The following is a 288,358-nucleotide window of genomic DNA, read 5'->3' on the forward strand; positions in this document are numbered from 1 at the left end:
GGGAACATGTGGTTGAATTCAAAGAGCCTCGAGAAGGCACTGGAGACTTTAAATCTCACATTTGATTTCTTTTCCCCCCTTCTTTCAGGCTAACAGGCTGAAAGGAAAAAGCGCCAGACTTATCACAGGTTATTCCCTGATGACAAGAAGACAAGTAATTTTTTTTTCCCCTCGATGCATTTCTATAATTTTCATTTCCCATGTTTTCCCCAATGAGTATGCGTAAATTTTTTTTCAGTCACATCACCTGCATGATGTGAGTCAAATGACCCGAGAAGGGTCCCAGGCCCTCATGAGGCCCCAGGACTTGGAAATCTCCCTCAGGAGATAAAATCCTTCAGGATAAAACATTGTTGTTTCCAGGGGGTCCCCACAGACGTGTCCCTATTTGGATGGAATCCACACTGAGTTTCTTCAGCTCCTGGGGTCTTAGTGTCGATGAAATTATCCTTTCTTTCTTTCTTTTTTTTTTTTTAACTTGTATTTATTTTGAGAGAGAGAGCATGTGAGCAAGGGAGGGGCAGACAGAGAGGAGAGAGAGCATCCCGAGAGAGCTCTGAGCTGTCATTGCAGAGCCTGACTCGGGGCTCAGTCTCACGAACCGTGAGATCAGTACCTGAGCCAAAACCAAGAGTCGGATACTTAGCCGACGGAGTCACCCAGGCGCCCCCCCATTCTCTTTCTTAAACAAGATTCCATCCCCAGGATTTCGGTTGGGAGCTGAAGATGTGGTTCCAAATCCGGGTCCTTTCTGTGAGCCGGGAATGTTCTCTGGCTTGGGCCTTTCCGAGGGCGAGCAGAGGGCATCCTTTTCCCTTGCCGTCCGCTGGCCATGACACAAGACCAGTGTCCACACTGTGTGGAGACCCACATGCCAGAAAGTGTGATTCAGTAATCGGAGGGGAAGGACTTTAGGAAGAAGGGATGGGGGGCAAGGAGGCTTTCTTTTCAAGTCTGAAGGGAAGTCACAAACGTGAAATGGTGCAGAGTGCACTTGTCCAAGTTTACCTGGGTTCACGCTCTTGCATTTTTCCTCATTTGCTTTATTGCAGTTGAGAGTAAGGGACGTGCATCCGGGCTCTGACGACTGCAAGTACGCGTGTCCCGGGAGGAGAGATGTTCATCCTCGAGCCACAGACAGCACCCACCTCACTGTGCATAAATCAACACAACACTTAGCTACGGCCCGCGCCCCCCATCTGGCGCCTAGCCTGGTGACGTCTTTCTCGGCAGGCCCCTGCCAGGAGAGTGCCGGGTCCAGGAATGCATTTTCTGGTCATGGTTCTTTCTCCTCCAGTCTCTCCTTGTCTTTTATGACTGTGATGCTTTCAAAGAACCGGGTTCCCGGCCTCACCCCTCTTCTATTTTAATAGGACCGCCCTCGTTTTAGCTTCGCCTGAACCTTCCTTGTGATTCGATGCAGATTACGCATCTGTGCGCACTTGCTTCTGGCCTTCAGCATCGAGCAAGAACCCTCCCGCCTCCCCCATCGGGTGATCAATCAGTACACTTATTATTGGCATGGCCTCCTTTGAATTCCATTTCCCCCAGTGGTTTATAATTTATTGCTGCCTTTGATTGTCCTGGGGCTCCCCAGTGACCGAGGTCCCTTCACACTGGTTCCCCTTGTCCTGGGGACATGGCCTCTTCCTCCCTTTCTGGGCTCTCTCTCCCTACTTGGCTCCAACCTGGAATCCGCCATTTCTCCCAGCAGTTCCCTCAGAGACCAGGATTGAGCCCTTGTGATTGGACAACGTGATCAATACCACAACACTGCCTTTCCTTCTTGATTTCTTCATGTGGTCAGGGCCAGGCCCCCTCATTCCAGTGCATCCCTCCAAGGGTCTCTTTCTCTTTTCCCCAGGTCATGTCTGTGCGTCTTTCCTTCCATAGTGGGACCCTAGGTCCTATCAACCCAGCACTTTCGTTCCTTTGCTTAATCCTATGATGCATCGAATGTTGTTTCCGGATAGATTTGCCCACACCACAGCAGTGGCTGATAAGTCTTCAGGACTTTTTTTGCAACGCTTCATTTCCCTCCCTGCCTCCCCAACCCCCATACAAACAGGGAGACATTTAACAACAAATTAAATATTTCTAGCTTGATCCCAATTCGTAAAAAACATTAAGCAACCGAAATGGACAACGGTGTGTATGTGTCGGCGGGAGGCGGGAATGGAAGTATCTGGTTATAACCAGCCAGCTGTCCTCCCAGTGACGGAGAGCTAAGTTCACTGTGAAGACGGCAATAATGTTTTTTTCCTGCCAGAAGGACACCTGGGTTTTGCTGTGTAATTAAAAAAAAAAAAAAAAAAAACAACCTTGGTGCTCAAATATATACAGGCATATATACAATAAAATTCCCAGCGGGGACGAGGCTGCTGAGTCTAAAGTCCTATGCTGTGCACACAGATCTGGTTCTTTTTTTCTCCCCACCTGTGCATGGTCCTCAAGGCTGGGATTACTTGTTGGCTGTCCGATATCACCTGCCTCTCGCCGAGCCTCTCAAACGTACTGACAAGTTGCGAGACTCAGTCGTAACTGTAGCATCGAGCAGCTTCTGGAACCATCCGACACATCAGATACGCAGCCATTTTGTGCAGAGAGCAAAGCTTACTTTGCTCCTATTCGTGAGCCTGATACGTGTCAAACAGGCCTGTTTTGAGGCCGCGTATTTGAGTTGAAGGGGTGCTCTCTTGTCTTCAGCGTCAACTCCTACATCACACCCATCGAAGGGTTTCAAGCAGGAAATGGCTTGAGCGGATTTTTCTAGCAGAAAGACGTGCGGTAACCCAATACCTTTGCCCTGCTCCCCTATCCATCTTTCCACCTATGTATGCATTCATTATTGTCCATTATTATTTACAGTCTGCGGAGGACCAGGCCATGTGCAGGGGGCTGAGTGGACAGGGGGCGGGCGCGGTGACAGCTCCCCCCCAGGCAGGGGAGGCTGGGAAGATGGGCAGCTCTTGTGAGGAAGTGATGTATAAGCCAAGTTCCCAAGCTTGAATGGAAGATACCCGGGCAACAAGAAGGAAGGGTGTTGCAGAGGGAATGGTGTGTGCCAGGGTCCTGAGGAGGATGGAGTTGAGGGCCAGTAGTGAAAGCATGAGGTGAGGCCGAGGTAACCCGGGGGAAGAGAAGCGTGAGGTGAAGCTAAGGGCCAGGCTAGGTGCTTAACAACCACAACAGAGCCCCTCTCCTTTATCTCGGTCCTAGGAAAAAGCACAGAATGATTTTAAGCAGGAGACTGAGGAGGTCTCTCAGTTGCTGTGTGGACAAAGATTGACATAGGGTGGAGGGCTGCAGAGAATGGAAAGAAGGAGACGGGGGTCCAAGGAGATGGGGACCAAGGCAGGTGTCTGGGCTTTGATGACTGTTTGGACCACGGTGGTGGCCGGGAAGGTGGGTGAAGGCACTGGAACCTTGGCTTCCCTCTCTCAACCCCTCACTGGGGCTTCTCAGTGACCTCATCTTCTGGGTGGTGGTCTCAAGCTAGTTGAACTTCTAACACGGTGACTTTCTCCACCATGAGGGTCCTACAGAAATCAGGTGGAAGCTTCAGTCTTTTATGGCCTCGCCTTGGAAATCACAGAGCCTCACTCCCACGTGACTCGTCTGTGGGAACAGCCACGAGCCCACCCAGGTTCAAGGGGAGGGACACAGGTCCTGCCTGCCCACAAGGAAGTGTTGAAAGCATTAGAGGCCGGTTATGGTCTGGAGTCTGCCTCCTGGTCTTCTGTGCCTCTGTCCCAATTTATTTATATTCCCTGTACAAGAAAATCCACCTTCCTTTCCCCAGAGCATCCTCAAAGTCAATCCGTTACAGCATCCGGCTTCGGCTCAAGGGCGGGCATCTCATCTCCTAGGTGACGCAGGTGTGGGTGAGGTTCATCCCGTGCAGCTCCTTGGATACAGCTCCTCGAGGCACTCTTCCCGAGCATTCATGAAGTTAAAGTGATCTATGCCTCAGAGGCGCCTGGAGGGCTCAGTCTGTTAAGCATCCGACTCTTGGTTTCGGCTCAGGTCATGATCTCACGGTCTGTGGGTTCAAGCCCCACGTCAGGCTCTGCGCTGACAATGCGGAGCCTGCTTGGGATTCTCTCTCCCCCCCTCCAAAATGAACTTAAAAAAAAAAAGATTCCCTCTAAAAAAAAAAAGTGATCTATGCCTCATTTAACCCACATGTCATCGTGGGACCAGAATAGGATACCGGCTTGCAGTGGGTTGAATGATGGACCCCCACTACTGCCACCAAAGATGTGACCAACTCCTAAGCCCTGGAACCTGAAATTGTGATCTTATTTGAGAAACATCTTTGCAGGTGTAAATAAGTTAAGGATCTGAAGATGAGATCAAAGAAGTTCCTAAATCCAATGACAGGTGTCCTCATCTGAGGAAGGCAGAGGGACATTTGGGATGCAGAGACCCCGAGAAGACCATGTGAAGGCAGAAGGTGACATTGGAGTCCTGCCCTAACCCTAGGAGCACCCAGGGCCCCCAGAAGTCAGACAAGACCAGGTAGGACCCACCTACCATTACCTTGATTTTGGACTTCCGGCCTCCAGAACTGTAGGAAAATAGATCGCTGTTGATTTAAGCTACTCTGTTTGTTGTGATCTGTCATGGCAGCCCCAGGACATTAATACCCCGCTGCTGACACTCCGCTCAAAGGAGGGCTGGAAGGTACCGGCTGCCACTGGCAGTTCTGGAATCCAGCTGGGCACAGAATGGCTCCTTCGCTGGAGCCCAAGCCTGCTTCCCAGAGGTGACTCTCCACGGCTCTCGACTCTGCCTTCCAGGATCTCGGCTCCGGCCAAGGTCGTCCGTCCCTCTCCAGCCTTGTTTGCAGTAGAGGCATCTTTCGGACAGTTCCTCGCTGTCCTCGCCAGGGATTCCACGCCTCCGCTTTCTACCCTCCTGGCCCTTTCGGCCTAAGACGCTACAATTCCTTTCTCTGGTTTTTCCGGTCATGCCAACTGCAAAGTGTGAGTATAAAAGTCCTGAGAGTGGGCTCCTCGCTAGGGCGGCAGACGGTAAAATGGAGGCGAGCACGGGTATCCCTATTAGCTGTTTCATTTAATTTTTTCTTTAATGTTTATTTATTTGGGGGAGAGAAAGAGAGACAGAGCATGAGCAGGGGAGGGGCAGAGAGAGAGAGAGAGGGAGACACGGAATCTGAAGCAGGCTCCAGGCCCCGAGCTGTCAGCACAGAGCCCAACGGGGGGCTCGAACTCACGGACCGTGAGACCATGACATGAGCTGAAGCCAGACGCTTAACCGACTGAGCCACCCATACACACCCTTATGTCATCCTTTTTTTGTTGTTTTTGGTTTTAGCTGTGCTAAAATGCATATGACATGAAATCTGCCATTTTGACTGTGCAGCTCCGGGGCGTAAGTCCATTCACCATGTTCCGCAGCCATCCCTGCCCAGGAAGTCCAGAACTCTTCCCTCTTCTCGAAGTGAAGCTCTGTCCCCAGGAACTAATCACTCCCCATCACCCCCTCCCCCTAGCACCTGCCAATCACCGTTCTATTCGCTCTGTCGTAGAAGTGGAACGACACGGTGTTTGTCTTTCGGTGACTGGCTCATTTCACCGAACACAATGCCTTCCCGGCTCATCCGTGTCGTAACGTGTGTCCGAATTTCTTTCCTTTTTAAGGCTGAATCCCGTTCCACTGTATGTATCTGCCACATTCTATTTATCCATTCATTCACCAACGGACACCGGGGTAGCCTACACCTTGTGACTCTTCTGAATAAAGCTGCTATGAACACGGATGTACAAATAGCTCCTCAAGAACCTGATTGCAGTGATCATGGACGCATATCCAGAAGTGGGGTTCCTGAATCCTATGGCAGTTTCATCCTTAGTTTTTCTGAGGAGCCGCCACACTGTTTTCCATAGTGGCCACGCCATGTGACCTTCCCCCACGTGCCCTCCGATGTTCAGTAATGACTGAATGAAAATTTCAAACGATGCTTTTCGACCATGCTAATCAGTTGCCACAAAGCTGACGGTACAGACATGTCATGGTGTGATGCATACATGCACCAGATGGTCTGGCTCCCTCACCAGAAGCGATTCTCAGGAACACACGAGAGACGTCATACGCGGCCCAACAGGGTACCTGGCTTGAGGAGGCGTCAAATGTTACTCCTTCCCTCTCAGAGCCTGGAAGGGAGTTAATTCGTTGATAATTCACACCATTTACTACCTTATCACTGATTTTCAAAAATGTTGGCAGCCGAAGAATGTCATTTTCACACAAAGCTGTAAATGGGTCCTCAGTACATAAACAGAGGAAACATAAACAGAAGAAGCCTCTGATTTCCCAAGAGGTGCAGCAAGGTGGGCAGGAAAAACCACCTTTCACTCTTTCTCCTACCTAAGGAATTTCTTCAGGACATGGTTTGAAAACAAATACCCTAAAACCAGGATGAGCGGACTATGGCCCATGAGCTTAAGCCAGCTCACCTCCTGTTTTTATAAATAAAGTTTTATTGGAACACAGCCGTGTCTATTGGCTTATGAAGTGTCTTATGACTTTCTTGATACAATGACAGCATTGAGCCATCACAACAGAACCCATAAAGCCAAAAATATCATCTGGCCCTTTACAGAAAATGTTTGCCAACCTCCTTTCCAAACTTGAGCTCAATTGACAGAGACAAGAATAACCATGATCACCAGGGCTCAAGCCGTAGCTGGTGCAGGAGCAGGGTTCTCTAACGGCCCAGCGGGGGCAAATATAGCCTTCTGTGGTGAGGGGACAGTATGGGGTAGTCACCGCCTGGCCAGGAGCACTTCAGGTAGCAGACTGGTGGTTTCTTGAAAGGGAAGGGTGTTATTAGCAGAAAGAGGACAAAACATAGGCCAAGGAAAACAAAATAAGGACACTGCAATGTATGTTTTTAAAACAATGAAAAACTAAATAAAGAATGATCAAGCAAATTTTTAAAAATAGAACACAAGTGTTTTCTTAACAAAAATGTGTATTGTCAGTTCAACTCTGTCTTTAAAAAAATTTTTTTAAAGGGTCTATTCATTTTTGAGAGATGGAGAAAGACAGAGAATGAATGGGGAGGGGCAGAGAGAGAGGGAGACACAGAATCAGAATCAGGTTCCAGGCTCCAGGCTCCGAGCTGTCAGCACAAGCCCGACGCGGGGCTTGAACCCACAACCGTGAGATCATGACCTGGGCCGAAGTCAGACGCTTAAGTGACTGAGCCACCCGGGCACCCCCCAACTCTGTCTTTAACATGGAAGTAAGCAGGATGGTCCCAGGCCCGGACATTGGCAAACGCACGGAACACGTTCCAACGTCATCGTTGTATCTATGAGAAACACCACGGTCCCACAGCATTCCTCAATCGCCCCGAGAGCAGGTGGAAAACCAGGGGACTCTCCTACTCGTCCTCAGCAACTCGACGAGCCACAGCAGAGGATGCCAGAATTCAAAGACATAATTAGAAATCTGAAATTCATTTCCACCTGGTCTTGAAGTTAGCGACGCTGACAAGGCCTTGATTAATGTGAGTTGGCTGAGACCTCTGCATCCTTTGAGCTGAAGAAATATCAAGGGTGTCTCCCCTCCACCGTTCCCTGTTTTGCTGACAAGGCTTTCTGAAGCCTTCGGGCTCCAAACCCTGCTGAGATCAAAGCGTTTTCTATAGGAATCCAGACACACTAGTGACACTTACATACCCACCCTTGCTCTTTGCACATTATAATAATTGAGGCACCCTATACTTTATTCCGGTGTCCCACACAGTAATAAACACGTTCTTGGGAGACAAAGAGAAGTTTGCAGAGTAATCGCTTGTGGTATCACTCCTCGATTCTGTTCATATTTTCTTCAGTACTATGTAATTAGCAGCTGCAATTACGCGAGCCAAGCAGGGATTAGGAGGAGGGACTGGTACCCGGCTGACAGAATGAATTACTCGTTCCTCCCCGGGCACATACTTTCAAATATTTATGGGATTTTACCTACAGTACTGTTATGGCGTCCGATGCTGTGATAAAATATGGCCCTCCGTTTACTGACACTGTAGCCACTTTTTTGTTTAAGTTTATTTTGAGAGAGAGACAGACAGACAGACAGAGAGAATCCCAAGCAGGCTCCCCCCTTTCTCAGCCAAGAGCCTGACGAAGGGCTCGAACGCACGAACCGTGAGTGAGATCATGACTTGAGCCGAAATCAAGAGTTGGACGCTTAACTGACTAAGCCACCCAGGTGCCCCTGTAGCCATGTTTGTAAAGAAAATTCAGGCAAGTTGAATTTGTCCAGAGAAGACCATTTCACTGGGTTGGTTGGTGATTAGAATCTATCTCACAGCCAGGTTTGACATGACTGGAACTTTTCATTCTTGGGGGGGGGGGGGGTCCTGCTGGGCTGGGAGTTCTGTTGAAGGTGCTGGCTGCATAGACTTAGTATCAGCAATGCCCATGTTCAACCCACCCGTGGTCAGAGATGAATGTGGGGCAAATCAAAGATGAGGAAAGACAGGATGTGGAGGGTCTGGGTCTAGAGTCAGATCCTGAATCATCTCCCGGAACCTGGCCACCAGGACTGTCATCCCTTTGTTCTTCTACAGGACCTTCTACAGGACTGTTGTCAGCAGACAGGACCTAAAGCCACAGCAGGTGCGACGGTCACGCTTAGCTATGGTTAAGAGCTTGGAACAAATTCACTGAGGACGAGATTTTGCTCGGATGGATCAGATTATAAAACGATATATAATGATTGCTGATTTTCGTGTTCACTTCATATTTTTAATGTCTCTTCATCTAAACAAACATATTTCGGGGGCGCCTGGGTGGCTCAGTTGGTTAAGCGTCCAACTTCGGCTCAGGTCACGATCTCACGGCTCGTGAGCTCGAGCCCCGCGTCAGGCTCTGTGCTGACAGTGCGGAGCCTGCTTGGGATTCTCTCTTCCTCTCTCTCTGCCCCTCCCCTGTGGTCTCTCTCTCTCTCTCTCTCAAAATAAACAAACTTTAAAAAATAAATAAATAAATAGGCATACTTCCACACCACTAACAAAGGCTATAAATTTTGCTTCTGCTGAGCCGAGTCATAGAACATTTACTCGCACACACCTTTATCTCTTTGCGGATACTGACTTCTGAGAATAAGAAATACTAAATGATAAGTGGGCTCATTTTGAAGGTTGAAACATATTTTTTGAGTTGCCCTGTAGGAGCGCTGCAAGCATTTCTGTTTTCACCAGCAGCTACCTGAGAGCTGGTCAGGGCCCAACACCTTGTTGTTTGTTTTCTTTTTAATGAAAATAAGATCATAATATAAATACTGCCCTGCAACTTGTGTATTTCACTTAATACTTTTATCTAGGACCTATTGATCCACTCGTGTGGATCTATTTCATTTTTTTTTAACAGCTCTGAAATATTTTATAGTTTGGGTATACTTTGATTTTGGCAAATGGACATTCAGGGTATTTTTCCATTTTTTTTCAATTTACGAAAAATGTTGCAATGAACACCTTCTTCCATATATTTTTGGGTACTTGTGTAAGAATCTCTGTAGGATTAATTCTTTTCTTTTTTTTTGGTGTATAATTTTTAATTTTTACTATGATTTAAAAAAATTTTCTTTACGTGTAATTTATTGTCAAATTGGCTCATATACAGTGTGTACGGGGTGCTCTTGGTTTTGGGGGTAGAGTCCCGTGGTTCATCTCTTACATACAACACCCAGCCCGACACCTTCTTCATAATAATAATAATTACTGATAATTATTATTAATTACTAATAACCATTAATAATTATTAATTACAACAATTATTACCAATTATTTATTATTAGTTATTAATAACAATTAATGCTAATTATTAATTATTATAAAATAGTAATTTTTTGCCTTAGGTAATTTTATTATTTTTTTAAATGTTTTATTTATTTTTGAGACAGAGAGAGAGACAGAGCATGAACAGGGGAGGGGCAGACAGAGAGGGAGACACAGAATCTGAAATAGGCTCCAGGCTCTGAGCTGTCAGCACAGAGCCCGACGCAGGGCTCGTACTCACAGACCATGAGATCATGACCCGAGCCGAAGTCGGACGCTTAACCGACTGAGCCACCCAGGCGCCCCGCTGCCTTAGGTAATTTTAAAGATGCCTGTGTTACCTCACTGGTGCTTCACTTTGCGTTTTCCTTAAGGCCCAGAGAACTGGTTGCTGGCGATGACAGACCACACTCGGGCTAGCAGGCTGCCCCAGCTCCCTCGGGGGGCCCGCTCCCCTTTCCTGCAGGGGATCTGCAGTGCCCACGCCCCTGTGGGCCTTCCGGCCAGGACCAGGGTCGCCGGTGAGCCTCTGCAGAAGGCGGCTAATAATGGACTCTGTTTCAAATTCTGTGAGCATCCGATGTGGCGACTGCCGGAAAACATCCGGGACGCGTGTAATCTTACCAGCGATGGCAGCAATGAATCTCGGCGGTCACCTGCTGTCCTCCTGGTCTCCTGCTCTCACTGCGAACCGTTCTGCGAGCAGCCCAGGGATCTCTTCCCTTCCCAAGGAACAGGCGGTGTGGACTGAGGTCTGAGCGTCTGGTTCCTGCCCTGCCCCCAAAAGCTGCTGTTTGGATTGGATCTCCTCCAGTGCATGTGGCCTCAGGAGTTACCAGGGCAACACGAGTCTGCTCTGTAGAGCCCGAGGGGGTGGCAAGGGCGTCCTGTCCCCTCCAACTCCCTCTCCCCCAGTTTAACAAGCCCATTCTGCAAGCAGTTTGGAGATCCTGGATCCACTTAGCAAAGATCCCCATTTAGCAACCGTGATGGCTAATTTTAGGTCCACCTGCCTGGGCTATGCGGTGCCCAGATGTTTTGTTAAGCATCGTCCTGGGTGGGTCTGTGTTTCTGGATGAGATGAACATTGGAATAGGTAAACTGAGTAAACAGAGTGCCCCCCCCTCCCACCTCCGCACTTGTGGCAGGGATTGTCTAGAAGAAAAGGCTGGAGAAGAGATCATTCTTCCTGCCTCACTGTCCTCAAGCTGGGACACAGGTGTTCTGTCTTTGGACTCAGGCTCAGAATGAGACTTTTCACCAGCGGCTCTCCTGCTTCTCACGCCCTTGTACTCGGACTGGAAATACAACACTGGGCCTCCTGAATCCAAACTTCTCAGTGTCCGTAACCATAAGAGCTGATTTCTTAAAATAAACACACACACACACACACACACACACACACACACACACACCGACTGGTTCTGTTTCCCAGGACCCCCTGACTGCTACAGCGACGTCATCATGAATTACATTCCTCTGTAAGACTCACCTTCCTCTTCTGCGCGACGGGGGTGATAACATTGACCTCATAAATGAAGATGTTGAGACTCTGAAGGAAGCACTTAGCACTTGTTTTTGGGTTCCTAGTAAGGCTCCACAGACCATGGCCTTGGTAGGGGCTTACAAAGCACATTAGAAAGCACACTGATAGGGGTGCCTGGGTGGCTCAGTCGGTTGAACATCTGACTTCGGCTCAGGTCATGATCTCAGAGTTTGGGAGTTGGAGCCCCACGTCGGGCTCTGTGCTGACAGCTCAGAACCTGCTTTAGACTCTGTCTCTCTCCTGCTCTCCCCTCCTCTCCCTCGCTCACGCTCTGTCTCTCAAAAATAAATAAACATTAAAAAAAAAAAGAAGACCAGCGTTTCTCAATGTACCATCATAGATCTATGCCCTAGAATTACCTGTAGATTTACATGTGGAACAAATAGGCAATTCTTGAATCTCACCCAGACCCACAGTCAGGACACCTTGTTGGCAAGGAGCCAGGGAATCTGCATTTTTAACAAGCTCCCTGGGTGATTCTCTCTGCCTTAGGCCCTGCTGAGGCCCCTTACTCCATACAGATGTAATTAAGCCTCTTAATTACACACTGCGCCAAGAATTAACAGTCTTAATTATCTGAGAACACTGATTGACAATAAAAAGGCATGAGGTAGCTTGGATTTTATTCAAAATGAAGGTGGGATCTGATCTCCCAACTAACTCGGGCTTCACTGTGAACATACGGTGCCAATCAGGGCAATTCCCTTCATTCCGCGGTGGGGTCCAGTTAGTGAAATGGGGCTCATGCTGACAATTCTTTAAAAAAAATTTTTTTTATTACATTTATCTCTTTTGAGAGACAGAGTGAGACACAGTGAGCGGGGAGGGGCAGAGAGAGAAGGAGACACAGAATCCGAAGCAGGGTCCAGGCTCTGAGCCATCAGCACAGAGCCCAGCGCGGGGCTTGAACCCACGAACCGTGAGATCATGATCTGAGCCGAAGTCGGACGCTCAACCGACTGAGCCACCCAGGCACCCCTTCTAAATTTTTTTTTTTTTACATTTATTTATTTATTTATTTTGAGAGAGAGAGACAGATAATGCTGACAATTCTGCGGCCTTCAAGGCTCTAGTAGATGCATCACAGTAGATGCCTATGAAACTTCTGGAAGAAAGGGCACACATCCATCAAACGATCTCTCTTCAGATATCTACAGATGCAACCTAAGAATACTTGGTTATCCCGCAACATCCCTATGCAGAGGTCAGTCTGGCCACCAAGTATATAAAAACTACCCCCCCCCCCCCCCATGAGTGGGTGGCTCAGGTGGTTAAACATCCAACTTTGGTTCAGGTCATGATCTTGCATTTCATGGGTTCAAGCCCCGTGTCGGGCTTTGCACTTATGGTGTGGAGCCTGTTTGGGATTCTCTCTCTCTGCCCCTCCCCCACTTGCTCACTCTCAAAATAAATAACTAAACTTAAAAAATAAATAAAATAAAAACTACCCCCACAAGTAAGGCAAATGCTACCTGCCATCCACCTTTACACACCTTGTTTTACTGGAACAAAAAATGGAGGCTCAGAGAGTCTGAATTGACTTTGTAACAGGTTCATGAGTCAAGTGCAGATTATCAAAGTTTATACAAGAGAAAATACTTAATCTAAATAGTCTTATATCTACTAAAGAAACCAAATTTACAGATAAAAACCTTCCCCAGAAGAAAACCATTGGCTCAGATGGCTTCACTGGTGAATTCTATTAATCATTTAAGGATGAAATAATACCAATACCGCATTAACTCTTCAATAAAATTTAAAAAGAAGAAATACTTTCCAACTCATCCATGACTATTGCCTTGCTACTAAAACCAAAGACATTATAAGAAGACTGTAGGGGCGCCTGGGTGGCTCATTTGATTGAGCGTCCGACTTCGGCTCAGGTCATGATCTCACGGTTCGTGGGTTCGAGCCCCACGCCGGGCTCTGTGCTGATGGCTCAGAGCCTGGAGCCTGCTTTGGATTCTGTGTCCCTGTCTCTCTCTGCCCCTCCCCTGCTCATGCTCTGTCTCTGTCTCTCAAAAATAAATAAACATTAAAAAAAAAGATAAAACTCTAGACCAATATAGTCATGAACACAGACATAACAATCCTAAAGCTAGTTTTAACAAATCAGATCCTGCAATATATGAAAAGGATAATACATTATAACTAAGGGGGTTTTATCCCAGGAATGCAAGATTGCTTTAGCATTTGCAAAGTAATCAATGATTCATCATATTAACAAATTAAGAAAAACCATATGGTCGTCTCAATAGATATAGATATACATTCCTGATAAATTCTCTGAGCGGTGTGAGAATAGAGAGAAACAGCCTCAGTTTGATCAAGGACATCTATGAAAACTTACACCTAACATCAGACTTATTATTGAGAGACTGAATGTGATTTTCTAGGGTAAGGAATAGGCATAACCATTCATACTATTTCTATTAAAGTTTGAACCGAAGGAATAGCCAGTAAAATAAGGCAAGATAGAGAAATTAAAAACATTGATTGGAATGAGAAAAATAAAACGTCTTTATTCATAGACGACATGATCATATACGGGGGAAAATAGGAGAGGGGTGCTTGGGCGGCTCAGTTGGTTAAGCATCCAACTTTGGCTCCGGTCATGATCTCACAGTTCATGAGTTTAAGCCCTGAGTCAGGCTCTGCACTGACAGCTCAGAGCCTGGAGCCAGCTTCAGATTCTGTGTCTCCCACTCTCTCTGCCCCTGCCCTGCTCACACTCTGTCTCTCTGTCTCTCAAAAATAAATAAACATTAAAAAAATTTTTCAAAAAAAAAGAAAACAGGAGAATCTCCAACAAAAATCCACCAGAACTGAACGAGTTTAGCAATGTTCTAGAAACAAGAGCAGCAAGATAGAATAATCAGTTATGTTTCTGTACACGAGCAATGAAGAATCAGCATTAAAAAAATATCATTTATAATAGTACCTAAAAATATGAAATATTTAGGGACAAACCCAACAAGACATATAACAGCCATACATTGAAACCCGCAAAAAATTGCCGAAATGCACAAAAATTGAAAAACACCTATATAAACAGAGAAATATACTGTGTTCATAATGTTCGGCACGCATGTTGCTAAGGTTGACCAACAGTTTCAAAACAACACCAGTCATAACGCTAGCAGACATTTGTGTAGAACTCAACAAGTTTATTCTAAAATTCACATAGCTGGGGCGCCTGGGTGGCCTGGTCGGTTAAGTGCCCAACTTCGGCTCAGGTCATGATCTCCCCGTTCATGAGTTCGAGCTCCGTGTTGGGCTCTGTGCTGATAGCTCAGAGCCTGGAACTCGCTTTGGATTCTGTGTCTCCCTTGCTCTCTGCCCCTCCCCCACTCGTGCTCGCTCTCTCTCTCTCTCTCTCTGTCTCAAAAATAAGCATTAGAAATTTTTTTTTTAAAAAAGACAAGGCACAGACTGGGAGAAACAGTTGTGAATCATCTATATGATGAAGGACATTTCCAGAATTTCTAAATAATTCTCAAACTCCTTAATAAGAAAATCCAGCAAAAAAACATGAACAAAGATTTCACCAAGGGTGATGGACAGGTGAAAGCGAGCACTTAAAAAATACTCAATATTAGTAGTTATTATGAAAATTCAAATTAAAATCACAATGAGACACCACTACATATCTATTACAATGGCTAAAATATAAACAAACTAACTGAGATGATTAATTTCACGTGTCAACTTTGCTGGGCCATCATGCCCAGATACACAGTCCAACATTATTCTGGATATTTCTGGGAGGGTGTTTTTGGGTGAGATTACCACATACATCAGTGTACTTTGAGTAAAGCAGATTGCCTTCCATAATGTAGATGGGCCTCGCCCAATCAGTTGAAGGTCTGGAAGGAACAAAAGACCCACCTTCCCCCAAAGGAGAGGGAATTCTGCCACAGAAAGCTTCGGGACTTCAACTGTAACATATGCTCTTTCTGGTCCTCCGGCTTGAGGGTTCACCCTGCAGATTTTGGACTCGCCATCGTCTGTAAACACATTTGAACCAATTCTTTCCAATATATCTCTTTTTACCTACGTATGCGCGTCCTACTGGTTCTGTTTCTCTGGAGAACCCTGACTAACACACTTAACCATACGGTGTGTTGGCAAGGATGGGGAGCAGCTGAGATTCATGCACTGTTTATGGAAATGTAGAAGGGTGCCAGCCATGTGGAAAACAGTTTGTTGGTTTCCTCAAAAGCGAAATCAACATCTGCCATATGACGCAGTCTTTCTATTCCTAGCGAGTTTTCCAAGAGTAAAGCAAGCACACATTCATGCAAGGGATCGTAGGCAAAATTCACAGCCACATCATCTGTAATTGCCCAATACTGGAAACAATCCAATGTCCATCAACAGGTGAATGAATAAAGCAACTGTAGTATATCCATACAGTGGATTATTACATGGCAATAAAAGAAATGAGCTGTTGGGAAACGTGTGTGGTTCAGTTGGTTAAGCGTCTGAGTCTTGATTTTGGCTCAGGTCCTGATCTCACAGTTTGTGGGACTGAACCCTGCGTTGGGCTCTGCGCTGATGGTGTGGAGCCTGCTTGGGATACTCTCTTTCTCTCTCTCTTACTCTCTCTGTCCCTCCCCCACTTGTGCTCTTTCTCTCTCAAAATAAATAAACATTAAAAAAAAGGAATGAGCTATTGATCTCTGATTTGGTGTGGATGAACTTCAATAATGGTGAGGGAAAGAAGACGGACAAAAAATACTGTATGATCAATTTGAAGCAATACTCTATACATTTCAAAGGAATTATGCTTGTGATGGAAAGGCAGGGGGAGAGGCAGAGGGGCAGGGCAGAGAGGAGGGAGTGATTAGAAAGGGACAGGAAGAGATGCTAGGACAGAGTTAAGGAACTGAGGTGAGGCTATCTGACAAGGGTGCATGTCCCCCTCTCCCCCCGAAGGCCACCCCTCCCCACCCACTCCTGCTGCCCTTGGCTGCCCCAGCTTCCACCTCTGCAGGAGACCAAATTCAGGAGGACATTCTTGGTGAGGCTCTCTCAGTCCTGCTGGTCAGCGGGGATCACCCCTTCCTCTGTCGTCCTCAAACCTCTTTTCATGTTAATATTTAAAACAAACTTACCCTGCTCTGTGTTAGTCCCTTCCCTGATTCCCTTTTGAACCAGATTACAAATACCCCAGCAGAAGGGATCTGACCCCATGCAGCCGAAGGCTTGGTGGAGAGGAGGCTTTCAGGGCTTGTGGATAGAATCAATGAGTAGAAGAACATGTGATTTGTTGTGGGGTTTCTGTCTCTACAAATTCACTCTCTCCAGTAGCAGAGAATTATTTGGGGCACAGGTATAAATACCCAAAGCAACACACCTTCCTCACGGTCTGCCTGGAGACCCCCTTGTGGACGCCCTCCTAAGATCACCTGAACCTTTGCCAGCTGACCCTGGGCGGGCCCCCTTCCTTCCGCAGCCCCCTCCCTCCCTTCAGGGGGATGTGTAAAGTTCCCCTGTTCTTTCTCAGAGTTCAGCTTCTCTTTTTATCAGTACAGACCCTTTTTCTCCCAGCACCACTGACAGCACCTGGGTTAAGATGGCTTATATGGGTGTAGACGGTATTCAATGGAGGATGGAGACTTTGGTCTTGGGCAGCTTGCTCTCAGCTGGGGAGAATCAGAACAAAGATCCTTTGCGTCCCCTGCACTCCAGGGGGCAAAAGCATCTGCGCTCAGCCTGGGTTTGTTGAGTGACTAGATGACAGAAAAAGAGGCAGAGCGTGGAGAACAGCCACTGTTTGGTTTCGACAGTTCTTAAGGATTTCTCAGTGTTTCGTAGATTCATGATATTTACAAAGATTATGAATATTATGTGACATATTGTGTATCATTATCATCACTATCAGGTTATCAGTGAGGGTGAACGAGAGTTGATCATGTCATGTTCCCTGGGTCGATTAGTACAAAGCCTCTCTCTGGTAAGATTTTTATAAGGTTTCATTAAAAAAGGTTGGGGGGGGGCGTCTGGGTGGCTCAGTCGGTTAAGCGTCCGACTTCAGCTCAGGTCAAGATCTCATGGTTTGGGGGTTCAAGGCCTGCGTTGGGCTCTGTGCTGACAGCTGAGACCCTGGAGCCTGCTTCAGATTCTGTGTCTCCCTCTCTGTCGGCCCCTCCCCCACTCTCTCTCTCTCTCTCTCTCTCTCTCTCACACACACACACACACACATACACACTCAAAAATAAACATTAAAATAAAATTAAAATGCTGGACGACAGGAGGAAGAAAATTTGCCAAAAGATGAATAAATAAATAAAAGAAAAAAATCTAATCATTTCCCTCTAAGGGCAACGGGGAAAACGCCAGGACAGTATTTGAAGCAGATCTTACTTAATAAATGATTATATTTCCATTTGAATCACCCTCTCAGTGCTCTTTCCGGTTGGCAATATATGCCACCGGTGAGCGCGTCTCAGTGGCAGTCAGCTGAAGTGACATTTGCAATACAGCAACATTTAGGTAATAAATGTGCCCTGCTGCGTGTGCCCAGAATAACAATATAAAAACAGTCCATTTTGTTAATTTCCGTCGCGTGTCAATTCCTTAATTTTCAACATTCAGGAAAAAAAAAAATGTCTGCCAGTGTTAGTCTTTTAGTGCAATTATTTTCTAGCTGAGGCACAGGCGTCCACAGCTTTATTAAAGAATGAGGAATGTTTCTTATATATCCTTTCATTTGGAATTCACAGATGCAATCAGGGGTTTCAAATGAAATATTTTAGACACCGGTAAAACCGTCGACAGGAAACCCAGAGGAACAGGTTCTGGGTAAAATTAGCATTTTCTGATGCTTGTAAGTAAAGAGAAGCCTCATTTTGGCAGCATATACGGTTTGGGGACCCTGTGCCGTGGGAATTCGAATACAAGCTCTCATTTTTTTCCTTCTCCCTCTAGTCCAGTTATGGACTTTGCATAGGTCTTTGTCCACTGTCCCTGGCGCACAGCTCCTAACATCCCTGGGATATCTGCTACAGGAGCGTGCATTTTACTGGAATATGTAGTATTATTCTGCTAAAAACCAAAATGCACTGAGCCCACGGGAAAGCTCTAATTGGCGTCCTTAAGCGATTCTCCTATCAGGCAGCACTAGGGCACCCGGGCGCCTTAGACGCAAGGTCGTTCCAGGAAGGAGGGTGGGGCTGCAAGTTACCAGCAGGAGGACAGAAAGGACTGTTTCGGGCCAGATCAGTTTCCCTCGGGGGGCAGGGAAGTGGGTCTTGTGCAGATTACCTCATCTTCCTGGGGTGGGGATGGGGTGGGGGTGGAGAAGGCCACGTGACAGATTAGCTCCCTGAGGCGGATCAGAAAATGCCTGACGGGCCGGTTAAGGCTGCAGGTGCGGGGGGCGGTGGCAACTGTAGTTCCGGCAGGTAGGAGGCCCCGGTTTGGTGACTGGGCTCGGCCCAGGCGACTCGACGTGGGGCCTGCGGTTCTCTCTTTGGCTACAACCAGTTCCCGAAATAGTTGCAGAGCGCACGGGAACGGGCCCCTCTCGGCCGCACCTGAGCCTGCGTCGACCAGGAGACTTCCGGAAAGCTCCTCGGGCCGGGGGCCGGTTGCCCGGGGCACCAATCACGTGATCGGAAGGGTGGAAGGTTCCAGCGCACCCCTACCTCCGGGAGGGTGGGGGGAGGGAGGGGGCTGGGGATGGAGCTCAATCAGCGGTGGCCCGTGATCTCATCCGCCCTACCTGTGCCGTGAAGCCTCAGAAAAATCCAAAAAGGATGGCTATCAGAGCGCTGGGTCAGTGGACGTGCAGGGGTGTTGGGAGAGCGGGGCTTGGGGGTGGGGCACAGAAGCCCCGAGTCCCTTCCCCAGACCTCGCCCGGGGCAGCCCCTCCCACTGACTGTTAGATCCTTTCAGAAGAAAGCAGCGGATCTAGCAAGCCAGGTGCTTTCCTGAGTCTTGTGAGCCGCTCTAACAAGTTAGTTGAACCCCAGGAAGGGTCGTGGGACCCTCTGGCCTACGTAGCTGGTCGGTCAGGAGCACAGGGGAGGGCCTGCACCCCTGGCCGGCGTCTGGCGTGGGGGAGGGGCAGCCCCGTGGGGTCGGACTCCGTTTCCAGGTGGCCGCTGTCAGAATTGCGTTACGTTGTGGGACGCTGGGCCGGGGGTCCCAATCCTCAGGAGTAACCTTGAGAACGGGATTCAGAGGTCCAAGGAATCCTAGAGCGGCTGTAACCGAACCAAGGTGAGCTCACTCCTTGCGGAGTCAGAAGCTGCACCAGGTTCAACTGTCCCACGAGGAAAACTTTATTTACTGCAAATAAGGAGGTTGAGGGGGCTGGCCGCCAAAGCCAGGGCTCCCCAAGAGAGGCTGCGTGGGCTCCTTTTGTTTAGGGTTAGGGTGAATATGTAAATAGGGCACCCTCGTCTTTGGGAGGGGTAAGTTCACGCATGCGCCTTAAGGCAACATGCCCCAAGGTACATTGTTATGTGAATGAGGCTTGTGTTCCTCGCTGGGCGGAGATTTTAGAATTACAATGGGGTAAAGGTGGTTGTCAGTCATTTTGGGGTCACTCCCTGGCCCATCTGTCAGTTCAGGTTGTGAGCCTCCCCTCGCCCCGGGTGACACTCCAACTGATCTAGGTGGTTGGTCTGGGCGGGCTGGAGGACTGGTCGGGGCAGTGGCTATGGCTGGAGGGCGGGGGGGGGGGGGGGGGGGGGTTCATTCTTCACCTGCCCGAGGTAAGACCTAAGCTGGAAAAAGGCAAAGGAAGAATGTGGGACAGAGTTCAGTGAGGGCAGTCAAGGTCAGCTGTTGGGGCCTAGCTGGTGACAGCATTCACCTACGTTCTGGTGGCGAGTATTTAACTGTAGCCCAAGATTAAGTCATAGTGAAAACGGAGACAGAATAGTGTTTGAACACCACCCGTTCTGATTCCGCGAATGTATTATAGCTCACAAAGAAGGGGTCAGAAAGGGGAGAATTGGTGGAGCGTAAGGCAGGCTTGCCAGTAAGTTCCTGGTGGTGAACTGGGACTAAAAGTGTATCGCCTTCAATTAGATGGTGAGAGGAGAAACAAAACAACTTATATGTGTTACATCCCCGATGCATATTGTTTTTGGAAAGGGCAACAGACCCCAAGTAGAGGCACTTTTGCTAAACCCAACCCAGAGACCTGATGCCTAACAGTGTCGGCGTCTCCTGGGAGTGGAATCCTAAGGCAGTCGCTCCCGAATTACCTGGTCAGCACTGGAGAGGCAGTCTGCCTCCAACAGTCCCCGAGTCCCCAGAGGAAGGTGTCCTTGCCACAAACCATCTAGTCTTTGCTAGTAGCCTCCTTACCCCACCCCCTTCTGCCTATAAGAGTCGTTCACTTGGTACAGCTCTTCAGACCTCCTTTCAGTCTGCTGGGTGGGGTGTTGCCCAAGTCATGAAGAGTGGAATAAAGCCCATAAGATCTTGAAAATGTACTGAGTTCAGGGGTGCCTGGGTGGCTCCGTCGTTAAGCGTCTGACTTCGGCTCAGGTCATGATCTCACGGTTTGTGGGTTCAAGCCTCACGTTGGGCTCTGTGCTGACAGCTCAGAGCCTGGAATCTGCTTTGGATTCTGTGTCTCCCCCTCTCGCTGCCCCTCCCCTGCTCATACTCTGTCTCTGTCTCTCAATAATAAATAAATGTTAAAAAAAAAAAAAAGAATTATAAAAAAAAAAATGTACTGAGTTGAATTTTGTTTTTTAACAGATTTTTGGTGGTGGCAGTGACAGGATCCAAAGGAGACTTCTGCTAACTTTGATGACTATGAGACACGCAGGTGTGATACCCCCGAGCCACTGTCTCGCATCTAGCTCCTGATCTAACTGACTTGACTTTTTTTTTAATTAAAACACATTTTTTTTAAGTGTTTATTTATTTTTGAGAGAGAGAGAGACAGAGACAGAGTGTGAGCAGGGGAGGGGCAGCGAGAGGGGGAGACACCGAATCCGAAGCAGGCTCCAGGCTCTGAGCTGTCAGCACAGAGACCGACTTGGGGCTTGAACCCATGAACCGTGAGATCACTACTTGAGTCAAAGTTGGATGCGTCACCGACTGAGCCACCCAGGCGGCCCCTAACTGACTTTTCAGTCCAGCGTCAGCTTGGGCTGGTAGGCGGCTCCACCTGGAACCTGAGTCCCCAGCCCTTGGTTAGCCCACAGCCCCAATCCTTTGGGGTCTGCTGGTTCAGTCTGTAGTACCATATGGGGAGTTCCTAGCCATGCACACCAAAGGACTCTCTTTTTTTGGCCACTCTGTAGTATCATCTGTTTGGTTACTGCCCGTGTCCACAGCCCTCTTTCTTCAATTACTTTTGGCTTCTGTTACGGTGCCCATTAACAGGTGCATTGACATTAACCTGTCAACAGGCACATGGGTAAAACCTGTCGCTAAATAGGAATCTCGGAAGCCCAGAAGCCGAAGAATTTGTGAGCACGGGTTGGCCACTCGAAAGCTGTTAGAACACTCATCATCTAATCCTCTCTCCTGTGTTTGCAGAAGTTGGTCATGGAAATGACAGAGTGACAGTAGGTCACCTGCCAACCTCAAGAAAATTCCCGTGCAACAAACTAGACTGTAAGACACCCCCCAGTCCTCAGCCCCGTGGCACACCCCTCGTAGGTATTAGTTTAGCTCTGAGAGACCCACGATTTAACTAAAGAAAGAAAATCCTTAAATCCCAAAGAGTTGAATGCATTATCTTCTGCTGCACCAGCTTATTTTATGTCTAAGAACGATAGTCCCGGAAAGTATGGACGTCTGTACAAATGGCAAAATACTACTACCAACAGTCTGGAATCACAAGGTCCATCATGAGGAATGTTCCAAATTAGGGTGGTTCACGTACGAAGTGCGTTTGAAAAGCAAGGTTTCCAAAACCGGACAAACGGAATGGGATACTTGTATTGATTGGGTTGCGGAAGCTTCCAAAGGCTTAGGGATTCCAAAATAGCTTCATTGAAATATTCTTTGCAAAAGGCTAATGAAAAATTACAGACGTAAGAGGCACCTACAACAAAAGACAGCAAGACGGACGTGACTTCCGCGGTTCTCTGTCCTCCTTTGAGCACTCAGGGTTTACTGATTCTCATCTGAGCTGCCTTTCCACTCTGCAGACGCTATTAGGAAGTTACCTTTTAAAATAAAGCGCCCCCCCCCCCCCACCTTCCCTGGGGCACCTGGGTGACCCAGTAGGTTAAGCATCCAACTTCAGCTCAGGTCGTGATCTCTTGGGTTCATGAGTTCGAGGCCCGCGTCGGGCTCTGTGTCGACAGCTCGGAGCCTGGAGCCTGCTTCGGATTCTGTGTCTCCCTCTCTCTCTGCCCCTCCCCCGCTCATGCTCTGTCTCTCAATAATAATAATTTTTTTTTTAATAAAGCCCTCCCAAGGCTGTAGGGGGCACTCCTCAGGCATCTTTCACTGCTTGGGCAAATGCCAAAGTGGGAGCAGTAAAGAACTGCCTACACCCGCGGGGATCTGCAGAAATATTCTGAGGAATTTGGAGTTCTTCTCAAGGCTTCTGACCCTGGGCTGCCAGATCTTTCTCAAGCGTGTGCACCTGTGAGAGAGAAGGACCTGGTGAAGCCTCCAAACGGACGTGGGAGCAGACCGGTGTCACTCCAAGGGCAACATTCAAGATTTTTGATCTTTAAGAGGGTCCAGAAAAAAACCCACAAAATAGCATTGAGTCTTTTTTTTTTTTTTAATGCTTTTTAAGTTTATTTATATTTGAGAGACAGAGCATGCACGTGCTACACAAACCAGGGAGGGGAAGAGAGAAAGAGAGAGAATCCCGAGCAGGCTCTGCTCCATCAGCAAAGAGCCCAGCACAGGGCTTGAACCCACAAACCACGAGATCGCGACCTGAGCTGAGATCAAGAGCTGGACGCCTGACTGACTGTGCCACCCAGGTGCACAGTAAGGATCTTTTAAAAGCCATTCGTAGAGCCTTCCCTGCCCACACTGATTGGTCTGTTATTCAAACATGCAAGCAAAAGGCAGATGAATCTGTGACCGACCTTTTTTTTTTTTAATTTTTAACGTTTATTATTTTTGAGAGACAGGAAGAGACAGAGCACGAGCAGGGGAGCGGCAAAGAGAGAGAGGAAGACACAGCAGCCGGCTCCAGGCTCCGAGCTGTCAGCACAGAGCCTGACGCGGGGCTCAAACCCACGAACTGGGAGATCATGACCTGAGCCGAAGTCAGACGCTCAACTGACTGAGCCACCAAAGTGCCCCCGTCACCAACTCTAAAGTCCCTCTGTTTGTACTCCTTCTACAGCATTCTGGGTTCCGTATAATGCATGATGTAACCCAACCCCCTCTAGTTGCCCTGTACGTGGATAATCTCCTGAGATCAGTGGGTTGATAAAAAGGCAGAAAACAGGATATGAGGCTACTGGTTTGACTGGACATGTGACCATAGCCGAGCACTTTGAAAGGGCCTTGGAACAAGATGATGAAAACAAAAGTCTGGGGGCACTTGGGTGGCTCAGTCGGTTAAGCATTTGACTCTTGATTTTGGCTTCGGTTATTTTCTCATGGTTCGTGGGATCGAACCCCACATTGGGCTCTGCGCTGACAGTGGGGAGCCTGCTTGGGATTCTCTCTCTCTTTCTCTCTCCCTGCCTCTCCTCACTTCTTCACTTGTGTGCATGTGCTCTCTCTCTCTCTCTCTCTCTCACTAAATAAATTAAAAACCAAAAAAACCCCACCCAAACCCCAAACGTCTGCCAAGTTTTTAGCCTTGGCATTGGACGCCATTAGCTTCCAAGGCCAGGAACCTAAAATGATACAAGTATCTCCCCCACTGCACCCTCGTAGGGGACTGTCATCAAAACATAGTCATGCGTCGGGGGTTGCCTGACACCCATTCTTTTTTCTCCCAAGTGCTCTACCAAGAGTGAAGCACCTCTAATTCCCCAGGAAATCGACCCTCTCCAGTATCTCTGGCTGTGCTCTGTGACTCTAGAGTCATCCATAAAATACTCTGTTATTTGCTGCAACAATTAGCTGAAGAAGAACATGAAGGAAAATTTCTCTAAGGAAAAATTACAATGATCTCCAGACAGTGTTTATTAGCTGGGTGACAGTTTAAGCCCCGAAGAAATCCAGCCATCTCCAAAAAGAATTAGGCTAATCCAAGAATTCCTTGGGCCCACAACCAAGCAACAGCCTCATAGATTGCTAGGACTGGCCAGAGATGGTGGGCTATGGGTTCCTAATTATCCTCCGTGAATTTACTAAAAGTTTAGTTCCCAAATCCTTTCCTTAGAAAGACAAACATGAATAAACAAGAACAAAACAAGTGCTACAAGAGCCACCTGCTGCAGAGCCATCTAATTACTCAAAACCTTTCACCTTGCTTGTGCATGAAAGACCTAACCAGGCCCTGGGAGTGCTGGCTCACTCAGGGACCCGGCCATAGACATTGGCTTATTGCCTGCTCCTGCATATGGCCTGACTCTGTGGCTCACGCCTACCCCAACTGCCTTAAGGTTACAACCTCAGCTGCAGAGTTAGTGAAAGCCTCAGCAGATTGGACCCTAGGACATGACGTTTATTCCCAAACTTTATACTCTGTCTGAAGCCTTAACTCTGAATCCACTCAACATTTCTCCGCAAGCCAACTAGCCTCCTATGAGATCCTTCTGTGTTCCCCACGTAATCTTCATCTTAAATGTTGCAACGTTCTCGATCTTGCTACATCACCCTACCTGACGAAGGTGAGCCCCATGAGGTGAGCCCCGTGAGGTAATGCCCCATTTCATAACACCGTGTCCTGATTTACAAGCTGCCCTTTTGACTAACCCTGATCTAATTCTGTTGGTTGACGGGTCAACCTGTAAAAATGCAAAGGGGAATTTCCAAGCTGGCAATGCTGTTATTATACCCAATCTGAACTACCTCAGAAAAGAAATCTCCCGTAAGCTAAATCAGCCCAACAAGAGGAGCTTCGGGCCCTAGCAGGACAGGCCAGTTATCAGGACAAACCGTTAACATTTATCTGACTGCCAGTACGCCTTTGGGATCGTCCGTGATTTGGTGACGTTATGGAAACATAACATAAGGGGTTTTTTTTGCATCCTCTCTGACCCCAATATAAGCCCTGTGCAATAAAAAATGCACTACAAGTAAGCAATGCTCTTAGTGACATTCTGTTACCTTCTGATGTTGCTGTCATCAAAACTGAGGCTCACACTAGAAAGACAACCTGAGCATCAGGGAACTGGCCTGGCTGACCTTGACGCAAAGGCAGCAGTGACGGAATCTATAAAGATTGTAGCAGCTGCGGATGAAGTCCATTCGCTTCTGACCCCTCATTGCCAGACTTTTGGCATCCTGATGTCCTTGCAACATGGCGACAGTCTGCTCCTGAATCGGAGAAATTAAGGACGGAAAACAATGGCTGGAAATTAAATGAATAATCAGGGCTCTGGGAACCCCAAGATGGCCACTCACTCGGTTCTTCCTGGCTCCCTGGCAAACCCAACTTTTTGTTTTTTTCATCCCTTCACCCACCATGGTGCAATTAAGATGACTCAATTTATGGATAGACATTGGTGGGGAGACTTCTACAAAATTGTAAAAACAGTCTACTAGCAATTTCTGATTTATCAGACCCATAATTCTGGAAAATTATTTTTGTCCCCAGAGCCCTCAGACCTCTTTCCGGACATTTTGAGCACCTCAGCTTGATTTCACTCAACTGCCACCTAGCATGGGTTAACATGTTCTTGCTATTGTAGATGTGTTTTCAGATGGGTTGAAGCCGTCCCCTGTCACAAGGTGGAGGCCCTCATGGTGACAAAGAAATTGTTGGAGAATGTGTTTCTCACTTGGGGTACCTTCCGCAATCTCCAGTGATCGAGGCACCCACTTCACTGGGCAAACCATACAAGCCTTAATGAAAGCCTTGCAAACTTCCTGGACTTCTCACTGTCCCTGTCACCCTCAATCATTTAGCAAGACTGAGAGAACTAATGGGATTCTCAAACTTATAATTTTTTTAAACATTTATTTGTCATTGAGAGACAGAGAGAGACAGAGCATGAGCAGGGGAGAGGCCGAGAGATGGGGAGACACAGTATCCGAAGCAGGCTCCAGGCTCTGAGCTGTCAGCACAGAGCTCCACGTGGGGCTCGAACTCACAAACCATGAGATCATGACCTGAGGCAAAGCCGGACATTTAACTGACGGAGCCACCCAGGCGCCCCAGGATTCTCAAACTTCTAATTTCTAAACTTGCTGAAACCACTGGACTCTCTTGGCCTCAGATGTTGACCTTGGTCTTGCCGACTGTTCACAGTGCCCACTTTGGGAAACATAAAGTCACTCCACACGAGACAGTCACCACCAGACCAACGTCATTTGGTATACAACCTTCCGTTGATCCCTTGTCTCAGGCTAGTGTGACCAGCTTCTGTAAGTCCTTGATGTCTTATGCTCAAGCTTATCATCAACAGGTTAGAGATGCTTCCCCAGATCCCAATTCAAAGGATCCTGTCGTTCATAGTCTGGATCCTGGTGACTGGGTGTCTTGGAAATGTTATCCGAGGAAGACAGTCCTTGAACTCCATCGAAAGGGACCTTGCCAAGTGCTATTGACACAGACACGGAGGCAAAACTGAAAGGTATTGAGCCTTGGACACACACGACACAGTTAAAGAAGGTCCCACCTGACACCTGGTCCTGTGCAGGCTTGGGAGACATCAAAGAAACTGACAACAGGGAGAAGCAGCTGACATCGAGATCGACAGTTCCCACCCAAGACATGGCTCAAGACTTCATGGTCTAATTGAACATGAAACCCCTTCTTTTTCTTTCCTTTGTTCTGACTTTGGCCTGAAAAGATAACACTATTATCTGTACCCTCCCAGGCCACTGCTAAGAGGAATAAACCATTCAGACTGCCTAATTTGTCATCAAAAACCCCAGTGTGTCCGTGATGCTGCAGAACCCTCCCATGACCAGAATTTCTTCTATACCTGATGTCATTATACCTATAATCAACCCCCCTGAGAAGTCACTTATAGAGTTGGACTTTGGTGGACAGAACCTCCAGTGCCTTGAACATCTCTGATCATAACTACTCGCTCAATCAGACACAAGTACCTATATTCGCACCCCCACGCGGCTGTGGTCATCTAGGTCAGACATGCTCCCGGCCGTGGGAAGACCTCACTGGCAGCGCCCATCTTTGCAAGAAACGTAGAACAACTTTCTATTTCAAGCTAAGAGATTTACTTCCCAACGCACTGAATAGCTAACCGATCCCTGACTTGGATGGGCAAGTGCAGCCATCCTTGTGAATGAATCCCTTAACAGTGTGCCACCTTGGCAGGAGTGACGTGTGCCCCAGCAGGATCTCTATCCTTGTCTGTGGTGGCTATCATTCTCTGTGGGCCTATGAATGCCTAGATGGCTGGCGTTGGGTGGGTGGGTAACTGGGCAATGCCTCTGAGGTTATTAACTGTGCCCCTAACTCCTTACAAACTAGGATAGCTCACTGGTCACCTCCCCTGAATTTACGTCATCGAACTAGAGAGGACCTACCAGGGGTCCTTCAGGATTCGGGATTCACCGCCTTTGGTGGATCTCTATTTCCCCATCTGGGCATGAATACAAATGAGACTATGGCCGGAAACTCTTGAAAGTGTTGGGGAATCCACCACCAAGCATTCGCTGCCCAATAGAAATCCCTAGACTCTCTGGCCAAGGTTGTAACAGGAGAGCCCTTGATTATCTTTTAGCTGGGCAAGGAGGTGTCTATGCTGTGGCCACCACCACTTGCTGCACCCAGATCCACACTTCGAGGGAGGTTGAAACTGAGCTGCATAAGACCACTTAGCTTGAGCAAGTGACTCCTTCAGTGGAGTCTGTGGGTTCGAGCCCTGCGTCAGGCTGCCTCGGCCTGGATAGCCCTGTGGTCCCTGAGACCTGCTGGTAATTCCATTCTCTCCCCCCAGCCGCCCCTTCCCTGCAGCTAGGCGACAATCCCGGAACCCCGAGCTGCCTCCTGGGGAGCCTCCCCTCTTCCCCACAACTCGACATTTGCTCAGTAGCCATTGACTAAGCAAGTCCTTCTGGAACTTTCTACCTGGGATGCTCTGCTTTACTGCCTCAAGGCTGAGCGGGGCAGAGGGAGGGCCACAGGCAGGCAGACCAGATCCAGAAACGCAGGCTCCATGTGGACCTCCTGGGCTCACTGCCTACCCTGGGGTCCCGGCTGGAGGCAAATCCCCTCCAGTTCAAACGACGCCCACCCGCGGCACTACTGTCCGTCCCCAGGCCTGCAGAGCCTAAGGGAGCATGACACAGCTCCCGTCTGTCACAGAAGCCAGTGGATTCGCGTGCGGACGCCACAGCGTAGGAGGCACTGCTTCGAGATCTGGGCCGTCTTTGCCTCTCTCTGCAGGCCAGCAGGGTGGTTGGGGGCGGTTTCCTGTGGGAGGCGGCAGGGTTTTGAGGGATGAATAGGAGTTCTCGTGCCCAGCATGGAAGAGTGAGCCCATGTGGTGTGTGGGGGAAAGGACAAGCAGGCCCGGGTCTGGAGGGTGAGGAGAGCCGGTGGCCAGGGAGAGTGGTTGGCCCAGCCGTACCTCAGCGGGTTTGGAGAAGGCACTGGCCAGAGCTGCGGTTTTACCTTGGCCAAGCCCTTTGCCTCTCCGGGTGGGTCTTTCCATCGGGGCTGGTCCTCCACCCAGTATTCGGGGAGCTCAGGCTGAGGAGGAAGGTGAGGGCGTAATGTGTGGATGCCAATATTCCTGCATTGCCTGAGTCCGCACCCACCCGAGGGCCCGGGATCTGAGACCCCAGCAACTTTTTTTAAGCTGTCTTCACACTCAGCATGGAACCCAACGTGGGGCCCAAACCCACGACCCCGAGACCAAGACGCAAGCTGAGATCAGGAGTCGGACGCCCAACCGACTGAGCCATGTGGCGCCCCGGGAGTCCAGCAACGTCTACTGCGTTTTCTTCCATTTGCAGAGGGAGCGGCCTCCGTTGGCTGGGCCACCTGCCCGCCCTCACCTACCCCATGCCCGATCGGGGAACTTGGCCAAACCATTCGTGAGCAGGTGCCGACTTAACCGCGTCCTGATCCTTCAGCTCTGAACACATTCACATCTCCGGCTGAACACGCAGGGGTGGTGGCAGTGGCCTTGACCCTGGGAATGTCTCGGTGATAGAAATGGCCCAGTGAGGAGCCCCCCGGGGCTCCTCCTGAGCGTGTGTCTGAGCCGCCCTGCTGAGGGCTCGCGGCTTCTCCATGCTTCCAGTGTTGCTCCCTTCAGATGCCCTCACCCCTCCTTCTCCCTGCCCTCCACGCCTCCACCCGAGGAGTAATGGTGGCTAATTGGGTCAGTTTCCTGAACTCCCCTGGGCCACGTTTTGTCCCAGTGGGTGTCCCTGTGCGCTGACAGATTGACTCCTGGTCGTGGCCCCTGCTGGGGAGAGAGCTGATCGGGACCCGCCCCAGGAGACTTGGGTCATGCCCTACCCTCTGACCATCCTGTCCCCACTGTGGGGGAGGTAACAAGCGGTCAGCAGAGCCACAGACCGTTCAACACAGAGGGAGGAGGGCTTGGGAGTTTTTTCACTGCTTTTTCCTCTTCTTTCTTGTTTTGTTCTGTTTTTGTTTGTTTTTATTTGAGCGAGAGAGAGCAGAGGAGAGGGGCAGAGGAGAGAGAGAATCCCAAGCAGGCTCCACGCTGAGCCGGGTGGCAGGTGGTGGGCAGGTTTCTGGCAGGGGAAATACAGGAGGCATGGGGGAGGGCCATGTGCTGTCTGGGTATGTCCCACAACCTGGCACCTGTTCCACAGCGATGCAGGACACAGGTGGGAGGGGATACAGGCCCCGGGGAGTCTTCTAGACTGAGTTCAGATTAAATTCCGGAGGAACAGGGGAGCCCGGCGTGAGAAGAAGAACGTGATCGAGTTGTTCTGTTAGCTGCTCAACTTTCTCGGACCTCAGTTGCCTCCTCTGGAAACCGGTGCCTTGCCACCACTCAGGTTTACTGAGCACAACCAGGGACAACTGTGAAAACCTGGGGGAGAGATGAACGCACGACCCACATGGCTGTATCGGTCCCCATTCCACAGTCCAAAGCCCAAGGCTTCGAGATGCAGGACGTAACACAATCGCAGCAAAGGATAAATTTAGCATAAAGCTGAACCCTTCCCTCGGGAGAGAAAGGAAACAGGGGTAGGGTGCGCTTAACTGGACAGCCTTTCTCATCTTTGAGGTCCCCTTCTGGACACCTCCCCGCCGTGTCTGCCCCCCTCTTGGTCTGGCTGGAGAGCGAGGCTGCTGTGGGAAAAGGGGAGGGAAAGTTGTGTGCGAAGACCAGGGCTCAGAGGCTGGGAAACAGCGTATTTTTGCATGACCATCATGCCTCACACTATCCTCGTCCCTCCAACACGCTGAGCAAATCCTGCCACAGGGCCTTTGTACCTGCTCTTTCCCCCGCCAGTTACACATCCACCCATGGTCTGCTCTCTCATTTCCTTCAGGGTTCTACTCAAACATCACTGTATCCCTAAGGACTCTCTTCATCGTCCTATTTTACTCTTCATCCCTTCTCCTGATGTTCTATGCACTATCAGCTTCCAAATATACTTAATATTTTGCTTATGTTGCGTATGGTCTGTCCCCTCCCTTATAAAGTAAACTCCATGAGGACAGGGATTCTCATCTGTTTTGCCTTCTGCTGCCCAGAGGAGTATAGAGGCAGTCATATGTGTTGACTGAAAAAAATGAACCTCTCCTTTCTGCTTTGGGGCTATGGGCATCCCAACAAACCGTAGCATAAAGTCACAACTTCCACACAGTGAAATTCATTTTCTTTTATTTGTGGCACTAAAAGACACATAGTGGAGACAGTGTGGTTTGAGAGGGACCAGCTGACGCTCTTGCCCCACCGGGAAGTGAGCAACGGCCATTGGACAACGCAGAGCAAAGTTTCCATTCTACGTGATGCCTAGATCTGCCGTGAGACATTAAAACGATCCCACCGTGTATCTGTTGCTTGATGAAGACAGAGATTTTATTTCACGAGCTCCTCTTGATTTCTATTCGTGTCTTAAAGAGCTCTTCCCAATGCAACAAAGTGCTTTAGAGACAGAAGTGAGAGACTAGTGCTGTGTCTAAACTTCATTATAAATACCAGTGGCAGAATTCCGTGTCCTTCGAAAAGCCTTCCATGTGATACAGGGGTGACCCTGATCTGTTGGGCGAAAGCACCCAGACTGAACACAAATCATGAAATACCAGCACAATTTTGATCCGATCCTGGCGACACGCAGACACCCAACGTCCCCGCTCCGGGCTCCGTGCAGGACTTCGGAAGGTTCCTAGGGAAGTCACCGGGCTCCATACACAGCCCTCCTGGGGGAGGCTCATTCTACTTCACAGCCCACTGGGGACACCTGCAAGGTGGGGCACCGACCGTCCACGCCAATGCCATTCCGACCTCTGTCACCGCCACCCCTGGAGAATCAGAAATGCCTGTCTATACATCAAGTACGATTTTATTCTGGGCGGGAACAGGTGATTTTTAAAAGCGTAGTTGGTCAGATCATGGTCTGCGATCCTCCGGAAGGTCATAACTCCCAATGTTTGAGGGATAAAACTCCGACGGTTTCATGACTCGACAGTCAACTTTGAAAAAAGCCTTCTGGCTCTTTTGTTACGAGCAAAACATCACAGAGCTTCTGACATTCGGATTGTTTCAGTCGGTTTCTCCGTATCTCCCTAGAATTCAAAAGATTTCAAACAGCGAAATGGTCGCAACCATCTATCTATGTGGTAAATTCTCAAAGGTCCAGCATCGGCCGAAGGTCACCACGAAGTGTAGTGTTGGGCTCCCGCATTTAGATCCCCATTAACCTGCCAACAAGAAAGGTTTATTGGCAACGTGAAATACTCAGAGGCAAACACGTTTCCTTGGCACCTAAGCTGTGCAGCAGGGCGGAATTGTGCCCTCTCTTGGAACCATGTCGCAGGACTGAAAACCAGCTGTGTGCGTTTGGCCTGTAGACAAGAAAGTCCGCCACGTCCCGACGCCCCCTGCCACGCGGCGTCCTCGAGCGGGGACTGTGGACGGCTCACAGGGGTGGGTTTCTGCCGCGATCTGATCTCATCGAGGATTTACACCAGCAAGGGCACCTGCAGAGGAGAGAGAGCCGCGGTTACTCGGGGGAGCCGGATGGCCCAGCGGGGTCGGCCAAGGGTGCGGAGGTCCGGGGGCTGAGGCGCTAAGTGCAAGAACATCCTTGCCGTGACTCTCCCTACATCGATACCCATTCTGCTCACGTGCCCCAAGGAGAACGTGTTCCGAAACACAAACACCCTTAACGCCTTCAGTGCCAGTCTTTTCAGCAGAGGAAGCAGGGACCCGCGCAAGGTCCACACCTCTGGAGGTCCCCGTCACTGTGCTAGAGCCGTCAGCTGCCCCCAGGCCCCAGCCCTCCCCGAACACCCCCCCCCCCACCCCTCGCTTCTCTGAATCTGCTGGGGTCTTTCTCCTCTGGCCAGGCTTTGCATGTGGGGTGCCTCCGTTGGGGATGTCCCTTTCCACCTGGAAAGCTGCGTCTCCTTCAACGACAGGTGTATATACCACCTTCGCGGAAAGGTTCTCCTGACCCCTAGTCGGGGCCCATCCAGTCGCCCCTGGTGCCGTCGGTGACCCCGCTCTGCTGCGGTGTCCCAGACTCCCCGCTCCTTCACCGCTGGAGAGGGGCCCCTTGAGGAGAAACCGTGGGGCTCCCCCTCCCCGCTCTGGGCACAGAACTTACTGAGCACTGTGTATTCGCGGCACGAGTGAGCGAATGCACACGGAAGTCCCTATTCTACCAAACGCATGGCTCAAACTTCCACTTGCAGCTCTGCCCCGCACCCTCCCGTTACGGTCCACCTGCAGAAACCCTGATCTGGAGCGCGTCAAAGGAGGTATTTCAACGGCCTGTGATCACACAGCGAAGCCAGAACCGACCCGTCCGTGCCTCTGAACGGGTCCACTGTAACCAAAACGTGCGCTGGGTTCACCCCATGAGCAGCCCAAACCGAGCATGTGACAGGATGCACTCAGGTTTGTCATCACGGTCTGATGTACACGGCCGGGAGTGGGGATACCCTGGGCCTGCGGGGAAGACGCCTTCGGGGCTGGGGAAAGAGGGTTGCTGCTGCTGTTGGTTTCTGTCCCTGCTTGGGGGGCTGCTGGGTGTTTACAGGGACAGCGTCACCCATCTGATCGTGACTCACGGGGTCTGCCGTCAAGGCCAAGCGTCACGACACGCGTGTGGGAGGAGACGTGGCCGTGCGGCCCCAGTAGAGGCGGCAGTGGAGGCATGGCTCCCCCAGGACCCCCAGGGCCATCGGGCTGCCCCCACCTGGCCCAGAAGGAGTCTGGCACACGAGGAAGCCTCTCTGGGGCTTTCATCGCGTCCCTAACCTCGTGAGAAGGTCCTGCGGTCAACAACAAACTGTACCTCTCTTTCTGGCTGAGGACCCACGAGGGCATAGACACTGTCCTGAGCAGGTACCACGGGCCCCGGACCCTGGGGGTTTCTCAGCAAGTGCTTGTGGTGTGGATGCTTGCACATGTGAAGGTTTGGAGTGTTTTAAACGTTTATTTTTGAGAGACACACACACACACACACACACACACACACACACACAGAATCTGAAGCAGGCTCCAGGCTCCGAGCTGTCAGCACAGAGCCCGATGTGGGGCTCGAACTCACGAACAGCGAGATCGTGACCTGAGCCGAAGTCAGAGGCTTAACTGACTGAGCCACCCAGGCGCCCCTGGATGTTTTAAATATAAACACAGATTAAGAAGGTGCTCGGGGCACATTCCAGGCCCCCTGAAATAACGCATTTAGAAACACACCGCTCAAGTTAGCCGCACACAGTTTCCCTGTTACTGTTAGCGCAGGGCTGAGTTGGGGAGGTGGGTACTGCGTGGGTCCATCTGAGCCCTGCACTCAGAAAGAGCAGCTGGTCCACCGAGGAAGGGCCCGCGGACAGAGCAGAACAGCAAATGCTCTCACCCGGAGCTGGAAATCTCTCTGATCGCCACAAATACAGAGGCAGGGAAATTAATTCGTTCACACCACGAAGGCCACTGTACTCTTGACTGCGTTGAAGGATGGCGTTCCTTTTTAAGGTGGTTGTTCCTTAGGTGCCAAACTGATCCTTTTGCATTTTACTGCATCGCTGCCAGTGTGAAACCCGTGCGATAAAGGTAGGGGGACCAGCCATCCCGGGTGTAGCCCCGACGGTCCTGCCTGCCTGAGAGCCCTCCCAGAACGGCCAGGCACCCCAGTCTGCAGGAGGAGGCTGGGCTGACAGAGGAGCGGAGTATTTGCAGCCCCGGGAAGACCAGGGACCGCCTCAGGTGTACACAGCCCTCCCGGCCACCCTGGCCTGGAGCCCTCACTGAGCCCAGGAGCTGGTGAAGGGTGATGTGCACACGCGAGCGCCCAGGGAGAGCTCTGCCCACGTGGTGTGGACCCCGGCGCCCACAATTTATGGCACTTGCCCCAAGTTTACAGGGCCCTAACAGCCCAAAGGGTAAAAGGGAGCCGAAGAAAAAATACGAGGCAAAGTCCCAATGACCTGAGCTTCCCGTGCTGTGACACAGCCCCAAGCGCGTTGGCTGCAAAGCCAAGAGGTCACCGGGGTCCACGCCGAGCAGAGAAGCAGCATCTTGTGAGCAAATACAGAGATGGGCCCCGTTGCCTGAGTTGCACATTTCTCCCCACGCCACAGATCTGCCGTTCCGCATAAATAAGGCAGGCAGGCCACTGGGAAAAAGGCACAGGTGCGTCCTCCTACAGGACAAAGCACTGGCTCCAGGCGAGAACCTCATGGAGGCTGGAGGGGGGGCTGTTGGTCACTCGGACCACCCAGCCCCTGCCCTCCAAGGTCCCGTCACCATCAGCGGGTCTCGCGTGACTTTGGTATGCACAGTGCAAGGGGGAGAAGGGGTCCTGGGTCACCGGGGAGAGCAGGGACCCAGTCCTGTGCGTCTGTGCACACGGCGGTATGGCTGGGAAGCGCAGTGATAGAGAGCGAAGGGACGTGGTCCCCCGTGTCACACGCATCCCGGCCACCTCTGCCCAAGGGCGTCTCGTAAACCGTTCAGGCCATCAAAACCTCACATGTGCCATTTGAATGTGGACAGAACAGACCATCCCAGGATGGATGAGGCAGGTCACAACACTTAAGCTCATCCGAGAAACAATCAACAGGAAGGCCCTGAATGCCATTTGAAGCAGCAGAAAGAAAGTGGCCGCCCAGGACCTCTCCTGCAGCGGCCCTGCTCCCAAGCTTCAGTCCAGACGCACAGGGCCCCTGCTGTGCCAGCCCACACCCACCGGTCCGTCTGGTCCTGGCCCCCCTGTCCCCAGCTCAGCCTCACCGAGAGAAAGCCTGAGGGTTACACCTGCTGCGGTTCTGCCCCGCTGTGCAACCTCAGGCAAGCTTTTCGCCTCTCTGGGCCCAGGCTCCTTGTGAGTCCTGCAAGGTACGCAGGGTAATGGTCGTTCTGGAAAGATCCAGGGACCGGTGAAGGAAACGGCACAGGTGAGAAAGGGGACAGTCAGTGGTCATACGGTCACACTCGGCATTATCCAAAATCCAAAGATGTCACATTCTCTCCGTCCCATCCAAAATCTGACAAAAGCTCAACTTCGTTCGCATCTGGAAGTGAAGTCATTCGGCCAAAACACCTGAAATCTGCCGACCTGGAGCCTCACCTCCCACCCCTGCCCCCACATCTGATGTGGATTTCCCTCTGAGAAACTCAAAATCCTCCCCCAGAATCAGCTGGGGGCGGTCGGGCCCGATAGCTGTGCTCTGGGCCCCTCAGGAAGGACACCGGACCGGCCGGTGACCCAGTTGAATACTGGGAACTGTGAGGGCGGGGCTGCCTCAGGTGCCGCGTGGACAGCCACCTTCCTCAGAACCCCGCGGTCTCCTTCTTAGGACCCTGACTTAGCCACTCACCCCAGCTTGTTGGGATATGTGTACGTAAGTTCATCAGTACGTAAATTCCACGGAAATGAAAGAAAGCATATAGAAAACCAGAAAGCCCCCCCGGTAATGTTAGCAGCTCTCCCCTCTAAGGAGAGAGAATGTGACATCCTCTGTCTACCCCTGCCATTCAGCCAAGGATGCTGTCTTTTCCCCCCGCATCCTGAGGGGGAGGGGGCTGTGTGTCCAGAGATGACTGGCCAGCATCCGCATCATGGGACGTCTGGGGTCCCTACTGAGGGCCACACGCACATAGCCATGAACACAGCACTGTCACACAGGGACACAGCTCTGGGGGCTGGCCCAAGCACAGGGACCATGCCCCCGGGGGAGCTCCCCATCAGCGGGTGGTCGGGCCATGCTCCGTTGGCTCTCTGGGCTTGAGCAAGGACTGTCCTTCGTGGCCTGCTGCCTGCAAGGATGTGGGCCGTCTCCTGTCCCCTCCGCTGCCACGGGCTCCCGGGTGGACGCAGGACAGTGATCTGCCTTCTTAGCGCCAGCAACTCAGCCGTCCCTCCAGGGCCACCTGCTCTCCCACAGCACATGCAACGGGGCGATACCTGCTTTCGAGTACTTTCTGTGCCCAAAGTGACCGGTGTCAGTCCAGTCCTGTTGTGACCGAGGCCAGGCCACTCAGGTTTTCTGAGCCTCATCCACTTTCCACAGATCGTGAGGGTAATCTTAGTACTGACCTCTTCAGGTGCACGCGAAAACACCAGCTTAGGGGCTGGAAAGCATCTCTCAGGCAGAAATACGTCCCTCTGGCCTCCCTATAATCAGCGTAACTCCTGAGCCCACCAGAAATGAGCAGGGACAGAGAATCAATCTCAGACAGACAACCATCTCAGAGGTGACAACACAGATCTCAGAAGCCACCCGGCCCAGGAGCCTTTTGGTTTGGGAATCCCATCGGGGTGGTGCAAAACGCATCTGCTTTTTGGGAACGTGAGGGCTACAAGTGTTAGCCCACCAGGAGACCACATAGAAGAGGAGAACTGTGGAGAAGCAGAAAGCGTGTGCTCTGCCCAAAAGGCTTCCAACTGAATAATTTCACACATAATGCTAGCCAAGACAGAAGGGGAGAGAGAGAGGGAAAGAGAGAACGAGAGGGTGGCCGGGAGGGAGGGAGGGAGGGAGGGAGGAAGGAAGGAAAGAAGGAAGGAAGAAAGGAGGGAGGGAGGAAGGAGGGAGGGAGGCAGGGAGGAGGGAGGCTGGGAGGAAGGAGGAAGGAAGGAGGAAGGAAGGAAGGAGGAAGAAAGAGTGAGGAAGGAAGGAAGGAGGGAGGAAGGGAAGGAGGCAGGGAGGAGGGAGGGAGGAGGGAGGAGAGAGGGAGACAGGGAGGAGGGAGGGAGGAGGGAGGAGGGAAGGAGGCAGGGAGGAAGAAGGGAGGAAGGAGGGAAAGAAATCATGTGCACAGCCTCAATCCACGCTGAGAGCCATGACTGTGATGTGTGCTCCCTACAGGACACTTCACAGATGCCTGTCGGGCCTGACCCTGGACCACAGTCAAGAGCACATGGTGCCCTCCCCAAGGATGGTGAACCCTGTATCCCCGGGGAGCATGTCTGAGGGCCGAACCCCCACGCGGTGAAGGCCATCTCCCTCCCTCTGGTCGAGGGGGTAAGGGACGGGACCTCAGCCATCAGTCACCGCTGCTGTGTTACTGCCGTGGGGCTCCGTGGTGACCTCCCCCTTGCCCCATCCGAACGCTCACAGGGTCACCCACGGTCACCTTTCGCAGTCGTGCGGCCCCTGTGCCCGAGCGGATGGCGTCCATCAAGGCCTGCCTGGCCTCGGCTGGGTTGCCCGAGCTGGACCTGGATGCCGGCCTAGACGCGGAGGGAGCCTGGGTGGCCGGAGGGGGCGGGGGCGGCAGGGTGGGCGGGGGCCAAACGCCAAGGTCATCCAGCCCTGGCGGCTCCGGCCCGCGTTCCAACAGCGCTGCGTCTCGGAAGCTTCGAAGCTCCTCGGAGGCCAAGGAGGACACCTAAACAACGAGAAGGTCAAAGGACAAGGTCCCAGAGGGCCTTTCGGAGGGGCGACGTGCTGCCTCAGCCGGGGAGGCAGGCGTGGCTCGCCCCCCAAGGTCCCCAGGCGGCGCCCATCTCGGGGAGCCTTCCGGAGCACTCCCTGCCCCCCTGCCCCATCTCGGTGGGTGAGGGCAGGCCGGGACCAAGCGCCCAGCCGTCGGGGAGGCTACGTGCCTCCCTCGGTGGGTAATACACCCGCGCTGTTCCTTGGATTCTGAGACTAGAAGCCGGATGGCACGGTCCTGCCCCTGCTCCCAGGCTGTGCCAGATCTGGGCCAAAACACCGGCACCTTTGTCCCGGAGGTGAGACAAGCCCCCGGCAGCCACGCTGGGGGCTGGGGAGCTCCGGATGTGCTGTGTCCCAGGCGGGCAGGGAGGGAGGGATGGGGGCCAGCTCCCCAATGCGCCTGCCTCTCCCACGCGGGGTGCTGCCCCTCAGCGCCAGCCTCCGTGGTTGCTGGGCTGCCCACTCTGATGGCGGCTTAGCTGCGGCCCCCGCATGGGTCTCCACGGGGCACGGGGTTGCGAAGCCATCCCTCCACGAGAGGCCCTGCCTTACCTTCCGCAGGCTGTGGGCACCGCTGTGCCCTCGGATGGCCGCCAGCAGGGCCGAGCGCTCGCCCTCTGCCTCCCTGCAGGACGGCTTCCTGGGCCCTGCCTCCGAAGCGTGCTCTGCAATCTGGAACGTTCACAGTGTCAACACGTTTCCCCAGGAAGGAGGAGAAAGGCAAAGCATAGGGCAGCACCAGAGGAAAGCGATACCTATCAGGTGAGGGAGGTGAGGGCTCGAGGATTGATTTTACGCCCCCCGCTGGTGGAAGATAGAATGTATTTCCGCCGTTGGGCAGGGCGTGAACATTCCACACTGACCTCACGCCATCTAACGACCAAAGCGCATGTGTGTGGGGTGGCATGGGACGGTGGCCTCTTAATGTCGTGTGGCTCCTGATACTGGTGTAGCTTCTGGAGCGGATATGTGCCTTGAAGCTTTGCAGACCTGAACGAGGGCCCGGGATCCCCACTAGCTGGCAGCGTGGCCATGGGCCAGCTCGCCTGACTTCACTGTGCCTCCGTTTCCGCCCCTGTGGAATGGAGATGGCTCCCAAAGCTGAGCGTTGGTGCTAAGTGCCTGGACAAGGGAGGCGGGTGTCATAAACTCCGTCCCTGCCGTTACCGAGCAAGGACAGTAGACCCCGCTAACCATGCAGGAGTGACCGGCAGGGGCCTGAGTCTCTATTTGCTCACTCAAGGACCAGTTACGGATGAGGCGACCCCCAGGTACGGACACTTTACCGCCCACATCTACCCCCAGGGGGTCAGGGTCTTAAAGGCAGTTCGGACAACCGCAAACCCATCTGCTTTCGTCTCTTTTTTTGTGGTTCTAAATACTCTGCAGGCAGCAAGGCGAAGCTCCTGGTGGAAATCAAACCCCGGCATTCGCCTCCCTCATTCTTAGCTTGCCCCGCCCCTCCTCCTCCGATGCCACCTGAGAATCTACGTGGGGAGCGACAGGTAGGAAACAGGTGCCTGTGACCTGCAGGCAGGTGCCTGCCCGTTCACCTTGCGAAGCCTGTCCTTTCCGCCCGCTGAGTGGATGGCCTCCATCAGGGCGCTGTGCAGGGACGTGTCCTTTGGTGCCGGTCTCTGGACAACGGGTCGGAATTTCTTCTTTGGCCCAAAGATGCTGGGTGGCAGGGTGCCGTTGGCTTCGGGCTTCTGTTCTGGGGGCTCCTGTCCGGCGTGGCCACTGGTGCTGGAGCCTCTCGGAGAGTGAGGAGGCTCGCTGGGGATGGGGACCCACCTGGAACCATTCACCAGGGTCCTGTCTGGAGTCTGATCGTCTCCTGAGTGGGCGGGCGGGGGATCTGTGCTGTCCAGAGTGCGTCTGGGGACGGATGCTGAGCTGGCCCTGTGGTCGCCAAGGCTCTGCTTTCCGCTGAAACTAGAGCTCTGTCCCATAGACACATGACCCCTCTGGGCGGCCGTGACAGGCGGGACACAAGGACTTCTGCGGATGGCGGCCGGGCCGTCTTGAGCAGACGACTTTCCATCAGGGCTGCTGACCGGCCCCCCAGGCTGGGCTCCTACTGCCGACGCCTCCCGATCAGCACGGATGCGGGTCTCTGGGAGCGGGCTGGGGGCTGAGCCGTCTCTCCTAGCGGGAGGCCGCCCGGCCAGCTCTGGGGCTCTGCCTTCACGGGTCTCCTCGGCTTGGGCTTTCTGGGGCCCCATCCGCTTGGCAATGGCAGAGGCCACGTACTGACTGGACGTTCTTCTCTGGGGCTTGAGGAACAGGACCTCTGAGGCATTGGCTGCTGGCACTTTCACGTGACGAGTGGCTGCCACGGGTGGCCGGTCTCTCCCCTCCTCCACGTGTCGCCCTGCTTCTCGGTGGGCAGACTGCTGCGGGGGCGATGTCACTTTGGGGTCCGGGACAGTGGGCTCTGCCCTGAGTCCACTTTCCTGCTGCTGTGGCCTCGCTGGTGTGGTGGGAGCGGGGGTCCTGTTGGTTGAGCACTCCGGGGGCTGGCCAGAGTGCTTCTCTAGAGAGCCGGACCTCCAGAATTCCTTGACCCTTTCAATGGGTTGGGTTTCTGTGTCGAGAGCGGGTGACGACGGGGCTACAGTCCTGCCCCCGTTCACGTGGGGACTCACCAGATTCCCTAGCTCGTCGATCTTAATGGCCCCTGTTGACAGCGATACTCCTCTGTCGTAACATCTCATCTCCGATTTCGGAGGGACGATTTTGTACGTCGTGAGGCCGTATTTCAGTCCGTAACTGCACCCTGGGTTTTGGCCCCGTCGATACCACGATGGCGGTGCTGAGCCACCGTGCTTATCCTCGCCTTCCTTTGCCCTCGCTGGCTCTGATGAACTCGCGCTCTTGCTGGCCTGTGTCTGCCCACTGAGGGCAGAGCCGGGCCCCTCACCGCCGTCCTCTGCATTCGGGTTGTGCGTGGGAAAGTCTGCAGAAGTCGCCTTGGGCTCCATTTTGTTCGGACCCCCATCTTCACAGGGGTCGGACGAGGCGGGTTTGACTTCCTTCCCAAGGCCGTGGGGAGGAGCTGCCGAGTCAGGCACGTCTGCTCTCGTCTCCCGCTGCTGGCTGTTCTCCACCTGACTTTGCAACAGGTGGCCTCCCCGGCTGGCCACGCTCCCCGGGTCAAAAGAACCAGCATTGTTGTTTCTGTTGGAAAACAACCCCGAATCCACAGGATCGTCTAGGACCTCCCCTATGAACGTTACTGGGATCGCGTCCTCATCGCTGTTGGGGACCGTGGCATCTGACACGTGGCGTCCAGACACACCATTCACCGAGCCGGTGCCGGCTTCATAGCCGTCTTCCAGTTCTGCAAAGAAGGACAAACATAAGTCAACAGATTGGCATCGCTGGTGACGATTCCCAAGCCAATCGCTTAGTGTAACCACACCCTGGCTTTGATTTTCCTGAGGTTCTTCTTGTGTAAGTTATTTATGTGCATTTTCAAGCGTCATTCCAATTTGTAATCTACACATGCCTGGGGCCCAAGGCTCAGCCCTGCTGGTTCGACAGAGGAAACTGCACGTCCGTGATGTCTCTAGGTACGGCATTCTGGGACAAGGTTTTGCCAACATCCTTCACTTAGAAACTAGTCCTGTAAACCTGAGCCCTCTAGAAACACTGTCTCAGCACAGAACGTGAAGGGGAACTGGGGTTTCGACCTTCAACTTGATCTCGTTCATCAGAAGTGCCACAAAGCACATGGGCGATGAGGTGCCCACGCCTTCAGTTAAGAAGCAGATGACTGAACCTTGGGCGTCTCAGAATTAGCCCTAAAGGATTTAGCGGGTCACTTGATCAGAGCCCCAGGGACACAGGGTGGAAGATTTAGCTCTGTCCACCACATCTGAGAGCTGAAAAGCGAGTAGACAAAACTACTCATCAGCTCTGCCGTCTGCTTCCTTCTGGTTTTTGTTTTGATTTGTTTTAAAGCATGGCCAATATCTGATTTCTAGATTATTTTCACTGTGTGCCTTTGTTTGTAAGATCAGCCGGTTGTCTACTGAGATCCCATGCGTCTGCTTTGGCCTCGCGGTATTATCTCCCCCCACTGTATCTGTAGAAAAGCAGATGCCCCACCAGAAATGGGTTCATGGTCAGGGCGGTGGGTCCTGAATTTCCCTTCAAGAAACGCCATACATTAGAAAGGAAAGGGGTGGGAGCGTGCTCACCTGTGTCACCCAGTGCTCCCCAAACCCATTTTGGCACTGGAAAACTTTTCGTTTTAAATATTTATTTTATTTTTGAGACAGAGAAACAGAGACAGAGCATGAGCAGGGGAGGGGCAGAGAGAGAGGGAGACACAGAATCTGAAGCAGGCTCCAGGCTCCGAGCTGTCAGCACAGAGCCCGACGTGGAGCTCCAACTCCCAAACTCTGAGATCGTGACCTGAGCCAAAGTCGGACGCTCAACCGACTGAGCCACCCAGGCGCCCCTCTTTTTCTCTGAATGTGTGTAGAATCCTTCCCGATGTGCAATATCAGTACCATCGAGAGGGATTTTAAGCCGCTATTGAAACGTCTCTGCAGTGTGGTTAGCAGCCCCGATCGGAGATGCAATCTCCAGAGCTGTGCTCACTTGCTGGCCTCACACCCAGGCTTTCTTCAGATGGACCAGGGTTCCTTCCGCACAACCTGTCCCCATGGAGCTACAAACCTGGTCAGAAAAAACAACCCCCGGAGTCGCCCAGCACACGATGAGATGGCGAAGCAGGGACTGCTCTCACCTTCCAGGTCCCCGTCAAGTTCCTCCAGGGTTTTCTGGAACTGCCCGGTGATAAAGAGGTCTTCGTCCCCTCTGCAGGCTGTGGCAGCTTCCTCAGGTCTAGGGAAGACCAGAGAGAAAGGGAGGGCATTTATTTCTCTCATTACTGCTTTACTCTTTTCTGGAACGATCTGAGGAAGGCACAACGTGCGGCCAAGTTCACGCAGTTCTGTATCCACGGGGCTCTGGCGCCCTGGGAGCTGCTGGGACACAGACAGGGGGTGTGCGCGCGTGCGCGTGCGAGCGGTAGCGACAATTAACGGCAGGGGCGGCAAGGACAGGGATAACAGTTCCTGCCCTTGGACCTGCCTTCCACCCCCCCAAGACTGGAGAAAGCACCTACCAAGGAGGGATGCCCGCTGTCCCTCTGTGCCGTGTGCAGCCTGCACACGCGAGACCCCAGATGCAGGACTTTGGTGCAAATTATCGTATTATATAAACCTCACAAGCAATTTATAAGGCAGGTAGTGTTACCATAGCTGTCTACAGATAGGGAACCATGTGCTGAGAGACTAATGGACCCACCCAAGGTCACATGGGCTCCAAATCCCAGGGGGGTGGGGGCAGGGGGGAGAACTGGCCATGCCTGATGCCCAGAGGCACAATGTGGCCCCTGCCACCTGGACATCTGGGAAGATGTCAAGCCGCCCGCCGAGGGGAGCCGGATCTCGCCTTATTTGCGTCACTGGGACAATAGCATCCACGAGACAGCTACGGCCAAAACAATTTCAAAGCAGCTTTTGCAAGGGCCCTTGTCTCTGTGCTCGCCGCGCGGACCACAGAAACATGTTGACGGCAATTGTCTGTCTTCAGTGAGAGCTGAAGGTCTTTTCCGCTGATTGTGAAAATTGAGGACCAATTTCCTTCATTGCTAATCAGGCCCAGATAATGATGCCCGGGGTATGCTTTTTTGCATGATCCTCACTTACGTAGCAAAGTTTGTGTTCTGATAAACGAGTCTTTCTTTCTCGGTGACTGTGTCCTTTTGGGAGCCAGGAAGCAGCTTCCAGATTAGTCTCAGCTAATGTCCTCTGACAACCCAGACAAAAGGGGCCAGTTGGAGATGTGTGTGCATGTGGGCCAATTAATAAGGACCGTAAGGGGCACAAGGCTCTCTTTCTTACTGCTGCTGCTGGGGCTTTAATTGAATGCATTTTCTTTTTCTTTTTCTTTCTTTCTTTTTTTTTTTTGAATGCATTTTCTTAAAGTGTGTTTTTCTCTTTCATGGAATGTGATGGTTTAAGTACATTTAATTTAAACAGTTGACAAAATACAAGGTACAGAAAAAAATGCAGAGTGATATGTAAAATAGTATTCAAAACTGAAACCAGCACTTTTTAAAATGCTTCCTGTTCATTTTGATGCTCAAAGCCTGGCTAAACAAAATTACGTAGGTGCTTTTTCTTCAAAGTACTCGTGTTGACTTCAAAGTATGCTCAACCACACCTCTCTATGAGAACGGAATGATATTCATATGAATTAAAAACTAATTTAAAATAAAAATCCCAGGAATGCTATTCTGTACATGTTACACTAGAAACAAGTCACGGAAGCTGATGAAATGCAGTGGGGCGGAGACCCTCACACCCGTTGCTACTGGAAAGCCATTGGGAACACACATCAAGAAACAAAAACGTCGCTGTAACTTTGTAAGAAGTTCGGTTCCCTCGTTTCTGGTAGTTTGCCTTAAGGAAACGATCCTACAGCGGGAAAAATGTGAACACAACGTTGGTCGAATGTAGGTGAAGAGTTCCCACATACCCAGCCGTCAGGGTTTGCCTAAAGCACCACATGTTGATTTCAAAGGTTAAAATCAAAGGTTGATTTCAAAAGGTTTAAAGTGACCATTAAAATCGGTCACTATAGTGAATCTGGATTCTCTGTGGAAACACAGATCAATGCTCAAGCCAGCACGTTGTGTGAAGAAATCAGGATACATACACAGAATGATTGTGATGATCTAAAAATAGCATATGCCCACGGCGCCCAGGTGGCTGTTGGTTCAGCCTCCGATTCCTGATTTCGGCTCAGGTCATGATCTCATGGTGTGCGAGCTCCAGCCCTGCGTTGGGCTCTGTGCTGACAGCCTAGAGCCTGCTTGGGATTCTCTCTGTCTTCTCTCTCTACCCCTTCCCCGCTTGCACTCTTACTCTCTTAAAATAAACAATTAAAAAAATTAAAAAAAAAAATAGCACATCCCCATGGGCCAGGGAAGTAAAGTTTACTCAACCCACCAACCACTGTGACTTGTGGAAATGAATGAATTACAGTGAATATTTTATCCTTTTCTGTCTTGTATTATGCTCATTTGGGTACAAAAAAGCAGCTTGAACGATGGGCAATGTTTTAGATGGCTAAATTTAAAATAATCCCTTTGGGCCCTTTTTGGCCATGAACGAAAACTCTGTTTGCAAAGTAGATTACATTTTTGTTATACGGTGCACGATACTCATGGTACGTTGTGTTTATGTTTTATTTTACTATCATTGCTTTTTTTTTTTTTTTTTTCCTGAGAGAGAGCATAAGCAGGGGAGGGGGAGGAGGGGGAGAGAGAGACAGAGAGACAGAGAGACAGAGAGACAGAGAATCCCAAGCAGGCTCCATGCTCAGTGTAGAACCCGATGTGGGGCTCGATCCCAGGACCCTGGGATCGTGACCTGAGCAGAAATCAAAGAGTCGGACGCTCAACCGACTGAGCACCCGGGTGCCCCTACAATTTGATTTTGTTATGAGTGTTTAACAATCCCAGTGAGTAGCTATTAGCCTGACGACCATACCGAGGTGGCCGAGATCAGGCCTGCGTGTGAGCTCGATTGTCTTCCTCCCGCCCAGGCTGGAGCCTGAACCGCCCGCCAAAAGCCATTGGGAGCCAAGCCCCAAGGTCGCAAGGTGTTCCCCGCCCCTCTGCAGTCCAAGCCCCCTTGCTGAAGTGGGGGGACCCTGCTCTGAGTCCCATTGCCTCCCACCTGCTTCTGCTCTCCTGAGCCTGCGTCCCCAGCACCACACAGGCGTCCCCCAGATGCTGTCGCTCAGTCCCGGCTCTGCTGACCCAGCCCCATTCCACCTCTGCCCGCCTGGCACCTCACATGGTCCTCTGACCAGATCCTCCGGTGTGAGCCTGCTTCCTCGGGGCCCCGCCTGCCCATGGGGACTGAGTAGACATGGGACAGGAGCCACCGGCCTGGGAGGGAGGGTCTACCCATGGTCCTTGGCTGCGCTGTTCCCGAGGTTGCTGAACCTCTGGGGTCTCTAGGCAAGGGGAGAGGCGAGGTCTGGAGGTCACTTTGCTCATGCTGCTGGTTCCTTCCATAATGCAACGCAGGGGGGTCCCTGTGCTCTGGGCCCTGAGCTCCTGGTGAACGGACTACCTGGCAAAAGCCAACACCAATGTCAATGCATCTATTTTGCTTCCCAATGTAAAATTTCACGAGGAAGAGACGTAGCAATATCCGCTTCTCCTTTCTCCCCCACCCCCATCTACTGGCCCCCAAAGGGTTAGTCAAGGATGGTAACTACTGCTCTGTCCCTGCAAAAACCAGTTCCAAGGGCCTCCTCCCAGGGTGGGGGGGAAGCCAGCAATCTGGGGGCTTAGCAGGAGAGTTCTAGACCGTGTCCCCGGAGTGGAGAGCCGGCCACAAGCGTCAGCGTATTTGTAGCTGAAAATAACCGTGCACAGGTGTCCCTCTCCTCGGCACCTTCCCGCCCCCCAGTCTTCAGCTGGGTTTCCTGACGGCAGTCTGTTTTGGCTAAAGACCAGGAAAATGAATCACAAGCAGTGCTGACACTTTTACCGGCTTGCACACGCTGAGCACCCATCACCAGCAGCGTTTTCTTGCACGGAGCGTGGATGCAGAGGTTTGCAGGCCACCGCTGCATCAACGTGAGGGACAAAGGGCGGAAGGGTGGGGGGCGAGGGCATCAGGGTGACAGACTCCGCCCCCCCCCCCCCCCCCCCCCCCACTGACCCGGCTCGGCCTCGCCAGCTTCGGGTAAAACGACCAGTGGAGGCGATCAGGTCAGATCAGCCGGCGGAAAAACAGGTTTCGGTTTTTTGTTTTCATTTTAGAGGAGAAACAATAAAAGAGCACAGGCTGATTCTGGGCGATTCGGGCACATGTGAGGCCACGTCTCTTTTCGATGTGGCTAAAAGAGCTTCTGCAAGTAATGTATCCAATGGCAGAATTAAAAAAAAGAAGTCTAAGAGGAAAAAAAATGTCTCTTTCAGGCTGGGATTCAATTTGCTGACAAGCCAACGGACCTGTGCGTTTTCAAACAATTAAACTCCGTATGCTAAAGGCAGGAAGCTTGGGGCGCCTGGATGGCTCAGTCGATTAAGCGTCCGACTTAGGCTCAGGTCATGATCTCACGGTTTGTGAGTTCAAGCCCCTCATCGGGCTCTGTGCTGACAGCTCAGAGCCTGGAGCCTGCTTCCGCTTCTGTGTCTCCCTCTCTCTCTGCCCCACCCCCGCTCATGCTCTGTCTGTCTCTCTCTCTCACTCTGTCCACAATAAAGGCAGGAAGCTCGGGAAAACACACAGTTGATGACGGGCATGTGTGCTCAACTTCCCACCCCGCTGACCAGCGTGCCTGTGTTGACAAAGTTTCAGACTTCTAGCACCACGGTGTCCCCCAGGAATGGAAGAGGAGCCACGCACGTCACTTAAAATCTTGTGGTTAAAAAAAAAAAAAAAAAAATGATCGTCACATTAAACACCGTGGTAAGGAGACGAAGGGGAGATGAATTACTCTAAGTCCGCTTTTATGACACCCTCGTTAGTATGACTTGATTTAACCCAGTACTTAGTCCACACTGTCATCACCACGAGGTACCCTCGCGGAATTGATAGGAAACGCTCCTTTCTTCGCACCAAAGTCGGTGTCTCACCCGCTGGGCAAGAGCTCCTGTTCGCAGCAGCAAAGTGTGGTTCCGAAATAGCTGGAGTGGTTTTTATTTCTTTTTTTTAACGTTTATTTGCTTACTTTGAGACAAAGCAAGAAAGTGTGAGAACGGGAGGGGCAGAGAGACAGAAGGAGAGAGAGAATCCCAAGCAGGCTCCGTGCTGTCAGCGCAGAACCCGACATGGGGCTCGAACTCATGAATGGTGAGATCATGACCCGAGCTGAAATCAAGGGTCGGACTGAGCCACCCAGGCACCTCTGCACTGGCTTTTTTTTTTAAGTTTTTTTTTTAAATTAAAAAAAAATTAATGTTTGTTTATTTTTGAGAGACAGAGACAGAGCATGAGCGGGGGAGGGGCAGAGAGAGAGGGAGACACAGAATCCGAAGCAGGCTCCAGGTTCCGAGCTGTCGGCACAGAGCCCGACGTGGGGCTTGAACCCACAGACCGTGAGATCGTGACCTGAGCCAAAGTCGGACGCTCAACTGACCGAATCACCTAGGTGCCCCCCACGTGGAGTGGCTTTTAAATGCTCCTTTGCAAAAATGTAGTTACAAAGTGTCTGGGTTCTAGGAGGTATTCAGTGTTTCCAAGTGCTGTTGGGGGGGGCGGTCAGGAAATTCTAGGATTCCAGAAGGTGAGAGATGCTTCCAAGAACTCTGGGTGCGGAGTTCCTGTGGTCACAGAGTCCAGGGGCCCCAGGCTGGCAGCAGCCAGTGGAAAGACAGGACCCCACCCTGTCCATCCCCTCCGCTGCCCCACACAACCTCAGTCCCGAGACCAGACCAGGCACACGTGCCCTACAGGGCCCAGTAGGGTCTCACTGTTAATGTCCTCATGCCCATTAAGTTGAGTGAGGCTAGATGGCCTTGGGGACAGCCAGGCAGAGAGCAGGGGATGAGGGGCGACAGGAGCCACGACAGGGAGGCTCCCGTGTCTTGAAGGAGCTGCGCCGTGTCTTTTGTGGCTCTAACCTCGCTTTCAGTGTCCTCCCATCACCAAGGGACACGGCCTGAAACCCACATGTCCAAGCTCTCATCTGCTCCACTGCTGAGCTCATGTTCCCAAAAGGAATTTCCAGTCCCACATGTTGATACTCAGATGGATACACTGTCTGAGGACAACAAGACTGCCTTTGGGATTCAAGGGTTTAGAAATAATACAAGTTCGTGGCGCCTGAGCGGCTCAGTCAGTTGCGTGTCTCCCGCTCAGGTCATGATCTCACAGTTCGTGAAGGCAAGCCCCACGTGAGCTCAGTGCTATCTATCAGGACAAAACCTGCTTTGGATCCTCGGTCCCCTCCTCTCTGCCCCTTCCCTGCCTGTGCGTGCGCTCTCTCTGTCAAAAATAAATTAAAAAATAATAATAATAATACAAGTTCCATTGGGATGTCCCCCGGGTGGGTAGGAGGCAGAGTTCTCTCGGTTTTTCCCCTTTATCTATGTACAAATATGCATATGTACACATACATATGTACATATATCTACCACACATAGACACACGTAGTTTCTTCCCAAAGATGCTATCTGGCTTAAAGAGGCAGATGATCAGAGCCTGACCCAGGGTGCAATGGTTCCCCAACAAACCAAATTTCTTTTTTTCCTCAGGCAGCTGCAAACAATAACTTCGACAGCAACGATAAGAATACCAGCTATCAGTTTGTGAAGGCTGCAACTATGTCAGGTGCCATTCTTACTTTTTCTTTTTTTAAGAGTATTTATTTTTGAGAGAGAGCAAGCATGAAGGGGCAGAGAGAGAGAGAGACAGACAGAGAATTCCAAGCAGGCTCTGCACTGTCAGTGTGGAGCCTGATGTGCGGCTCGAACTCACTAACTGCGAGATCGTGACTGGAGCCGAAACCAAGAGTCAGAGGCCCCGCCCAGGGCACCCCTGCGTGTACTAAAGAAATTGATGTGACAGCCAGTCACTGCCCCCAGGGGACAGACATGACCTCAGGCAGTCTGACCCTGGAAGGTGTTCCTTAAGTGTTAGGAATGTTGCCTCAGGCCACATACAAAGGGAAGATGACTCTGGGAGAAGCTGTTCAAGCAAATGTAGGTCCCCCGAGGTGTGACTCCTGTCCCAGGCAGAGCCGCTTGAGGCCATTCCCAGGGGTCCCCCAAATAAGGAGCGATTGTCATTTGTGTATGTGTTGATCCTGTGCTCCTGGGCTGGTTTCTTCCTCGAGGAACCTGTTTATCAGCTGCACTGAGTTTAGAGGAAACTGCTAGGAGTGCGAGGCCCACGTTTGCAATGAAAGATGGAAACGGGGTCCAACCGGGCCTGGATGGCCATGCAAGAAACACATTCTTTCTCATCTGCAGAAACTAGCTGTCAGAATTGTGCAGAGCAGAGCCAGGAGGCTGGCCGGACCCAGGGACCGGCAGCAGCCACGGAGAATAGGGACACCGTGTCCTCGTAGGCCCACATTTCAGGGCCACATGACGAGAAGTGCTGACGGCTGAGTGCCAACCGGCACCAGGCCTGGGGTTGCCCTGCCCGGGCTCCCCTGGGGACTCAGGATGTCGGAAAACATCGTGCTGTTCCTTAGTGTTTCCCTCGATCACTGTTGAACGTGGGTGTTCCGTTCCCGTCTGTCCAGGTGGCCGAGCTCAAGGTGGCTTGGTCAACGGCGGTGGGTGCCGTTCTCACATGACTGCAGCTTGACCCTGGGCTGCCCATCCCCCAGCCGAGGTTCCCATCTCGCCAAACTTGGCCACGGCCTGCTCTGGATCCCTGGAATCAGCCCGCTGCACCCTGGCTCCCCGGGCTCTGCAGACTTGACCTCTGACCCTGTGCCTGTGACCCCCACCCCCGGTCCAGCCCCACCCCATCTTTCCCCCTCCAGCCTTCCCTGCCTTTTTGCGGCTCAGGCTCTCAGCCCCGGGGGCTGCAGACAGGACCACAGAGCGCGGCCTCTGGAATGCATCGCGGCCATCCAGAGAGATGAATTCTGTCCGCGTCCACAGGACTGAAGTGAGTATTTGTAAGTGCTTTCACTGTGACCGCGTGGGCGGTGGAAAGCACAGATCAGCATTTAAAAGACAGGGTATTTTATCAGAGCGCTATTCTAGGGACATTGGGATGCGGAACAGAGAGGGGGCATTTAAACCGGTTGCTTTCCTCCAGAATTTGTAAGAGACTTTCATGGTTCACGAAGGGGAGGCTAGAACGACTACCTGCATTTATCTGTGCGGAGGTATTTCTCCAGGGCTGTATCTCACAGGAAACACCCAAGGAACTACACGGACCTTCCCAAGCCAGAAAAATCAGCCAGCACAGAAGGAAGGGCCAAGGCCAGTGCACGTCGGGGAACCGGCCCCACCCGGCACGCACATGTTTAGTTTGGCTTGGCATGTCTGACTGGGTTGCCAACATTGAAAAGTCTGGAGACCTCACAGAAAAATCTACATTTCTGGGGGCCCCTGGGGGGCTCAGTCGGTCAAGCGTCTGACTCTTGGTTTTGGCTCAGGTCATGATCTCACGGTTCATGGGTTCGAGCCTCATGTCGGGCTCTGTGCTGACAGTGTGGGGGGCCTGCTTGGGATTCTCTCTCTCTCCCTCTCTGGCTGCCCCTCCCCTGCTTGTGCTCGGTCTCTCTCTCTCTCTCTCTCAAAAATAAATAAATGAACATGAAAAAAAGTTTTTTAAACATCTAGATTTCTGGCTTCTCTTCAAAGGCTGGCCACCCTGGGTCTGTGACCCCTCCGGGTAAGTTTGGAAGGAGGGTGCAAGGCTGCTTTCCTGAGAGAGAACTGAGCTTTCTGGGCTGTTCTCTGTGGGCGCCCTCACCCTCATTATCTGTCTGGCCCCTGCGGGCCTTTGAGTTTGCAACCCCAGTTTCACACCCCTCGGTGCTGCTTGCTTCTCAGTAACCCTGAACTTTACGGGAAAGCGTACATTTGGAGAGAAATATGGGACAGCCGTCTCGGGTTGGCCTCATCTGTCAGAGGAGAGAATTCCTGTCAAGCAAACTTTTTAAGGGGTTCCCAGACCCAGCACCGACGTGCCTCAGGCACAGGGGAAGAGGCAGCTCTCTGTCCGAAGACTCAACTCCCTCTGACACTATGGACCCATACAGTGTCCCTCTGACACTCTCTGACCCCACAGGCGGAAGGGCGCAGTCGCACCAGGCTGCTCTCCACCCCCACCCTTTAAAAAAAAAATTTTTTTTTAACATTTATTCATTTTTGAGAAAAAGAGACAGAGCATGAGCAGGGGAGGGGCAGAGAGAGAGGGAGACACAGAACCCGAAGCAGGCTGCAGGCTCCAGGCTCCGAGCTGTCAGCACAGAACCCGATGTGGGGCTCGAACTCACGGACTATGAGATCATGACCGGAGCTGAAGTCTGACGCCCACCCAGGCGCCCCTCCCCACTCCCACCCTTGAGAGACACCAGCCTCCAGCTCAGACCCATGGCTACAGACTGGGGGCTCTGATGCCCTCCTCTGTAGGTTCAATCAACTTGCCAGGATGAGTCACAGAACTCAGAGAAACACCTAGGTTGGCCCGTTTATTAACGGATATAAGAAAGGATGTGAATCAGTAGCCGGAAGAAGAGAGGCATAAGGAGAAATAAGATTTGGGGGCACAGAAATCCCACCCTTCCCCAGGCGCCACTCCCCCCAACCTGTTCCCATCCCCTTCTACCTGTTCCCGTTCACCAAATCTGGAAGTTTTCCAACACCCTCCTTTTGATAGTTTATGGAGGCTGCATTACATAGTAATGATTGACTGAGTCACTAGCCAATGGCTGACCTTGCCTCCAGCCCCTCTCCCCTCCCCCCGGAAGGTCAGGGAGTGACTTTAGTCAATTAGTTGCCCCCACTGGCACCCTGCTTGCCCCCACCCCTCCCCGCCCCAGGGATGCTTTCCAAAAGGCACCATTAACATAACAAAAGACCTCTCTACTACACTTAAGAAATCCCAAGGGCTTTGGGAGCTGTAAGCCAGCAACTGTGGGTGTAGTAGACCAAATAGCTAGGAGAAATAGGACCAAACAGACATTTCCTCTGAATCACAGTAATGCACTAACGATGGTCATTCCATGAGAAGTCCTGGGGCAGAGAGGGGATCCCATGTCTGCGGCAGATAATGGAACAGCACAGACAGAGCTGAGGGGCTCAGAGGCTATCTACATCCTTAGGACACTGCCAGGCTGCTGGAAGCCCAGAGAAGAAAAGTGACCTGCCAGGAAAATTCACGGCGCCCCGTTTCCTGAACTAACCATAGTGACTTTGACAATGCAACCACTTGAGAGCAAGGGAACACGTACTGTGCCACGCACACTGGGCATTTACAGGCTCAGGACACCTCTGAGTGGGAGGAGACACTATCTCTGCAAAGTCGCGCGGACTCTCGAAGGCCAGGCAACTCATCAGTGCTGGGGGCTCCCCTTTGGGTCTGTCAGAGCCTCCTCCCTCCCCACCGCCTACTCTCAAATTCCATGGCACCCCAGAGATAAGGGCAGAAAAACATCCCCTACTCCCTGCTGGGAGAAAGCATCAGGTTCTAAAGACTCCATGATTATCCCTGGCTGTGGCCAGGGGCAATGTTAACTCTCACATTTGGACAGAAAGCAGCAATGCTTTGCATCAGGGGTCGATGCTGGCAAAGCAAAGGAGGGTTAACAACAGCATCCCTAGGGGCCAGAAGGAAAAATGTCTGATGAACTTCAGATGTAGAGCTCAGGGAACGCAATCTCCGTGCACACTCACAGAACACACCTGAGGATTACTGTAGAAAGAGATTTTTTTGTACATTAAATGGACTAAGAAGGAAACACCGTTATTGTTCTCTGCTCTCACAGATGCACACAGCACAGGCTAAGGTGCCTTGTGTGCAGGGGGGGCGGGGGGAAGGTGAGGGGGAAGAACAGAGCAAGGGTCGCATTCTAGTTTTCTGGCCAGTGAAATACACACTTGGCCTTGGAATTGTCCTTAAGTCTGACGAGCTACACGTTAAAACTATTAGAGAGTGTAATTAACAAATGGGAAAATGCTCGTGATACGTCCTTGGGCGAAAAATGAATCAAAATAAATTATTATTGACAATTACATTAACCAGATAAAGATCTGTGTGTTCGCATGAACTGGGCTGGACCAAAATGTGGCAAACACAAAGGCATTCGTTTCTTTTGGGGGTCGGCTTACGGGCTGATGTTCTTGGTCTCATTCTTGTTAATATTTCCATAACATCGTTTGTGTGGACTGGCTCTTAAGATTATCTAAAGGGTAAAAAAACTGATGGGCCTTTCTGGGCAAGACTGAAGAGAATTAACCTGCCTTTCTGGGCAAGACTGAAGAAAACAAAGACAGTGGGTGCTGGGGTGGGGGGAGGGACATGGCAGGACCAAAAATCCAGCTATGAAAGGAACGGAACGCAGGGGGCAGGTGGTATACAAGGAAACCAGGGTAGAGCGAGGAGTCAGGGGAAAAAATAGATTTCCTCCTTCACATCACACCCGAAAATAAACCCAGGTTGTTGAGAAGCCCAGATACGAGAAAGCAACACTAAACTTTTATGAGAAATTCAGCTCATCTTTAGTCCTTCAGGGTGTGGGAAAGGGCTCTCAAATATGCAGAGGAATTTCCGCGTTCAGGGAAAAGGGGAGAAATCTGACATTATTAAAATTAAAAAGCAATTTTTATGCAACGAAGGAACACAGAGTTACATGCAAACCACGGTCTTGAAGACTCTCCGTGGGTAGTCAAGAACTGATTTAACAGATTAAGAAGAAATGGATGAACGTTTAATTTTTTTTAACTTATTTACTTTTTTTAATGTTTACTTATCTTGGGAGAGAGAGTGAACAGGGCACGGGCAGAGAGAGAGGGAGAGAGAGAATCCCAAGCAGGCTCCACACTGGCAGCACAGAGCCCGACCTGGAGCTTGCACTCACGAGGCGTGAGATCATGGCCTAGCTGAAACCAAGAGTTGGGGGCTTAACTGACTAAGCCACCCAGGCACCCCTGAATTTTTTTTTTTAAAGTAACATCCCAGTTTTTTTTTTAAAGAACAGTCTATGAAAAGACAATTCCTACACTAATGCACACATCACAAGATGCTCATTCTTACTGATCAGAGAATTGTAAATTAAAAAGCACGTGAAATGCCATTTGAACCCGTAGGACCGGCAAACGTACGAGGTCTGTTGATGGCATGGGCCAGTGCAGGTGAGGAGTGCCAGGCCATTAGAGACCACTGGAGGGTGTGTAAGCCAATCACGGTGGAGAACAATTGGCCAATAGTCCATGGTTGAAGATGACCTTTTCTGAACGTCTAGTAACTTCTCTTCTAGAAAGCTCTCTACGTGTAAACAGGAACATATGTATACCTGCCTCACTGTTTCCAGTGGGTGGAAAACCAGAAAGACCTCAGTGCCCATTAGTTAAGTTTAAAAGAAAAATAAGGAGTCCCCAGGTGGTTCAGTAGGTCGAGGTGTGACTCCTGATTTTGGTTCAGGTCATGGGATCGAGCCCCATGTCAGGCTCCATGCCCCCCACACCTCACTCGTGAGCTCTCTTTCCCTCTCTAACATAAAAAAAAAAAAACAATTTTTTTTAATTAAAAAAAGGAAAGTAAATGAACTAATAAGACATGTATCCTCATGGATCAGTCTTTAAAACTTGATCGAAAAAAGGGCACTGAGGGGCGCCTGGGTGGCTCAGTCGGTTAAGCAGCTGACTTCGACTCAGGTCATGATCTTGCGGTCTGTGAGTTCAAGCCCCGCGTCGGGCTCTGTGCTGACAGCTCAGAGCCTGGAGCCTGCTTCAGATTCTGTGTCTCCCTCTCTCTCTGACCCTCCCCCGTTCATGCTCTGTCTCTCTCTGTCTCAAAAACAAATAAACGTTAAAAAAAAAATTTAAAAAAAAAGAAAAGAAAAAAGGGAATGAGATTATGGTCCCATTTATATGAAAGGAAAAACAAACTAGCCCATCTTAGGTATTACAGTAAGACCTTGGTCTGCAAGCATAATTTATTCCCAGAACATGCTTGTCATCCAAAGCACTCGTACATCAAGGCTCATTTCAAGAACCATTGGCTCAGGCATGACCACATTCGGCGTCACGTGCGACTTGTGTTGCAAGGCATCGCTCGTTCATCAAGCCAAAATTGACTAGAAATATTTGTTTGTCGTGTGGAACCCTCGCAGAACGAGTTACTCGCAAGCCAAGGTTTTACCGTACTTCTAAACCCCTGCATGTCTAGAAAGAGCGTGAACACACGGCTGTGGATCACACCCCCAAATCAGGGAGTGGCAGCTGCGGAGGGCACCCGGCATGCATTTGTCGGGTCACGACGACCCACAGACCTTCCTCCTCGAGTCCAGGATGGGCCCTCCCTCTCCAGCTGTCCCGTGACTCACCTCGAATGCCGTCGCCCAGAGCTGTTCCTCTCCCGCGTGGGGCTCTTCCGGGGACCCAGTTCTGGGGTCCCAGCCAGGTCCTGGTCGCTGCCGTCTTCCTGGTCCGTGGCCCACTTATCTTTGGATTTCACGCTGTCGTGCTGGGAATCCAGGGACACGATGTCTGACGGGGAGCTCACCACTCCTGAGTCTTCGGTTGTGTCCTCAGAGGCAAAACAGCTGCCGACAGACACGGTCTCCTCGGCCTCAGATGGCACCTGTGGGGCCCCGTCCGTGCCACGGGGACTGCCGGGCCCCAGGGGCAGGCTCACTGGACAAAACACGGCAAGGACACATCAGCCGGCACGTCTCCCCACGGCCGAGCGCATGTTAACACCAACCTGCCTGACTCCCCTGGACGGTGGAATTCAGGGGGCTGGGAACACAGGAAGACCTGATTGAGCCTCACAGCTTCCTCCAGAAGCGCCTTATTACTCGGAGGGAGCCGTGTGCCTGTACGTGATCGAGAGCAAAACTTGCCCTCAAACGTCAGCACGTTCCGGATCAGCCTTTTGGCTTTTTACCCACGCGTGTGACTGCGGGCAGACGCGTTTAAAAATTCCGACAAATGACACAGCGTTTGCCATGCTTTCCAGCCTGACCCTTGCTTTCGCTGAAGTTGTTCTGAAGTGAGTTCTTCCCCCAAGACCATCGTTTCCAGACATAAACAAAATGAGAAGTAAATAATACTGTGTGGGAGCTTCTGACAAACGTTCCACAGGAACATTCGGAATCCGCCCTACATGGTCAAACTTCATGCCTCGTCGGCATCCGGCTCCCCCTTCATTTTTATCCAATTTGTTTCCTCCCCTTCGTTTTTTTACATGCGAGCAGGGAGCTCTGGTCCAAACAAGAGGGGATCCTGGAAGATTACCTCCAAGACCAATGAGAAGGAACCAGAACGCAAGTGGCTTTGGTTGGGGTTCTCTTGTTCCTGAGCACTAAGTGAGATTTACTGCAGCAGGAAGAACGAGAGGCAGAGATTTGCAACGATCAGAGCGAGGGTTACACTGAAATAGTAATGACGGGGAACACTGTAGCAATTTGGCACAACATCCAAGCAAGCCCTTCAGAGATACATAAGTATGGAAGTACAGCGAGCCTCCGGGTTCCCTAAGGTCACCGAACGCTCCATGCCTGCAGGACAGGAGGACACCACCCTGGAGCAGCTACACACCAGACGCGTTTACTTCGAATTTAATGTAGAAACAGATTTTAAACCTCAAGACATCCGATCTCAGCCCTGTTCCCGGCGGTCCAGGAAGCAAGGACCATGCTGTGCTGCAGTTTCCGGGTGTCTTATTGTAAAACCGTTTCTCCAATACGTCGTTGCTGGATTGCTACAGTGAATTAAGGCCGTAGGGGTGCCCAGGGCTCACTGCACGTGATCATGAGCTGGAGTCCCGCGACGGCCTCACAGGGACATGCTTTTAACCGGACAGCAGACTTAGCAACGTAGAATTAATGAACCCGAAAGAGCGCCAAGGAGAGCATTCCTCAAGGGGCTGGCGTATTTGAGATCCCGAACAATGAAATAAACAAAAGAACAAAATTACATATAAAAAACAAAACAAAACAAAACACAGACATTTCACAACAGAGCTCGAAAGGAAAGACCAGAGCACAAAGGAGGAATTGTTTAGAGGCACAAATGCGCGAGGCGATGTGTCCGAACTGAACGCAGCGAGCGCTGTTAACAATACCCGCCTTCTTTCAGTGTTTTTCCTCGGTGCCATCTGCTAATGTCAACTCGAGGTGTGTCTGCACAGGTGGAGTGGGGCTGGCTGGTCGGAGGGAGGTGTCAGCATGCAGCAGGATCCCAAACAGGTGGCTCGGTCCAGTCCCGGTCCCCCTCTTCCCACCCCAGGGGTCACCCGAGTGTGAAGTAACCCCAAAGAAGCCTTCGGGACCGCCTGCGGCTAGGGGGTCCTCCTGGCACACTCGTGTCCTGGACACTTGACTACATCCCTGGCGGACGGGGGACGCCAAGCCCTCCCCATCCCCTTTCTCTCCAGTTACGCGATCCAGAATGCTGGCCTGGGCTTGCTTTATACCCTACAGACGTTTGGGAGCAAAAAAAGCAAGTAGAAAGTCACTGCTCTAAATTGAGCCAACTGCAAACCTAAGTCGACAAGGTGTGAGGAGTCTATATTCGGCGTGTATGTGTGAAACCATTTTAACAATATACGGTAAAGACTGCCATTTCCGGAGCTCCCCTCCTGCCCGGGCAAGTCCCTTCTAATGGATCACCTTCCCAGGGCCAGAGTAACTGCATCCTTGAACCCACTGGACAGGTGTTCGGTGAGGGTCCACCCATGCGCTGCCCCCGGGGTTCAGGGAGCAGGTAAGGGCGGCCACACTGTCAGGAGGGTGGTCACCCAGGCACGGGAGGAACAAGTGCATAAAGGCCCAGGGACAAGGGACCCACCTCAGGGGACTGGCCAAGGAGAGATCAGCAAACAACTTCCTGAAACATTGCTGGGGGAGCCGTCAAAGCCGGCCCCGATCTGGAGATAGGAAGGAACATTCCTGCGAGGCTCCAACCTGGCTCGGTGTGGTTTTCATGTCTGTCTGCAGTCAACCCCGTCGGTCTGAGAATCTTCGCTTAGAATCGGACATCACCACCTCCCTCACCCTGCCCCAGCTTCGAGTCTCCTCTGGGCTGGTTCCTACTGTTAGCTCTGTGAGCTGTAACATGTTTTGACCATTTCTGAGTAAGATAATGGTGCAGGAGAATTTTTTTTTTTTTCTTTATCGATTCTAAACAGAAGCCCAAAACATAGAAGAAAAGCTTGGAGCGGCCTTGGCTGTTATTTATGGGGCTGTCTAGATCCTTCTGTGCGCCCCTCACCTCCCTCACTTAGCCCCTGATTCCATGAAGCCAGTGGTCCTGGGGACCCCAACTTGAAATCCAGGGACAGCCCAAGAAGGGCTGGGTTAAGAGCCCGAATCCCACATCCAGGTCCAAGTTCTACTCCAAACTTGGAACAGCCTTTCCCCCTTTCTGTAAGATAAGCATGTGGGTTCTGAGGAGCTCTAAAATCCCTTCTAGGTACAGAGTACTACTGTTCTCTGAAATTCCAAATTTAAATGTAAGATGCAAACGTTCTTTGGACCGTTGACCAGTGACTAGGAATTGTAAAAGGGATGCGTCATTGTCTACGTCCTTTCTGCTGTCTTCCATCGGCCCTAAAAGTATAGCTCGTGATTTTTGAGCTAATTAGTTTGCTAGCAAGTCTGCTCTTCTCTCAAGGCGTGAACAACCTTTTTGACCTAAAAAGTTACCACTGCAAGATTTTTGCAAATGTGAAAACCACACTTAATTTGTCTTTAGCAGAAGCCTAATATAAATTCTTGATTAAATTCTCTTCCAAATGAATGGCCATAGAGCCTGAGTAAGGAATACTAACCCCTTCACTGTCATCCACCTAAATTTTATAATCCTGTGGTTCAAATGCCCTTCTGTCTCAATGAGAGCTTCCAGAAATTTCTCTAGCTAAGGTGTAAAGAAGAAAATGCTAACTTACGGCTTCCAGTTCCTCAAGGTGAACACCATCATGTTCCATTCAGTACCCACGTCATTGAGTTTTTCATTTACAAAGTCACCAAAAAAATTTCAAACACTAAACATAAGGATCTTCCAAGGACTCTTGTAATGGATTCAGTTTTGAGTGATTTTATTGAATGTAAGTGCAAGGTCTTGTACCCTAAATCGTGCTCTCTTGCTAGTCATGACTAAGGGAGATTCCCCAAGGGTCACTTTCACCACATTGATGTGGACCAGAGACAATGTCTCACAGAAAGGGTTCTTCTTCCCCTCTCACTGGTGCCTATGATTTCCGCACACTATTGATAGCCAATAACTGATGCTCATCTTTCATCCCGACTACTTTGGTTTAATTCCTTATGTTCTAAGAACTGAGAAAAAAGGGAAGAAACAGGGGAGATACTGGAAAAGTGCTCTTGAATCAGTAGTGCAAACTGACACGTGTTTGCCGATAGTTTCTGTCATATACATCCGCAAATAATTTTGAACCACCACGTCCCCCTAACATTTTTCACTGACACGCGAAAATTTCCATCTTGAGTTGATGGGTTGCACTAGATGTAATTTCTACTGTACTGTAAATAGCAATACTTTAAAAAGAGTTGTATCATTTTTCAATGTAATCATGGGCCCCTCAAAGGTACTGCACGATGCAGGTAACAGTACAGCCAGTTCACGATAGAGGATCATTACACACACACACACACACACACACACACACACACACACACAATTTTCTTCAAGAAGGCAGGATAATGAAGACTTTGAAAGCACTAATGGATCTAAAATAGATTCTCTGGAATCTGAATTCTCTTAAGAGTCAATGATGTAATCAATGCATACTTCTCCAGAGCCTGAGACATACGTTTAAGCCTAGACTCCTAATACACCCAGGAAAATGGGCAGGGAAAATTTCAATTTCCACCACTGAAAGGCAGGACTGGATTCCAGTCACTGTTCTATTAAGACATATATAGACAACAGCTGCTGTTTTTGTCTGTCCAGCACTGTCCCCCTCCCTGTTAGTGCTAAATGAATTCCTGCTTCCTGTGGCCAACCTATTTCTCAACATCTGGGAGAGTCTAACAACTGCCCCTAACTACCCTGGGCCCTGGGGGATGGGCGTGAGAGGAACCAAAATCTGGCCAATTAAAACCATGCACACAATGGTAGACCAAAGAAGGGCACGTGTGCTCAGCTGGACAAATCAAGGCCTGCCTCTGGACCTTCCCACCAGAGCTCCTGGGGAAGCTGGTCTCACTGGCCTGGAGTCAATGGAATGGCAGAGTCTTGGATAAATAGCCATTTGGACGAGCACATGGAGAGAAATTGTTCAGGGATGGGAGAAAACACAGTCCTAAGACAGTAATTGGGTACCTGGACTCCGCCATGACCATAATGAGGATTCATCTCTTAAAATTCCCAGTCATGTGAGCCAAAAAACTCCCACAAAAACCCACTTCTCTTAACCAGTTCAAGACATGTTTCTTTCTCTTGGAACCAAAGACTCCTATCTAATCAATAGGTAAATTACCCTGATATTTTCATCAGTATACCTATAATATGTATTAAATATGAATGCCATAATGTCAAAATATTTATTATAAATATTAGATATGTTCATATGTTTATTAATGTTAACTAGAAATACAAAAAATATATAATTATGATTAATGATTTAATGTTATATAATTATGATTATGATTCAACATAATCTGTTAAATATTATACATTAAATATATAATATAAATTATGATATAAGATTATTAGTATATACATATAAAATGCAAATTAAAAATATATAACTATTTTACATTATGTTTCTATTATAGGAACTTTTATGAAATGCAACAGTTGTATTATCACACCCTTCCCTTTTCTAGATTTATTTTCCATTATGTGGATTATATATTTGAGTAGTTGTATTGTCAGAACAATCTAATTTGGATCCAGTTACTGTCTAAGCCCTCTTGTGTCTGAAGATTGTCTTCATCTAATCCATATCCTTGACAATCAGTATGGCTAAATCCAAGCAAGATTCAGATCACAATCCTTCTTCAAGATTCTATTCTTGGTTCCTTCTTTCCTGGCATCCTGCCTCACACATGAGAATCTGTATGCTAACATGGTTCTTTCCAACTCTATATAATCTTATCTCTTGAAGCTGGCAAGAGTTTCCTCTTTATCTGTGAATATCAAAAATTTCACCAAAATTTGTCTGTGTATTTAATTTCCAAGAGGTTTTGGATGTCCTTTTATTCATTTATTTTTCAGTAATTCCCTGCTCTTGTTTTATGTATGTGATAATCCATTACAATTCTCTGAGGCAAACACAAAAAATATTTAAAGTCCTATTTTGTTTCCTAAATAAACCTTACTTCCTTTGGGGTTAGTTCCTCTGATCAGTTCATTGTTCCTCTTTCATGCATTAAGAAAAAAAAAAGATTTTTTAGTGATTCTAAAGATTGTTAGAATTGTTTAGTGATTCTTGATTGTTTAGTGATTCTTGACATTTTCATGTGTTTAAATGAGGGTGTCAATAATGATAGGGAGTGGATTTCTTTCATACATGGGAATAGCACGGTTTCCTTAGGATACAACAGAAAGCCCTATGGCAGATTGGGCTAAGGAGAGATCCACGGGGTAGAGAGGGAAGTCACCTTCTCGAAAGAACTCCATTGGGATGAGGTATCTCGTTTCTCCAAGCAGCCATAATGGTTGACCATCCTTCAATTAAGCTCAGTCATCTTAAAACTAAAGTTTCATTGTGCCGTCATGTGCCTGTTTCAGCAAATAGCTACACAGGATTCTTTATGCTGTTGGCTGGCTATGAGAGTCACCTAAAACATTAGACCATTGGCTAATTACTACCAGATAGTATAGTCCAACATTGATGTTTGGAAATCATATAATGGTAGTTGGGTGTAGCCATTCCGCAATGTTGTAATGGATACTATTTAGCTGCCTCCAATTTAATGCAATGCCCTCTGCAGCATGGTTATCACGACTCCTCTTTTGCAAATTATAAAAGAAGCCCCAGCCAACAAATTATTTCATCTATCCCTGAGGGTATGTGTTGCAGAAACTTACTCTGCCAGGCCCATTAAAGTAGCCAGTCCATTCAAAATCACACAAAATCACGTGTTAGGCAAGAGTCAAATTAGGGGTCTTTCGCCACATAATGAATTTCACTGAGAATACCTACATTTAAGCTTTTCTAAGTGACAGGATTTTCTTCCATGTTCTATGGAAAAAATCTTGATTCTATTTGTCCAGGGACTTCAGTATATTCTAAAATACTTTTGAGAAAAAAGCTCGGGCTGTTGGTACATATATATTTCTGGGGCCTCAGTCTGAAGAAGCATGTACTTTATACTGGCAAGAACAAAGCTGATGCTTTGCTTTTTGTCATCAAAATAGAAACCCTGTCTCCAGGTAGTCTAGAGTATTGAAGCACATGGATTGTATTTAATCAACACCTCAGAAAATCTGACGTTCAGGGACTTGCCAAGTTGCCAAGGGACTCAATTTCGAATTGACTATGAGTCAGGTCTGGCACGAAGCAAAGGTGAGTCACGTGCCATTTTGGATAGGCAATCTAAGAAAAATACCGTCCGTTTCCTCTGCTAATTTCTCCCACGTTCCATCCCTTATCACTAGACTCTACAGAACAAAATGTGTGATCTACTTTGGCTTAGCTTTCCAAAAAGCTCTGTTCAGCCACTGCTCCTGATCCAAAGTTGGCATCAAAGTGACCCAATGAAGAATATTTTTGCAGTACTATAGACAGGTGTTGTTAGCATCCACGATAGTACTCAGTGTCTTTCGTGAGTAACCATTTTAGTTTGTCCTGAAATTCAGATCATCCTTTCTCCCTCTTTTGATTAAATGAACGTGTGCCCTTTGACTCAGTGTTCTCCCTTATCTTCCTTTGGTTGTAGCAAATGTGGAAGTTGGTGGACACAGACCATATTGCCACTGCAATAAAACATTCCAGGAGGTGTTTTTAAGAAAAGCTAAACAGAAAAAGAAAACCTTTTCCTTTTTTTTTTGTCCCTTTCTGTAATGCGTGTCAGATTACAATGTTCTTTCTTGGTCAGTCTGTCCTTCCGTGTCCTTATTGATGGTTTCTGAAGTTTTACCACCTGTAACACCTACCAAGCATATGAATGCTCTTGGCTGATGGGTGTAAGGATATCTTTTTTCCTTCGCACCTTGGTGCTCTCATGCCTAGGGAGACCTGAGGAACCCCAGGGACATGCCTTCGTTGCACTGGTAGCTGGCTGGGTTCACTAAGACGCTAAGGTTTTTCAGTGGAATCGAGGCTCCTGCTAACGCTTCTTCCCCACTCTGGACTGTCCTCCCTGCAAAGAGTGACTCTCTGAATTTTCCCCCTGGCATCTCCCTGTGCTGAAGGCCAGTTCCTTCCACCCCTCCGATTCGTGGACAGGGTCTCTCTCTTGAGGGTCTGTGCGCAGGTGGCCCAGTGTGGTCTGTGGGCTCCAGGACAGGCCCGTGGGAACAGAGCCCAGGCCCTCTCAGCTCTCCTTGCTTTTCTATTCTGTGCCTTCGTTCTCATTTTCAGGCTAACACGATTTCATTTACTCTCCTGCAAGAGCAGCTATGCATTTAAAATGGTCACTACGTGGGACGCCTGGATGGCTCCGTCGGTTAAGCATCCAACTCTTGATTTCATCTCAGGTCATGATCTCAGGGTTTGTGGGATCAAGCCCCGAGTCAGGCTCTGCACTGACATCGAGGAGCCTATTTGGGATTCTCTCTCTCCCTCTCTCTCTGCCCCTCCCCTTCTTGCTCTCTCTCTCTCTCTCTCAAGAAACATTAAAAAAAAGTGATCACTACGTAAGATCTAGCATTTTGAGATGCTCTGTAGCAGAAAGGGGTTTCTGACCCACCATACTGCTGGCAACGTAAGGAATCTCAACTTACTTTAACGTAGAATGGGTTTCCCACCCACGCTTCTTGTCTCAGCTGTGTCGCCAGGTTATCCAAGCGCAAAATGTTTCCTCCCTTCAGGGCAGACAACTCAGGCGTGGTGGGGAGAACAGCCACAGGCAGCCGGAGCAGCCAGAGGGGCACCCTTGCAGAGTCAGATCGAGGAAGCTTCCACCAGGAGAAGCAACTGAATATCCGACCGCAGGGCTGACCACCACCTGCGTTTCCATCGGATGCATTTCCTCCCTCGAGTTCTCAGAAGAGGACTTCTCTTTCTTCTTCAAAGTCTTCCTCCTTCCGGGGTTCCTCAGATCCCCCCTCCTCCACACCCTTGGAGATCTGCAGCTGTCCCCGCTCCGATGCCTCCCCCTGGCCTTGCAATGCCCACAGCATCGTCGCTGAAGCCCTGGCACTGTGTCTCCCCAGCTTGGAGGCACCCTCTCCAGGAATGCAGGCAAGAGTCCTCTCTCTGAGGCAGCAGTGAAGACGCCACGAGAGGGCACATGTACAGGGGTCAGCGGGGCACAGAGTCGAGGCTCAGTAGTGGCAGCCATGATTACCATTGGTAGGTGCTGGACCTCACCAGGCTGTTGGCCACCAAGCATCCAAATCCCCTGGAAACCATGGTTCTTGTGGTTGGCTTGCACCGGAGTCCACTGGAGGGCTTGTTAGAATAGACTGCAGAGCGGCCCCTCCACCCAAGATTCTGATTCAGAGGGTCTCAGGTGCCCCCTGCCTCAACCTGCACCTGCTCACATGTTCCAAGTGATGCTGAGGCTCCTGGTCCAGGTCCACACTTGGGGAGCTTTCTCCAGCTCCTCTAGGGTCCCCTGGCCAGCTCGTGCTTCTACCCTCGCTAAGCTGCAGCTGAGAACAGTCTATACCTAAGCCAGGTGGCTTCCTCCCTCTGCCTCCTAAAACCTCTTCACTGCTATGTTTCAAAGGCACTGGAGGTAATGAATGGACCCGCTAAAAAACTCCTGGTCAATCCGTGATCTCAAGATGCAGGGGCATTTTTCTCCACAGAAGGCTCTCCATGAAGTTAAAAGTGACATCTTCTTCAAAACGGAAGGGCAGGGGGTGCCTGGGTGGCTCAGCTGGTTAAGTGTCCAACGCTTGGATTTCAGCTCAGGTCATGATCTCACAGCTCATGGGATTGAGTCCCACGTCAGGCTCTGTGCTGACAGTGCAGAGCCTGCTTGGGATTCTCTCTCTTTCTCTCTCTGCCCCTTCCCCTGCTCATGCTCTCTTTCTCTCTTTCTCAAAATAAATGAATAAACTTTTTTAAAAAAACCAGCAGGATGGAATAAATAACTTTTAGGAATTACGTTAGAGCGTTTTCAGAAGACTTACAAACACAAAATGCATCCCAAGTGGTTGTAGAATATGCCCATGACACAAAAAAGAAGAAATCACACTGCGGAAGTTGTGTGGACTTGGTGGGAGAAGGAAAGGTGAGAGGGGCTGTGGCTCCTGGAGTCTTGATTTGGGGCAGGAGGTCCCGAACAGGCAGAGTGGAAGGAAAATGGGGTCCTGAACCGCCTGGAAATACGATGCCAGACAGAGAAGCAAGACTCTGAAGTCATATGTGTCACAAAGGCTGTCACAGACCTTATGAGAGTCACCTTGACAAGGTACCTGGGAAAGAAGCCTCACCAGCGACAGAGTGAAAGCACGGGTCCCCAAAGATCGCATCTCACATTTCTGCATCACTACCTGTGGCCAATGTCAGCTCCGTCGCTTCCTTAGCTGGCCAATTTGGTTATTTCTACCTTACCGATTATTTGTATAAATTGTCTGATGTTTGGGACTGACTGAATGGACAGACAGTAAAAAACATGGCTTACTCACATGGTTACCTGGGTCTGGACTTCACTCAATATGAAAACCACATTTTTCATATTGAGAAGACACACTAGCAGGGAATATCAAGGTAACTTCCCTACAATAATTTTCAGAAATCATAACATGCTAACATGCCATCAAAAGGCAATACAGGAAAGTTAAATGACTCTTAACCATGCTTGTATGTTGTGTTTTTCACACACACACACACACACACACACACACGGCAAAACCACCACCTAAAGGCCACTCAAATACAGTAGAGGGTGGTTAGTATAAAAATAATGAGCAGGGGCGCCTGGGTGGCGCAGTCGGTTAAGCGTCCGACTTCAGCCAGGTCACGATCTCGCGGTCTGTGAGTTCGAGCCCCGCGTCAGGCTCTGGGCTGATGGCTCGGAGCCTGGAGCCTGTTTCCGATTCTGTGTCTCCCTCTCTCTCTGCCCCTCCCCCGTTCATGCTCTGTCTCTCTCTGTCCCAAAAATAAATTAAAAACGTTGAAAAAAAAATTAAAAAAAAAAAAATAATGAGCAGTAACACTGCCCTCTTTCCCTAGAGGCCCCTTCCCCAGAGTCCAGCCCGTCTTGGGGATGTGCATCTGCTTATAACGATGACACGATCATCATCGATGCCTGTCATTTAGGAAACTTGCATACAACTGTTTTCATCCTTGGCCGAAGTTAACAGACCGCACAGCCAGTAAATCAGACATTTCACACACAAACCACCTGTCTCACTCACAATTATGGTGGCCCCCAATAACTTGGCTTTATGCCAGAAAGCACTCATCACAGCAGAACCTACTGGTGCCCAAAAGAACCTCCCCGCAGATGCCAGGCTCCAGCCTCAGTTGTCAGGATCTGCTGCAAGGATTCCAAGCTGGATGTCGTCCCCGTGGGAAGGGAGGGACCCATCTTGTCCTCCAGCCTGCTTATGCTTAGAGATACTCTCCCCACAACTGCACCCTACCAGACTTTTTCTATTGGGATTCTTTTGAGTTTTAAAATAAAAGTTTTGTTTTTTCCCCTGGGGTATAGAAAGGGAGACTCCAACAATTGGAAAGAGAATAGCCACTCATCCCCAAGATGACTTCACAGTTGGTCACTTTTTCTTGTAGTCTTTGTTTCTTAAGACTTTCTTTTTGATAAATCTCTAACAAAATGCCTTAAATGTGTGAAGAAAAGCAGATACGTCACCCTATTGGTGTTTATGTACTTCCTTTACACTCAACTGATTGAACAAGCTACTTCTCTCCTACACCTTTTATATCTGTTCAAACAATTATGGTACTGATTCAACTGTGGCCTTGAGCAAATCCAGGTGACAGGGAAGGGTCTGGAGGCAAATATACCTGGGGAGCACTGCAGGCCACAAGCCTTTGCAGACACCCATCTGTGCCCAGCCTGAGGAGTTCCTCAGCAAAGAGACAGCGTCTTCTGCCTCAATGGTGTCTCTGTCCATCTGGCGGGGCTCAGCCTCGCCTCCCCTTTGGGATGGTTGCTGTTCCAGGCTGGGACTGCATGGAGACCCCAGGCTCCTATTCCAGTCCGGGCTTCACTCCTGCCTCCAGCATTCACTGTTCTCAGTGGATCACCCCTCACAGCAGCTGGCGGATGGGGGAATGTCACTAATGGTCCCATGGGTGACCACATCCCAGAGAGGTGGGGGGGGCTGGTGAAAAAGTGGGAGCTCCTTTGCAACTCTCCAGACTACCTGCTTTCGCTCTGTGCTCAGGACCAAATCCATCCCGACAGACAGCCTGAGATGACTGTCATTAATTTGCCATTTTTTCTAGTTCTGGGAGATCACCGTTGGCCTGTCCTCCGGGTCCCCTCTGGGGGCTCAGCTGGATCTTCCTCCCTTTGGCTCTCTTGGGCCTTTATTTGTACTTTTCATCTTACGCCTCCAAGAGAGCAAGCCCTGGGTCTTCCGTGTCTGATTCAATGGAGGTGCTTTGTCCCAGTTTGCATCCTACAAATTCTCCGTGGACATTGCCTTCCTGACGGGCACCTGCCTCAACATGGCTGGAAGTGGCCTCCAGCCGATCTTGCCTTGGCATGTACATGACACTGTGGCGTGCCTAAGCACTGTGCCATCCAGGCTGCTCAGGCTGGCAGTCACGCGTCTTCGTGGGTCATATCTCCCGCGTGATGCTCAGAGCCGAGATGCCCGTCTGCAGGGATCTAGCTCATGGCAAGACAAGGTTGCCACTGGCCTCTCCAACTCCAAATGGAAGTCCTGATTTTCCCACTCCCCAAAATCCCACTGAGCTTTCTCTAGCAACAGAAAAAACTGTGGGCCCTAAATAAATAGAAGTACATTGGCCATAATTCATCTACGCGTTTCTGTTACTTTTCTCTGAACTTCCACATTTTAATACTTAAAAAGTATACGTTCATAGGACTTCTTACCCCTGTAGTCACAGTTCCACCCCAAGGAGGTTTCTTCTTTTTTTTAAAAATCTTTATTCATTTTGAGACAAGAGGAGAGAGCACACGTGAGTGAGCAGGCAGGGCGGGCGAGAGGGGGCCGTGGTGGAGAAAGAGAGAATCCCAAGCAGGCTCCACGCTGTCAGCGCAGAGCCTGACTCACGGCTCGATCCCACGAACCGCAAGATCGTCACGAGAGCTGAAACCAAGAATCGGACGTTTAAGCAACTGACCCACCCAGGGGCCCCACAAATAGATTTCTTAAATGAGATGTTTTGTGAGCATTGAGCGCTCTTGAAATTCAACACAGACTCTTGGCTGTTTTTGCTGCACTGAGTACAGGGCATGAGCGGTGATTTTTACCGTTTTCCTGCCTCCCTCTCTCTCCTACAGAAGATTCTGGATTTTAGGCCCACATACATTTGCACCAAAGATCATCTGCCCTGAGGTACTCCCTTGGGGGGCTGAGGACACGTGGACCTCCTCTTGGCCCAGACTTCACACCCAAAGCACATGGTATTCAGAGAACGCTCGGGTCAAAATCCGTATCTGAATGTGAGGCCAAAGGATGAAGTGGCTTGAGAAAGGTCACCCTGATCGCTGGTCGTGCTGGGTGAGGTGTCCCAACAGCCCTGTGCTGTCCCCTCCCACGTGTGACCTTCTTACCACCAGCCTTAGAAAGGTCCAGTCCTTAGCCCTGTGGCGTCTGTAATTTTACAAATACCTTCAGTCGTTTCTTTCTGGGGCAGGTGAGTCCAGAGGGTGATAGAACTGTGGATTATTTTTTTTTAGATTTTTTTAAATGTTTACTTATTTTCAAGACAGAGAGAGAGACAAAGTGTAAGTGGGGAAGGGGCAGAGAGAGAGGGACACACAAAATCTGAAGCAGGTTTCAGGCTCTGAGCTGTCAGCATAGAGCCCGACGCGGAGCTCGAACTCACGAGCTGTGAGATCATGACCTGAGCCAAAGTCGGATGCTTAACCGACTGAGCCACCCAGGCGCCCTGAGCTGTGGATTATTTTAGTCAAAGGAGGCAGTGTCTCATGAGGCTTATTTGAGGGTAATTTAAAAAGAGAGAGAGATGCTTCAAAAGTGCGGTGTACATCCTTTAGAAAAGGGTATTTTCCAGAACAGCTGCCTCTGTGAGTGCTGGTCTCCTGCCCTCACAGGCACCCAGAGCCTGGCTCACGACACAGGCTGGGAAGAACGGGGTCCTGCTCCCCTCTGCCCTCTGCCTCAAGCTTGATTTCATTCACTAAACTTGACCCCATCGTATATTTGAGTATGAGGCCCTCCCGGAGGTAAAACTCAGCATAGACATCTCCAACCGTTACCCTTGGAGAAATGTGACTTTTCTGCACACATTTTCCTTGTCATCCGTCTGACTGAACAGGACCGTGACTCAATCATGCCCTGAGCCAGCAGGTCTGGTGGGGCAAACAGGCCATCGTTTGCTTACAGGCTCCCGTCCCCTCTTTCCTTTCCCAAATATTCCCGGCGGTAGAATAATGCCTTCGCACAGCTTGGACATTGTCTTTAAAAATGCGTCCGCTTCACGAAGCCCGAAATCAGCATGGAATTCTTAGGCTCCTGAGTTCTTACAGGGGGCACTGCAATTATCTGCAACCTCCCCTGCAGCTCGGGGTTGACTTCCCAAGGGCAGGAAGACCAGGCATCCCAGCGTGATCTGCATTTCTGGCCCCACAACAGGCCTATTCCAGCCTCGTTTGTTCGCTGGGTCTCTGAGGACAGAATAACCCAAGGTATCAAACAAGTCATACCCAGGGGCTGGGGAAGAGTGAAGAGCTAGGGTCTTGTCCCTTTAAGGCACGAGTTCTTCTGGCCTTTTAAGCCCTCTCCATCGGGTGACCGTTCACTGGTGCCTGGTACGCATTGGGTGATCGTTTTGAACCGCAGCCTTACGCCATGTGAAGACAGACACGTTGGGAAGGCCCATTGGGGGCTAAACAGTAAAGAGGATTAAAACGGTCCTAATTAAAATCGCTCATTACGTTTCTCACGCTTTGAAACTGTTCTGAAAAGCAAAATGTGCCCTCAGCAACAGGCTAATCCAGCACTTTAAGTCTCTAAGATTACTTTTGCAGTGTACCTCCCTGACAGCGCTACACCCCGGAACAGCAGACCCAGCGTGGGTGTTAGGAGCGACACAACCCGGTTCATCTTTCTGCTTGCTTGCCCGCGTGCCCGGCATGAAGGACACCTGCTTGAAGGCACAGCTGCCGCTCCGAGTGACGCCTTCCTCATCCGCAGCTCTGGGCTGCAGCCCTGGGTCACGGCGTTACCGCAGGGCCATCGCTCAAGTCAGAATCTTGGTGTCCGGGCGCTCGGGTTGCCCACTGAGACCCGGGGAGAGGCTTCCCGTCAGCGCCGGTGGTTTCTCTGAAGTGGCCGATGACACCCCAAGGGTCTCCACCAGATTAAGACAGTGTAAGAGCAGCCACACAGCTCGGGCAGTCCCAGATGGCACGGTGGCCTATTTATTTCTGTGTTTCATCATCCCATGGAAACGTGGGCACTTGCCGATCTACAAGTGCGGCAGCAGAACATGATCTCTTCCTTGTCAGCCCTGGGCACGGCTCGACGTGTCCCGCGAGGCAGCCTGGAGCCGGCTGGCCCCTGGGGCTCTGTGGTGGGTGCGGGGCGGGCGGTGGCATGTGCGGGCCTGTAGCGTCTGGCCCGGCCATCCCGGGGGAGGGACAGGCTGACCTCCACGCCAGGGTACACACGGGACTAACCCTAGCGGTGCTCCCAATCACCCAGGCTGCAAAAGGACCTGGCAGCCCTGGAAAGCCCTGGAGGGCATGGCCTCCCCCAGAATGCCCCGGAAAGGGGGGGGGGCACACCTCACAAGGGTGGGGCACTTTGTCCTCAAGAGCTGTAAAAAGGCACATTTTAAGAAGCCTCTTCAAAGTCATCCAACAACCTACGATAAAAGAGGAGGACGGGAACAGCCGGCATCATCGGCGTGAGCTCCCGAAGGAGAAAGTTAAACAGTTTTGCCCCAGGCTTCTGTGACAGTGGAATATTTACATTTTTCTGGGTTTTTAACATTTATTTTTTTATTGTTTAGTTTTGAGAGAGAGGGAGAGAGAGATGGGGACAGAGGATCTGAAGCAGGCTCTGTGCTGACAGCAGGGAACCCGACGCGGGGCTCGAACCCAAGAACCGTGAGATCACGACCTGAGCCGAAATCAGACGCTTAACTGACTGAGCCATCCAGGTGCCCCTACATTTTCCTGATTAAAAAAAAAAAATTTTTTTTTTTTTACATTTCATTTATTTTTGATAGAGACAGGGCACAAATGGGGGAGGGGCAGAGAGAGACGGAGACACAGAATAATCCAAAGCAGGCTCCAGGCTCCCAGCTGTCAGCACAGAGCCAGATGCGGGGTTCAAACCCATGGACTGCGAGATCATGACCTGAGCTGAAGTCGGATGCTTAACCAACTGAGCCATCCAGGTGCCCCTACATTTTCTTGGTTTTTTAAAATGAGGACTTGAATTACCTTATCGCTCCAGTTTGACTGTAGCAGGGACCCAAACTCACATGTGCACGGGGTCAAGGACCATCTGCGAGGGACCGATGTGAAGCCAGGTGGGGGGATGCGCCACGGAGAAGAGTGCGTGCCTGTCTACAATGAGCAGCTACTGCTGTGTCCCACGCTGTTTCTTTCGTGAGGAAAAGCGATTTTGCTGCCCCCCCCCCCCCCCACCCCAGACGTGAGCGGATGTGGTCGGGCTGCCTCAGCATCTGGGTTGCCCGGGAGATGGACCCCGACCATCCAATCAAACATGGTAATCCTGCCCTCCTTGCTGGTGATTGGCCTGTGCATTCTAGCTGCAGCCAATGGGTGCACGGCGCCCCCAGGGCCTCCGTGATTGGTTCAGAACTCTCGCTCATGGCAGAGTTTGGGTAAAGAGCCTGCCCCGCCTCTAGAATTGTGTCAACCTACAGATTTCCTTGCGGATCAAGCCAGCTTGAGTTGCTCTGTTTACAGGCACGAGCATACTGATTCACCGGCAACGCCTTTCCGGGTATACATCCAAAAGAATTACAAGTAGGGTCTCAAAGACATATCTGGACTCTGTGTTCACTGCAGCTTTACGCATGGTAGGCAAGAGACGAAAACACCCCGGATGCCTACCCACAGGCCAATGGATAAACAAGATATGGCTACGTGTAGGTGGACTATCATTCAGCCTTAAAAAAAGAAGTCCTGTTCCGTGCAACAACACGGGTGACCCTTGAGTACACTGTGCTACGTGAGCTAAGATAGTCACAAAAAGACAAATACGGTAGCATTCTGCCTTCTGAGGTTCCTAGCGTAGTCAGATTCACAGAAGCATCACGTAGAATGGTGGGTGCCAGGGGCTGGGGCAGGGGGCAAAAGGGAGCTGATGTGTGACGGTCACAAAATTTTGGATTGGCACCATGTCAAAGTTCTGCAGATCCGTTTCACAACGCTATGAACGCACTCACTGTCACTGACCTGGGGACTTAAAAATGGGTACGACGTTAAATGTCGATTTTGATCAAAACTGAAAAAAGAAAAAGCCGGAAAACTGACTCATCAGGTTAGGCAAACAAGGGAGAGGAAGCCCAGCTTGGGTTGGAGTCCCCAGCCTGCCTCCCATGCAGCCCACGAGCACCCCCCCCCCCCCAGGTTAGTGTGTGGGCCCCGTTTCCTCAGAAACCCTCCCAGGGGGGAGGAACCAGTGGCCACTCTGCATCTTCTGTGACAGACAGGATTCGTGACATTGGACCGGCGAGAATCACACTGATTTCAGGAGCAGCGTTTAGAAGTTGGTACACGTAAAACAACTTCTCGGGGGTACGACGCACACAGAACGTAGAGGGAACACAAGAGTGTGTGTTGAGATTATGAATGATCTCCAATGCCCCGGTATTTAGGACACGGCTAAGAGACAAGACGGGTTTGGTGTGTGTATGTGTGCATGTGCGTGTGCATGTGTGTGTGTGTGTGTGTGCATGCACGTGTACGCACATTCACAGATGCCTGGAAGATCCAGGTGAAAGCTGACAGGTGTGTGGGGACAGCGGAAGAGAAGGCTCAGGGACATTTGATTTGGGGACGGTGGAGACAAGCGGAGCCCCTGCTCTTGTGTGGCGGGAATGTTTCCGAAGGACTCTTGGCTTGGCCCACCTCCGGTGGTGCTATTTGGAAGCGAGGACAGGCGTGTGATTGAGCCCCAGATACTCCACGAGCTGCACGGCAAGGATGCAATTTGAGGTCGGGGCAGAGACAGGACGTGCATGCAGTGGTGGCCCCTCCGTGGCATCAGAACAGCATGGGCCGCCACCTGTTTCGGGCAAAATGGGCCCAACCGGAGACGGAGGCAGCTACCCTGCGCTCCTGCTGTGGGCACAGCTCAGACAGCACAGCCTGTGTGTCCCTCCAGCAAACGGCCCCTTGTTCTGGGCTGAGTGGTGTTCCCCCTAATACCGTAGGTATCCAACCCCCAGGACCTCAGAATGTGACTGTATCCGGACAAGGTCTCTACAGCAGTGATTAAGTTAAAGCGAGGCCCTTAGGGTGGGTCTTGACCCACTATGACTGGTGTCCCTATAAGAAGAGGGAGACCCCAGCGTGCACGCCCACCTAGGAGAGTCCGCGTGAGGACGCTCTGAGGAATACTGCCGGCCAAGGGGAGGGGTCTCAGGGAACCAACCGTGTGGGGCACCTTGACCTTGGACTCCCAGTCTCTGGACTCCAGAGCGGCGAGGCCAGAGTGTCTCCTGTTTGGGTGGTCCAGGCTGTGGGGTTGTGGTGGCCCGAGCAGGCTCAGACACCAGGGCACGTGCTGCTGTGAGGAAAACGTTAAAGCAGCGGGCAGCCTAGGACGACCTGTGAGCCTGAGAGATGCTAACACGAGGTAACCGTCTGGACCGTGTTTGGGGTCCTCCAACCTCCTTCTGGGCTGGGCCCCCCATTCATGGTGCTTCGGTGGGCCCCATCCTTTCTCTCACCTGGGGTTTTCACAGACGGCTCTGCTCTCAGCTGGTGGCTTTGGGGTGAGCTTCCAGCAAAAGAGACCACCACCCCGGTGCAAACAGCAGGTCCTGCTGTCTGTCCTCTACGGACACACAGGCCAAGCTGCGGGGTTCACGTCCTGCCTGAGGTCAACTTGCTCTCGCTTCCGGCCTCTGACACATTTCCTGCCACATCTGTGCCTGCGTTTTCTCCTTTGTAAAACCAGAAGGTTAACAACAGCACCGACCTTGTAGTGGGCAGCACGAAAGGGTTAACCCACAGACCTTCAGATGGCCATTTTATCCCCTCCGGGAAGGGAACCAGCAAAGACTGAGTCCCCTCCATAGGCAGGCCCTGCAAACTCGGGCACAGTGGGCCCTGGGGCAGGCCGCCTCCTCTGTGGCAGGTGCTCTCGGGCCACCAAACAGCCAGGTGGGTGCTGGTGCAGGTGCTGAGGAGAGACGCGGGACGGGGCTGGGGTCCATTCGAGTCGCACGGGATTTCTGCCCGTGCTCGTGCACATCTTCACCACGAAGGGACCGCATTCTCCTTAATTCTGTGGTAAGGTAGGCACCGAAGGGAGGGCTAAGCGTGGCCACTATCACCGTGTGCCGTTCTGACCTGTCCACATGTATCGGAAGGATGGGTGGGTGGATGGATGGATAGATGGACAGACGGAGAGGGACAGAACAAACTACAGATAGGCAGAGCCACTAATACACACACTGCCACATCCTCATTCCTTTTTGGATCCCATCACCCCACCAGCACCAGTGGATGGGACTCTGAATCTGAGCCCAGGCTCTCCTGAGCCGTGTGGTCGTGGGCAAGTGCCTACGCTTTTCTGGCCTCACTTTCCCTTCTTTGTAAACAGAGGGGGCTCCACCCTACAACCTGGTCACTGAAGTCTGCTCTGTCTGTCCGGCTGCAACATAATATTGGAATCAACCAGAAGCCCTGATGTTTGTCACTTGAACCTTTGTTCACAGGGACGACTGTCCTACGATGGGATAATCAGGGCTCCCCCTGGTGGCTGAAATGAACAGGGACAGGCACTCATTGACCGGGAAGCTCTATCTTGTCAATAAATCGGCCCCTTGGCTGCTTGCTGACCTAGGGGACAGCTGCGAGGTCAGCGGATGGCCTGCAATGCAGCTCCTCGCCTCCTGCAAGATGGGCAGGTGGGCTCCTCTCGGCTAAATTCACCCAGTGTGTGGCTTCATTCACACACTCATGCCTCTTTAGCAGGAGAAAATTATGCAGTTGAGAACAATCTTTCTGCTTCCTCTTGAAAATCTGGATAGAGGAAAAACAGTTCAATGGCTCGTGTGTGCGCGAGTGTGTGTACTGACATGTCCCATACAATGCATTCAAGCCACTGCTTTGACCAAGAATGTTGTGACTAGTTCTTCCGGTAGGATCACTAGGCAACTATCACAGACCACATCGATTCGAACACTTGATGTTCGACATTTTAACAGTTCCCTGATTAATTACAGAGCTTTACTTCTCAATTAATTTAGAATTTTGACTATTAAAGATTATAGTTTGCTATGGGGCACCTGGGTGGCTCAGTCAGTTTAAGCGTCCAACTTCGGCTCAGGTCATGATCTTGCATTCGTGGGTTCAAGCCCCGTGTCGGGCTCTGTGCTGACAGCTCGGAGCCTGGAACCTGCTTCAGATTCTGTGTCTCCCTCTCTCTCTGCCCCTCCCCTGCTCAAGCTTTCTCTCAGTCTCTCAAAAATAAATAAACATTAAAAAAAAATTTTTTTTAGGAAGTTACACTTGGCTAGCTTTTCCCATTAGATTTGCAGATAAGGTTATCTGTGTAGTTGAGTATATAACGTTTCATTTGTGTGTATACACACACGTACAGATTACAAACAATTACAAAGGGACATGGGGATGCTGGGGAAGGTGCTGGCAGTTTACTGTCTTGATCGTGCCAATGGTTTCACAGGTGTATACAAGTTTTCGTGTGTGTGTGCCAATATACGTCAGTGAAACTGTTAAAAAAAAAAAGACATCAAAACTACAAAATCCCATTGATTTTCTCCCTCTACTTCGACTTGCGGTGTTCATTCCAATACTAAAGACTAAAAATCTCAATCTAACAATGTTCTTTTATATTCACTGAACTTAACTCAGTCTTCGCACATAAACTATGTGCCACGGAGTCCTTAAGGCCCTGCTTCAGCACGCCCCGGCCCTCACCAGGGAACCATGCTGTCCTCATTCCTGTGACAACAGCAATGAGAGGGACAGGAAAGGGGCTGGCACACACACAGAAGGCAATGCTGCCTTCTAGCACCTGCCCCCCTGCTGGTTTCGTCAACATTGTGCCTGCAGGGCCGACCTGGGGCTTTGCCCACATGAGAGAAGATGGGCCGAGAAGCTTGACCAGGAGAGATGCTGGAAACCCAATACCACACGTTATCAGGCAGGAATGTCAATGAGAGAAACAGGCCAAGGCACAAACGCTCTTTACTCCCATCAAGAATGACATTTTCTCTCAGTTTTCTTGAAACGGCAGCTCTACAAGGTTTGTGATTCGTCTCTCCACGTTTGTCCACATAGAGCCAGGAGACCCGTGTTTTGCGGCAAATCTGACTTAACATTGGCAACTCTACTCAGCCAAGGGGATGCGTCTGTAGTCTGGATACAGCAATCTGCTGTCCATTTTCTCCTCTGAATTTAGAAGTCATGCTATTCAGAAAGTCTTTATATTCCTTCTTTACCACTTCTTACTCACTCAACACCCAGGGGAAGATCTTTTCTCATCAACACTAGTTCCTTACGAGCCAAAGGAGAGATGATGATGCACACTGGTTACTGTATTCGGATTTAGATTGTATGTTTGGCTGTTTCCCCGCCCCCCTCATTTTACTCCCTAAAGACTGGAGGGCAGATTTATCGCCCTGGAAAAAATGCAGTCGGTCTAAATCATCTGAATACCTTTCATCTCTTTCTATGCTTTTCTTTGCCAAAGGAGATGGGGAGATACGAACTTCTGACATTTACACAGCTTCATCCTTCGTAATAAAAATGTATTATTTTCTCAAGAAAGAGAAGGGTTATGGAAAGCATCGAAGGGCAAGATAAACACAGAACGTGATGATAAATTTAATCTCGCAGTTTCCAGTGAAGGGAATTTTTGGTAGAAGGGTTACCGGTTCTGTGCTCCTACTGGTGATGAATGAAGCATGGGCACAACAACGTAAACCACAGATACGCCACGGAGAGCTCTGAGACTCATTTCCTTTAAGACCTGGAGCTTCGTCTTCACTGGAGCATTTGAAGTCTGCTCACTGTTGTTTTACCATGGTGAGTGGGAAGACCTAGAACTGTTTTGAGTTTTCCTCCTGATCCACATTCCTTGGGTATGAATGATGAGATAGTTAAAACCCACGCATGCACACTATTCAGGGGGACAGAAGTACACGCTCTGTGAGTGGATGAACTCCTGGACGATGGAGAATTGGTGCTGATTCGGGACACCTTCTGTACTTGTGTGCAGGGCCCTTATCCCCTCTCATCCACTTGGAAGAGGTAATCCTGTCTCTATTATAGAAAAGTGTACCTTGGGGTGCCTGGGTGGCTCAGTCGGTTAAGCGTCTGAGTCTTGATTTCGGCTCAAGTCATGATCTCACCGCCGTGAGATCGAGCCCCATGTCTGGCCCTGCGCTGAGTGTGGAGCCTGCTTGGGATTGTCTTTTCCTCCCTCTCTCTGTGTGCCTCCCCTCAACATAAACAGATAAACATTATACAAAGAAAAGCAAAGCGTATTGTGCTACGGGAAGCATTAGTCCACACATGGACATGTTTTGAATCAGACTACGTGAGATACGAAAAGCAGTGAATACACCATATCATGTCACAAACCCAAATCAGTAGGAAAGCCGAGATGACGGGCAGCCGATAAGCAAACGCCACAGGGATGCGACGCATGAGTGGTCGTGGTGGGTGCTAAAATAAAACACCAGTGTGTGAACCACGTGAAGCTCTCCCCACACCGTTTCATCTGCAGAACTGGAGTATTTCTTTACCACTAAATAATTTTAGAATCTGCATAGATAGGATTGCATGAAATCACAGCACGTTCTACTACCCACCATTGATACTGTCTCTGTGATGAATATGAGAGAATTTACGCCTGTTGTAGCTGAAAAATAACATATAATTTTCCTTTCACCTTAGCGCTTGCTATAGAACTGGTATTCCTGAGGGACTCCTCTGTCAACCGTCAGGAGCGTGGGCCAGCCACCAGGTCTGCTTGATCTGTCTCTCAGGTTAGAGAATGTGCAGGACCTCAGATTTCTTTTACCGTAATTCTTTTTTTTTTAAGTTTATTTTTTTATTTTGAGAGAGAGAGAGATGGTGTGAGCAGGGGAGGGACAGAGAAAGGGAGACAGAGAATCCCAAGCAGTCTCCATCCAGTCAGCAAAGAGCCCGACGCGGGGCTCGAACCCACAGACCGCGAGATCATGACCTGAGCCGAAGTCGGATGCCCAACCGACTGAGCCACCCAGGCGCCCCTCTACTGACTGTAACTCTTGATAACACGTGTCACATCATGGACCAAAGAAACAGTTCTCTGGCTGACTTCTATGGAGAATGAATAACCCCCAAGGAGGGATGGGTTCGGAGATGAGCCAGAAAGGAAAACCTCTCTGAGATGTACGTGCTTTGAGGAAAAATGATTCACTGAATTAATCTGATTCCCAGAAGATTCTAACGCTGGTTCGTACAGTGTCAAGACATATGTAGATCTCTAAATTTTGGTCATTGAATTGCCCTGAATCATCCCCAGCTGTGTATCGGGCCATCTTGGTGAAGGAGAGCCCTGAGGTACAACGAAACGTGTGTGACTTTGGCTAATTTCGTGGCCGATTCTATTCGTCATGTGAACTGGTGTGGATCGATTGAGTTTGCTCCCTACGTCCGCACATACACATCTAAGTCCTCCATTCTTCAACAGAGCTTGACATACGTTTTGTTATATTTTCTGTTTTCCTAACCAACAATTCTATGAGCAATATCACTTTCCCGTTTTCTTTATGCCTTAAGATTTTCTGCGGCTCTTTCTCTTTGGCGTAATAGCTGCTTCTTACACAGATGCTTATTGCTGTAATTATATACGATCTTCTACAATCTTAATGTCTGGGTCATAAATCTTGATGCTTTCCCCAACGTTCAGGTAAACATTATCTTTTCTTGTTTAGACTTTCCCCACTTAATGATTTGAGGTCAAGTGACTGCTACTTATCAGACAAAAGTTCTTTATTTAAATGCAAAAAAAAAAAAACACAACACAACAAACAAAACAAAAAAGCACTAACTTGTTCTATGTTTTCTTGTGAGTAGTTTCTGTAACTTTCTGGGTTGTTTTTTTCCACCAACACATGGCACCAGATTGGTTATATATAGCTCTAGCTATATATTTCTGTGAGTGCTAGCTTATATTTCTTTAACTATTAATACCAATATCCGCTGCGATAATTCCTACATTAGTCAGCACTAACATTTTTATTGTGATCAACCAGACAACAGTCATACAAGTAAAAAAAACACTTCTTTTTTCTTACTTTGAGTAATAACAGTTAAAAAATCTTCTGGAGAGACACATGATAAGCCTCCCCGGTTCAAGCGCATCTCTGCGCAATGATCAAAATTCATCAAAGAGAGCACATCTTTCTTCATAAACCCTGAATCTTAATGTGATTACTCCCACCTGCTTGGTGTTAGGACTGCTGAGGTGGCTGGTTCCCGGTAACTGGCTAGGTTTTCTCAACATGGGAGAGACGACTTACACTCCGGAAAGACCAGGCAACACGCCCATGGGGACATGGTTTGTCATAACCTTAAGCATCTTTACTACATGGACAAACCTCCAGACTTGCATTTATCAAATGGAATTATCATCACTTCTTTTCACAGGCATGGGGAACCACAGGTAGTGAAAGCCAAGGGCAGGGGTCACGTGCCGTTCATCGCGTTAGTCCCCAAAGTTGGTTCAATGCCTACCATCAAGCAAGTTCTCCGTGTTTGGTGAATAAGCGGTGGGTGACAACGTGGGGTGAGTGACACTCTCTCTCCTCTGTGTTCTTTCTGTAAACTGTCTACATGGTGGAGAACACAGTAATAGGAAACTCCGAAAAACACTTACAAAACGTTGGGTCCTATGTATCCCTGAATGTGTGTGTGTGTGTGTGTGTGTGTGTGTGTGTGTGTGTGTGTAATTAGTTGTGAGTTCCTACAGATTATATTTACAGTTCATATATTTAGGCACTTAGTTTTACCAGGGAGACAGAATATTTCCAGTGTATCTAAGCTGACCACACTGGCCAATTTGTGGACACAATCTAAAGGCAAATGGAGAAGATACCCTGTGACTGAGTATCAAATAAGAGACATTGAATTAAGAATCAGAATCAGAATCAAGCAAGGCTCTGAACAGAAACATACCCACGGGCCAATGGAAGGGTCATGTCAGACAGGCCAATGTCATCAACCTGGAATTTACACATACGAGGCTTTACCTCCTGCGAAGAAATACGAATGTCGGTCACACAAATCTCTGTTGTTTAAGCACGTGTACGTGAATTCTAGAGAAAGTAGAGCGCGGGGGTACAAAGGAGCCCTTTTATGCCGACAGGTGGATGAACAGGAGAAGGAGAGTCAGGACAGGAGAGGCACGAGGAAAGTCAGAGGTATGGCGCTCCAGGAAGGGAACTCCATCAGAAACGCTTGGCATGAGCAGGGAATGACGCACAGCAGTAAACTGTGGGGGGGGGGGGAGGGAAATAAATGGCAAAATATGAACACAAACTCCGGCAAAATAAATGTCATCGTCATCATTCACCTTCAAGCCCCTGGAGACTTAACGCTGTGTAAACAGCAATGGATGGGCCACATCACGTGATTATGATTTCCTCTATTTCCTCCTCGTCTTTTGTCGATGTCAGTGGTTAAAAAGGTCTACTGATCCCCTGGAAGGACTAGATCATAAGCGCCACTGAACTCACTGTTGTCTTCCAGACTGTCAAATAAAGTGATTCGGATTTGCTGCAAAACTTCTCTTTAAAGACCTTGCAGGCAGAGACACTGGCCTGGAATCCCGCCCACCCCCCCCCCCTTCCCCCCAGTAGAGCTCCAGGGGGAAACAGATATTATAGTTTCATCACACCCTGGATGGCAGACCAATCCATCCCAACCTTGATAATGTCCTTCCTGAGCAGGGCTCAGGCATCCATTGAGAAAACACAGATTGATTAAGTGAGTCAGAGAAAGTCTTCACCTGCACATGCATGTTGAGTTCTACTGTTCTGAAGGAGCACACCCCTTCCGAGAAGCTTCTCAGTGGGAGACTGACCCATCTGATAAAGGGCCATTCCCTGCCAGTAACTTAAGGCCCTGAGGGTCTCCGGGATAGGGCTTACAATGAAGAAGGGAAGAGGGGCTGGGTCCGAATTCACACCATCTCGGACAAATCCTGAAATAATAATCTAGAAGACGAGCGTGTCGGCTGGGGAATGCTTCGTCCCTACTCTGTTCCCTCCTGAACCAATCAAGTGATGATATTTAACAACAACCCTGAAAAATCAAGCTGTCCATTTCTCGTTTCACAGAGCTGAAACTTACATGAGTTCAGAAAGAAGTTCTCATAACTTTTGATGTTAAAAAAAAAAAAGCTTCCAGGGCGGCTGGGTGGCTCAGTCAGTTAAACGACTTCGGCTCAGGTCATGATCTCACAGTCCGTGAGTTCGAGCCCTGCATCAAGCTCTGTGCTGACAGCTCGGAGACTGGAACCTGCTTCAGATTCTGTGTCTCCCTCTCTCTGCCCCTCCCCCACTCATGCTCTGTCTCCATCTCTCAAAAATAAACATTAAAGAAACAAAACAAAAACAAAAAAACAAAACAAAACAAAAGTTCTTCTGCCTAACTTGACTTCATGCTACAAGTGAAAGCTTCAAGAGACACAGACACCCGTGGTGATTCGGTGACCACCACGGGGCTTGGGAAGCAGGTTACGGAAATCAAAGGTAAATTTGCTATCAGCATTCCTAAATCTATGTGACATTCCCTTGCATTGGCAGGTCGGTAAATGCTTAGTAACCAGCTCTCTAGGGAAAAAGGAAAGGGATAGATCAATCGATTGATCAATAGATTGATAGAAAAAGTTTTACTGATCTAAAGAATGGGTAGCACAAAACTTACAAGTGAGACTAAAGGAATACGATACTCTTTGTTGTAAACACTACATAACTAATTTATTCTCACAGAAGGCTTTCATTTATTTTTGCCAAATTCTTTGGTCTGTAGCCGACCTCTAACCACTTCTGACAAATGCGTAGTTTCGAAATGAATGAAGATTGACAACAGATTGTATTAAGGAGTCAGATGAAAATGAAACCATGAAGACAGGTTGGGACTTAGCCTGTTGGTCAATCACGGGAATGACTCTCCTGAGTCAGATCATGGGTGTTGAAAGATGGGAGAAAAATTTTTTTCCACTTTTTTGGGTGTTCTTCTCAAGGTACCGGCTATGATATGACATGCTTTTGTATTTAATCTGTATTGATAGCACCCTCTAATCCCTCTCTTACCCTAGATGATTAACAAGACAACACATCGAGCCATGATGTGTAACTTTCGCCAACTTCCTCAGTAGGGATACTCCCTCCACTGATGATTTCCATCTTTGGATGCAAGTCACCGAATGTGGCATTGGGAAGGGATGTGCGGTAGCACATTGTTATATGGTATTTTCACTGTCATAAAATGATTGAATCACATTGATTCAACGTATATAAAGAACCTCAAAACTCCAGGAATAGTAAAATGTGGTAAAGTCATTAGGAAGTGATAACATTTCAGTATTGGTTATATTTGTTTTTAATATCATCTGTCAGCTTACATAATTGGCTTTTTAAAAAAATGTTTATTTGTTTGGAGAGAGAGAGAGAGAGGGAGGGAGAGAGCCAGGGAGGGGCAGAGACAGAGTGAGAGAAAATCCCAAGCAGGCTCTGAGCTCTCAGTGCCGGGCCCGACAGGGGGCTCGATCTCATGAACTGTGAGATCATGGCCTGAGCCAAAATCAAGAGCCCGGACGCCTAACCGACTGAGCCACCTAGGCACCCCCATAATTGACTTTTCAATAATAGCTCTGTTTAGCGATCGGTTCGCAAAATTCCTGACATTTCGAACAGTCTGCTCTCGCTAACCGGTGTCAGGCCCAGGGCATACCTGCTGTAATGACCTGTCACTAAGCTCTTCAATTCTCTCTCCAGTCAGGGACACAGTGGCTCGCAAATAAAGCACCAAAAAGTAACTAGCAGAAGAAGTAAGTCCACGGGAGTTTTAAAAATGTGTATCCCTAGCTCTACTGCGTGTCTCTCACTGCTTTGCTTCTAAGTAGCCATCAGTCTTTAGTTCATGTTGGGGGTACTTAATGGTTTGCAAGGAGGCATGTTAACAGGTTAGACATTCAGTTCCATTTTTTTTTTTCCCCAGTGTGCTTCTGAGCAGGGACAGACTCTGCTCCCACAGTCACTGGTTTCCTTCCATTTGCTCACTATCCGCTTCCTGTTTTCCTGGACACTCGCACTTTCCCAGGGCTGCGGGGGCCGCCGGGTGGGCCGGCTGCCCTGCCCCGGGAAGGAAAGCAGCAAACACACACCAGACGAGGGCCAGAGCACTTCCCTGGGCTCGCCCTGAAGTCCACACACCTGCCAGGCTTCAAGGGCGCTTGCTTCCACCCCGAACGAGACTCCCAGAATTGTACTTGTGTCACAGGCGTGAAGATTAACGGCTTTGTTTTGAAACAGGCGGAGTGTCTGGGTTCAAATTTTAGAGCAGGGGCTTAGGTGACGTTAAAAAGAGGATTGGTCCCAATTTAAGGGACGTCAGCAAAATTCTCGTCTATCTTTTCCTGCTTTATGCTCTGGGCTCGGGCAAGCTCACGGCTGATCGCTGAGCCAGAGTCTTTAGCGAGCATCTGACCCAGCGTGTGGGGATTCGATTACAGCCAGTGAATCGCGGAGCCGTGCCCGGCGTAGTCCTGGATTCTCAGTTCTTCTGCTGAGTCACACTGCCTAAAATATGAATTATTATTATTTTATATGTTACATATGCATCTTATACATTTTATTGTATTACATTATGTGCATTATATTATACACATATTTTTTAAAAGTCATATTTTATATGTATATTACATTATACATTTTAAATATATTTTTATATATTTATAGATCATATTATGCATTATTAATTTTCTATTAAGCACACTCAAATGACTATTTTGTAATCGAAAATGGCTAGCTGATTTCTCTCATCTTATTTCTCTATTCTAGAATCTCCTTACAATTCTTTAGAATGGGATACTTACTCACAGATTGAAAACCAATCACCTAGAGGCCACCATGGTGTCGCCAGTGCTGTCTTGACTTGACAGGTCATTTAGATCAGAGGACAGGGACCCACTTTTCCTGTACGCTTTTAAAATCCTTTGCCAATCACCCCAGCAATGAATGGCCAAGGAAAGACTGACTTACTCAAACCTATTATAGGAAGATGTATAGGAAGATGACAGTCGTTGAATGGTTTAATTTAAAAAATATAAAGCAAATTGCGGATCAGTAATTTGAACTCTCTACACATTGATCGTTAAATCTCCAGGGGCTTCTCACTGGAATATGTAATGGATGGTGTGTTAGCAGCCCAATCATTACCAGCTCTGAAAATCTCGTCAACACACAATCCAGCGAGCCAGTGACACAGCCTCTATCATCGTGACTCACAATGAAGGGGCAACCGAAATCAACTGTCAGCAGAAAGCAAGCTGATTAGAAAGTTAGAGGGAAAAACTCCATATGCACAATCACATTGGCTTAGGCGTGCCCTTGAAGCCGCTATGTACATGCTTAGGTGTCCAAAGGTTAATATGAAAGCTCATTCATTAATAGGCCACAGACCACGGGACACATCCCAGGGGATGTGTCACTATAACCATGTTATATTCCACTGTCACTATATTCCATGTCACTGTCACTATATTCCACTGTCACTATAACCATGCTAAGAAGCTCAGCACAGGACCGGAGACTTATTCACGAGGACCTCTGCGCCGTAAGGCTTTGAGAGGTGACACAGCTCAGTCGTTTTTCTCCTACATGGGCAATAAGTAAATACCGACTCAGACTCCACAGGCCGTCCTGGCCTCAGCTGCCGGGACAGAGCTGCAAGCAGGAACCAGGGGAGAGGAGACTCAGCTCTGCCCCAGGGGATGGCAGGGACAAAGACCTTGAGAGCTGGGCACAGACACCTCCCAGTGGCCCCCAGCTGACTCTGAAAAGGCTGCATTTTATCCTACCAGAAGCTCACTCTACAAGAGATAAAACTATGTTGCTTATAGCAGGAAGTCATTTTATTTATTATTTTTTAGAAGTTTATTTATTTATTTTGGGGAAGAGAGAGAGAGTGGGGGAGTGAACCCAAGTGGGGGAGGTGCAGAGAGGTAGGGAGAGAGAGAATCCCAAGCAGGTTCCACGCCGTTGGCACAGAGCCCGAAGTGGGGCTCGATCCCACGAACCCATGAGATCGTGACCTGAGCTGAACTCAGGAGTAGGACGCTTAACTGACTGAGCCACCCAGGCGCCCCTGCGGGCAATTTTCAATGAGACATGGGATCCCAAAGTGGATTGGCCAGACACACTTCTGATATCCTCTTAGCAGCTAAAAAGATTACGAGGAAACCAAGCTCTTTAGTCTCTGGGTACCAAGTGGGCATGTGCAAATGTTAGGAGTTCCGATTTCCACTAGTTCTCTGGGCTGCAGAAGCAGGAATTGAGAAATGTAGGCGGAGGCCAGGCGTGAAGTGTCCAGTCCGGCCTTCAAAGCGTCCCCTGAGGAGGGCAGTTCCTCGGTCATTTCTGACTTTCAGATGCTCGGCCGTGCCGTCTTTCGCCGTCCACTTCATCTCCGCCATTGGCTCACGGGCCTCTCTCTGCTCCCACTCACAACGTGCCCTCCGCTCTTCAGATGGCAACCACACCAAGGGTCATGGCCTGAGATGTGGATACCGGGGGCCGTTTGTGCAGCGTGCCTCCCCTCTATGTCCAGTTAACAGAGTGTTGACAAGTGACTTCCACATGCCAGAGAAAGTTGACCTTTTTCCCGGCTGTCGGGTTGGGCTTCCATCATCTCGGGTGATTCTGTCCTCACCAGAGACTGGTCAGCTACTCCCCAGCTGTGGTCAATGAGACGTAAGAGAAAGATCCACAGTTGGGGGGCTTCTGGGAAAGGTTCCCCCTGAAACCATTAGAAGACACGGTCTCTCCTCCTCTGAAAATTCTTGTGTCTGGATATGGTGTGTGGAACGGCCAGAGCCCCCTCAGTACCAGCCCGGGCAGGAGGAGGTCGACCCCAAAGATGATTTAGAGAGGATACTGGTCGGCCCTCAGTCCCTGATGACAACTTTAGGCTTCACTGAAGTCTGGGGTTCCAGCTGAAGGAGATGAAAGTTTCCCCACACTGCGGAGGAAGGCTGGAGAGCGGTTTCTCTTCCTTTGGGCGTCTGTTGTCACAGAACACATTACCTCAAGAAGCAGAGTCTTAACACAAGAAGCATTAATTATCTCCAATTTTCTGTGGGCACAGCTGGCTGGTTGCCTCTGACAGAAGGTCTCTCACAAGGCTGCAGCCAAGGTGCCACTGGGCTGTGGTCTCAACCATGGGGGCTCCTGAGGGAGCTTCCAGACTCACTCCACAGGGTGTTGTCTGGACTCAGTTCCCAAGCTCGGTGGGCTGAGGACCTCAGTCGCTCACTGGCTGTTGGCTGGAAGCTCCCTCAGTTGTTTGCAACGTGGGTCTCCTCACAGAGCAGCTCTCAACATGGCGGCTGGCTCCCCTCGGAGTGAGCGAGGCAGAGAGGGTATCCAAGATGGAAACCACAGTTGTTGTTTTTTAACCTAACCTCAGAAGTGACAAGTGACATCCCACTACTTCTGCCATATTCTCTTCTTTGATGTCAGTCACTGAAGTCAGCTGGTGTCCAAGGGGAGAGGATTGTACAACGGGGCGCACGCGGGAGGCGGGGGCCGTTGGGACCCACTTTAGCGGTATCCACCACACCGCTGAAGGCATCCTAACAGGTAAGCCAGAGCAGGAAACAAGAAAGTGGCGAAGTCTGGGTTGCTGACCGCTACTGAGATCCTCACATCTTTCTCAAGTATGACCAGTGTGGATGAGCACTGACTCTACGGAGAGTACCCCACAGACAGAGCGAAGCAGGGACTGGATGCCCTTGAGCCCGGAAAACATCTTAGTTCGATAAAGCTAATCGAACATCGAGTGTCATCGTAGTGTGATACTTAGGATCGACAGCGAGACATATTCTGGTATGTTCTGCGACTGAATCTATGCTGTGTGTCAGGCATCACGTTGAAGAGCGGATACAATAGGAAATGAGACCGGTGCAACCTCCAAGTGGTTAGCAGAGCAGCACCTTCAAGTGTGTGTAATACAACGTGGGGAGGAAACACCCAGATGGGGGAGAAATCTGGACTGGAGGGGTGGCTTCCCGAGGCGGTGGTGGGGTATGTTGAGCACGCCGAGTTCACATCAACCTGACCCCCATGCGGGGTATACCCAGGGGGAGCCGGGGAGCGGGCTGGACACAAGTGGCCTCCGGGAGCCGGAAACACACGTGAACGGATGTTCACTGCTCTTCTGCCCACAAACCATACATTGGCTCCAAAAGAGTGCAGGGGTCACAGTCAAAAGCGGCATTGACCCAGACCACAAGGTCTTCTCCCAGTGGCGTGGCTGCAGGCGAATGCGGTTTTCGTGGCCGTGTGTCACGTGCTGGTGGCACTTAAGCAAGAAGACGGGAAACGAGGCATCCAACTCGTTGTCAGGTCGGCTGGGGAGGCTGGCGGTGGACGGGAATGTGGCGCCAGCCAAGCATGAGGACGGAGACCGTGCCAAGACCCTACAGAGGTAGGGGTCGGGGCTAGGGAACAGCCGGAACAGAAGGTTCTGGAGACATCAGAATGAAGGGCAGTGCCCTGGAAGACCCATTTCACATCTTCTTGCTCTTTTCCCATGTACAGACCATCATCTACCGGCTCTTTCTTTTTATCCATGAAGGCTGGACGAGCTCACGGTTTTCAACAAAATGCATTTTTTGTCTTTCTAACAACCCGAGTGGACTATACTCTGTGTTGCAGAAACAACAATCATCATGCAAAGCCAAAGGATTCCCCGTGGGGGGGTTCTTGGTCTGGTGGCAAAAACAGCATGGGGGTGGACAGAACCAAGACTGAGGGTCAAACATACTCTAATGAGGATTCCTGCTATACCCATATTGCAGTAAGACCCCGGGCCAGGGACGGAAGTCCTTCTGACTCAGTCTCTCACCCCGTGCTGTGGTGGGGTCTGAGTGAGGTGTCACGTGAGATGCCTCATGGACCGCCCAGCCGTCGTCGGTAGTCAGGGTCCGTCTCCACCAGGAGCGTATCGTTTCTTTCACAAGGAACGTGCATCTGACGCCGAATGCAGGAGGAAGTGGACAAGAGCTTGTGGCCAGTGAAAGGGTCTATACGGAGCTTCCCTCCACAGCTACGGAGAGTCAGAAATCTGGGCGGCTCAGTTGGTTAAGCAACTGACTCTTGATCTCAGCTCAGGGCACGATCTCAGTTTGTGAGTTCGAGCCCCAGCGTCAGGGTGTGTGCTGATGGCACACAGCCTGCTTAGGATTCTCTCTCTCTCTCTTTCTCTGCCCCTCCCCTGTGTGCTCTGTCCCTCTCTCAAAATAAATAAATAAACTTAAACACACACACACACACACACACACACACACACACACGAATAGCCTGAAATCTAACTGGAAGAGTAGGTAACATGTAGATGCCTGCAAGGCAAACGTGCATCCAATATTCACGTGCTAACAGCCCGTAGCTCCCTTGAGACAAGATAGTGCCCCAATTTCAACATCTTGTGAAAAAATAAGACCGAAGACAACCAAGGATTTGTTTTCCTTAACTGCTCTGAATTCCTGAACCAAAGAAGGCCAGGTTGCGTTCTGCTGCTTGGGCAGGAGATCTCAGTTTTTTCTTTCTTCTTCTTCTTAATACAGTACTTTCTACAACTGCTTTAATGTTTATTTTTGAGAGAGAGTGCGTACGCACACGTGTGTGTGCAAGGTGGGGGGGCAGAGAGAGAGAGGGAGACCCAGAATCTGAAGCAGGCTCCAGGCTCCGATCTGTCAGCACAGACCCTGACGCGGGGCTCGAACCCACGAACCGTGAGATCATGACCTGAGCTGAAGTCGGACGCTTAACCGACTGAGCCCCCCAGGCGCCCCAGGAGATCCCAGGTTTTACTGCTATAGAAAATGGGCAAGAAATTTCTGCTAATTAGGTAAAAGAACAGCTCTGAGTTGGATGCCCCAAGTTCTGGTGCAGGAGCAGCCAGGATGGGAACAGGAAGAGGAGGAGCCTGGCTACCTGCAGGCGCTAACACCCCATACCACCACCCCCCCATGCCTCCTGCCCTTCCTCACTCTTTTAGTGGCATTTCTGTGGCTGCACGGGAGGCGAAGAGAAAGGCAGGGAGTTAGGAATGGTGACCGGAGGGCAAAGGAGGCTCTGATGACCAGGGTCTGGGGAAATGAACGCATGGAGAGAATAATCCAGAACCCCAGCGGAAACGGAGCCGTGAAGCAAGACGGTGAACCTCATCTCCTGTCTGTTGCCTGCCGACTCCTTTGGAAAGTCTGCTAAGGGCAGGGGCGGGGAAGGATTCCACAGTGGGAGAAATCTTTCATCCCCAAGCCTGATGCCGGCCTTTGTAAGCAGCCCCCCCCCCCACCCCCCGCCCCAGATCCTGCCCGGCGGTCTCTCCAGCAGAGCGCCCTTCGAGCACAAGAGGAAGTGAGAGCCCGCTGGTTAGCATCAGTTCCGACTTTGGGAAGCACAGGAAGCCTGACTCTCCCATCCCGGGTCGGTCTCGTGACCGCTCCCTGGTTGCCCACGGGCTGTGTTCGGCTTTGTCATTTTTCCTCAGCTACTCCTCCCTCACCGGGTCCCCCACGGATGAGAATCTGTGCGCGAGGACGGCAGCCACGGTGTAGACCGCCAAAGCCCACGGCCTTGGCACGTGGGGCTCAAGATCTCTTCAGAGACGGCACAGCTCCAGAGTCATCTGTGCCTCAGCTGTTCTCTTTCTGACCGAGAATGTCTCATCCTTTGTTTTTTCGTGCCCTGTAGAAAGTGCTTGCTTCCAGAAGCATGTCCAACGTCAAGAGGATCAAATGTGTCTGAAGGATGGAAAGGCAGTATGTGTAAAGAAAGAGGAAGTGAATCCGGATGATTTTTCCTCCAGGAGTAGGTAAGTAATCCCGCCATCCTCTTCTTTACCCAGAAGCTGGCAGCGAGTTAATCGTCATTTCCAAAGAAGACAGAGAAAGATCAAGTGGTCCCACGGCAGGAGAGTATGAACTTCCTAACTGGAAGGCTGCACCCACCCAAGGGCACCGGCCGTTTCCTGGGCGGAAGGCAGGGTGACACGGGGCTATTACGAAAAGGGAACGCGCCCCTTTATAACGAAGTCTCGCTACCGAGCTGGGGCATCCTGAAAGGGGCGAGCACGGGCTTGGTGTGCCGATGACGCCATCGGAACATAGACGGTTGAATCTATAAAAGGACTCCTGCGTCTGGAGGCACAAGTGCCATACGCAGTACTTGCTGAAGCCCTAAAGAAATCTCTGGAGACAGGGAAGAAAGCCCGATCTCAGCCAGGGTGTGGCAAGAGGTAGAAAACAAGGAGACTTTCATTCTGGCTATTGCTAGGCGGAGCTCAAGCTGCTTCCCCTTCTGCTGCCTCAGTTTCCCTTTCCACACTAGTACTGCCTGGCCACTGACCATACGATTCAAAGGACCTGGTTTCGAACGTGGCTCTCCTCGGCGCTCACGGCTGGCCGGAGCGAGCTTCACAGCAAAATCACAGAGCTGGGCTGCGTGGGCTCCTGCTCTCCCCAGACACTGCAAGGTTGGCTGTCATGTGGGGAACGGTGGCTCCTAGCAGACTGTCTCCACCCACCCGGTACGATTCTGGCAGAGGTCGGACCCCAGGGTGAGTGGTTAATGAGTTACGCCATTCTTTCCGGGGCCCTGCATAGCGTTCAGAGTGCATTCACTGTGACGTCGGACACACCACATCGAGCATTTGGAAAGAAAAGCCAGAGAACAAAGCCACAAACACCCCGAGGCAAGAATGGAAAGTCTGGAAACACAGCCCTGACACGGGTGACCAGAGCACAAGAGTAGGGAAAGGAAACGAGAGGCACGTACGTGTGGGTCTCGGGTCGGGGGCCTCGGAACCAGCACTTTCCCCAGGAAAGCCGAGAGGCTCTGCCACGTCTGTGTCAGGAGGAGGGTAGGGCGGGGGTGGGGGGAGCACTAACTGGGGGGGCCCCCGAGCAGTGCCTCTGGGAGGCTTTTGTGGCACCTGCCGTCGTCCAACACCTACATGGAATCAACGGGGGTTACTTCAGAAGGTTAAGCCGAAAGACTCTGCCCTCCAGCGGGGGACACGTGGCATCATTCCCCCAGGCACCAAACACAGCCTCATGGCACCAATCCAGACACACCCAGCACCAAACCCAGCCACACCTGGCATCCAATCCATCCACACTCGGTACCAACGTCAACCTCACCTCAAGCATCAAATCCAACCACACCTGTCATCAAGTCCAGCTACACCCGGTGTCTAAAGTCAACTTCACCAAATGGAACCGCACCTGCCAACAAAATCCAGCCACGCCCGGGACCAAATTCAAACTCACAAGGCATCAAATCCAATCTCACTCACGCTTCAGAATTTTACACACGGTGTCCTCGCCTTGGGCCAATCTGGTGATACCTTCTTGTTTGCCATTTCTGGCAAGCACGACTCCTCTCCGATGCTGGGCTTGAAATTATTCTTAAAAGCCCCCTCGGCAGCTGCGTTAAGTTAAAAGGAACTCCTTTTATTCAGGTTTGTTTGTATTAGGTTTGCGGAATTATCTTTTAGCTTACTTTTGTTACTTTTACCGATTAATTCTTGCAGATCGAAGAACCACTAATTCAGCTCACGTCTTTAAGCCTGTTTATATCCTCAATCTCTTCCATCGTTTAGGGTAAGAGTCTTCAAACTTTATTTGAAGAGGGTCCCAGGGCGCCTGGGTGGCTCAGTCGCTCAAGCATCCGACTTTGACTCCGGTCATGATCTCGTGGTTCGTGGCTTCAAGCCCCGTGTCGGGCTCTGACAGTGAGGAGCCTGCTTGGGATTCTCTCTCTCTCTCTGCACCCCCCTCCCCGCTCATGCTTTCTCTCTCTCTCAAAAAATAAGTAAATAAACTTAAAAAAAATGAAGAGGGTTGTGACTTGGGCAAAGTGTTCGGGGTGGTGTCGTGCTCCATCTGACCCTGGAACCCTCAGGGCATCCCTCTCTGCTCTTGACACACTGGGCATCCACCTGCCATTTTATAGGAAAATGATTTTCTTCTGCTACTAAGATTTTTGAAAGTCAACGACTTAACAAAGCCATATAAATCACTTGTGTCGTAAGCCATGCTTCCTAGGATTTGTTTTAGAAACGTTTTCTTCAAGCTTTAATGTCTGAAGATCTTTCTTTTAAATGTTTGTTTGTTTCGAGGGAGAGACAGAGTGAGTGAAGAAGGGGCAGAGAAAGACAGAGAGAGAGAGAATCCCAAGCTGACTCACACGGTCAGCGCAGAGCCTGATGTGGGGTTTGAACTCACGAACCGTGAGATCCTGACCTGAGCCGAAACCAAGAGTCAGACGCTTAATCGACGGAGCCACTCAGGCACCCCCAAGCTTTAATGTTTAGGATCATCTTGTAATGAATACATTCTGTGTTTCATGACCATCATCAGATTATTAATAAAAAGATTAAGAAATATAATTTCTTCATCAAGAGATATATCCAATCTCTTGATTACAGTTCTTCCAACGTGGAAAAATATGGATGTCCCCATAGCTAGACATCACTTTTCCCTTCCAAGTGCAAAGAAGCACGATCTGTCTGGGTGAGAGTTATCTGTTTGGTCCAGGTAAGTAACATTAAATGAGAGGGCGTTCCCCTAGGGCGACACACGTAGGAGGAAGAGGCTTTGTGCCGGAAGCTTTTCTACTGGAAAGCTTATTTTTGTTTGCCAAGAAATTTGGGTCAGACTCAATTCCAGTAAAATAATACTATTTTAGTGCAAGTTCTAATTTTTTCCCCTTTTTATATCTAGATATCAGAATAGAAAGATGCTCATGTGTGTGTGTGTGTGTGTGTGTGTGTGTGTGACTGGACAGGGGCTACTTTAAAGATTTTTATCTGTTAACGTAAAGCCTAGACTTTGGTTCAAAGAGCGGCCTGTGGGCGGCTAGCGTGCTGTGAGTTCATGGGGATTGCTGACGGGGACACAAGTCTCACTGAAAACTGCCACCATGACCTCTACCACCCTCCTGAGCTCCCAAAGCAGCCAAGGTCCCTTTCAGTAGGAAGGGGGTTTCTGGCTTCCTTCTCCACCTTCACAAACCAAAGTTCACGGACGACAGACAGAGACAGAGAGAGACGAGTAGTGCATCACTGCCGTCCATAACTCCTCTTTGTAACATGCTCCTTGCAGGGGAACTGTCCCTACGGTTTTCATTGGGCAAACACCTGCCTCCCTCTCCTGTGACACCCGTGGGCGCTGGCTGCCTGCCCACACCTGGGCCAGGTCCTCCAAGCATCAGGCCTTCAAAGCCGAATTGGGGGGGCCCTCCCTTGGGTTGAAACGGGGTGTCTGGCCTGGAGGCTGGCAGGGCTCAACCACAGCCACACCACCACTTAGAGTGGACGCTTCCTAGGGTTGTGACAAGGGACTGTACATCTGAGCTGTCATCCCTTTACAGCAAGAGTGGGTGAGAGCTCGGGAGGGAGAATGGTGGTCTCGTCATAAAAGAGGGAGACACCCCAGATTTATTTCGAGGAGCTACTGATCATGTACCCTGCGAACAGGATGGTATTTTCCTTTGGTAAAAAGAAAAAACGGACATGAAATATAGGTTACTGGTCCTTAGGATAACCGCATCTCTGGCTGTGAAAGGCTGACATCAGAAGAGAGGTATTGACCAGGGGAAAAAAAAATGCTACAAACAGCCAAGTTGCTTGTATGGGAGTCTGGGACACTGATGATGCAAGCACTTATCCTTGGGGGGCTTCTTTTTGGGGGCCACAGCCATTAGGTCAAGGCCAAAACACGAGGGTGCTGAGTGGAGTGAACGGCGTTGGGCATGGCTGTCAGATGGCCTCTGTCGTGAGCTGAACCTCCCATGATCTCAGGAAACCCCTACTCTTCTTTTTCCTCCATAAATGAAATAACAAACACTGAATGGTTTTAAAATTACATTAACCAGGGGCGCCTGTGTGGCTCAGTGGGTTGAGCATCTGACTTCGGCTCAGGTCAATGATCTTGAGGTTCGTGGGTTCAAGCCCTGACAGCTTGGAGCCTGGAGCCGGCTTCGGATTCTGTGTCTCCCTCTCTCTCTGCCCCTCCCTGCTCACGCTCTGTCTTTCCCTCCCTCTCAAAAACAAACAGACAGTACAAAAATTTTAAATTAAATGAACTATCCACAGCTCATAGAGCTAGAGACCCTGGTCCCTTTTCTCTGTACCACTTGTAACATGAGTTGGTGGCATTTAATGATCTAATGGGTCTCTCTGCTCACAGATATTATGGTTCCATCCTGTTTCCTTTGGGTTCTCTTTTCCTCAAAAAGTATCACGGTCTCTGCTACAGATATAAAAGGGGAAATCAATTTCAAACAGGGTGGTCAAGAAATTACTACACTGTTGTCAACTGATCTATGAATCTCCTGGGGACCAGAGGCCTTTCGAAACAGCTTCCAGGGATATCATCCCAAGAACTTTACATCCTTCCATCAGGGAGACACGCATCACACACGCACACACACACGCACACACGTGCACATCCACTCGCTCTCTCCCGAGCTGCCACAGCCATCCCCCACCCTCTCCGACCCCCGCCTTCCACCTGCCTCCACGATGCCCGGAAAACAGACCTTCGGGATGGACTCGCAAGTGTTTATTTCCAGACTTTCTTTCCTTAGCATAAATGTTTCCCCAGTTAACGCCCTCGTGGGCGAGGCGACTGCAGGGGTTAAGGGCAGCACTAACACTCCACGCAAGACAAGACTCGGACGCATGCGGACACACTCACCCGTGGCGCTCTTCCTGTTCTCCTCCTGGTCCTGAGTGCGAGGGGGCACCAGGGGGCTTGGCGGCGGGGGCTGCGGCGGAGGGGGTGCGGGCGCCCGCCTCTTCTTCTTCTGCAAGTCAATCTGTGACCCCAGAGATACCTGGGAAGCCCAAAGGAAGGCAACAGTGAGCATCAGGGCGTTTCTGTCAGGGGGCAGCGTGCATGGGGCCACGTCACTTGGAGAAGCTGGCCCGTGTGACGCGGGGCTCGAAGGAGGGTTGGCAGATTGCCAGACTCCTTCCTGGGGTCCCTGGGCAGGTGGAGGATGCCCCGGTGTGGGGAGCTCGCCATGCTGCCCAGGAGTGGTCCTCAGGTGGCCCAAGGATGCTCAGACATCCTCAAGACCCGCCCTGCCCCCCGAAGCATGGGGAGCTGGGGCTCTGCCCCATGTTACCGAGGGATTTCAGGCCAGTCAGGGGACTTGGGAACCCCGCCTCAGCATAAATATGAGAAAGGGGAACCCTCAGCCTTTAATTAAATGCAAAAGAGAACTATTCCTTCTGGAAACTTTACCGGGGCCACCCTGACTTGTGCCCTTGCAGAGGGAGAGCAGAAGGGGACGGCCCAGGGCTCCCTCTGCCCCGACTTCCACCTGCTCTGCTGCCCCTGCATGTTCCCGAGCCGCCAGGACTAGTAACCGTCCACGGATTGGCCACCCCTGGACCAGCTGTGACAATGAAGTTTGTCAGTGTGCGGCTCCTGGAGCCAGCCTATGGGACATCCAGCTCCCATCCGCGCAGAAACCCGGATCCCACCAAACGCTTCTAACATTGCCAAATTCACAGCTTGGGGAGGCGGTCAGTCCCGGGCGGGTCTGATGGTTGAAGGGACGCTCTTCTAGTGTGTAAGACCTTGTCCGCTGACTGCACTTCTTTGTTTGGAAAAGACTACGGAATCTGCTCTCTTCGTCATTACAGAGTTTTCGTGCGTTCACTCTCAGCAATGAAAATTGATTGAGACAACCCTGCGTGTGCAAGTGTGGAGTGTATGCAAACGGATGACCAGGAAGACCCCGTCTCTACCTGTCCCCGCCCGCAGGGGGCTTCTGCTGAGCTGCTTCCAAAGCGTCCCTAGGGTTCAAGCACTTGCCCTGGGAGGGCTGCCTACCAACCCCACCCCGCTGTGGTACCTGCTCTATGCTTGGTGCTTCCTGGCGTATGAACCTGGGTCCCCAGTGCGTGTTCCAGAACTCACGACCACGGAGGGAAATTCATTCCTATTCTGGGTCGGGACTGGTGTTTCCTGGGTGTGTGGGTGTGGGCACGTGTGTGTATAAAAAGTCTCCTTTCAAATTGTTCTCAGTAATACGCAACGTATCGCAACGTAAGATTTTTTTATTTTTTAAAGTTTTTAAGTTGTTATTTATTTTGAGAAAGAGAGAGTGAGAGCAGGGCAGGGGCAGAGAGGGAGAGAGAATCCCAAGCAGGCTCCGCGTTGTCAGCACAGAGTCGGACGTGGGGCTCGAACCCACGAACCGTGAGATCATGACTTGAGCCAAAATCAAGAGTCGGATGCCCAATCGACTGAGCCACCCAGGCGCCCCTCGCAAGGTAAATTTATAGTTAAAAATTACATAAGCAAAGGAAGGGGAAAAAAAATCACTTCATTAAACACTCAGATAAACTACCAACAGTTAGCAGACATTTTTCTGGTCTTCACTTTTTCTTTAAAAAGTCAGAGATTATCCACCCTTCTTCTACAATATACCATAACCACCTCCTGTACCTTTATAATTCTCTAAGGTATTTTCTGTAGAACATGGAGACGAGGAAAAATCGGGTCATGCCACGAAGCTCAGAGTCTAACCAGCTGCCCCTGGTCCATTGACCCCAGCCCAGCAGAACTCCTTCAAACTCTTCTTTCTTTTGACATTTACTGTGTTTTTTATTTTTTATTTTAATTTTTAAAAATGTTTTTTTTTTGAGAGAGTGAGAGAGAGACAGAGCACGAGTGAGGGAGGGGCAGAGAGAGAGAGAGAGAGAGAGAGAAAATCCCAAGCAGGCTCCACACCATCAGCACAGAGTCTGACACGGGGCTCGAGCTCACAAACTGTGAGATCATGACCTGAGCAGAAGTCAGATGCTCAACTGACTGGGCCACCCAGGTGCCCCTACTCTGTTTTTTAAAATCATAAGCTTATTCTGCCATTTCTTGACTTTTTTTGTGCTAGATACTGGCTTTCTGCTTCAGAAGATGAGGAGTCAGCTCTTTGAGACACATGCCCAGACCTACACGTATGTTTAATGGCTCTCCCTCGATCTTTCCAGAAATTACAGCACGGGATTAAATCAACATTCTCTAGCTCTATGTATCTAGTTTTAATAGACTGAATCCCATAAAACAGAAATCTTCTTCAAGACGAGGCTTCTCCAGCTGAGACATTTTATGTGTATGTTGACGACATTTTCTTTCTAGATCATTCTAGATAAGTGATTTGTTTTCTGAGCTTGATAAGTGATTTGTTTTCTAACCTTGTTTCTGGGTTTCCTGGAAATGGCTTTTCCTTTACTCGGCTTTTTTTATCCCTGGTTTCCTGGATCCCATGCCTTTTTAAAAATGGACTTCCTCGCTGTAGTGGGGCATGGCCTCAGTCAGCTTCCGGAGGCAAGATGTGAGTGAGGTAAAAAAAAAAAAATCTAAGGCTGTTCCTATTCTGTTACACTGAACAGCCAGTTATAGATGCCTATGGAGAGGGATCTAGGCTGGAAATAACAGACTCAAAATCTTGAGCTGTTACCCTACTGTCTCCTAGCTTGCAATCCCCAGTTCGCCACGGTGGCTCTGTCTTCTCTCCGTGGTCTTCTCCCTCTGCGAGCTCTAAGAACCCTCTCTCGCCCCTGGAGCCCTGACCTGTACAACAACATGGCCTGGGCTGGAGTCCTTTCCAGCCATGGTCTGGGTCCTCTGTGGGAGCCCTGAACTCTCTAACTCTCCACTTTCCTACCCAGTCATTGACGACAGTGTTGAAAGGCTTGGAGCCTTGGTTCTGGTACCTGGATTTCTTCCTTTGGTGTTGACAACAGTTCGCTAATGAATCGCGATGGTTCAAATGCTGTGGATTTGCCTACATGCGTTATTTGTGAGTTCACTCTTCTCAATGTCCTTAATTTTTAAACGAAAAGAGGCTTTTAAAAAAATTCCTTTGTTAAAATTCTTCATTCCTTTACTTACACCTTTAGTTAGCCAGCAAGCAGGTGTTGGTCTCTTATCCTGTGACAGGAACTGCAGGCGATTTGAAGACATGTAACTCTCCTGACCCCACGTTGTTCACAGTCTAATGAAGAAGACATAATTCTCTAACGTTTACATGATCTCCTAGGCTGGAAACACCACCCAAAGCTGTAGTTTGGGGCTTACTTGGGTACACGGTTCCTTCTGGGAATTCATGTTGATGAGCTGGGGCCTGCTAAGCTCCCACTGATGTCTGTATAATAATGACACGTTCCAGAATTTTGCTGAGTGTCGACATCAAGGTGGAGATAATTGGAAGGGAGGGGCAGGGAAGCATTTCTGGCTTACCCAGTCTGGAAAAGCAATTCACCTGTTGCAAGAAAGTTCTGGCTCACTGCTTGTTTCAAGCTTTGGGGAAGCATCGAATTCCTGGAGCTTTGCTGACATGGTCTAGCTTCAACACCACGATCCCTCTTCCCAGAGATAAGGGCAGGCTACTCGACAAACACCTAGTTCCCAGACACAGAGCCACGCCTGATCAATTAATTAAGCTAATGCATTTGAAAAGCATTTGGCAAGCTCTGAGACCACTAATCAAGACAAGCTCTGATGGGCGAACATTTTTTCCTCAGGAGCTTTCAGGAGTTTTAAGGGGTTTAAACAACAGCATTCTAGTAGATGTACCTACAGAATTCAAGGAAATATTATATATATTAGCAGCAAAGATTTGGTAAACATTTACTAGGGTGCCGACTGTATCTCACATGACTGCCTCAAAACAGAGGTCGTTTTCCTTTGTCTGTCTGGTAAAGAAGACACTGAAGTTTATGGAGGAGTAAGTTTTCCATGGCCACACAGCTAATAAGTGGACAGAATTGGCATCTGACCTTGCTCTGGCTCCAAGCATTCCCCGGGAGAAGTAACTCATTTCGATTGGAAACGTCCATCCATAGGAGTCCATGTACAAGGAAAGCCCATGGAGTTCCCACTGTCCCACGTGGCAAAACATCCACATGGCAGGTGGACTGCAAACCAATTTGTGGCACAGTGTTGCTTCAGAGAACTTTTCTTAGACCTGATGCACATCTTCTGCACATTCTTCAAGGAACACGTGAAATATGGCGCTGCTCGCTCTCTGGAGCTTGTGCGTGTCCTTCTCTCCCACTTAGAACCAGGGTGCATGGTGGCCACTCTGGGTGGGTTGGTGCATGGCAGCAAGGAAGCTTTCCCCATAGTGGAGCCTGAATCCTGCAGCTCCTGGTCTTTTTCGAAAGCATCCATCCACCTCGGCTTCTTTGGTCTCATGATCTCACCGTGCCGGTTCCTCGTAAGCAAGAACCGGAGGTCAGAAAGCGTTAAGGGGAGGGGAAGTTCTGATTTAAAGACAATGGGTGCGACTCTCACCATGACACACAGAGCCTCTTGCTACCACCCTGCTCTGGCACCTTGCTCAGGGCATGGCACTTGGTAGGAACGCAAGAAACAGTGATGAAATGTGCCTCCCACATTCCTTTCCAGTTTTTATCTATATGAACACAATGTTCACATTATTTTTCAGGGAAGAGGACATATTTCTCCAGGTTTGAAGTGTTTGGCAAAAGGAGAGGATTTGAGGGTCTATGTTACAAAATAAAATTAGTAGCATTCAATACCTTGTAGCCATTTATGTGTTCATTCATTCTTTCCTTCTTCCTTCCTTCCATCCAACCACCCACCCACCCATCCACCCAGCCATCCATCCACCCACCCACCCATGCACTCCATCCATCCATCCACCCACCCATCCATCTATCCATCCATCCACCTATCTATCCATCTACCCATCCATCCATCATCTGTCCATCCACCCACCCACCCACCCACCCATCTATCCCTCCATCCACCTATCTATCCATCTACCCATCCATCCATCATCTATCCATCCACCCACCCACCCACCCACCCATCTATCCCTCCATCCACCTATCTATCCATCTACCGATCCATCCATCATCCATCCATCCATCCATCCATCCATCCAGACACATGGGTACTTGATGCAAAGCTCCATGCTAGGCACACACCAGTGAGGGAAGAAACACCAGGTGTATTTCTTCCAGCCACACTGAACTGATGCCTCACTGTGCTTGGCAGTGCTATCTTTAGTCCCTGTTTCCTGCCTTTCCCAGAATGCCCTTCCTTTTCCAATGCTTTGGTCAGTCTTCTGCCCCTGCTGACATCTTCCTCCCTCTTCAGGAAGCCCCTGATATCCCCTGGGGAGGTATTAATGGCCTGTCTTCTATGCTCCAGAAGCACTCGGCTCTGATGCATGAGCAGTGCCCTGCCTGGAGCACTGTCCTTTTTCCATCCTCTGCCTAGTCCAGCTGGCTGTCTGCATGCTGGCTCCCCCGTGACGCCTAAGCTCTGAAAAGGAAAGGGCATGTCTATAAGTCTCTGAATTTCCACAATCCCTAGCCTAGTGCTTTTGCACTTTAGGCATCAATGAATGTGTGTTGAATACTAGAAAGGCAGGAGTAGATATTCTACATAAATGTGTCACACTGTGGAACGAGTTATAAATATTCCTTAACAATGAGAGCCCGCAAGTCCAACATAGTCCTGGCCCCATATCTCATTTCTCTTTTATGCAAAATGAAAATACTCTATTGTTTAGACGTTGATCCAGATGAAAGTCATATGTGCTCACCGAAAACAGTTTGAATAATAGAGGGGCGTATCAAGGGCTAAGTGAAAATCTTGAACGCTGCCCACAGGAAAGAATTTGTATCGTAGCTGACATATGTCTCCTCTGGCTCTTTTGCTGTATCTAGGCACCTGAATCTCTACAAAAATGAGAGCACACTCTCGTAATGACAGCTGCTTTTGTCACCGATGGTGCTGTCCACGGCTGGGCGGAGGTCTCTCTGCCATCCCAAGGATGGGAAGGGTTCCACCCTGCGCGGACCGTGGCCCTCCAGGCTTGGCATTTTGGTTGTTTTCGACCTGTTGCTATGTCAAATCATACTGCGCTGAGCGTCCTCGCCCGTATCTTTTTTCAAACTTTGTCTATTCCCTTATGACATGGTTGATACCGTTCCGTAAACTCACTGGCTCACACGCCGTATGCTTTAGGAAAGGAACTGAAATCAGAATCTGGGAAGATATATCCACCTTCCGTGTTCACAACCGAGCTATTCACGGTAGCCAAGAGGTGGGAACAAACGTCCACGGACAGACGAACAGGTAAATCGAACATGGAGTATTCGTACGAGGGGATAGGGCTCTGCCTTAAAAAGAAATATGCAAAGTGCAACAAGTGAATTATAGAGACAGTCCTGCACGATTCCCCTCACGGGAGCCATCTGAAGCAGAGAAATTCTTCGAACCCAAGAGCAGGATGGTGGTCGCCAGAAGCCAGACGGAGGGGCACTGGGCTGGACGACTCAACGGGCCTGAAGTCTCAATCAAGCCGGACAAGAAGCCGTAGCGATGTGCTGTGCACACAGCGCCCGCAGCAATAGAACGTCATGTGCACTTAAACATTTAAGAGTGCAGATCTCGCGGGAAGAGGTCTGACACAATAAAATACAATCGAAAAGAGAAACGCGACGGGCTCTGCCCCAGAGACCTTCGCCGAGGCGGTTTCTGCTTCAACCCTCACCAACTGCTCCTTCTTCCCACTCAGCAAGTGTGGATACTGTTGTGTTTTTTTTTTTAATTTTATTTATTCATCCTGAGAGAAAGAGAGTGTGTGACCAGGGGAGAGGCAGAGAGAGAACCCCAAGCGGGCTCCACGCTGTCAGCACAGAGCCCGACGTGGGGCTCAAACTCACAAACTGTGAGATCACAACCTGAGCTGAAATCAAGAGTCAGTCGTTTAACCGACTGAGCCACCCAGGCGCCCCTAGGAGTCCTGGTTTTTAAAGACTGTTGTTTATTTCTGTGCGAGAGAGAAAGCGCCGGTCACTCTGTGGTGCTGGTCTTTTCTTAGTGATAGTCACTGAATGACATACATGCTGTGGACATTTTCCCCAGCTCGTCATGGGGTTCTAATTCCCTGTACTTTACTCTTTCATAGTGTAAACATTTATCGGATTCAATCCGTCAGGACTTTCCCCCTTTTAGGGGGTTGAAGGTAGATTCTAACCCTGTGTCATACTAAGAAATCCTGGGACTCAAGAATTCTATTGCTTTAAGTACCTTCCCAGTTTACTTTTTAAAAAATTTTTACTTTAAATCGACCTCGGCTTCACTTTGTTCCGTGCTCTACATGTTGTCCAAATGATTAAATTCGTGTGCAAAGCAAATGACGTCTGTGTCATCAATCTGCAGGTGTCTGGATCCCCGTATGACACAGCCCAGTCATACCCCACCCAGGACTGGCGTTGTGACTCTCTTCCACAGAGAATCTGGCCCGTTGGAAATCGCACTCTCTGGAATCCAGATTCAAACCACGCGGGTCAGGGAGACCCGCTCATGTTTCGGACAGGCTGCGGGAAGACGTCTGGCCCGCCTGTCGCTGAGTTTGCCTGATCTCTTCTCCGCTCAACATAAACCCCATGTGTCCTGCAGACAGTCAATGTCAAGTCCAAGAATACACAGTGGTTGGTGATGCACTGTTGACATACCTCCCCTTCTGAACTGCATAATTTCTGGAAAAAGGGGTTCATACCTAAAGGGACACATCTTTCACCACTCAAGGCAGTTATTTCTTTACTGTGTTCTCCTTCTCTAGGGACACCAGGATGCCGACTCCTCAGTATGACAAGGTTGCTCTGGATTAAAATTTAAACCTACTCTTTAACCTCTTCCTCTTTAATATACTGATTATTACATGTAATTTTCCTTCAAGTACACTGGTACTTTTAACACGACCACCACAAAGATTATGAACCAGAACAGCCTAGAAAAGCATATCAACTTTGTTTGATTCCCTTTTTTTGAGCCTTTAGTGCCGGAAACTGTCCTTAGAATGTCTGGGATGCTCACTAAATATTTGCTGAATGAGTGAGTGTTGCTACCAAAGCATCCATGTGATTAAAGCAATACTTTGTGTGTGTGTGTATGTGTGTGTGTGTGTGTGTGTGTGTGTGTGTGTGTTTGACAGGTGCCCTCATCTGTGGACTCTGTGAGTATCACTATGTGTCAGACACTACGTTCACCACTGAGAATTAGGAGACGAGCAAGATAGATGGGACCTTGGGACTGGTTTATTGGAAGCGTTGGGGGTGATGATCCCATTTCTGGCTGAGGCCCCTGGGCAGATAGAGGGTTGCTCCTTGCCATGGGGAATACCCGTGGAGAAGCGGGTTTACGTGGAAGACAAGGCTGTCAGTTCTGGACACTTCCACAGAGCCTTCTGGTGGACATGAGGGAGAACACGCCAGTGCTCAACTGAAAAAAAATTCATGGCAATGGCACTGACGCCATGCCTGGAAGGAACTACCCAAGGAGAATGTCAAGTACATAAAAGGGATCACGGGGCACCTGGGGGCTCAGTCGGTTAAGCATCCGACTCTTGGTTTCAACTCAGGTCATGATCTCATGATTCGTGAGTTCGAGCCCCATATTGGGCTCTGTGCTGACAGCTTGGAGACTGCTTGAGACTCTTTCTCTCTCTTTCTCTCTCTCTCTGCCCTTCTCCCATTAGCTCTCTGTCTCTCTCTCAAAATAAAGAAATAAACATTAAATAAAGAAAAGAAAAGAAAAAAGGATCACGTATAACCCTGAGACAGTCTACCTTTCATGGGGCTGGTATAAAATGGAAGGCTCTGGAAGGCGGAGTTGGAGGAGGAAGTGATCATGATGACGATTAGAGGCCGCAGAGCTCAGGTGCCTTGAGAATGAGGGGCATCTCCTGGGTGGCTTAGTCGGTTAAGCCTCTGACTCTTGATTTTGGCTCAGGTCATGATCTTACTGTTCATGAGTTCGAGCCACCCATCAGGCTACAGTGTGGAGCCTGCTTGGGATTCTCTCTCTCTCTCTCTCCTTCTCTCTCTCAAAATAAATAAATAAATTTTAAAAAAAGGAAAGAAAACAAGAATGGGGAGCATCCGTCGGGAGGATGCATGAAAGGGAGCGTGGGAGCTGTCCCAAGGAGCACGGTGTCCTCACCAGAGCGGTGTGGAGGACCCCGCTGGGTGGGCGGGTGGACAGCATACGGTGGTCATAGCCGGGGAAGTGACCAGGGACAAATGGGGCAGCATGGGGACGGCGTGGACCGAGGGTGCGTTTGCTCAGGGCCTTCAGGGCTGGTCCACAGTCCACTCCCTGGCATCACTGCATGACTTCAAGGTGATTTCTTCCAGCCTCGCAGGCTTTAATGCCGCCTTTGTGCAGTGACTCCCAGATTTACAGTCACCCTGGACTGCTCCCTGGGCTCCAGAGCCAGACTCCTCACTGCTCGCTGGTCGCGGGCATCTCCTTCCATCAAGAACCAAGTCCTGTGCTTTCTCCCCAGACCTGCCCCTCCACCAGTCGCCCCTCCATGGGCGACTCCACTTGCTTGGTTGTTCAGGGAGAAGCTTTGAGCCTTGAGTACCCCACCCCGCCCCACGTGGTGCAGATCCTCTCCAAGGCCACGGCCACCACCGATCATCTGTCGCCTTGACAACGGCAGTAGCCTCTGGACAGGCCCCGCTGGGGGCACCCGAACCACGTGGCGACAGGGTCGGCCACTGCTCTGCTCAGAGGCCGTGGGCACTTTCCAACTCCAGGTAAAGCGCCTTGGCTACTGTGCCTGATGTCCCAACACACACGGGGGTGCAGACGTCCCTGCAGGGAGGTCCTGTTTTCACTGGGTCCAGGTATAGACTCAGAAGTGGGATCCCTGGATCATACGGTTGTTCTGTTTCTAATTTTCTAAGGAACCCCCGTGCTGTCTCCCAGGGCGGCTGCACCAGTCTGCAACCCCACCAACAGTGCAAGAGGGTTCTCCCTTCTCCGCATCCCTGCCAACACCTGTGGTTTCCCGAGTTGTTGATTTTAGCCACTCTGACAGGTGGTGAGGTGGCATCTCATTGTGGTTTTGATTTGTCTTTCCCTGATGATGAGTGTTTCGAGCATCTCTTCATGTGCCTGTGGCTATGGGGATGCCATTTGCAAAATGTGATCCAACAGGTTAAATAAAGTACGGTGGGCCTTTGAATAATGTGGGACAAGGCCTCTGACCCCTGCGCTTTTGGAAATCCGCGTGTAACTTTTCAGTCTCCACAACTTAACTACCAATAACCTACTGTTGACAGTGAGGCTCACCAATAACATAAAACAGTCCATGAACACATATTTGGTATGTTATATGTACGATATGCTGTGTTCTTACAGTAAAGTAAGCTAGGAAAAAGAAAATGTTATTAAGAACATCGTAAGGGAGAGAAAATACATTCATAGTCCTGTATCAAAAAAAAAAAAAAAAATCCAGAGCCGTTCAAACCTGCATTGTTTAAGGGGCCACTGTATACTAACTAATCTTGAGGACGCTACGGTACGTGAGACAAGGCAGAGAGGGACAGATGTTATATGCTATGCCTTATCTGTGGAATCTAAAAAAGCCAGACTTGTCCAAACAGACAACAAAATGATAGTTACGAGGGGCTGGGGCGGGGGGGCAGGGGGACAGAAGAGATGATGTGGGACAAATCTGGAACTAGCTGTAAATAAATCCTGGAGATCTGATGCTCAGTACACGTGTTATAGAGTACATAGGCAGCAATGTTATATATATTATAACCATCACACCAGTGAAGGGACCAGATGTTTCTTATTCTCAGCACAAAAGAGCAACGATAATCAATGTGACGGGATAGACGTGCTAACCGTGGTTACGATGACAATCGTTACGGTGTATAAACGCATCAGATCAACGCATCGTACACCTTAACTTTACCCAATGTTGTATGTCAAATACATTTCCATTAAAACAATAAAATCCGGAGTCCTGACCATGCCAGCATCCCCTGACCCCATCGTCTCAGAGTCCCCTATTGTACCATGCTCTGCCTCCAGGCCATCCCTATCCATCCCCAACCTGCCCTCCCCCAAAGCTGCGTTCTGTCCCCGATGTCCATGGAGCCCAGTGACTGCCCCTGACAACTGTCTGCCGTCTGCCACCCCTTCTCACTCATCTGCTTTCTCTCACAGCGTTTACTCTGACGTTTCTGTGCACTTGTCTCCTGCTCTAGAATATAACCTCCTTAAGAAGAGCGGGTTTGTTTCCACTTGTGGCTCCTCCACACCCGGGACGGTGTGTGGCACAGAGTGGGTGCTTCATAAACATTGGCTGAATGAGCGAATGGAGTGAGTGAATGAGGGGATGAGTGAACGAATAAGTTAATGAATGAACGAGCGAACGAGTGGATGAATGAATGAGTGGAGAACGAACAAATGAGTGAGTGAATGTACATGCTGCTGGAGGAATCCAGGGGAGGAAGAAACGCAGGGAAGGGAGGTAAGGATAGCACAGAGGCTGGAGAAGTTCTCAGGGACGAGGGAGGCCACGCTGGGGCCGGCGGCTGGAGGACCAGCCCCACCCCGGACGCCCCAGGCGTCGTCCCCAGTCCTCTGGCAGCCTACAGAATGCAGGAAGCAGGAGGGAGTGAGCTCTGAGGAGGGGAGGAAGCCCAGCCCCGAAACCCTGCTGTAGGCAGACACGCACGTGGGTCCCTGCGGACTGGAACTTGCACCTGCGGCAGCTCGAACCTATAGGACGAGGTGACCAGGAGCCCAGGGTGTGGGCCGCAGGGCTGGCCCCGCTCTGTGCTTCTGGGCACGTGCAGAGATCATGCAGGAACACAGACAGGTGGTGACGACGCTGGCCCCAGAGTGGTGCCTTTGGGTAAGGAAGGCGAGAGACAAGTAAAGGAAGGAGAGAAATCCCAAATCTGGGGTTTGGGGCAAAGAGCGCGTGAGGGCCCAGGAAATCCCCAGAGCCTGGACTGGGCTGGTTGCACGGGCTCGTGTCTGTTTTGTTTGCCAGTGGCTGAGAGTTGACTTATCTATTTAGCCTTGACGTTCTCGAGAATGTTTCTCTTGCAAAGCAGCATCAATCTGCCCTCCAAGGGGGTACAGGACACCTGTTCCCACCATCCCTCTCCAGGTGACAGAGGCCTCGTGGAAAGAGCTCTAAGGCGTTATGTTAACACTAATACTCGACTTCCCTTCTGGGAATTTGGGGAGGGTTCAAGGCGATGGTCCCGATCATAGCCCGATCTTCACAGGAAACATGTGGGAGCACGCTGTACCCTGCAGGGTTCCCCAAATCCCACCATGAAGAATGCGTCCACCCTGGTGACCAGTGAAACGGAATATGAGACGCAGGGACTCGCGATCTCAGACTTCCCTGCATCATCTTCATTTCAAAAGTCTTTCTGTCCAGTGGTACAGGCCACCATTTTGTTTTTGGTCACTATACATACAATGATGTTGCTCCCGTGTGAGCAAATGACACACTTCATGGAAACTGTGTCCCGGGTGGGTGCCATCCAGGTAAAGGGACGGGGCAGGATGGAACTGACGTGCAGCCACTGCACTCCTACTAAATTCCAAACAAAAAAAAGGTTCTTCTAGAAACTTCCAAAGCGGACATCATAGACCCAGACCCAAGGTGCGGGAAAGTTTTACATTACTGACTCCTGTTAGATAAACATGAGGTCGCCATAGTTTTTTGGCCCCTGAAATTCCAGGCTCTGTCACATGTTTTAGAATTCTGCTTTATCCTTAGGTTAGAACACTTAGAACAAAATGCCCGAAAACACGAGCTTTCTGGGCCTTTCATTTTTCAGTAGAGGTTTTCGTACGAAATTCTCAAGTCGGATTTCCCTTCACGTTCCCCAGCGTGTCCCGAAGGCCCTTGTCCCACTTCCACAAATATTTACGGAGGCTTAATTTTTCTGCTGCAGTTGTACTAGCTGGAAGCATGTGCACAGATGGTCATCTGTAGGTTTGCAACCTTTTCGAGTTTTAAAGGAATGGCAGAAACTCTTTTCTTTTTCAACTTTATTTATTCATTTTAAGAGAGAGAGTGAGCAGGGGAGGGGCAGAGAGAGAGGGAGAGAGAGAATCTCAAGCAAGATTCGTGCTGTCACTGCAGAGCCCAACGCGGGGCTCGATCTCATGAACTGAGAGATCATGACCTGAGCCGAAGTCAAGAGTCAGATGCTTAATTGACTGAGCTACCCAGGGGTCCCCAGAAAAACTCCTTGTAAAGTTTCACACCCACGTATGTAGGGATGACTGCTACTAACTGGCTGGGGCACACCACAGAGCACAAAGGCCCAGGCAGAGGAGCAGGATAGGGGTCCCTCCCACCCATCACTCACCGAGGTGACAGAAGACATATGGGGCATATGATGTAGGGAGAAGCCCAGAGAATACAGGACATGGGACCAGCAGGGGACCTCCTTCACCAACAGAAATGAGCCAGGACATAACAGCATCCTGCTCTTGGGCGAGTAACCCCCCGCACCCCCGATCCAGGAGAATGGACTCTCTGCCAGCAGCCAGCAAACAATCCTGTCTCTTTGTCCTCACTGGGGTCCATCCTTCCCTTAGCCAGAACCTCGACTGTGTCTTCGGAGTGAAGGTGAGGAGCCTCCGACCCGATCTGCAATTCCCTGCAGATCCTCCTTCTCCTGACAGCTCTCCTTCCTCCCGTGATGCTCTGCTCCTCCTGGGTTCCTCTCCTCCTCTCTTTGTCTTTCCTACCCACTCCCCGTATTCCTGACTATTCCCTTCATGTGATAATTCTCAAATCGTCCATGTGACTGCACCGTCCTGGGAGCTCCAGGGACAGTCCCTGAGCAGCTCTCCCAAGGGTGTTTCTGGAAGATTCCTCAAATGCCAGTCCCAGATCACAGTGCATGCCCACGGACCCGTCCAACCTGTGCCTTTTCGGATTTTCTTTCACATTGGGTATGTCCTAGGTGTTGCTGACCCTGGCCTCTCGCTCTCTTCCTTTATCACCCTGTTCCCAAAGCGTTCCAGTTCTTTCTCTGCAAGTCCCTCAAAACCACGTCTCCTTCCCCACTTCACCACCACTGCCCTCGCTCAGGCCCTCACCCTGTCCTGCCCAACGTAAGATCCTCTCATCTGTCTTTCCTCCCGCTCTGCCTTCTCGGAGCCAGTCTGCACAGCGCCATGAGGTCTGGCCATTCATTTATTTACTCACGCTCTTTTTTTATGTTTAAAAAATGTTTATTTTGAGAGAGAGGGACAGAGAGAGCATGAGCCGAGGACAGGTAGAGAGAGAGAGAGAGAAAATCCAAAGCAGGCTCCACGCTGTCAGCACAGAGCCCCACGCGGGGCTCGAATTTGCAAACCGCGAGATCGTGACCTGAGCCGAGACCAAGAGTCGGACACTCAACCGACTGAGCTACCTGGGAGCCCCATAATTACTCACACTCTTACTAAATACCTACAGCACCAGGTACCATTCTTCACGAAGGGGATAGAGCCTCAAAAAGACAGATTCCTTCCTCCTGCGTGCTGAGCTTATGTCCTGGTGATGGAAGGCAGAAATAAATAATGACCATTTTTAGGTCGTGATCCATTTTATTTAAGGTAGAAACATAGTGGGGGGGGGATGTTTTTGTGGGGTTGGGACAGACAGCTACCTGTGTCATATAAACAACAGGATCAAGAATGGGCTCTCTGAGGCGGTGGGCATTTGCCTCGAACAACCAAAAGGAGCCATCCCTGTAAAAGAAAGGGGAGAATATTCCAGGTGGAGAGAAAAGAGGTGCTTGCACTGAGACCATTCTGAACAGGCCTAGCTGGATTAGCCTGTGTTCTACAGAGAACACAGGCTGTTCTCTGTTCTACAGAGATTTTTCAGGTGGGGATCCGTTCCCATTGTCCCCGAATACTCTCTCACACACACAACTGCATCGGTTTGGACACCATGTCAGTAATGATCACAAAAGCATAAAAGCGAAAGAGAAAACAAAACGCCATAGAAATATCAGAAGATACTTCTGAAATAGATTCCACAAATAGTCACTTGGTCTTTCTTTTAAAATTATTTTTTTTTAATGTTTTTATTTATTCTTGAGAGAGAGAGAGAGAGAGAAAGAGACAGAGCATGAGTGGGGGAGGGACAGAGAGAGAGAGAGAGGGAGACACAGAATCTGAATCAGGCTCCAGGCTCTGAGCTGTCAGCCTGTAGCCTGATGTAGGGCTTGAACCCATGAACTGTGAGATCATGGCCTGAGCCGAAGTTGGATGCTTAACCGATTGAGCCATTCAGGCGCTCCCTTTTTCTTAATTTTTTAATGTTTATTTATTTTTGAGAGAGAGAGGAGCATGAGCAGGGGAGGGGCGGAGAGAGAGGGAGAATCTGAAGCAGGCTCTGTGCTGACAGCTCAGAGCCTGATGCAGGGCTCGAAATCATGGGCTGTGAGAGCGTGACCTGAGCTGAAGTCAGATGCTTAACCGATGGAGGCACCCAGGCGCCCCTAGAGTCACCTAATTTTTGAAAAAGGAGCAGAGTAATACAATGGAGAAATTAAAGTCTTTTCAAAAAACAGTGCTAGAACAATGGCACATCCACATGTAAAGATACGAATCTAGACACAGACTTTCGCCCTTCACAAAAATTAACCCCCATAGACCATAGACCAAAAATATAAAATGCAAAACTAGAGGTCTCCTAGGTTATAGGGGAGAAAATCTAGACACCCTCGGGTTTGGTGATGACTTCTGAGATACGACACCAAAGGCACGATCCATGCAAGAAATCATTGATGAAGTGGACTTCACTATAACTATAAACATTTCACTATAGATGAGAAGACAAGCCATAGATTGGGGGAAAATATTTGCAAAAGACACATCTGATAAAGCTGTTTATCCACAATGCACAGAGAACCCATAAAACTCAGCAATTAGAAAACAAACCAATTAAAAACATGGGTCATGGGGCATGTGGGTGGCGCAGTGGTTAAGCATCTGACTCCTGATTTCAGCTCAGGTCATGATCTTGAGGTTTGTGGGATCGAGCTCCGTGTCGGGCTCTTCGCTGACAGTGCAGAGCCTGCTTGGGATTCTCTCTCTCTCTCTCTCTCTCTCTCCCTCCTTCTCTCTGCCTCTCCCCTGCTCATGCCTCACTCTCTCTCAAAATAAATAAGTAAACTTTAAGAATAAAATGGGCCAAAGACTTTAGTAGACACTTCACCAAAGATAATATACAGAGTCAAGTAAGCCTGTGAAAAGATGTTCTCTTTGGTATGTCCTCAGGGAAATGCAAATTGAAATAACAATGAGTTACCACTTCACACCTACTAGAATGGCCAAGATCAGGAACACTGACCACACCAAACGCTGGCGGCAAGGATTTGAAGCAACAGGAGCTCTCCTCCATTGCTGCTGGGAATTCAAGATGGCGCAGCCACTCTTGGAAGACAGTGTGGGGGTTTCTTACGAAACTAAACATACGCTTACCATGTGATCCAGCAAATCACAACTCCTTGATATTGCCCCCAGGGAGCTGAAAAACCTGCGCACGGACGTTTATAGCAGCTTTATTCCTAACTGCCAGAACTTAGAGGCAAGCTAGATGTCCTTCAGTCAGCGAACGGATAAACTGGTGCATCTAGACAGTGGAATATTATTCGGTGCTAAAAAGAAAGGAGCCATGAAGCCATGAAAAAGGAGCTTAAATGCACATTACTAAATGCAAACGGTCAGTCCCAAAAGGCTACCCGCAGTACGATTCCAACTATGACGTGCTGGAAAAACTAGGTAGACAGTAAAGGGATCGGTGGTTTCCAGGGGAGGTGATGGGGAGGAGACGTGAACTGGCAGAGGACAGAGGATTTATAGGGCAGTGAAAATATTCCCTATGATATTGTAATAATGGACATCTGTCATCATACAGTTGTCCAAACTCCTAGAACGTGTAACACGGAGAGTGAAACATAATTGAAACTATAGACTTTGGGTGATAATGATGTTTCCGTGTGGGTTTATCAGTTACGACAAATATATCACTCCTGGGGGGGGGGGGTGCTGCGGATAATGGGGGAGGCTGTGCATGTGTCCTGGAAGCATATTAGGGAACTCATGGTAGCTTGTGTGCAATTTTGCCATGAACCTAAAGTTCCCCTAAAAATTTAAGTGTGTGTGTATATTTAAATGAGCACTTCCTGGGTGACTCAGTTGGCTAAGCATCCCACTCTTGATTTCGGCTCAGGTCATGATCTCATGGTCCAAGAATTCAAGCTCTGCATCGGGCTCTGTGCTGACAGCTCAGAGCCTGGAGCCTGCTTCGGATTCTGTGTCTCCCTCTCTGCCTCTACCCCACTCGTACTTTGTCTCTCTCTCAAAAATAAATAAAACATGTTAACAATTAAAAAAATAAGCATTTCCTTTTTAAAGTAATTTTTTAAGTGATCTCTACATTCCACGTGGGGCTCGAACCTACAACCTTGAGATCAAGAGCTACATACTCTATTGACTGAGCCAGCCGGGTGCCCCTAAATAAAGCATTTCTATTCCAGTTTGTCATTGATGGAATCTGGACTGCTTTCTTGAAATTTCTGTGGATTACTTTTTTTTTTGTTTTTTTGGCCCCTGAAGAAAAGTTGGAAGCATGAACTACAGAACATATCTAACATACAGGCCACTAAAATATAAATATAGCTTATTATTAACACATGAAGTTACCTATAAATCTGAAATTACCTCCCAAGGCCATCAAGACAAGCAAGCAGCCCCTCCTGTCTTGGAACTCCCCATTAGTCCTGAGGGGGTTCCCTGGGGGGTGTAAGTTAACACAGCCACTGTGCTCACCAGATCTTTCACGGGGTTTCCACGTGTCACCTCCCCAAGCACCAAGGGCTGTGATGCTCCCTTGTGTAGGGGTTACTTTCGGCACTGCCTTGCAGCCCACACCAAGGAGTCCCTGCACGAAAGCCAAAGGCTCAGATAAACACCATGCGCACTGTGCGTATTGCGGGAAGGTCCTGGACAAGTTCCCCATTGGCTTTAGTGGCCCTGACCCAGCTCTGTGGTGGCACATAAAACGTGTGCAAAGGGACGCCTGGGTGGCTCAGTCGGTTAAGCGTCCCACTTTGGCTCAGGTCATGATCTCATGGCTTGTGGGTTCAAGCTCCACGTTGGGCTCTGTGCTGACAGCTCAGAGCCTGGAGCCTGCTTCGGGTTCTGTGTCTCCCTCTCTCTCTGCCCCTCCCCCACTCATGCTCTCTCTCTGTCTGAAAAATAAATAAAACATTTTAAAAAAATTAAAAAGAAAAACAAAAAAAACCCAAAACGTGTGCATCTTCTTGGTGCCAGCAGCTTCGGACGGTCTTAGAAACCACCCCCTGAGCATTGTGCTGTTCACAGACTGTGGCCCATAATCAAAACTTAAAACTCCTACAAATGACGGTAAATGTAGTAATATTACTCCTCCTTGACATGGGGGAGGCTCCGACCTCTTAACTTTCTCCCGGAGATGATAAAGATCCTTTGGCACAGAGACGCATGTGCTCCTCCTCCTTCCTCAGCGAGACCCAGGGAACAGATCTCATTGCAGGTGACCGCTTATTTGTGGAGTGTCTACACTTCATCACGGGTGTTGCTCATTTTAGGACAGGGATTCCAGCAAGACTCTTGGGTTTAGTGCAAACTGATACTCAGAACATATGATGGAAACAAAAGACGCAGCACGTACATCATGAAGACTGAATCAGGCCTCCCGATTCTATCAGCTATTAGAATTATGCAACGGGCAGTGAAAGCTATTATGAATAACCGTCGCTATCGTTTATAGGGTTTCCAGTAAGAAACCATAGGCCCTTCCTTTTCTTACATCCTCCTCTGAGAATTTTCTCTCTCCTCCTCCAAAACGGTCTTTGTTACGGTGGTTCAGCGACCGGAAGATTTTGCCGTCACTCAGCTCCACGGATTAAAGTGACTCCTTCACATCCCGCTCCTTGGCAAACGCAGAAAACCAAACGGAAATGCACAGAGAACACAAAGAAATAGTGTTCTTCTTTTGTTGTGATTACATCTCCCAAAACAATAGGTTCTGAAAAAACCCCACAAAACCGATTTTCTACGGTTGAAGGAGTCCTTTATGAAGGAATCGGCCCTTTTCAATATTCGTTGAGGTGGTTTCTCTTCCAGGTCGCAAGTGTGTTATTTGCCGCTTTCAGCACTGAGCGCGTCAGTTTACTAGAAAAACGAAACTTGAACGTGACGGAAGGAAGGGTGGCTCCCTTCAGACAACCCAAGATTGCCTGTTTTACGTGCACTGCCTGAAGATAACCAAGAGGCCGTGATGGAGTCGAAGCATTTCCGTATGACCTAAATCCATACACACGTCCCTGGTTGGCCTCTTTATCGGGAGGCCACACAGGATGTGAAATGCAGCATTGGCAAATGCGTGCGTCTTCTAGGTTATTCTGCTGATCCTCCCCGCACTGCTGAAGAGCTATATTAAGCCGTGGCCGAGAGACCCGAAACCTGGACCCTGGGTCTCCATACAGGAGACCTCCGTCTTCCCACACACGTCTGCCTTCACCACCGCGCGGCCCTCAGGGTCTGATCCGCACCTGCGGCTTTCCTACAGGACGTGCTGCTAAGGGCCGACCACTGTCCCACATGCAGAACTAATACAAGGCATTCTGAGTTGGGCAATGAACACAAACCTTGTTTTCCAAAACAAAAATCTCACGCTTCAGAGAAAACGCCACGATCCAAGAGATCGTAGCGAACCGGTCCCCAGGCTAACGCTGTTTCCGTCGGGCTGGGGACTGTGGACAGCATCACACCAGGTGTTTACGGAAGGGCAGCAAGGGGATTCGGAAGTTCTGCAGGGACCCTGCGAACATGCGCTCCAAGGCTTTTTGTTGTAATGATTTTTTTTTCCTGCTTGAAGGAAATAAGCGCAGCTGAAGCGTGCAAGGACCCTGGCACGATTTGCTTCCATGTCGCCGAAGAACACTTCCCAGAACCAAGTCTGCATCAGTGACATGTTCTACTGTGAACGGTCACCAGACAGACTGAGATTCCAACGCCGCTCCCCCCGTGCTACAGAAACAAGTCTGTGACTATGTGGATGAACCAGAGGGTATTTATGCTAAGCAAAATTAGTCAGAAAAAGACAACTGTCATACGGCTTCACTCATATGAGGACTTTAAGAGACAAAATAGCTGAACGTAAGGGAAGGGAAGCAAAAATAATATAAAAACAGGGAAGGGGACAAAACAGAAGAGCTTTTTTAAAAAATGTTTATTTACTTTTTAAAAAATTTTTTTAATGTTTATTTTTTAGAAAGACAGAACATGAGTGGGGAGGGGCAGAGAGAGAGGGAGACACAGAATCTGAAGCAGGCTCCAGGCTCCGGGCTGTCAGCACAGAGCCCGACACGGGGCTCGAACCCACAAACCGTGAGATCATGACCTGAGCTGAAGTGAGACGCTTAACTGACTGAGCCACCCAGGCACCCCTAAGAGACTCTGAAATATAGAGAACAGAGGGTTACTGGAGGCGTGGTGGGAGGGGGGATGGGTTAAATGGGTAAGAGGCATTAAGGAATCTACTCCTGAAATCATTGTTGCACCATATGCTAACTAACGTGGATGGAAATTAAAAAACAAACAAATTAAAAAAAAAAAAGAAACAAGTCTGCAAAGCTCACTTCTGTGACAGAGGTGGGAGAAAAGAGTGCCGTAAGCAAACAGATCGCTTTGCTTGTCATCTTTTGTCGGGCACGTGACACAAACTTGGGCTAATGAGCAGTCTGACCCTGACGTCTTTCTGCAAACAACACCTCACCCAGTCTCTGTCCTGGCACATGAGCATGTCCTGACTCACAGACTCTGCTGTATGCGCCCTGCTGCCTGACACTTGAGTGTCCCAGATTGTCACGTGGCCACCTCCTTCCCAGTCTTCGGTTCTTGGCACAGAGAAGAGTGTCCCCAACTTGAGAATCTGAATCAGCCACCCTGTCACATCGCTAGTTTATTTTCCTCACTGTCCTCAAAAAAACCTGTAGTTGTTCTCTTGTTTATTTTCTACATCCCATCGCTAGTGCTGCGAGAGCGTTTAGGGATCTCGCTGAAGCACGGGGCAGGCTCTCGAAATGGTTGGTGGAGCCAGAGAACACACATCCAAACGCTGCAGATTTGCAGGGGCCACGATTACCATCCCTGTGCTATTCGGATTGTTTGTTTCAGCCTGTGTCAAGGTGGGTAAGTTGTATTTTTCAATGGGTTCGTCCATTTCATGTAAGTTTTCAAAATAGCTGGTATAAAGGTCACACCACTTCCTTTTTATCTTAAAAAAAATTGTTTTTAATCTTTATATTTTGAGAGAGAGAGAGAGACAGAAAGAGCTAGCATGAGTGGGGGAGGGGCAGAGAGAGAGGGAGACACAGAATCCAAAGCAGGCTCCAGGCTCTGAGCTGTCAGCACACAGCCTGACACGGGGCTCGAACTCACAAACTATGAGATCATGACCTGAGCCGAAGTCGGATGCTTAACTGACTGAGCCACCCAGGTGTCCCTCCTCTTTTATCTTTTTAATGTGAACAAGCCATCTTTCTTCACACTGGGGATTTATGTGCCCTTTGTTTTTTACAACAATCTAGATAGGAGTGGAGCATGTTTTGACCACTTCAAAGAAACAGCTTTAGTTTCATTCAATTTCTGTTTATTTTTCTGCATTTGGTTTCATTGATGTCTGCTCTTTTTTTTTTTTTCCCCCTTTGGATTTATTTTGTTCTACTTTTCCTAGCTGCATAAGATAGAACTTTGAATCTGCGATTTTTAACACTCCTTCTTGTCTAATATAAACCTTTAAAGTGGTAAGATTCCCCATAAACATTGTTCTAGATGCATCCCATGAATTTTAATGTTCTATCTTCATTTTTATCCAGTGCAAAATACAGCTGGCCCTTGAACAACATGGGTTTGAAGTATGTGGGTCCACTTCTATGCAGATTTTTTTCAATGAAGTCTTGGAAAATTTTTTGGAGATGTGAAACAATCTGGAAAACCTCACAGATGAACTGAACTGACAGTGTGGAGCCTGCTTGGGATTCTCTGTCTGCCTTTCTCTCTCTCTCTCTCTCTCTCTCTTAAACATAAACAAACATTTAAAAATGTCATTCTGATGCTAATCATCTCTGTACAAGCAGTTTGTCTCTCTAGTAAATTGCATGTTAAACAGTAATGCCTCATGGCCCTCACTATTAACAGTTAAGTTTGGGGGGAGTCAAAAGTTATACATGGATTTTCAACTGCACAGGGGGTCAGTGCCCCAACCCCTGCCTTGTTCAAGGTCAACTGTAGTGTCTAATTTCCTATGTTCCTGCTTCGTTGGCTTAGATCATTTATTTTTGTTCACTTTGACTGAGATACAATTGATATATAACGTTGTGTAAGTTTAAGGTGTACAATGTGATGATTCAATACAGGTACATACTGTGAAATGATCAGCACAATATAGTTAGCTAACACATCCTTGACTTCACACAAATCGTTTTTTTAAATAAGAGTATTTAAATTCTACCTTCTTAGCAATTTTCAAATACGTAATATAGTATATAGTATTTTTAACTATAGTCACCCTGTCATCCTTTAACACCCAGAGCCTATTCATCTTATAACTGGATGTTTATACGTTTTGGTCACCTTCACCCACACCTCCTTGCCCCCACCATCCCTACCTACTATTTCTATGCAACTATTTTCTGTTTTTGTTTTTTGAGATTCACATAGAAGTGAAATAATACAGTCTTTCTCTGTGTGACATTCTACTTAGCATAATACTTTACAGGTTCATCCATGTTGTTGCAAATGGCAGGACTCCCTTATTTTATTTTATTTAAAAAAATTTTTTTTAATTGTTTATTCACTTTTTGAGAGACAGAGACAGAGTGTGAGCAGGGCAGGAGCAGAGAGAGAGGGAAACACAGAATCTGAAGCAGGCTTCAGGCTCTGAGCTGTCAGCGCAGAGCCCGATGTGGGGCTCGAACCCACGAACCGTGAGATCATGACCTGAGCCAAAGTCAGACGCTTAACCGACTGAGCCACCCAGGCGCCCCACCTTATTATTATTTTTTTAATGGGGACACATTTTTATCTATTCATCCATCAATAGACTTCAGTTATTTCCATGTCTTGGCTGTTGTAAATGATGTGGTAATGAACATGGGGGTGGAGATACCTCTTCAAGAACTTGATTTTATTTTTTTCAGATGTACACCCCAAAGTGTAAACACTGGATCATACTGTATTTCTATTTTTAAATTTCTTGAGGACCCTCCATACTGGTGTCCACAGTGGCTGCTCCAGTTGGCATTCCCACCACAGGGCATGAGGGTTTCTTTTTCTTCACATCTTTGCCAGCTCTTGTTATCTCATTTTTTTGATGATATTCCTTTATTTTTATTTTTATTTTTATTTTAAGTAGGATCCATACCCAACATGGGGCTTGAACTCACGACCCTGCCGTTTGTAGATCTTCTTTGGAAAAAAATGTCTGTTCAGGGCGCCTGGGTGTCTCGGTCGGTTAAGCGTCTGACTTCGGCTCCGGTCATGTTCTTGAGGTTCATGAGTTCGAGCCCTGCATCGAGCTCTGTGCTGACAGCTCAGAGCCTGGAACCTGCTTTGGATTCTGTATCCCCCCACTCTCTCTGCCCTTCTTCCACTCACACTCTGTCTCTCCCTGTCTCTCAAAAATTAATAAATGCTAAAAAAATTTAAAAAGAAAAAAAGTTCAAGTCCTTTGCCCATTTTTGTTTAGATTATTATTATTATTATTATTTTTATTATTACTATTTTTCTATTGAGTCATATGGGTATTTTATATATTTTAGACATTAATCCATCAAATATGTGATTTGCAAATTCTGTACTTTGCCAATTCACTTTGTTGATTGCTTCCTTTGCTATGTAAAAGCTTTTTAGTTTGAGACAATCCCACTTACTTTTTGCTTTTGTTGTCTGCTTTTGATATCATACTCAAAAATTTTTGCCCAGACCAATGTTGTTTAGCATTTTGCCTCTTTTCTTCCAGTAGTTTCATGGTTTCAGGTCTTACACTAAAGTCTTTCATATGTTTTGAGCTGATATTTGTACACGGGCTGAGATGAAGGTCCAATTTCTCTCTTCTGCATGTGAATATCCTGTTTTCCCATCACCATTTACTAAAGAGAATATCTCTTCCTCATTGTGTGTTCTTAGCACCCTTGTTTAAGATCACTTGATTGTAGATGTGTGGATTTGTTTGGGGAGGGGGTCTGTATTCTGTTCTATTGGTTTTTATGTCTATTCTTAGGTCAGTACCATACTATTTTGATTACGACTGCTCTGTAATATATTTTCAAATCAAGAAGTGTGATGCCCCCAGTTTCTCCTTCTCCCTCTCCTTTCCCCCCTCCTCCTCAAGATTTCTTTGGCTATTCAGAGCCTTTTGTAGTTCCATATGAATTTTAGGATTGCTTTTTCTATTTCTGAAAAGAATGACATTGGGATTTTGGTAGGGATTGCAATACTTAGTGTCTGTAGATGACTGTATGGACATTTTAACAAAATTAATTTCTTCCAATCCACGAACATGGGGTACCTGCCCATTCATCTGTGTCTTCTTTAATTTTCTTCATATTATTTGGATGGTTCATTGCATACAGAAATGTGACTGATTTTGTATGTTAATTTTATATTCTGCAGCGCTACTAAATTTATTTGTTGTATCAGTTTTTAAAAATTTTTTTATGTTTATTTATTTTTGAGAGAGACAGAGAGAGAGAGCACAAGCAGATGAGGGGCACAGAGAGAGGGAGACACAGAATCTGAAGCAGGCTCTAGGCTCTGAGCTGTCATCACAGAGCCCAACGCGGGGCTTGAACTCATGAACATGAGATCATGACTAGAGCCAAAGTCGGATGCTTAACCGACTGAGCCACCCAGGCGCCCCTACCTGTTTTTTTGTTGTTGTTGAGTTTCTGGAGTTTTGTACATATATGACCATGTCATATACAAAAAGATAATTTTACTTCTTCCTTTCTAATTTGGATTTTATTTCTTTTTCTTGTCTAATTGTTCTGCCTAAGATTTCTGTGTTGAATAGAAGTGATTAAACTGGGCACCCCTGCCTCATATTGGCTCTAATAAGGAAAGTTTTCAAATTTTCCTTATTGACTTGGATGTTAGATGTGGGCTTTTCACCTATGGCCTGCAGGGGGTTGAGGTAAGTTCCTTCCATATGTATTTTGCTGAGAGTTTTAATCATGAATGAATATTAAACACTGTCAAATGTTTTTTCTACATCTACCGAGATGATCATGTGTGTTTTATGCTTTTGTTTTGTTCGTGTGGTGTATGACATTCATTGATTTGCATGTGTTGAACCATTCTTATACCCCAGGGACAAATTTCACTTGGTTGTGGTTTATGTGCTGTTGAACTTAATTTGCTAGTATTTTATTAAGGACTTTTGCACCTATGTTTATCAAAGATATCGGCCTGTCATTTTCCTGCAGTGTCTTTGTCTGGCTTTGCTATCAGGGTAATGCTAGCCTTATAAAACAAATTTGGAAGTATTCCCTCTTCTATTTTTTAAAAGGGGTTACGAAGGATTGGCATTAATTCTTCTTTGAATGTTTGGTAAAATTCACTCATTGAATCATCTGGTCCTGGGCTTTTCTTTGTTGGGAGGTTTTTGATTACTAGTTAAATCTCCTTATTTATTATATTTATTTAAAATCCAAAGTAAAGTAAGAAAAAAAAATAGGAGGGACAACCCAGAAAACAAATAATAAGCTGGCATACCTAAATTTGATCATATCAACAATTACATGAAATGCTAGTGTTACAGTTAAAAGGACAATCTCTAGATTGTCAGAATAGATTAATGTCGTCTACAAAAAAAAATATTTTAAAAGACATAAGTTGGTTAAAACTGAATGGACAGAAAAAGACACTGTGTAAACAGTAGGCACAGGAGGCTGGACTGGCTATACGAATAATATATAAAATAGAGGTTAAGAACGAGTATTGCCAAAGTTACAGATGGACATTTCATAATCATAAAGGAGTCGATGCATCGGGAAGTTTTTAAAAAAAATTTTAAATGTTTATTTATTTATTTATTTTGAGAGAGAGAGAGAGACAGACAGAGAGAACATGAGCAGGGGAAGGGAAGAGAGAGAGGGAGAGACAGAGAATCTGAAGCAGGTTCCACGTTGTCAGCACGGAGCCTGACGTGGGGCTTGAAACCATGAACTGTGAGATCATGACCTGAGCCGAAATCAAGAGTTGGACGCTGAACCGACTGAGCCACCCAGGTGCCCCAGAAAGTTTTAGTAATCATATATGTGTATGTGCCTAATAATAGCTTCAAAATACATGAAGCAAAGCTGACAGAATTAGAGAAACAGACAAATCACATTGGAAAATAATAGCTCGGAGGGGAAAAAATTCATCCACTGGCTTTTTAGCTAACCTCTATTATTTGTTTTTAATGGCCGGTATGAGGATTATAGTATGCATCCTGAACTTTTACAGTCCATTTAGATTAAGTATTAATACTTTAGATCAAATGTGGATACCTTGCAATTGTAAAGATCTATTTATCCTGCCCTTCTATATTTCATATTATAGTTGGCATATATATTAACGTTTACATGTTAGAGGTCTGAAGACAATAACCAGTCCTTTACATTTACTCAGATATTTACCATTTTTTTGTATTCCTTATTCCTTTCAAAAATTCCAAGTTTCCATTGGGTATTATTGCCCTCCAGTCTGAAATTTTCCATTACTGTTACGTTTGTGCAGGTCTGACAGCAAAAGATTCTTTATTTTAATCTGAAAATGTCTTTCTTTAGACTTCACTCTTGAAGGCTATTTTTGCCAGACAACGAATTATGAACTGACAGTAGTTACTGTCTGTCGTCACTTTGAAGATTCTGTTCCACGATTACTTAGCGTCCATTGTTTCTGATGATAAATTCAGCAGTTTTCAAAATGTTATTTTTGTCTAGGTTTTTCTCCTGAAGTCTGTTTTTAAGCAATCTCACTACAATGTACCTTAGTTGTGGTTACTGTGTTTTTAAATTTTGGTTTGGATTCACTGAACTTTATATTTTTATTTATTTAAAAAATTTTTTTAATGTTTATTTATTTTTGAGAGAGCATGAACTGGAGAGAGCAGAGAGAGAGAGAGAGGGAGACACAGAATCTGAAGCAGGCTTCAGGCTCTGAGGCATCAGCACAGAGCCCGAGGCGGGGCTCGAACTCATTTACTATGAGATCATGACCTGAGCCCAAGTTGGATGCTTAACCGACTGAGCCACCCAGATGCCTAAACTTTTTAAATCTGTCAATGTACATCTCTTACAAAATTTGGGAAACCTTGGTCCTTGTTGTTTCTTCAAATTTTTTTTTTCTCTGTTCTTCTGGGACTCTATTGACAAATACCAGATATTTTAGTAATGCTCCACAGGTCTTTGAGGCTCTATTTTCATTTCAATTTTTTTTCTCTCTCTTCTTAAAATTGGAACATTTCTATTGATTTATCTTCAACTTCACTGCCTTTTTACTTTGTTACCTTCATTCTGTTGCTAAGCCCATCCAGTATCATTTTTATTGAAGATATGGTGTTTTTCCATTTTAGAATTTCTATTTGGTTCTTTTTTATAGTTCTTATTATCTTCTGAGATTTTCCCATTATTTTCATTCATTATAAGCACTCATTTTGCATGAAGCATATTTATAAGCTGCAGTAGATTTTTTTGTCTGCTAAACCTAGCACCTGGGTCATCTCCAGGTTGGTTTCTGATGACCGTCTTTTTTCTTGGGAACAGATCACATTTTCCTGGTTTTTCATCTGTTGAGTATTTTGGCTTGTGTCCTGGCCATTGCGAATGTCATGCTTATGAGATTCTGGCTTCTATTACATTCTCATGAAAAGTATCAATTCTTTTGTTTTAGGAACTAATAAACTCAATGGACTCACAATGAAAATTCTGTCCCTTGGCTGGTAATTCAAATCTTAGTTTAGTTCTTTTACTCTTAGCTAAGCTGCTTGGTGCCTGCCTCTTGCATGTGTGATTCAAGGCTCAGCCAGAGATTTGGATGGAATTTACCCAGAGAATTTATGGCTCTCTGGCTATCTCCTTCCTGGTATTCTTTTCTCACTTTCCAGATGCTGGTGGCCATCCTGAATTCTGGTCCTCGTTTTCCAGACCATTAAGGCTGGTGACCATGGATTATTTTCTTCAGTTTATATATCATCTCCTGAATATATACTAATGTTCTCCTGCCCCATAACCCATCAACAGAAACTTAGTAGTTTAAGTACAAACACGTATTTGCTATGCCACAGTTTTTAATGGTCAGCAGTCCAAGCATGGCTAAGCTGGGTCATCTATTCAGGGTCTCACGAGGTTATAGACCCTCATGAGGGTCTTATCCAGGCTGTATGCCCATCCGGAATGCCTGTGTGCAAGCTCATGGAGATTGCTGGAAGGGTGTCTGCCCTTACAGCTGTCTGACTGAGAGCCCTGGCTTCTGACTATGGGTCATCTTCAGGTGTGAGAGGCCACCTGCATTTCCTTGCCACATGGTCTTTTCCCAAGAAAGTTCATGTCATGAGTGCTGGCTTGTTTGAGGTCAGCACAGAAATCTCTCTCTCTGGCCTGCTAAGATGGACTCTTACGTAACGAGATGTAATCAAGGGAGTGACATCCCATCACCTTTATCATATAATGGAACCTAATCAAGTCAGTGGCATCCCCTATTCCACGGGGCAGAAGCAGGTTACGGGCCCTAATACACCCAAAGAGAGGGGGCATACAAGGGTGTGAGTCACTGGGGGCCACATCAGGGTATGCCGGCCACCAGGGCCAAAAGTATATCTTACAGTCTTGTCATGTGGGGCCTTTGGAGGTGAAATAACTTCTCCAGGGTTATAACAGTTAGGTGGGTGCCACCTCTGATTCAAATCCAGGCAAAGCATACATCCTCCAGGTATACCGCATACCTCCCGACAAGCAGAGATATGCTCCCCACTGGTCGAACAGTCTGGATCCAGCCACAGACAAGGAGCAATGACAGAAGCAGGACATCTGCAAATCGTTACTTTCTAATCTTCCAGGAATCACGTGAGGCGCCTCAGCAAATTCTGCAACTCACGACTCCCCAACATGATATTAGTTTTCAAAGTCTCAGAGTTGCTGGAAAGCTTTTTATTTCTATATATGTACATAGATACACGTTATACATACATATATATTTGAAGTTTGTCAATTTTGAAAGAGAGAGAAAGCGAGCGAGCACGGGAGGAGCAGAGAGAGAGGGAGAGAGAGAGAATCCCAAGCAGCCTCTGCACTGTCAGCATGGAGCCTGAATGCAGGGCTCAATCCCACAAAAGGTGACATCATGACCTGAGCCGAAATCCAGAGTTGGACACTTAACCAACCAAGTCACCCAGGTATCTTTATCTCCCCATTTATATTTAAAGGCCATAGAGATTACACTATATCAAAAAGTCCCACAAATGACACACGTTAATTCAGGAAAATCAAAACATTAAAACACACCGATCAAAATCAGAGGGGTATTATCTGGCAAAGAGAGATGGTCTCAGTTTGGTTATAAATCAAGCTTCTCTGGTGATTTTATTACCTCTCTGAAGTTACACAGTAGTTAGCTAGGTTCTGTATTCCAGAATCTGTTGTAACCCTAATGATGTGTACGATAACACAGTTTCTAATAGTTCATATCAGGAACTAGCTCAATGCTAACAGAAGTATCAGTTTCATGAGTAACAGTTGTAAAGCTTCAACCTGAGAACCAAGTTCTTTTTGAGAAACCATAACTTACCAGCTGGCTCGCGTGGGCAAGTCCATTAAGCTTGGGCCCTTGTTTATAAAGTAAACGAAGAAGAGAGCTAAGCTGTGTTCCTGATCTGCAAGGTCCTTTCACCTTTAATTTAGAAACTGGGCCTTAAGCCTCTCGGTGTTAATATGGAAACTGGAAAGTAAGTAAAGTTTATAAGGGGAAAAAATAAGATCTTGTATCTCAAACATAAGCCAACTGTCTGTTGAACTAATGTCTTTGCAGTAAACCCATGCGGCCGCCCACATAAACGGGGCAATGGTGACAGTATTCCCATGGTAAGATTATTCACTTAAAAACAATACTCATCTACACAGGGCTTTCAATCCTTGAAGATTCTTGCTAATTCTGTAAGCACTGCCACCAAGATGTGGTCACACATTGGCCCTCCCAAACAACCTTGGTTATGTAGACAGCCATGGGCATTATTCTTATTTAAATAAACATTTTTTAACGTTTATTTATTTTTGAGAGACAGAGATAAAGCATGAGTGGGGGAGGAGCAGAGACAGAGGGAGACACAGAATCCGAAGCAGGCTCCAGGCTCTGAGCTGTCAGCACAGAGCCTGATGCGGGGCTCGAACCCATGAACTTCAAGATCACGACCTGAGCCGAAGTTGGATGCTTAACTGACTGAGCCACCCAGGCGCCCTGGGTATTATTCTTATTTTACTTGTGAGGAAACAGAACCCCGGAAAGTTGAACGGCAAGTCCTTTTGAGTGAGTCGTCCAAGGTTGTAGAGACAGCAAATGGATGCGAAAGACATTACAGGGGCACCTGGGTGGCTCAGTTGGTTAAGTGTCCGACTCTTGGTTTCGGCTCAGGCCACGATCTTACGGTTCGTGAGTTCGAGCCCGCCTTGGGCTCTTTGCTGACAATGTGGAGACTGCTTGGGATTCTCTTTCTCCCTCTCTCTTTGCACCCCCCCCCCTTCACGCTTGCTGTCTCTCAAAATAAATAAATAAGCCTAAAAAATTTTAAAAACAAAATAAAGTAATAAAAAAGAAAGACCTTACAGCCTCCTGAGGACTATATCTCGCTGAAATATGAGATATCTGCCTCGTTGCTTATTCCCTCAGCAAAGATAGGCCACATGCTTTCAGATTTGTTGCTGGAGTCCTGTTTTGGGGAGCTTAGCGTATGGGAGGAAGTAAAGAGGAAATACGGTAAATTCTCCATCTCCTTTCTCTCTGCCCCCCACACCCTCTCAAACAAATAAATAGTAAAACAAAGAAATAAAATATGGATTGGAATTCTAAAACCCACTGTTTCTGACTTTTGGTTACCAAGGTGATCAGAAAGAGCCCTAAAAGTATTCTGATACAAAGAAGCAAAATGCAACAGTAAGGAAAACAATGAAATCATGATTTGACCAGATTCTACGCGATGTCGCAGGGGAACACGCAGACTTGTTAACGTGGTCGACAGGAGGAACCCAAGTGACCAAAATGACGATGCTGGAGGCTAAGAACAACATCCTTAAACAGCGGCTATTTAAACCGTGTGACTCTATAATATAAAGCCCAGCTTTTAATTTCCTTTGTGTCACCAAAACGTCAACGGGTAGGAAAGCAGCCAAGCTCCCTTTTCATTTTGATTCTGTCGCTGAGGCCTCCATAAATGTCACGCCTGAATGACGGCTAAAAATACAGAAGACTTCAATCTTCTTCGAATAAGCTCGCCTCTGTGGCTGCAAGTGTCGGGGGCGGGAAAGGACCCGTAACCAAGGGGAGATGTGAACCAACTAAAATAGCTCCCATTTCCTTTCTCTGCAAACTCTCCTGATCCACGGCCCTGCCCTCTCCACCCAAGGAAGTTCCTGTGCGGCTCTGTTTTCGCAGGCTCTGTGACAGGGATGGGGTGCGACAGGTTCACACGGGTGTTTGTTTTGACGAAGGAATGATACTTCCTCTGAGCACAATACAGAGCCTCACCTCTGCCTCCTCAGGGGAGAAGGAAACATCCCAAACACCAGAGGCAGCCCCCTCACATTCACACGTCCCCCAACGTTTAAACAACAACAAAAAACTGTTCTGCACCATCATACCTTTTGTTATTTGCTTCTCCGTATTTTAGGATCTGAACAAAACCTCTAGGTGGCTGTGTGGGTCAAAGGGAATTCGTACAAATCCACTATTTCGTTCTGGGCCAGTTTCGTCGATTTACTAACGGGCAGGTATGCTCTGTCTCTGGAACGTTTGAAGGGTAAATGCGCAGTTATTGTTTCAAGCATTGACTCGAAAACAGATCAAGTTGGACTGGGTCTGAAAGAACCTTACACGGTCCTGCTTCTTTTATCCTTCATTCCTGTCAAGGCTTTTGAAGCCCCATAACACACGGTATGAGCAGAGAAACAGATCTTTGCAAACTGGGTCGAGCCAAACATTAGAGGTGGTGTCTCAAAAAGTGAGCAGATGATCCACCATCGGGCTGCACTGGTAGGATAACAGGTTCAAGCCTCGGCACTGCCCGCAGGAGATGCATGGGAATACGTTTCTTTTGATATGAGTTTAAAAATTTTTATTTATTTTTGAGAGAGAGGAAGACAGAGTGTGGGAGGGGGGCAGAGAGAGAGGGAGGGAGACCCGGAATCCGAAGCAGGCTCCCGGCTCCGAGCTGTCAGCACAGAGCCCGACGTGGGGCTCGAACCCCCGAACTACAAGAACATGACCTGAGCTGAAGTTGGACGCTCAACCGACTGAGCCACCCAGGCGCCCCCAGTGTGAGTTGAAATGGGTTTTGGACTAGTCAAGCTTATGTATGCTCGGCACTGGGAAACCCCTGGTTTGGTCATTCCCCCTGGAGAACGACAGGTTAGCATTCCTCATGAATCATCTGCCACTTTTGCTTAATTTCCTTGATAAAGGGCACAGGTGGAGGGGAACTGATTCCGTCCCGGTTCTGCCAGATGTTCTCACTGTAGGATCACCCCCATGAGAAGCAGAAAGAGCTCCATGGCTCGGAATCCTGAATTCGCTCTGTTTGAAAAATCTGGGGATTGGCTGTGCACGATGGAGCATGAGTATGTCCTCCAAGGAGATCTTTAGCAGTGTTTTTTTTTTTTTTTTTTTTCAGGTGTATTTATTTGTTTTGAGCAAGCGAGTGAGAAAGAGTACAAGAAGGGGAGGGGCAGAGACAGTCCCAAGCAGCCTCCGACGCAGGGCTCGAACTCACAAACTGCAAGATCGTGACCTGAGCCCGGATCAAGAGTCAGACACCCAACAGACTGAGCCACCCAGGCGCCCCTAAAGTTGTGTTTAATGTTGGGGTTTTCATTCTCCGCTAGCAAACACATGACTTCTCTGTCAACGGTGAGTAAATGAGCGTGCTTTTTCGTTTCAAACGTTCTATCTGTTTGGGAATCTCTATGTCACAAGAGATGACGGTGGCAGCACTGGCATGATACACCAGCACCTGCTGAGACCTGACCCACCGCATCTCCCGCAGAGGGCTCAGGGCCAGGACGCAAGCCCGCACGTCTCGCGCTCAAGCCACCTGATGGCCGCCATGTTTCCCTCTGATCCCGTTCAGCGCCCACGCAGGAGAACCTCCTGCCAGAGAGATGTCTCTGCCTCAGGTACGTCCCTGTGATCTCACATCACCTTGGTAAACCTTGGCGTCCTCACTGGTACAATGAACATCACAAGAGTCCCTACTTCATGATGATATCGCGGAGATTAAGTGAAAGAAGATGACGCACCTGAGGTCTTAGCACCGTAGCTGAAACACAGCAAGAACTGGGCCATTGCTGGGTCATTATAACCGTCTTAATGCTGACCTTGGGACCAGGTGGCTGAGGACGGACGATGTGCCTTCTCTGCCCAGCTGTCCTGGAAATCCTTTTGCTGGTGAGAATACTGGCGCACACGATGGGCCAGGCGCAATGGCCCCCATCCCCAGCTGCTTTAATAGTAGAAACACTACCAGCCAGGGTGGATAGTCTTTCTTGGGTAGGGCTTCATCCCTGATCTGCATGTCACCTGCTGGGAAAGAGTCTGGAAGTGATGTCTTCACCCTGTCTAGTCTCTGGTCCCCGGCATGGGAATTAGGGGGGGAATCATGAAAAGCAGGGGTGCGGGGGTGCCTGGGTGGCTCCGTCAGTCAAGTGGCTGACTTCTGCTCAGGTCATGATCTCGCGGTTTGTGAGTTCGAGCCCCACATCGGGCTCTATGCTGTCAGCTCGGAGCCTGCTTCAGATTCTTTGTCCGTCTCTCTCTGCTCCTCCCCTGTTCACACTCTGTGTCTCTCTCTCTCAAAAATAAACAATTTTAAAAAAGCAGTGTTGCAAGTGGGAATTTCCCACGGATTGGACCCACGTGCAATCATCTACCCAGACAAGGGCTGTTCTCTGGTATCTGGGGACATAAGATGTCTGCTCCAATGAAATACTGAGAGCCTTTAAAGCACTGAATCCGGGGCGCCTGGGTGGCTCAGTCGGTTAAGTGACCGACTTCGGCTCAGGTCATGATCTCACTGTCCGTGAGTTCGAGCCCCGCGTCGGGCTCTGTGCTGACAGCTCAGAGCCTGGAGCCTGTTTCAGATTCTGTGTCTCCCTCTCTCTCTGACCCTCCCCTGTTCATGCTCTGTCTCTCCCTGTCTCAAAAATAAATAAAACGTTAAAAAAAAAAAATTAAAGCAATGAATCTTACCTGCCCTTGAATTCCTTATGGCCAAGAAAACTGAGGGCACATAAACAGAAACTCAGCTTCCCTTTGTTATGGGCTAAGTTTGGTTCCCTCCCCGCCACCAACCACAAATACGTATATTGAAACCCTAACCCCAGTACCTTAGACTATACAGGACTGTATACAAAGAGAGGGTTCTTAAAAGGTGATTATGTTAAGATGAGGCCATTAAGGCGATTCCCACATTCCTTCCAGAAGAGGAAGAGGCAGCAAGGACATGCATAGAGTGAGGATGCGGCCCGGAGACGGCCGTCTGTCTATAAGCCGAGACAGGCCTCAGCAGAACCCTGACCTTGGACTAACAGCCTTGGAACTGTAAGAAATCAATTTCTGTTGTTCAAGCCCCCCGAGTCTGTGGTATTTCATCAAGGCAGCCTAGCTAACTGGTTACCCTTTGACTTAGCTGGTAGGCGGGCAGTGTGCCTGGAAAGTTTGAACTACTATGGATTCTACGAAGGCTTTCCCCCAGAAAGTGTTCTAGCTTTTGGTCTTCCTCACTGCCGTGACTCATTCTCCGCGTGCTCGTCATCTATGAAAAGGAGACAGGAGTCCCCACAAGAGCGGGACCAGACAGAGTCCTGACTTGTTACAGGCCAGCATAAGCCGACACGGCATCTAACTGCCACGTGGGGTTTCCCCATAATTATCACTCGGGCACCCCAACTCTGCCAGACAGAAGGTCCTTTCCCGCGTTCCACGAACACGAACGATTCTGGAATTCCCACGTGCCGGTCCCCCGTCCTGTCCTGCGGACACAGCCCCAGCCCAGGACAGGGACCTCGTCACATCCCGTGAGGCTTTACGTTTCTTGGCTTAAATATTCCAATTTCTGCTATTGTGTTAATAAGGGCCGGTAAGCCCCAGACTCTTCAGCTTCTACAATGTTCTTTTGGCGTTTAGAAAAAGATTTTTTTTCTCTTAAAATATGATGTTGAGACATAGTCACTCCAGTTGAGCAGTATGGGGCCATTGCTACCTTGCCCCCTCGTCACACTTCTGTGAATTTAGGCTAAGGCTGCCGTAAACTCTGCCAGCACCTCCAAAATAGCTGTGCCTTTTCCTCGGGTGCAACCATTTAGCGAGGTCCCCACCTCCACCTCCATTCTTGCCCCAGAAATCTAGGGGCCCCAGGGTCAGCCTTGGATTGGGGCCCACCGAGGGGCCTCAATGGGACCCGGGTCTGGGGTTACATGTGTCCAGGGTCAACAGTGCAGGGAGCACAGGAGTGATGGATCTAGGGGCCATTGGAGATGCCGAAACCCTCCTACCCCTGAATGTCATCTCACTGAAGATCACTGCGGATCCTGGAAGGCCTCCTGTCTAGCTGCCCCGTGCACCCAAGCCTCCAGCTGGACGGTGTACCGTATAAGTCAACACACAAGTCCATCTCCCCGTGTGTGTGTCGCCAGAGACCTCCCAGAGAGACAACGACTCATTTATCACCACCGAAGATGAGGCCATGCTCTCCTTGGCTCTTCTCCCACTGAGCCCTCGCTCTTTTGTTTATAAAATGCTCACTCACGGGCCACTAGGTGCCACGCCTTGTGCGTGGGGCTGGGACGCACCGGAGATCGAGACACCGTTCCCCACGGGGATTCAGCCAAATGGATGGCCAAGTATATGCTGGGTCTTCAAGAGGCCGTGGGGATAGGGGTGGTGGATCCTGAACTTGTCACCAGCAGTCTCCCATGTAGTGGCAGTTACTGACCTCTGCTAAGGGGCTCCCTGAGGAGAGCTAAGGCCGAGCGGTCCCTACAATGCAGGTGGACTTTAAAATCACGAATGCCGTAAAATGCACTTCAAGTCACGATGCCGGGGCATGGCTCATCATGCCCACGGAGAGGCGAATGCCCAACCCCCAAGCCAGTCATACTGTTGTCCAGAACCCAAATGCACAGGATGATGTGCCTCAGAGAACGGCTCCGTTTTTATCCCCAAAGAAACTGTAACAGCAGGGAATAAATCACGGAAGTTTTGCCCTTTAGGGGGGAGAAGATGATGTGGTTGGGAAAGTGCTTCTTCTTTCCATGGGAAGTCACCTGTTACACCTGCTTTGGTACGGGGTATGGGGGGGAGAGGGTTGGGGGGCATTTTGTGGGGGAGGGGTGCTTGGTGCGTCTCTCGTTTGAGTAGTAAGACGCCTGAATTTCATAAAGGAACGTTCACAACAGGCTCAGAGACAGGGGCGTCTGGGTGTGGTCTGGGTTTCACCCTCAGGTCATGATCTCACAGTTTGTGAGTTCAAGCCTCAGGTTGGGCTCAGTGCTGACAGCGTAGAGCCTACTTGGGATTCTGTCTCTCTCCCTCTCTCTCTGCCCCTCCCCTGTTCATGCCCTCTCTCTCCCTCCCTCAAGACAAATAAATTTTACAAAATCTTTAAAAAATAATAAAAAAAAAAAAACGAAAAAAAAAAAACAGGCTCAGGGGCACACACACAGAGGAAGCTAGAAAGAAAGGCCTGCCATGGGGGGAGCCTTCCAGGGCAAAGTCCCTTCCCGTCTGCGCAAGGAGAGGGCTCAGCTGGTGGGAGGGAGGGAGGGAGGGAGGGAGGGAGGGAGGGGCTTCCTTCAGGGTAACCTGGAGGGCTAAGGGGCCACGGGGATGCCCTGAATGGCCCAGGGTAGGGTGGGGGGGATGCTCTGAGTTACTAGTCTGTAGCCCTACACAGAGGAGGGACAGGCAGTGCAGCATGGGAAAGAAGTGGGGCCCTCCTGTGGTATTCTAGAACATTCCAGTGTGGAGGGCAGTCAACAGTAGGGAGGTGGAAAGCCTCCAGCCACACCAGAGAGACAGCCTGGTAGCTACTCGCGATTTGTAACGGGACGTATATCCAAACCCTGGGACGGGTCCCCAGGCCACAGGACTTCCCAGCTCAATGTGCACACGCCTTCCTCTCCAAGGTCTTTTTGCCTCTTACCAAGTCACAGAGGGAACGCGGCCCCCTCAAAGTGCGTTCATCTCATCCGCCCTGCCTCTGCAGGTGGGGGAACGGGGCCCGGTCTTCCCAAGAAGAGCCACACATGGTGCAGGACGTGTGGCCAGTGAGAGCCCTTGCCTACGCGGTCTCTGACCTGCAGCGAGGCCTGGACCGGCTCGGTTTCCTCAACTCAACTGATGAAGGGCCATCGTGACGAGCAAGCTGGCCAGGATGGCCGTGAGGGGTGAGTCCACAGTTTACGTGGCGGCGTGACTGTCTCCGCACACGGTTCCTGCACCCCCACCGTACGGTCACTCCTAGCTCTGGGATCCGGCAGAAGGCTGCCCTGGTGGGGGGCTCACCGACCGTCTTTTCCCATAGTGACGAGCAAACTCTGCAGGCTTATGGCCAAGTTGTCACCCTTTCAAAAGTAGGCTCTGCGAGCAGGGCATTTGTTAGCTCTTCGCATACATATTGCAACCAGTGTCTTTCACTTCGAGGGGACCCATCTTTCCACGCCTGGTAAGTGAATCACGGAAATACAAAGTGAATGAACATAAACGCTTGCTGACACAGCAGCACGGCATCAGACGCTGGAGACACGGCAGGGAGCAGAGACACTAAGTCCCTTGCCTCTGGGCTTACGGGTTAGACGCTGGAAGAAACACAGATGAGAATGGGAAATGGGGCAGACTGTGACCGGCGGGTGGAGGGGTGAGGGAGGCCTGGCCGGCGAAGCGGCCTCCAAGCAGGGTACGGGTGAGGGGAGAATGTGACGGGGCCCCGTGGCGAGGACAAGTCGTGGACTCCTCTGGGAGGGGCGGTGAGGGCACAGGGGAGGCGCTGAGCCCAGAGCTGGAGGCCTGCGGACGGAGGTAAGAACTCGGGTCATGCCCCAGGCTGATGCAAAGGGGAGACGGGCCCCCACTTGTGTTTGGACCAGTGTTGCTCTAGCAGTGGTGTAGAGGGGCAGGAGGGCAGGAGCTGACGCAGGGACCCAAGAAGAGGCCACTACTGCAATGTGGGTCGTCCCAGGTGGGTGGGAGCCCCTGGACCAGGGTGCTAAGATGGGTATGGGAGAGGTGGCTGCCTTCAGGATCAGGGCTCTTGGACAGGGGGTGTGGCACGTGAGGGACAGACGTGGGTCTATAGACCTTCCCCCTCATCTTATACGGGGGATCAGTCCAGGTGTGGCCCCTCCCCTCCTGGGTCCCTGGCACACAGGGCGTATCGAAGGGACCACTCTTCTCTGCTCTGAATCCTTTCTGGCCAGCACAGCGCTCCAGGAGGCCAAGGCTGAGCCATCGCTCATGTGAGCACCACCCACGTGCTGGAGGTCATCAAAGGTCTTTGATTAGTATGAAGAATAATTTTTTTAAATGTGTATCTAGTTTGAGAGAGAGAGAGAGAGAGAGAGAGAGAGAGAGCATGGGCACACAGGCGTATGTGCAGGGGAGGGGCAGAGAGAGAGGGAGAGAGAGAATCCTAAGCAGTCTCCACGCTGTCAGGACAGAGCCCAACATGGGGCTTGATCTCACGAACTGTAACATCATGACAGGAGCTGAGAACAAGAGTCTGACACTCAACCGACTGAGCCACCCAGGTGCCCCAAGAAGAATAATTTTTTAAAAGTCTTCAGGCATCATCCCCTTTGCCAGAAACAAGGTAACAACCAGCAAGAGGCAGGTGACAGGGAACTCGGAGGAGTCCCCACTCCAGGGGGACAGTGGAAATGGCCCTGCGGGAACAGGGTTTCCATTTACCTCAACACCCTTGCAGACGTTCGATTTAATAAGCAGCAACCGTGAGTCCTAACAGCAGAGAGGAAAATACGCTTGGAGCCCACCCTGGTCCGTGACCCTGCTCGGCGGGGATGCCCCCCCAACAAGGGTTCCTGAGGCCACATCGCTGGGGCCTTCTCTCTGCTAAGGACCGGGAAGCAGAGTGAGGTCAGGAACATTCCGGAATGATCCGACGCACCACCACAGAAACGGACTGTGAGTTTGGCGATGGTCAGATGCACACTTCAGTTCTGGATGAAGTATGTCGTTGGGGGTGCGGTCAGCAAAGGGTTACAACGTCCTGTAACATTCTAGGTACCTGATTCTCATACGGAATCTCAAGTAGTAACACTTTCCCCTGATTTCTAACCTGTGCAGATTGCCCGAATTATTCACACAGTACAAAACGCTGCACTGAGATATCCAAGGAATGAGGGTCAATTCATACTCTTAAGTGCAGGGTGTGGACGTATTTATTGAACTCGTAAGCCATTTTTCATGGAAAAATCTTTTTTGTGTTATACTAATAACTGATTGTAACACCAGCTTCCTCATTTCTCATTAAATTTTTTTTTTTTTTTTTTTTTTAATGAGAGGGAAACACAGAATCTGAAGCAGGCTCCAGGCTCCGAGCTGTCAGCACAGAGCCCGACGTGGGGCCCGAACTCGTGAACTGCGAGATCGTGACCTGAGCCGAGGTCAGCCGCTCAGCCGACTGAGCCACCCAGGCGCCCCTCCCGATCTCTCATTTTAACGGCCGTCCCCACCAGCGGTTTTAGTCCCAATGCAACAAACTTGAGATGGTGTAGATGTGTGGCTGTCATACTGGAATTGTCTGGTGTTGAACGCTTTCCACGATGAATGCCATGATTCAAGTGTTACAGGACAAAAGAGAGCCCGGATAACTAAAATACTTTTTGAATTCCTTGTCCTTACGATAAAAAAGGATTCAGAGTTGTCTTCGGCATAAAAGCGGGCATAGAAGAACCATGTGCCGACTGAAAAAATTAGGGAAGAGCCGTTTCTTCTGAATTTGTGGAAAAGGAGAACTCAAATGAGACCACACAGCATTTTCTAGAAAACTCCCACAAGTTGTTTTTAATCAACTGACAGACAAAAGCGAAATACGCCTGTCCGTGACCCGCAGAGCGTTCTAAGAGGCAGATACCGGCAGGCGTGATTACGGGATTCTTTCCATCTTGAATGGGTAAACTGAGTCACGTAAGCACAGATCACGGGACAGTATTCTATTCTTGTTCTTCTCAAAGAGGGGCTCCAAAGACTTAAAAGGATGAGCAATGGCCCCCCAATAAACTCTGAAAATGTGGACCTGTGAACGAGGTGTATTCACAGTTTGTGCCTGACGCGGGGGCAAAGCCAGCACGAGGGTGTGGTCTTGTTTTACGTCGCCTTTGGTGTTTACGGCAACACAGAGTTTGATTTTTTTTTAAGTTGATTTATTTATTTTGAGAGAGACAGAGCACGAGCAGGGGAGGGGCAGAGAGACAGACAGACAGAGGGAGAGAGAGAATGAGAACCCCGAGCAGGCTCCACACTGTCAGCACGGAGCCCGATGTGGGGCTCGAACCCACAAACCCGTGAGATCATGACCTGAGCCCAAACCACGAGTCGGACACTTAACCAACTGAACCACCCAGGCGCCCCCCCTGCCCCTGCCCCACGAGTTTGAGTTTTAAGTTTAATCTGCCACTTGGTTAACGCAGGAGCCTGGCCAGGGCACAGAGCCACCGTTCCCACTGGCCGGTCCTCCCTGCCTCCGGCTCTTCCATTCCCGATGCCTGGCTCTCACAAGGGCTCTTGTGCTGTCTGCACACCTAGGGGGATGGCGAGGTAGTTGCTGCGGGACTCACCAAGGCCATAGGACCAGGGCGGACAGAGCTGGGATGTTAACCCCAGGAGGCAACTGCACGGCCCGTGGTCTGGCCTCTACATCATGTACCCGGGAAGGCTGCCTTGGCTGTTCCCATTTTGCAGAGGAGGAAACTGAGGACCAGAGAGTGAGTGGAGGGGGTGCCCACGCAGGCACTTGTGTCCGCGGCCCCACGCGTCATCTCAGATCTGTGCTGATCCACAGCCCAGAGGGGGGCACATGTGTGCAAGAGACAAGAGACCACCCTCCTTGGGGATAGATACTAAGACCTGGCATACAAAGGGGGCTCTGACCCCCAGGTAGGCGCAGCAAGCAAGAACTCTGCCCTTGATCGGGGCCAAGGACAAGGCGTGAGGTCGTCTCAGCACACAGCAGAGTGGAGTGATGACCCTGGGGAATCTCAAAGGTGAAATGGGAAGAAAAATCCCACCTGGGACAGGCAATCCCTTTGTCCCTCACACGAACACACCCTGGGTCCCGGCAAGAAGAAGCAAGAACTATTTATTTAACATCCAACGTTAGGCCTCAGCTAACACTATGGCAAACTGTGCCCAGACGTTATTGCAGAGCACAGATCCATTCATCTCCAGGGAAACTCTTCTGCGGGAAGAACTCTCCAGACCCGTTCAAGATATTTACACCGAGCGGGCGGATCGGGGCAGCGGAGTTTCTGCGGCACGGTGGTTCTCAAAGTGGGGTTTGCCTGGGAACTTGCTGGGACACAAATTCCCAGGCCCTGCCCCAGACCTACTGAATCAGAAACCCTCAGGGTGGAGCCAAGCAAAATGTGTTCTAACAAGCCCTTTGGGGGTGATTCTGATGCTCGCTTAAGTTCGAAAACTACTGACTCAGCGTATGGTGCCCTCACATATATATCATTCCTGTCTGAATGTTCCACTTAATTAGAACTACATTCGAGGTACCGGGAAGAGGGATGAAAGTCTGGCACAGAGATTTGGTCTCCTCTGGAAAGATAACACGTCTCTCGACCCGTCTTGCCAATTTCTCTGCTAACAGGCTTGCTCAAGGACACCATTAATTTCTTTCACTGGCTCTACCTACCCACTCCGGGAAGGTCTCTCCGGAAAGTATTTTAGAAATAACAAATACTGGCGATCGCGTCGTGAGTCTAAAAACAGGTAACGAAAGCTGATACAAAGACAGCATTTGGGGGAAAATGCGTCCCCTGAACCGACACTTGTCTGACACGATTCCCCTTCTACGACCTGAATAAGGGAACCCTGAATTTTTCGGACCAGATGATAATAAGAGAAAAAGATAAAATATTTTCTTCTAAAATAAGAAAATGTAGGCATTCTCCTTTCCCCACACTAGTCATGTCCTTGAAAATAAGCCTTTCCTTTCCATTCAGGACATCGGTGTTAGGAACAGCTGCACACAACTAAGGTTTTCCAAACAAACATCTTATCTTTATCTGGAAGGAAGTTGGTGAAAAAGGAACTGACGTTCTTACCCGACAACGATGACAATACACTTTTGGGTTCCTTTCCCAGAAATTAGTAAATAACAAAATACCTTTCATTTAAAAAGGAAAAATATGGTCCCAGCAAATGCTTAAATCTAATCCATATGCCACTCATATGCTTAAAAAAGGAGAGCATTTCTGTGAGCCAGTTTCTGCGCTCATTCTGTGCCAAATGAAACAGATTTTAGTAAGAAGCTTTTACTGCCTCAGAGGGAACTCTGTTCATTTTTCAGGGTATAGAGAACTATTTATTTTTCACTCAGAATTCCCGATTCTCTATTTACGATACATTTTTCCACTCGGGCAGACTTTATCCACTCTGGAGAAGCATGTTAAAATCTGAGAACACCTCTTCTCCGGACGGAAGGAACTTTTAAGATGCTGATCGGGTTCAGCATCAACCTTCGAGAACACCAGGAAACGCAATTCTCATTGCAAACAGCCCTCAAGTAATAATGATGCTGGAACTTGCGGTTTTCGGTGCTAACGTCCCTCCCAATCAGAAGCAAACTGATGTCCCCAGAGGGAGGGGGCTGAAAAGTACTAAATGCTAGAAGTATGGTCTGTGGGTTATGAAAAAGTTCAGATCCTAAACCCCAGAAAAGGTTTACATTTCACTACACAAGCACAGGAAGAAACTTTGGGTTCAATTTGCACATTTAGTCCCACAAGTGTACGACCAAATGGGGTGCATTTGTACCTAACGCTCTTGGTAACAAAAGATAGCTAAAACATCCCGGAGAACTCAGAAGAACTTAGGAGCATTAGAAAATGCTAGGGGCGCCTGGATGACTCCGTCAGTTAAGTGTCCGACCTCGGCTCAGGTCACGATCTCGTGGTTCGTGGGTTCAAGCCCCGCGTCGGGCTCTGTGCTGACAGCTCGGAGCCTGGAGCCTGCTTCGGATCCTGTGTCTCCCTCCCTCTCTGCTCCTCACCCGCTCACTCTCTGTCTCTCTTGCTCTCTCAAAATAAACATTAAAAAGAAAAAAAGAAAATGCTTAAGAAACACAAAAATCAAAATATTTTCTTCTAAAACGTGTTGTGTCAGGGTTTTCCAACAGATTGATAAGGCACGGATGGAAAGGTCTGTCGATGGGAGCGGGGTGGTCTCTGAGACCTGGGGGTAAAGTTCACACCTGTGAGGATGGAGGACGATTTATTAAGATTTATGAAGACTGATGGACAGACAACCAGGCAAGAAGGAATCTGAGAAGACTACTGCTCCAGAGAGCCACTTAGGCAACTTCTAACCATGACCCCAGGCCGAGCCTCCCATCTGGGAGGCACAGACTTAGTTTCTAGTTTATTTTAAGGAAAAGCCATCTTATGAATACGCAAAAAAAAAAAAAAGGGTTCAAACCCAGAGTAGCAGCAGTGTGAAGTTTTCCGCCTCCACGAAGCACGGACAGGCCGGGGACGCTAAGGCAGAAGGAAAGAGTCAGGAAATGAAGCCCCTGTGAGAGAATTAACGTGTGTTCTATAAAGTTCCTGTTTGCAGCGTGGTGTCCCCGTCCCCCAGGGAGCTGGGGTGCCAGCCACTGGGAACCTTCCCCGTTTGGTGAGCACTAATGCATCCTTACTGTGGCCCGGCATCTTGGAATACATGTGGAGCAGGCCCAGCTGTGGGCGTGGCCGGTCAGCCTTGGAGAACACAGCTTCTAGAAGATTCCAAAGTCCGGTCCCATCCCGGCCACACCGTGTGCTGTCCCTGCTTCCCCCCAGCTGAATGAGGACGGATGCATTTAGAGGATGAAACCTGTGCATCAGTTTCACCGTGCATCATCCCAAGCCTCGAGAACAGGAGCTGCTTGGTCAAGGGTCGTCCCGGCCCCTGAGAACGGAGGGCCTGGGATTTCCAATCGCGCTTCACGCCGCAGCAGACTCGCGGGAGGACAGAAGGCCAGTGCAGACCCCAGCTGCTGAGGACAAAGACTCTTTCTGGTCCACACGTAGTGACAACCCCTTGCGAAGGCGTGACGTTGCTCTGATGATAAACTTAGCACCCGTGGCTTCCTACATACGCGGTCTCCACAAACATCCCATCACGTGGAAAGTGACTTAGTGTGAAAGGTCCTCCCTCCTTTCCTGTGCATCTCAATTATTTGGGGCATCTATATTTTACGACCTATCATCCCTGTCCCGTACAAACTCCAGATTTCTTTCAGTGTTCCGAACCACGCTATTTTCTTATTTAGCGATCGTGACGACGCCCAAACTTTTAATGCTGCAGACACAATAAATGCTAATAACAAGCACAGGCCTTGAACGCCTGAGAGCACAGGAGGTGTCCTACCTTCCACACGTGAAGGAGCGTGGCATCTCATCTTTACTTCTACTTTTTTAAAATGTTTATTTGAGAGAGGGAGAGAGAGTAAGCATGAGCAGGGGAGGGACAGAGAGAGAGGGAGAAAGAGACTCTCAAGCAGGTTCCCCACTCAGCTCAGAGCCCGGCATGGGGCTCGATCTCACACACTGTGAGATCATGACCTGAGCCGAAATCAAGAGTCAGACACCCAACCGACTGAGTCACCCAGGCGCCCCTCACTTTTACTTCTAAATAAAGCTTAAAGATTCGACCGAAACACTCTCCCCGCTAAAGCCACAAATTTGCAGAAGGTAGGGCACACAGGGAGCTTCCAGAGAAGTCGCCGGTCCTTTTAGCGGATCCACCACTCCCCGGAGCCGCCCTCTGCCTACCTTTTCCGAGGCCTTGTCCTGCACTGGTGGCCCCAGGCCGGGCAGCGTCGGGGGCGGAGGGGCCCGACGCTTCTTCATGTCCGACTTCACAGACACCCCTGAGATGTTGCCAAGCGACAGGGATGGACCCAACGTCATGGAACGCGGATTCACCGCCGGGGAGTTGGGCGTGGTCAGGCAGCCCTGCGGGGAAGGGGACAAAGAGAAACTCTCATCGGTGCGAGGTCACTTCTCAGTGTAGGAGTGCTCCGACCTGAAAACCAAGTGCCACACCGCCCATCCGAGCCTGTAGGACATGTCCACTGCTGGGCTTGAATGGCCTGAGCAAAACCCTCACTTTCAGTCGAAAGCCCGTATTTTCCCTGCGGTGGGAGACACTCCATTGACACATTCCTGCTGCAAAGGTTTCTTTTCTTTTTTCTTTTGGATGTTTATTTAGTTTTGAGAGAGAGAAAGAGAGAGAGACAGCACGAGCAGGGGAGGGGCAGAGAGAGGGAGACACAGAATCCGAAGCAGGCTCCAGGCCCTGAGCTGTCAGCACAGAGCCCGACGCAGGGCTCGAACCCACAAACTGCGAGATCATGACCCGAACCGAAGTCGGACGCTCAAGCGACTGAGCCACCCAGGCGTCCCACAAAGGTTTGTTTTCTTAATCACAAAGGAAACGACAGACCTCTGAAACCCCCTAAGAACCCTTACCAGCTAGACTCGTTTAACACTCCTGACCAGACCGCAGTGTGAATCAGCCTCCTTTGAAATGGAACCCGTCATCGGAACGAGCTTGTAGGTGCTGAACAGAGGAAGGCACAGGCCAGAAGTACATTTCTCCCGGAGGAATCTGTCTGTAGCTCTGACCGCACTGAGCCCCCTCTCCGGCCCTCCGGTGGGTCACGTCTGCTCACATGACCTCTCTCGCAGCCAGTTCCAGGGCCCTTGGAAGGGGAGGCTGGGACAGGGGAAGGCTCGCTTTGGCCCCCCATGAATCTGTCAGGGATGCCACAATCTTTCCCCTTCCTGATGCTCAGCTGGGGCCGTAAGGTCTCCTTAAAGGGTAGCTGCCGATTAGGTGCGTGCAAGCCCCCTGATCTCACAACGGCACCCCTACTCTGTGCGTCCCTCACTCTATAAAAGCTGTGGCATAAGGTCTGGATTTTGCAGAGAGTAACTATGCAGCAGCTGTGGATTGGCCTCCACCTGATCTCCCACCAGGAAGGTCCCCTGAATAAAACTGTAGAGGAGGGCCTGGGGGACTCAGTCAGTTAAGTGTCCGACTCTTGATTTCGGCTCAGCTCATGATCTCACGGGTCGTGAGTTCGAGCCCCACCTGGGACTCTGTGCTGACAGTGCAGAACCTGTTTGGGATTCTCTCTCTCCCCCCGCCTCTCTCTGCCCCTCCCGTGCACGCATGCTCTCTCTCTCAAAAGAGATGAATAAACTTTTTTTAAAAAGTTAAATATTAAAGACAAAACACAAACCTCTGCGTAAGCTGTATGGAGTCACCTGCTTTGTTTCCCGGTGTCAAAGCACCTTCTCCATTTGGGGGTCACTTTACTGTCCCCCTCCCCCACTTTCTAACAGGGTCTCTGCCATCGTGAGAAGTATGTCACCGGCTGCCAAGAAGGGGCTTAGGTTTCTTCGAACCCTTCACAGGTCACCACCAAAAGGCCGTGTGAGATAAATGGTGTGCCACGGAGGCTGTGACCAGGGAACACAGTGCTCCGTGGCAGAGATCTACACTGAAAATAAACGCAAGCCACAATGCTACTTAGGAGCTTTCACAAAGCAGCCCCGCCTGCTGGGTGTATATGGGGGGGCTGGCAGGCTAAAGGGCACAGACTTGTTTTTTTTTTAATGCTTATTTATCTTTTGGGGGGCAGGGAACAGAAAGAGGGAGACACAGAATCGGAAGCAGGCTCCAGGCACTGAGCTGTCAGCACAGAGCCCGAAGTGGGGCTCGAACCCAACAGATCATGAGATCATGACCTGAGCCAGAGTCGGACGCTTCATGGACTGAGTCACCCACGTGCCCCGACACATAGGTGTTTTAAATCTTTACCCCTCCTAGGGTCTGCTTAACCCGATCACGTAAGCGTTAGTGCAGGCAGAGGCTTAGAGAACCAACACTTTGATTTCAAATGCATAACAAGATAGAAGCCAGGCTCTCCCCTGGCACCTCTCCCCGCTCCCCCGGCCAACGCTCCCCTCCAGAACCGGTGCCCGGGGTGTACTGCACACCAGGGGCTGCGCAGCGGGGAGGTCAGCCCACACGCCACCCGGGTTCGAGTCCTGCCTCTGCCGCGTGAGCTTGGACGTGCCTCTGGAGTCGTCTCTGCCTCAGTTTACCTCCTGTAAAACTGGGTACCAGTAGTTTTGTTCTACTTATTTACTTATTTACTTATTGTCGCTCCTCTTACAATGTGGGACCCATGGGGGCAGCGATTGTTGCCCGTTTCCCCAGGTCCTGACAGCTCCTTGGTGCGCGGAAGGCGCCGGAGCCAGTGTTTGTGGGAACGAATGAATGGATGGCTGAGAGCCTCTGGACAACTCTGCTCTCAGGTTTTATAAAAGGAGCTGGTGGGGGACGACTGGGTGGCTCCGTTGGTTGAGGGTCCAACTCTTGATTTCAGCTCAGGTCGTGATCCTAGGGTCCTGGGATGGAGCCCCGTGTCGGGCTGGGTGCTGAGCCTGGAGACTCTCTCTCTCTCTTCCTCTCTGCCCTCTCCCCTGTTTGCACACACTCTCCCTCTCTAAAAACATAAAGAATAAATAAAAGGAGCTTGTGGGGGAGCTTTTATCTGAATGACAGGATCTGTGTATTTAAAGTAAGTATTTAGCAGGGCGCCTGGCTGGCTAGTCAGTAGAACATACGACTCTTGATCTCAGGGTCGTGAGTTCAAGCCCCACGTTGGGCGGAGAGCTTACTTAAAACAGAGTAAGTAAAATAAATATGTAAAGGAAACCCACTGGGCAAAAGCCCAGTATTATCCACACTAAGACTCAAATCCTATTCTGTTCTGCCAAGTTTACTGTCATTCCCTTCCCTGAGAAAATTTTTGAGACTCAGATTTTCTTGTCCATAAACTTTTTTTTTTTTTTAATTTTTAAAAAGTATTTATTTTTGAGACAGCAAGCACCAGCGAGGGAGGGCCAAGAGAAAGGGAGGCAGAGGATCCGAAGCGGGCTCCACGTGGACAGCAGTGAGCCTGATGTGGGGCTCCCACGAACTGCAAGATCATGACCTGAGCCAAAGTCAGCCGCTCGACCAAGCGAGCCACCCAGGCGCCCCTCTTGTCCATGGCTGGCTCTCTCTGATACCCCCAGGGCAAGGGAAGTGCAAGCACGTGTCCTGGAGGTTTGTTAAAGCTTGTGAAAAACTATCTACCAGCTATCTACCCGTGGTGACCTCTGAAGCACGCATGGCCCCGTCTGGCATCCCACAAAGGTGACATTCGGGACCAGGCGTTTCACAATGCTGCTGCTATAACTGCTTCTGTTCACTCCACCCTGTCTAGACTCAGGACTTCTAATTCCTCCTGTCCTCAGCCTTCGCCACAACTATGTGTGCCTGACTGATCACTCAACACGGCTGTGAATTCACCTCTGACCTTTAGATGCATTTTTTTTGGAAGCTCTGTGCAGAATACGCCCCGAAAAGTACTTTCCAGGTCACCCGTTGCATGTGGATTTCAGGTTTTAATCCCATAATCCTATTGCCCCTTTAGCACTCTGACATCTCGGGGAGGAACCCAACACAGTTCTCCTGACACACAGCCCAACGCACACACACACAGGCAGGAATGCTCTCGTCTTCTCATCTTTAAAAGAGGGAAATTCTGGGGCACCTAGATGGCTCAGTCGGTTAAGTGCCCAACTCTTGGTTTCAGCTCAGGTCATGATCTCACTGATGGTGCTTGGGATTCTCTCTCCCTCTCTCTCTGGCCCTCGCCCCTTGTTCTCTCTCTCTCAAAATAAATAAATAAACGTAAAATTTTATTTTACATTCCATGGACTTCAAATTGCTGTTAAGATCTAGCATATTCCTGTCACATTACAGTTGGTTTCCTTCTCCTCCAGTGACCATTTTTGGTAAGTGTGACCTCGTGAGAGCCAAGTAAGATGGCCTTAGCAGAAACCCAGAAGCCCATGGGGCTCCTGGGTGGCTCCATCAGTTAAGTGCCCAACTTCAGCTCAGGTCACGACCTCACTGTTCGTGGGTTCGAGCCCCGTGTCAGGCTCTGTGCTGACAGCTCGCAGCCTGGAGCCTGCTTCGGATTCTGTGTCTCCTTCTCTCTCTGCCCCTCCCCCACTCACACTCTGTCTCTGTCTCTCAAAAATAAATATATGTAAAAAAAAAATTAAAAAAAAAAAAAAAGCCAGAAGCCCAGGGCACACCCCATCCCAGGCCCCTGCAAGTTGGGGTCTCTGTTATCCTGGACAACAACATGCTTCTCATGATCCATTATCTGTCTCTGGAACACCTCTGGATTTTGACACCACAGGTTTATTTAGCTCCAGTCTGCCCTGTATGGGCCACACAGATCTCTCCCAACACCCCACTGTTCACACTCACAGGCAGGCCAATCTCAGGGTCCATGAGACCTGGGTCTATCGGCACCGCCCAAGAACTCTGCTATTCAGTAGCATTGCTCAACCTTCAACCCATGGGCAGCCAAAATGTTTCGAATATTTTGGCTGCCCAGAGGATATCTGTGGTTTTTCAGATTTTTTTTTTTCCTTTTTTATCTTTTGACTCCCTTTACCCACTTCTCCACCCTCCTCCCTGGTTGCCTCCCCTGGCAATCAGGCGTTTTTTTTTTTTGTTTGTTTTTTGTTTTGGTGTGTGTTTCTTTTGTTATTTTTTTGTTTTGTTTTTGGTTCTGCATATAAGAGAGACCATGCAGTACTTGCCTTTCTCTCTCTGACTTATTTCACTTTGCACGACGCCCTCGAGGTCCATCCATTTGGTCGTGGGTGGCAAGATTTCATTCTTTTTTTTTAAGGCGGAACAACATTCCTCTGCGTTTATACAGGTATAAATATAAATACATTAGGAACAGTTTCTTTACATGTTCATCTGCAGATCTATGGGTTATTAGGCTGTTTCTGTATCTTCACTATTGTAAGTGACATCATCGCAATGAACACAGGGGTGCATATATCTTTTTGCTCTAGTGTTTTCATTTTCGTCGGATAAATGCCCAGAAGGAGAATTGCTAGATCGTCCGGCAGTTCTGTTTTTTAACCTTGTGAGTAACCTCCATACCGTTTTCCACAGTGGCTGTACCAGTTTCCGCTCCCACCAACGGTGCACGAGGGTTCCCTGTTCCCCATACCAAAACTTGTTATTTCTGGTCTTTTTAGTAATAGCCACTCTGACTGGTGTGAGGTGATATCTTATTGTGGTTTTGATTTGCATTTCCCTGATGATGAGTGATGCCGAGCATCTTTTCATGTACCTGTTGGCCATCTGGATGTCTTTTTTTTTTTTAATGTTTCACTTATTTTTGAGACAGAGAGAGAGAACAAGTGAGGGGCAGAGAGAGAGGGAGACAGAGGATCTGAGGCGGACTCAGTGCTGATAGCAGAGAGCCTCATGTGGGACTCAAACTCAAGAACTGTGAGATCATGACCTGAGCCAAAGGCAGATACTTAACTGAGCCGTGCAGGCACCCCTCTTTGTCTTCTTTGAAAACAAAAATGGCTATTCAGATCTTCTGTCCACTATATAATTGGATTGTTTGGTTTTTTATTATTGAGCTGTATGAGTTCTTTATATATTTTGGGTATTAGCCCCTTACCAGGTAGATGATTTGCAAGTATTTTCTGCCATTCAGCAGACTGTCCTTTCACTTTGTCGATAGCTTCGTTCACTGAGCAGAAGCTTCTCTAGTATGATGTCTTTCCACTTACTTATTTTTGCTTTTGTCAGGTTCAAAAATTCATCACCAAGACCGACGTCAAAGAGCTTCCTTCCTGGTTATGTTTTCTTCTAGAAGTTTTATGGTTTCAGGTCTTAAGTTCAAGTCTCTAATCCATTGTGAGTTAATCTGTGTGTACGTGTAAGAGAGTGGCCCAGTTTTCCCAACACCGTTTACCTAAGACATTATCCTTTTCCCATTGTATATTCTTGGCTCCTCTGTAAATTAATTGACCATACGTGCATGGGTTTCTTTCTGGGCTTTTTATTCTGTGTCATTGGTCTATGCATCTGTTTTTATGCTAATATTATACTGTATTCATTACCATAGCTTTGTAATACGGTTTGAAATCAAATACCAAGATATCTCCAGCTTTGCTTTTCTTTCTCAAGATTCTTTTGGCTGTTCGGGTGTTTTTTTTTTTTTTTTTTTTGTGGTTCTCTACATATTTTATGATTATTTGTTCTATTTCTTTGAGAAATGTGATTGGAATCTTGACAGACATTGCTTTGGCTAGTATGGACATTTTAACAATATCGATTCTTGCAATCCATGAGCATGAGATATTTGTCTTCCTCAATTTCTTTTATTAAGGTCTTATAATTTTCAACATGTAGATCTCTCACCTCCTTGGTTAAATTTATTTGTAGCTATTTTGTTCCTTTTGGTGCAATTGTAAATGGGATTATGTTCTTAATTTCTCTTCCCAACAGTTTTTTTATTAGTGTATAGAAATGCCACAGATTTCTGTATATTGATTTTGTATGTTGCAACCTTACTGAATTTATTTACTAGTTTCAACAGTTTTTTTTTTTTTTTTATGGTGTCTTCAGGGTTTTCTCTATATAATATCACGTCATCTGCAAATAGTGACAGTTTTACTTCTTCCTTCCCAATTTGGATGCTTTTTCTTTCTCTTTCTTGCCAACTGCTGTGATTTCCAGTCCCTTGTTGAATAAACGTGCAGAGGAGGGCATCCTTGTCTTTTTCTGATCTTAGAGGAAAGCCTTTCAGTTTTTCACCATTGAGTATGATGAACACAGATACAAAAGTCCTCAACAAAACAGGAGCCGACTGAAATTAACAATACGGTAACAGGATCATACACCACGATCAAGTGCGACTTATTCCAGGGACGCAAGAATGGTTCAACACCCACAAATCAGTCCATGTGATACACCACAACAAAACGAAGGATAAAGGTCATAGGATCATCCTCGTAGACGCAGAAAAGGCATCTGACAAAGCCAACGCCCATTTCTGATAAAAACTCTCAACAAAGTGACTATGGAGGGAATGTACCTCAACATAATAATAGCGATATGTGACAAGTCCACAGGTATTTGTGTTTGAACTCTTAGCTTCTTTCTTTCCTCACTTCTGGATTTGGACACAGAATATCGAAAACAATCCACAGAATAATTTGGGAAGAAAACAAGGTCGGACATCGTTTAAAACGCTAACTCACTGGGGCGCCTGGGAGGCTCAGTCAGTTGAGTGTCTGACTTCAGCTCAGGTCATGATGTCGCGGTTCGTGAGATCGAGCCCCGCTGTCCGTGTGGACAGCTCAGAGCCTGGAGCCTGTTTCAGATTCCTTGCTTCCTTCTCTCTCTGCCCCTCCCCTGCTCATACTCTGTCAATCTCTCAAAAATAAACATTAAAAAAATTAAAAAAAAATAAATAAATACAATGCTGACTCATCAATATTAAGTAAAATGGAAAACCAGGATAATCTGTACAGGTCAGAGTTCATACAGCCTGGCCCATGTCTTATTACAATTTAGGGGCTCTTCTGCTACAAAGTGGCAAAGTTCCATGAGGGACAGACCACAGCTTTCTTGCAAGAGGGATCTGGTTTCCTGTTCTGGTCCAAATGGGTCAGTAACATCTTTTTTTAAAAAACAAGCCCCCCCTTTTTTGGTAGGGGAATGAGTCTGGCCCTTCTCTAATGGTGGGCACCCCAATCCATATTTTGTCTTGCTTTTCAGGACTTTTTCTCCCAGGAGTTCAGCCTGATAAATCATGAAGGAAAAAGCCATGGATAATGGAGAGAAAAAGGGACGAAGTGAACCCAGCCTTCACACCAAGACCTCATGGGGCCTCACGCTGTGGGCTGTAGGCTCCACCTGACAGGCTGCTGTCCACTGGAAAAGTCAGGTCAGAGACAACGCTGAACTCTGTGTATCCCCAACACCTCTGATATTCACTTAGGTCATTTATTACATTCAGAGCACAGTGATAATTTGATCCTGTCTCACAACACTCATCTGGGAGGAGACAGATACAAAGAGAGACAGAAGCTGCCAATTTCAGGATCCGTGTCTCTGCTCAAAATGAGACCAACACTGTGACAGTTGATTTTGCCACAGATATTTATTTACTTACTTATTTAGAGCACACGAGCAGGGGAACGGGGCAGAGGGCGAGCGAGAGTCCCAATCAGGCTCCACACTCAGCACAGAGCCTGACGCTGGGCCCAGTCTCAGGCCCATGAGATTGTGACCTGAGCTGAAATCAAGAATCCTGGCGGAGATGCATTCCCCCTCCACCCCCCACCACGGCCTCACCCGCTCCAGTCCCAGAGAAGCCTCGAGTTTCTAGGTGGCTGGGGGATGGCTCTGACTTGGCCTCCAGAACCAGCTGTGCCCCTAACCCAGCAGGATGGGCACAGGCTCTGGGTCGGGCCAGCACCACACAGCAGAGGGCACTGCTGGCTGTCGCAGCCCGAGCGCTCCAGGGAATCCTGATGAAGGCTCCGGGAGGGCTGGATTTCCCTAGAAGAACCGCGGGGCTCACACACTCACTGACAATTGGGCAGAGATCAGTACTTTGCAAGAAACCGAGAAGCACCGCTCTTTCGGGAAGCCCAGACTGCCGTGGCAAGTTTTCCTCTGTTCCACGTCCTCGTGTACACGTGCACGAGGCACCTTTACAGACACACCAGGGCACGCCATCCACATGGACAGGAAGGGACGCACTAAACTCTGGCAAGAACATGTTTCTGCGTCGAGAGAGACGAACGGGCCAATCCGAAACTGACGTCGTTCAGACTGCACCTTGTGAGACCCATTGGGTCCGCACCGTCTCCCCAAAGCCGGAGCACATCCTTTGACGTGACTGTTTAGGGATTCAGATACATTGTTGTTTAGAGATGAAGGAGAGGATTTTGGTGGCGGTGGCTGTGGTTAAAACAGCTGCGGGCAAGCCTATCTCCTAGCTTGGATCGGACGCTTTTAGGACGGCACGATCTTGGAGTTTTAACGTGGAGGAGAGCTGAAGCCCAAGGAGACAGCGGAGGTACTCACGCCGGCCCAGCTGCCGGCGGATGGGATGAACTCGGATCCAGGAGGCCGGCTGCCTCTCCTGTCCTTACGCTATGCTGCCCCCTCTTGAAAGGTGTCAATAGAACTTTTTTCTTCTGCCTGCTTGCTCAAAGAACCAAGCGGGCCAGAAGATGCAGTCAGACCTGTTCTCCCACCTTATTTCCTCCCAATACTGGTTTTGGCGGAGTCCAGGGCAGGACCGTCCATCCGTCCATTACAAGCCTGATGGGGCAGACAGACAGCCTCGGGGTACCTGGGTGGTGGAGCTCCTGCTGTTTTCTGCTGAGAAAGGACAGAATATTCTCATTCCCTTTGGTGGCTGCCAGCACCGTCCTGGGCAAGGGGTGGGGCAGAGTTCCCTTCCCGAGAAGGTATTCTCTGTCTGCTTTCTCTTATCCTTATGGCACAGCCTTCCTGACAGGCCATTAGCTACATCCCTCAGCCAGAGGGTGTGCTGGTTCCTGGGACCCTGGAGCTCTAGAGTCAATCCAGAGTAAATGCACACCAAGAGGTATATAAAGCATGCCAGCTTCGTGGGAACTGATCCCCGTGAAGGGCAGAGACGTATGAATCCAGTTTCTGGTACATGAAATGCTGGGAAATGACCATTCTCTTGGCTGAGTTCCTCCACGCGGATGCCGGAGGGATGGCGTTTCTTTACTGGGAAAGCTGCAGAAGCTTCTTGGTCGGGATACATTATTTCAGCCAGCAAAATGCTAAATCATGTAAGCTCTTCGACGGTTATAAACACGAGAATAATTTGGGGTCATTTCTCTACTAGCAGGATCTCTTCTTCAAATGAGCAAACCAGGAGCGCCTGGGTGGCTCAGTCAGTTAAGCACCTAGCTCCTGATTCGGCTCAGGTCGTGATCTCGAGGTTTGTGAGATCGAGCCCCGCATCAGGCTCTGTGCTGACAGCGTGGAGTCTGCTTGAGATGTTCTCCCTCTCTCTCTGTCCCTCCCCTATTCACACTATCTTCTCTCTCTCAAAATAAATAAATAAACATTAAAAAAACATAAGTTAAGAAAATAAGCAAACCAAGAGGATCCAACTGGTAGTATTTGATTTTCTGTTAACAACACTGTGCAGACACAGGCTGAGCTGTGATCCTCTACGGCTTTTGCTGTGGGACAGTCCTGAGATCGAGACCTGTTAGCAGACGTGTGAATACAGGGAACGTGTTGACTAGTCATCATAGGCAAGTTTAACGATGACAGCGGTAGGAAGCCAGAACTTTCTGAGAAGCCTGTGAATGAAAAGGAAGCAAGTTCCTCTGTAGATCCAAGATATAGACCATGTCTTGGCCACACTCAGGAAGACTGTGACCCTGGTGGCCCATGGGGTCTTGGGAGACAAACTCCAAGCCCAGCGGGCCCTGCGTGAGAGAGCAGACACAACCCAGGTGCAAAGGCTTGCTGGGATTTGGACGAGCAAAGCCAAAAAGCAAGTCGCACCGTATAGTGTGGTTAGGGCGTGGGGCCAGGGGCCTGGCTGCAGGTGGGGCTCACAGGGAGGACCCCAGCCAACAAATGTGGGGGAAAGACCTAAGTCCACACGACGTGTACATGTGAGATGCGTGCTATGGTCCCATGTGAGATTTCAACTCTGGCAAACGCAAGTTCAATGTGGGGGGAAAATGTTCTTGTTCAAGTACATCATCAAACCCTAATCACGAAGAAAGCCAAGGTTTTCCCTTTCAGACGTGCATGCAAATCTCTTGTCACCTGCACGGTGGCATGTTCTGAATGCTGGATTGGAGGATGAGCTTACGATAGCTCATCAGCAGTGAGATCTCAGGTGGGGTGCACTTTCGATAACCGCAGTCCCGCAAACCAAAGGAGGCCTCTCATACCGAGGGGCTCATGAGCACTTGATTAATACCACAGGCTGCATGAGGAAAGGAAATGAGAACCCTGGCTGTCTATCTCTAGTGACACAGAAGCAAAAGTAAGGTGACAACAAATCTCTCTGCACGAGATCTGATGGTTTCTGGGACGTCATCAAATCCGGGAGGCTCCTCTGTTAATGCCAAGTGACTGAGTCACGCTCAGCGGAGGAAATCAAGCTAATGAGATTTCTCTTTGGGTGAATCAATCTTCAAGCAAAGTGGGAGGACTGTCTGAAGAGGCGGGGAGCACTCACTGTGGTCCCACCGTGGCCCTCCGGGGTTGCGCTGGCCAAAGCACTGTTCGAAACGATTTGCCCTCACCTGCGCATTCCTCATCACCGTGGTCTTTGTGTACCACGTTGCAGATAAGAGTGGCCCCAGAATTCGATATCCAGAACAGGACTACGATCCGGGTGGTCTAGGAAAAACGCCACACTGCAAAGAACACAGGACAACTGCATTCCGAGGGCGGTCCTGGACAGAGAAGTATGGTCTTGCTTCCTGGAAGGGAATCGGAGCTGAACACCTGTTGCGGGCAGAGTTCCGGAACAAGGACTGACCTGGTGAAGGAGGCAATCTAGATGCCAGGTGTCCCTGCTAAGAGCAAACATGTGGAGACGTTCAGCGGCCACATCTTCACGCACCCGTTAGATCCTTGTAACAACTGTCAGAGGTAGGTAACCATAGGACTCCCATCTCACAGGTCAAAAACGGGGGCCACCGAGCGAGACCTCCCACCAGCACAGCTGGTTCTCAAACCTGGCCCCACACCGGAACCCCCATGCCCCGGGAGCTTTGAAAGGCCACACAAACACAAGTTCAATTTTGGGGGAAACTGACCAGCTTCAGCAGAGACCCTGGGAGCGGACAAGGCATCCATTGTTTTCCTTTGTTTAAAAGACTGTGCCAAAATATACAACCTCGAATTTACCATTTTAACCATTTCAAAGTGTACCGTTCGGCTGCATTAAGTGTATTTACAATGCTGTCCAGCCATCACCATGGCGCATATCGTTCTGGAAACCTTCAGCACCCCAAAAGGAAACACTGTATCCATTACGTGGCCACTTGTCCTGCGCTTCTTCCCGCAGCCCCCGTGAACCAACCACAGCTATGCTTTCTGACTGGTGGACTTATCTGTGCTGGTTACTTCATACAATTGAAATCAGACATTAGGTGGTTTCTGGCTTCTTTCACTTAGCATGACAGATTTCAAGGTTCGTCCACACTACAGCATGCATTGGTTGCATTCTTGCTATAGCTAAATAATATTCCTTTGTCTGGACGGTGCACATTTTGGGTACCCATTCATCTGTGGGTGGACATCTGGGCTGTGTTTGCCTTTTGTGAATAGAGCCGCTCTGAACGTGTGGGTCCAGGTTCTTGCTTGAAAAGCTGTTGTCAGGTCTTGTGGGCGCCCAGGCGTGGAACCCTGTGTCCCCCCGTAAGATTCTACGTTAAACTTACAGAGGAGCCGCTGACCTGTCTCCCACAGCAGGTGCACCACTTCGCTTTCCCGCCAGTAAGAATGAGGTCTCCAATTTTTCCACATCCTTGCCAACGCTTGCTATTTTCTTCTTCTCCCCCTCCCCCTCCTTCTTCTCCTTCTTCTTCTTTTTTAAGTTATAGCCACCGTAGTGGGTGTGAACTGGTATCTCACTGTGGTTTGGATTTGCAGTCCCCCAGTTCATCGTGATGTCAAGCATCCTTTCATGTGCTTGCTGCCCACGAGGCATCTCCTTGTGATGGTTAAGATTTAAGAACGACGGGTCAAGAACCGAGGTTAAGAATCACTGTTCCAGAATCTCCGCCCCCAGCCATCACACCACACTGCCCGGCTTACTGGTGCTTTGCTGTTCCTTCTCTCTGCGGGGACAGACTCACAGCATCAGCCACTGGCATTTTGGGGAGGCCCCCGACCTCCACGGTGGCTGGTATTTGCGTGCGTGACTAACCTTCACAAGCAGCGTCTGTCCAAGACCCGCAACCCAACCCTTGGGGGTGCCCTCGGACAGCACATCACAAGGCGAATGGCGATGTTTTTCCAGGGCACACCTTCTACGCCTTTTGTATGCTTTCAGTAAATCACTCATAAACTCTGGTACTTTACCACTAACAAATTACCAGTGGCCCCACCCCTGACCCGTCTCTCAGAGGCCCTGATGCCCCAAAGGATGCTCAGCTGGTCCAATGCATGTCTTCAAGGCAACAGGGAGGGGACCTCTGGGCACACACATCCTAAGGTCGCCTGCAAAGCCCTGGGCAGGTTACTCGAGATTCTCCTTTGTCACCCTGTGCTTCTGGGGTGCAGCTCTCCTGACGTCTTTCGTGAAGAGGTTAACTTTTGTTCAGATAAAAAGAGGGTCAGGAGGAAGGTGGCTGATGGGAGCTGCACATCCCAGAGCCTGGGGGTGGCCAGCCTGGGGGCCCGGGGAAGCCAGGGAGTCAGAGGACAGACCCAGAGAGCAGAGGCAGATTTTCCCATCTGGAGGCACGTGACACAGGGACGTCACAGAAGGTCAGCGGTGTTCTACTCAGTCTCTGCTCTGACGGGAACAAGCCGGGAGGAAAATGGAACCACCAGGACCGTTAAGGAGGATGGCTGCAAGCCATCAGGAAACTGGGGAGCAGGCCTGGGAGGGTGAGATGCTCTCATCTTTGTGCGTGGGATATGGGGGAGCTGGCGGGACCCGGCTCCAGGTTATAGGTCAAGGGCAGGCTTCTGTGGGCAGACTGGGCTCTCCCAAAGACATTCCCATGGCGGGCTCTCCGCCAGCCTGCCCTTGGCCATGTCCCCGAGGCCTCGTAGCCTTGAGCCAAGAACAGCTTCTCCACCCTCACTAGCCCGGTCACTGGGTGGCGTGGGACAGGTGGCGCCCAGGGCCAGGCGCCAGAGAGGAGGGAGGGTCTGTCTTCTCTTTTCTTCCCTCTGGGAGCACCAGTCTCTCCCGGCTGGATTCTAAGGTTACCTCCGCTAGCCTTGCGCAGAAGTATGATGCTCTCCAGTCCCTCCCTCTTGCCAGTCGGGGTATCCTCCTGACTTCCCACTGGAGCCCCACTTCCCTAGTATCCTTCAGATGGCGGTGACCCAGAGGCTCTTCCTAGCATGTGAGGTTCCCTTTTGACTTGTTTCCTTTCCGGGCAGCATAAACAGCAAACTCTCCCTGCTTCCTCCCCGGGAAGCTGGCCAACCTTCCCTACCGGGGAGCCCCTCAGGTATTTTCACCAAGAGGCCAAGGAGGAAGTGAGCTTTCCCGAATCTCAGCAAAGGGGTGTGTGTGTGGATGCCTCAGGAGAGCTCCCCGGTCCTGCAGAATCACCACCCCGGCCAGCCTCTGCTGAATAACGTCCCCCTAGTCGTGTAGTGTGTGCTTGTGTGTGTGTGTGAAAACACACACATACATACACACATACAGTAACTCGCTTCTGCATGAAGCATCTCTCAGCAACCCCTCTTATCACAGAGAGCTCAGCCCCGATTTCTGGATTATCGTGCCCAGTCCCTGAGACGAATGTCACCTGCCCTCTGTCGGGATTGGCTGTGAGGCTCTGCACAGGGTCTCCCGGCCTGGACAGGAGGCTGGCCTGCTGGTTCACTGAACGGGCATCCCTCTCCCTACATCCGAGCCTGAAGCTAGCTCGTCCTCCACAAAAGGGCACCCTGCCAAGGGTGCCCTGTTCTGCCATTTGCCCAGTTTTTCCTTGGCCGTCCGTGAGTCAGTGTGAAACACCAGCATCTGCCGCCTAACGATTGCCAGAAGGGCCACAAGGACCCGAGTTCTGAGGACCATGGTGGTGGATAATTTCTCCCCGGGACGCCCTGGAACCTTGCCCACCCGAGGGTCATGGTCAGGTGCATCCAGGCTTCAGGTTTCTCCCCACATCATGCCGCCTTCGAGAGTCACGAGCTCACTGTCCTGCTCTGGCTATGGTGCTCTCTCTCATTTTATGAGCAACGTTTACACTGCCGGGTCCATTTGCTCGAACGGGCACACACACACAGGACAAAGTGCTGTGTCTTCCACAGACCTCTGGGCACCGGAGGCAAAGAGGGGGAGCCAAACCGTGTTGCGATGCAGAGAACGGCCACGCCGTGGCCCAATTGTCACCTAAGTGGCCTGGGCACCCTGGTGGTGCCTCAGCAGAGTAACCCCATGCGCCGGCTATCCAGGAAAGGCACACAGCATGGGCTGAGCCCACGCCACGATTCGCATCAACTGTCAACCCCAGAAACCTCGCCTCCGTGTTCCGGGAAGGACCCCAATACACAGAGCTGACACGGGTCATTAAAAATACATTCACGTGGTTGCTATTCTTCTTATAGTTTGATTGTGCTGGACAGTAACGTTACCATTTCCAGGAGATGCTGCAGGGGGCAGGTAATTCTCAATCCTCCAGGAGGAAGCAGAAACTCCGTCCAGGCTTCTTTCGGCCTGGACGATGAGACAAGGGTGACAAACCATGTGGCCAGTTTCAGAAGATGATTCTGGTTGACATTGTTCTGCACATGAAGGCCACCTGTGGCTATTCAGGGTTGGAAGGTCCCTGAAGACAGGGGCAGGAAGCTCCAAAACCCAAAGGGTTAGGGGTCTCCTAACCAAGGGGCGCTGGCTTTCTGGAAAGTGCCCTATTTCCCCCAGGGCAAAATTACGGAGACTTAAGGGGCGCCTGGGTGGCTCAGTCGGTTGAGCGTCCGACTTTGGCTCAGGTCATGATCTCTTGGTTTGTGGGTTTGAGTCCCGCATCGGGATCTGTGCTGACGGCTCAGAGCCTGGAGCCTGCTTGGGATTCTGGGTCTCCCTCTCTGCCCCTCTCCTGCTCACATTCTGTTTCTTCCTCTCAAAAATAAGCAAAAATTAAAAAAATCTAAAAAAATAAAGTGGAAAAAAAATGACAAGAGACTTAAGGGTGGGGTGTCGACTTCTCACCCGGATACGAGCCAGATGCTCTGTAGGATTTTTTAGGAGAGGAGTCACTGCCTCCGGAGCCAGAGGCTCCCCCCGCCCTCCTCCCCTAAGACCTGGAACCTGCAGCTCCTCCCCGTATTGATCTGATCATCTCTCGGCAGAACCCCGTGTGTCTGGTAATGACCATGCTCGCACTGAGCACACAGAAACAATGCACACCCGTCCACCTGTCCGCATGTTGGTCCTGTGACCAATCGGAATCTCCGGTCCTCTTAGCGTGAACTCGTAGAGAGTCTGATCGCTCCCAGGCTGCTGTGCACTTAGGTTTTTCAATCTAAATGCATTACTTACATTCGAGTTCTATGGTTCTGCGCTAAAGACAACCAAGCTGTCTATAAATGTCGCGTGCCAGCTGCCATCCCACGCGGCCCCGTGTCACCCACAACCCGAAAGGTCCTCCTCTCGGGGGGACCCGTGGGTAGGTCGAGTCCCTGCGCCCTGGGATGCACCAGCTCATCTCTGCTCCGAGTGGAGTATTCCCGATCAGAAAGCAGGTGCCCGGCGGAGGAAGTGCGTCACCTCTGCAGCCCTGCCCATCCTTCCCAGAGTCCCCAGGGGGTACTGACTGCTGTGGCTAAGAACGAGGTGAGGAAAGAAAGGCTCCAGGCTTTTTAAAAAGAGAAGGAAGCCCTGAGAGTCAGGGTGTCCCTTTCATGACACGGTCTGCTTGCCAAGAAAATGCAAAGAGAGAAGCAGCAGTCCCTCAGGGTCGGGGACAGTGGACCTGCAACGTGCAGCCAGCCCTGTGACTTCTTGGCCAAGAGGAAGCCAGGGCAAAGCAGCAACACCAGCAACAGCTAGCGGGGCAACTTCCCAGTTGACCCCATGAGCACAGGACTTCGATCATTTCCTCCAGTTCAGAAAGAGACCGAGGGCTTGGCTCACTCCTGGCCTGGGGACGCCCCAGGAGGACGCACCCAGGGGACCTCACCATCTGCTGGCCGGTGGCCCATCCTTACCCCAGCTGTCCAGGCACCTCAGTGATCTGTGTTTGAGAGCCACCTGGGGCTCGTGATCTCGGGACAGAACACAGACTTATTTCAAAGTCCTGACTTAAAAAAAAATTTTTTTTTAATCTTTATTTTTGAGAGAGAGAGACAGAGTGTGAGCAGGGGAGGAGCAGAGAGAGAGGGAGACACAGAATCTGAAGCGGGCTCCAGGCTCTGAGCTGTCAGCGTGGAGCCCGATGCGGGGCTCGAACCCACGAACTGTGAGATCATGACCTGAGCCGAAGTCGGATGCTCAACCCACTGAGCCACCCAGGTGCCCCCCAATGTGTTACTAGGGACGTCCTTGGATCTGCGGCTTGGTGAATAGCACCGGGGGGGACCCCTCGTGCTATCAACACGTTCAGCACCCCTTCGGTGCTGTTGAGGCCACGGTCCACATTTCTCCCCTCCCCTCCCTCTGCATTGTTCCGGAAACCATCCTAGCCCACTCCTGTTGTTAGCTCACGTGCCAGGCCAAAAGCAGGAGAGAAGAATGACAACTAACCGCTAACTGCCACTGTGTCCGGTTCCCAGGTAGTCCTTCCTTCAGGGGACTCTGTCACAGTGGGCTCTGCCGCCCCCCTCCCCCCAGACCACCCCCACCCGTGCTCCTTACTATGGAGGAGCAGGCAGAGGCCCAGACCATGAGTCCACTTGGAGAAACCTCTCACACTTGCAGTACAATCTGCCCGTGATCTTGGCGGTGGGGGGGGGGGGGGAGTGGACACTGGGGCTGGGGGCTTCTAGGCCTTTCTGTGTCTCATGCCTGAAATGGGAATTCTCAGCTGTTCCAGCTCATTCTCGAAGTCCAATCCCGCCTCCCCGGCTGGGCCTCAAGGATCTTCACCACCCACACCACAGACCTCCTTCTACAGCTGTGGTCACAAGACCCCCACGTGTCCCTCTGGCAGAGGCCCACCTGCTCTAGCCTGCTGGAAGTCGTCATTAGTTTGTGCTCAGAGCATTAAACTCACATATGGCTCGAGTTTCCCCGGGATTCGGGTTTCGTCGTCTTTGGTGGCTCCTGGTGGCCACGGGGGACTGTCAGGTTCCCACTGCTCACGTGCTGACTCCCACGGCACAAAGGATGCCTTTTACTGGCTCGCCATTTACGTTAAAATTAGTCGACTAGGCTTTCAAATGTGCCGTTGTTGCTTTTAAGTAATGTATCACCGCTAACTTTGCTTTGTGGCTACCCGTTATTATGGCTGGTAGTTACATTCAGTCGCAAGATACGTAGCAGACTTTTCTTTTTCTTTTTTTTTTTTGAAGTAGGCTCCGTGCCCAACGTGGGGCTTGAACTCACGACCCACGTTCAAGATCAAGAGTCGCACGCTTTACCGAATGAGCCAGCCAGGTGGCCCCCTTTTTTTTTTTTTTTAATTTTTCTAATTTTATTATTTTTTTTTTGTAGCTTTGTTAGTGATTTTATCTTTTTTATTATTTTATTATTTTTCATCATGATCACTGTACTCTTAACCCCCATCTGCTATTTCACTCACCTCCGTCCTGTCTGGTAACCATCAGTTTGTTCTCTCTAGTTAGGAGTCTGTTTCTGGTTTGCCTCCCTCCCTCCCTCCCCCCCCCTTCTTTTTTCTTTCCCTTTGCTCGTCTGTTTTGTTTCTTAAATTCCACATGAGTGACATCGTACGGTACTTGTCTTTGACTTATTTCGCTTAGCATTATACTCTCCACCTCCACCCACATCGTCGCAAAGGGCAATTTTCAAGTAACTAGAGTAAAACTAAGAGGGAATCATCCATATGTGTACACAAATGTAAATATAATCTCCCCAAATTTACTTGTGCAGGGACATTTCATCACTGAGTTGCTTTTTCTTTGGTTAATGGATATTCATAGTTCAATTTGCTTATGGAGATTTTAAAATTTAATTGAAAATGACCTTTGTTAATATTCATTCATATTTTATTACTGGAATATTTAATAATTCCACTACCAAAATCATAATGAAAAATTAACACATTGTTTAAGTTTATCTAGTGACAGAGAGAGAGAGAGAGCACGTGCGCATGAACAGGGGAGGGGCAGAGAGAGGGGGAGAGAGAGAATCCCAAGCAGGCTCCACCCTGTCAGAGCAGAGCCTGACTTGCAGCTCAAACCTAAGAACCGTGAGATCATGACCTGAGTTGAACCAAGAGTGGGAGCTTAAATGACTGAGCCGCCCAGGCACCCTGAGAAATGAACGCATTTAATATGTGTCATTACATGAAAATTGCTGGAGATTTTGTGGTTGCCTTTGCTTTGGGCATCAGATTAAAAAAAAAAAATCATCACCAAGACTGATGTCAAGGAGCCTCCTGCTTATGTTTTCTTCCAGGAGTTTTATGGTTTCAGGTCTTAAATTCAAGTCTCTAATCCACTGTGAGTTAATCTGTGTGTACGTGTAAGAGAGTGGTCCAGTTTTCCCAACGCTGTTTACCGAAGACATTATCCTTTTCCCATTGTATATTCTTGGCTCCTCTGTAAATTAATTGACCATACGTGCATGGGTTTCTTTCTGGGCTCTTTATTCTGTGTCATTGGTCTATGCATCTGCTTTTATGCTAATGTTATACTGTATTCATTACTATAGCTTTGTAATACGGTTTGAAATCAAATACCGCGATGCCTCCAGCTTCTTTCTCAAAATTCCTTTGGCTATTCGGGGTTTTTTGTGGATATCTACATATTTTATGATTATTCTATTTCTTTGAAAAATGTGATTGGAATCTTGATAGGGATTATAAAGAATCTGTAGATTGCTTTGGGACATTTTAATATTGACTCTTGCAATCCATGAGCATGGGATATCTATTTATTTGGGTCTTCTTCAATTTCTTTTATTAATGTCTTATAATTTTCAACATGTAGGTCTTTCACCCTCTTGGTTAAATTTATTCCTATTTTATTCTTTTTGATGCAACTGTAAATGGGGTTGTTTTCTTAATTTCTCTTCCTGGTGGTTTTTTATTAGCATATAATGTCACAGATGTCTGTATACGGATTTTGTATGCTGAGAACTTAGTGAATGTATTTATTAGTTTTAACAGTTTTTTGATGGTGTCTTTAAAGTTTTAGCTACATAATACCATCTCATCTGCAAATGGTGATAATTCTTCCTTTCCAACTTGGACGCCTTATTTGTTTTGGTTTTTTTTTTTTTTTTTTTTTGACAAATTGCTGTAGCTAGGACTTCCAAAACTGTGTCGAATAAAAGTGGAGTGGGGGACATCCTGGTCTTGTTCTTGATCTTAGAGGACAAGCTTCCAGCTTTTGACCATTAGGTATGATGTTAACAAGGGGTTTGTCATGCATGGTCTTTAATACATTGAGGTGACTTCCCTCTATCCCCACTTTGTTGAGTGTTTTTTTTTTTTATCATAAATGGATGTTGGCTTTTGTCATACGCTTTTTTGGCATCTATTGAGATGATCCTATAGATTTTTTTATCCTTGATTTTGTTAATGTGCTGTGTCACGTCGATTCAATAAATCGTGCTAGATGATCCCCTCAATGAATTATAAAATTCAGTTTCCTAATACTTGGTTGAGGATTTCAGCATCTATGTCCATCATGGATACTGAACTGATCATCAGGGTAATGCCGGCCTCGCAAAATGAGTTGGAAGTGTTCCCTCCTCTTCCATTTTTTGGAAGCTGGAGAAGGACAATTAATTCTACTTCGAATGTTTGGTAGAACTGACGAGTGGAGCAGTCTGGCCCTGGACTTTTGACTGGGGGGGGGGGGAGGGTGGGATCCTCTACTATTTTAAACAACAGCCCTAAGTAGAAAGCCTGAGAAGGTGACCGGTTTCTGGCTCTCGACATGTAGCACAGGTGTGATCAGCACGTTACACCTCACGCTCAACTGTCCCTTTTTGGGAATGACCACGGTCAGCCTCCAGATCTCATCGACCCTTTGCTCCTAACTTGCCCCTCCGTTCTGCTCTGGAATGGTCCCACAGCGTTCATCGTGCTATAGAACAAGGCCCCAGACTCAACTTCCTTCAGGGTACCCGCTGAGCGGGCAATATCCAGAGTATTATTCCCGGATTATGTGACAGGAAGTAGATATTCGCGCAGTCCATGTCTCTAACCCGGGTGCCTTAACTTCTGGTCTCCACTTCCGAAGAGTAGAATTAATCTCCCCCTCCCCATAGTGTCCCCCTCACTTGCTTTTCAGACAGCAGCCTGGGTGGTTCGCAGGGTCCTCCTGGTAAAAGGTGCCAGTCTGCTGGCTGCAGAGAGACACGTGACTCTGGCACAGAGAGCGCACAGGAAAGTATTCATCCCTCCGGGGACCGGGGTACCGCTGCTCCCTGCTAGGGGCAACGAGGGCCGACAAAAGAAAGAAATGTGGGAGCCCTGGGTGACAGGTACCCAAGAGCGGCCATCGTCCACAGTTCCGGTGAAAGGGAGGACATTCTAAAGGAGGCAGTAACAACTTGGGACAATTTTGTTTAAGAAAACAATGGATGGGGCGCCTGGGTGGCTGAGTTGGTTGAGCATCCGACTTCGGCTCAGGTCATGATCTCACGGTTCATGGGTTTGAGCCCCACATCGGGTTCTTTGCTGACAGCTGGGAGCCTAGAGCCTGCTTTGGATTCTGTCTCTGTCTCTCTCTGCCCCTCCCCTACTCACGCTCTGTCTCTTTCAAAAATAAATAAACCCTGAAAAAAATTTAAAAAAAGAAAACAATCGATATCACTGTGACTCATCAAAAACATCAAAATAAAGTTTCTCTCTCACCCGCTTCTGCCCTAGTTCTGTCCCCCTTCCTCTTTACAGCGTCCTGATCGTCGAACAGGATGGGCCCTGGGTGGCATTAGTGTCCAGCAGGCATTTGCAAAGGGGGCCGCTGGCACCCCTCCTGGGTCATCCCAACCCCTGGCCAACACGTAGCTCAAGGGCAGAAGTAGAAACTCACAATCCCCACCACTGTCGCCGGAACTGTGGACCATCGCCTCTAGGTCTGCAATTCCCGCTACTTTCCCTTTCCAATGAGAGAAACCAGCATTTAAAATCTCTGCACAAAAATTTAGAGTGTTGGGCAACTGGGATGAGCTTTGGCACGAATAACTTTTTTTCCTTATGCGACCTGGCTTTGCTTCAGCTAAGCGTCTGCCTTTAGTTTTATTTTTTTTAATGTTCATTTATTTCTGAAGGGGGGGAGAGAGAGAGAGAGAGAGAGAGAGAGAGAGAGAGAAATGAGTGGGGGAGGGGCAGAGAGACAGGAAGACATAGAACCGGAAGCAGGCTCCAGGCTCCGAGCTGTCAGCACAGAGCCCGAAGCGGAGCTCGAACTCACGAGCTGCAAGATCATGACCTGAGCCGAAGTCGGACGCGTAACTGACTGAGCCACCCAGGCGCCCCCTAAATGTGTGCCTTTAGCATCAGACATATAGCGTCAAACTATGTGGAAATCAATTTTCACTGGCTGCACATGAACGGTACCTGGCTTAAGATACATTAAGCAGAGAGCTCTTAAGAAAGAGCTTAACGTCATTCAGCTTTTGCTACTCCACGACTCCGCTGTGTCAACAAAACCAGGCAGCGATGGTTGCTGACTTCAGAGCCTGCTTCTCAAAGAAGGGGCAGAGTTCTGCTGCATCCCAGTCAACTGAGATGATTCGAGAGAGAAGCTGCTCACCGCCCGAGTCATAACAAATTACAAAGAGACCACGCTGAGATAGAGCACATTGTGAACGGCACAGAGCTCCGTGGAGGCAATCACAGCTGTGTATCACGAGGCTGGCCCTGGGTGTCTGTAGAAAGACAGGCGCAAGAAAATACACAACATGGGGCGCCTGGGCGGCTCGGTCGGTTGAGCGTCCCACTTCGGCTCAGCTCATGATCTCATGGTTCGTGAGTTTGAGCCCCGTGTCGCACCCTGCGCTGTCAGCTTGGGATTCTCTCTCTCTCCCTTTCTCCCTGCCCCTCCCCTGCTCGTGCTCTCTCTCTCTCAAAATAAATAAACTTAAAAAAAAAAATAAAAAGAGCGAAAGGTACAAAGCCATCATCATAGCTCTCTTCGAAATTGCTTTAGAACAAAACTCAGTTCTACCTCACACACCTGTGGCTCAGCCCTCAGGACATAGCTTTCTACTCACAATTTGTGGACATTCCAAACAGGGAATTTGGGCTCTTTCCAGGCCAGGACGACAGAGTGTCAGCGGGATTCACTCTGCTTGTGAAAACACTGACCCCTAGTGGCAGCACTGACTCAACACACTCTCCCGGCAGCGCTTGGAAGTCCTTCCTGATCCACTAGCAAGGGAGTCCTTTTTTTTTTTTTAAGTTTATTTATCTGTTTTGAGAGAGAGAGAGAGAGCGTGTGTAGGGAAGAGGGGGGCGAGAGGGGGAGAGAGAGAAAGAGAGAGAGAGAGAGAGAGAGAGAGAGAGAGACAGGGAGGGAAGGAATCCCAAGCAGGCTCCTAGCTGTCATTGCAGAGCCCGACTCTGGGCTTGAACCCGCAAACCATGAGATCATGACCTGAGCCGAGGTTGGACACTTAAAAGTCCAGTAAAAGTCGCCCTTCATTAAAAAAAAAAAAATCCCAGAAAACACTCCATCGGCATATAAGGCTCTTTCTCCTTTTCCAGCTTTGTACTGTTCAAACAGACCCCGGAAGAGGTGAAAGGGAAGTTTGCTGTAGGTTTAACTTCTATTTCTCATTAGGAGTGAATCTGGGCACTTTCCATTTATTTAGGCATCGCTTACACCTCTTTTTCTGCGAACTTTCTATGAATATCTCTCTTGGTTAGAAGGTCACCTTTTTTTAATGTTTGTTTATTTATTTATTTTTGAGGGGAGGGAGGGAGAGAGAGAGAGAGAGGTAGCAAGCCAGGGAGGGAGAGAATCCCAAGCCCGATGTGGGTGTCCGACGCACAAACCGTGAGATCATGACCTGAGCCAGAACCAAGAGTCGGACGCTTAACTGACTAAGCCACCCAGGAGCCCCCTTTTTCTTTCTTTCGTTCTTTTTTTTTTTTTAATTTGAAGTAGATACACAATGTTGTATTCGTGTCAGGTGTACAACATAGGGAATCAACATGTCTCTACATCATTCAATGCCCACCGCGGTAAGTGTAGTGTCACATTGTACAACATTATTACAATATTATCAACTACATTCTCTAAGCTGTATTTTTCTTCCCAGTGACTGGAAGCTTGTAGGTCTTAATCCCCTTCGCTTACTTCGCCCATTCCCCCCACACTCACCCTTCCGACAACCACCAGTTTGTTCTGTTTTTATGAGTCCATTTGTTTGCTTTTTATTTTTTTTGATCCCATATATAACTGAATGCATAGAAAAGATGTACGACAGAATATTATTCGGCCATAGAAAAAAATGAAATCTTGCCAATTGCACTGACGTTGATGGACCTACAGGGAATCACACTAAATAAGATAAAGTCAGACAGAGAAAGACAAATGCCCTATGATTTCACTTATTTATGGTTGCCATTGCTTTTCTAAGAGCCCTGGTCCCACATTCATCATCTGGACATTTACTTTGCTTATAACATTCCCTTTCCCTCCTTCTCTCCCTCTCTTTTGTTATTCAAGAATTTAGTTTCCCTTGCAGTCCAATTCACCAGTGTTTAGGAAAGTATCCCCTACTCTCAATTTACAGATGAATTCACTCCTATTTTCTGCTAGTAACTGTATGGTTTCAATTTTTACATTTACATTTCTGATTCATTTGTTTTTTACCCTCATATTTATGGTGAAAATGTACACGATTTTATCTTTCTCTGTAGGGCTATTCAGTGATCTCAAATTCCTGAATTAATAAGATTATTTTCCTCCACTGATTTGACATGTGGCCAAATTGTATATCAATTTCTGTCTTCAACTCGCTCCAGATTTTCTATTGGGTTCCACTGAGCTACTGTGGCCAATATGACACGGTCTGAATTACAGAGGCTTAAGGAGCATTTTATTTATTTATTTTAAAAAAGTTTTTTTTTAATGTTTATTTATTTTTGAGAGAGAGAGAGAGAGAGAGAGAGAGAGAGACAGAGTGAGAGCAGGGAAGGGGCAGAGAGAAAGGGAGACACAGAATCCGAAGCAGGCTCCAGGCTCTGAGCTGTCAGCACAGAGCCCAACTCGGGGCTCAAACCCATGGATTGCACTGCGAGATCATGACCTGAGCCGAAGTCAGACGCTTAATTGACTGAGCCACCCAGGCACCCCTTAAGAAGCATTTTAAAACTGGTTAGGCTTTTCCACCCTCCTTGCCTTTCAGAGTTTTCCTGGCTAGTCATTGCTTGTTTATTTTTCCAAGTAAACTTTATAACCAATTTATTTAGCTCTATGACAAAACCCAATCAACAGAATAATGTTGAATCTTCATATTTAAGAACACGGTATGCCTTCCACGTGTACAATTCTACTTTTGTGTGCCTCTGTGGAATTTTGTAATTTTTCTTATAAACGCTTTGAACAGTTCCTATGAAGTTTTTGCCTAGGTTCTATTTATCTATATCATAAATGTATTTTCTTACATTGCACTGAGAAAAAAACTCACACAGATTAGCAACGCCCACAACAAAATTTATGCGGCCATTCTTTGCTGTAGAAAAAGCTGTGATACTTAACTGCATTAAGTAAAATGGTGTGAGCGGCCAAGCCCTCCAGTGTAATTAAATAGACTCCTTACTCAAACACAAATGTAGCTTATAGAGTGTATGAAATATTGGAAGACTTTTTTTTTTTTTTTTAAAGAGACAGAACACGTGTGCATGTGCGCGAATGAGGGAGGGGCAGAGGGAGACAGAGAAAGAGAGAGAGAGAGAGAGATGGAGAGAGAGAATCTTAAGCAGGCCCCACACTCAGCACAGAGCCCGCCACAGGGCTCAATCTCACGACCATGGGATCATGACCTGAGCCAAAATCAAAAGTCAGATGCTCAACCGAGTGAGCCACCCAAGCGCTCCTAGAAGACATTATCCAATAATTTGTGGCCAAAATTGAGACCAAAATTACAGACTAATGAGTCAACGGACATTTCAAACCATTCTCAGTGGATTTAAGTCTGTTTTTTCGCAAAGCAAATGGCATTGCTGATGTGGTCAGGGCAGGTAAAAACCTGCGTAGATTACACAACTAAAGACGAGATTGTCTTAAAAATCATTAGGTAATTTTATTCAGGGTTATTTAGACAAAGATAAGAATGGTTACAAGCACTTCTGTGGACAGGTGCCTGCGGCCGCATCTAGCTCAAGTACGGCCTCAGCTCCGGCCACGTGTAAATCCTTCCTCAAACTGGAAACCAATGAGATTTGGTTGTCTTGACAGCTGAGAGCTGATTTGCACAGAGCTTTAAAATATAGCCATTAAGGGACGTCTGGGTGGCTCAACTGGTTGAGCATCGCCTCTTGATTTCAGCTCAGGTCAGGATCTCAGGGTCGTGGCATGGAGCTTTGCGCCCGACTCTGTGCTGACAGCGTGGAGCCTGCTTGGGATTCTCCCTCTCTGTCCCTCCTCCGCTTTCATGCATGTTAGCACTCTTTCTCGCTCTTAAATAGAAATACACTTTAAAAAAGGGCGATGAGAAAGAATGAAATCTTGCCATTTGCAACAACGTAGATGGAACTAGAGTGTATTATGCTAAGTGAAATAAGTCAGTCGGAGAAAGACAGATATCATATGATTTCACTCACATGTGGAATTTAGGAAACACGACAGATGAACACAGGGGGAGGGAAGGAAAAACAAAATACAAATAGAGAGGGAGGCACTTATAAGACACTCTTAAATACAGAGAACAAACTGAGGGTAGCTGGAGGGGAAGTGGGTGGGGGGGTAGGTTAAATGGTGACGGGCATTAAAAAGGACACTTTTTGGGGCCACCTGGGTGGCTCATTCGGTTGAACATCTGACTTCACCTCAAGTCATGATCTTGAGCTTTGTGGGTTCGAGCCCCGTGTTGGGCTCTGTGCTGACAGCTCAGAGCCTGGAGCCTGCATGGGATTCTCTGTCTCCTTTTCTCTCTGTCCCTCCCCCACTTGGGCTCTGCCTCTCTCTGTCTCTCAAAAATAAATAAATGTAAAAAAAAAAATTTAAAAAAAGGGCACTTTTTGGGATGAGCACTGGGTATTCTGTGTAAGTGATGAATCACTAAATTCTACTCCTGAAGCCAAGACTAAACTGTGTTAACTTGAGTTTAAATATAAAAAAATAATTAAAAAAATTAAAATTAAGAAAAAAACCCATGACCACTAAAAGGGAAAAGTAGTATTAAATTCAGGGCATTAAACTCCTATGTTTTTAAAGTGACATGTGAGGAACTGAAACATTTCCACACATCTACTGTTAGATTCAGAAGTCATATCATTTTGTCATGGGGACACATATTAACACATTCAGTTAAATTTTAAAGTATGATGTGAGTTTTTTTTTAACCCAAATTAAATTTGATTTGGCTTCTTGGTTGGAAAATAAGGGCTTGTTTTGCCAATTCGTGTACAGGGCAAACTTTCTCCATAAACCAAAGTGGCTATAAGCCCCAGATCTTGACAAAAACAGATTTAAAATTTGGGATGAGGGGCGCCTGGGTGGCTCAGTCGGTTAAGCGTCCGAATTCGGCTCAGGTCATGATCTTGTGCTTTGTGAGTTCCAGCCCCGCGTCGGGCTCTGTGCTGACAACTCAGAGCCTGGAGCCTGCTTCAGATTCTGTGTCTCCCTCTCTCTCTCTGGCCCTCCCCCGTTCATGCTCTGTCTCTCTCTGTCTCAGAAATAAATAAACATAAAGAAAAAATTTTTAATTCTTCACATATATTATTTGATGTCTACACCTGTTTCTATCACATTTGTTCCTTCAGGAAGGAAGTCTTCAAACGGTATTTAAAAAAAATGCCTACAAGGAATGAGTATAATTATTCTTTGATAAGTCTGGTTAAGGTTTTCCTTATACCTCCCAGAAGTCAGTAACTCCAGGGTGATTGAGTAACAAGTCCTTTACCAGTCAAATGGCCTCCAAATCTTGTCTGTTGACAAATTTGAAAAGAACTTAATCAGGTAGAGATAAAACACCATTCGAGGGGCTCCTGGATGGCTCAGTCAGTGAAGTGTCCAACTTTGGCTCAGGTCATGATCTCACGGTTCGTGGGTTTGAGCCCCATGTGAGCTCTGGGCTGACAGCTCAGAGCCTGGAGCCTGCTTCGGATTCCACGTCTCCCTCTCTCTCTGCCCCTCCCCTGCTTGCGCTCTGTCTCTTTCTCAAAAATAAACAAACATTAAAAAATTAAGGAAAAAAAGTCCATTCAAAACCATTTTCACAATAGATCACTCTGTGAATTACCTGCAGAAGCTGCAGACAGCTTAACTTTTCCTTCTTTGTAGACTTATTTATGTAAAATGTTTTTCAAGGCTTAATATAAAAGAGTCCCAAAATTCAATGTGGAAGCTTATCTAGATTTATCCATAAATTATGTTCATTAATGGATATATTAAATAAATGGAAAAAAATACTTTTTGTCTTATTAAAAGGTGACATCTTTTCAAAAAAATTAACTTCTCAGGGCCACCGGGGTGGCTCAGTTGGTTGAGCGTCTGACTCTTCATTTAGCTCAGGTTGTGATCTCACAGTCTGTGGGATCGAGGCCTGGGTCGGGCTCCGTGCTGAGCCAGTATGGAGCCTGTTTGGGACTCCCCTCTCTCTCTCTGTCTGCCCTTCTCCCCCACTCAAAATAAAAAAAAAACTTCTAAAAAAGTGAATTTTCATGCTCAACAATTATATATCAAAAGTCGTAACATATTTATACTGTTTTTATTTATTTGCAGCTGTAATGTGAACTTAATCTGTCAGAATGTTTTTCTACTTAAAGCTTTATGATCACGTGAAATTTAAAAGAATCCAATTTCGATAGACGTTTTTATCTTACGTTTCATTTAAGCCTTTATAAAAGACCTTTAAGCATAAAATATATATTGACTAGAACAGAATATTACATGGGGACTGGCAGAACGGAAAAGGAAAATAATGCAAAATTTCTTATCGCTGTAGAAGGGTTTGCCCATATAATTTTAAAATGTGATGGTAAAGCATATCTTTATTAGATATACTTTAAATGTCAGTATTTATAACATACTATGAATTCTTTTCCTTCAAGTATTTAAAATCGTGAAAAAAAGGTTTGGGGCAACTGCGTAGCTCAGTTAGTTAAGCTTCTGACTTGGGCTCAGGTCATGATCTCGTCATCTGTGGGTTTGAGCCCCACGTCAAGCTCTATGCTGACAGCTCAGAGCCTGGAGCCCGCTTCAGATCCTCTGTCTCCCTCTCTCTCTGTACCTCCCTGCTTGCACTCTGTCTCTCTGTCTCTTTCTCTCTCTCAAAAATAAGTAAACGTGAAAAAAAATGTTTTAATTATGAAGAAAAGTTTTACATGCCAACTTTGAAACATGAGGGCACAGGTAGTTTTAACAAATCCTTTCGGGGCACCTGGGTGGGTCAGTGAGTTAAGCGTTGGACTCTTGATCTCGGCTCAGGTCATGACCTCATGGTTCGTGAGTTCGAGCCCCACATCGGGCTCCGTGCGAATAGTGGGGATCCCGCCTGGGATTCTCTCTCTCCCCCCCTCTCTCTCCCCTGTCTCTCTCTCTCAAAATAAAACTAAAAAAATAAATACATAAAACTTGAATAAATTTCCCTTCAAAGCGTAGTTGAGGAGTTTGGGAACTGGTGGGTTCAGGGTGGGAAAGAGGGCCAGGTGGCCCCCAAACCATCAGCTCCTCCTGAGCGTACAGGAGTGAGTCCGGAGAGCGTAAGTTCAGTCCTTCTAAGCAAGGATCCTCCTGACCGTGCTGACTGGTACCTGCTCCAGGCGTAGCACGGGCAGGTAAACGAGTAGCCCATGTGCAGCTTTGTGCATTTATCCAGACTGAAAGCACAAAAACCTAACAACCAAACGAATCTAGGATTCCATTTTTAGAAGGTTCCTTGAAGCAGCAAGAAGCACGCCCGGTTAGCAAGAAGCCCCTGCGGGGTTAGTACTCACATTCGAGCCCATTCCCAAAGCCGACCGTGACGGGTCCCCATCGCCGTCCAGCCCGCACCGCCCGATCTGCTCCGCCTGGAACACAGACACGCGTCAGGTCATCTCCAGGTCAAAGGTCAAGCAAGCCCAGGTCGAAAGTCATCCTCAGCGATTACTACAGCCAAAGATACCAGCGTGGTCCTCAAGGCAGCAGACTCTAGATGGGAATCCTGGGGTTCGTCCCTCCGCTCAGGAACCCAGAAGCCCCTAACCGAAGTGCTCACTGATCTGAAAACTGGTTGTGAAATCCATGACTCACGGGGAGGCATTTTCTTTTTGCATTTTCCCAAAAGCATATCGTCCGCTTGGAAAACGCACAAGAAGAAAACAGTAGTTAGTGCGTCTGGGCCGAATGAGTGGGCTCTGAAAACCAATTGAGTAACAAGTGTTGGTTGGGGCTTTCTAAATCTGCTCAGTGAGTGCAGCAGAAATAATTCACCGAACATCTCACTCTCCACAAAAGATAAACAATCATGGTATCTCGCTCCATCGTGAAGAACGATGTCTCGCATTGATGGTTCACTGGCCTCCGGCTACAGAATCACAGGGCGCAGCAGGAGATACAGCTCCTGACACCCCCCCTCCCCCATGAGAATCTCTGGGGAGAAGACCCAAGAATCCAATTGTTAGGCGAGGTCTTAGGGTGATTCTTAGGTACTTTTTCAGAACCGCTGAGTTACAAGAATAAATAGTGTCCAGATAGTAGAAAATTACCATGTTTTAAAATGAAACCCCCAAGTTTAAAATACCAAAAATGAAAATACCAAAGTCTTATTTTTATTTTTTGAGAGGAGCATGAGTGGGGGGGGGGCAGGGAGAGAGGGGAACAGAGGATCCCAGGCGGGCTCTGGGCTGACAGCATTTAAGCCCAACATGGGGCTCAAACTCATGAACCGTGAGATCCTGACCCGAGCTCAAGTCAGACGTTCAATCAACTGAGCCACCCAGGGGCCCCTAAGATACCAAAGCTTTATAATAAGGAGAGATATGCACCCTCAGCTGCTTCAGCCAAAATGCTATCCCTTAAGTATATCCTTGTTGAGACTACATGCACACACACACACACACACACACACACACACACACGTATATATTTTTTTGCTTTTAAGGAGATACTGCAAAGACCTATGTTAGCTTCAAATTGCCTTGGCATTTCTCCATTCTCAGTGTTCCGTTCTCTTGAGATGTGTGCAGACTATCTGGCATCGTAACATTTTAGGAATCACTTAATGATTTTGCCCGGGGCGCCTGGATGGCTCAGTCGGTTAAGCGTCTGACTTTGGCTCAGGTCATGATCTCATAGTTTGTGAGTTCGAGCCCTGCATCGGGCTCTGTGCTGACAGCTCGGAGCCTGGAGCCTGCTTCGGATTCTGCGTCTCCCTCTCTCTCTGCCCCTTCTTCCGCTCACGCTCTATCTCTCTCTCTCAAAAATAAATAGAATATTAAAAAAAACTTAAAGAAAGTAATGATTTTACCCAACCCTCCTAGGATTCATGAAGAAAAGTGTGAACCAAGTACAGTGGGAGTAAGGGAGGAAGAGCCAGGGCACTGGAAGGACAGGCCGGTGTGGACTCGGACCGTGGTCAGCTCAGGGGCATGCAGCCTGTGCTTCCTCGACTGTGCAATGGGCTGGATACTACCCGTCAGCAGGCTTCCAGAAGACGAAGCTAAGCTGCATTTAGCACAGCCTCTCAATCCAGGAAGCGAAGAGGAACAAGGCCTGGAGAGGCTGGGGCCACAAACCACAGATACTCCGGTAAGAGAAGTCGAGGGCAAAATAAAACAAAGTAAGGGAGAGAGGAGGTGCAGGAGAAGGGAAACTAAGCGCAGCCTGACGGGGACAGCGCCAAGACGCCAGGACAGAAAGAATCCCGCAGCCTTGGCATTTTCCCAGTGTCCCCGGCGGTGGCGTAAGCCAGGCAGCCTCCCACCCCCACGCCACAGGCGACCTTATTTTGCTAAAACCAAAAGCGTTTCTTGGTTTTTTACTGGCTTTGCTGGCAGTTCCTTCCCTCCAAAGGAGTAAGACTCCAGAGGACTCTTGAGATCCCCGTGTGAGGAAATGGTAGGTTTTACTATGACTTGGTTCCATCAGGATCAAGGAGGACAGTGAGGAACGCAGTCTTGGAAAATGTGATCTCCCAGATTTCAGGAACCCAGAAGCCCCACATTTATAGAGTGAAGGGAAATTCAAACGCAAAAGTCGGAATCTGTAATTTCAAGTAATCCTGACCTGACCAGAACAAAAAAAAGGAGAAGAGAGGAGGGGAGGGAAGAGAAAGGGGGGAGGTGATGGGAGAGGAAGGAAGAGGGGGTAAGGAGGGGAGGGGAGAGAAAGGAGGAGGGGGTGGGGGAGGGGAGAGAAAAGAGGGGGAAGGGGGAGGAGAGAGAAAGGAAGAGGGGATGAGGAAGGGGGAGAGGAGAGAAAGGAGAAGGGGGAAGGGGGAGGAGGGACTGGGAGGGAATATGGGATAGAGAGAAGGAAAGCACCAAGGATCTTGAGAGAAGTACGACGAGCACTGATTTTCAAAGGACACCTAGCAACATCAGAGAAAGGGCATGTAACCAGTAACAAAAAAGAGATTCACAAAAGCAAAATCAAAGCATCAGGACACACAAAGAGGAAAATGAGCTGGTGTGTGTGGGTCACTGCCAAAGGCAACAGACACCTGCAGGAGGCCAAGCTCCTGAGCCACACTTGACCTTGGCTTTCACCCTGGAGCTCACTGCCCCCCCTCCTCTGAACCAGAAACCACCGCGGGCCGGGGGTGCTGCGGGCTGTGCAGCCCGGATCTAAGCCCGGACCCTGAGCACCGTTATTTCCTGCTTCCCGTCCTCATCAGCAAAGTGGTGTGAACCGTCCCCTCCCTCGGCCTCCTGAACCGGGGAAATGAGATGCACAGGTCCGGGCGGTGGGCACAGGGGTTTCTCACCAGCACCAGGCCGCCCTCCCATTCTGCCTGGAACTGGATACAAATATGGAATCAGAGCCCGCCAGTGGCCGGACCGCTTTCGTCCTTTTAGTCTCACTAGGAAGGAGCAAATACTAGGGATTAGCAAAATATACCTTTTGGACACCGGGTGCCGTGCACGAGCCGGCAGAGCAGGGCTCGTGGCTTTGGGTCCCACTGGCGAACACAACATTATCACCCTGCTTTAGGAATCAAGTCTGGATGTATGTCAGTCACTTTCCTGCATATGAATAAGTTCCCTTTCACCTGAAGAAATTAATATTCCTACAAATATTTAGAAAAATTCCAAGACAGGGTGAGTACAAACATCCCACGCAACTATTTTTACGTAATGCAGAATCATACGTGTATTCAGCCCATTACCTTACTACTGCTTCTTTTATTAACTTTGAAAAATCCCAGAAATTTTTTCTTCTCTTTATCTGTCTCATCGTTGCCAAGCGATGATTTTCTAAAGGTTTCTGCAGAGAAAAGAAAAGTATCGTTATTATCAGTCTAGGGAATGAGATTAAACACCACACTTTAAACATCTCGATAAATGAGTCCTCCACCCTTAAACTTTATTTTGGTTTTTATAGGACAAACCAGCAACTATTTCTTCCAAAGCATTTTGAGGGGCGTCTCGGAGGCTCAGTCAGTTAATTGTCTGACTTCGGCACAGGTCATGATCTCACGGTTCATGGGTTCGAGCCCCGCGTTGGGCTCTGTGCTGACAGCTCAGAGCCTGGAGCCTGCTTCGGATTCTGTGTCTCCCTCTCTCTCTCCGCCCCTCCCCTGCTTGTGCTCAGTCTCACAAAAATAAATAAATGGAAACAAATTTTTAATAAAAAAAAGCATTTCAAGCCACCTGAAAGCCTCCAAGTCCCATTTATGAAATGACTAAAGGTTCTCACAATTTTCAGTGAGTTGGGTGGCATTTTCCTCTGGGTGGGATTGAACCCTGTGCATGAATGATAAAAACAAATCAATCAAGCAGTTCTAGGGTGGAACCATCCACTAGAAAAATGAAGTAAATCACACACGCTGTTTTACATTCTCTAGAGGCTGCGTCAAAAACAACCAGGTGTGATGTTAATAATGTATTTGTTTAATCTAATATTTCTAAAATATTATCATGCCATTAGATAAATGAGAGAGAAATTATTAATGAAATTGTTTTTTGAGAGAGAGAGAGGGCAGGGTAGGGGCAGAGAGAGAGGGGGCCACAGGATCTGAAGAGGGCTCTGAGCTGACAGCACAATGTGGGGCTCGAGCTCAGGAACCACGAGATCATGACCTGAGCCAAAGTCAGACTGTTAACCCACTGAGCCACCCAGGCGCCCCATTAATGAGACATTTTAAATTCATTTTGGTGGTGGGACATGTGGGTGACTAAGTTGGTTAAGTGCCCAACTTTGGCTCAGATTATGATCTCACGGTTCGTGGGTTCAAGCCCCACGTTGGGCTCTGTGCTGACAGCTCAGAGCCTGGAGCCTGCCTCAGATTCTGTGTGTGTGTGTCTCTCTCTCCCCTCTCCTGCTCACATTCTGTCTCTTGCTCAAGAATAAACATACATAAAAAATTTTTTTTAAATTCATTTTGGTGCTGAGTGTGCGGGTCACAGCGCACATCTCAGCTCAGACTGGCCACACTCCATGTGCCTAAGGGCCACACGTGACTGGTGACTAGGACGGGGCCATCTGTGTTAAACATCCACTTTTGGAATTATGAGTGAGGTACAAACGCTCACTAAATAAAATAAATCAATAGCTTTCTGGCTTAAAAAAGGCCACTCGTTTCCAGAACATGGACTGGCCGCGATGGTTTACCCGGGTGGTAGCTGACATAACCCTATGTGACCTGCCAGGATTCGTGTTTCCAGATCTGCTTTCTACGACCTCAACCCGAAGGTCTTCCTTCCCGATGACATTCTCCAGGAGCCCCCAGACGGGGACGTCGAAGCCCAGACTTGTCGGGCAGCTGACGGCATCATGGCATCACTGAGGACTTGGGCCAGTTCCAGACCCCTGCCTCTGGGGTGGGGCCCAGCGCCCCGCATTCACTCCCCTTTAACCCCCGGTGCTTCTGCTGCCGGGCTGTGGTTGAGAACCAGCAGAAGAGGGGTCAGGAGCACCGAGGGCACACCGCTTTGCCACCCGACGCCAGGCCTCTGTCATGAACTCATCCGGTTCTTCTCTTCCAAGGCACCCAGAGATGCCAAGGTGGGGGCATTGGGGTATTCCCGAGGGACAGAAAGATGAATTTCCTGGCCCACTGCCAGCTGCTGGACAGCCCGACCGCCAATCCACGGGTAGGAAAATCTGGACTGGGATCACACAGTCTGCTGTCAGAACATCAACCCAAACAAGGTAAGCAGCAGGGAGCTTCTTTATCTGCTGGCCTAGAATTTCACCCTCCGATGAGAGCACACACACGAGAGCCGGTACGTTAGTAGCAAATGCATGAACGCTAATGCTGCCTCCCCAGCAAAGTAAAACCCAAGCACCCTCATTCCTTAAATTCTTCTGGGAGCGGCAAAGGCCCGGGGTTTAGTGCCGAGGCCCAGGCCCTCGGTTACGTGCAGGCGACTCCAGCCAAGCCACTGGTGCCCTCCGATCCAGATCAGTGAGCGAGCGACTCCCATCGCGAGCCATGCATCCACACACACACACGCGCGCGCGCGCACAGATTTCACGGCTGATCGCACTGAAACCCTCTGCGCCAGGCACCGAGCTACGAAGGCTGAGGTGTGCTACGATACAGGGTAAAACTACACCCAGGTGAACAACAGTAGGCGTCGACAGGTGTATTTATAATCGATCGTTGTGTCTAGCATTGAGGGCCACGTGAAGCCAAGGTAGTAAAATGTGTGGTGTCATAGAACTCGGCAGGCGAACGAGGGAACGTGTCACTGGCACACCGGGTATTACACCAACCACGGCAATGACAGACTGATCAGGAAACTGTCGCACAATCAAGCCTCTTTTTTCTTTCCCTGAATAGCAGTAGAGGTTGGTCACCAAGTCCGCAAGACTGGAGGCCGAGGGGCGGCCCAGCCGCCAGAGCTGCCCGCGGTGATCCGAGAGGCACTCTCTTGTGTGGCCGCAGGCGGTGGCTGTCTGGAGGCAGCAGGGCCCCCAGGCGGATGATCTTAGGTGCGGAGGCGAGGGATGGGCGACTCTGTACTGAGAGGTGCCTTCTGTGAGGCCTCTGGGCCCCGGCAGACAATGCAGGAGGGAGCCAGAGCACTGGGTGTCCCTCCGTGTTCCCGTCAGCCCAAGTGTCAGCAGGTGGCCACCACATGTCACAGCCAGCACCTGGCCACGGACACACAGCCCGGCTGGGAGAACACATACACTCTCTGGTTCCAAACACACAATTTGAGCCTGGAACCTGTTTTCGTCCGGTTTACGCTGATTTACGAGAAGTTAAATACGAATCAAAGTTTCGAGGAGGACGTGCTCAATCTGTAAGCGTGCACACAACTGTGCCGAAGCATTAACGGGATTCGGAGAACAACAGAGATGAACGGAGCGGCGCGGGGGGATGGAATGGGGCTGCAGGGGCCCTGAAATAACCAGCTCATCCAAACCACTCACTCTTCCGGACGAGGAAAATGGAAGGTCAGGGCCGTTCAGCGGCCAGGGCACAGGCGCGAGCGAGCGAGCAAGCACGAGAGGAGCTGTAGGCCTGCGTTCTGCAGATGTGCGGCCCGTCACGAGCCCGTGTGCACAGCGCCGATCAGAGCCGTGATGACCTCCGTCTGCCTATTGCCCTAGATCAGACCCGGGTGAACTGAGGAAGCCTTCACAGACAGGAGGTTCCTGCCCCAAACAACGACCATTCACAGTGCTTCTCAGGGGCGGATCCTTCTGTCGGCCGGACTTGTCTGCACGGTAGGACGGAGTAAACCTCAGCAGACAAGGAGTGTGCAGGGTGGCCTGGGCCACCGCAGTGTCAGAGCCCACACCCACGTGCTGTGTTTCCAGACCAACACCAAGATCTGTTTCATTACACTTTTGTACGTAAAAGACAAACACTCACCGGGATTTAAATGAACTTGGGTGTGTGTGTGTGTGGACAGTTCAAAGAGGTCACATAAATTCCAACATACAGGGGTGCCTGGGTGGCCCGGTCGGTTAAGCATCCGACTTCGGCTCAGGTCATGATCTCGTGGTTTATGGGTTCCAGCCCCCGCGTTGGACTCTGTGCTGGCAGCTCAGGGCCTGGAGCCTGCTTCCGATTCTGTGTCTCGCCCTCTCTCTGCCCCTGCTCTGCTTGTGTTCTCTCTCTCAAAAATAGATCAATAAAAACATTTAAATAAAATTCCAGTGTGACTATATGTATCCATGTATACGTGTGCATGTACGTGTAAATATAGGTGTATGTGAGCATACGTAAGGTTTACGATAAATGTCAGAAGAAATCTAAAAGCCAGAATGATCGTGTATATACGCTTCTATGACAGAAAAGATTAGACTTCACGATCTACACTGCCCCAAATTCTGCAGCAGACAGGATGGACCTCGCGGGCACCGGTGGACACGGGTGAAAAGGTAAACGGGGCATCTTCTGCAAGTGCTACTTCTGCTCTGCCCTGAAACTGTGTATTCCAGAAGGACCCATCTTCTGCAACGGCCTCCTTCACTGCTTAGCGGGTGGACGCACCGAGCGAACTCCCACACAAGGGACATTCTTCTCTTAGGCAACCAGGGTGTCAAGACGCCAAACCGAAGCCGCCTAGCAGCTGACAGACACGCCCCCGGAGGCCCGGCGTGGCAAGCCTGCGTTCCCTCAGCTCCTCTACGCCAGTGCACTTGCATGCATCGTCCTAGCCCAGAGCCATGCAAAGTCCAGCTGGGGTGGGAGCAGGCCTGCAGGTTCACTGTACCTTGACAGCTCAGGGAAGGCTCCGACTGAGTTTTGGTCAGAAGAACTGGAAAAAGCAGGCAAGGAGAGAGTGAGGGCAAGCCTCGCTGGTCTGCACCAGCCCCTGAGTACAGCCTTGGCCCCCGCCCCCTGCAGGCCCCGGGCGTGGGGGGGGGGGGTGGTGGTGGTGCTGTTTGCGCCCCTGCAGGAGAGGGGCCAACTCCCCAGCCCCTGATCTCCTCCAGCCCGCCGCTGCCGGGCTGCTAAGAGCTCCTATGGAAGCAGGTGGCAGCAAAGCCTTCTGCTTCTCCAGCCTGCCAATCCCGGGAATTCCAGAAGAGTTGGGCCTTTGCCTAGCAAGGCCCCGCCTCCGGCCTTGGCCCCGCCTCCGGCCTTGGCCCTGCCTGCTCTGGAGCAGCTGCTGGCTGGGGAGGGGATGTAATGCAAGAGGGGCCTAGAGAGAGTGCTCCCCGCAGACATCTTCCGGAATGTTCTCCCTTCTTCCCAAATACTTGACTGCCAGTAGGGATAAAGGCGTTTGGCGGGGATGGTAATCAAATACTGCACAGCCGGCAGAGCACATGGCACCGTACGGTCCAGATGAAAGAGACACCGTGTCCCGGGCAGGGGCCGGTCACCCACCATGCCCGTGCCGGCTGTTACTCCTTTATTTTCTGGGGACGCTGCTGGGGTCCCAACAGATAGAGCTGATGACTGACCTAGAAGAGAAATGCGTGTTTGTGCAAGCTTTTTGCTTTCACATATTTGTGGGGACAGTTTTTCTTTCTTTTCTTTCCTTTTCTCCTTTTTTTTTTTTTTCTTGTCTTACCAAATGAAAGCTCTATTTCCAAAGAGGCACAGAAACCAAATTTAAACAGGGCTGATAAGAGCCTGACAGACACACCCACTATATCCAACCCTCGGAGCAGATGCTGGGAATAATCTTGTCTGAGTTTTTGAGAGATGCGGCATAAAGCACAAGATGCATTGCTCTCAAATGTCAGAGCACTTTATTTTCTTTTTCTTTTTTTTTTTTTTTTTTGCAGGAATAAATAGTCTATGCATTTTATATGTGACTGAGCTAAAACCCTTCCTCGAATGGCAAATGAGACCTGGGGTCCAGAACCTGTGGGAGATTTGGCAGAGGAGAGAGATTCCATGATGATCACTGATTTTGCAATGACATCAGTAATAAGAGAAACAGATTTTCCCGGAAGAATCTGAAGGACACTAGAGAAACACGAAAAAACAGGATAGGTTTATACTTTAAAAACCCTACCCACTTGGTATCTGTGGAATAAATACAAGGCAACAGATCAAATGAGCCTCATTAAAAGGCACTTATATGAAGTTCGTTTCAGTAAGTTCTAAAGTCAAGGGCTACGTATTTATTTTTTTACTTGCTCATTCATTGATTTATTTTGGTCTGGCAGCTGTTTCAATATGGTCAGCCCTTTGTGTCAATCAGGGAAATCTGCTTACGCACCTATCAGCCTCTGTGCCAACAGTGAATGGTCTCGAGAGCGGCCGCTCCCCCAGAGGCTCTGGGCCGTCAGGTCAAGTACCAAATTCACACGAGCATTAGGTGTCTCTGGCATCAACGCTGAGGAAGCCCCACATGGCCTTGTGGGTGGTTCTCGAGGACTGATCTCCTGAACTATAATTCATTCGGGCAGTTTTAGAAAAAGCTGAATTGTCAGCTGGTTCTGACAATGAGCAATGTTTGAGACTTGGGGCAGGTACTGAAAAAAAATCCAAGAGAAACTGGTTCATGCAGGCTTTGTGAGTAGTTCTGGTCCAGGGCCTGTTTTTATTCACGTCACGGAAGCTCGCAGGAGACAGGGAATGAGCAGGACAGGCTCAGGATGGGGGGAGATGCATCATTACAATCGAGGGGAACAGGAACAGACCGAATTTACTTTCTGCCCACTTCAACTCTGGAAGAAGCTTGAGTGGCCTGAAAATCCAGGCACGGCGATTCCCGCCCGCACTCTCCCCCAGCGGGCGTCAAAGACGCAGGGCGGCCTCACCTCGTTTATTGTCCCACGCGTAGAGTTCCTTGATCCCCAGCTCGTTGAGGGACTTGGACAGCTCCAGCTCCTCCCCGGCGATGTTGTCCCTGAGGAGCACCACGTGCTCTGGGCTGACCTCACACTTTGCGCAGATGACCGGGAGAATGTTCTGGAGCGGCACCTCGGGGCTCACACGCACCACGGCCTTTTGCGTTCGCAGGTAATTCACTACCAAGCGCACGGATTTCTGGAAGAACATACGGGACGAAAGTATTCTATAAGGGCGTGTTTGCACACGGCTCCAACCCCTATTGGTGCTCTAGAATGAGTGCGGCAAGATCTGGGGCAGCCCGAGCCCTTCTCCAGAAACTGAGTGGGTCATGGGGGGAAATGGCAGACTCAGTAGTGAACAATATGCACCTGGAATAAACCACTGACCGTAGCCTTGCTCACTAAGGAACAAACTGCTAACAACACAAGGGAATGGACATCGGGAGGGATCCTGATTTATAATTTAACACCTACGCCTAACTACCATCTTTCAAGGATCCCAACAGACCTGAACACAAGGCACTTGCACATATTGTCTACATGAAAATCGTTTGAAAGTATCACGAATAATTCAATTTCAAGAAAAATCCTAAAAAAACCCCCAAGATATCAAATTTTTGTTCAAATAGCCAGACCCACATAAATATATTAATATCTCTATAAGTATATACGGTATGTATACATGTCTGTGTATATACATATTTTTGTGTATATATACTACATACACATATTTAAGCTGGGACTACATAAGAGACATACAGCAGACATATACATGTAATAAACATATAATGAGAGCCATTATGATCAGGGAAAAAACCAATCGGTTTGACTATACCTGATTCTAAATGTCTAGTGATAAACGGACCCGTCAAAAAAATTTTAATATGCCAAAGGTTCATAAAGGCAACTTTTTCTTGGCCTTTACTGACTCGACATTGTCCGAACGCCCTGAAGAGTAGACCCACTAAGTGCGTGCTGAATAGTTCGTTGGATCCCATGCCCCTTTCCAGGGTATCGATGGCACCGATTATAATTTATTAACCACCCAAACCTAAAAACGTACAGAAGATGAACTGCTGGCCAAACTGCCATGTTTAAAAGCAGAAAAATTTAGTAGATATTCCAAGCACCTAAAAGCTTTCCAATGGCACTAAAAGATTCACAGCAAAGCTTTATTAAGAAGTACCATAAGCAGCTGGAGTTCATTTTAACCAATAACCAAAAGCCTGAAATAAATCTGTGTATGAGATATTCCCCAAGTGCACTGAGTACAAATTTCGGACGTCAGTTTCTCCAAAGGGAAAACTCCTGTTTTTCCTCTGTCTAGGAGAAGTTCAAATCTTCCCCGTATCGCCATAGCTTCCTTGGACTGAAAGACCTAGGATTTTCTAGAGCGGTTCTACCTAATTCAACATGGTAGCCACGGGCTCCTTGTGGTTATTCCAATGTAAATGAATTAAAATTAAATACAATTAAAAGCTCAGTTTCTCAATCACACAAGTTGCATCACACCTGCTTAATAACTAGCTACACGCGCCAGGGGCGGCCTCCTTGGAACATGCAGGGTTACAGACCATTCCCATCTGTGCAGAAAGTTCCAGTGGATGGCTCTGGTCTAGACTGATTCCTCTTCTATAACATCCGAAGGAGCAAAGTTACAACCGTGAATGTTATTAAGCTCAGTTTACTTCCATCTTTGAAAAGAAGCCCAGTTAGGGCCTCACTTTGCCCAGCGTTGTTAGTAGGCATTCCAACAACAGCTGTCTGCAGGTGTTACTTAGATAAGAGGGGCCCCACCAGCCCCCTCCTCAACCCCTGGGCCACAGGTGTCTGCATATGTCCTCAGGTGACAAAGGGTCCGCTTGTCCTACTGACCTCAGGTGCTTTAGGTGGGCCAGGCTTAACCTTCTCTTCGGGAACTTTCTCTTTGAGAAACACAGTGTGCACATTCAGGGTCCCAACTAAAGTGTTTGGCTTAAAACTCAAAGGCTGTTGGGTTTCCGAAGACCGGATCTCCAGGGCATGGTGGGATGGATTCAGGTGGTTCTGAAGGCAAAGTTCAACCAGCAGGTCCATCATTGCATGGCTGCAAAAATGGAAACAAATCACATTAATTAGGGACGTTTGCACTCTCCCTTCGGTCAAGCTTGGGAAGGGCCAAACACACGAACCAGCAGGTGAATGTGCAGTCCTCTGGTCATGCTTATCAAGGGCAACGGCAGCTCGTGAATTCCTGACGCATGACTGTACTGGACGACACAGTCATAACATCTGCAACACTAGTAAACAACAGAGCTGAAAAAGCGTCCAGTAGATCAAACCCGTAAGAGCGGGGGAAAGAGCTACACTTGTAGTTAAATCCATGGATATGCTGAGTTGAATCCTAGGAGGTCAGTTAGCACAAGTGAGATCACTAAAAACTAGACTTTCAGTTATTCAAAATTATAATGTATCTTAAAAACCGAAGATTTTAAGTTGAAGATGATAGCTAAAAAAAAAAAAAAAAAAAAAAAAAGCATGGCTTTAAAAAAAAAAAAAAAACAACTAAGAAAATGCCCTAGTTTGAATGTCCAAGATTTTCATAATGTCCCCCACCACAGGGGATTATTTACCATGGGAGAAGAATAACAGTGTGGATTCCTCCAAAGAATTTCATTTACCTCTTTTATATCTGCTGGGCAGAATGCTTTTATATTTAAAGCCGACCTCTCTTTCCTGAAATTTCCCAAGCAATGGAGCATATACACCTTGCAAAAAGCATACGTCTTTCCTCTGATTTCTTTTTTAGTTTTTTAAGTGTTTATTTATTTTTGAGAGAGACAGAGGGAGACAGAGCGTGAGCGGGGGAGGGGGAGACAGAGAGGGAGACACAGAATCCAAAGCAGGCTTCAGGTTCTGAGCTGTCAGCGCGGAGCCCGACGCGGGGCTCAAACTCACAAACCATGAGACTGTGACCTGAGCTGAAGTGGATGCTTAACCGACTGAGCCACCCAGCTGTCCCCAAAACAACTTTTTAGAGCCATCTCCTCTATGACAGTATTTGCTCCCACCTACTATCTGGGAAGTAATTAACAGCATGTGTGTGAATTGGGGGATACTCGGGGACACCGGCGTCACCCGAGTTCAGGAGACTCCTGGTCCCCTGGACTGTGATGGGGCATCTGTAGGGCTGATGAAGCGCCCACCCTTGCCAAGTGCCCCAGCACACACAGCCACACCAGCTAATAACACTGTAAACTTGGATTCCTTCAGCTCCAGGGCAAAAATCATCTTTATTCTGACAGTGAGATTAATGCAATACAACAAAAAGGCTGCAAGATGTGAGGATGTTCCACTGAAAACTTCCATACGCAGGGGCGCCTGGGGGGCTCAAGTCACTAGAGCGTCCGACTTCGACTCAGGTCACGATCTCACGGCTGATGGGTTCGAGTCCCGCGTTGGGCTCTGCGCTGACAGCTCAGAGCCTGGAGCCTGCTTCGGATTCTGTGTCTCCCTCTCTCCCTGCCCCTCCCCACTTGTGGTCTGTCTCTCTCTCTCAAAAATCAATAAAACATTAAAAAAAAAAAAAGCCTCAGTATAGAAAGCAGACTTCTAACAATGCTAAAATGACCTCATGTTATTTGTTCCCATGCCCTGTGTATCCTTGATGGCACTTACACACTCCCCTTCTCAGTCACCCAAGCTGAGGGGTGGGGTCTCCAGGAAAAGGCAGATGGGCCTGGGACCCTGGTCCATCTGACGCTCGCTCCTTTCCCGTCTCTGTCTCCACCCACAGTCTACTGGCACCAGGGTAAGCACACACAAATAAACGGCCAGACAAGTATTTGAATTAATCTTAGAATATAAACCAGAAAGAACACAAAAGCTAGTAATGTCACTCTTCTGTTCTTTTAATGCAATACTTGGTGACATATTTGAAACACTGAATTAGATGCTGTAAAAGGGAGCAGCCAGCTCTGGGACAGGGTGGCATTTGCCCCCATTACTGAGAGTAAGTAAGCATCCTGCCCTCACGCAAGCCAGTACTTAACCGGACGTGCTAATATAGTCACGTACCCATTTTCCGCCCGAATAAAGAAGGGGGTGCCCAAGTCTCTGCCTTGCGTGTCCAGTGGCTTTCCTCCCAGAACTGACTGATCCATGCTGGCCTTTGCTATCTCACTTAACGCAGGATGGGTTCTTCCCCACAGAGAGCTCCTCATGTTCAAGTTACAGCGATATTGTCAAGAACTGAGGGCGGAAGGCAGTTTCTCAACAAAATTTTGGGGGCGGGTGGGGGAGGAAGAAGTTCCAAAGCAGAAAATTCTATGTGCTAGAGGCCCGTCTCCTCAAATTTACTATTAAATTGGGGGGAGGTGGGGCGCCCGGGTGGCTCAGTCGTTTGAGTGTCTGACTTGGGTTCGTTGAGTTCGAGCCCTGCGTCGGGCTCGTTGCTGTCGGTGCCGAGCTCGCTTCAGATCCTGTCTCCCTCTCTCTCTGCCTCTCTCTAAAAAAAAAAAAAAAAAAAAAAAAAACTGGGGGGAGGAGAAGGCAGCAAAGCAAAACAAAACACTGTTAAGAGCATGATCATAAAACTCAACACCAGACGCCTGGCCGTCATATGTGCTTAAATTTTACGAGGAACACAGAGGCCAATTACAAAGTCAGCCTGTTCCAGCACACTGGACACTATCCTTTCCCAGTGGCAAGAGCCCAAGCCAAGACAGAGGGGCTCCCACAGGGATGTAAGGAGGTTTTGGGGTGACAGGAACTCAGGCTTTGATAGCTGTCTTGTTCTCCTTCGGGACATCTGTATCGGTGACCCCCAGAGGGACGCAGCTGATGAGGACTGAACCTGGGCTTCACTTAAGCAGCTGGACGTGCACCGGTACAAACACGAGGACTTGGGTTCGAAAGCATGACCTGATCTTACAACATCTCCTGCAGGGTCTGCCGCTCGGTGTGACCCTTCCCCAGGCTCATTTAAAACACGACCTGGGGCGCCTGGGTGGCTCAGTTGGTTAAGCATCCGACTTCGGCTCAGGTCATGATCTCGCGGTCCATGAGTTCGAGCCCCGCGTCGGGCTCTGTGCTGACTGCTCAGAGCCTGGAGCCTGTTTCAGATTCTGTGTCTCCCTCTTTCTGACCCTCCCCCATTCATGCTCTGTCTCTCTCTGTCTCAAAAATAAATAAATGTTTAAAAAAATAAATAAAAAATAAAAATAAAACACAACCTGATTTACTACTGCCCTGCTATACGCCTTTCAGGTTCACGTCCATGTAAAATGAGGCACGTGGGGGTGGGAGGCCTTTCTGCCCCACCGGTTAATCTGCCATCAGCTGCCATTTAAAATGCCAAACTCCCAAGAGTAAGCCAGTTCTTCCAAGGCTCCTCTGTTGCTCCTGGAAAAAGTCACCCAGAAAGAGAGGAAAGCCAAAGCACAATGGCAGTGCCCAGTGATAGGCAGAGACACCTCCTGGTCCCCGTGGGCTTCTGTTACAGATTCACCTGTGGAGAGCTGACAGCTTCTCCAATGGGGTATCAGTGTGTGCCCTCCTGGGGTTGTAGCAAGTCCCTATGCCACTGGGCCACAGGAAGGAACCTTCCAGAGAATGGAGAAGGTTGCCTGCTTGGAACCTTCTGGAGACTGGAAAAGGTTGCCTGCTTAGAACCTTCTGGAGACTGGAAGAGGTTATCTGTTAAGAAACTTCTGGAGACAGGAAGAGGTTGCTTGCTTACTCATACACATTCTCCTCACATCCTGAGCCTGACCCCTCCATACCTCCCCCGCTACCTGCCCTTGGATGCAGCAACACCTGACCCTGATGTGCAGCTTTGCACACACCAGCCGTGTGAAGGGTGGGCATCCTTCCCATGGGAGCAGAGCAGTTTAGTGAGGCACCTGAGGGGAGCTTCCCCGGGATGCTGTCCCAGCACCGACACTCACCAGTTCTCAGACCCACCCCCCGTGTCTCAGTTTCCTCACCAGTGAGGGCATTAATGACAGCGTCCACCTGTCAGAGACTTAAGTCAATGAACACTTGTAAGGCACTGAGCACAGTGTCGGGCATTTGTAAATGTGATGTGTTTGCAAAATACATGAGTTGACTCATTCCTGTCTTTCCTGCTTTGGGATTCTGTGCAGTGAGATGCTGTACCTGGCTCAGAGCAGACATCCCGTCTGTATGTGGCTGAGCTCCGTCCTGCTCTCAGCAAACGCCAAGATTCCAAGTGGCATCCTTGAGACACTGCACCGTGAAGTTTCCCTAATCTTACAATGAAGCAAATTAAGGCAATCAGACAGGCTCACAATGTCAAGCGAAGAGTCAGGTGTATTAAGAAAGCTGTCTAGACCATCAGTGCTAAGCACCCAAAGCACACCCTGCATTAACACTGCTGGGGACAACTGTGTCCTCCCCAAATTCATGTTGAATCCCTAACCCCCAACATATTTGGAGACGGGGCCTCTAAGGATGGGGTTATGGTTACAGGAGGCCATAGTGTGGCACTAATCCGGTAGGATTAGTGTCCTTATAAGAAGGGGCACCAGAGAGCTGGCTCTGTGTATCCACAAAGAGGAGGTCATGAGCACAGAGCTATGGCAGCTGCCTATGACCCAGGATGATGCCTCAGAAGGAAATCTACCCGCCTGTACCGTGACCTTGACTTCCAGGCACCAGAGCTCCGAGAAGCCATGTGTGTTGTTGAAGACCCCAGTGTCTAGTATTTTAAGGCAGTCTGAACTAAGACTAACACGAACACCCTTTGCAGGGTCTCTCTCTCTCTCTCTCTCTGATCCCAAGTACTAGAGGACTGATCACCCCAAACCACATTACTAGGGGTGCAGGGGTCACATGGTAGATGCTAGGGGTGCAGGGGTCGCGTGGCAGATGCTAGGGGTGCAGGGGTCACGCGGCGGACCTCCAGGGTTTCCTCTCCCAACTGCTCCTCAATATTGCTTTTCCCTCCGGCCTCTTTAATCTGTTCCCCAAACGCCTCTTAACTGCTCCTAACGTAGGAATGATATTTACTTCCTGGTATTTGTGGCGATCTCTGTTTTTAAGTTTAAAAAGGATATCCAATTTTTCCCCACATCTTTCTTTTAAAAAACACAATTACAAGGGCGTCTGGGTGGCTCAGTCGGTTAAGTGCCCGACTTCGGCTCAGGTCATGGTCTCACGGTTTGTGGTTTGAGCCCCATATTGGGCTCTGTGCTGACAGCTCGGAGCCTGGAGCCTGGAGCCTGCTTCGGTTTCTGTGTCTTTCTCTCCCCACCCCCGCCCCGCCCCTCTCCCCAACTTGTGCACATGCTCCCTCTCTCTCTTTAAAAAAAAAAAAATTGATAAGGAAAAGCCAGTCCTCTTTCACATGGTTCTTTTACAAATCCTGGCAGGGTGATGGTCAGCCTGTGCCCACAGTCTTGCCAGATGCAGAGCACTCAGGACCAGAGAAAAGGAGAGGGCTCTTGGGGACCATGGGGCTGGGAAGTCAGAGAGGCCACGTCATCCTACTCTCGTCAAGCTGGGCCAGGCAACGAGTCGAGGTAATGAGTCGCCCCTCTCTGGGATGCACTCCTGTCTACACCGCAAGGCCTGCCCCTCTCTGGGACACACTCCTGTCTACACTGCAAGGCCTGCCCCTCTCTGGGACACACTCCTGTCTACACCGCAAAGCCTTCCCTTCTCTGGGACGCACTCCTGTCTACACCGTAAGGCCTGCCCCCTCTGGGACGCACTCTCGTCTACACCGCAAAGCCTGCCCCTCTCTGGGATGCACTCCTGTCTACACCGCAAAGCCTGTCCCTCTCTGGGACGCACTTTCGTCTATATTGCAAAGCTTGCCCCTCTCTGGGATGCACTCTCATCTACACTGCAAAGCCTGCCTGTGGTCAGGCTGCTGAGGGTCATTCCTGAGCTGCATACACTAACCTTAATTCCTTCCTTCTTCCTGCCATCCAGCCAGTGAGACCCTGGGCTCCCTCTCGGGGACTGCGCACTTCTCCAGGTCGTTCTCACACAGCCAGTGGCATGTGTTGCAGCCGGGGTTCTTGAGGTTTAACATATAATCTGAAATTTGGGGTGTATTCTTTAATACAGATTGCTGGGCTTCACTCAGAGTTTCTGATTCACCAGGACTGGTCTGGGAATTTGTATTTCTTTTCTTTTATTTATTTACTCAGTTTTTTAGTTTATTTATATTCTGAAAGACAGAGAGAGCAGGGGCGGGGCAGAGAAAGAGAGAGAGAGAATCCACACTGTCAGCACTGAGCCCAATGTGGGGCTTGAACTCACGAACCATGAGATCGTGACCTGGGCCGAACCCAAGAGTCAGACGCTCAATTGACAGAGCCCCTCAGGCGCCCCAGGAATCCCTCTTTCTGACAAGTTCCCAGGGCTGCGGCCGCCGTTGGTCTGGGACCACACTTGGAAAACTACTGCACTCGCAGTACTCCTGAAATGAGCATTTAGTACAAATACGTTCATTAGATGAACGGGTCCCTCAGTGCCCGGGGTTACAAATTACGTTCAGGTAGCTACTCCTGGCCATGATGTTAAAACAAACACACTTCATCTGCACGCACTGTCGAACCCGAAACTGGTCGGACGCAGCCTAGTTTCTTACTGGCCTTTTGTAAGAGGCCAGTAGGAGCCCCAAGTCTTGAGTAAGGCAAGATCTAGCTACAAGGGAGCCCGTCCAGATGGCAGCTCCATGTGGCATCAGAGGGGCAGGGCATGGCAAGGCGTGCGCGGGGCCAGCCAAGAGGCGGTCCCGACAGACGAGGTCGGGTACAAAGGAACACACAGGCAGGACACACAAAAGGACAATGAAGGGACAGGAGACTGAAGAAGCCCACAGCCAGAGAAGCTCGTGGGTCAGAGACAGGGCTCTACGTTCAAGGCTAGGGTCACCGACTAGGGTCTGGTCCCGGGCCTGTCAAGTGAGGCCGGAGGGAACGAGACGGCAGCAAAATGACCAGGGGAAGCTTCACCTCACGTACAAGTCTGAAGCCAAGTCATCAGGATGACGGCACCAGAGTCCCCAAATCTTGCTGGCCACACCCTCACAGAACCCAAATGCCTCGCGGGGCCAGGCAGCCACCACAGCCGGCAAGTGGTCTCAGTACGTGACCCTGGGGACAGATGGGGTTACGCCAACTGGACGGACGTGACCTCTCTAAGGCTTTTCAAACTGTTTGCAAAACCATGCTGGTCGGAACACTTTGACCTAGAGAGAAACGTGCAGAGGCTGGAGAGCCTGATAAGTTTTCTGGCCACGGGCTGTTACCTGGGGAGGTGTGGACAGGTGATATCAACATGGGTGCAGGCTGGTTAAGCTCTCCCCACGTAACTTGTGCTCTCTCGGAACTTGGACCTCATCACCCTTGACCTCTATCTTGGAGGACATCTTCCTGCAAGTCTGGAGCCTCCTGCGTCCAGGTCATAACACAAGCAGGCTTTTGCTTCTTACGTGGCAGGTGAGCCAATGCGCCCCCTGGGGGGAGCTGATTCACAGCCTATTACGTGTAATTTTTTTTTTTTTTTTTGAGAGAGAGAGCATGAGTGGAGTCAGGGAGGAGAGGGAGAGAGAGAAAATCCCAAGCGGTTTCTACACTCAGTGTCGAGTCTGACGCAGGGCCCGATTCCATGACCCTGGGATCATGACCTGAGCCCAAATCAAGAGTCAGACACTCAACTGACTGAGCCACCCAGGTGCCTCTGCCCAATTACCTTGAAAGTTATATTAGTGTTTATTTTATTACTTTTTAATATTTCTATAGTTTTGAGAGAGAGAGAGAGACAGAGTGTGAGCAGGGGAGGGGCAAAGAGAGAGAGGGAGGGAGACACAGAATCTGAAGCAGGCTCCAGGCTCTGAGCTGTCAGCACAGAGCCCAATGCGGGGCTCGAACTCATGAACTATGAGATCACGACCTGAGCCAAACTCAGACGCCTAACTGAATGAGTCACACAGATGCCCCTCTTATCTTGATTAAAAAAAAATGTTTTTAAGGTTTGTTTAATTTTGAGAGAGACAGAGAGCGAGCAGGGGAGGGGGAGCGAAAGAGGGAGACAGAATCCGAAGCAGGTTCCAGGCTCTGAGCCGTCAGCACAGAGCCCGATGCGGGGCTCAAACTCACGAACCGTGAGATCATGACCTGAGCTGAAGTCGGACGCTCAACCGACTGAGCTACCCAGGTGCCCTTATACACTCTTTAAAAATTTTTGTTTCTGTTTGAGACAGAGAGAGACAGAGCATGAGCAGAGGAGGGGCAGAGAGAGAGGGAGGCACAGAATCCGAAGCAGGCTCTGGGCTCCGAGCTGTCAGCACAGAGCCCGACGTGGGGCTCGAACTCACGAACCGTGAGATCATGACCTGAGCCAAAATCGGATGCTTAACCGACTGAGCTACCCAGGCGCCTGTTAGTGTTTATTTTATACATGCATGTGAAATTTGCATGTTTTAACATTTTTAGAATGCTTATTTATTTTTGAGAGAGAGTATGAGCCGGGGAGGGGCAGAGAGAAGATTGGAAGCGAAGCGAGCTCTGTGCTGACAACAGAGCCTGGTGCAGGGCTGGAACTCACAAACTGTGAGATCACGAGCTGAGCCGAAGTCTGACCCTAACTGATTGCCCCCCCCCCCCCCCAGGCATTGCAGCCCAGTTATCTTTCAAGTTATGTTAGTGTTTATGTTAAACGTGCATGTGAAATCTGCACGCTGCTTTTAACAGAAGACTAGTGCTCCCTATACTTGAGGAAAATGAATGCTCTGATGTGCCTGTTTCCTCACGACTTGCTTGGCACTGGAACAGAGCTTTGTGTCCCCAGAGGCATTCGTAATCTTGTTTGATGGGGACCCAGGGCGCTCAGGAGACTCGGGCCCACACGGCTGCCTCACGTCCGGGCCCTTGGATCTCCCTGTCTCTTGCACAAACAGGTCATTTTGCAAGTGAGTTTTATTTCCTTCTGCTTGCTGGGATGTCCTCCTCCTCGTGCTCCAGAAAAGTTAGGTGTTAGGGGGATGCCTGGGTGGCCCAGTCGGTGAAGCATTGTACTTTGGCTCAGGTCGTGATCTCACGGTTTGTGGGTTCGAGCCCTGCATCAGGCTCTGTGCTGGCAGCTCGGAGCCTGGAGCCTGTTTCGGATTCTGTGTCTCCCTCTTTCCCTCTCTCTTTCAAAAGTAAATAAATAAACGTTACAAAAAATTAAAAAAGAAAAAAAGAAAGATGGTCCCGCAAGGTCATCGACGACAGACTTTGGGGGAGGAGGATGTGTCCGGCAGGCTTCCTGACTGTAAGGAGCGTCCCACTTTGGGGGGACGTAGACAAGAGGGGAGATCATGCGTGGAGGGGGGCGGGGGGGGCAGGGAAATCTCTGTGCTTTCCTCTCAATTCGAGGGAACTACAGCTGTTCTAGAAAAATTAAAAGTGTTCTAAAAGAAGATATTGCCCAAACAGAAATGTCAATCGACTAAACCAATTTGTTAGCCAGCTATTTAGGGAGCTGCCTTCTTGTGGCTGCCTCCCCAGCACCAGAACTGGACTTTCTCACCTCACCTCCTCACCTTGCTGAGCAGCAGAGAACAAGCTTCCTTTGGCCTCCAGAGCCCCGGGCTCCTCGGGAGAGGCTTCCCCAACACATCGGGGGGAGAGGGGTGAAGGCACCCCAGAGCTTATGGCGGCTCACAGACTCCCTCCCCTTTACCTTGGAACAGGTATGCTCTCTCCAGAAGGAACGAGAAACCCAATGCCCGTGCTATGAGAGCCTGTGCCGTTCCAGAAGCTCTGGGGCCCGAAAACCCCTGAACAATTTTAAGTGCGTCTGTGGGAAAGGGGGTCCAACGGCCTCTGCTGGAAGAATCGCAGGAATGAATTCCGAGGGAGATTTCCTGTGTTTCCGCAGAGGGAACATCGGCCTTTTCCTGCCCTGGGGCCTCCTGGGTTTATGTGCCAACATGGACCTGATTTCCCACGTCGAAAGACACAGCCCCAATATTCTAGAGGCTGGCACAGCTTATGAGGCTCTCTTCCGGCTAAGGTCTTTTCAAAGGTCTTTTCGTTAAGTGTGCCCCAGCTAAAGCGATGGAACTGAATTGGTGGCCTCGTTTACCACCCACATGCCGTGCTGGTAACACCATTCCTAAACACAGACCGCAGCATTTCTCTTAGGAATGGCCCAGAAAGAACAGGGGCGCCCGGGCGGCTCAGTCGGTTGAGCGTCCGACTCTTGATTTGGGTTCAGATCATGTTCTCATGGTTCGTGAGACTAAGCCCTGTGTCAGGCTTTGCACTGAGCATGCTTGGAATTCTCTCTCTCTCTTTCTGCTCCTTCCCAAGTTGTGTGTGTCTGTGTGTGTGTGTATGTGTGTGTGTGTGTGTGTGTGTTCTCTCTCTCAAAATTAAATAAACTTAAAAAAACAAAAAAGAACGGCCCAGAACAAGAATTCTTATGTCATAATTTCTATAAGAACAGACTGAGTCTTTCATTTAAGTTTCTAAATCCAAAGGAAGCTTAAAAAAAAAAAAAAAAAAAAGAACAAACATCAGTCATACACAGAACGCCATCAGCAGACTGCAATAAACTAATGTTCTCTCTAGGAGAATCTTTCCTAACAGGAGAAAGCATGCTTAAGGGGCTGATTACAAATTACAAACTGCTTGCTTGTCCCATGAACTATGGGACATGTTCTCTAGAAAAACCGGAGAGAGAAACCACATCGATTAGTAATTAGTAGATCTATTTGAGGCAAGGGTCAGGAATTGGGACTTCAACCCGCTCGGGTATTATTAAAGAGTGTGACATATAAAACCAGTTCCCCAAGTAAGCACCTGCTGTATCAGCAAGGGTCACAATGCCAAGGACCCAGTTACGAAAGCCCACAGGCTGCAGCTCTGACTCACTTAATCCCGCAAGAAGCCTGGGAGAAAGGGTTATACTTCACTGTTGGGAAAGAGGAAAGTGTTTTCATATCCCTCGTTAAAGCTGCCCGTATTCTCCTGGCTACAAACTACCCAGTGGTAGTTTCTACTTTGTAAGGAAAAGAAATTTTTTTAAGGATAAAATTGGAAGAACGTGTTCAGTTTGGAAATGGTGTTTGGGGGCGCCCGGGTGGCTCAGTCGGTTAAGCATCTGATGACTGGTTTCGGCTCAGGTCTCGATCTCATGGTTTGTGAGATGGAGCCCCGCGTCGGGCTCTGCGTTGAAGGTGCGGAGCCTGCGTGGGAGCTTGGGACTCTCTCTCTCCCTCTCTCTGCCCCTCCCCTGCTTGCACTTGTGTGTGTGTTCTCTCTCTCTCTCTCAAAATAAATAAAAAAATAAATAAACCAAAAAAAGAAAATGGGGACACCTGGGTGGCTCAGTTGGTTAAGCATCCGACTGCAGCTCAGGTCATGATCTCACGGTTCGTGAGTTCAAGCCCCGTGTCCGGCTCTGTGCTGACAGCTCCCAGCCTGGAGTCTGCTTCCAGTTCTGTCTCCATGTCTCTCTCTCTCTGCTCCTCTCTCCCTCTCTCTCCCTCTCAAAAATAAATAAACATTAAAAAAAATTAAAAAAATATATATGTAAAGAAAGAAAATGACTTTCAAAATAATATTTGTACTTGTCAGGCAGACATTCTGTCTCTCTGCGTGCATTCGCACATATGAGAGTATCGCGACGGGACTCAGAGGCCACTTTCCCAAAAAATACGTAAGCAGATTGACAGTGGCAGTGGTTTCACGGGGGGTACACTTAGCTACAGGCCCATCGGGTAGGTCACAGTCAATATTCACACTTTTTATATCTTAATCCTACTTCAGTAAAATGGTATTTTTCAGCGTAACTAAAAACTGGGTTGAGAATACAAGGACGGCAAGTAAACCGTCATACGTTTGCTGATAGAACGTCACGCACCTATTCCTTTGTAAACCTAGAATAATGTGGCATGTGCCTCAAGCGAAAGTTCCGAGGGAGAAATGTACTGAGCACACGGACCGCTCTGTAAAACAAAGAAACCGGAAACTCCTGTCACTGGAAGCCCCTGTCGCATGAAGCCCGGTTGCTGGGTTCCCCCTGGGGGGCGAGCGCCACGCCGGGCGTGTGGTACCACCCTGGGAAACAGGCTGACATCACCTAGCATGGGAGAAGATGCCGTGTCCCACGACTCAACAGCTCCTAGCCATACACTGAAGCTGCTTCCGGTCCCTGCTTGCACACCTCACGAAGCAATTTTTAAGGTGTACGTAGCCCTGTGCACATCGAGTTGCCACCTAGAATTTTCAGTATAAACAGCTGCAAAGCATAAAATTTCAGGGAGAATCTAAATAGTGACATTTAAAAATTTGTTTTTATTTTACGTTTATTTATTTTTGAGAGACAGAGAGAGGCAGAGCATGAGCAGGGGAGGGGCAGAGAGAGAAGGAGACACAGAATCCAAAGCAGGCTTCAGGCTCCGAGCTGTCCGCGCAGAGTCCGATGTGGGGCTTGACAACCATGAACCGTGAGTTCGCGATGTGAGCTGAAGTCAGACATGCAACTGGCTGAGCCACCCAGGCGCCCCCTAAATACTGACATTTTAAAATACAAGTGCGCCTGGGTGGCTCAGCTGATTAAGCATCTGACTCTTGATTTAGGTTCAGGTCATGATCTCGTGACTCATGGGATCCAGCCCCACGTTGGGCTCTTCACTGACAGTGTGGAGCCTGCTTGGGATTCTCTCTCTCTCTCTCTCTCTCTCTCTCTCTCCCCCCCCCCCCCCCGCCCCTTACCCACCTGCTCACTCACACGCTCTCTCTCTCTCTCTCTCTCAAAATAAATAAACTTAAAAAAAAAAAAGTGTTCCATTGCTGTCTTCAATGCTTCGCCAAGAATAAAAGCCACCCACAGTGACGTGATTTCCACACTATCCATTTTAAAAAGTATATCTGAGCACTGAAGGATTGAAATATGTTCAATCACTTCTTGTTCTCCTTGTTTTCCAAGAAACAGGACTTCTATTCACTCCTGCCTCGGAATTAGACAAATCTATCTTTATGCTTGAAAGTTTCTATACTTGATTACTGTATCACTCTATTGTAAAAACTGTATGAACACTGAGATTTAACGTCTGTGTTCCTGTGACTTTGTTAAAATAGAGTTATCAGTGACATCAATAGTAGCTCAAAATTGGGGCGCCTGGGGGGCTCAGTGGGTTGAGCTTCTGACTTTGGCTCAGCTGATGATCTCACAGTCAGTGAGTTCGAGCCCCACGTCGGGCTCTGTGCTGACAGCTTGGAGCCTGGAGCCTGCTTCGGATTCTGTGTCTCCCTCTCTCTCTGCCCCACCCCGCTCACGCTCTGTCTCAGAAATAAACATTTAAAAAGATAGTAGCACAAAATTGATCAATGTAATGATATATTTTGGAAAAAAATCAGAAATTCTATCAGTATTGAAAATCTTAATCCTATGATTGCAGGAAGCTTTGCCAATGTCTCCCTTTTGCCTTCTGTGGCTTACGTGGGAAGAAGGGCACGTAACCCTGACCTCAGGCACATTCCTGGGCGGATCAGATCTCACAAAGGATTCAGGTGGGCATCTCGGGGCTGAAAACTGTTTGTCTTAAATTTAAAATCCATGGGGCGCCTGGGTGGCTCAGTCGGTTAAGCGTCCGACTTCAGCTCAGGTCATGATCTCGCAGTTTGTGAGTTTGAGACCCACGTCGGGCTCTGTGCTGACAGCTCAGGGCCTGGAGCCTGCTTCCGGTTCTGTGTCTGCCCCTCCCCCACTCATGTTCTGTCTCTCTTTGTCTCTCCAGGGTGAATAAACGTTAAAATTTTTTTTTAAACTTAAGATCCAGGGTTGGGTTTTAGCCATCAGTCTAAAGTTGCTCTGGAAGTTGTGTTTGGAAATCTGATCCGTGTATTTATACTTCCGGAGGCCAGACCGTCAGTGGTCACTCGGAGGGCCTCTCAGCCTGTATAACCTCAGTGCCCGGGATGCGGACTCCAGGTGCTGCTGGGCCCCCTCCCCTGAGCTTACCCTCTCCCAGGACTGAGCTGCACAGCCCTTGCTCTCGAAGGAGGACGGGGGGGCATGCGGTCATTCCACACTGTCACCCAGGCCCAGATTTGTACCCTGGGGGCCCCAGATCCTGCCCGACAAGGGAGCGAGCACAGTCTCTCAGGATCCACTCTTCGGTTCTCCTTGGACCCGAGGCTGGATGGCAGTGACCCCCGCCCCTCCGCCCCGAGGCGCCAGGGCCCTTACCTGCCGCTGACCACGCTCTTCTTCTCCAGCCCGCTGGGCAGAACCACGGTGACGGCCACCGAGCTGTTCTCCAGGCTCTCCATGTGCAGCAGGCTTTGTGGAGGGCCGGGCGACACGTCTCGGCGAAGTGTCTGTCCACCGTGCGCGTTTGGGGTGGCCGGCTTCCCAGGCGGAGGAGGGGCGCGACCCTTCGTCTTCCTCCTGAAGCAGGGGCGGCACAGAAAGAGGGGGTGAGGGGGCAGCTCCTGACTTTGGAGTCCATACAATCACCCGTGAGGATGCTTCTTCCTGACAAATCATTCTTTTTTTTTGCTTTATTTTCCCTAAATGTGTATTTATTTATTCTCACATAGTGCGAGTGAGAAGACGGGCAGAGAGAGGGAGGGAGACAGTCCCAAGTGAACTCTGAGCTGTCAGTGCTCGAACTCACCAACCGTGAGATCACGACCTGAGCCGAGCTCAAGAGTCGGACGCTTAACCTGATGAGCCCCCTGGATGCCCCACCCGACAAATCATTCTTACAAGTTTTTCTCGGTCCTCAGAAAAGCCTGCTTGTGTAGACATTTATTTATACATAAGGACCTTACTTTACAGAGGCTATAGGTATTTTGTAATCGTCTTCCCAGCATCAGGACCCACGCTAATAACAGCCTTGGGCAGGTCACCTCATTCAGTCTTCAGGATATTTGGCAGCTGAGAAAACTGGGGGTCCAAGAGATCTGTAGCTCCCCTGAAGGCCCCTGGTTATCGGGGTGTCAGAATAGGGATGGAAAGCAGACATCTTGACCCCAGGGGCCACTCCTGCCCATCTTATCCCCCCCACCCCAAGTCCTGTCAATCCACTGAAAGGTAACAGGTCTAAAGTCTCCTTCAGAACAATCTTTTTTATTTTTTATTATTTTTTAATCTTTATTTATTTTTGAGAGAGAGAGACAGAGACAGTATGTGAGCAGGGGAGGAACAGAGAGAGAGGGAGATGCAGAGAAAGGACGATTGAGGGAGGGGCAGAGAGAGGGGGAGAGGGAGAATTTTAAGCAGGTTCTGCTCTGTCAGTGCAGGGCTGGACACGGGCTCAGACCCACGACCTATGAGATCATGACCTGAGCCAAAGTCAAAGACTTCACTTAAGTGACTGAGCCACCCAGGAGCCCCCGTGCTGGTACTAGTTAAATATACTTTAAAAGTATATAATTTGATATGCCACAGTGTTTGATAAGGATTTTTTTTAAAAAACAATTATTATCAGTTATGGAAAATCCCATTTTTAAGAGTTACCCATTGTAGCAATGGGTCATAAGCAGTCCAGAAAGAGGCACCCACCGAAGAATGGGTGACGGGTAGCATAGGGTTTGGCTCTTTTCACTGCTATGCATTTCCTAATTTTGTGTATTGCTTGTAAAACAAAAGAGGCCGCTTAAAATTGGGGAGAAAATAGCAAATGGGATTCAGAAAAGGCCACAAACTACTGCCATTCATGTCACTGGTTAACACAAGGATTAAGAGTGACATTCAAGGCTTACCCTCTATTGTGAAACGTAGACACGAATTTATTTCCTTTTTTCTCGTTAAAAACCTTACATCTGGGGCACCTGGGGGGCTCTGTGGGTTAAGCACCCACTTCTTGATCTTGGCCCAGGTCATGATCTCATGGTTTGTGGGTTCAAGCCCTGTGTTGGGCTCTGTGCTGGCAGCTCGGAGCCTGGAGCGTGTTTCCAATTCTGTGTCTCCCTCTCTCTCTGCCCCTCCCCTGCTCACGCTCTATGTCTGTCTCTCTTAAAAATAAAGAGCCATTAAAAAAGAATTAACAAAAAAGAATCTCCCCAAGCAGCCGCCCCAGCTCTCATCACTGACCTCGGTATAAAGGCCATGTCCCTGACCACCTAGCCTCTACCAGGCCATCTTGCTGCCTCCTGGGGTTCCCTCCACCTGCCGGGAACCCAGCACCCACTGCGAGGCGTGCATTTTCTCACCCCTTTCTCCACACCCCGATCACACCCCCGTGCAAGAGCTGCAACCCCGCAGGCTGCAAGGACACCCCGGGATGCTTTTTGTCCAGCTCGGTGTTACATGTGTGCACGCGTCTGCCTGGGCACACACACGGACCTCAGCCAACAGTGAAAAACCTGGAACATTTCACACTAACAAAATGGATGTCTGGCTCTTTCTGAGAAAATAATAATAGATCCAAAAAGGCTCTGAACTGCTTCACAGCAAACACCGTCAGTGTGCTTCCATTTGGGCTCCGGGACTCAATGCCAGACTCCAGGCCATCACATACCTGTCCCCTGCAGGGCCGTAGCTACCGGTGCCACCGGGAAGGCAGGGCTCTCCCCGGACCCTCGATCCCGAATCTCCCTTCCCCTTCCCCCACTTGGCTGGCAACAGGTCTCATGTTCCCTGCCCCTGGAAAACCCACAAGCGTGCACCCTGTCTGTGCCTCACCATACACCCTGTTACGTATGCTTTGATCTCTTGAAGACACAGCGAAAAACCACATCTGAGACGCCTCTGTGGGCTCTGGGCTTAAGGACACAGGCTGAGACCAGGGGACTCCTCCTGGCTATGCTGAAGAAGCGCTTGGGAAGTTTTCCAAGGGCCCAAGTCCCCACCATGGGCCAATCAAATCTGAATTACCTAAGAGCCGGGGTTATGTTAATGGATGACATTTTTTTTTAAGTAAGTTTATTTATTTTGAGAGAGACAGAGAGCAAGCAGGGGCAGAGAGAGAGAGAGAAAGAGGGATGGGGAGAGAGAGAACCCCAAACAGGCTCTGCACCATCAGCACGGAGCCTGACATGGGGCTTGAACCCAGGAACTGTGAGATCATGACCCGAGTGGAAACCAAGAGTCAGGCGCTTATTAACCCACTGAGAGTCACCCAGGCGCTCCAGACAGCAACGTTTCTTTTGAACAGAGGCTCCTGAACGTCAAAATGGCACGTGGCTCTAGTTGCAATTTCCGTATCACTTGACGAAGGCAACTGACAGATTATGACGCTATGTGCCGATAAAGTTGTGACTTCGTGTTTTGATTTCACAGAATAATATCCGCGCATTTTGAGGAGCGCACACGAGAAATTTCCACACCAGACACGATGCCTGATGGGTAGATGGAGTCACGGCCCACTTCAGAAGCTGTGTGTGTCCGTGAGCGCACAGACCTCAGGCCGAGAAAGCCACTCGATGCCAGCCTTAGGCCCTGCACACATACAGCCGCCCTCATTGCCATTCATCTGCCCAGGTAGCAATCTTGCTGCCTCATCATTTCATGTCTCTGGAAGACTGCAGATGCTTTACTGGGGCTGTTTAGAGTCTCAACAGGGTCCTCGTATCTTTAGGTATTTACAAACACTTATTGATGATATTGATGATGACGATGTTGACAAGGGTGAAAACTATATTAGAGTTTCAGCCTACAAGGGACAGAGCACACTTGGAAGATCTTGAGGCAGGGATGATATTGAGGAAATCTGTCAAGACTGTAATACTGGGCGTCTACCTACGGAGAAAGCTTGAGCGGCTGGTCCAGAGAAAGGCCAGAATTTGGAGACGGGAGAGAAGGGGAGGAAGGGAGGGGAAATGTCCCTGGTAGGCGGAGGGGAAGAAAAATAAACCTGTAACGCACATCATAGGAGGAGACATGAAAACAGCATCGCGGGTTGAGTACACTGCCCGACGGGCCACCAGAGTGCTGTGGTTTTCCCAAACCCGCTTTATCTCATTGGATCCTCGTCGTCTATGGGAACGGAGATTTGCTGCTCTCGTTTTGCTGGTTGGGGAAGAGTGTTCAGGTGGTTCCAAATACCAGTGTCCCGCAAATAGTTGGGGATTATCTTTGTCAAGGTCACTGAGAAAGGGGAGGGAATCTGTTTTGTCCAGAGAGAGGCTCAGCGGCTGCAGGAAATAGGGTCTGGTTGGGAAGTGAGCCAAGGAGCTAACTAATCCGTAGCCGGTGGAGATCCTTGATGATCTTCAAGAACAAGTATGGGAACAGCTGCGGGGAGCCGCGTGGGGGGGGAGCCCCGATGGAGACAGCCAGACCAGCAAGCAGAAACATCTCAGTTCTGGGGACATACTGAATGAGGGGTGAGGTACCTCGTGGGGAGGGTGCATGGACAGAGCGACCGCAGGAGGAAGACGGAGGGGAGGGGCCCTCGAGAGGAGGGGGACTCCACGGTGTCTGCGGTTCCTGGCCTCTGACTCTCGTACAAGGGCTCAAAGCAGGTTATCGGAGAACAAGCTCTGGGAGGTGATGACCAGATGGCTTTCTATGACCTGGGTCTGAGATGACAGTGACATTTCCAAGTGAAGGCAAGTGCAGGCAGGGGAGAGGAGCCTCCACGTAGACTGAGGATACCCACTCTCTGAAAGCTACGGCGGTCCTTGCTCAGAACCACAAACAGCCGCAGTCCTGGCCTCCAAGAAGCCCTCCAGTGGGTTCCTCAGCACCTGCAGTGGGGAGGGTGGCGGCGGGGCAGGTGTGCAGAGGCACTGTGGTCACGACTCGGCCTGACCCTCGCCTCCTCCTAGTCTCTGCTGGCCAGTGGGTCTCAGTCTCAGACGTCATCCTGTGTGTCCATCAGGATCTGAGCCACTGCGCCTGGATCTCTTCTCTCTGGACCTCAGTTCTGCTGGGGACACCAGGAGGGACACTGGCGGCTGGGCCGTAGGACACATCCAGGTCTAGTATACTAAATCATGGAAAAATACGAACCCCAACCTACCACTATTGTATTGTATTATTATTTTTTTAAGTTTATTCATTTATTTTGAGAGAGAGAGAGAGCAAGCAGGGCAGGGGCAGAGAGAGAGCAAGAGAGAATTCCAAGCAGGACTGCAGAGCCCAATGTGGGACTCAAACCCACGAACCATGAGATTATGACCTAAGCTGAAATCAAGAGTTGGACACTTAACTGACTGAGCCAACCAGGTGCCCCAGATTCTATTCTATTCTATTCTATTCTATTCTATTCTATTCTATTCTATTCTATTCTATCCTATCCTATCCTATCCTAGGATGGCCACTATCCAAAAAAAAGGAAAGAAAATAGTCAACATCAGCAAAAATGTGGACAAAGAGGAACCCTCGTGCACTGTTAGTGGGAATGCAACCTGGTGCAGCCACTTTGGAAAACAGTATAAAAGTCCTCAAAAAGTTAAAAACAGAACCACCATAATTCCTCTCTGGGTCTGGGAATACCTTGGTGTGGGTTTGGTTCCAGAGCACCACAACAGAGCAAACATCACAATAAAGCCAGTCAAGTGAACTGCCTGGCTTCCCAGTGCATATAAAAGTTACGTTTACACTACACTGTGGTCTCTATGTGTGCAAACAGAATTCTTCCTAAAAGTGCATGCCTTACTTTAAAAATACGTTATTGCTAAAAAATGCTAACCACCATCTGAGCTTTCAGGCATCATCTTTTTTGCTGGTGGAGGGTCCTGCCTTGACATTGACGGCTGCTCAATGATGAGGGTGGAGTGGTGGCTGCTAAAGGGTGGGGTGGCTGTGATCATTTTTTAACATAAGACAATGAACTTTGCTACATCAGTTGACTCTTGTTTTCACGAACGATTCCTCTGTAGCATGTGATGCTATTTGATAGCATTTTACCCACAGGTAGCTTCTTTCCAAATTGATATCCATTGTCTCAAATGCTGCCGCTGTTCTATCAGCTATGTTTCTGGAATGTTCTGAATCCTTTGTTGTCATTCTGACAGTCTTCACAGCATCTTCACCAGCAGTGGATTCCACCTCAAGAAACCGCTTTCTTTGCTCTTCTATGTTCTCATGTTGCATCATGAGATGCAAGAATTCAGTCCCATCTTCGGGCTCCTCTTCTGGTTCCAGTTCTCTTACTGTTTCTGCCACATCTGCACTGGCTTCCTCCCCTGAAGTCTGGAACCCCTCAAAGTCATCCAGGGGGTTGGAATCAACTTCTTCCACACTCCTGTTCATGTTGATATTCTGGCCTCTTTCCATGAATCACACATGTTCCTAATGGCACCTAGAATAGTGAATCTTCTCCAGAAGGCTATCAGTTGGCTTTGCCCAGATGCATCAGAGGAATCACTATCTGTGGCAGCTATAGCCTTATGAAATATATTTCTTAAGTAAGAAGACTTAAAAATCTGAACTTGCTGCTTGATCCATGGTAGGTAAAATGGATGTTGTGTTAGCAGGCATGAAAACAAGATTGATCTCATTTCCATCTTCATCAGAGCTTGTGGGTGACCAGATGTATTATCCATAAGCAGTAATATTTTGAAAGGCATCTTTTTTTTTGGCAGTAGGTCTCAATAGCGGGGTTAAAATATCCAGCAAACCATGTTATAAACACAAGTGCCACCATCCGGGCTTTCTTGTTCCATCTAAGGAGCACAGGCAGAGTACATTTAGCACAGTTCTTAAGGGCCATAGGATTTTCAGAACGATCAAGGAGTATTGGCTTTGACTTCAAGTTACCAGCTGTAATAGCCCCTTTCCAGAGGGTCAGGCTGTCCTTTGAAGGCAGGCGCTGACTTCTCTCTAGCTGTGAAGTCCTGGATGGCATCTACTTCCAATAGAAGGCTGTTTCGTCTACACTGACAATCCGTCTAGTGGAGTCCCCTTCATTAATGATCTTCACCAGACCTTCTGGATGACAGGCTGCTGTGCCTCCCCTTGTACTTCTATGTTACAGACTCTACTTCTTTCCTTACACCTCATGAACCAACCTCTGTTAGCTTCAGACTTCTCTTCTGCAGCTTCCTTGCCTCTCAGCCTTCAGAGAACTGAAGAGAGTTAGGGCCTAGCTCTGGATTGGGCTTTGGCTTAAGGGAGTGTTGAGGCTGGTTTGATCTTCTATCCAGACCTTCAAAAGTTCTTCCAGATCAACAATAAGGCTGTTTTGCTTTCTTGTCATTCATGTGGTTCACTGGAGTAGCACTTTTCATTTCCTTCAAGCATTGTTCTTTTGCACTCACAACTTGGCTGTTTGTTCAAGAGGGCTAGTTTTTCACCTGTCTCAGACTTTGACACTCCTTCTTCACTCAGCCTAATCATTTTAGCTTCTGATGAAAATTGAGAGGCATGTGGCTCTTCCTGTTGCTTCAGCATGTAGAAGCCATTGTAGGGCTATCAACTGGCCTCATTTCAACATCGTTGTGTCTTAGGGAATAGGGAGGTCTGAGGAGAGGGAGAAAGGCCGGAATGGTGGTCTGTGGAGCTGACGAACACACATGACATTCATCCATTAAGTTCACCATCTTTTCTCACCTGGGTGTGGTTTGTTACACCCCAGAACAATGACAAGAGGGACATTGACCTGATGTTACTGATCCCAGGTCAACCTAACAAATATACACTAAAACCTTGGTTTGCAAGCATAATTCGTTCTGGAAACATGCTTGTCATCCAAAGCACTTGTAAAAGCAAATTTCAAGAACCATTGGCTCAGTTGTGATCGTGTGACGTTTGGCATCACGTTCGACTCGTACTGTAAGACATGGCTCGTTTATGAAGTTAAAATTTATCAGAAACGTTTACTCGTCTTGTGGAACACTCGCAGGACAAGTGACTAGCAACCCAAGGTTCTACTGTAATGAGAAAATCTGAAATATTGTGAGAATTACCACAATGTGACACAGAGACCTGAAGTCAGCAAACGCTGTTGGAAAAATGCCGCCAACAGACTCTCTTGTTTCCGGGTCGCCACGAACCTAAGATTTATAAAGGATGTGGTATCTGTGAAGCCCGACAGAGTAAAGCACAGTAAAACAACGGATACCTGCATGTACCCAAAAAAGCAGAGACTTGAAAAGACACACCCAGGTTCCCAGCAGCATTATTCACAGTCCCCCAAAGGTGGAAGCAATCGAAGCGTCCATGACCGGATGAATTAATAAAAAGTGGTAAACACACATTCTGGAATATTATCCAGCCTTAAGAAGGAAACGAATTCTGAAGCACACTACAACGTGGATAACTGAGTGAATAAAGCCGGTGACAGGAACACAAATACAGCAGGAGTTGCCCAAACTTGAGGTTCCTACGGTGGGTCAGGCTCAGAGAGACAGACAACAGAAGGCAGGATGCCAGGGGCTGGGGGCTGGATGGGGAGTTTCCGGTGAGCAGAGTCTCAGTTTTGCAAGAAGAGCAGTTCGGGAGACTGGCTGCGCCATGACGTGACGGTGCTTAAATGCCACCCACCACACCCTTAAAGGCGGTTGGCGTAGTCCATTTCACGGTGTGTGTGTTTTATCACAATGCAACCTCAGTGATTTCACCCTAAGGAGATTCGCTGTTCGGTCTGGTAATTTTATCAGTTCCGACGCGTCAGTCAGTCTTCCTGTTGGGGCTCTCGTGTGCCCCTCATCGGGCTCCTTCCTGGGGACCCTTCAGCTCCCACCTGTAGCTCCCCAACACTTGATGGGGTTTCTTTGGCCAGCACGCTGGCAGGACGAGAAGGCAGATGCTGAACCTGACAAAGGAAGAGGGAGGCTGGGGGTTGCTTAGAGTAGAGGGGGTGGGTAAGGCTGGACTCCCTCCCCCCAGGAAAGGGATCCCTTGAAGAGCAGGGCTAGAGGGTGGGCAGGCTGTTGGATTAGGCTTCACTGTGCACGAGTGGCTGGTGACAAGGTCTCTGTTGCCTCCCCTTGAACCCTCCCCTCTACCCAGGGAGCACCCACGATACCTGGGGCTGGGCTGGTCTTTTTTTTTTTTTGAGGACGTAAGTGCATGCCAGTCTGACAGCAGAAGCTGCCCAGGTGGACAGAGCCCCCCCCCCACCCCAAACTCCCCTGAAAGTGTGCACTGTCTCCACCTGACCCACGATCACGGCACCATCTAGCTGGGAAGGGCCACTGCCGTTCGCACGGACCCGAACATCTTCACTCGCCCTCAAAAGCCATTGCTCCTTTCTGGAAGGTCCGTGCAGGTGCCGTGCAGTCTGGGCTACTCAGCACCAGGGAGCACGTGGGCAGTTAGGAGGGCAGGTGACCCGGCTGGCACAAGGAAGCCGCCACAGCCACGGGGAGGCGGGGCGGCTCCCACGAGCCTCAGGGAATGAGTCACTGAACAAACAGCCCCCCTCCCTCCCCTCCCTCCAGGTGAAAGTCTGGGTGCGCCCCAGCAGAAACCATAAAACGAAATAATACATCTAAAAACACCTCTGGCATTTCCAACGAAGATCATCGATCGGAACGCCCCTCGGTTTTAGCACACGCCCATCCCGGAGCAAGGAGATCTGCTCCCTGAAAGTCAGGCCCTGCAGGACGCCGCGGGCTGCCCGTCTGGCACAGCCGGGGCCCAGCGAGTGCAAATTCCAGGGCGGGAGTCCAGGCAGCTGAGTTAAACCCTAACCGCACAGGCGCGCAGCCAGCCTGGAGGAGCCCCGGCCGGGCAGGGCCTGCGGACTGAAAGGGGAAAACCCCCACCGCTCCCCACTCCGATTCCCCGGAGCAGAGTCCAAAGGGCACCTCTGCCGGCTGTTTCTTCTAGGCCTCAAGCACTTTCCCAGTGTCTCAGACCGGTGGACACTGAGGCCGGTGGTCATGCTGATGCTAGCTCACCCCGGCACGCCTGTGCGACCTGTGCCCGTGACCAGGCCGGGGGCCCAGGTGGGAAGCAGGCTGAACGGTATCTGCCTAAAGGGAATTTCAGAGACGAGTCCGGCACACCGTTACTGGCCTCCCGCAGGCTAAATGGGTCTGTTTGCGCCATGGGCCAAAGGGGGGTGCCATTCTCTGCCCAGGATTCTTCCAAAGCAGGAAGTTTGCCTCCTCGTAAAAGATTCTGAACGTTAGAACCCAGCTTCCTTGGTTCTCAGGGTCACCTGGCTGCCAGTGTCACCCTGGTCCCCCCTGCCAGAGGCTGGACAAGCCTCGCCTCTTCCCCACTGGAGGGAGAAGTCTGCAGGCGGGTGGAGCCTTTGGGAGAGTCCCAGGCCGTGACTCATCCGTCCCGGCCTCGCCCCAGACCTCCCGAATCTGACTCCACATCTGTCACACTCTGGCTGATTCCTGGGGCATGTGGGTGGTGCAGCCAGTGGAGCGTCTGACTCTTGGTTTCAGCTCAGGTCATGATCTGACGGTTCATGAGTTCGAGTCACGCATCGGGCTCTGGGCTGGTGGCATGGAGCCGCCTGGGATTCTCTCTTTCCTTCTCTCTGCCTCTCCCCAGCTTTTGCACTCTCTCTCTCAACATAAATAAAATAAACTTAAAAAAGAAAGAAAGGGGATCAGAAATAACAGAGGAGTTTGATAGTGATGCCATGGAACATTATTCTGCACACTTATGGAACTGTCCCGCAAGCAGGAGCCATGTGTCTCTAAGACCATCATCTCCCAAGCAAACAGGTCAGTCTGCTCCGGTCCTAGAACCAGCAAGCCTGGTAACAGTTCTACATGGCCCTCCACGAGCTTGTGGTCTCCAAGAGCAGACCGATATTAAACAGGCGATAGCACAGGTAAATACAGAGAGAACGAACACAGGCAGTGCCACTCCACGTAGGCTGAGTCCAGGAAGTGACTTGTGAGCTGTGATATGAAAAGTCGGGCAGAGGTGGCAAGGACGGGGTGGGCACGAGGCTGTTCTCAGCAAGGACGGTCATTCAGACGGCACGGAGGCAGGGAAGGACTGGGGATGTGCAGGGAAGGACTTGGGATGTCATACAAATTACAGGAAGGGTGCCGTGAAGGAGGGCAAGGACCTAAGCGTGGACTGGACCACGGAAGGCCTTGTTCATTTCCTAGGAACTGCACTGAACAAACAGTGCCTGCTCTCAGGGAGCATGCGCGTGCACACACACACACATGCACACGCTCATACTAACAGCTCTGGAAGGCACGTTCACGAGCCAGGGCAACTCAAGGCAGCTGACTGCCTTGAGATCCAAAGGAGAGATGCACGGTTGCAGAAGCAACAACAAAGCATCGGGCAGAAAGCTCTACGTGAGCAGGACTAGAGGAAAGGAAACGAGAATGTGTTCTAGAACAGCGTGTGCTCTGACGGGGCGAAGACATCACGGGTTTGGTGTCAAAAGCTAGAGAGACAGCAGCCTGGCCGAGAGTGCCAGCCCTCCTGATGGAACCCTCCAGAAGGTGAGGTGTCCAGGCAGGTGCCAGCCCAGGAAGAGAGGCACTCGGGCAGCCGTAGCCCGTGCCCACCCGGCAGCCTCAAGTGGATTCTTGGGGTCGACACTGCATTTCCATTTTGCCCGGAGGTCTTGGTGGGCCAAGCTGGCAGAGACGAGGACGCGGGCTCCAAACGGAGCGGATGCGTGGCAGCGGGCAGGATGGGGACCTGTGCTTTCCCCGTAGCCTCCCCACCCACGCGGCTGGGACTCCGGTCAGTATGCTGTTAGGATGAGACAGACCCAGTTAAGCGTCTCCAGAGTGCTCTGCCCTGCATTCTAGCAGAAACCACCAAACTTCATGACTCTGATGGTGCTGGGTTCAGACCTGCCCACTTGTGCACACAGCAGGCTGGGAAGTGGTAGCTGCACATGCATGGATGTGCCCACGGAAGGCGCTAAACACTCACGAGGTGTGGGCACGGGGGGACCCGCACACACGCCAGGCTCTCTGGCCGTGAGGCCTGAATGAGTCACGGGCTTTGTGAGCTTGGGTTTCCTTGAGGACTGAACAAGGTAACAGGTGTCACACGACTGGCTCAGGACCTGGTAAGGAAGGAGCAGGTGCTCAGAACGGGTCCCCTGTCTCGACAGTCTCTCCTGTGCCCGAAGAGGGTAGCTGACCCACGGGGCAATCTGAAACAGACTTAGTACAGGGCTAAGTTCATTTATAGCAAAAAGATGTGCCTCAGTGGCGTGGAAATTCCGTGAAGTTAAAATGTGAGTGGGCCTGTTTATTTTTTTAAAACCGGTTTCAAAAAGAATTATAGAATTTTTAATTTATATTAAATTTATTTTTTATTTATGTTTATATTAAATTTATTTCACATAAAATAAATTTTTATTTATATATTTATACAAATATAAAGCTATACATATAAATATTTATATATTATTTATAAAAATATTCTATATCATTTATAAAAATAAATTTTTATAAGTTTAAATTTATATTAAATTTTATTTATTTTTATTAATTTAATTTATATTAAAATTATATAATTTTAATTATAGAAATCTGTGAAAAAAACCCTCTCTGAAACACACTTTTTATATATCTTTTTCTAAAGTTGTTTATTTTGAGAGAGAGGGAGGGAGCACGAGTGGGACAGGGGCAGAGAGAGAGAATCCCAAGCAGGCTCCCCACTGTCAGTGCAGAGCCCGACGCAGGGCTGGAACTCACGAACCATGAGATCGTGACCTGAGCCAACACCAAGAGTAGGATGTTTAACCGACTGAGCCACCCAGGTGCCCGGAACACATTTTTCTTTAAACCAGAGTTTACCAATCCCTAAAGATGTACAAATGGATTAGTTGGCAGCCTAAAAGGTAAAAGATTTTTTTTTAACATGTGCAATCATTTCAATATTTTTATTTAAATCAGGGACAGGCCACATGGGGTCATTTGCACTTGCTCACAGCCACACTGTTCCGTACCAGTGTTGGGTGGGGTTGGGACCGCTCCACAACAGAGATGGAGTGATATACCCTGTGCCATGAAGGGACGTCAAGGGACCCCAGACAGTTCACACCCAAGGCCCTGCACTGCTTCAGAACTGGTGACACTTGTTCTCTGTTGCCTGAGAACGTGACAAGAAGGTCCTGCCCTTTTAAATTAGCCATGCACAGGGGTATCTGGGTGGCTCAGCTGGTTGAGCGTCCGACTTCAGCTAAGGTCATGATCTCACAGTTCGTGGGTTCGAGCCCGACATCGGGCTCTGTGCTGACAGCGCGGAGCCTGGAGCCTGCTTCGGATTCTGTGTCTCCCTCTCTCTCTCCCCCTCCCCTGTTGGTGCTGTCTCTCTCTGTCTCTCAAAAATAAATAAATGCTAAATTAGCCATGCATGGTGTTAAACAGGCAACGGGGAATATTTCACTTAACTACTTTTCAGTATCGTGTTTGCCTTCATTATCAAACAGATCCATCAAATTAATGGGATCTTGTTATGTGCGTTAAAAAGCAGAAAATGCATTCCAGATGGCGTGGATGTAAATGACGGTCATCATCTCAAAGTCAAGAGACTAATGTGCACAGTAAGAAAGTGAGCTACAAAGATACCACTCCTCACATGCAAATTGAATGCTGGTGGCCTCAGTCGAGTTTCACCACCACAGAAAGGGAGTGGAGGGTTGTGATTCAGAGCGAGGGTCACATGGCCATGTGGCCGGCAGCCTCGGATGGAAGCCTGTCTCTGCTGCTCGCTACCTGTGTGATCCCAGCAACTGACGGAGCCCTGTGCCTCAGTTTCCCTAATTGGGAAACAGGAACGACCTCATAAGACCGTTAGGATGATCCAGTGTAACAATGCTTATGAGCACAGAGAGTGGCTAGGACTCAAGTTCATGATAAACACTAGCGACTACCGCCTTCTGTAACAAATAACACCTTTTTGTGACTTTTGTGCTTTGTTTTATGTAATTTGTGAAATCCGTTTCATTTTATAGTTGTAAAAGGAGCCTACTTACCTAGCTTCATGTTTATAGGTATATAAGAAAGCTGCAATTCATGTAATTTAGTAAAAGAGGTCATAATCATTGTTTGGGGGAGTCACAGGACCACTTTCCTACACCTTATACAAAAAGGAACTCAAAATGGATCAAAGATCTAAATGCGAGACCTGAAACCATAAAATTGCTAAAAGAAAACACAAGCAGCAATCTTCTTGGACATCAGCCTTAGGAATATTTTTCTGGATAGGTCTCCTCAGGCAACGCAAAGAAAAGCAAAAATAAACTATTGGGACCACATCAAAATAAAAAGCTTTTGTACAGCAAAGGAGGCCACCAACAAAACAAGAGGCAATCTGCAGAATTGGAGGAGATATCTGCAAATGATATACCCAAAAAGCAGTTCGTATCCAAAATACATACAGAATTTATGCAACCCATTGCCAATAAAACAAACAATCCCATTAAAAATTAGGCAGAGGACCCGAACACAGTCTTTTCCAAAGAAGACACACACAGAGGGCCAACAGACACATGAAAAGATGTTCAACATCACTCAACAGCAGGGAAATACCAGTCAAAACCACAATGAGCTATCACCTCACACCTGTCAGAATGGCTAAACTCCACAACACAAGAAACAACAGGTGTTGGCGAGGATGTGGAGAAAAAAGAACCCTCGTGCACTGTTGGTGGGAATGCAGACTGGTGCAGCCGCTCTGGGAAACAGTGTGGAGGGTCCTCCCAAGATTAAAAATAGAACTACCATGCAGTCTAATAATACTCCACTAATACTAATAATACTCCACTGCTGAGTATTTACCCAAAGAAAAGGAAAACACTAATTCAAAAAGACATATGTACCCCTCTGTTTATTGCAGCATTGTTTATAATAGGTGAGTTATGGAAGCAACCCAAGTATCCACCGACAGATACATGGATAAAGAAGAGGTTATACACACACACACACACACACACACACACACACACACACTATGGAATATTACTCAGCCATAAAAAAGAGTAAGATTTTGCCATCTGCAACAACATGGATGGATTTAGAAGGTATGAGGCTAAGGGCAACAGGTCAAAGACAGATTTCATATGATTTCATCTATATGTGCAATCTTAAAAAGCAAAAGAAATGAACAAAGAAAAACAGACACAGACTGATCACATACAGAGAACAGACTGGTGGTTTGCCAGAGGGGAGGAGGATGGGGGGATGGGCAAAACAGGTGGAGGGCATTAAGTGGAACAGACCTCCAGTTACAAAGGAAATAAGTCACAGGGATGGAAAGGACAGCGTAGGGAATACGTCAATAGCACTGTGACAACAAAATGCTATCAATTCTGAGACGGGCAGTCAGACTGGAGTCAGGGGCTCATCAGGTATTTGCCGCTGCACATCCAAAGCTATTTTAGAGCATCTCCAGCTGGACGGGCAGAACAGGAGGGAGCCGGGCAGGAGAGCCATCACCCCACTGATGGCCAGCCGTGCACGGTCACATTCAGTCTCCCAAGCCGACTGTGTGCCTCAAGAGAAGGCACTTCTGGGCCTGGCACCTTCTAAGGAAGAGGTGGGCAGTGCCTGCCCGGCCAGGACCTCTTCTCTGCCTCCTGAATCATGTCCTGGAGGCCCGTCGGGCCTCAGACTGGGAGGGCCATGTCTATCTTCCAGAAGAGACTTATACCTTCAAAAAGAAGACAGCTGTGTGCTCCTTGGGGCACGGTCAGAGCAACAGCCAAGACTCTAAGAACACTCCTGAGCCTTTCAGGATGCACCCACGCGAGTGGTGGATGCTCAGCTCTGACCAGACCGAGGAGGCAGACCCCCTCTCGCACCCATCTTACGGAGAGAAGCAGGGCTCTCTCTCCCCGCTCTCCTGTCCTGCTCAGACAGGCGCTAACATCCAGCGCCTGTGTGGCCGGTTGGCCACGTCATGCCCCTGGCTCTGCCCCTCCAGCGTCGGTCCCTTCCCCTGCAACTCCCATCTACCCTGCCCACTCGGAAACCACACCTTGAGATTTGGATTTCAGAGCAACCGGGTTTCTTCTGTGAACGTGTCTTATCTAGGGTCTAGAGTTTCCCTTTCACAAGACACAGGTACAATTTTCTAAAGAAATGCAATGGAAGTTTAGACATATCAAGTGCTTGGTACCTGGAGGCCAGGTGAATGAAGGGCCTCCTGCGGGCGCCAATAACATCCTTCCATTTGTCCTTCCAGGAAAATAGAAGTCCAGGAGAAAGTGGAACCAAGACATCTGACCCCAAGAGCCAAAATTAGGATTAAACTAACTTGGTTGTTAGAAATGAGGAGGGTGGGGGGGAAATCCTGTGGAGGCAAGCGGGGTTGCAAAGTCGTCTTCACAACCATCCCAATAATGAGCCAACAGTGGACAGAGTGGGGGTTACATCTTCCCTCTCCACCCAGGCCAGGAGCAAGGGACGGGGAGGGAAAGGGGTATTCTAGAAGGTTCTGGAGTGACTTAGATGGAAGCCCCATTGGAAGCAGGAGGCCCCTGTCAGAAAAAATGCCTTCATCTCTGCCTGATTTCCACAGGCTCCGTCCTGCCCCTCACCCTTGCTTCCTGTTGAGATTCTGCGTTCACGCCATCGTTCTCCATCAAGTCCCTTCAGCACTTTGCTTTGTACTTGTGATAAAGTACAGCACCTGGGCACGGCCTCAAAGGCCCCCGAGCCTTCCCCCTTCCACTTCCTGCCAGCCTCAGCCCTGCTGCCCACCATGTCCCAGCTGCAACCCCTCCTCCAAACCGGGAATAAGCAAGCTCTCCCTTGTTGAGGACTTGTTCGTGCTGTTCCCTCTGCTGGGAATGCTGTTCCCTCTCCTCGGTCCACTCCTAGAAAGGCCACCCCCCCAATTCCTAACGAGGCCCCGTTGTTCTCTAGCAGGGTCTTGGCTGGTTTCTTCTCTGGTGCTTCTCCAAACCTGCACTTGCAGGTCTTTGCTGGGCTGTTTTAAGACCAGCCGTGACCCTGGACTCACTCTCTAAGGCAACGGGGTCAAGACTTTCCCACTGACCACCAGCAAACACTCAGCAACCACCCGCTGTATGAGCGAGCGAGTTCTCTCCGCTGGGATTCAGCTGCCGTGTCACTGGCCGAGTTTGTCAAAAACTAAGACAAGGTGAATGTCCAGACACCCAGAGGACAGCAGGCCATGCTGAAGGCACCCCGAGCTGGTTAGGGAGCCCCCAGCCACCCGATGGCCAGTGACCAGCTCTCGCGGCTCTAAGACAACGTTCACCTGGTTTTCGGCTCTCAGTTTCTGAGCACTTACGAGCCAGCCCGTGCCAGGCATTTTGTGTATGTTCACCACTCACGGCAGCCTCCCGGGACAGGTTTATTCTCCCCAACTTACACTTGGGGTGACTGGAAAGACTGGAAGGCCAGCGCAGCTCTTTCTGAGTGCATGACGCTCCTCGGGGCCTGACGTCAGCGCCACTGCCCCTCCGTCACCTCCTGAAAGAAAACCCGCAGGGTCTTGAGCGGCCTGCGGGGGCAGCGGCAATCGGCCATCGATGAGAGAGGGGAGGTCAGGAAGCACCCTTTGGTGAAGTTTTGGGCACAGTCCTGGGCACACGCCCTCTGCTGTGATGTGGGGTCTGGACAAGCCTCGCTTCTAAGTAGATCGGGGCTCTAGATTCTTCTTAGATGACACGAATCACAGGCACTGTGTTCAACACCCAGGGAACAGAGAAAAGGTGGCGTCGAGGAGAAAGGGAAGACCAGTCCAGGGCTCATGTCCAGGGCTGCGACAGCCCCCGGGCCAGCCCCCAGGGCTCTCGATGCCTGGAGGCCCAGGGACTCCTCTAAGGATCCGATGTGGCCTAGAGGTCCTCTCTCCGGGCAGGATGCCACCTTCACGCACACACGAGCTTCACGAACCACCATGGGCGATCAGACACCCTGGGTCTGAACCTCCGCGATACTCTCCTCAGAGTCGGGCACCTCCCAGGATCAGGGCAATGTTGCCTCGAAGACAACAGTTCCTTCTAATCAAATGAGGAAGGTCCCCCAGACACTTACCCTGCCGTCTCTGCCTTTGAAAACAAACCTTAACCCAAGAGGAACACTGAACAGAAGGTGCAGAGAAGTAACACAGGCTAAATATATATATTTACGAAGCTCTCAAATTAAGAGGCCGTCTCCAAGCTGCAGCTTGAAGGAGAAGGGCAACAGAAAGACCGTAACACAACACTGGTCCAGTAAAACAGGGGAAATGGCTTTCCCCAGAAAAATACTGCAGTTCAGGGCAAGTCTGCCCCGAACAGTTTTGTAGCCACAAAGCATCCACCAGCCCCAGGGAAATGTTCTGCAGTCAGAAAGACACAAGTCCAGGGGCGCCTGGGGGGCTCAGTCGGTTGAGCATCTGACTTCAGTTTAGGTCACAATCTCAATGTTTGTGGGTTCATGCCCTGCGTAGGGCTCTGTGCTGACAGCTCAGAGCCTGGAACCTGCTTCTGATTCTGTGTCTCCCTCTCTGCCCCTCCCCTGCTCACACTCTGTCTCCCTCAAAAATAAATAAACATTGAAAAAATAATAAAAAATAAATAAAAGGCAGATGCAAGTTCAGATCTAGCAAAGATACCTCCAAGCTGTGTGAGCTCCAGCAAATGACTACTTGGGCAGGTCACAGTAACATGCAAGCCTCAGTTTCCCCACGAGTCGATCACAGAGCACTTTCAATGTTCATTTGACGTGGTTAACGTGGGATTAAATGCTTCCATGGAGCCAGCGCTCAATGTTGGGTAGCTGTTACAAATATTTTTACGGTTATCAGCCGGTTTACCGTGTGGGACCAAAAACCCACAGAAAACCAGCCTTCTGCCTCCAAGAGGGTAGACTAGAAGCTAACTCCTCAGGCTGCTCCAAAAAGGCTCATTTCTGCAGCGGACGCTGTCAATACCGACCACGAAATCCTACTCAGCACTTTTGACCCAGGTTTGGGGGAAGTTCTCAGCAATCGAGAGTAAAAAGATTAGCTTTCTTGATAGGTTTCTCAAAAACATAAAGACAGAAGATATCCGTAACACTCGCCAAACTCTAGACTGGGTCCTGCCTGTGTGGGAACCCTGTTATCTCTGCACACATCAAGTAACTATTCAAAGAGGAACACACGAGAGCTGGGTCCCCCAGCATTCCCCAACCTCCATGCAGTTAAGAAAGCTTCGTAGGTGTGGATCACTTAACCAGCGGCAAGCGCTCCCTGATGGAGCCGCTCCTGCTCCAAGGATCGGATACAAACCAAGAAGCAACCCATACAAACCAAGAGTTAACCTCATCGTCCAATGATACAAACCAAGAGTTAACAGCATGTTACTGCGAAGGTTACTAGTAACAAGCAGTGTTTGTTTTCTGAGGTTGCAATGTTCTTATCAAATGGAATGAAACAGATCAGAGGAGAAAACTTACTGATTCACAAACCACCTGGCAATGTGTGCTCACATCCCAGGCTGTCCCCTGTCCCCGACCAGAGCAGCCGGTTTTGTCCCCTACAAGGAGAGCGGAGGGGGCTCTAGGCTGGGCCAGCGCAGGTCCCAGGAGATGAAGGAGGCTTCCCTGGGCCAGTGTGGAGGCGAAGCTGTGCCGTGAGAACAGGCAGAGGCCTTGGACCCGACCCAGCCTAGTGACTTATTAATAAAGGTGCCGCCGATGCGCGGCTTTGTTCCCAAGCTCCCTGCTGTGTGCACGTCCAGCCAAGACTCACAAGACGCCTGTTCAAAGTCACAGACCTTCAGACCTTGGAAAATAAAATATTAAAAGGAGGAGCTGGGGGCGCCTGGGTGGCTCAGTCGGTTGAGCATCCGACTTCGGCTCAGGTCATGATCTCACGGTCCGCGAGTTCAAGCCCCGTGTCGGGCTCTGTGCTGATGGCTCGGAGCCTGGAGCCTGCTTCGGATTCTGCGTCTCCCTCTCTCTCTGCCCCTCCCCTGCTCACGCTCTATCAAAAATAAATAAACATTTAAGAAATTTTTAAAGAGGAGCTATTGGGGAGAGGAGCTGAGCTTCCTCCAAAACTGCCTCTTCCTCACAAAGCGCACCTGCTGCCTTCTCCAAGGAGGCCCGTGAGGTCCACGCAGGGGCTCCCTTGGGGAGAAGGTCTGATTATTCTTCCAGAACCGAGTCCGGCCTTTCGCTTTGCCACCCGCCCGCCCACACAACCAAGCATCTGCTGCACCGGTGGAAAGCGATTTTTGCCATGCAAAGGCACGACCTAGCACCTTCTTTTCCTGAAGAGTTTTTATTTTTCTTTGCCTCCCTCCCAAGAAAACTATGCGACAAGAGGCTCATTGTTTCCTTGCAGCCAGGCAGTCTTGCAGTAGTGTGGTTTCTCAAGCTCGAAACCCGTATTCGGTTTCCACCAAATGCCACTGTCCCAGGATTACAAATGACACTGCCAAACAGATAATGTGTACAGGCAGACACGCCCACGGGCCCTGCGCGCCCCAGTTCCCAGCCCGCCCAAGGGCCCGGGGTCCCGGTGAAGGCACAGAGGGTTTGAGCAGGAGGGGATCCGGTGGCCAGGACAACACCCTTCCCCCTTGGCCCCCCCAGTCTGCTCCCTGTGAGCTGCAAGGTCACCCAAGCTACCTGCTTCCCAGGCAGGTGGTCCCCAGAGTTCTGGTCAACCTCCCTCTTGGGCTGGGGGTGGCAGGGCCAGTCCAGCACAGTCTCCTGGAAGAATCGAGGAGTGCCCAGCTGCCCCCAGACACCAGCCTCAGGGCACAGAGGCCACACCCACACCTGGCCCCACCTCCCTCCCACAGCTCCAGAGACGGTAGAAGTCCCGGCTCATAGGCAGTTTCAAGTCCACGGATGGGCTCGCTGCCTCTCCTTTCAGTCAGGGCCTCCACTGTTCGCTGGCCTTCAACTCCTCCTCCTCCCCCTGCTTTCCTCCTCCACTTGCCTTCCTTCTCTTCCTCCTGTCCTACCCCTCCTCTCCACCATCCTCCTCCCTGTACACTTTCTTCTCTTCTTCCCCCTCCTCCCCACCCTCTTCTTCTCCCTCTACTCTTAGCCCCTCTCCCCCCTTCTTCTCCCTCCTCCCCTTCCTCCTCCCTCTCTCCCTCCTCCCCCTACCTTCTCTTCTCTTCTTCCCCCTCTTCCCCATCTTCCTCCCCCTCTCCCTCCTCCCCCTCCCTTTTCTTCTCTTCTTCCCCCTCTTCCCTATCTTCCTCCCCCTCTCCCTCCTCCCCATCTTCCTCCTCCTCTCCCTCCTCCCCCTACCTTTTCTTCTCTTCTTCCCCCTCTTCCCCATCTTCCTCCCCCTCTCCCTCCTCCCCACCCTCTTCTTCTCCCTCTACTCTTTGCCCCTCTCCCCCTTTCTTCTCCCTCCTCTCCTTCCTCCTCCCCTCCCCCTCTTCCCCCTACCTTCTCTTCTCTTCTTCCCCCTCTTCCCCATCTTCCTCCCCCTCTCCCTCTTCCCCTTACCTTTTCTTCTCTTCTTCCCTCTCTTCTCCTCCTCCCCCTCCCTTTCCTTCCCCTCCTCCAGTGTCTGTGCCAAGTTGGTTCCAACTCTGCCAGGCTCCACCCCATCTCCTCCTCCTGGTCTCCACTCTGCCGGACTCTTACAGAATCTCCTCCGTCCCCTGCCACTGCCCCTTGTGAGTCCCATTTCCATAGGCTGGGATCAATCTTCCTGAAGGACAGCTCCGTTCAACCACGCCCCTGACGCAAACACCTCGGTGGTCCCCACAGCCCACTTGGTTAATCCCAAACTTCCCTGCCTGAGATGCTTTATCCCAATGCTGTTTCCACCGCGCCTCCCACATCACCCAGGCTGCGGTGACACGCAGGAGGGACTCTCTCCCCTCCATCTCATCTCCACCTGTAGCTCCCTTGCCAGCTCTCAGCCCTTCATCACCTCCCAGCACCACTGCCAAGCAGTGAAAACCTCACACAATGTAGCCGACCACCAGTAGCTTCCATTTTCCTCATCTGTGCAATGGGGACAATACCCACGCCTTCTCCACAGCATCATGGAAAGATCAAGTGAGCTCACCCTTCTCAGATCCACAGACCATGCCTAGCATCTGAGGCTTCAGCTAGCACCTACTGTCAGCGTGGAACGGGACTGTCCTGTTCTCACGCCTCCATGAAGCCACAAAGCTGAGAATCCTGTGCTCTAGATGCCAGAAGTGCCCCCACAAGTCCTTGCCTGGAGGAAACCCCACTGGCTGCCCATCCTCCAACCAACGTATTAAAGAGAAGACCAGAGGTCTCTGGCCAGTAGGTCAGGCTGGTGCGGCCATCCTGGCGCCCTCTCCCTTACCTGGTGCTTCTCTGTCCTCCCCCAGATCAGCCAGGGGGCTCCTGGAAACCGCACATAGGTCTGGCCAGGACCCCAGAGCTGCAGGAGCACCATGACCATGATACAGGTCCCTGGGGCTGAGCGCTGGGGGCAGTTCAGGACAGACACCGGTACATTTCCTGCCCGACGAGTTTTGGAGGGAGACTGGCTGCAAGTGCCCACGTGTGCTGGGTGACAGAGAGGGTCAGCGATGCGCACCCTGTAGGTCCACGGGTTGAAGCCCAAAGCCATCGAGTTCCTAAGGCAGATGGACGCTGCAGACCTCGGCAGAACCAAGGGACCTTCAAAGGGGTCTTGGCAGGGATGCCTGCTGGTGGCCGGGGCCCAGGCGGGGGGCTGGGCTGAGGTGGAGGGACACGTGGGGCAGGAACCACACAAGAGGACGCAGCATAGGGAGTGTCCGCTGCACCGGAGGGCACGCTGACCAGCAGCGAGGGAAGGACAGAAAGTGCCCATGAAGGGCAAGTGTAACTGTCTGCATGGTGGTGATGAGGCCCGAGTGTGGAGGCCGGTGGGAAGGGGGCAGCTCCAGCCAGATACGGAAGTGAACTTGCTAACATCTGAGCAACGGGACCACTCCGGTGGATGACAAGGACCAAAGGCTATGGGGCCTGCCCGACACATTCCCAGCTTGCACAGCACTGGCACAGACAGGACCGTCATTCCATAAACGGGCTGCCCTTCTCCGTCGCACCACATTCCCTCGATCAAACGTGGAAATGGCCCACGAAAGAGAAGAGAGACCGGTAGAAAAGAAAAGAACCATCACACAAGATCTGTCGTCTCCCCTCTTCTCCTTCTCTGGGAGACCGTGAGGGGAGGGCAGACTTTGGAATCCCCAGGACCCACCTGGGCTGTGGTTCTGGAAGAGAACTAGGAAGCAGCCACACTGGGGGCCGGGAAAGCTGAACCACACAGAAGATGAGCGCCACCAGTGCCCCCCTAAACTGACATCTGGCAGCACGGCATACTCGTATTCCCCAAGGAAAGAACACTCAGGGAGTTCTAGGACTTTCTCCAAAACGCTGATGAATTTCTTCCTGGGCTGTGTGGCCATTAGTAATCACCCCATGAAACTACCAGGGAACCTGTGACTTTACCAAGTAAGATGTTAAATAATAGAAAATCAGGGGCACCTAGGTGGCTCAGTCCTTTGAACATCTGTCTCTTGATGTGGGCTCAGGTCATGATCCCAGGGTTGTGGGCTTGAGCCCCGTGTCAGGCTCTGTGCTGAGAACGTGTTTCAGATTCTCTATCTTTCTGTATCTCCCCTCCCCCACTCTCTCTCTCTCTCTCCAAAATAAATAAAAAAAAATTTAATGAAAAAAAAAAGAAATCATAGGACATTATGGAAATAACCAGGAATAAATTTCACAACACATCACTATGGACATAGTGAATCCCTCTACCACACAGGAGATTTCAGAAAAGACACCATGTCCCTGAATATGCCAGAATGAAAGTTTGCCAACACTAATTCAAGTGACATTCTTTCTGGTTGAAGCATCTTCTGGGGGAGCGTAACACACATCTAAATTATCTGCAGCGACAGACAATCCTTGGGTTTACATCACCATCCAAGAAGACACGCTGGCCTATTCGTATTGATTTTAGCTCCAAAGGCCTATGACAAAACCTATAGTTTTCTTCCTGATTTACTAACGGATCTGGCTAGAGGCAAGAAATGCCCATCAGCCTCCCGTCACAGACGAGATGCCAAACCCGGGACATAAGCAAACTGCAAAGGTTGCTGATTTGTTTTCAGCAACACACACACTAGGCTTTGTTGTTGTTGTTGTTTTCCTTCAGTGGCAGGAAAAGAAAAAAAAAAAGGGAATAAGACCGTATTAAGTTCCTTCTAGCAAAGTGTGAAAAAAAGAGAACGAAACCGAATGGGAATTCCAAGATAAAAACTGCAGAACAAGAGCTCAGAAAGGATGCCACGAAGTCTGAAATGCACCTTGCCGCTGGCTGATAAGCCCGTTCTATTTCTATTTACTTTTGTAAATAACTGAAAAGCAGTGAAATCTGACTAGCCAGCTTTCAACAGAGCCAGTAACTGATGGGAAAAGAATGGAGCCCTGAGCATTTCTCAGGGAAATGAACCCCGAGGCCACAGACTCACAAAATCCTGGTTCAGAGAAAGGCCCCGTCCAGGCGATGCCCCGTCGCCTGCTGTCTCCTAGGGAAGGTCTGATTTCAGGGTCTGTGTTGTCACGACTCCATCACAATCAGGAAGTTCCTGAGAGCAAACTCATGCAGATTTGATGTAAAAACGGCCAAACTATGTATTTACCATCTCAAACGTAATCACCTTGCAATTATATCTCTGCCTGTGGATAAATGGAACTTTTACTGCCTAAAATAAATGGGAATGGCACTTTCTTTCGGTTGACGTCACGCTATTACCAAAGACACCTCCAGCAAAAATAGCACAGAGGAATGAAGGCGTGAAAACACTCGCAGAAATAGGGGCCAGGCGTGAGTCCGCGTCGATATGGACATTAGCCGGCCTGAGAGCCGGGCGCGGGGTGCCTTGAATTCTCCTTTGAAAATATGACACTTGATAACCTCTTCAGGAGCCGTTTCTCAAAATAGGGCCTGTGCCCCACAGCGGATCCCTGGACTGGCGAAATCTGAGCCGGGCGCTTCCGCGGCTCTGCTCGAGCTGGTGCTCCGGGCCCGCCACCGTCCGCCCAGGGCCTGAGCGGAGCGGCCGAGCCAGACACACTTCCCAAGCACACGATATGGGAGTGCAAGACAAAGAACACTGACTGGAGGAGCCGGGGCAAACGCCAGGGCGGCTGGCCACGGCCATGCTGCGTGTCACTGATCCGTCCACGGATCACTTCATGGGACAAGAGGCCTGTGCGGGCCAGCCGCCCAGCTCCTTTAGCCGGTTGTTTGTGGCGGGTAGGGGCCCTCCCAGGATTTATGCACCAAACTACCCGCCCCCCAGCGGCCCTGCAGTCTGGGTCCCTCTTTAAGAGAGAGAGCACAAGAGCAGAAAAGTAGGTCAGGTGTGGATGTGGCCAAACACAGGTCGCCCTAACTCTCTGGCCTCAACAGCCAGGAAAAGTGAAGGGGCAGGCCGGCCTTCCCACCCAGCTAGCCTCCACCCCTGCCCCCTGCTCTGAGTTCTTCCTGCTCAGCCCTGCACCAGGCCCCACCATCCCCCCACCCCCACCCTGCCCAGCCTCACCTGGGTTCATGATCCCCTACCTGGCCCTACCTGGGCTCACAGTCTGCATTCTACTTACTTACCCCACTCAGAACATTTCAATTTGGAGGAAAAAAAAAATGCATTCATTTCCTAACTACCAGGAGCAAAAACTGAATGAAAACTGGGCTACCTCCCTCGACAGGAACCTCGCTGCCCCGCAGGCCCCACCTCTGTCTTCCAGGAGCAAGCTGGCCCTCACGGAGAGTCAAACAGACCAGCACCCGGCCTCTTGCCGCGACCTGCTGGGAATTACCGTCCTGGACAGAAGAGGAACGTGTGGGGGCAAGATCTCAACACAAGGCAGCCGGTCCTGCTCATGAGTGACTTAAGAAGATCCGGGGGTGGGGTCGGTCATGGAACACTGCAGCACACGACACACAGGCAAGCCAGAGGTCTTGGGAGCCATTGCAGAGGACCAGATGAGTAGTTCTTGCAGGAATCCGGGTTCAAGGCCAGCCTGGGTGGGTGGCTGGGGGGGCCGACGTGTGGTGGTGATGAGGAGGAGCAGGCTGCTGGTGGGGGACTGGCCTCAGAGGGTTCCTCATGCTTCCCTCCCGGTGCGCTGCGTTAAGAGCTCAGGGATGGTTCCCTGCTGAATAAACACATCAGCTCAGGGCTGGCAACCGACCCTCCCCGTCCGCTTTAGTGTCCGCAACCAGGGTGCCTCGGGTGAGTCTGCGCTCGGGGCCACACGTGGCAGAGGAGGGAGCCACCTGGGTCCTGAGACGCAAATGGACCAGGAACACTACTCCCCGGGGAGGGGTGGACAACATAAAGTGATGAGGGCCTCTGGCAGGCGGATGCCCTCAGAAAACAAGCATTGTTCCCAGAGAAGCGCCAGCAGCTTGCTTTTGAGGCTACCCTCCCACCTGTGTGTCATCCGGCCCCAGGACAGCCAGATCCGCACCGCGTGTCCTCTAAGCAGGCTCGGGGGCAGCGAGGTCCCTCTTGAAGCCCGAACCTGCCAAGACGGTGCTGCGCATGCGCGTGGGGCGGGGGTAGGAGGAGCCCAGTCTGCGTGCTACACACGCGCATGGGGTCCAGTCTGTGCACACTGCCCAACCCAGAACCTGGGCTTGCACTTGGCTGCCCCTGGCGAGGCCCAGGGAAGAGGCGCTTCTTTGCAGCTCTGACAGCCTCTGTTCCTTGCCGCGTGCTTCTTTCGAATCAAAACACAAGTGACAAAGCAAAATGGCGCAAGTCCCGCCTGGCGCCGGGAGGTCCTTCAACGAGCATGCGCACGGAGCACCCCTTGCCGGGCTCCAGAATCGCCCCCATCCGACCCTGGCAGCCTGATCGGCTTCTTCGGTGTCTGCAAAGTGACTTGCAACCCCTTAACGGCTCTTAAAAGTTCAAATGTTTTCATCAGCTTATTTCTAACCTGTCACTAAGAAAAACAAACATTTTATTTTTTTTTTTTAATGTTTATTTTTGAGAGAGAGAGAGAGAGAGAGACAGAGTGCGAGCAGGGGAGGAGCAGAGAGAGAGAGGGGGAGACAGAGAATCTGAAGCAGGCTCCAGACTCCGAGCTGTCAGCACAGAGCCCGACACGGGGCTCGAACTCACAAACCACCAGATCGTGACCTGAGTGGAAGTCCGCCCCTTAACAGACTGAGCCACCCAGGCACCCCAAGAAAAATATACATTTTAAGCCAAGTGGTGCACTGCTCTACAGCGATATAACAACCCATTTCCTCCCCATGTTTGACAAAGTTACAGGAAAACCATTTAAAAATGCAAGGATGAGGGGCGCCTGGGCGGCTCAGTCGGTTGAGCCTCCGACTTCGGCTCAGGTCATGACCTCACTGATCGTGAGTTCCAGCCCCACAGTCGGGCTCTGCGCTGACGTCTGGGAGCCTGGAACCTGCCTCGGATCCTGTGTCTCCTTCTCTCTCTGTTGTTCTCCCACTTTCTCTCTCTCAAAAATAAATAAAGATTAAAAAATTTAAAAATAAATAAACAAATAAACATAAATAAGTTTCAAAAACGCAAGGATGATAATGGTGGAAAACATATTCAGTGAAGTCTAGCAGCTGAATTTACTTTTAGGCTTGGCTGATCTCAAGACACGTAAACTCTGGAATTTCATCAAGTCCCCTGAGCTCTTTTTTTTTTTTTTTTTTTTTTTTTTGTTTTGTTTTAACTTCGAAAGCAGAAGAGGCTAGAATACCAAAATTATGCCACACAGTCTGCACAGTTGTGTCACTGGCTTTTGAAATCATAGATGTGATATTACCAAAAAAATACAGTGTGGCCCTATTGTCTCCATTCCAGGGCATCTCGAACAAAATACTTTCGAGGGAGCTATTCTAGGATCTGCCTTTAACTCAGAAGCAGTCACTCGTTGGTAATGAGCACAAGAGGTGTGCCAGGGCAGAACGCTACTCAAATGTTACAAAGCAATTATTTACATGGTGTTTTAGATAATGACCCAGTCCCCAAGAAGGACATACGTCTTTGAAGTTTCGAGGTTCATCCTCTGGTTGGAAAGACGGGCGGTCGGCTGAGACCTGGACACGCAGCCCAGGGAGGGATGGCTGATGTCACAGGTGGCTCTGTTGACCCCTCAGGTGTGCTGGGACCACGGCACCGCTCTTTAGTGCCACAGGGGAAGAAAGCAAGAGAAGGGAATGCCATCCGAACGGAGTCTGAACAAGCTGACTGGGGATAGTCACTGGAGGAGGACTCCAGGGCCCTTTTACCCACCCAGGTCAGTGGGCAGATTTCCCCAGAGGGTCAAGTGTATACGGTCCTGCCCAGCCAGCTCTGGGAGTCTCCCCTGGCCTCATTTGGTCACCTATGGTTGCTGTGTCTCAGAACCTGGAAGCTGTGTGGGGAACGTTCATAGCTGGCAAGGTACTGGGTGGGGACAGTGCTTTCTCGGGAGCAGGGACAACTTTAGTCTCCCCCCACCTCCCCTTCCCAGGCTGGTCCAGGAAAGCAAGACCCTTCCCTCACCTGGGTTTTCTCTAAGATGCTCTCAGCAGTCACAACTTCCGAGGGAAGCCACTCTTTTTTAATTTCCTCACTTTGTTATTAAAGCATTTTTTAATGTTTATTTATTTTTGAGAGACAGACAGTGAGCGGGGGAGGGGCAGAGAGGCCAGGACAGACAGAATCCGAAGCAGGTTCCTTGCTGTCAGTGCAGAACCTCAGGCGGGGCTCGAACTCAGGAACAGGAGCACCCTACCACCCAGGGGCATCCCCCCACCTATGGGCCCCCACCCAGGCATGCCCTGAATCTATCTCCAACTCTTCATTTCGCAGGAACGTTAGTAACATGCTCATTATTACAATTACATTAAGTTACAGTTAAATGAACGACAGCAGAAATCAAAGCAATACACACTCAGCACTGACCACTTCCTACTTATTTCACTGCTGTCTATGCCCTTGGGGTTATTTCCAGCAACGGCTTCTGCGGGGTAGAAACACTACACGAGGGGCTGGTAGGATGTCCCCCCAACCCTGCGTTCAGACCTCGTGCTGGGCCCTGGGAAATGGCCGTGTTGCCTTCACCATGGAAATGGGCGAATGCTGTAATTCAGGGAACACTCTCTTGTTTCGTTGACTGCCCAGATCAGGGCTCAGCAAACATCTTCCATAAGCAGCGAGACAGCAGCTACCTTGTGGCCTTGTGGGCCATCTGGTCTCTGTCACAGTGACTCGGGTTTGCTCTCCTAGCAGGATAACAATTCGTAAATGAACGGACTTGTGTTCCAACAAAATCTCGTTCGGGGACACCGAACTCTGAATTTCATATACTTTTTACTCTCCTTTTGATTTTTCTTAAAGTTTATTTGACACAGAGAGAATGTGCACCTGCATGCACATGCCAGCGGGGGAGGGGCAGAGAGCAAGGGAGAGAGCGAATCCCAGGCAGGCTCCCCCCTGTCAGCACAGAGCCCGATGTGGGGCTCGATCTCTCGAACCTGAGCTGAGCTCCAGAGTCGATGCTTAATGGCTGAGCCATGCAGGCGCCCCGATGTTTAGATTGTTTTCTTTAAGAAACCAACTTAAACACCCGAAAACCATCCTTGGATTGCAGCCTGGACCAAAACGGGACCTGTGCTGTCAGGCACAGTGTGCTAACCCCTGGTCTAGACTTCAGGAAGGGATGGGGACAATCTTCCGAATGCACATGGCACTCACGAGGGTGTCTTGTCTGTAGTCACTGCATTGGGGCTGGCATGCAAAACGAAGGAAGCAGGAGTGTCCACACACCCCACGCTGCTCCGTGAGAAGGTCTCACAACACGGAGGGAAGGAGGGACATTCAGAGGGGCACCTCTGTCTTCCCGGTTGTCGGTGAAACATCCATCAGCATTCGCTCGGGCCTGCACTTGCCATCAGGGCAACCGGAGCGTCCACGGATTTGCGAGTTAACTAAAGAGCGTGTGACCATCAGCTGACTTTCTGCGACTTACATTAGAGTGTTCCCTGCTGTATTACCGTCTTGAGCCATGCACTATTATGCACCCTGTATCGAAATAAGATTTATAATGAAGCTACCGTCTCTTTAGAGAACTCGCTGTGAACCATTTATCAGCACCCACTGCCTTATCCCAAAGCATCGTTGACTGTTGGCTCCGGAGAAGGGACTTTGCTGCCCCGTGCGTTTCAGAGAGGAGGGCCTGAGGGTGTTTCTGCCCCAGAAAAGTGCCCTATACGTGTCTGCCTCGTATTCAGCCCGCACAGCAAACAAACACACGAATGAGCCAATGGATGTCCGTTTGTGTCTTCTCTAGGACATCGAGCCTCTTACCACCCCCCCTCATCTTTAAGGAATAATCACCGATAACTAATCCTGGTCACAAATGTGACACTTAAAATGTTTCAGTGAGGGGCACCTGGGTGGCTCAATCAGTTAAGTGTCCAGTTTGGGCTCAGGTCAGTGATCTCACGGTTCATGGGTTTGAGCCCTGTGTTGCGTTCCACACTGTGCGTGGAGCCTGCTTTAAGGCTCTCTCTCTCTCTCTCTCTCTCTCTCTCTCTCTCTCTCTCTCTCTCCCTCTCCCTCTGCCCCTCCCCTACTTGCCTGCACTCACACTCTCTCTCAAAATATAAATTTAAAAATTAAAAAAAGGCGGGGGGAGGGGGAGCCTGGGTGGCTCAGTCGGTTAAACGTCTGACTTCGGCTCAGGTCATGATCTTGCAGTTCGTGAGCTCGAGCCCCGCGTCGGGCTCTGTGCTGTCAGCTCACAGCCTGGAGCCTGCTTTGGATTCTCCCTCTCTCTCTCTGCCCCTCCCCTGCTCACATTGTCTCTCTCTCAAAAATAAATAAACACGAAAAACATGCTCTGTCAATGTGTCAGTGAATTCTCAACACACCCACTCAGCAACAAAAGCAAGCGTGTAACAGGCAAACTTTAAAAAAATTATTCCACCCATCGGTACTTCCTATGTTTTCCTGTGCAACCTAATGATATCTTACAGATACCATCCAGGACAACGTGGTGTCCGAACCCACCAAAACATAAATGAACCCAGTGCTGGTGAGAATGAATGATGTCAACACACCCTGGTCTGTGCAACTCCATATGGTGATGTCCCTGCTAGAAGCCCTGAGTGCCCAGCCAGTGCACGTTCCACTAATAGTGCACAACTCACACTCACGGCCGTATTTCCATCCCTTCTGCTTTGCAGTTTTTTTGTGCACAACTCACACTCACGGTGGCATTTCCATCCCTTCTGTTTGCAGTTTTTTAAGTCTGTTTATTTTTTGAGAGAGACAGAGAGAGAGAGAGAGAGAGAGAGAGAGAGAGAGAGCATGAGCAGGGGAGGGGCAGACAGAGAAAGAGAGAGAGAATTCCAAGCAGGCTCCGCGCTGTCAGCACAGAGCCCGACGCGGGGCTTGAACTCACGAACAGCGAGATCACGACCTGAGCCGAAACCAAGAACTGGATGCTTAACCGACTGAGCCACCCGGGCGCCCCACCTTCTGATTTGTGTTTTAAGTAAGGGACGCCTGCTGCGGGAGGCAGAGAAATGAACTAATCTCCTATTATAAAAAAAAATGATGTAATACTGCATAAAAACAAATGTGTGCCTTTATCAGATGAGACGTTTTATGAAATGGAAGTGTGCATACCGGGCAAAGCAAGAAGTACGAAAAGCAAAGGAAGCTCCGGGCTAATTACTCCAGCAGTCCCACTGCCAGATGTAAATATGTCCTCATTCCACACATTTCTAGGAAGATAACAGCGCTCTGGAGCCTTACTGTCTGCATTCCACCCTGTCATGTCCTGTAGCTCTGGGTGCGACAGGCTGTCCTGGCTGAATCCATGTCCACGTCGGGCCGTGCAAAGAAGGTGCGAGAAAGTTCCGGAACTTTCTAAACAGGGCAGCTGTATGAAACTGGGCTGGACACTGACCCCTCTGCCCCTTCAATTCCTCACCCATGACTCGGTGATGTCTCAGGGTCATCTACCTGCTGCTACTTAATCGGATGATCTTAAGGTTCCTCAGATCCACAGACAAAAAAAACATCAACGTGGGCTTTGAACACCGCTAGAAACTTTTCCAGGACCTAAGCTGGTGTGTTGGGTAGATAGTGGTGATTAGATTTCACGCCACCCCTGCTCAGAGTCCGAAGAGCAGGCCACCACCGTCAAGCTTGGGCTGGGGAGGAGGCCACACCGACCCTGCACCCAGGGTCCTTTCCAGGCACCTTCCTCCCCAGGAGGCCTTGTCTGATGCTGATGCCAATATTAACACCTCCATGGGGACTAACTCGAGGGGGTGGGGTGAGCCCCACGAAGGGGAGTCCAGGCCACAGGAAGCAGCCTGAGCTCACCGGGTGCCAGGAGTGATGGGCAGGACAGAGGGCACTGGGGCCCGATCGAGTGCCCACATTTGGGGTGCGTTGTGTGGGTAAACTGTTCCCTTCCATCCCACAGAGGACAGATGGACAAAACTGATGTAAGGACAGAGAGAAGGGCCTAGAGGGGTCTGGGTAAAAGCTGTCCCCTGAGGTTGAAACACCTTGTCCCTCTGTTGAACGGACCCGGGAGGTGGCAGAGTGACAGGACACAGGCTCTGGAGCCCACAGCTACGCTCTTACTCCCAGACTGTCCTACCGGCTCACGGCCTGCGTGGGTCACCTCACAGCTCGGTGTCTCGGGCTCCCGGTGGCTCTGTGGGATGACAGTGATGTCACCTCCCTCCTAGAGTCGTGATCACACATGTGACGTCTGCAAGCCGCTCAACGTTAATATTGGCTGTTGGGGCACCTGGGTGGCTCAGTGGGTTGAGCGTCTGACTTCGGCTCAGGTCGTGATCTCACGGTCTGTGAGTTCGAGCCCTGTGTCGGGCTCTGTGCTGACAGTTCAGAGCCTGGAGCCTGCTTCGGATTCTGTGTCTCCCTCTCTCTCTGCCCCTTTCCCACTCACGCTCTGTCTCTTTCTCTTAAAAACTAAGTCAACATTAGGGGCACCTGGGTGGCTCAGTCGGTTAAGCGCCCGACAGTCTGTGAGTTCGAGCCCCACATCGAGCTCTGTGCTGACAGCTCGGAGCCTGGAGCCCGCTTCAGATTCTGTGCCTCCCTCTCTCTCTGCCCCTCCCCCACTCATGCTCTGTCTCTCTGTCTCTCTGTCTCTCTGTCTCTGTCTCTCTCTCTCTCTGTCAAAAATAAGTAAACATAAAAAATTTTAAAAAATTTTAAAAAAATATCGGCTGCAATCCAGGGGATCTGTTGGAAATCTGTATGTTCGTCATAAAACAGTATGTAAGTGAATGCCATAAAATTAGTACGAATACAGTCCTAGTGTCACTGTGCTCAAACCGTTTCCCCAAAAACAACCAGTGTCGACTGCCAGCTACCCTTGCAGGCTTCCCAAGGGACCACAGGAGTGCGCGTGAGTGTGAGTGTGTGTGCGTTCTTGCACTCGCCGAGTACACTATGCAGTAAAACACGGCACACGAGAGGCTGCTGATGGGACTCTTCGTGAGCTGCTGGGACAGACACGGAGCAGCCCTTGGGACAAGAGTGTGGCAGGGGACAGTGACCGGTCCCCACCCCGGCCCCGCCGGGCTTCCATCCAGCCATCGGTTGTGACAGTGGGATTTGCCAGCTTTGGGAAAAGCACAGTGCAGGGCTCGCCCTTCTCCAGCCGCCAGCTCGCACCCCAGCGCCCCTACTCCTGTGCCCCCACTGGTTCGGCTGTCCCAGCACCTGACGTGGCTGCAGTCAAGCACAGATGTGAGCGAGGCTGTCACGGGGCTTGACCCCTTCAGCACGGGGTCCCATCCCTATTTCCTGTTCCCCTGATGCCAACAGTGCAGACACCCGGGCTTACCACTCAGGACGGGGAGAGCCAGGATGCGTGAACGCACCCTCAAAGTCAGGTGTGGGGTCTTCCCCAAACAACATTTACCATGTGGACGCTGCACTCCACACCAAGCGAAAGAAAACGCTGGTTTTAACCAGCGAGATCACAGTGGAACAGACGAAAAGTGCAACCTGTGTTTACAAAATTTATAGAAAGGCTGCAGAAGTTTGCACTGCGTGTGAACTGTTTGCTGAGCATCTTGGAAAAATTAAAAGCAGCCTGGGCTGAGATGCAGCCTGTAGTCTGGAGATAACACGGACGCTTCAAATATCATGTTAAAATGGAAAAGCATGACTCACTTTAACTGTACCTGAATGTACGTGTGAAAGACTCAGAAGGAGGTGAATGAAAACAGTGGTGCAAAGTGCACCTGTCCTGATGAGCCGTGAGAAATGTGTAAAAGTGCAGAATCACCATACAATACACCCGAAACAAATAATGCAGTATGTTAACTACGCCAGAATACAGAAAAAAAACTTAACTAGTAAAAATGTAAACAAATAATAAAGTAAACAAAATAAACTTTAAGAGGGATGGTGCAAGAGGGAGGGGGTTATGAGTGATCATATTCTTTATCTTATAAATTTTTTAGGACGTTAGAGCATTCTTACAATTAAAACTAAACCAATGTATAATCTTGTATACGTATCTGCAAAAATACTGCCCTGGGTTTCTGACAAATGATTAAACTACTCAGCAATGAAAGGCAAGAAATGCCCCAACTTGGGTGGATCTCAAGGGCGTTTCACTGAGTGAAAGAAAAATCTTAAAAGGTTGCATGCACTATGACTCCACTTAGAAAATATTCTCAAAATGAAAAAAATGATGGAGATAAAAAACAGATAAAGTGATTGTTGGGGCAGGGGCTATAAATGGGTGGAGGAAGATATTTGAGGGGGGAGGAACTCTTAGGAGGGAGGAATCCGAGGAGGAAAGTCTCTGGGATAGGATGACACTGAGGAGGGAGGTCTCTGAGGTAGGAGTATTCCATGGAGGGAGGACTCCAAGTAGGAGGACTCGAGGGAGGATTCCAAAGTGGGAGGGTTCTGAGGAGGGAGGACTGTGAGGAGGGAGGACTCTGAGGAGGGAGGTCTCTGAGGAGGGAGGTCTCTGAGGTAGGAGCATTCCATGGAGAGAGGACTCCAAGTAGGAGGACTCGAGGGAGGATTCCAAAGTGGGAGGGTTCTGAGGAGGGAGGACTGTGAGGAGGGAGGACTCTGAGGAGGGAGGTCTCTGAGGTAGGAGCATTCCATGGAGGGAGGACTCCAAGTAAGAGGATTCAAGGGAGGATTCCAAAGTGGGAGGATCCTGAGGAGGGAGGACTCCCAAAAGGGAGGACTCTCAGGAGGGAAGTCTCTGAGAAGGGAGGTCTCTGAGGTAGGAGCATTCCATGGAGGGAGGACTCTAAGTAGGAGGATTCGAGGGAGGATTCCAAAGTGGGAGGACTCTAAGGAGGGAGGACTCCCAAAAGGGAGGACTCTCAGGAGGGAAGTCTTTGAGGAGGGAAGTCTCGGAGGAGGGAGGTCTCTGAGGTAGGAGGATGCCAAGAAGGAAGGACTCCAAGTCGCAGGACTCGAGGGAGGATTCCAAAGGGGGAAGATACTGAGGAGGGAGGGCTCTTAGGAGGGAGGACTATAAGGAGGAAGGTCTCTGAGGAGGGAGGTCTCTGAGGTAGGAGCATTCCATGGGGGGAGGACTCCAAGTTGGAGGACTCAAGGGAGGATTCCAAAGTGGGAGGACTCTGAGGAGGGAGGACTCTTAAGTGGGAGGACTCCGAGGTGGGGAGCAGCCCTGCAGCATGTTCATGAGGTGGTGTCTACACGGACACGTGATCCGCTGACAGGCAGGCTGTGCTCATGCGATGCCAACGCCCGTTCCCAGGTCGCGATTTTGCACTATGTCCACATACAATGGGTTCATCAGGGGTGAAGGACACTCAAGACCTGTCTGCACCACCTTTCAAACTTCCTGTGAATTCTTCTTTATCAAACGTTAAAAAGAACGAACTAGGGGGAAATAGAAGGGTCATGTGACAACGGGGTGGCACAGGGTCCCTGCCACACGGCCGGCCTGGGCACCGATGACCACGAGCCTCTGGCCCTGATGCTCCCACCTCGGGATGTCGCCCCGGCACAAAGCCCGTCAAGGACGCTTCGGTCCGTAAACAATATGCTGGCGCAGAGAGGAAACGAGGAAGAAGCCGAGCCCCGAGGACATCCTGGGCGTCACCGTACAGATTTCCAGACCGGCTTTCCCCTGCACTCCTGGTCTGTTTGCTCTCTCTCCTCCCTTCACACCTCACAGTATCCGCTAAGACATAAACAGTAACTTTGATTTTTTAAAGTTAATTTTATTTGGAGAGAGAGAGAGAGCACACGCGAGCAGGGGAGGGGCCCAGAGAGAGAGGGAGAGGGAGGATCCCAGGCTGGCTCCGAGCTGTCAGCGCAGAGCCCGACGCGGGGCTCAAACCCACACACCGTGAAGTCACGACCTGATCTGGAACCAAGAGTCGGACACTGAATCAACCGAGCCGCCCATGCGCCCCGTAACTTTGATTTTTCCAAACGCTTCTGAGTTTCCTGACTTGTTCACATCACAGGGCGTTCTTGGAAACAGCCACTCACACAGCCAACCTCCCAAATTTGGCAACCGCATTTTCTACCACCAGGTCCTTGTCTGTGCTTCCCCAGCCTCGCTTCTGGGGACCCTGCTCCGAGGCACAGCCGACGCCTTCTCTGGGTCCCAGGGACTCAGCCCTGCCCGCGGCCACTCATGCCCATCACAGCCTCCAGGGCTGGGCAGAGACGGTCACCCTGTCCCGTCCACGCTCCATAACCCCAGCAGCCCCCCAGAGGCTCCTACCCCTGCACCGCACCTGACGGTTCCTGTCAAGTCAAGGCCATCTGTCAGACTGCACCGTGCCCTCTGTCCACAGTGCCCCCCCAGGAAGGCCAGGAGGGGCAATGCAGACCCCACCCCAAAAGGCGAGGCTCCCTTCTCCTTGGGGCTCTGCCTCCTTCCTCTCCATCCTCCCATGTGCAGTCTCACCCTGCCTTGGCTCACCAGCTGGGCTGTCCTGTCCCCTCTTGCCACACTCCTCCATTCAAATACAGACACTTCCTGCCCCAGCGTCCTCAGAACCCACACCTCTAAAGCCAGCTTCCACCTCCAGGCCCCGACTGACCGCTCCACTGGCTTCCTAGGAAACCCCTGCCTCCCTTCCGCCCTGTCCTACCTCTGCCCTCACCATGACCATCTTCCACACCATGAGGCGCTCGGGGAGAAGATTCCTCTGCCTGCAATGCCCTCAAAGCCCAGCCGAAACTTTAGCTCCGCCTAAAAACTGTCTCATAGCCTTCCTTGCCCCCCTGCCCCTACCCCTGCAGCCTCTACATTATGATTCCGGTGTGGGGGTGCTAAATGCTTTCTCCAAAGCTCTACCGCCTTTTGCACCGGCCTCACCCCCTCCCCGATGGGGTAAGCTCTTCTCATCTCTCATGCTCGGTTACCACCGCGAGCAACCAGTGGCCAGGGCTGGACGACACCTGGGCTTAGGTCATCCATGCCAAGTGGGTAAATTGCACCCACGGAAGGGATGACATACAAAGGATGTGAAATGCTCGAGAAGACGTCACACGTCCCATAAACACGTTATCAGTTACTGCTTTCTAGGGACCCTGCAACGTAAATCATCCTTTCATTATGACCCCCGATCTCAACAAGCCCGCCGTCCATTAGATGAAACGATATATGATCAACGAACGCACGTGCTTACAGGGATAGGAAATGTACAACAAGCATCCTCTAAATCATAAAGCCCTTTTCAAATGCTGCTAAGTTTAAACTACGATATCATTATTGACATTGTTGAATCATGGAACACGAAGTGATACAGGGACAAATTCTGCCTGCAGAGTAACTTGCAACTGTGCAAGGACGTCATTAGAAGCAGCACATTTTCCAAAGACCTAATTTTCAGGATGACGAAGGTCTCCACAGATGGCAAATAGACATCTATGAAGCAGACCATGTGGCACATTTGTGTCACTGATTTTTAAACAGAAAGGACAAAATATCTAGCAGCATTTAGAAACTATTTCGTGCTCGTTTTTATTAGTTTTTTTTTTAGTTTTTTTTTTTTTTTTTTTTTGAGAGAGAGAGAGGGAGAGACAGACAGAGCACGAGCAAGGGAGGGGCAGAGAGAGGGGGAGACACAGAATCGGAAACAGGCTCCAGGCTCTGAGCTGTCAGTGCAGAGCCCAACGTGGGGCTTGAACCCACAAACTGCGAGATCATGACCTGAGCCGAAGTTGGACTCTTAACCGACAGAGCCCCCCAGGTGCCCCCACACTTCTTTTTATCACACCGTGAATTTATACATAAATAAAGTAAGGTAAGCATCGAAATTTCCTACTTGAAATAAAAGGAACACATCATGAGAAGAGCGTTTCACTACGTGCTTGCACCCGGCAGGGCCACAAACCATCATTTTGTCCCTGGCGGCTCGGGAGCCCAGGCAGCCGTGCCTGGCACCACAGGGTCCCAGCACCCACTGGAAATGTCGCTCTTGTCAACAGGATACATGTAGCAAACAGCTCCCTTCCCTGACAGCATTTCTGTCCCTCCCTGGAGCTGCCGGCTGGTCCTGTCCTTCCACTTCCATTCACGGGTCACTCCCTGAAGCTCCACGAGTGAGCCTCACCCCCGGCACACAGCCCGGCTAGGCTGCCTGACTGCCAGCCCCAGGAGGGGCAGGAGAGGGCAAGGACCTTAAGCACCCTGCCTGGCCCAGGGCGTGGCATGAGATCATCATCCGTCACGGAACTCCTGGATCTATGAAATGTTTACGAGGGAAAAGACAATCGGTTCTCATGGTTGTTATTCCGCGAGATCCTTGACCTGATCTGGGCTGCGGTTGCTTATAAACAGATCGTCTTACTTGTGGATTTCTTCCAAAGTTTGGCACAAACAAACGGACTTCTTTTATGTAGATGGCTCATTTGCATTCCGGACGAGCACCGTGAAATCTGCTTGAGAAATACAGGACTACGTGGTGAATTGCTGAAAGGAAAATTCGGGGTGTGCTCCCAAACTAGCTGGTAGGCGGAGAAGGTGGCTTTTTCGGGATTACCCAGGTTTCCACGCCAAAGGTCGCCACGCCCATGACCCTGGAGAAGGGAGGCTGGGCTGCGATTCAGGCTCCCCACCCACATTTACTGGGTGCCTCTGCTACTCAAGGCTCTCCCTTCCCCGGCACCTCATTTAATCCTCCCCCCAGGACTGGGAGCGAGGTATTTGGAAATGAGAGATTCAGCCGAGGTAAGAAATTTGCCCCAGAGAGTACATTAACTGAGCACATCAGGCAACTATCTCTGTTTGGCCTCCCCGCCAAAGCCATTAGAGCAAAGGAAGCATTTCTGGGCTCCAGGACAGTTCTGGTCCCTGAAACGATACCGTCTGGCCGATGAGTATCTCTAGTCCTGGTAGAACATTCCAGAGAACCATGTCTCTCCTTGGATATTCTCCCCCAAGGTATTCTCATCAATACCTTGGGAAACATACAAAGACTGATTTCTTGCAAACAGACTAGTTCATCCTTCATAAGAGAGTTTTTCTCCATTTCCATGCAAAAGGGCGTCCTTTATCCCTCTGTCCTCACCATCCATTTGTCCTAAATGGTGGGACGCATCTCACGGAGTGGCCCTCCTAATGCAGACTGGACACTGATCAGTTGTGCACCTGAAAATCCCAGCGGGAACGAGGGAGTTCATTTCAAACGAGGCATCCTGCAATTAGCAAGCAGAGTGCTAGCTAGGTTCCCGCCTTACAGAGAGGAAAGGGCAAGGTCTGGGGCATGAAATGACGCAGTCCCGTGACCTTGGGTAAGTGGTCTGACCTTTCTCCATGTGGGGTCTGGAGCTGAGGATTCCCAAAGCTAATAAAAGGAGCCCACTCCAAACAGCACCTGGCCCATAAGGAGCCCTCCATGGATATTACCGATCACTGTGACTTAATCAGGATATGCTACTCAAAGTTTGTTAAACGTTTTTTTAATTGCGGTAATCTGTACCCATTAAACAACTCCCCGTTTCCCCTCCCCCAGCTCCTAGCATCCTCCATATTCTACTTTCTGTGTCTGTGAGTCTGACGACCTTAGGAACATCAAGTGAAATCACAGAGTATTTGTCTTTTTGTGACTGGCTTCTTTTGCTCAGCATATTGTCCTCAAGGTTCATCCTTGTTAATAGCATGTGTCAGATTTTCCTTCCTTTTTAAGTTAAATAACCCTCTCTTCTATGGATAGATCACATCTTGTTTAGCCATTCATCCCTTTGGGGGACCCTCGGGTTGTTTCCCCTTCTTGGCGATTGCGAATTAAAGGCTGGGTTTTAGGGATGCCTGGGTGGCTCAGTCAGTTAAGCGTCCAGCACTTGACTTCGCTCAGGTCATGATCTCACGGTTCATGAGATCAAGCCCTGTGTAAGGCTGTGCACTGACAATGTGAAGCCTGCTTAGGAGTCTCTCTCTCTCCCTCTCTCTCTCTTTCTCTCTGCCTCTCCCCATGCTGACTGGCTCTCTCTCTCAAAATAATTAAACATTAAAAAAAAAATAAAGCCTGGCTATTAGTATAACAAAAATTAGAAACTCTCTGAAGATCTAAACATCTAGGACAGGTGGCAGAACTACGTGTGGCCCAGCTGGGACAGGACTCTTTATGGCCTTGTACAAGGATGGCATTGAGCCCCACCGTGAGCAGAGGACTGGGACACCCCAAAACCAGACCCCCGGAGATAATCCAAATCCAACCCTAGACGGTCACAACCAAGGAGCTAAGAGAGACAGGGGGGCGCCAAGGACAAGCCAAGCCAGGAGCTAAGAGCCACGAGTCAGGATACTGCTGGCAAAGTGCCTAAAAGGAACAGGAGCCCGGTCACTCCAGCGAGGGCTCAGACGTCCCCAGAGCTGGGCAGGATGCCGCAATCGGGGAAGCCCACCTTCACCACCCCCGCGGTGAAGGATCTGGGCTCTCAGCTCGGGATCTGGGCTGGCTGTTCTGATTCAGCCAAGGGGTGTCCCTAGTGTCCCTACCCAAGTGCTAGGTGACCAAACCAATACCCCAGGCCAGCTCCCTCTGCCACGCCGGGCCTTCCAGTGGTTTGGGGTGGGGATGGGAGTCCGGCGGGGGACATACGCTGTGCCCCTATGTGCCCCCATACCTTTGACACATGGAACCTTCTGGATCTTACTGGACTCCCAAGAACATACGTTTCTATTGTAAGGTAGGTTCCCATGGAAAGTTGATAGCCTTTTGCGAGCACTGATATTGATAAGTTACCAGTAGGTAACCCGACGAAGGACAGCACAACGTGTCCCGAAATCAGGGACAAAATAAAAACCGACCAGAGACTCAGCTGGCATGACAGGCTCCTGGCCAGTTATTTGCAGGAGGTAAGTGTTTTGCTCTTAACCCTTGAACTGACTCAACCAGCAGGCTGTGATGTTTCGTTGGTGGCCATCTGCTTCTGTGCAAGTGACAAGTAATTAAAACTAGAAATGAGACATCATGATCAGCTTCAATTCACGGAGGGGGACAGTTTTCTGCGTGTTTGAATGAACTTGGCAAGTCTTAATCATCAGGGTGCAGCAGGCCTCCCCCAGCTCATCTCGGCCAAGCCGGTCTCTGGGACTCAGTGCCTTGCGACCAGCTGATACCTGCGAACATCTTCCGAGTTTTACAGTCGGTATGGCCTCTATTCTGCAGGTGGGAGCACCCCCTTCCTTCTGCTTCCCTGCCTGCCATGCTGAATCCCAGCCTGCACCCCAAAGACCTAAGGCCATCAGCGGGAGGCGAGCCTTCCAAACAGCTCCGCCTCTGTGGGGCCCCAAGAAGCACGGTGAGCTGGGATGTCTGTCCCTCCTCTTTCTGAGCCCTGGCCTTCTCTGTGACGTCGCTTCTTCCTCTCACCCCGCGGGATCGTGTTCTGTCCTCCCTCTCAACTATCAAAACCAGCCTTTGGTACGGGATCTCCCCTGGTTCTTTCTAGCAAGGTATACATGACAGATAAGATCTACCTCCCCTGGGAGAGCCGCGGAGCGGAAAGGAAATAGGAATTCATTTTTTAAATTCTCAACTTTGAAAAACAAGAAAAAAACCTCGTTGGCTGGTTAGAAGAGATGGTGAGGTTTTTGTTTGGTTTTTCCTTTTCCTTTTCTTTCTTTCGGAGAAATAGCTGGACAAGTAGAGGTAGGTGGCCTCCAGAAACGTCCGTAAATTAGGCCGTGGATGAGGATTGCTGTCCCTGTCTCCTATAAAATGGGGGCATTTCTGGGGCTAGTACAGATGTCTTTCTCCTTGACTCATTCGTGTTGGATCATTTGAGTTCTGAGTCACTCTGGTAAATGACTGGCTAGGTCAGCTCTGGCCGTAATTGACCCTATAGAAATCACTCTAAGGCACACTGGTCATCTAACTGTTGAGATAAGACCAAAAGAGTTTTTGGATTTAAAGATTCTTGGGTTTTTGGTTTTTTTGTAAAGGCTTTGCACACAGAACTATAACCCGGAGGCAAACAGACAAGAATTTAATGTCAAGAAAAATGAATATACTTTTGCTGTATACCTTTTGTTTACGATGTGGTTACATCTGTCAAAACATACATACAAAGCAGTATTTCTCTATCCCCTTGATATATACTACGGATATATGCATTTCGTTTATACACATATATATGGATAGATATGTAATAGGACCCCTAATTTTACGGGGGAAATACCACTGGATCTGCATCCATGTGGATAGAGAATGTAAAAGCAGCAGCAGACCCCTGACCCATGGGCTTTGAGGCCCCTCCATGGACATCATGGAGGCCTGCAGAAGACCCAGGCTGCACGGCCTCTCTCAAGACACTATGGGCCATGGGACGCCTGGGTGGCTCAGTAGGTTGAGCCTCTGATTCATGATTTTGGCTCACAGTCTGTGAGATCGAGCCCCGTGTTGGGATCTCTTATCCCCAGATGGCACAGAGCCTGCTTGGGATTCTGTCTGTCTGTCTGTCTCTCTCTCTCTGCCCCTTCCCTGCATATGCTCTTTCTCTCTCTCTCAAAATAAACACTTGAAAAAAGCACTATGGGACAACCATCTACTCTTTTTATCCACGCTTACATTCAGCAGGATGGCGCGAGACGGAGGGCAGAGATCTAAAAATGTGTATTTTGATTTTTTCTTTAAAGTAGGTTCCACGCCCAGTGTGGAACCCAATGCAGAGCCCAACACAGGGCTTTAACTCACAACCCTGAGATCAAGACCTGAGCTGAAATCAAGAGTCAGACATGTAGCCGACGGAGCCACCCAGGTGCTCCCAAAAGCGTGTATTTTGAAAGCACCTAATCTACATGTGATAAAGTGTTCTGTTTTACAAATTGGGAAGAGGCAATTCTTTAAAGATTATTTTCTGATGATACGAAATTTCTTCACTTCGGTGTATATCCATTTATCCTTCACTTACCCAATTTCTGCATCTAAATACGGGTTTAAATTTAAAAGAATGAGAAAAAATAATTTTAATTGCCAATTTTTTAAAATAAAAATAAAAGAAGCCTCACACAACAATGATGGCCTCTGACACAAACTCGTCACCCAGTGATCAGGCTAGAGTTGAAGGAGGAAAGTATTGAACTCATTTCAAAAGTGACACAAGTGCCTCAAATTAAAATTCAATTAACAGAAATTTTACAACCTCTATCTCCCCTGGAAGTAACTCAATTTTCCAAGCTGATTTCAGCAATACCCCAATGGTCTAAGATTTGAAAGATACACTGGAAGAAACTGGGTTGATAAAGACTCAGAATGTGTCCTTTTCTGAAATATAGAATATTTATTTATCTGAGTATGCCTTTATACCTATCCAAAAAATAGTATTTAACATTTATTTTTTGAGAGAGACAGAGACAGAGACAGAGCACGAGCAGGGATGGGTGGAGAGAAAGGAAGACAAAGAATACGAAGCAGGCTCCAGACTGAACTGTCAGCACAGAGCCCCACACGGGGCTCGAACCCACGAACCAAACCGCGAGATGGTGACCTGAGCCGAAGTCGGACGCTTAGCGCACTGAGCCCCCCAGGCACCCCTCCAATAAATTTAAATGATGGATCTCTTATCCCCAGTGGACTGCCCTGAATCAGATCCAGATAAAAGACACACAAGGCCAAGTTACTTCTGCGGGGGAGGGGGAGGAGGGAGGGAGGGAGGGGGCATGAAGGAGGTGCCCCAGGGCCTCCTGCATTGAAACTTGCATCCAAGGGAAGAGCAGTGCCTCCGAAAGCAGAATCTTTGCTAGGGAAAGGCATGAACTGAAAAGAGCAGACAAATGAGAAATCGATTGCTAACTCGCAAGCGTGACTGTCCTCGACATTCTGCTTCTTCTTCCCCACAGGTTGCACATAAGCCTGAAAGGACAACTGTGGATCCATTTTCATTCAAGGAATCGTTTGAAATGGGGGCGCATTGAGGGATCCTGAAATGAACTTTTCATAAATCTTTCGGCAACAGATCATCCGAATTCTATCCTAAAAGATTCCCATGTCTCTCCTTTTAAACTGTCTTTCATAAAGAGTTTGTAACTTTTTTTAAGTTTATTTTTTTGTGTTTTAATGTTTATTTTTGAGAGAGAGAGAGAGAGAGAGAGAGAGAGCGCGCACGCAGGGGAGGGGCAGAGAGAGAAGGAGACAGAATCTGAAGCAGGCTCCAGGCTCCAAGCTGTCAGCACAGAGCCCAACGCGGGGCTCGAACTCACTGACCGTGAGATCATGACCTGAGCTGAAGTCGGACACTCAACCGACTGAGCCACCCAGGTGCCCCTAAGTTTATTTATTTTGGCAGAGAGAGTTCAACAGCAGGGAAGGGGCAGAGAGAGAAAGAGAGAGAGAGAGAGAGAGAGAGAGAATCCCAAGCAGGCTCCATACTGTCAGCACAGAGCCCGATGCGGGGCTTGAACTCACAAACTATGAGACCATGACCTGAGCCGAAGTGAAGAGTAGGAGGCCTAACCAACTGAGCTGCCCCGGCGCCCCTGTAACTTCTTGAAGCAGACCACATGCACTTCAACCCCTCCTTTGCTCCGTGACCGTCCTTTGGTCTTCCGTTTGGTCCTCAGGAAGGCCATAATTGGTTTTCCCGCTGTCACAGCTTCGGGTCTTTACCTCCTCAGAACATTAACAACGGGATTCCCCACACTGTTGCCTGCTCAGCGGACCTACCCTGTGCCACGCCGTGCGGACGCTCACACGCCCTCTGCAAACGGTGAAGGGGGCCCCCAAGGCCATCAGAGGAAAGCCAGCACAGCTGCTAAGGGACTAGATGTGAAACGTTCTCTCATCGGGCCCACAGCGCACACAATTTGTCAATATGCGGAGCCACGAACGTTGACTACATTCGTAGCAATCATTTTGCAATACGTGCGTCAAACCATCATGCCATGGGGCGCCTGGGTGGCTCAGTCCTTAAGCATCTGACTTTGACTCAGGTCACGATCTCATGGTTCCTGAGTTCGAGCCCCGCATCGGGGTCTGTGCTGACAGTGTGGAGCCTGCTTGGGGTTCTCTCTCTCCCCCTTACTGCTTGTACTCTCTCTCTCTCTCTCAAAATAAATAAATAAACTTAAAAAAAAAGATTCTCTCTCTCTCTCCCTCAGCCCCTCTCCCCCACTCATGCTCTCTCTCTCTCTAGAATAAAGAAATAAGTAAGTAAATAACTAAATAAACAATACTTTGTGAATAGTTTGAGCTGTTGGCCGAATGCATATTTCTTTTCTTTTTTTTTTTTAAACCTTTTTTTATTTTTGAGAGAGAGAGACAGAGACAGAGCGTGAGTGAGGGAGGAACAGAGAGAGAGGGAGACACAGAATCCAAAGCAGGCTCCAGGCTCCGAGCTGTCAGCACAGAGCTGGACACGGGGCTCGAACCCACGAACTGTGAGATGGTGACCTGAGCCGAAGTTGGATGCTTAACGGACTGAGCCGCCCAGGCACCCCTCAAACATGTGGTTTTTAAACCGGTTAGTAAGAAACTAAAGCACAACTTCTACACGAGGCCTGAAATCAATCTGCAAATTTTATCCTATTTTGGACCCTGCTATTTCCAAGAGGCTGCATTCCTGTGCCTAAAAATAAGTGTTTAAAATGCATAATGTAATTAAAAGAGCGATGCTCAGAGCCACCTCACACCTCTTATGTGAGGATTGAGGAAAAACCCCTGAGGTTGCTGGGATACTGACAAGTGCATCGTCCACATTTGACTCACTCATGCGGACGTTTACACGCCATTCTCCGTGGGAAGAGTCAGACAGCCACACTGCCTTTCCTGTATCTCCTCTTTGTTAGTCGCCAGTAAATAACTGCGCTAAAGAAATCAAAGCAAACAGCATGGTCCAGGACGTTGTTTATTTGTGGGTGAACCGGCCGCCTTCCACAGCCTTCTGCTGTGTTGATCCCCCCAAAGAAGGTCTTCATGTCTGAAGGCCTGGGGTAACACTGCCAGGAATATGGCCAGGCAAGGGCTGGCCCACGGCAGAGAATCAAGAAGGCTGAGCATGGGGCGCCTGGGGGGCTCAGTCGGTTGAGCATCTGACTTTGGCTCAGGTCACGATCTCACGGTTAGTGAGTTCGGGCCCCATGTCGGGCTCTGTGCTGACAGCTCGGAGCCCGGAGCTTGCTTCGGATTCTGTGTCTCCCTCTCTCTGACCCCCTCCCCTGCTCATGCTCTCTCCTCTCTCTCAAAATTAAATAAACATGAAAAAAATTGAAAAAAAAAAAAAAAAAAAAAGCAGGCTGAGCGTGTCCTGGCAAGGACAGAAGGTCCACAGGTCCAGGGAGGGGAGAGGGGCGCTCATCGTGAATCCTGGCCCGCAGGGAGCCACGTTATCTCCTGAAACTCTGATAAGGGCCAACGAAAGTGGGCGGGCACGCCGGGCCCAGCTAGGTGACCTCACTTGGCCAACCAAGGTCACCGGGCCGACCAGCCCCGGTTCCAGCTCAGCCCCTGCTCTGCCCCCCAGCTCGTGCACGGTGGGGGAAGCCCCCGCTGCTTAGACACGGCCGTATGGACACAAGCCAGTTTCCTGGCCCTGGCGCTGGCTCGCAGCCCCCCCTCCACCAAGGGTCTGGTGGCTATTTTTACTCCTTGCTCTGACATGCAGTTAAAAGCAGTTCTGGCACGTGCTCTGGAAAGCTATGCGGCTCAGCCCAGAGGCCCGGGCCGTCCGGTCGCACGGTGGGTGGTGGCCGCTGGGTGGGCAGCCCCAGGCCCGAGGAGGGGAGGGCTCCCAGGCCGCGGCCTTGAACTGCAGCCCTTGGAACAGGCTCTCTGTTTCCTCCCACCCCGGTACGTCCCCTGATGGAGAAAAGCCAGCATTCTCAGTCTGCCGATCCTTGGGGGAAATGAGGGCTGGGACACGAAAGGTCTGGTCCTGAAACTGTCTGCGGGGGCCTCTGTCCAGCCGTACATTTTCTCAGGGCCTCTTGGAAGCGAACTCATGCCACAGGCAAAGCCTCCGCGCCTCGGAAAAGCGCCCCGTTGGGGACTTTCAGAGCACACGCAGCGGCTCGCAGCCAGTCCCCTGCTTTAGAACGTCACAGAAAGGCAGTGACCGCACCAGTGTGCCTCCAGGTTCCTACTTGGAGGTCGGCCTCCCGTGGAAAAGGCCCCCGGGGCGTCTGGCCCACCGGCAACCACATCACTCGGGATCAGTACTCACTTTCAACCCCTCCTGTCAGACCCTCCACGTGCCTTCTTTCCACCCGGTCCATTGTTTCTGGCGTCTTCTTCCCCCACCACAGGGATCCCCTGGGGTCAGTACCATCATCACCATTTACTACTGAGGAAATCAGAGCTCACAGAGGCCATGCGACTCAACCAAGGTCGCCAACGGGTAAAGCAATGACAGGTTTTATTAGTTTGCCGCATTGTTGAGCTCAAGGGCATTCCCCGTCCCACACCCCGTCTGCCTAAGTTCGGTTTGCAGGGAGGGAGAAAGTGGTGCTTTTCATAGACCTGGGACGGTTCCGTGCAAAACCCGTGACGTAGTCACTCGTTATGCTGAATACAACGGACAAGAGTTTAGCAGGGAATGAAGCACAAGACCCAAACCAGGTAAGTTGAGCACATGACTCCACCGACCTTCAGCTCCTACGGCAGCAGCCCAAGGCTCTGGGCTCCCCAGGGGTCACAGCACGGACAGGAAGCCTAACCAGAGTCCAAGTGCCCGTGTCCCAAGATGAAAGAAGTCAGTGCCCCCAAAGACTACTTTCCCGCAAGCCTTCATAGCGAAGTTACAGTGTTAAACAGCGAATTATGCCCCTAACGCCTGCCGAAAAACAAATATATATATATATATATGTATATATATATATATATATATATATATATATATATATATATAGTAACAGTTTTCCAACAGCTGCCTCTCCTCCCCCAACAAAACCAGCAAGGCTCAATTCCGTGCAGGGTCCACACAGTCCTGTCAAATTCGCAACTATCCCCTGGGCGGGCTGACTGAGGATAAAACACGGCATATCTAAGGGAAGCAGAGGGGTTGGGCACAGCAGGTGCACGCACTGAACTGTAAAACCCTTCTGGGTTTTGCGAAACGGGCAATGAATTTGGTACGTCCAGCATACAGTCGAACAATACGCACAGGTGTATTCTGTGAAGCAAGGGACGCTTCTGAACTTTGTATTTCAGTTGCATGTTTTCGTTGGAGAACATGGTATTTACTCTGGGATTACTACAGATAGATCTATAAAATTGTACACAGATCTATAAAACGTATAGGTAAAACATTCAGTTAAAATTGTTTTCTAAAAAGGGGTGCCTGGGTGGCTCAGTCGGCTAAACGTCTGACGCGGGCTCAGGTCGTGATCTCATGGTTCGTGGGTTCGAGCCCTGTGTCAGGCTCTGGGCTGACAGCCCAGAGCCTGGAGCCTGCTTCGGATTCTGTGTCTCCCTCTCTCTCCCCCTGCCTCTCTCCCACTTGTGTGCGTGCACTCTCTCTCTCTCTCAAAAGTAAATAAACCATTTTTTGAAAAACACTAAAACATTAAAAAAATTGTGTTCTGAGGAGATTATTAACATTTGCCATCAATCACCCAAAATATGAAACGAAAGAAGAGCCATTTTAATGTCTAGCAAAATAATTCGATCTAAAGAAAAACAGATACATTAACAAAAGTACTAGAAATTCACTCAAATTTGATTACATTTCCCTTCTCTCTTCCTGTCAGAAAAGATCTTCAATTAGGCATCAGTAATCAATGAGGAATGTTTTGCTTAATGAATCAAAAGTTAAAGCTAAGCTTTCAGGACATTGTGTATTCATACAAGAAAAGAAATGCATTATTTATTTACCCATAATGCTTGTTTGCTAATTTTGATATTACTCTTCCTGGAAATAAGATAGCTTTTTTTGAAATGTACATTTTTGTAACTAGAAATAAGACTTGTAGCCACTGCTCTTAATGAAGATAGTTACTACTTACTATCCTAAATAAATTAAGAGAGCATGTTATGTTTAAGAGTAAAATTATGGGGTGCCTGGGTGGCTCAGTGGGTTGAGTGTCTGACCATTTCTGCTCAGGTCATGATCCCAGGGTCGTGGGATCGAGCCCCATGTCAGCCTCTGCTGAGCAAAGAGCCTGCTTAAGGTTCTTTCTCTCTCTCTCTCTGTCTTTCCCTCTGCCCTCTCCCCACTCATGCTCTCTCTAAAATAAAATTTTAAAGAAGAGTGTAATTCTTTAACAGTTAAAAGCATATAGTATTTTAAAATATCTAAAACAAATTATGAAATGGCTCTCGTATATCTGATGTATAGAACTTCATAACATCTAAAATTTACCCTGAGGTTTTATTTATTTATTTATTTATTTATTTATTTATTTACGGTGAGGTCCCTTCCTGGTGTAAGTCCACCGCTGGTGAGAAAGAGACAGACAGACACTTACAAGTCAACAGGCTAGTGATCTTGGAGCTCAAGATACAAGTATCAGTTGATTCACCCCCAGGAGAGGGCAGTGGGCAGGGTGTGTCAAGCCGGCAGGCTGTGCTATGTGTTAAGAGTGGGAGAGGGCAGGGGCTCCTGGCTGGCTCAGTCGGTTGAGCGTTCGACTTTGGCTCAGATCATGATCTCACGGTTCGTGGGTTCAAGCCCTGCATTGGGCTCTGTGCTGACAGCTCAGAGCCTGAAGCCTGCTTCGGATCCTGTGTCTCCCTCTCTTTGCCCTTCCCCAGCTCACGCCCTCTCTCTCAAAAACAAATAAATATTTTTTAAAAAAGTAAAAAAGGGGCGCCTGGGTGGCTCAGTCGGTTAAGTGTCCGACTTCAGCTCAGGTCATGATCTCACGGTTCGTGGGTTCAAGCCCCGTGTCAGGCTCTGTGCTGAAGGCTTGCTCGGAGCCTGGAGCCTGCTTCGGATTCTGTGTCCCCTTCTTTCTCTGTCCCTCCCCCTCTTGTGCTCTGTCTCACTCTGTCTCTCAACAATAAATAAATGTAAAAAAAAAAAAAGTAAAAAAAAAAGAGTGGGATCGGGTATTGCTAAGAGGTGAGGAACTGAGATTGTAGAGAGGTCACGGCTGGATGCCTGGACATCATCCCTTTTGTGACAGGAAACCCGTGGAGGGTTGCAGGCAGGGCCATAATAACAAGGTGGTGTCTGCATCTGGCCATAACATCCCTAAAGGTGTGAGGAGAGTGGGTTTGGATCACATCCTGCCTTGATCCAGAACTTTCTGAGGGCATCCTGTAACCTTTGGAAAAGATACATCCATTTCCACAGGCCGGCTCTCCCCACCTGCCCTCCTGCCAGTCTCCCCAAGCTCAGCTACTCCAACCACACGGACCGCTTTCCCACTCCACGGGCACACCAAGCTCAGCCCCACCCCAGGACGTTTGCACACGCCGTCCCACACCCTGGCCTGGCCCACTCCTCTCCTCATGGAAGTCTGTGAACAATGACATCTCCTCCAAGAAGCTTCCCTGACAGTTCACCCAAAACATCAGCCTGAAATTACATCTTTAAGTATTTCTCTCCGCGCCCCCCCCCCGCCCCCCCCCCGGAGCACAACGTGTATGTTAATGCCTATATTCCCAGGTGTGAAACACTGGTGAATAATACGTCCTCAATAAATATCTATTAAATGGATGAATGAATAGGTCCTGGTCCAAGAAGGCCAGAGAGGAGGTTCCAGAAGACGCAATCATCAAAGTCACGCGCTGGGGACCGAGCCAGTGAAGTCAGGGCTGAGGGGGCATCAGGGGGTGGGGTTGCGGGAAAGGACCTCTGAACTTGAGGAGTGAGTCGAGGGCGACCGACCGAGCTAAGGCTCAGTCACAAAGGGCGGGGCTGGGCTCCACCGCCTCGACCAGGGGAAGCGTGGCAGGCCATCCAGTCCCGGGCCTGTGCACCCCCAAGGCAGGGCAACCCAGACTGTCCTTGTACTCACTGTCACACAGAAGGAAACAAAGAAGGAAAACAAAGAAAACAAAGAAGGAAAATAATTTAAGTGATAAAAGTACATTCAGATGTATCAGCACATTAAGGAGAGACTGGGAGGCGTCCTGCCAAGGGCCACGCCAGGTATACAAGATGAAGGGAGACGCTGTCCCTCCTTTGGCAAGAGGACAAAGAAAGTGTCCCTGCCCTGGGCTTCAGGGAGACACATGGGCAGCACCATCCCAGAACCACGGAGCAAATGGCTTGGCTTTTTAAGCAAGAGGATCAAAGTCAGAAGGGCACGTTTCAAAAATTATGTCCCCTGGGGGGCTCAGTCGGTTAAGCATTCGACTCTTGGTTTCGGCTCAGGTCACGATCTCACAGTTCGTGAGTTCGAGCCCCGCGTCGGGCTCTGTGCGGACAGTGCTGATCCCAGGGATGCTCTCTCCCTCTCTCTGCCCCTCCCCTGCATGCACTCTCTCTCTCTCTCTCTCTGTCTCTCTCTCTCAATAAATGAACATTAAAAAACTGATTTTTGGCAGCAGCGTGAAAGGGGGGAGGAGAAAGGCTGAGGCCTGAGGCAGGAACTGAGAACTGCGTTTCAGGGGACACTGGACCTCCCCACACAGGGAAGATGGAGACCACAGTGATGTGTCTACACAGACTCCAGAAGCTGCAGGGGGTGGGCTGGGAGGACTCGGACAGACCCACCTCCTGCCCCGCCAACACCCTCCCCACCCAGGCCTTCTAACCCACCGTTGTGATTCAGCTTCCCAGATTCTGTGCCTCAGATCAAGTCAGTGTCCCATCCAAGGAGGGGGGCAGGGTGGATCTCCAAGGTCCCCCCGAAATCTCGGCTTGGATTCCTACCTGCTGTGGATCTGCAGATCCCCAAGGACAGCGGAGCCCCCTGCCCCCTGAGACCGGCCCAGCTGGCCACCCTACATGGGATCTCAGATTAGTCATGAGACTTGCATGTTCACCGATTTCCTGGGGGGGCTAGGGATTAGGGACCAGGGAGCGGTGACAGAAACGAATTGGGAGAAACTATTCATAATGGCATCTGTAACTTCCTCAGGGACAAGAAGAAAAACCTCGTTTTTGCAGGCAAACCGGTGCTGGAGGGCCCCACTCTAGTGCTACATTGGGGTCCACGTCTCGGTGCTTTCCAGCCCTTTTGAGGGTGTGGGGATCCCCGGTGTGGCCGCTGGGCTAAGGGGTGGGTTCTGATCCCAGCCACCTGCAGGTTCAAGGGCTTCTGGCTGGGAGAGGGAACAGGCCAGACCGGTTTGGTCGGACCCGCTTGGGACCATGACACAATCCTAATGTCATCCAGGCAATTGCCAGACATTTCGTAAGGATCCTCTCAACAAAGCAGTGTGACAGAAGGACAACTGTCCCCACTGCAAACAAGGGAGAGGGGACAACGCTGACTGTGAGGGATATCCCGACACAGCGTCTCATTAATTCTGGTGACAGCACGCTGCACAAGGGAGGGGCTATCACCCCAACTTCTCCATTAAGTGACTGTCAAACGGCAACAAGACTAGGACAGAGCGGAGCCAGGACCCCCGTCCACGTCTATGCAAGCCTGACCGCCAGGAGATGTGTTCCCGGTCCAGACTGCAGCCTTCCCGGATTCCCAGAACTGCCGGATCAAACCGCAGGGCCGGGGAGGCCAGACGCACGAGGAGTTTTGAGGGGATCTGCTCGTTACCGCGACACAGGGACATCGCCAAGTCCCTCCGTCCATCCATCGCAGGCTGTCTAAACAGACCCTGATGAGGACACTGGTGGGTTGGCGGTTGGGGGGGTGGGGATGAACCTGTGCAGCCGCACAAAGAAACGAGGACACTGTGTAAAGGTAGCTGTTTTACGTCACTGCTCAAATAATAATAACGATAAATAATAATAATAAAATAAGAATAAAAATAACAAGCCATCCACAAAGCTTGAAGCAAAATGAGCCAAATACTTTTACCTGTACGTTAATCTTGTAACATCCGGGGGACTCCAGTGGGTGGGAGGCAGTGGGGTATGTGGAGGGCCCGTTATCATGTCCCTCAGACAGACAGGTAAACAAATAGATAGAGGGGTGTGTGTGTGTGTGTGTGTGTGTGCACGCATGCATGCCCACACTTGCAAAAGTAAATTTCATGTGAATAAGTGTATTGAATGTCCGTGTGAAATGCTATTTTTTCAAGTTTATTTATTTATTTTGAGACAAAGAAAGAGAGTGCAAGTGGGGTGGGGGGTGGGGGGAGGGAGAGAGAGAAAATCCCAAGCAGGTTCTGTCACTGCAGAGCCCACAGAGCCCGATGTGGGGCTCGAACTCACGAACTGTGAGATCATGACCTGAGCTGAAGTCAGACGCTTCATGGACGGAGCCCCCCAGGCGCCCCTGCAAATGCTAATTTTTAAGAGAGAGGACGCAAGGGGCTCTGGATGCCAAGTGCTACCTTTCTCCAGGTTCCAGGGTGTGGGGAAGACAGATCACAGCCTTTGCTTCTAATGTAAAGTCCTCCTGGGAAGGCAGGGGAAGTGGCCCAGTGCTGTGCAATGAACAGCAGCCCTTGTAATGCCCGCTTGGGTCATCCACAAAGCGTTAGGAAAGCTCTTACCCTTCTCTGCACCACCCCCCCCCCAAACCCAGACAGTCCCACACTTCCTGTTTCAGCTTCACGGTGGTTTTCTGAGGCTAGCCGTGTTTGCACTCCCCTCGGAAGTCAGGGGCAGGAGGAATCAAGGGTCACGAAGCTCTGCAAACAGAGGAGACCCAAGGAACTGGCCCAGAGAGCCCAGCCCCAGGGCAGACCCCAGCGCACTGACCCCTGCCCAACAGGGAAACCCCCAGGGAGGCGGCAAACAGCAGGCGGCTGTGAGGGTGGTGACAGAAGAATCCCCAGACGGAGGCCGGACAGGCACAGCTGAGGTCAAATGCCCCTGGGCTCCAAGAAGGAGAAGGCAAATTTGCTTACTTTCCGGCCCTGGGTACACAACCCATCTCAGTCCAAAGATCCAAACACGAGTGCTCAAAGAGGAAGCAGTCGGTGTGGCACCCGGCCACAGCCCCTGGAAGAGACCCGGCTCATGGAACCCCGGGGACAGGAACGTGTGGCCCACCCACAGCCTCGCTCTGTCGCCACCGGTCCGTGATCCCCACAGCATGGCTCTGTGTGTCCCATCAGGAGTTGCAGGTCAGATGGGTCGGCCGTCCACGTGGATTAGCAGGTGTTTGCCCATGTGAGAGACTGTACATCCACCGACACATCCCAAACCAGCAGCCATCGGGACACGTCTACTCTGCGTGAGAACACACGTCAGAGTTTACGACATGGGTCAGAGTTAAATGCGCCTCGGTGCGTGGAGGTTTCTCGCTTCTCCAAAGGGGAGAATATATGTACACGGTACATATATCTATCGCCGTACGTGCTCCCTCGGGAATCATCTCCCATGATAGTTAATAATATTCATTAGATACGAAGACAAATCTTGACTTTGTATGTTAACTAGGGGTGCACGCTGTTAACATACCTTCATTTCTAAGAAACAACCTTATATGTGGGCAAATGAATTGCAAAGTGATACAGGATTTCATTTTCTGGACGGAAACCAAATGTACAGGGAAATGGGCTTTTTTTATTTGTTTGTTTTGCTTTAAAAATCGACTGGCTATTGGGGCGCCTGGGTGGCTCAGTCGGTTGGGCGTCTGACTTCGGCTCAGGTCACGATCTCGCGGTCCGTGAGTTCGAGCCCCGCGTCTGGCTCTGGGCTGATGGCTCAGAGCCTGGAGCCTGCTTCCGATTCTGTGTCTCCCTCTCTCTCTGCCCCTCCCCCGTTCATGCTCTGTCTCTCTCTGTCTCAAAAATAAATAAAACGTTAAAAAAAATTAAAAAAAAATCGACTGGCTATTAACATTTTTTTTAGTGTTTATTTTTTGAGAGAGAGAGGGAAAGAGAGAGAGAGAGACAGAGCGTGGGCAGGGGAGGGGAAGAGATAGAGGGAGACACAGGATCAGAAACAGGCTCCAGGCTCTGAGCTGTCAGCCCAGAGCCCGACACAGGGCTCAAACCCAAGAACGACAAGATCATGACCTGAGGGAAAGTGGGACAGAGGCTTAACCGACTGCGTCCCCCCCAGGCACTCCTTGACTGGCTATTTTAAATGCAAAGTGAGGTATGGGGCAGGTACATCAGCACAAACAACATGCTGTGTGTCCGGCAAAGGAAGAATGAAGAGATTTCAGGACACCTAACCCAGGAAATTAACTTTTTTACTCAGATACACAGCTTAGGGGTCTCGGGAGGAGAATCCAAAGGCACATTGGCAAAGTGAGCCCCATCTTTATTACCTTTTCAAGGTCAGACTCCTCTGCTGCTTACTTTTAACCTGCAATGCACTATGGAGCTGAAGTCATGAGATTACAGACAAAAAAGCATGGGAAGTTGTACAGTGGTCGAAATTTCCAGAAGGCCTTGTGAGAAACCCAAAAGTTTCCCTAAACACACTTGGCACTTTGCAAACACCTCCATCTGCCCCCAATTCTCCCTGCACACGAACGCAGAGGCCACACTTGGGCCAGCGTTTGATGTGGCGAGCCGTGCTGACAGCTCAGAGCCTGGAGCCTGTTTCGGATTCTGTGTCTCCCGCTCTCTCTGCCCCTCCCCTGCTCACGCTCTGTCTCTCTCTGTCTCAAAAATAAATAAACACAAATAAATAAATAAATAAATAAATAAATAAATAAATAAATAAAAGATAAACAAACTTAAAAAAAAAAACAAGAAATAATAATACCCCAAGTAGTAAGTGTTCACTATGGGACGGGTTATATACATGCTTCCATGATTTCATCTTCACGGCTCCACAAAGCAGGTGTTACAGACGGGTACAAACACGGAGCGTCTCAAGCAGGTTCCCTGGAAAAGAGAGCCTGAGTTTCTGTGCTGACCCTTTCATAGCTCGTGCAATCCCGGGGAAGCAAGAGTGAGGCGGGGGGGGGGGGGGGGGGGGGGGGCGGGGAGTGGACATCAGATCGCAGGTGCCCGGCTGCTGACAGCTCTGTGGCCAGATCACTGCTCAGTGTCACCTGAGGCCTGTCCTCCAAAGCCACGGTTTACTGTCTCTTTTCAAATGAGTTTACCCTCGCAGCAACTGGGTCCTAAGTCACGTCACACTTCAGTGACCTCAGGACAGGAGGAGAGAGCTGCTTGGCACTGGAGAGAGGCCTGGAGTTGTCACAACGTGCTCATAAGTGACACAAGGAACAAGATGCGGCCACCACACCGGGTCTCCTGTCTGACCAGTCTGGCCAGAGAGCGGAGCACGTATGCAGATCTGGACAGGTGCATTCGGAACCTGCCGACGCCTGCGGGCCTGCATGAGGCAGGTCAGGTTCAGGCTCAGGAGTCCTGGCTTCCTTCCCCAGGGCTCCGCCACTCCTCTCCTTCTCATTTCCTCCAGCGGAACAGATGACCCTTAGCTCAAACCAAAGCAAATCCAACCGTGACTCTGGTTCGTCATAATAACCCTTGATTCTGCGAAAGCCAGAGTTAGGAAAGGGAACGAGTATTCTACAGTTTCTTCATAGACACTTTGTTTAGAGTTTCAATTGGAAAATTGATGTTCGCGGGGCGCCTGGGTGGCTCAGCCGGTTGAGTGTCCGACTCTCGATTTCGGCTCAGGTCACGATCTCACGGTTTGTGGGTTCAAGCCCCGCATCCAGATCTGCATGGACAGCGCGGAACCTGCTTGGGAGTCTCTCTCTCCTTCTCTCTGCCCCTCCCCTGCTCTCTCTGTCTCTCTCAAAAACAAGTAAGCTTAAAAAACTTTTTAAAAAGAAAACTGATGTGCACAGTTATACCGATCCTCCCGATGAAGAATCTTTGGTCAAGAAACAAGAGACTCTGTCACCCTGATTGAAGCTCTGTCACCCTGATTGAAGACGTGGCAGGATCGAGCACCAAAGAATATCAGAAAGCAGTTGACCATTCTATTTACACAAGACAGTGGTTCATCAGAAGTGCTTTGTGTGCGCGGCTTCTGGCCCCCCTCTGCCCTATGATTGAGTCAGCAAATTAGGAAAAGAGAAACCCAAATGTCTCCAACACGCACATTTCCATCTGAAGTCTATTTTTACACCCTCTGAAATGAACTTGGGTCTGAAGGCACCTGTGTTGTCTTAGAAACACTTCCTGCCAAGCGTAACCTGTGGACAGCGGCCGACTCTGGACACCCGCCTGAGCACACGGCTGAGTTGGACAAAATAAAATGCACCCCTTTAGGAAAAGGGGAAGAGAAAACACTTACTCTCGAAAGGTTCCTTTATGCAGCCCAAACACCGCAAAACTCCGAGCCAGCCCTGGCTGTGATGTGGTGAATAGCCCTAGTTCCGTTCAAAACAAGGTTTCCTCCAAAGACGCCAATTCTTGGGTAGAGTCCTGAATTTCCTCAATACGCTCATTCATTCACATGTTTATTATGTGCCTACTATGTGCCAGGCACTGTTCTCTGGAGCCTCGTGGGGGAAGACAGGGCCCGGGAACTCAGTGCATTTTGGCATCAGACAAAACCATCTGGCTGATGGCTGACACTCGACTCGCTTTAAAAAGAGACAACACTCTTCATTAAACAGAGATAATGCCAGCACAAATATTCACAGCGGCATAAATGTAGTAACTGTGGTCAGATCCTATCCTGAGACTGGAGTTTAATAAGAGAATATCTCCAGGGGAAAAAACGAGAGGCACAAATTTTACATGTGGAGACCCGAGACATCCGAAGGTTTATTTTTTTCCTCAATGTAGGTTTGATAACCATTTCCTTATATTTACTATGTGCCTAAAATACGTCCTGTCGTTCAACTTAAACACACACACACATCACACACACGCATGCGGGAAGATCAGGGTTCAGAAATCTGCAAGGGTGTATGTGTGCTCCCAAGACACGGTACTGACGTCTTATTAACTTTTTGGTAAATTTAATTATTTGTACAGAGATACTATGGGAGCTCCTTAGCTAAGGAACGTGGACGTGCTTCCTTGGCGGCCGCCCAAATTGTATTCATCCTTTGTGTTCTAACCAGTCCTCCACCTGGGAACCCCTTTGGGATGGCCCAGCAGCCTGGTACACATCCATGCTGGTGGTCAATGCACTGGTTTACAAGCTTTGGTATACAAAAGAGCCAGCTGGAGGGCTTCTGACGATTCCCTAGTAGATTCTGATTCCTGAATATTTACAGAGCATCCTGGTTGATGCTGAGCGCAGCTGAGGAACACTGGTGTAAGCCGACCATGGCAAAGCAAGGGTCAAGGAGAGAGAAAAACAACTCTTGATTGATTATAGGTCCCACCTACTCCATTAGCCTCCACCTACTTTCTGTAAACTTACCCCCAGGTACTTAAAAAGGACAGACTAAGATTAAGGGGCCAGGAAGTACGTCCAAGTATAGTAGGCATGAAGAGTGGATTCTCTGTTGATTTCTTTGGCTCGAATGCGTGGGGTATAAGACAGGGACAGTCTATCTCAGGGGTCCACAAGCTTCCACCCACTGTGTTTTTGTATGGCCAGCAAGCTAAGAATGTTTTTACAATTTGAAAATGGTTGAGGGGGACAAAGCAAACGAGGAATGATCGGTCATGACACGTGGATTCACAAGAAATTCAAATTTCAGCGTCCATAAATAAAGCTTTATTGGAACCCAGCCATGCCCGTTCATTTACATAAGGTCTGAGGCTGCTTTTGCCAAAAGATGTCAGAGTTGAGGGGTCCCCACAGAGACACACGCCCCACCCCCGCGGCAGGAAATACCTGCCATCTGGCCTTTTACTGACAAGTGGGGGGACTCCCCACCCGTAGAGCCTTGCCAGACACACAGACCCTCCGGAATCTGGACCCTCTCATTCCACGCTTTCTTTGATCCTTTCTGGAAAACGCACAGATTGATCCTTGGAGTTGGTGGGTGGCTAGCTAGTAAGGCGGATCTCTGCGGCTCCGACCCGTCTGAGGATTTTCTTCCCAAGAGGCCACTGTGTTATTCGCAAACAGTTTATGCCTGCGGTACCTAACTATAATCCCGTCACTTAAATAGAACGTTACAGAACATAAAGGACGTAAAGAGGAGGAACGGGATGATTTTCACAGAACCTAAGTTAAGCATTCAAGGAACAGAAGAGGGGTGGCTGAAATTAACGAACGAACGAATGTTTACTTGGGTGACGGAAAGACAACTGAACAGGAGGAAAAAACAAATTGGTCAGCAACGGGAAGGTCCTGCACTCAGATTTTATCAAAATTATTTTCAAATTCTTGATTGACTTTTTAGGGAATCTGCGGTTGAAAAGCCGCAGGCAATGACTCCTGGGTGCGTGTGCACCAGAGGACTGCAAAAACACGTCAAGGCTTTTTGTAGAAACACTTGGCCTGTTAAACTAAGGTACTGACCACGTGACCCATCCTTAATCCCACCCAGGGCAGAGGAATGGTTTCTGCCATCACGTGGTCGCTGTCCCCACGCTCCCTGCTGTTCACGTGTGATGGATGTCCGCATGATGTCCCCCATGAAGTCCCCATGATGTCCCCCACCGCACACCTGAGAGAGCTGCACAGGGTATGGGAACCTTCAACCCCGGGACAGCCTGTCTCAACTACTCTGTGATTCGACCCCAGAGAAGCCACAGTCAAAAGACATTAAACAGGGGCTCCTGGGTGGCTCAGTCGGTTAAGCATCTGACTTTAGCTCAGGTCATGGTCTCAGGGTTCATGAGTTCAAGCCCTGCGTTGGGATTCTCTCTCTCTCTCTCTCTCTGCCCCTCACTCAATCTTTCTCTCTCTTAAAAATACACACGCGCACACACACACACACACACACACACACACATATAAATAAACATTTAACATTGCAAGAACTATAGACAGTTTTGCTATTTAACACTCCACCATGGGCCGTGCAAGAAAAATAACTCACTTAAATATGGAACCTTTAAAGGGAAAATCCAGAGTACCGAGAATAAACGCGGTCAGGAAGGAGACTGAGCAGCGCTCCTCCCGAGATCCTCAGCATCCACGCAGAGCACCCAGACCCCTGACCGCTCACGCAAGCACAGGGCTGGCCAGCCACCTCTGCGTCTCTGTGTCTGGGCGCTCATCTATGGAACCCGCAGCAACAACCCCACAAATACCCGCCTTCTCTCTCCTGGGACTACAGTCCCATCATCCTCGACTGCAAAGCAACCCCAAAACATAAAGCTGTATGTGCTGTGAATTTTCAATCTGCGTCCTAGCTTGTCACAAAAATGCTCGGGGCAATACGGCAGGCGCCTCTACTTACAATTCCCCACTTGCCAAAAAAGAAAGGGGCGTTCCTGAAAAAACCATTCTAGAGAGCAGGGGAGCAGGTGCCGAGGCGGACTTACCTTCCGCAAGGAGCTTCCGCGGGTGGGAAGGGAAACTATCCCCCCGCCCTGCAGGCAGCTCTCGCCTCCCAAGTGCCCGGGGGGCCCTTTCCTGGAATATTTATAGTGACCGGGCTTATTTGGCATTTAAAGTCAAGATTCTAAAAATAAACCCTAAGTTTCGCCAGGCAAACTAATTTTACCTATCTGAAAACAGTTAACTTGCCTAAATATTTCACTCATCACACACAACTCCAAAAATACATAGACACTGCAGTGGTTTTAGGATTCCCACACCTCCTACGGCTTATTTGAGGTGTTTATATTTAAAGTGTCACCGAACCGCTCCCAGGCTTGGGCACCCACCCGGCGTTCCCTTTGGTGAGGTCAGCTGCACCATCGCCCCATTAAGGGTGGTCTCCCTAGCGTCACTGTTCTGGTCCCCCACCCGCACTCTCTCCTTGTAGCGGACGGTGCCCCGGTCTCAGACTCCGCCTCCTTTCCAAATGCAGCCTGGGCCTCAGGCTGGGGCACCCACCTCTTCTCCTGCCCAGGGCCCCCATCACCTGCCGCGTGTGTCCACGGCTGCCACCCTCCCCCCACGTACTCAAACTCACACCAGCCTGTGTCCACATCTCCCCTCCCACACACACACCTGTGCCTGCAAGGTCATCACCATCCTTGCTGTCTGCCGGGCAAAGAGCATCACTCAGTTTCAATGGTCTCGTCTCGTCCCCACATCCAAAAGCCGGCCACAGCCCGCGGGCCACACCTTTGCAGGAGCCTCCACTATTGCCCCTCTTGTCCACGGTCACCACTGCCACTCTCACGTCAGGTTTTGAAGGGACTTCTGAGATACTCTCATTAGGGTGAATTCTTCTCTGATGCAAATACTTTGACTTGATTTTCATGCCTGTGTTTTTATTATTTTTTTTAAGACTTTTAAAATGTTTATTTACTTTTGAGAGACGGAGAGAGACGGAGCGTGAGTGGGGGGTGGGCAATGAGATTGGGACACAGAATCCGAAGCAGCCTCCAGGCTCCGAGCTGTCAGCACAGAGCCCGACGCAGGGCTCAAACTCATGAGCTGAAGTCAGACCTTAACGGACTGAACCTCCCAGATGCCCCAGATCTGCGTTTTATAGACACTGGTTTTGGCTGACGTGGGAAACACCAGTATTATCACATTAATGTCAAAACGATCTGGGCCTGGTCTTCAACTCTCTACTGCCTGGAAAGCCCAGCTTCCTGAGCACCCTGAGAAGTGATGCAGGAGGGAGGTGGGGTGGGGAAGGCAAAGGGATCCAGGACAGGGGGAGCAGGGAAGCGAGTGAGACAGTAGATGTCTGCTCCCCTCAGGATGCATCAGAGCAAGGGGGGGACCCAGGGCCAGCCCGCAGAGGGAGAGGGACCAGAGGGCTGGCTGCAGACAACAAGTCTGCCCCAGGACCCGGGCCTCCCCCAGCTGCAGGGACAGGCAGGTGGGGCACTAGAGAGAGGCAGGGACAAGGTCTGTACCCAAATCCTGAAGCCCAGGGCTGCCCTGGAGACTTCTGTGTCTCTCTCTACCAGTGATGCTACGTGACGTTAACGAAAGTCCTGAGTGTCGGCTGAGAGTGCACTTTCGCAATGAGACTTCTTTTGAGATTGCCGGGAATCCCGCTTCCAGATTTGGGTCACAGGACCAGGCCGCTCTGGCATCTGGCCCCTGCAGCCCCCGCCCCTGCCATGCCGATGGGCCCCCCCCCCCACTTGCCAGAACCCACCTGTGGGGCAGGGAACAGGGGAGCGAGGCTCCAGCAGGGAAGGGAGGCGCCCCTTTATGCGAGGACATGCCCAGAGAAAACAGAAATGAAGGTCCTCACCACCATCCAGCAGCAGACTGGCAGGTCGAGGCCTGGGAGACGCCGTGGCAGGGACAGAGATGTCCCCAACCATATGTTGCTGCTGTCACTTGGACAACTTGGAAGATACACAGAGGCCCAGGCAGCGGGGACCCAGAGTCCCCCCTCCCCGGGGACGCGGGGCGGGGAAGGGGGGGAGGCCCTCCCCCACTGGGAGCTCTCTGAATTCCTCAGGCGGCTCCACCAGGCCAGGACAAAGAATCATCCAGAAGGTCAGAAATTCCAGCTGTTGCCTCGCAGTGGAAAATCAAAAGGCAACTGTCTCCATTTTTTCCGACACGTGTCTTTGAAGACTGACTACATTTTGCAGCCCCGCGTCTCTCCCCAGTTGGGTTCTCTGTTTCCTCCCATCTGCCCAGCTAGGGTTTTAATAAAGACGCCCTTATCAGGCCCTTATTTGCCCTTCAATGGCAGTGAGCTCAGCTCTTTTTTCCTGGGGAACGCCCTCCGGCTTCCCCAAACAAAAGCCACTGCTCTAAACACTGGGGGCTCCTTGTTGGAGGAAACAAACACCCTGGTGAAGCCTGTAAAGGAAGATGTGCGCTTGGGCTCCAGGCACCAGAAGAGACGCCCCTCCTTTTGGTTACAAGAAAACAGGAATCCTCGGGAATCCGTGCAATGAGCGCCCGCAGATTCCGGGCTGCATGGCCAGCACGCGTCATCAGGCCATCGCAACCTGTGATACGATGCCCTTTCACTGCTTCTAAGCCGGTGTCCCCCGAGGCAGGAGCCTTGCCAGGCGGCCGTGGCGATTTGTCCCGCTGCGGCCACCGCGGAGCCCAAAAGCCTGGTTCCTTCTGGGAAAGGGCAATCTGGCAGCACTTTGGGGAAAGGGTCACAGGTGAGTGGCTACCACCTGCGGTGACTCATGCCATGGCCACCTCTCAGGCCCTGTTCCCTCAGACATTCTGGGTAGCTGGAGCAAAGGTGCTGATCGGCCAGTGGGGAGGGGTCCCCGGCCCTGGAGAGTCTGGCCCTCAGCAGACAGTGAGGAGGGAGTCATCGGAAAGTCATAAAAATTGGAAGGCTGGCCAGGTAGGAGTCACACGACGGAGCAGAGGGTGCAGAGGGTGAGTGGTGCAGCACCAAGGTCAGGGACCCCGTCTAGGAGCAATGACCATGCCCCGATGGTTGCAGCAGACACAACCTGAGCCCCCTGGTCCTGGCTCCCGTGAGGTGCCACCATCGACCTCTGCAGGGGCAGCCTCCAGGGGCTGGACCACAAGCCACGCCAGGACGGGCTTCCTGTGCCCGAGGCTCAGGGGCAAGGCCATCTCTGTCGCCAGGGGTGCTCTGGGATCCAAGCAAACATCAGGCGAAGCCCAAAACTGCCAGGTCTGCACTTGTGAGGCTCCGCTCCTCCCACCCCCAAGACCTGCCGGACTCTCCCTCGGCTTGTAGCACGTGGCTCCCCGGGCCCACATTCCGGCACACGTGGTCCTGGCCCGGCCAGCACATGCCCCCCGAGGCCCCCTCCCCGGCCACCCTCATTACCCACTCCCCTGGAAAATGACGCTGGTCAAATCCCCACAAGGAGAGACTGTTACGCCCTCCCCCCGCTAAGGACACTGGTGAGGGAAGCGTCCGTAACTGAGCTGATAATGGCACGTCTCTGGCCTGAAATCCTCCAGAGGCTCCTTGGGTCTTAAAAATTCAAGGAAATTGCATCGTGTATGAATTACATCCCCAAAAAGCTATTATTTTTTCAACATTACAGAAACAAAATGTTTATTTTCAATGTAAACATTTCTCCCTCTTAAAGTTCTGAAGTCCCAAAGGAAATTTCTTTTCTTTAATTTTTTTTTTAAGTTTATTCATTTTGAGAGAGACAGAAAACGCACACGCGAACAGGGGAGGGGCAGAGAGAGAATCCCAAGCAGGTTCCGTGTCACCAGTGCAGAGCCCCACACAGGGCTCGATCCCAGGAACTGTGAGATCGTGACCTGACCCCCAACCGACTGAGCCACCCAGGTGCCCCTCGAAAGAAAATTTCTAAACTCCCTCTAGCCTTCATTGTTGGGTACAACTTTCATTGCTTCTTTACAAGACACTCCTCCCTCTACTTTTCTTTTCTTTTTTCTTTTCTTTTCTTTTCTTTTTTTCTTCTCTTCTCTTTTCTTTTTCTTCTCTTCTCTTCTCTTCTCTTCTCTTCTCTTCTCTTCTCTTCTCTTCTCTCTTTTCTCTTCTCTTTTCTTTTCTTTTTTCTTCCCTTCCCTTCCCTTCCCTTCCCTTCCCTTCCCTTCCCTTCCCCTCCCCTCCCCTTTTCTTTTCTTTTCTCTTTTCTTTTCTTTTCTTTTCTTTTCCTTTTCTTTTCTTGAAAAAGCGCTGACTTAGGTGATGGTGGCTGGTACAGCAAAGAGGCTGGTTAAAGGCAGGGGATCAAACTGAAAAGCAAGTACATCAGGGACCCTGGGAGTCGGGGTCCAGATGGACATACCGTCTGTGAGGCTGGGAGGCACGGGCGTGAGCCCAGAGTGTGTCCTGCCCAGAAACAGGAGTGTGTGTGTGTGTGTGTGTGTGTGTGAACCTGCATACGTGAACTTAAGGGGGGGAAGAGGGAGAAGTGCAGAGCCAATGTACACGTTAGTAACTGGGGAATCTGCACGATTGCGCGTGAGATTCTCTGTACAAGATAAGAAGAATTTGAGAAACTATTTAAAACAATTTTTTTTTCCAAATAAAAGTCGTGGTTACATTTTTAATTTTAGAAAGTTCATGGCTGAAAAGACTTTTTCTTCTAAATTTCCCTCTGTATTAAAATATTATTATTATTATCATGTTTTACTGTGTATGCGGTCCTTTCTTCTTCTGTGGGTAAATCATTCTTAATTTAAAAAAAAAGAGACAGAGATTCAGAAAGCCTGCGTGGCTCAGTCGGTTGAGCATCCGACTCTTGATTTTGGTTCTGGTCACGATCTCAGTCCCTGGGATCGAGCCCTGCGTGGGGTTCTGTGCTGACAGTGTAAAGCCTGGTTGGGATTCTCTTTCTCTCCCTCTCTCTCTGCCTGTCTCTCTCTCTCTCAAAAGAAGTAAATAAACTTATTAAATAAATAAATAAATAAATAAATAAATAAATAAATAAATAAATAGATTCTGTGGCTCCGAGTAACTGACCTCAGTGACCTGCGTGTATATGACCACTCACTAGGAACAGGTGTGGACAGACAGACAACGGACCAACGGAGGGGTCGTTGGACAGACGTGACGACGGGACGTTCTTTCTCCATCACAGTTCTTGCGCTCCCGACGGAGATGACCCCAACAGTGCCACCCTTCCTGGGTTGCTCTGGAAACCCAGTCCGTGACCCCCGGTGAACACACCAAGCGCAAGACTGATCCAGAAGCGATCAGGGGACGGTCAACGGTGGGTACACAGATGGTCTCCCTGTCCCTAGGCTCTCCAAGCGGGTTGGGGACTCCCAGCCATATTCCAAAGCTGCTTCTGAGGAACCCGGAAGGTGAGGGCGGACGCCCTCGTCCCCCTTACAGAGCAGGTGGGTTTCATGTTATTTACCGAACTCTGTGTGCCTACGTGAAGACAGGACAGAGGGACACCCAGAATAAGAAGCACGGCCCCGGGCAAGTCCTGGAGGACAAGCCTTATCTCTGTACTAACAACACAGCGGCCGGCCTCGAGTGCCAGTGCCACGGATGCTACTACTCCTAAACACCCATATCAAATGGTGCATAAATTTAGAAGCTCCACATTCACAGAAACTCCCACACGCATGCACACCAAACAGGCTAAATTTGATCCGGAGCTTAACCGAATGGAGCACGCGGCCCAAGGGAGGTCCGCGCAGGAAGAGCACTCCCGTTTAGGGCCACCTGTGTGCCCTCCTTGCCGCCTCGCCATCAGACAGTGGCGCTATATTTAGGCAGGTCAGTGACTCCGCACGCCGTGGCCCGTGAACCCTGTGCTCGTCTTCCGAAGGCCACAACAACAAAAATAATAAACGGAACCAGTAGTAAAATGACAACCATAATCTACAGAACGGGGGTGGGGTGGGGGGGGGGGAATCCCTCGACCCTCGACGTGTGCTGTGATTTTTCTAGATGATTTCAATTTGGAGCGAGCTGGCAAGTACGGAAAGAGCCAGGCTGCCGCACACGCTGAGTGTAATGACCCTTCGTGCACCTCCTTCTTGACCAGTCCCTGTGCCCAGGCGACAGGCGGCCTGCGGGGAACACTCCTCTCCCAGACACTTGTGGCCCCATGAGGATCAGCACAGCTGTCGTCCCTCTCGAATTACCAGCAGGTCCCGCCCTGTGTACCAGCCCGGCACCTACAGGCTAATAATGTGGGGCTTAGCTTTTAAAAAACTCAATGATTTATTGACAGGCCACATGACACATTTATGTACCCATTTTAAATTCTACGTGAAAAACTGAAGTTTGAACGTCTCTGAAAGTTATCTACTGACATTCAGATAGCTCTAACGAGGGACATGGCCCAGAAAATGAAAACGTATGGAACAAAGTAACAGGCCTGTCGGAACTACTAAGAAGAAAACAGAATGTGCTGTGTTTACCCCGTGTACTTCCAAAAGTGTATTATACTGCTTTTGATCATTTTATTTCCTTTCTGTCTTTAAATAAAGGGCCTACAATTTTGAAGCGTATTTACCAAACGCTACAATTATTTTTTAATTTTTTTTTCAAGTTTATTTATTTATATTGAGAGAGAGACAGAGAGTGAGCTGAGGGGAAGGGCAGAGAGAGAGGGAGAGACAGAATCCCAAAACAGGCTCCGAGCTGTCAGCACAGAGCCCGACGTGGAGGCTCGAACTCACGAACCGTGAGATCATGACCCGGGCTGAGATCAAGAATTAGATGCTTCACCAACAGGCGCACCCCCCCCCCTTCAATTTTTTTAATGTGAGATACTTTGGCACATGAATTTTTTAAATAGACTTTTTTTTTTGAGCAGTTTTACAAAATTTCACGGCGGAATCTCACAGCAAATTCAGGAGGTACTGAATATACTTCCTGCCCTCACACATGCACAGCCTCCCCAGCTAAGTGGGCTGGGCTTGGTGACCTGCTTCTGGAACGCAATGCGAGGCTAAGTGACAGTGTGTGATTTGGAAGGCTCAGTCATAAAGGCAGTGCAGCCTCCTCGAGGTCCTTCTCAAATCCCCGGCTCGACAGGAAGCTGGACGCCATGTGGAGAGGTCCACGTAGCAAAGAACTGAGATGTCCTGCCAAAAGTGAGCAAAAGTGGAATGAGCCAGCTTCTGGCCACTCTGTAAGCACGGCTGCAACCTGAGGGGACGGCCCGAGTCACAACCACCCAGGGGCACTATCCGCAGTTTGCTGGTAATCTGTGTTCAGCACATCCCACAACAGAGTGGTACAACTGATGAACCCACGTTAACATCATTGTCACTCAGAAACCACAGTCTACATGAGGATTCGCTCTTGGCGTTGTCCGTACTATGGGCTTGGACGAAAGGAGAATCACATGTGTCTACCATTTTAGCATCATACAGACCAGTTTCACTGCCCTAAAAAGCCTTTTCTTTTTTTTTTTTTTTTTTGATTAAAGTTTATTTATTTTGAGAGGGGGGTGGGAGAGGCAGAGCAAGAGAGAAGGAGAGAAAGAGAATCCAAGCAGACTCTGCACTGTCAGCACACAGCCTGACGCGGGGCTCGGGCTCATGTGCGAGATCGTGACCTGAGCCAAAATCAAGAGCCCAACGCTTAACTGACTGAGCCACCCAGGTGCCCTGAGCCCCAAAAATCCTTTGTGCTCTGCCTATTCATGTCTCCCCTCCACCCTAATCCACTGACCATTGTTTTCATAGTTCCTTCTTTTCTAGAACTTCATAGAGTTGGAATCATACCATCTGTAGCCTTCTCAGATGGGCTTCTTTCATTTAGTAATATGCATTCAAGGTTCTGTTAGGTCTTTTCATGTTTTGACAGCTCATTACCTTTTAGTGCTAAATATGACCCATTGTCTGGATGTACCCAGCACAGGCATGTTAAAAGAAAAAAGTTAGTGTTTCCAATGGGATGAACACACCGTGCTCTGTCTCCCGCTCCGGGCAGCTAGCAAACCTGGCCAGAGTGCACGGCACGGCTGTTGGAGGATGCTGAGCACTAAACTCTACCAGGTGAATTGAGGACGAAGACCAGAATTCCCATACCTCCAAACTGATGCTAAGTTGGCCACTCTTGTGCCCTAGCCTGGACTCCACGCAGCCTGAGCCCACAGAGGGCAAAGGCAAGGATGGAGTGCACTGCAGGAAGAACCCTCTAGTTCCAGACTCCAACAGAGAGAAAGGGGTCCCCTGATGCTCAGAGAGAATGGGGGATCCTCCTGTATTCTTGCTTCCCTTCTCATGATCCAGTCCCTAAGTGGTCCTTCAGTAGCAGAGGCACCTGTGGCAACAGTCGCAGCAGCGGGGTCCCAACGGAGCCAGAAACTCTGAAGGGGAACTCTTTTCTCTCTCACCAGAGGGGTTAAGGTCCCAAGAGGGCAGACTAAACCTCATTGCTTTTCCCAATCTCTGCTCTGCTGCTTTGCCCGAGAAGTAGGCAGTCACAGGAAGTGCACCTCAAAGCAGGCTAAATAAAGCCCCAGTTTTCTGGCAAGAAGACAAAAAGGGGAAGCCTAGAGAACCAGACAGTACAGAAGAGACTGGAGAGAAGGTGGAGCTCAGGATGCTCCAGAAAGTTATTTACAGACTCATGGTGAAATCTCTTAACTCCTCATGTGTGGACCTGTCCCATAGTATCACCACAAAAGGCTTTGAGAACTGCTCCATGAGATGGACCACCACCCAGGTCCAAGACTGGCCACTGGTGACATGAACATGGGAACGTCTGAATGCACTGTGAAGGCTCTGGACACAGAACCAACATGAAAACAACAACCACACAAAGCTTGGCAGAAACAGAAGCTTGCACCCAAATGAGTCAAGTGTCTGATGAGACAAAAATGCAGTATTCACACTGTTTTAAGATTTAAATGAAAGCCAGGGTATCATAAAGTACAATTCAAAATGTCTAGGAAAATCCAAATTTACTCTTCATATGAAGACCTAGGAAAATCTCAACTCACAGGGAAAAAGAAGCCACAGAGGCCACAAGATGACCACATACTGGGGCTATCTAGTAAAGGTTTCAAATCAACTATTACAAAAGCACTCCAAGAAGTAAGCGCTAACACACGTGAAATAAATAGAAACATGGGAAGTTTCAGCAAAGTAACAGAAGATATAAACAAGAACCAAAAGTAAATTTTAGATTGGAAAATACAATAACTGAATTAAAAAAAAAACCTCATTGGATGGGCCAATAGCAGACTCACCAATTTTGAGTATATGTCCATAGAAATTATACAATCTGAATGACAGAAAGAGAAATGACTGATGAAAAATGAACACAGACTAAGGAACCAATGGGACAATACTGAAAAGTCTACAATGCATGTCAACAGACTCCTAGGAGGAGGGGAGAAAGAATGTGAGAAAAAAAAATGTCAAGAAATAATGGCAGAAAACCCCCCAAATTTGGTAAGACTCATAAACCTACAGATTTAAGAAGTTCAATAAATCCTAAAGAGGATAAATACAAAGAAACCTGCAAAAACTAGTAGCTAGAATGAAGTGGAAAGAAAAGAACCATAAGTGCAGATTTCTATACCCAGCAAATATATCCTTCCTGTATGAAGGTGAAATAAAGGCATTCTCAACTGAAGGCAAACAAAGGCAATTCACTGCCAGCAGATCTGGCTTAAAAAAATTGCTCAAGTAAGTTCTTCTGATAGAATGGAAATGATGCAAGAAGGACATCTGGAACATGAGGATGAGAGAAATAATAAGCATGATAGGCTATTCTCCTCTTAAAAATACAGAGGTAGCAAACAACCAAGGAGGGTTCTTATACGATAATAAGCTATATTCTGCATGAATAAACCTCCAAGGAGGTTGTGAGAAGTATGTGTATTTTAACCCTAGGAAAACCATAAAAATAAGGCTATACTAACAACCACAACAGAAAAATTAAAATAAGATATAAAAATTTTCAAAAAAAAAGACAGGAAAGGGGAAACAGGTAAGAAAGAAAACAATGATTAAATGATTGACCTAAATCCAAAATACCATAAAAACCACAGGTCAATATATTTCATTCATATTGATGGTTTAATATAATGATATGATATAATGATTTACTGTAAATGTTCTAAACACTTCAACTAAAGGACAGATTACTCAAATATAGACAGTCCCTGACTTACAATGGTTCGACTTACAATGGTTCAAGTTTTTGACTTTATGATAATGTGAAAGGAATACTCATCCAGTAGAAACCGTATTTCTAATTTTGATGTTTGGTTTTTTTCCTGGGCTAGTGATGGTGGTAGGATACTCTCACAATGCTGGACAGTGGCAGGGAGCTGCAGCCTGAAATCATTAGGATGAACAACCAATACACTTACAACCATGCTGTACCCATATGAGCATTCTGTTTTTTACTTTTGATACAGCATTCAGTAAGTTACATGAGACATTCAACGCTTTATGATAACACAGGCTTTCTATTAGATGATTTTTCCCAACTGTAGGCTAATGTAAGCTGTCTGAGCACATGTAAGGTAGGCTAGGCTATGCTGAAGTTCAGTAGGTTAAGTGTATCAAATGCATTTCCAACTTACAGCATTTTCAACTTACGATGGATTCATCAGGATGTAACCCCATCAGAAGTCAAGGAAGATATGTACATGCTATTTTCAAGAAACTCACTATTTTAAAAAAATTAATGTTTTTTTTATTTTTGAGAGAGAAAGAGAGCACACACAGGGGAGGGGCAGAGAGAAGGAGACACAGAATGCAAAGCAGGCTCCAGGCTCTGAGCCATCAGCAGAGTGTGACGCAGGGCTCAGACTTACAATCTGTGAGATTATGACCTCAGCCCAAGTTGGACATTTAACTGACTGAGCCACCCAGGCGCCCCAAGAAATTCACTTTAAAAGTAGAATGACGGAAATGGATAAAGAAATTGTGGTTTATATACACAATGGAATACTACGTGGCAATGAGAAAGAATGAAATATGGCCTTTTGTAGCAACATGGATGGAACTGGAGAGTGTGATGCTAAGTGAAATAAGCCATACAGAGAAAGACAGATACCATATGGTTTCACTCTTATGTGGATCCTGAGAAACTTAACAGAAACCCATGGGGGAGGGGAAGGAAAAAAAAAAAGAGGTTAGAGTGGGAGAGAGCCAAAGCATAAGAGACTGTTAAAAACTGAGAACAAACTGAGGGTTGATGGGGGGTGGGAGGGAGGGGAGGGTGGGTGATGGGTATTGAGGAGGGCACCTTTTGGGATGAGCACTGGGTGTTGTATGGAAACCAATTTGACAATAAACTTCATATATTGAAAAAAAAAAAGTAAAATGATGGAAAAAATATACCATGAAAATATTAACCAAAACAAAATTGGGAGTTAAATAAAAATTAACAATAAATAAAAATAAAAATGAATACAAATAAATAAAAAGTAAAAAGAAAGATTAGAACATTAAAAAAAAAATTAAAAACAAAAATAAAATTTTTTAAAAAATAAAAAATGTTAACTAACTAGAATTTAAATAAAAATTTTTAAAAATCCAGTAAAAGAAAAAAGAAAAAAAGAAAGCTGGAGTGGCCTTGAATCGAGATCAGACAAGGATGAAATGTTAGCCAAGTGAAGAAAAATGACCAGAAATAAAAAGGGACATTTCATAACAATAAAAAGGTCAATTCACCAAGAAGATTTAATCATCCTACATTTAAATGCACCAAACAATGAAGCTTTGAAATAGATGACACAAAAACTGACAAATGTGATCAGAGAAATAGACAAATCCACAATTAAATTTTGAGACAACACTCCTCTCTTGCTCATCAATGTAACTAGTACACCATCAACAAGGATATGAAAGAACTCAAAAACTCTACATCAGCCAACCAGATCTAACTGATATTTCTATGACCCCACCCATATGTAGCAGAAAACACATGGTTTTCTAGTGCATGTAGAACATTCACCAAAATAGATGATCTCCTGGGTCATAAAACAAATCTTGTCAAATGTAAAAAGAATGAAAGGCACACAAAGCAGGTTCTCTAACCGTACTAAAATTAGACTGTAAATCAGTAACAGAAGAAAGGCAACCATAAAATCTATAAGTACTTGGAAAGTAAAAAAAAAAACATATTTCTACATATTTGATTGGTTAAAGAGGAAGTCTCAAAAACTTGAACATAAACGAAAAAAAAAATCCAAGTTGGTAATTGGTGAGATGATAAAAAAGTCCTCAGAAGGAAATGTAGAGTATCAAATACTTATATTAGGAAAGAAATGTCTTAAATAGATAGTCCAAGCTCCACCAATCAAATTTAAAAAAGAACAAATCACCTAAATCATGAGAAGGCAGGTGATGATAAAGGTAAGACCAGAGAAAACAAAAAGGAATTGAGGACAAAATGTGGTTCTTTGTAAAGATCAATCAGGTTGATAAGCTTATAACAAGCATGACAGAAAAGAGAGAAGACACCGATTAGTAACATGAAGAATGAAAAAGAAGAGATCACTACAGAAACCACAAATTCAACAACTTACATGAAATAAACTTATTCCCCCCAAATCACAAACTATGCAAACTCCCTGAAGGTAAAACGGATAACCCAAATACACGTACTTAAAAATGTGAATTTGTGGTTAAGAATACTATGGAAAAGAAATCTTCAGACCCATATGGTTTCGTCGGAAAATTCTACAAAACATTTAAGAAACATAAATAAACCATACCAATTTTACATAGCCTTTTCTGAAAAATGGAGGAGGAGGGGATACTTCTCAAATCCTCGTATAAGGCCGGTATTACCATGATGCCAAAACCAGACAACTACATCTTAAGAAAAGAAAACTATATACCAATATCCCTCATGGACACAGATGCAAAAATCCTAAAAAAACATTAGCAAATAGAATCCAATGATATATGAGAAGAAGAACCCACAGGTGAGCGGGTTTTATTTCAGGAATGCAAGGCTGGTTCAATATTTGAAAAGCAGTAAACGTACTTCCAGTTATGGAATGACAAGTCACCGAATAAATGAAACAGCACAGGGAATGTAGTTAATGATATCGTAGTAGTGATGCATGGTGACAGATGGTGGTTATGGATGGTAAGCACCACAAAATGAATGGAGTTGTTGAATCGCTATGTTATACACCTGAAATGAATGGAATGTTGGATGTCAAATATACTTCAATAAAAAAAAATAATCTATTGAAAAAAATTTTTTTAACGTTTATTTTTGAGAGATGGGAGAGAGAGCATGAGTGGGGGAGGGGCGGAAAGAGAGGGAAACAGAATCTGAAACAGGCTCCAGGCTCTGAGCTGTCAGCGCAGAGCCCGATGTGGGGCTCGGACTCAGAAACGGCGAGATCATGACCTAGGGTGAAGTTGGACGCTTAACCGGCAGAGCCACCCAGGCGCCCCAAAAATGATTTATTTTTTAAAAGATTGACAAATTGAGTTACAGGGTATTTAAGTCAAAATCTGTTCTTCTGAATTAAAATTTTATCAATGTGATGTCTCTCCCATCATTAGAGCATAAAGGAAGGACAGGCCAGTTTGCTTTTTAAATAGGTGAGTAAACGGGGCGCCTGGGTGGCGCAGTCAGTTAAGCGTCCGACCTCAGCTCAGGTCACGATCTCGCGGTCTGTGAGTTCGAGCCCCGCGTCAGGCTCTGGGATGATGGCTCGGAGCCTGGAGCCTGTTTCCGATTCTGTGTCTCCCTCTCTCTCTGCCCCTCCCCCGTTCATGCTCTGTCTGTCTCTGTCCCAAAAATAAATAAAAAACATTGAAAAAAAAATTTAAATAGGTGAGTACATAAGGTGCCCATATCGACCATGCGCACATGGACATATGAAATGAAGAAAAGCGTTTGGCTTAATTTAACACCAACAACTCTCATTAAACCAGAATAGGACAGAGCTTCCTCTACGAAACACCTTCAGCCAATTTCATATTAAATGGTGAAAGACTGAATGCTTTTAAGACTGTGAGCAAGACAAGGATGTAGAGACCCTCATTCCTCCTATTCAGCCTATGCTGTGAAGTCAGAAGAGAAAAAGAAATAAAATATTGGGAAGAATGGAGTAAAACCATACATATTTTCTAGACATATATAGACAGTCCCAAAGAATCTGCAACAAAACAAGACCAAAACCTCCTAGAATTAACGAATGAATTTATTTAGCAGGTCAGAAGAGACAAGGTCAACACGCAAATCAATTATATCTGTGTGCAACAATGAACTGGACACCGAAACGTTAAGGTACCATGTAGGATGGCTCTAAAAAAGTAAAATATTTAATTATCAGTGTGTCCAAAATGGACAGAATCCATATGCTGAAAATGACAAAACACTAATAAAAGAAATTTAAGAAGACTTTGCGTAAATGAAAAGATCTAAATAGTTCATGAACTAGAAGATGCAAATTGATTTCTAGATTCAACAAAATTTTAATCCAATGTCCAGCGTGATTTTTTTTTTTTTTTGGCGATACAAACAGATTCCAAAATTTATAAGAAAAGGCAAAGAAATGAGAATAACTGAAACAATTTTGGGGAAAAAAGCAAGAAAGTTGGAAGAATCGTGCTGCCCTGTTATAAGACTAACTATAAAGGTACACGATGAAATGGTGGTGAAGGAACAGATCAGTCAAAAAAAAAATTAGAGACTCAAGCAATAGGTCCACAGAAATATAATCAACTGATTTTTGATGAAGGTGGAAAGGCAAATCAATGGACAAATGACAGTGTTTTCAACAATGGTATTGGAACAACTGGACCCAATAGGACAACAGAACAACAATGAAAAGGAAGAAGAACTTTGATGCAAATCCCACACCTTAAACAAAAATGAAATCGAAATGAATCACAGAGCCAAACGGGAAAGTCAAACCACAGGAGAGAATCTCCACGGCCCGGGGTTACTTGGGCCAGGGTTCTCAGACATGGCACCCAAAGCGTGTCTAAGGCATGAAGTGAACAACGACAACAAAAAAATTGGGGTTCTAATCTTCTGAGAAAACTGTTAAAAACCAAAAAGACAACCCACGGACTGGAAGACTAATACTTGTAAATCACATATATGACCAAGGAGTTGTATCCATATTACAGAAGAACCTCCAAAGTACAACCTATGAAAACAAATAATCTAATTAGGCAAAAGACTTGAACAAAGATTGCCCCAGAGAAGACACATGGATGCCAGATAAACACAAGAGAAGCACTGGACGTCATTAGCCATCAGGCAAATGCAAATTAAAACCACGGTGCACCCTCCCTTCAGACATTTAAGATTGGCTAAAAGAAAAAGTTTTGGACGTACTGAGTGCTGACGAGTGTACGAAGCAGTCTGAACTCTCCAACGTTGCTGGTGGGAATGTACAATGGTACAGCCACTCTGGGAAACAGTTTGGCAGTTTCACAGAAACGCACACCCCGTGACCCAAGCAATCCCATGCCTGGGTATCTACCCCAGAAAAATGAAAACTGAAGTCCACACAAACACCTGTAAAAGACTGTTTCTTTCTAGTCGACACACAAATCACAAGAACGCTGGAAACAACACAGACAATGATCTCAACGGAGTGGACGGATAAGCCAAGTGGCGAGGATCCACACAACGGAATGCTACAGCAATAAAACAGATGAGGAAGTGATAGACGCAAGAAGTTGAATCTCAGAGATGGACACTCAGTGAAACAGTCCATCTCAGAAGATACGTACTGACTGATGACATCTCTATGGATGCTCAGAAGCACAAAATGGTAGCTATAAAAATCAGCGGCTGCTTGAAGACTAGAACGGGATGGAGTGAGCAAGAATCTTGGGGGTGATACACCTGTTCCGTATCCTGATTGTGGTGGCGGTGGCACAGACCTGTATGTGCATGAAAGTGCACACAACTCTACACCTAAGGATTCGATGTGACTCTGTGTCAACTAAAAAATAAAATTTAGGAGTGCCTGGGTGGGTCAGTTGGTTAAGCGTCCAACTCTTGGTTTCAGCTCAAGTCGTGATCTCATCGTTGGTGAGATCGAGCCCCGTGTCGGGCTCTGCGCTGAAAGCACTTAGCCTGCTCGGGATTCTCTGTCTCCCACTCTCTCTGCCCCTCCCCTGTACTCTCTCTCTCTGTCTTTCAAAATACATAAACAAACATTTAAAAATAAATAAATAAGATTTAGAAATACAAAGAGAAGGGGCGCCTGGGTGGCTCAGCTGCTTGAGTGTCCAACTTCGGCTCAGGTCATGATCTCGTGGTTTGTGGGTTCGAGCCCTGCATCGGGCTCTGTGCTGATGGCTCGGAGCCTGAAGCCTGCTTCGGATTCTGTGTCTCCCTCTCTCTCTGCTCCTCCCCGCGCCCCACCCCCACCCCACTGGTCCTCTGTCACTCTCTCTTTCTCAGAAATAGGTAAACATTAAACATTTTTCAAAAAGATACAAAAAGAAAATAACTAAATTCAAGTGCCAATCTTCAAGACAGATGTCCATGGAAAATCCTCCCTCCCCACCTAACGTATATACAGTGATGAATCCTTGTTGCCCTTTTAAAGAATAATGGGAAAGAGTCATTAGCAGTCAGAACTTATTATTTTCACTCGTGAATAATGATAGCACAGAGATACAGCCTGGGTGAGCAAGAGGGCAGAGAAATGTCTGTGTTAGCAGAGGCGACTCCTGGCGTGCCCCCCGCATTCAGGGCCCAGCAACTTCTGCAGGTCAGCACATTCTGGTGAGCGATGGATAGCAACTGACTGGTTCACGGCCTTTGGTCCCAAATAATGACAGTCCACCATTTGGTTATTTTGCAAGCTATTCTCCCCTACTTTTCTCCTCTCCTTTACTACCAGACACCTTCAGGAAAATCAGTAGCTGCCCCACCATCCTCTCTCATTACCTGCCTTGCTAAACCCACCTCAGTCCTTTGCTGCCTGAGAGTCCCAGGCCAGCAGCCCTCAGGTGTTGGTGCCCTGGACCAGCAGCCCTCAGGTGTTGACTCTCTGGGCCAGCAGCCCTCAGGTGTTGACGTCCTCGGCCGGCAGCACTCAGATATTGATGCCCTGAGCCAGCAGCCCTCAGATGTTGACTCTCTGGGCCAGCAGCCCTCAGATGTTGACACCCTGGGCCGGCAGCCTTCAGGTGTTGGTGCTCTCATCCACCCTCACCTCACACACTTCCCCTGGGTACTCGCTCACTCTTGGACCATGGTGACAGCAGCACCCAGGACACTGGAAAACCAAATCAGTTTGGTGTCATATATTGCAATCTTGGTTCCCTGAGTCGGGTAGGATGACAGAAAAATACAGGAGGCCCAGTTACATGTGAACTTCATATAAACAGTGACTACGTGGGACATACTTACGCTAAAATACATTTGTTGTTTATCTACAATTCACGTGTAAGTTGGCATCGTGTATTTTCTTGGCCAACCTTGAACCAGCCAGGCCCTGGCATCCTCAGGAACACAGGACAGTGGGACCCTTCAGATGGGGCCGTCATGGTGGAGTTAGCAAGCACCTGATCTAAGTCAGGTCCTACGCCACGTTGTAAATTCTCAGGCTGGCCCCGAAGCCCGGCCTCGCTGCCAGGGTGCAGAGCCCCACATCTGTGCATCCCAGGCCGGCTGCCCTCCACAGGCCCTCATTCTACCCACATGCAAAGCGAAAGCTGTCATTTTGCTCTTCACTTCAAACAGATGGCTCCAGATTCCAGATCCTGCTCTGCCGGCCACCCAAGGGCACGCAGGGTCAGACACTGGGCCCGGGAGGTTTCTGCCGCTTCCGGCTGCGTGACTTTGAATAAGTCCGTGAGTCTTGCCAAGCCACACGTGCAGCAATCCCAGTAGGGACCTGTCCTGCCCTCTGCACGTGGCTCCGAGGACAACAGACTCTCAGCGCTGGCAAACGGGATTTGCCAAGTGCCCTTCAAAGGTTAACTGTTCTCGCCTTCGTTGTCAACCAGGTCACATCCCTAGAAACTCCAAATCATGTTTCTCCTCATCCTGCACCTGCAACTGGTCCCCAGTCCATCAGTCCTATCTCTGACCCCCGCCTGAGATCCCTCCTGTTTCGCTCCCACCCACGGCCTGGCCCCAGAGGCTCACGACCTCCCCCCTTTCCCCTGGGTCCCTACAGTAGCCTTCCAGCGAGGCTTCCCCAGCTGCAGCCTTGCCCTCCCACGGCTCCCGGAACGTGTTTTCCAAAGAGAGCTGATGAGCTGGCATGGGTCCTCCGAGGCCACGGACGGGCTCCACCCCATGGCACAGATGATCTGCAAGGCTGTCCGGCCACATGTTCTCTCGGCTGGCCTCCCTTCCTGGAAAACCAACCCCCTCATCGTCCCAATCCAGGCCGTGCACTGCACACCTGTCCTGGCTCCTGCCGAGCCCCGACGTGGAAAAGCTGACCATTCATTCCCCAGCCAGCGACCGCCCAGGCTCTCCGATGCCCACAGCAGGTGCACTCACAGTGTCTGTCCCCTACAAGTGAGCGTTTCCAGGAGGCCACAGAGTGCAGGTGGGCGGCAGGGACCAGCACAAACCACCGAGAGTAATGAATTACCCCCTGTGCCAGGAAAACGCCGCGTCCTGTGGGGAACCGGACCTTGTCCCACGTTCACCGACCACAACTGTGGAAATCAGTGCTTCCCACTCTGCCCGGCTTGTCCGAAACACGGAGACCAAGCTGATGCCCCATCGTGGCACAGAGACCTGCTTTCAGGGCTGAATCTCTCCTCCCTCCGCCATCCCTGGTTTTGGTTTCTATCTTCACTACCGTTCCTGCAGACAGGCCCTCCACCACGGCCTTGTGGAAGCAGGACACAGAGGAGATCGGCAGCACAGGAAGGAGGAAGACGTGCTCACAGGCAGAGGCAACCCTGTGTTGGCCACGTTTTCCAGTGGAATGGGAGAGGCGGTGTGCGCTCCGGAGCAAACAGAATCGAGCGCGCACCCGCGGTCAGGGAGACGCACCAGATGGGCCGGTCACGGCGCCTGTCGTATCAGCCACGTGCTGCTGGCCACCAGGGCCACCGAGTGCCACCAGCACATCTCACTGATCTAACCTGGGGATCGACGGCTAACCGCTGGGAACGTGGGTTCTGACGTCACGGGCAAAGCGGACAGTCAGCACCCAGCAGAGGTGATGGCAGACCGGAGATGCCACAACTCAGGTGGTCTGCTGGAGAAAACCGTGTCTGTGTCCCAGAGCGGTGTGTGCTTGTCTTCCTCTAAATCTCAATCCTGAGGTCAGGTGACCCCCGCATAAACACAGGATGCAGAGACAAAGCACGCAGGAGTGAGTCATTTCTCTCAAACTCAGAGATAACTGCCAGACTCCGGGTGTCCTCATTGCCCTGCACTGCCTGGATGGTGACCCAGACGCTCACCCTGTCTACAGGGTACGCAGTCCCTCCATCAGCCGCTGTGAGTCGGCAGAAGACCCATGAGTCACCTGTGCACGCGGGTGCACAGCACACAGCCCTCGATGACAGGCCGAGGAGCCCAAGACGCATGTGAGCAAGGCTGAGACCCTGACGCACTTGGAGGTCGCTGGGGTGACAGGAAGACACAGGAAGGAAAGGAGGTGACAGGAGCCAACAGGAGATTTGCTAGAAGGAAAATAACCGGGGCCAAATGCCTTGCCTCACCAGTTGTCCTCACCAGTGGCTGCGGCTTAGGACTCATTTTTACAACCTTGAAAGCAAGCCTGGGAAGACGACCCGGGAAGAAGTCCCCATATGTGCAGGGAAGCTGGTGCTGCGGACTCACTGTTAGTTTGGTTCCAGGTAACGAGAGGATGTCCGGGGAAGAGCCTTGGGAGTGAGTGGTGAATATGGGAGCGTTTCGAAAGGAAACAACTGTGTGGGCTTTTCCCATAAAATAACCACGCCAAAGAAAATGTTACAAAATCGTACGCTTGCGGGGGTGGGAGGGGCACCTGGATGGCTCAGTTGGTTAAGCACCTGACTCTTGATTTCGGCTCAGGTCATGATCTCACGGTTTGTGAGGTCGAGTCCCACGTCAGGCTCTGCACAGACAACACAGAGCTTTCATGGAATTCTCTCTCTCCACCCTTTTCTCACTTGCTCTCTGTCTCTTAAAATAAATAAACTTTTTAAAAAAGTGTATGCTTGATAATGGGCACAGGGGAGTTCCCGCACTAGAATCTCTACTTTGTGTATGTTTGAAATTTTCCATCGTATACTTTTAAAGGAACAAAATTCTATTTTTTGTCATGTAAAGTCACTGAATGGAGGGGCGCCTGGGTGGCTCAGTCGGTTGAGTGTCTGACTTCGGCTCAGGTCATGATCTCACAGTTTGTGAGTTCAAGCCCCGTGTCGGGCTCTGCGCTGACAGCTCAGAGCCTGGAACCTGCTTCAGATTCTGTCTCCCTATCTCTCTGTTCCTCTCCTGTTCATGCTCGGTCTCTCTCTCTCAAAAAGAAACATTAAAAAATAAATAAATAAAGGCACTGAATGGAGTCAGCTGAATCTTCAAATCAATGGTGGTTTATTATCAAATGTAAGTAAGTCTCCTGAAAAATGACCTGTCCCCAAATTAAAAGTTACTGTTAAAAGTTACTTTTATGCATGATAATGCAAAAAAAATAATAATAAAGAAAAGAAAAAAAAAACACTGCTCAGTCAGAAGCTGGGGAAATCCAGCCACCCTCTGGGGGGTCCTGTGGCTTGTTGGCCCTGGATACACTCTCGATCACACGCCAGCCCGGGGGCCCTGGCTCCTCCTTGGCCTGAATTCAATCACTGAACCACAGAAGTAAGCTACTAAACAGTACACAAGTTTACATAACCGTCGGATGAACCTGCGCCCATTATGATGGTGAAAACCAATGAGAGACCCAGCTACTGTCCCTCACCCTCCACAGCTAAGGCACCAAACGCGGTAGAGCCACTAGGCTCCTAATGGGTAAAAAGACACGAATCCTGTGACTCAGCCGTTCTACCCCCAGTGCTTACCGAAAAGAATGGGACCATATGTCCACGCAGAGACTATAAATGTGCACAACAGCTTTATCTGCAACACGTTGTCGGAAATTAACAAGCAGAACGCTGCCATCATTAAAGAAGGATGAAGCCAAACTCATTACGCTCAGTGAAGGAACTAGACCAAGAAGAGAGGGCACTAAACAATACCGTTTATAGAAGGTTCTAGAAAACGCACACTTGCCCTATGTGACTGAAAGCTGATCAGCAGTTGCCGGTGCAGGGAGAAACAGGTGGCAAAAAGACACCAGGAAGCTGTCGGTAGTGACGGACAAGCCTGAGCCCTGAACGCGACAATGGTTTCAAGGATGTGAACGGCGTGCCGTTCACTGTACATAAATACACCTCGATCTGTAGTTACAACACGTAGTACACACTCTCGGTCACAAAGAGCAAAAAGAATAAACTCTAGACAGAAATAATCCTAATCTTCAAAATACGAAGAATAATTGCGTGAGGGAGGTCACTCGTAACTGAGGACCAACAACCTCGGTACAAGACTCCATCCTGGCTGTAGTGCCTCAAGGCGCGAGATCACACCCAGAATACACATTGTTCTCCACACATAAACGCAACAGTCAAACCTTGGTTTCTGAGCATAATTCGTTCCGGAAACATGCTTGTCATCCAAAGCACTCGTATATCAAAGAGAATTTCAAGAGCCGTCGGCTCAGGTGTGATCCTGTGACATTCGGCATCACTTATGACTCGTACGGCGAGACGTCGCTCGTTTATCAAGTTAAAATTTATTAGAAATGTCCGCTCGTCTTGCAGAACACGCGCAGAACACGTTCCTCGCGATCCAAGGTGTTACTATACTCCCAACTCTAGCGATTTGCCTCCTAAGATTTTCATCAGACAAGAACTTTGTCTAAATAAACATTTAACATTTTTTATTTGACCTCGCTAGTCCGGGAATATATGTGTAAGTTTGAATCCCCTGGAGATCTAGCGTCGTCCTCGAACACGGCACTTAATTTATGTAGAATTCTCACCTGTATCACCTGCCCAATCAAAGTTCTCAAAAACGGTTCATTATCCAATTCGGTGGAACCAAAGACACAATCCCGTGAGTGCCTGGCCTTGCATGTGGTCATGCCCTAGGTCTGCCCTGCCACACCACTGCTGCCAGGAACTTCCAGCCACCCAGCCAAGCAGACGGGACAGCCCGGTGACCAGATGGCACACAGCACACGCTCGGGTCCAACAGACCACACTGTGTCTTAAGTGCACACGCTGCTCACGTCTGCAGGTCTGCACAGATCACGTGTCCGAGAACTGCGACCAAAGCTGCAGGATCTAGGGTACAACCTACTCTCGAATTTTTGTTTTTTAATTTACATTCTAGTTAGTTAACACACGGTGTAGTATAGGTTTCGGGAGTAGGATTTAGCGATTCATGAGTCACATGTAACACCCAGGGCTCATTCCAGGTGCCCTCCTTAATGCCCATCCCCTCCCCTACCTCCCCTGCAGCAACCCTCAGATTGTTCTCTTTGTATTTAAGAGTCTCTTATGGTTTGTCTCCCCCTCTGATTTTACATTATTTTTCCTTCCCTTACTCTATGTTCATCTGTTGTATTTCTTAAATTCCACATATGAGTGAACTCATAGGATATTTACCTTTCTCTGGCTTATTTAGCTTAGCATAATACACTCCAGTTCCATCCACACTGTTGCAAATGGCAAGATTTTCCTCTTCTCGATCTCCATGTAATATTCCATTGTATATCCATACGACATCCTGTTTATCCATTCATCAGCCGATGGACATTTGGGCTCTTTCCATACTTTGGCTATTGATGACAGTGCTGTTATAAACATTGGGGTGCGTGTGCCCCTTGAAAACACACGTGTATCCCTTGGGTAAATACCTAGTAGTGCAATTGCTGGGTTGTAGGGTAGTTCTATTTTTAATTTTTTGAGGAACCTCCATACTGTTGTCCAGGGCGGGTGCACCAGTCTGCCATCTCCACCAACAGCACAAGGGGGTTCTCCCTTCGCATCCTCACCAACACCTGTTGTTTCCCGAGTTGTTGATTTTAGCCATTCTGACAGGTGTGAGGTGGTATCTCATTGTGGTTTTGCTAATCTTAACTTTAACTTGGCTGAAAAGGGTCCAATCCTGACAGTCTCTCAGTTGTCTGCACTTTTCTACACCTCTTCACTCTCCTTTCTGATCATCAGGGGGGGAAAAATCCCCGCTGAATAAGGTTCTAAGTGTCCATTTACGCGAGCTAATCTTGGTGCGATATTTACAGCCCCTCCCGCCTGGCTGCTGTGTGTGTCTGGAAGGAGTGTTATATTTAAGAACTGCTTCAGCAGAACCATTTTATGAGAAGGCCTTTCATAAAAATAAACCTGACTTATCTCCACCCCGCCCTACGAGGAGGACTAAATGCGCCGTCTTTTCTGGGTGTTCCGAAAGCACTTTGTGCACATCTCGCTTACAGCATGTGTCCTAACTTCTTGTTTAGAGATCTGTCCCTGTTTCTATCCTGTGGGCTCTATCAGGTCAGGGACAATTATCCACACCCCACAGGCGGCACACGGAGGAGTTTTAATTAATTCATATTTATTTTTTCAACGTTTTTTTTTTTTTATTTTTTTTTTTATTTTTGGGACAGAGAGAGACAGAGCATGAACGGGGGAGGGGCAGAGAGAGAGGGAGACACAGAATCGGAAACAGGCTCCAGGCTCCGAGCCATCAGCCCAGAGCCTGACGCGGGGCTCGAACTCACGGACCGCGAGATCGTGACCTGGCTGAAGTCGGACGCTTAACCGACTGCGCCACCCAGGCGCCCCGAATTAATTCATATTTAAAAGAAAATCACAGCTAACCAAACGGATAAGTTTTAAAATTATTCTACATCAGTAAAAATGGATTTCACTTTTTTAAAAAAATTTTTAATGTTTATTATTTTTTTTTCTGAGAGAGAGTCAAAGTACGAGCGGGGAAGGGGCAGAGGGAGAAGAGACACAGAATCCGAAGCAGGCTCCAGGTTCCAAGATGTCAGCACAGAGCCCGATGTGGGGCTTGAACTCAAGAACTTGTGAGATCACGACCTGAGCCGAAGTCAGATGTTTAACTGAGTGAGCCACCCAGGCGCCCCTATCATTTCACTTTTTTTTTTTAATTTTTTTTTAACGTTTTATTTATTTTTGAGACAGGGAGAGACAGAGCATGAACAGGGGAGGGTCAGAGAGAGGGAGACACAGAATCTGAAACAGGCTCCAGGCTCTGAGCTGTCAGCACAGAGCCCGACGCGGGGCTTGAACTCACGGACTGCGAGATCATGACATGAGCCGAAGTTGGCCGCTTAACCGACTGAGCCACCCAGGCGCCCCATCATTTCACTTTTAAACACCCATAATATGGAGAGAAACCTGAGAAAAAATTAACATACAGACTATCATATACACGACTTTAATTCAAAGTTACCCAAAGGTGCTGGGAGATGTTTGATTATATCAGGACAATCAAAAATTAGAAATTAGTCTTGGCTTTACTTTCTTTCTTTGTTTTAGTTTTGTGTGTGTGGGGGGGGGGCGGGATTTGTTTGTTCGTTTGTTTTGTTTTGCCAGAGCATTATTTTACACAAGTTAAACACTTCATGTCTTTTTTTGATCAACGATTTCCTTTTCAGACAAATAATTCTGCGGGAAGACAATTACATAAATGTCGCCGCAAGTGTTTTGCACAGCCGTTTCTGTCTCGTGGTGGATGCCTGTCAAGGCTTCAGAAGCATTTCCGTGTTGGTGATTACTCACAGCGAGGCGCTAAGTATAGCAGGAGTGCTTGCTTGCAATCTGGGCTCGGTGTCTTTTTCCAAAGCAACCTGGTTAGACCACGTGAAGTGCATTAAAACATACACAAAAGGGCCCGTGAAGAGGAAATTTCTGTTAACACAGAACAATCGTGTGCTAAGTAAATGGTTCTTGCAGACTAAACAGAACTCCTAGGCCGGCCTCCTTGAGAGCGGGAACAGTATTTTTATTCAATTTCATTTAAGGGCTTGATGGGTGAATGAACAAGTGGACGGATAATCTTTAGCCAGGATGGGACCTCTGAACCACCTGGGGGCTCCTCAGACCACTCCCACTGAACCCCACCTGGTGCCGGCAGGCTGAATTAGAACCCGACGCTTGATTTCTCTTGGGGAGAAGCTGAGGTGTCTTTATTCAAAAGCCCCCCAAGTAGAAGACACAAATACATGGAAAGATATCCTATGTTCATGGGCTGGAAGAATTAACGCTGATAAAATGTCTATACTACCCACAGCAATCTACAGATTCAATGCAATCCCTATCAAAATTCCAGTGGCATTAAAAAAAATATTTTTTAATGTGTATTCATTGTTTGAGAGACAGAGCATGAGTTGGGAGGGGCAGAGAGAGAGAGAGAGAGGGAGACACAGAAGCCGAAGCAGGCTCCAGGCTCTGAGCTGTCAGCACAGAGCTCAACACGGGGCTTGAACCCACAAACCTCAAGATCATGACCTGGGCCCAAGTCGGACACTTACCCGACTGAGCCACCCAGGCACCCCCAGTGTGGGTTTTAAATACTATCACAAGTGGTTTAACCAAGATGCTTTGGGAAAAGGCCATCAAGCTCAGATTGCCTCGTGGTGGTTTTGAAACGTGAGAACACGTGTTTTACACTAGTTTCCTCACTAGGAGCCTCATTCCACCCCCTTGGGAGTGGGCTAGACTTGCCGACCTGCTTCTGAGGAATGCGATACGAGGCTACGTGACAGTGTGTGACTTGGAAGGCTCGGTCATAAAGGCAGTGCAGCCTCCTCGAGTTCCTTCTCGAATCCCCGGCTCAACGGGAAGCTGGGCACCATGTGGAGAGGAACACGTAGCAAAGATCTGAGATGTCCCGCCAAAAATGAGCAAAAATGGAACGAGCCAGCTTCTGGCCACTCTGTAAGCACGGCCACAACCTCAGGGGACAGCCCGAGTCACAACCGTCCAGGGGCACCGTCACACTTTACGCTGCTAAGTTTGGGGTAATCTGTGTTCAGCAAGATAAGTACTACACCTACGGTCTTCCAGCAGGCCACCTGTGTGATCGGGCCACGCTTTCCCAGGCGGAGGGCCATGGGGGTGCGGTCACTGCGCAGCTGGTTGACGAGCATGCTCCTGTGGGCATGGGCTGCGTCACCCACCAACACTAACCACGCACAGACGCTGGGGCCACGCACGCAAGGCAGGCCTCCGCATCGCTCTTAATTAACCCATGGGACCGTCCTCCATTTGGAAAGTGGGGAAAGAAAGGCCCGCCCTGCAGGCTCATGGGATGCGGGTGTGGGTGCTGCGAAAGCCGCCCAACCGTGCGTGCGTGTAAATTACCGTTAAATAGACCCCCTCACTTCACATACCGTGGCGTTGGCCTAACTCACTAGGCAAGAGCAGGGACTACCTTTGCCCACATGGACGGAGCGTCTCTGTGCAGCAAATGTGACTCTATACGATTTAAAACCGAAGCGAAGCCTTGAGCTGACTCTTTCGAGTTGCGTACAGAGGATGCCAGGCTCTGGGGCCAAACCCACCTGCCCCAGGATGGCGCTCATGTGACAGTAATTCCTTTTTCCCGGCTCAGCTCTGTCAAACACTACCCGACCAGGCTCCTCCCCACCTCCCTACCTCCATCCCCTGACCACACTCGCTTGTGGAATAAAGGAAGCGCTACCTGTACGACACCCCCGGAGCCACAGCAGTCTAGGACAGGAGAGTCACAAGGAGATGTTGCTGGCACGCACCTAGTGCCTTCCCGCCAGGCTTTGAGGCCAGACGGGAGCCTGGCACGCCCTCCCCGGAAATGAGCGGACAACCTCCAAGGTCCATGTACACACACGTGAGCACACCTGCACATGCCCCTCTCAGGTCACGGGGCCTTGTGAAGACCCCGAGGGATTTAGTGAGGCTGCCAACAAGTGCCCCCAGCAAACGTATGCCACCGGTTTCAGACTGGGAGTTTCACAGCTGGCTGTCAAGAAAGTACTCTGTTCCAAAGAACTTCTACAAATCCCTAGCTTCCAAAGCACTGAAAGGAGGTAAATCAGGCCGAGACCACAGAAATCATGATTCTGCTTATCTTCCCTTATCTGTCTCTTTCCGCCTAGGGTCACAAGATTCAAACTGGCTACAGGGTTAATAACCCCCAGCATATGGGCCCAGGTTCCGGTGGGGACTGACCAATAGCATGCCAAGAAGGTCTCAGACCCAACTAGAACATTCTAGGCAGGACCAGCACCATGTGCCTGCACCCTACTGATGGGACTGGGGCAACAGGAAGCTGGCAGTCGTGCTCAGAGAATGAGAGAACATATCCACAATTGAAAAGGCACGTAAGAAGGGCCACTGCTGGCCACAGAAAGCCTGAGTAAGTTAGTTACCTCTCTGGGGTTCAGTGTCCTCATCCCCCAAATGGTGACAGTAACAGTACTACATAAAGGTCTAGTGAGGGGGATAAATAACACTGCACAGAAAGCACTCACCCCACAGGCTCTCCCACACCTGTTCTGCAAGACCAGAACTGTGCATACTCTGTTCAACCACATCGCTACTCAGACTGGGCACTTGGATGTCACAGCCATGTCAAGCTGTTTTAAGTGCTGCTTTCTGGTCAGCCATCTCAGCTGCATACGTATCTCACTGCACACAGGTCCACAGACCATACTTTGAATAGAACTGGCCTCCAGGCCCACTGCAAACACAGACTCTGCAGACCTGACCCTGAAAACCTGATTCATTGCTTCTTTCTGATTTTATTATTACAAGTGTTAATGGTTGCCTTTGGTTTCAGACTCAAACTACACTTATTAAAGCACAGAGGGCTGCCATATCCGACCAGGGTCCGCTGAGAGTTGGTACTAAATGTGTCCCATGGAAACTGAAACAGCAGTATGTGCATGGTAGGCCTGGGCCTGAATCCCTGCATCCTTTCACCACCACCTGATGCAGGAATGGTGGATGAGGCCCACTGCCTCCTAAAGAAAATGGATAATGGCCTTTTCTTCGGAAGTGTGCTGGAAGTGAAATGAAGGAATAAACCAGAAGCCTGGCCCCACCCTGAGCTCTACCCCACGCTCTACAAACGTTCACTTTTCTCCCACAAAATCTGCACCTCCCCAAGGACCTGACTTTGTTCCCACTTCATGTCTCCTAGAAAACCCTCTCCATGTCTCAGACTTCAACCTAGAACTGTCTTTGTGGCCCAGAGCGACCTTACTGCCAATATCTAAAGACTATGTGGAGGGGTTAAGAACTGTGCCAGGTTAACTGCGTCACCACGCTGACCCTGCTATCACTGATTAACCTCTCTATGTCCCACGTTCCTCATTCACAAATGGGAGAAACAGTAGCACACACTTCCTGGACTGTTTTAAGGAATACAGTGAGGGGACCCATACAAGCACTTTCAACAGTGCTCGGTAAGCACCCAACAACACTGGCTGTGGTTGCTGTGTGGGACCTGGGCGTGGGACAGGACACGGGACCCATGCCGCCCAAGTCCTCACAGAGCTGTTCGTGGCTCTCTCCGCGAGGCCTCCTCCTCTCTCCTGCCCTGACCCAGGGCACCCCACTCTGAGTTCCCTGCCTGTGCATGTCAAGCCTGCTCTGTCCCCCTGTCCTCCGCTGGATTTAAGCACCTGGAAGACAGGAGTCCTGCCTGATTATCTCTTAGCCTCTCCTTCACCTGCCTCACACTCATTACGAGTAAGTGAAGAACTTTCTTCCAAACTTCCTCATTCCCCTCCTCCCAGCTCCCACCATCGTAGCCTCGAAGGCCACAGACCTCTCCCAGTTACCCATGTTTGGAGTTGCGCCACTCTGTGACCTGTGGCTCCCAGAGTTGTGCACCTGGCGTCTCTAACACCATCCCTTCCTTTCCATTCACCTCGGTGGAGGCAAGGTCAGCGCCTGGGCTACTGGAACGCTGGCTGTCCCGGCTGGTTCCCAGACACTCCCTTTTCCTCTCTGGGCCTCTCACATCCTGGCTTCAGGCTAAACTCCTAAGAACACACTCTGTCCGTGAGGATGGCACTCTTCTGCTCAACACTGACTGATCCCTTACGTCTTTAAGACGAAATCCAGACTCCCAGGCTGGCCCTCCACTCCTGGCATCACCACACTGGGCATCTAAACACGTGCTGTTCAGGTCATGACCTCACAGTGTGAGTTCGAGGCCCACATCGGTCTCTCTGCTGTCCGCTCAGAGCCCGCTTTGAACCGATCCTCTGTTTCCCCCCTCTCTCTGCCCCTCCTCTGCGCTCTCTTTCAAAAATAAATAAAACATTATAAAAATGAATAAAAAAATAGGGGCACCTGGGTGGCTCAGTCAGTTGAGCCTCCGACTTCGGCCCAGGTCACCATCTCACGGTTCGTGAGTTCGAGCCCCACGTCAGGCTCCGTGCAGACAGCTCAGAGCCTGGAGCCTGCTTCGCACTCTGTGTCTCCCTCTCTCTCTCAAAAATAAATACACTTTTAAGTAAATTAATAAATAATACATTAATAAATGAATAAGTAAAGCTGCACAGCCCCGCAGTCTCCGCCCTTCAGTCAGCCGGAGGTCTGTCCACCCAGCGTCCTACGAAGGAAGGATCCTGGATCCTCACACCCTCTTCTCCTCACAGCGGCCCCTCCCACAGTGCTGGGTCTCTGCCTCCCCACCTACGCATTTTATCTAATTGTCAGCCTCAGCGCAAAGCGTGGT

The 288,358-nt window shown here is 49.4% G+C and overlaps 1 protein-coding gene across 2 annotated transcripts; it reads right to left on the bottom strand.

Annotated features, from left to right (window-relative positions):
• Positions 1-31,209: 31,209 nt before the first annotated feature.
• COBL (cordon-bleu WH2 repeat protein) lies at positions 31,210-198,516 on the bottom strand. Of its 2 annotated transcripts, XM_042914062.1 has the most exons (15): positions 198,330-198,516; positions 184,005-184,215; positions 182,097-182,325; positions 180,089-180,133; positions 175,582-175,679; positions 172,208-172,282; positions 142,118-142,300; positions 96,624-96,762; positions 92,698-92,871; positions 56,519-56,828; positions 43,215-43,312; positions 40,009-41,798; positions 39,008-39,127; positions 38,151-38,405; positions 31,210-32,545 (listed from the first exon to the last, which is right to left on the bottom strand). In XM_042914062.1, exons 1-15 carry the CDS (start codon positions 198,410-198,412, stop codon positions 32,528-32,530), a joined length of 3,828 nt encoding a protein of 1,275 aa, XP_042769996.1. In that variant the 5' UTR covers positions 198,413-198,516; the 3' UTR covers positions 31,210-32,527. The 2 variants fall into 2 exon arrangements, with proteins under 2 accessions (XP_042769996.1, XP_042769987.1); XM_042914053.1 differs by lacking the exon at positions 172,208-172,282 and having other exon boundaries at positions 198,330-198,484.
• Between the last annotated feature and the right edge of the window lie 89,842 nt (positions 198,517-288,358).

Source organism: Panthera leo, chromosome A2 (genome assembly GCF_018350215.1).
Source record: "Panthera leo isolate Ple1 chromosome A2, P.leo_Ple1_pat1.1, whole genome shotgun sequence".
NCBI lineage: Eukaryota > Metazoa > Chordata > Mammalia > Carnivora > Felidae > Panthera > Panthera leo.

Bases quoted from the DNA above. Each gene is read 5' to 3' on its own strand.
- COBL (XM_042914062.1), bottom strand. From the start codon at position 198,412: ATGGAGAGCCTGGAGAACAGCTCGGTGGCCGTCACCGTGGTTCTGCCC. The intron at 184,216-198,329 runs GTAAGGGCCCTG...CCATTTTTGCAG, and splicing joins AAGAGCGTGGTCAGCGGCAG to CCATGCAATGATGGACCTGC. The intron at 43,313-56,518 runs GTGAGTCACGGG...GGTCTTCCCTAG, and splicing joins TCTGGGCGACGGCATTCGAG to ACCTGAGGAAGCTGCCACAG.